A 288,358-nucleotide genomic window follows, 5' to 3' on the forward strand; every position below is an offset into this window, starting at 1 on the left:
TCATCTGCGCGTTAACTCCAGCCCCTTACATTTGAGTAGAAAGAATGGTTCGATATATTGTTGAAAAAGTCCTTTCTTTCTGAACTTGACAGTGAACAATTTTTAAAAATCTTATTATTCGTTTACGTAATTTTCGGTTTTAACCTTTTCAATTCATCTGTAGCATAACTACAAAGATTACTAATTCCGAGTAATTTTAAAAACTAGATAAAATGTCTCGAATAGTTGAATATAGCAAATTCTGAAATTGAGTCCTCCAAACTTCCATATCATGGTGTTATTAGATCGCTTAGTTCACATGACAAGCGTTCAACGCGCGTTGAACGCGCGATGGATAGTTGGATACTGTTCATATGGTGCGTGCTTACCAAGAGCTGAACGCGCGTTGCCGCGACCGCTCGTATTCAGTTTGAATTCTACATTTGTCAAAGATGGAAGCAGAAACAGTTTTAACGGTGATTTTATACCGACGGTAGTAACTACGAGACAGGAGACGGTGATATTGGGTCAACCCAATTTATTCAAAAAGACTGAATGAAAATATAAATAGAAAGTGTTCCATCTCAGACGAGCCACCCGGTATATTTCTCATCCCATAGTGATTGGAGAAATTTCCCGAAACACTTCGAATGATTTTGTTTGAACTAGCAACCCCCTAAGAGGGGGTCTTTCAACCCCTCAAAATTAACAATGTATCATCGCACCCTTATAACTACGCCACTGGATAATGTTGGCAGGCGACGCTAAAGTTATTAAAATCCGGACCACCCTGGATATGCCATGAAAAGCAGCTACTAAAAAAACGTTGCTCCCGAATCTGGTACCCCTACCATGTCTCGACTCCACCGAGACAAAACCAGACAGAAGATGCTTTGGTGAATCTGGAGACCTCAATAACTTCACAGTGAAATCTGCAAGATGAAGTTTTCTCCTACCATCCATATTGAGCCAACCCGTTGAAATTAATGCACCGCTTATGTGATCGAATTTTCGTAATCCATATATCAAACGGCAACAGTTGTTTTGAACCCTCTGGATGCAATTCTTTTCCAATCTCCGCAAACAAGGTCCAAGAATCTTATTATTCCCAAAAAAGAGAGCCTCCTGATTACGGACCTCCACCGAAGATCTTGGCAAATTGCTAGCTACAATGAACGAACAAAGTATTCAATTGATCGATCTCTCGAATATGCCAACACTAGCGAGCAGAAAAAACGGGTCACTTGATTCTTTATTGCTTAAAATTTTTACGAGAATTTTGGAATTTCTGGAATGGTAGGGAAAAGAGAATTGCCCAAAGAAAAATGAAACTTTTATTCAACTTGTATAAAAATAATGAGCTTCTTTGAAAAAATTTAAAAAATTATCGTATATGTGAAAATTTCAGTATCAGTATGACGTGTGATCTCCCCTAACTCTGATTACAGCTTCTAAACTTCTTCGCCCGCTCGTGATGAGCCTTCGAATATTGTCTTGTTGACAATGGAACCATAGTTCTGACTCTCAGTTGGTCCCATAAATGTTCGATGGGATTCAAGTCAGGACTTCGTGCTGGCTAGTTGAACCTTGACATTCCAACCTCATTCAAGTACGGTGTCACTACTGTTAAAAATCCATTTATATAAAAACCAACTATGTGCGGCCCCCTAAAGACACATATTCTCAGACCATAGCAGATACTCCACCGAATTGAACTCGGTCCTCTATACAGGCATTCTCCTGGACGTCTAAAACGCGAATGTTGAATCTAGATTCAAAGAAGAGAGAAAAGTACCTGTGTCCACTGAGCAAGTTCATGTGATCTCATGCAAATTGAAGCAATTCAATGCTCTATTAGAAGTTCTGTACCTGTTGCAGGTCTGTATGGTCTGAGAGACGTGGTCTCTGGTCTCACAGTCCATTCACTTATGTTTACCTGACTTACGTCCATCAATCGATATCGAACTTCAACAGCAGTAAGATGCCGATTTCGAAGACTTGTGGAAACCATCAATCTGTCATCTCTTAACGATGTGCACCCTCTTCTTCCAGATCCAGGTCTTCTGGTTAGCCTGCCATGTCAATATTCTTTGGACTGTAAATAGGCTAATATTGATTCTTCTAGCAACAGATCTCTGGCTCAACCCATTTTGAATAAGTGTCACTATTCTCGCACAATCTTCAATTGGCAAACTCAATCTATAAAATTGTTCATTTCAGAGAGTGGAAAGCAAACTGATCAATCACCAATGTTGAACACAACTGATAAATTATGAATTCATCGCGAAGAATTATTCGAAGATGGTTTCTTTCATCAAGTTTTTTAGCCAATATGTCTACATTTTGCGTATATTTAGTTGATTCTCTAATGAAAGATAGATAAAGAACAAGATATTATCGAATAAATTTGAGTCTATCGAAAAAAACAGTGAAAAATCTTAGTGATCCTTCTTCTTCGCTCGCCAGTGTATTTAATTCACCATTGTAATCCACAAAACGTGTAAATAAACTATTTCAAAATCTCCCCAGATATGATATCCCCACCACCATCGCCATCTCCGCCAAAATCGCCGAAGAAACAGCCCAAGAGGAGGGAATCCATGTTCGAGTACAAGTCAGAGGCGGCCCGCAAAGTGGAGCAGATAGCCCGGATAAGGGACCAGCGGCGTCAGAAGCAGGCCGACGAGAGGGCGCTGCGCGAGCAGATCATCCAGTGCGAGCAGAACCACCCGTACTGGGAGTTCGAGCAGATGATACACGAGTTCAAGAGCGGCAAGGAGTTCCACCCCCTCAGGGAGACGGACCCCGTGGTGGAGAACCAGATCACGGTGTGCGTGAGGAAGAGGCCCCTGAACGACAAGGAGCGCCACAAGAAGGAGATAGACGTGATGAGCGTGCCGACCAAGAACCAGCTCATCGTACACGAGCCCAAGCACAAGGTGGACCTGACCAAGTACCTGGACAATCAGATGTTTCGCTTCGATTACGTGTTCGATGAGGCCTGCACCAACGACATCGTCTACAAGTTCACCGCGAAGCCGCTGGTGAAGACCATCTTCGAGGGAGGGATGGCCACTTGCTTCGCCTACGGTCAGACTGGTTCTGGCAAGACCCACACCATGGGAGGAGAATTTCGAGGTATGGATAGATTTTGGGTAGGCATGTGTACCTTTTCTACTACAAGATCAACCTTTCTTCTTCCTTATGTGCCGTCTCCTTTAAGAAGGTTGGCTATCATCATGGCGATTTTTACCCTTGAAGTTGCGGATCTGAACAACTCAACAGAGCTACTGTTGTACCACTGCCTTAGGTTGTTCAACCAGGAGATGCGTCTTCTTCCTATACTTCTTTTACCCTGTATTTTCCTCTGTATAATAGTTTGCAACAGCGTATACCTCTCCCCTCTCATCACGTGGACCAGATACTGCAATTTTCTGATCTTGACTGTGTCGATCAACCTTTAGAGATTATAAATGCTGGCGTAAAATGCACAGAGTGGGCAAATTTCGATGTTTTAGCACGACAACTTTTGAACCAGAGGAGATGGACAAAATCTGATCCCCCTTCTCGGTCTCTTTTCTGAGAAACAAACAAGGGTAGTATTCATTTTTGGCCACCTTCTTTTGTTTTCGAGTTAAAAGCGATAATTGGAAAAATGGCGATATCGAAAAACATTTATATCTCCGCTAATACTGATGATAGAGCACTGAAATTAAAATATCATACAGGCACTTTTTTACGTAGAAAGTGGCGTGCTCGTCTTTTCAAAAGGGTTTTAAATTACGAAGTTATTTCTTTTTAATGGGAACACTAGATTTCTGTGTCATTTTTTTAAAGCTTAATTTTTCCTGCTTTCAAAAATATATAACATCGTATGGTTTGTATCAATATAAATAATGGAAAATGGTCAAATACCTCTTTTCATCTAAGAGTCTCAACATTTCTATGGTTTCAACTGTTGATGAACACAGAAAAATTAAGCTTCCTATAACGAGAGTTGTGTCCTTCCATCAATCTAATTATTTATATGCTTTTTACTAATTTCTACAAAATTCGAATCTAGGTATAGACAGCGGTCCCATTTTCGAAGATTTTTTTTCATCCATTATATTATCTTAAAGTATTTTTTTGTTCATAATTTAAGTCATATATTTTCGTTTTGCTGATCTTATTTTAGGCTTCGTACGCAAATTCTAGGGAAGGCTAGCAATATTTTAAATGCTTTCAGATTCCTCGGCATCGCTTGAAACCGAGTTGTGATATTTCGATTTATTTCTTCTGGTGCTCCAATATTTTTTCGTTGGAGGTGCCCCTGCAAATCTTGCGTCCGTGGCATGTGCCACCTTTGCCACGCACTAGATACGGCCCTGCTTTAGCTTTGAGGATACAAATCCACACAAATATCACTCTTGTCAACAGTCCGGTATGGTCTAGTGGCTAGGATACCTGGCTCTCACCCAGGAGGCTCGGGTTCGATTCCCGGTACCGGAATTTTTTTTTTCATTTTCACATATACCGGATGAAATTTTCAAGTAGAATTTCGAAAAGGAAACATGTTTTGAATAAAACGTTGGTTTTGAAGGAGAGGTTCACTTATACCAAAACCATTCCCATTTAATTCCCCCTCGAGGTTCAACTTCGTAATTTCAAATGAGAACCTCAATTTTTTATTGCAGATTCATTTTCTACGGCATAACTTGAATAATTTGGTACAAACAAATTTTCAAGAATCATCACAGATGGCTCTGTATTCGAGTTCGAATTTCCGTTCGAACAGCCTTAACGTAGTTGGACAACTTACTATTAAATTTCATGTGAATGAACGTAAGGTTCTTTATATAGACGGAAAATTCAAACTCGATTACAGAGCCATTCGTGAGAAATTGTTTGTACAAAAAAAAATTTTTTTTCTTGTAGAATTCGAATCTACAATGAAACACAGGGGTTTCCATTTGAAAATCCAAAGTTCACCCCACACAAGGAGGAATTAAATGGAAGAAGTTCTGGCATGAATGGACTTCTCTCCCATAACCATTTACCTCTTATTCGAAATATTTTTCCGTAAATGTTTCCTTTTCGAGATTTTTAACTGATTCAACCTGAGAAAAATCCGGTATTTATAGTATTTCTCATTTTGTTTGTTCATTTCAAAATATAATATTATACCATATAAAATGATCATTTTCTGTTCATTGCAGGCAAGCAACAAAATTTCAAAAATGGCATTTACGGTCTAGTGGCTATCGATGTTTTCAGCTACATAAACCATCCGAAATACTCCAGAGAGGACTACATGGTTTCTGCCAGCTTCTTCGAAATCTACGGAAAACTGGTATTCGACCTGTTGGCGAAGAAGAAACGTCTGCGGGTACTGGAAGATGGCAAGCAACAGGTGCAGGTTGTGGGTCTAACAGAGAGGGTAGTCTCCAATGTAGACGATGTGATCGAACAAATCCAAAAGGGCAGCTTGGAGAGAACCTCTGGGATGACTTCGGCAAACGCGAACTCCTCTAGGTCACATGCTGTATTCCAGATAATAATAAGGAAGAACGGCGCCAGAAATATCACTGGTAAATTTTCCCTGATAGATTTGGCAGGTAATGAAAGGGGTGCAGATACCTTCAATTCGGACAGACAGACGAGACTGGAAGGTGCCGACATCAACAAGTCCTTGCTGGCTTTAAAAGAATGCATAAGAGCTCTTGGCAAAAAAGGTTCTCACTGTCCATTCCGAGGAAGCAAGCTGACCCAAGTCTTAAGGGATTCGTTCATAGGGGAAAAGTCTAGAACGTGCATGATAGCTTTGATTTCACCAGGCGTCGCTTCGGTAGAACATTCCCTAAACACCCTCAGATACGCTGACAGAGTGAAAGAACTGGTTGCAAGCGAAGAATATGTAGACGATAGTTACTACGCTCAAGGAGAAGATTTGGAAGATATGGAGGAAGAAAATGAAGAAGAGGAAGAGGAGGAGGAAGAAAGCTCCAAGGGTCTAATGGATGAAATAAGTGCATTGGAAAATAACGTGTTAGAAAACAATCGTCTAGTTATCGAAAGCTGTGCTCACTTTCACCAAATGGCCTGTCAGCTTTACAATGACAGACAGGATAATAGACAGACAACGCAAACGTACGCTGGAAACTGGATGAGGTTACTGAAGGAAATGATTGATATTCAAAGAGCCGCGTTTTTAGAGGCACAGAAATTTTGTGAAGTTCTGGAAGAAAATTGTATTTCTTAAAACCTGAATCTTCACTTCACAGATCAAATATTCAATAAATTAAAGGGTATTCTTTCATGATTTGAAATGTTGCCTGTATCTGCTCTATTTATACTATTGTGATATCACAGAGAATACCCGAAGAAGTTATTTTATTCCTACAGAAATCGTCCTTCAGTCCTTCAAAACAAATTGGGTAACTATTCAAAGTTGGGTGATAAATTTTTCTATAAATTTATGGGTGATCTCTTGCTCTAATTGTGGTTATTTAATTAAATACTTATATAATGAATTTTTTCTTAACCTGTGTCTGCGCATTTTTTAAGTCATTCTATAAGTCCCATTGAAATCCTTACTTCTAACTCGTTACCTACTTAGCGTCAGGAATTGTTCTATTTATATTTTTCTTCTGAATTTAGATTGTTAATGTTATACTGAATACGAAAATATAAATTATCCAGAAATTAGAAGACACTGCCTTATAGCAACACTAGAGCATATTGAGTACTAGAATATATCGCTGAAAAGACTTGGATAGGTAAAAATGGACCAAGTGAAATTTATTGATATTAAACAATTATCGCACATAAAAGATTTATAACTTTAATTTGATGAGAACTGAATTATACTTGACAACCATTATAATTGAAAAAATTAGAACGAGTCTCAGATAGTCGAAGCATTAAGGTACTAACAACAATAAAATAAAAGTATTGAAGCTTCAGCTTGAATTGTGGGAAATATGTGAAATTTGGTACACATATTCGCCGATAAACTCAAAAAAAAATCAATCAATAACAAATGTTCGTGTTTTCATTACGAACTTATTAGAAATACTGGTCAAAGTTAAAATTTTTTTTCTATTTCAAGTTAACAATCCAATATCATCCATAAGAGTTTATTATCTAATGTTCTTTGATTAATCTGTTTTGTATTAACGTCCTAACAGAAAATTTGAAAATAATGACTGATATTTCCAATTTTCGTTGAAATGAATGTTTTCTGAGATAACCGTTCCTGTGAGCTTCTAGGAATTCCAAATGCCAAAGATGGACGAGATAAAAAACATTGAACAAATAAAATTCCTTTCCAAAGTACTTGCTCCTATATAATTGTTAGTAAATAATAAAAAGGTTTCTTATTTTAATTCAAACTTAAAATAAGGTCAATAAAAAAGTAGCATTTAAAATAACATTTTTATTTCTATAATTGATGAACAGTACACCTGCTTATAACTTTTCATATATGTTTAGGTACCTCTGAGGTCAATTAGGTGTTTTAGTGGAACGATGAGTACCAGAAAATCAGTAGATAATATTGACTTTCCCAGAAATTCTATTTTAGAGAACAATAAATTCTGTCCACTCTATTCATGTAGAAATAATTCGAAGAATAATAAATTATATATTAAAAAGACCTTTATAAAATCAAATGAAATAATGTCAGGACCAGCAAACACATACCCAACATCAATATAGAAAATGATAAAGTACAAAAAGCGATTTTATAAATTTACAAAAATTAATACATTTCAATTTGTCTTCAAACGAAAGATATCTCATTACTTGAAAAAGCCTTAATTAAAAATATCGCATTATTTTAATATACAGGTGCTCACCTATATCTTATAAGGAAGCACAATTAAAAAGATTTATCAGTTAAATCTATATATACATATCCCAGAGGATAATAATAATAAAAATTACTTTCATTTATCTATTATGCATTGCCAAAAAACTGAATCAAATCGACCCAAAATTTTCACTGGATACTGATACTAAACTATTTCATTCACTACATCATAATGATATCAAATTAGCCAATTTCAGGAACAAATAAATATATTGATAAAAATCAGGTGAAAATTTCAGATAACATACCTGTGAACGACTATTAAAAAGCATAATAAAATAAAGGCAAAATTGTAAATTACCGAAAATTTTAAAACTATTGAGCAAAAAACTTCAACAAGAGAATAAAATAAATAACGAACATCAGTTCTCAATTTGAAACTGATAAATATTTTGAAAAGAATATTTGAGATATTTAGGTTTTGGGTGGATAAGCGAATTGTAGATTTGAAAATACTTTGGACAATATAACTAATAAATATTGCACTATACAATTGGATAACGATCAAACTCATCAATATAATTAATAAATGTGTAATTTGTACTCAATTTGGATCATTCAAAATAAAGGAGCAGTAACAATATTTTACTGTTGAAATAAATATTGCAATGATTAGATGACAACTGTGCATATATATAAATTAATGACTGAATATATTAAATGAAATAGTGTAGTACGTTAGTTGTTAAGAAACTATTGCGGCAGTAAATATTAGAGTCCAATTAAATTTATTACTGTTTGTAACATTCACATCAATCTCGTCGAATAAAAGTCCTTCCCCTGAAACAAAAATTATAATGATGTGTAATCATCGTCATAAAATCAAAGCCTCGTTCAAGGAACACTCAGTAATAGTTGGGATATTTTTATCATGTGATGACATGAGTCAAGAAGGAATTTTTTACCATAACCATTCTTTGGCTATCTCGCCTTTTGTGAAGTGATCATAGTAGATTAAAACAATATGTAGTATGTAAATGACAGGAAATTTTCTAAGACAAGTTAAAAGATAATCTTAATAGATTCGTTCCTTATTTGATGCAAATTCATTATAGTTAAAATAATAAAACAAAGAAAATAGTGGAACATTGATGAATAGTGGAAATTACTTTGTTTTATAAATCTATAAGATAATGAGTAATTGTCTTATATGGCATGTAGACCATTAATTTCAAGCCAAATTGATACGACAGTTGTTTTGCTATACCATTTTTTGAAACATAATTAGTACTGAAACTATTGTTCTCTTCTATTTCTCCTATTGAATATCAACTTTAAAGAACCAAAAGTAACAGAGATTCTTACTGATTGCTTATTTCAGCTTTAAGAAATTTTCCTACAACAGCTATGAAAAGTAGCGTATTCTTCATAGCTTACTCAATTTCAAAACTATGTATTGCTCATACTGTGGGAAATATTATTTCTCATAGCACTTTGCCCACACCTCGCTTGATAGACCAATGAAATTGGGCTTTTGAGTTGTTTCTATGGAAACGCAATAAATTAACACATACTGTCAATGAAGGCCATTTTGATTTGAATCAAGTCCATTACTTGAATTATTGAAATTTGTGCAGTTGGACTTTCCCACTTGTTGCACAATATACTATTATGTACCAAAATTATTTCAAAAGCTTCACATAACCAAAAATCAACAGTTTCCGAGATATTTGAGTTCTTGTGTTTTCCAAAAAATTTCTCACCCTACTTCATTTTTCGTCAATTTTTTCTATGTCTAAAAAAGTTTTCGTTAGAATGCAGGCACTAGTTTTGTTTCAGCAGATTTTGATTTCAAAGGGGAAAGAAGCAAAGATAGGAAAGTAATGGATAACTTTTTTTTATTGCAATTGAACTGAAAATTTCAGTATTAAATGTATTCATAAATCATGTTCAAAATGACCTCCACCATTCCTTATACAAGCACATGCCCTCTTTCTTATTTCTTCAGTTCTTAATTTCCGCCTAAAATTTACTCTCAATATACTCTCAGCTTCGTCTTTTCAAACGGTGTTAGATCCGAATTGACAAAAAATGAAGTAAGGTGAGAAATTTTTTTCAAATTACAAGAACTTAAATATCTTGTAAACTGTAGATTATTGTTTATAATTTGGAAACACCCTGTATATGCACCTAAATCATGGGAGGTCTTTATGCATTCCAATTTCGGATTTAGGTGATCTTTTTGTTCAAATTGTTGAATTACAAAACTTTTTTAATCTTTCTGCAAATAACTGAAAGAATTTTGAAACAAATCAGTCCATATTTCAAAAGATATCTTGCGAGTCGAGAATTATCAGATCAGATAAACTTGATTAATTTTTTCCCTATATCCATCAAAGTTTCACACAAAATTTCAGTGAAATCTGTATGGGATATAATATCTCAATTTGACCAGATGACTATTTTTTCAATGATGACAAAACAATATTTGATATGGGAATAATTCCGGAACTATCAAACGGATATATCAGTTATAAGTTGTACTACAGTGCTCCCTATATTTGGATAGTGTAATGATATCATCCTTTCCTGAGCAACAACTATAATTTAAGTTTGCTGTTACTTCCAAAACTTCATTGTAATCAGTGGGTATCATGAATAAAGAATTTTGCACTTCTTTCTCTGGAAATTTTGTATCCTTATTGAGCTGGATTTTCACCGCCAATTTTATGCCCACACTTATATTTGGATAGTGTAATGATATCATATTTTGCGATATCATCCTTTCCTAGGCAACAATTATTTCTTAAGTTTGCTGTTACTTCCAAAACTTCATTGTAATCAGTGGGTATCATGAATAAAGAATTTTGCACTTCTTCCTCTGGGAATTTTGTATCCTTATTGAGCTGGATTTTCTCCGCCACTTTTATGCCCACACTTGGGCTTGTTGCTTGTTGAATTCTTGCGATATTTCGCCATTGTTTTATACTATTTTTCTTATGTCTCCATCGCTACCCTTATTTTCTTTTTAGTGTACCGTCTTTTCAGATTTCTCCTAATATTATTTGCTTGGTTCTTCAGTAAATGACTGGTTATTTTATTAGGTAATTTTTTCCATCCTACATAAATTTGATCTCTTTTTTTAAATGTGAATATTATGGAGTCATCCAGTCATTCCCTTTTTCTTATTTTAATAATATATTGCTTCTTGTTCAAGAGTTTTGTTTCATTGATGACATGAATTAAAAGAGCAAAACTACTTATAGAATTATGTTGAAGTTTTTCCTGAATAGATTCCATCCACATGTTCTCATTTTATTTTTTTAAAGTATCTGAGTTATGCTGTTCTTTGTTTTAGTATATTCATCAACTTTTTTACTCAATACTTCAGGAACAAACTTTATGGTCACTTAAAAAATGTTCGAATAGATCAACTGTACATCCGACGCCATTATTCAATAAAACATGATCTATTACAGTGGTAGTGGTTCTACTAACACTAGTATCATTATTCCTTGAAAAAATATTTTTTATGTCGAATCTGTTGCTTATGACCAATGTCTTTGTTAATCTTTAACATTTGTATCGCTGCTAAGTCAATATACATATCCCCAAGTATAATAAATTTTTTTTTGTAACTCCATCATTTTGTTCAGTTTTGTCATAAAATCTGATATTTGGCAATTCGGAGGTCTATAAATACTGTTCAGTTTAAGGTTTTCTTAGACAAGATACATAGACAGAATATTGTGTTCATTTGAAGCAACAGAGGACAAATAATCATGAGTATAATATATAGAATCTTTTATGTACAAACTTGTTCCTCCACCTCTTGTTTTATTGCATTTATGAACTGCATTGAATTCCTCAATGTTATAAAACAATGTTCCACTATCTTAAATCCATGTTTCCATCAACGCTAGAATGTGTACCTCCCCAAAATTCTTATTAACAATTAGATCTTGGATGTCATCCAGTTTTTTCTGTCTCTAGCACATTTTATTATAGAGGGTTATTCTGTGCATGGTACTTGGCTGGACAGAATTGATTTTGACCACAAAATCTTTTGTCATTTAAGTCTGACTACTCTAACGATCTTTTGAGAACATTCTCAGCTCAAAATTAGAAAATTTTGTTCAATCTCTGAGATCAAACATGATAATATAAAGAAACTTAATTACCAATTGTAAAAATAAAAATAAAAGAAGTGGACTTACGTTATAGTTTTCTTATCTGTTGACTTATTTTCTGGCCTGGCTCGGTTCAATACCTTGAGGAACTCTGATGTCTTGGCCCTCATCCTGCTATGGATATAGGCCTTCGAACACTTGATGTGATAGTGGAGGTAGTGGCGGAACATGTGTATCAAGTTAATGGTATTATCACGCGTATTGCGAGCAGTATGTCTCGGAAAGAGAACAAATGTAACATAACCAACATTATTATCTACTACTGCATTAGTGTTCTGTAGTTCTCTAGGTGGCTCTCTGTGGCTAAACAATACAGGAGGTGCTGTGTGTGAGGCCCTTAAACCTTCTTTGAGTTCTTGCATGAAAACTTTGCCAATCACAACATCATTCTCATCTCGAAACCTTGTTGAGAAAACCACAGTTACACGATCAGCTTTGGCTTCAACATATCTGGGAAAAAAATGTTTTGATCAATTATCAAAGAATGATACAAATATACAAAATTTACGATTAAAAATGATTAATAATGAGGCCAGTGGCGACGCCAGGGGGTCCCGGGCCCCCCCTTAAATTTGACATACTAAGGCTAAATAATTAGCTTCTGCTAATCTTTAAGCCTTAGTATGTCAAATTTCATTTCTCTTTACTTTGGCCCCCCCAAACAAAATCCGGCCACCCTTGTTTTTGAAAGCTGGCGTCACCACTGAATGAGGCTCAACCATAAGATTTGTTTCATACTTACAGAGTCTCATCATCTCTATAGTTAATAACAGCTCTTTTATGCCCCTCTTCTCCTTTTTCTTGAAAATCAAAATATTTCTCAAAGACAGATGCAAAACAATTCCTTTTTAATAGACCAATTTTTTTTACTACTTCTGGCCAATTTGCTGGTATATCTTCTAAATTTATAAGAATGGAAACGTTAAAGTTATCTTCAGGTGTTGTCAAAAAGGAACCATACTCTTTTTTTAGTAATTCATCGGCGCCGTGTTCTTGTAATTCTTTATAAAATTTGAGGGCAATGCTTACCTGAAAATAGTCATAATTGGGTTTAGTATTGTAAAAGTTATAACATTTATGTCAACTTACCCTTATTTTCGACTTATCACCATTTAGATTTGATATATGATATAGTACTCCATCAAAATCAGCTACAGTAACATCTATAGATTCATTCTTTAGTCTGAAATGTAATTATTCCAAGTTTTCAAATACAATTATACATTGGTGGTCATTTCATTGATATGAACATAATGGTGACTCATAACCAACAAAAATGCATATCTACAGTTTGTAATCAAATAATACTTAAGAAAATGTTTACTTCGATTAAATGGTAAAAAATAAAATCGAATGAGTTGATTTAATTGGTGAATTATAAACTTAAAGTAACTCAGTTTTTCGTATTTAGTACTTACCCCGCCTGAGCATTTTTGATTTTAACTGAAAGAGTTTCTTCAACTAATCTATTGTTTATCTCTAACAAAATCATGATTTTGCACCTAGAATAAGTAATTCTTATAAGAATTTTATACAAATATAGAATACATGGGAGGTGTTCAGGCTATTGAGAGCAGATAGCTGTCGAACCAAAAAGCCGATAACTTCGGAAATTATCTTATCACTTCCGTAACATAGAATATACTGTGAAATATAATTTAATTGGCATAGGAAATTGATTTATAATTCAAAATTCAATTATAACTCTTTTATAAATTTTACATAGTTACATACAAAACGAAATGAAAGTAAATAATTCGAAAAACATGATAAATTTTCCGGAAATTTCATAAAAATATTCTGTGACAACGGTCTAAAAATAGATCGACTATAACATTAGTTCAAATAATTTTTGAATTGTTTATTTTATCATAGATTACTAAAATAGTCTTTGATTTTATATCTGTTCGATAATTGGTAAATTTTGATGGGAAAGGGATACAATTTTTTTAGTTTCTACAACATCCAAAATCTAAGTTGTGAAAACTGAAAATATTGGAAAGATTTTTAATTATTTAAATGATACTTGTTAAAAAGGAATATTTCAAATTCTTCAGTTTAATCTTTTATCGCAAAATATCTCAATATATAGAAAAAGTAATACAATATCTATATGATATTTATTTTATAATAAACGGATTCGGAAACGGGCTTATTCTTTCCGAATAGAATAACAAAAACAAAACTCGAAAGTTAATTAAAATTAAACCGAAGATGAACCTCCTCAGCCCTCCAACAGGTATTAAACTTATTATAATGTTCAATAATTATAAAAGTTTTAATGCAACGAAATTTAATATCCAGCAATGAGATTCCAACTTGGGGTCATCAGAAATCATGATAAAAATTTAAAGATATCAGATATCAAAACATAAACTGAAAATTTCAGAGGGGAGATTGTAAAATTTTTTTCGCAAACAATTACAAAGGTTTATTAGAGGAAATATACCATAACCACGACAAAGGATAACACAACAAAGAAAAGTTATAATTCAAGTTTTCTTTATGGTTTCATGGGTATCTCACAAGCTGATCTATTAATGAATCATTTCGAGTAAAAAAAATATTTTTATAAAAATAATATCATTTAATTTAAAGATATAAGCTAATAGTAGTCCAATAATTATTTACAAATGTACAAATCTAAATATTTTCATTTTTCACAAATGCTTCTGGGGGTATTTTTCCCTGGTTACGTACTTCGTTGAATACTGCAGTTGCTTTGTCAAAATTCCACTCTGTTTCTTGTAAACATCTACAAAAGAACAAAAACAATTAAAATTTTTAACAGCAATACTTCTACAGTATACATATTTCAGCCAAGGTACACACACATATTGCATATGAAGTACCAATTAAATTAGAGTTGAAAACAATTCAGGAATGAACACACTACAATAACAAAACCAAAAATAAATTTTATGTATCAATTTATAAAAATTTGATTGTATAATCCTTATGTAATTAACATAAATATAAAAAAAAAACTAAATTAAACTAAACAAACCATTCTATCACATGCTTCTTAAAGATTGAATTAGAATCATAAAGGATGTTAAAAAATCAGGGTTGAAAGGTCTTAATATAACCCTTTGAACCTACTGTCAAAGCTCTCAATGTCAAAATCGATGTGTCAGAATGGTTGTGTACAAGATAACTGTCGAATGCATTAGTATTTACTAGAAATTTTCAATTAAGTTCTAAACAAGGTCCATTGGATGGTTCTGAAGTTATAACCATCTTCTCAAAAAACAAAATGAATTAAAAAATCAGTTGCAAAATATAAAAACAAATGTTCATACAGATTCTTGTGATTTTCGTATCATTGGATGATAAACTTTTGGTGGAATTTCAATATCTCAATATACATTTATCGAATATGTGTGTAGTACCCATATATATGCATAAAGTTATACCTTTATTATGTATAGTGGATCAAAAATGTACATGCAAAATTCTATGAAAGAATTACTTGAACAAATTACAAATTCGAATAAGTGTTCAAAACATTCTCACTTCACATTAAGGCTTTCACAGTTTCAATTATTGCAATAAATCACTTACTTAGTAGACCATGCCAAGTTCATGCCAGAATGTAACATTAGAGCTTGCAACATCTGCTGCTTGGTACTGTCATCAATGGAATTAGTCAGAGGCACCAAAGGAGACGTAACTACTACTGGAGGTGCACCTAGTGTAGGAGATGCAACTACCGATGGTGGGATATTTGCAACAGGAGCAGGTACAACAGCAGGAACTGAAGGCGCTGATAAAAATGCCTGCGGAAACAAATTATCTTATTATGAAATTATATAGTAATGATTGTTGATCTGGCATTAAATTTTGATTATTCTGAAATAATTTAGGGTATGGTTCGTAGTATTGGTCCCCTCAAAAACCGGTGACTATTTCCTCAAACCTCGGTGGGTTATCTGTCACCAGAGCAACCCTACTTTCATTCTGGTTAGATTCGGTAACCACGCCCACTCCGGTTTGGCAGTTGTCATTTTAATTTTCAGATTATTGTTTATGAATATTTTCCATGACATCTAACACTCAAAAACTTTATTATTTTAATTATGAAACAAATACCCTTCAGAGCCATAAAAAACTCCAAGTTATTTACAAATTAAAAGAGATCAAGCTCCAAGTTATTTACAAATTAAAAGAGATCAAGCATTTATAACCTCCAACATTCTGTGAATGAAATATTTTGTTGGCCATTGACAAGTGTCTGTAAAGACAGAGCAGGTTACCTGAAACATTGAGAACCACTAGTAACCGCTCTGAAATTCTCGGCGATATACGGACCACAACCTTACTGATGCTTGAAACAGCCTTATTTCTTGATCAAATTCAGAAATAATAAAATAAACTTCAACTTACCTTAATTTGTTCTTCGGTGGCATTGCTCACATGAAGCAATTCATTACTAATACAAAATCCTGTACCTACTGGAACAATCACAAATGTTCTAGAAAACCATCTCACAGGTGCATTTTTGTGAGTTCCTTTTAACTCTTTGAAAGGTCCTGCTACTTTGAAGCTCATCATCAAAGGCTGAAAATCATGAATTATTAGGAAAAACAAATTATTGAAGAATTTACATTTGGTGTACATGTTTGTTTCATCGAATTATGCACCATAATTTTTATTTAGCCAATGAAAATTCACATATAACAATAACTTACATTGCATACTGTTAAATCCACATGGAAATTCATCAAATCATGGGAAGTGGACGGCATTTCTTTCAAAAAAGACACTATAGACACATTTCCTTGTTTGAGAAGTTTGAATCTTCTTTCTGGATCTGTCAATTTTATGAGGTTTCTATTGTCAGTGTTATACCAATTCAGCCAATTAACTGTTTTATCCTTAGTACCATAAGGATATGCCATCGTCATTGAGAAAGTTGCTTGTTCATGGTATGCCTGTATCAGCATTTGTCTGTTTTCACTGTCGAATATTGTGAAATACTGTGCGAGAAATTGTCGTATAATAGATTCAGCATTAGAGTCACAAAGGAAAGTCTGTAGAGGAGTAGGTAGAGCTACCTCATCAGCTAGGTCAAAACCTATTGGGGGTGGTAGGTCCAAACCATCCTAAAAAAAATTGTTAGCAAAATTCTGATATGTGAATATAAATTCACATAATAATTAACTCACCAGTTTCATAACTTTTGGAAACCTGGATCTGACTTCACTGGAGAAAAAATTGACCCCAAGCGGGGTCATTTGTTTGATTATTTATTTATTATAAACAAGAGGATTTTCCGAAGAAAAAAGATCAGTATAGACATATATGAACTTGTATGGAAAATTCTTTTGAGCGTCAACTTAATCACTATTTTCTAGGATGTTCCAAATTAATAAATGAAAACTAGAGAAAAATCATTTGTTCGTAATGGTCCAAGTGAAAAAAACATCTAGAAAGTTAGCATCAATCGATATATCAAATTTTTTCGAATAAATAGTTTGAAAAATTCATGATATATTCACAAAAACATCAATATTTTGATAGGCAATTAGAAATTTATTTTTGTCGAAAATTTTGGATATTAATTCTTAATAGAAAAGATCATATGTTGCCCTTGAAAATACTTTTTATTGAATTTACAATATTTCATTTTCCTTCAAAAGAATTTTTTTTAATATTGGGTGATATGAACTCATAACTACCAATTCGACATTTGGTAAATTAATTCCCACATATAAATATTGTGGTTTGAAGCTTAAGGAAGAATCCATGAAAGTAAATACCGCAGTATTGACAGCAATCTATTGCTCTAATTGGATGTCAGAGCCTTATATCATGCTTGATCGATAGTAAAAAACTTGCATTACTTATCGACATACCTGATGTAGTGAGGTAGTACTCTTTTTTAAATGGATAACCTTCACAACTAACCACAACAATCTTTAATATTTTAAGATCAAGAAAGAGGAATGGTAGTTCTGATTTCAAAATACAACCATGTTTTGTATGTCTAATGAAGAAAAATAAAATTTGAATTTTGAAAAATATGTGTTATCATTATATTGCAACATTGATAATTTTCTGTTCTTTAATTATGAGAAATATAGTTTCTTTTTTGAGTATCTAGTTCCATTAATATATCAGAAATGTACTCATTTGTATGTGAAGACTTTTCTTATAGTTTTACTTTTGTTTGAAACGAAGACTAATCAAGTTTTAATATGTTGACAAGCATTTCATTCAGTGGAAGCACCAATGTACCATTACAATTTTTTTTCAACATTACCTTGATGAGTTTGTGAATTTTATATTTCAAGTATTATAAAATAACATTTTCAATTCTAGAAGAAACTTGATATACTGATTTTCTGAAGAAAACATCATGTAGAATTATCATCCAGTTTATAATTTTTAAAATTCTTCTGAATTCTTTAAAAACTACAACAAACCATTTTTCTGAAGTTTTCTGCAGTGATATGTATAGCTGTCAACGTTTTCCATCCAAGTTCAGATGAATTCAAGCTATTAGTGTATATATAATATAAATTTACCTCTTAGAGGCAAACACATAAAGTCAGAGACCTTGCAAGCATTTATAATGCAACTGGATTGCAAAGACTCACCTCTTTTGGAGGATATACTGATGAAAAACTTCTCAAATCAAAGAATTCATTAATTATACAATATAGGAATAACATAAAATAATCAGAAAATGGTACCTTATATAAATAGATTTATCTTTGAATTTATCACATAACGGGTTACCATCTAAGAAGAGTTCAATTAAAGGTAGTCCTTTCAAGGAATCCAACATTCCAATATCCCTTATCTGAAAAAGATTTTGTCCAAAGTAGCATTTACTTCACATAATAATACTCTTTATATATAAATCTAGGCAATAAGAAACAGAACTCACTAACCTTATTTTGTCCTAAATATAAAATTTTAACTTTATCTAATTTAGCTACAAACTTTTGCAAGAATGTTAATATTTGAATTTTATTATCATTCAAGTTGAGTGCCTCCAGGTCCGGTATATTTTCTGCTATTATGTCAATAACAGCCAAAAGTATTATCGGTTTATAAAGAGCACAAAAATAATCTTGTAACATAGGGTCACTATGGAATTTTGTTAAATCGAGAGCTTTATTTGCTGCGTTATATCTATTAGCCATAGCTAGCTTCATTTTTTCCTTTAATTCTGTGGTGATATTCACATTTGGTGAGCCATAATGCACTTTAATTATCATCTTAAATCCATCAGGCATCGGAATAGTACGGTCTAAGCTATAAAGCTGTTCTGCTATTTTATAATCATCTACATAGAAAGTAGATATATTTCCATTATTTTTCCACTAAAACAAATAAGAAGATAACACAACATACTATGAATTAGAAAAATAACTCACAGAAATAGGCCAAAATGGAAGAGGACTCAGTTTTTCCGATAGTGTTTGTTGAACAAGCTGTTTATCATATTTGTTACCAAATGGAAGCTGAAAATTCAATAAGTAACGGAATAACTTATTCTATTCAATTAAAATTCCTTTGTACTCACAGTTACTCGATACCAACTAGTAGGACCTTCCCACAATTTTCTCTTAGAATGTTTAGGTGCAGGTGATCCAGATCTATTTCCTTTTTTAATATATCTATTATTCGATTTGCTTGGCCCACTAGCGCCCATATCAATGTCAATATCTTCATCATACAAGTGTGCTCTTATTGAAGAGCTCCAATCTTTCACGTTTCCTTTGTTATTTTTCTTATATTTTGATGTTTTGAAGCTAACGCGTCTCTCTCCTCCAGTGGAACGGTAATCATGTTCTGCTAATGGACACAGGATACAATTGCTAGTAAAAACATATAAACATGAAGTTATCATAAAAACTTACCACTATATTGGTTTTTCCACGAAGGTTTGGGTTGAAACTTTTTTGACATATTATCAAAGTTCTTTTAAAAAATTGCTAAACAATAAATCACTATATTCGAGATTTCTATACGCATTTATTAAATTTGCGTAAAATGAATTGGAATTGATTGGAATAACGAAAAAGATCACGCGAAGAACCACGCTTTCCAAAACAATACCAGGTATCTATATGACAGACATGTGACAATTCGACAGACAGCACAGCACAGATACCACAGACTAACCAGCACAGAATACTAATAATAAGAAATGCAATCTCCCTACTAATCTGTGGAAACAAAATAGCCGCCATCTTGATTAGGTCCGCACTAGCGACACCAACGGGCAAAGTGAGAAATAGGCTTTCTTCAGGGCGGGAAAATTTGAAATTACCGCAGGAAAGTTTGAAATGTAAGCGGCCTTTAATTCTACTAGTAAAAAAAACAAAAATTGATTTCACTCTATATTATTTGACTTCTATCTAATATTTCAATGGACACACTACATGGAACAAACAGAAATACAGTACATAATTTATAATATTGTTGGTTGATAATGACTGTACGATTGAATGAAATTAGCAGGTAAAGGTCAAAAATTAATCATGGAAATCCCATTTATTAGTTGCCGACCAGTTTCGTTATACCTTTAGGGCTCTGAAAGAAGGAATACAATATTAAATATAAACTTAAGTCTATGAAAGTGTAATAGTATATAACATTACTAGCAAGGTAAGAGGGTTTTTACTGGCGAATGGAGGATATAATTGACGAGCCGCAGGCGAGTCAGTTACCTCCTTGAGCCTGTAAAACCCGTTACCTCGCGTGTATTGTTTTATATTTTATTTGTTTCTCATTTGTAAAAAGGTTAGATAAATTCCAAAAAAATCTAAATAATTTGTCTCAAGTGTCGTAAGCTATCATAGACATAAGTCTATGTAAGCTATGGAAGCGTTGCCATGAACATGTCTGTTTATTTTTCTTTACATTTGTTTTGGCGAAAACGAGAATGAATGTACCAAAAGAAATTATTGAGGCAGCCAGTAGTGTAGCTTCAAGTTTATTACCTGCAAAATCAGCTTCAAGGTACGAGCGAGAATACGACGACTTCAAAAAGTGGCAAAACAAAAATAGTGTGATTGGGGTAACTGAAGATGTTTTGTTGGTCTACTTGAATCAACTATCAGCTAGATTCAGCCCTAATACTTTATGGGGGAAATGGTCTATGCTGAAAAGCTGCTTGGAAATGAAAGAAAATGCACCTGTTCGCAGGTTTGTTTTCCTTTGAAAATTTATTGAAAAATATGACGTTTAGTTGTCATTTGCAGATTTCAAAAGGTAATAGCGTTTCTGAAACGAAAAAATGAGCGTTATACGCCAAAAAAGGCCAAGGTATTAAGTAAAGAAGAGGCTGAACAATTTCTTTTACATGCTCCTGATGACCAGTGGTTGCTGGCGAAAATTGTAACAATATTTGGGATTTTTGGATGTTGTCGATGTGACATACCGACATGGAAAGTGCATTTCCCTTAATGCTGGCCAGCACACTATTGGTGGTATCCCAAAGCAAATAGCGAAATATTTAGGTTTGAAAGACCCAGAGTTATACACCGGCCACTCTTTCCGCAGAACTGGAGCCACTATGGTTGCGGATTCGGGTGGAGATATTTTAGCACTAAAGCGTGCAGGAGGGTGGAAGAGCACCGAAATTGCGATGAGTTATGTAGATGATTCGGTCAACAAAAAAATCGAAATGTCTAGCAAATTATTTGGTAGTACGGAGGGTACAAATGTTCTGCAGTCCTCGAGTTCAGCAGTTTCTGAGTCAACAGATGGTTCATCATCATCAGTATCAACTCTTTCATCATCAAAAATCTGTGTTACTGGAAATAACAATTGTACCATGATTTTCAACATATATGACGATAAAACAAAATTTTCTAATGTAAATAATACAACCAACTTGTAAAAATTTTGCAAGTCAACTGTCAGTTTTACAAGTTAGTGACTTGATAAAATAAACTTTCTTGATTAATATTGTGTTTTTGGAAACTGACGTTTACAAATGAGAAACAAATAAAAAAATTATCTATTTTGATGTTCTCTGGTTTCAAAGCAATTGCAACCCCTTCGTATTTTGAAAAATGACGAGCTTTTTGTGAGAGGTCTGCGATATATGGGATTTTAAAGTATGTTGGCTTCACGTCGGCAACTAATAAATGGGTTTTCCATGATTAATTATTGACCTTTACCGGTCAAATTCATTCAATCATTTATAATTCTGTTGAAAATTGATGATATAGTAATCAAACAGCCATTTTAGGATGTACATAACCAATGGAGTCGTCCATCGAAGATTTGAGGCACTCATTTCAATCCTTAGACTAGACCAAAAGTTGTGCAGACCTGTAAACAGATATTAGAATGTCAACGAATTCATTCAACAATTTTATGATCAATAATAAGTTTTTTTTTTTTTATAGGTGAAAAATCTTGCATCAACTGCACAAAACAAACACAATAAAGCTTTGTACAGCTGCCTGAGAGGATCCTTCCTCACAGGAGACACTGCAAGGGTCCGCACTCAAACAGTAGTGTCAGATTCTTACTGACTAAAAAACACCATCGGTAAAAAAACAAATCTCTAATAAATATATCACAAATAATAATTTTGGAATTGAAATTGAATTGAAATGTTGAGTTTTTTTAAATACCAAATTATGTTTGGTTTTTCAAACTAAAAACAAATAACATAATATAAGATCAAAAGATTTAAAAAAATTTTTTATTGAACAAATTGATTTTTTTTTAATACTCACAAAGATAAATAATAAAAATGTTGGTTTTTCAAACAAAAAATAAATTAACATAATATCTAATATCAGTCTTAACGGATAAAATTTTTTTTTCAACGAATGTTGAATATTTTTCAATACTACTATCCGAAAATGTTTGGTTATAACTGCAACTGTCGAATGTCAATTTGGATTTTGGAACATTATCCTTCTTGTCATGAGCGACAGAGATAACCATACATCTTCTATCTCTTTCATTCTCTGTTAGGTAGGCGCATAAAATATTTGTTTCCAATTTAGTACTACGAGTTTCACCCCCCTGCTAACCAGACTCTGCCGTTTTTAGGCACGGCGTTTCGTTGACCTTGAATTTCACAATGAACTACTGTAGTAAAAAATGACAAAGATAACCGAACTTACCACTCTTTCTAAAAGGTTCAAAACGCATGTGATTTGTCAGATTAACCCATTCAAATTTTTGAATTCACCCGACTGCTTATATTCAACTCCTATTCTCTTTGAATATTGAATACCAAGCTAAATTTATCACACCTCAAGAATTAAAAATTACACCACACTTCTAACAATACACTAAAATAACTTAGTGTGAAAGTATGTATCAAAAATGAAATTCCTTGGAATACTAGCATGATTCTAAAAAAAAAACGTCTATTGGTTACTTCTTAGAATCTCATTAATGTTCTAAGGGTTGCTTGGTATCTCTGAGATTCAAAAAATCTTTTTCGTCTTACTGACGAATGACTCCTCTGTTTACGGCAGACTATGATTGCAAGGAGAGCTCGAGCAGCGATCCTACATTGAGAGAAATATTTGAATGTAGAATTATTTGCGATTAATATTTTAAATCAAGCAAGAACAAAATAAAATTTATTTTCTTAGAACCGTCATTTTCAATAACATAACCTAAGCGAACGCAAAATCCACGTTCAAATTGAACTATCGCTGCGATTAGTCGAAAGAATCAATCTAGCTCTCTGATTGGTCACCCCGAACTCATTCATAAATACGAGTAGAGCGAATTCGAGGTCAACGAAACGGCGGTGACGATTTCCTTTGTAAATGCATAGAGTGAAACATCTGTAGTAATCTGTGCAGATACCATAGATGGGACCATAGAGAAAGGAAGGATTTGTATCAGCGTGACCCATAGACTTATAATAGGATCAAAATAGCAAATATAAACAAACAAATTTATATTTATATATATATTTATATTTATATAAAAATAAAAACTAAAATCTTTCGGATAAAAATAACATTAAATAAAGAAATGAAATACTACAGTTGAACATAAAAAAAATTGAAAAATCATTATCAATCTGCAGTCAAATCATCGTCTTTAACATCCATACATACATTTTCACTATCCATCGAATCGAGCATATTTTTTGTAGGTTGAAAACGACAACAATCACCTATCTCTTTAAGTCCTTCTTTAGCATGTTATAATAATGCTATATTTTTATTTAGAAATTTGTTTCTATTTTTTGTTTTGATGCGGTTAATAGCCGAAAATATTCTCTTGCATTTGGCATTCGAAATCTGAAATATGCAGCCACCCAAATTTTTCGATGAAATTCCAGTTAGAAATATTTTTTTCCTACAACTGCTATGAAAAGTAGCGTATTCTGCATAGTTTACTCAATTGCAAAACTATGTATTGCGCATACTGTGGGAATAGTTATTTATAATACAAGTGCAGAAGGCATTGATATTCTTCCACGAGTTCAAAATTCAAAAACGAGCCATGAAGTGGCGAGTTTTGGAATGAACGAGTGGTAGAATGAGCCTTCTGTACTAGTATTATACATTATTTTCTCTAATTCATTGCATTTTCATTGAAATTAATGAAATATTTCCATAAATATAATTAAGTGATTTTTGCATTGAAAAATGTTGGTTGGCAGAACTGATTTCTTTAAGGCAAATTGATGAATTGACAGATAAAGCCGTGGCGGAAAGTTCGGAGTACCAACATAGAATAATAAAATATAACCATGAAAACTGTGCGTTTCTGATATATTCTCGCACGATTTTGTTCTACAAGATGTGGAAGAATGAACGGAATAACCACAGAATTAGAGAAATATTATTCCCCACGGCACTTTGCCCACACCTCCCTTGGTAGACCAATGAAATTGGGTTTTTGAGTCGTTTCTATGGAAACGCAATAAATTAGCACATACTGTCAACGAAGGTCATTTTGATTTGAATCAAGTCCATTACTTGAATTATTGAAATTTGTGTAGTTATAGGAAAAGTATAGTGTGCAACATGTGGAGAAAGTCCTTTTCTCGCTCGTGTGTTTGCGGCACTCGCCTTTCAGGCTCGTGCCACAAACTTCCACACTCGCGAGAAAAGTTGGACTTTCCCCACTTGTTGCACAATATACTATTTCCACTGAATAGAATACCAAATGTGAGATAATGGTTTATTTTCAATGGAAGTTTACACACCATCTGTTTTCAATGAGGCACCCTTCGGATATTCCATCATTCTTCGTATTTATTCTCAGCCGACAGAAGTTTTATGATTTTATTATGTTTAAGTAGGTACGTTCTTCTAGAAACACGTAGAACGTAGAACCCATAGACTAACTGAACGGAGAATAGATGAGACACTAGTAGAACAAGCTTCAACGCCATCTGTTTTTGTAGAACATTACTAATTCGTGAAAAAAGCTCAATTGAAAAAGGAATCTGTATCGTAAAGCTGCCTCAAAAAGAATTCTGTAGTGCACCTTTTGAATAGGTAGGTACACCCATATACAAGAGGCAAAAAGTTTTTTGAAATTCAAATTCCAAAAGGAAATCAGAAATGGATTTGTGCAAGTTATCGATGAGTGAGGAAATTTATTTTCATGAAAATAATACCTGCAACGAACTTTCATCTGATTTTCTTTTGGAATCGAGAAATGAGGATCAATAATCAAATTCTGGATAGAATAAAAATTTATTAACTGAAATATCACCAATTAAAAATACAGATTTATTTCATAAATATCTAATCAATAAACTAATAATTGCATTGAAAACATTCTCAAAAACTAAAAATAATGAATTCAATAATACAAAATATGAGTATTTATACCTACTATAAAGCTCCTTCAGTTAATTACCTGGCAAATCAATTGAGGGCAAAGAACCTTTTTTCAGCTTTCCATTGCTTTCCAAACAATCACTATGAAAATGGCACTGGCATATTCTAACATGCTTAATTTGATATTTCTCCAATTCCAAAAGTTTCCTATTGCCGATGCGCTCAAGCCACACTTTTCGAATTTTCTCATCGGTAGTGATGGCATATCTACGAAAATAAAATAAATATATTCTTTTTATAGGTACTGCAAATCTTGTGTTGACGTTAAAAAGTTTTCAATTGGGTTTTGAATTCATATTTTATAATTACCTTCTTGCATCTCGATTTTCACATCCAATAACACAGCACGTCTTCACTCTTGCAGGCATATCGAAATTTATTATATTTCAAAAAGAACGTGTCAAACAACTCCTTGTCAGTTGACATTTCAAAGGTTTTTTGATAATAATGATTATACATCATACTTACTATTTTCATACATCTCCCCACACAAGCTGCATATAAACCTGGAGACTTTCCTCCCAATAGACCGTAACGTGTATGGGAGCCACTATTCACGAGTGATCTCCATGAATCAAATTGAAAATAATTTTTTCGTGTATTAGTGTCCTCCTCCGACAGATGGCGCGGAATATACGAGTGGCTCATCTATTTTTTTAGTTTGTCTATGGTAGAACCTCAATGAGAATGAACAATGAATTGATTCATAGAAACAGTCTAGACATCCGAATTTCCATATTCTCAATCGTCTCGGTTATATTTTTTAAAACTACCAAAATCTACTAAAATCTAGCAACGGCTTTCTTCCTACTAAAACTTCCATGAAAATGCGAAAAATCTACTAAAAAAGTAGATTTCTACTAAATCTGGTCACACTGATTTGTATATGGATGGGACCTTAGAAGATGTTCTAAGGATGGGACACTCCGCCTCCCCCTGGCGTCTGGTTCTCGAACAAACTCGACAAACGCGGGAATTTTGAAATGAGTGGTTTTCCTATACCTGTTTTGAATTTGAATTCAAATGGTCTTTGGTTATCGCAGCACCAAACTCCATTAAAATTTTTTTTATAAATAACTGGGACCATAAGTGATGATATTAAATTTTGTGGAAATAAAAGTCGTTACTTATAAAAAAAATATATTGAATTAGCAGTAATTAAAAACGAATAAATTAACAAAAGATAAACAATATATGTAGAAAAAAATCAAAAACAATAAATGCATAAATCAGTTTCAACAATAATATATAACAAATAAACAATATACATATGTATAAATGAATTAACAATAAATAAGTATCACCAACAAATAATTAACACAAACAAATAAAATAATATGAATCATTAAATAATTTTTTTCCTCTTTGTATCAAAGATGCTTTTCGCCTTAGAGTGATAATGTCTGTTCCAATACTTATCACTTCGTATTCCATCTTGTTAAACTTTTATTGCACTTGTTGAATTTTAAACGTAGGTACGACGTCGAGCGCAAGACAAGACAAAATAATTGAATGATAATGATGACACAATAATGACGTCACAACTGTCAGAGTACAAACTTACCCTACGAACAAAGATTTGCCTACGAATTAGGAGAGTATGCCGAGCTTCCTCTGAATATGTTTATGAACGCTCACTCAGGCCCAGTTTCACCAAACAGCACTTGATCCCAGATTGATTAAACTCCGCTTGTTACTAAAGCAGGCTTAACCCTTCAAAGGCTACCGTGACCATATGGTCACACCTACAGCGCTGCACAAAATCAGCTGACATATGTACGTATATCTTAGTATACGTGAGGAAGCGATGATATTTATTCAGTTGACTTAGGAACTTTGTAGTGTGAACGTGTCGCATTGTTATTCCACTGATTTCTCATTCGTAATAGAGGTGAACTGCCGTGTTTGTTAGGTATTCGCAATAAAATGGATCCCAAATTTGTGTAAGTATCAAATTTCTATTTCAAACTGAATATCTTTTAATTATATTTGTTTCAATAGTTGGTGAAATGTGTGAGGAATTTCAAGAATATATTAGATTTGAATATCTCTTCTCTGTTCAAAATCAACTTTGATGCAAACTTGACTGTGACCGCATGGTGACACTAGCCGAATCTGGCAGAAATTGATATTTTTTGTTTCAGGCGAGGTTTCTCTCTCAAAGAAGCCTTAGATATAGTATATAACGACGAAGAAGATAGCAATGGTGTGTGTGACATTTACATATCACCGCCGGAACCAAATGTACTGACAGATGAAGATTCGGGTGATGAAGAAGGCGGGGAAATGGATAATTTATCACGTGGCCAATTATCAACTGCAGCAGAAATCCGACTTTCTGACAATTCGCGCATAACTGGCTTCGAAGATGTTTCAAATGAAGAAGGCAGTGAAGGAGACAATAGTTTATTAGAAAGTGAAGTTAGTCAGATTGAAAAATGTGGTCCAAGCACTAGTTCAAACAAGAGCACCAAAAAGACGAATTCAACGAAGAAGCCGCAGAAGAAAGTGAAAGAAACACTCAAAAGAACTTGGATCGAGGGCGATCTTCTAAAAACGACAGCAGTATTTCCACAGCCAGACTATACCAATTTTATAGGAAAATCCCCAACAGATTTATTTGAATTGTTTTTCGACGACGACATTGTTCGTATGTTAGTAGAAGAATCAAATAAATATGCGCTCTTCCTAAACCATCCAGATCCGAAAATAGAATCTGATGAAATGAAGTGTTTCATCGGTATACTTATTTTGACCGGGTATAACTCTCTTCCCGGAAAATGTTTTTACTGGGATTCAGAATCGGACATGGGAAATCAATTAGTAAAGGAAGCAATGCGTAGGGACAGATTTCGACAGATAATGCGTTTTTTACATTGTGCCGATAATACCAAACCCAATTACAAAGACAAAATGTGGAAACTTAGGCCGCTCATTGAAAAACTTCAAAAAAATTATTTGAAATATTTTAAGCCGACAGAAAATATGAGTTACGACGAATGTATGGTGAAATACTATGGCAGACACAGCTGCAAACAGTTTATTCGCGGAAAACCGATAAGATTTGGCTATAAAGTATGGAGTTTGAATGCCGAAAACGGCTACCTAATCAACTTCGATATATATCAGGGAAGTAATCCGAAGTCGGTTACTGAATATGACAATAAATTTGGAAAAGCTACTTCTCCATTACTAATAATGCTAGACTCCTTGCCAGATAGAAATCTTCGTTATCAAATTTATACAGACAATTTGTTTACGAGTTTCAATCTTTTGACGGAGCTAAAGCAAAGAGGCTATGGAGTTACAGGAACCGTTAGAGAAAATAGGGTTCCAAAGGACTGCCCAATAACTTCTAAATTAGACATGAAGAAAAAAAAAAGAGGTTCTATCGAGTCTAAAATTTCAAAAGATGAAGGTGTGATACTAGTGCGTTGGACTGACAATGCCCCTGTTACCATGGCTTCAACTTCTTATGGAATTGAACCCACTTCTTTGGTGAAAAGATATTCACAGTCCGAGAAGAAAATTATTCAAATTCCCCAGCCACGTCTTATAAATGCCTATAATAAATATATGGGTGGGACAGATCGGATGGACGAAGATATTGCGCGCCATAGAATAGGTATCAGAAGTAAGAAATGGTATTGGCCGTTACTTACTTGGCTTATAGATACCGCATTACACAATGCATGGATACAGTATAAAAGTGCAGGTAATTCAATTACTAATCTGAATTTCAGAAGAGAAATTGTAAAGGTATACCTAAATAGGTTTAAAACTGCCCCAAAAAGATATGGAAGACCAACAACGAGTAGAAATAGTGTCTCCATGAATAGGATTTCGGATGATATCAGGTATGACCATAAGGACCACTTAGTTGTTCCAGTTCCAAATAACAAGAGGAGAAGATGTGCCGGAGAAGGATGCTCCTCTGTTGGTCGAACACAGTGCAATAAATGTGATTTGGGACTATGTGTGGAATGTTTTTATATATTTCACATTGAATAATTTGTTCGACATTTCTGTATTCATATTGGGCTAGTGTGACCATATGGTTACGCCATTTTTTTGAGAAAAATAAAGGAAAAAAATGCATAATTCTTATTCTACCCAACACTGATAAATGGAATTCACTCAATAGAATCGCTAAATTTGCTCTCTTGAAAAAATAATAATTCCGCCTTTGAAGGGTTAACAGTGTTTTCTGTTTCACCATGCATCAACCCGTCCGAAGACGATCGCGATTAACCAAATCGCGATTAAATAGTCAGACTATTTGGCAACGTTGTGAACAAAGAGTTATAATAGTGTTCTGTATCGTATTAGCAGTGATGACCACCATTGGCGCTAGGTGTCAGGTGTCATTCATTCATAACTCAAAACATTTCAAAACATTTGTCATCTTGTAAACAAAAAACAAAGTTAATTTCTGCCGAAAATGTCGAGTGATGTGCTTCGAAATATCGGAAACTTGCAGAAGTTAAAAAGAAATTATCCCATTTCACAAAACCACACATTCTGGAAAAAAAACTATATAAGTAATTTTATTAACTTATTTATTTTTATTAACAAGTTTAACTGCTTCTTAAATAATATTTCAATCAAACATATCAATAAATTATTCTTTGCAATAAATTTCATAAAACACAAAAACAAAGTTTACGTGTATTTTAAATGGGAAATATTGAGCCTATACATATAGTCATATTTTGATAAAATTGACCCAAAAATTAGAAATTTCCGGAAAAATAATTACATAGACAAGAGTTCCATACTGAGAAATAATTATTAATCTCAACTTGAAAGGTTATAATCCTCCAAAAATGGCCGATTAGTGCTAAATCGCGATTGGTCCATTAAATGGCGCTTTGGAGTGTGGTGAAACGCTACATTACATTAATCGTGATCTAAGGCCTCACTTAAGAGCTAAGTCAAGATTAAAGCATTTGGTGAAACTGGGCCTCAGAGTACAAACTTACCCTACGAATTAGTAGAGTATGCCGAGCTTCCTCTGTGTATGTTTATGAACATGGTTATAACCACCGATGTTTCGTAATATGTCACCAATTTTCCGATGTTTCCTGCTCCGCATTTCTAATTACCGCATTCCTTATACGATCCCTTCTTGTTTTTAGTACTATATGTACTCATTTCGGTCGTGCGTAATAATTGTTTTGTCCTGCTTGCGTCAGCTTGTGTTTCCTCTGCGTATGTTTTATCATCGCTTTGTAGATCTTATCTTTGCTTTTTGTCCTAAGGTATTTATTTTTACACGACACGTCTCTTAGACATCCAGATATGTGTGCCCCCTTTATAACCTGTTGTCTGACTCCTTTGCAGTTATTTCCATCTCTTGTTATTACCACTCCCAAATATGTTAAGTTCATTCCTAGCTCTATTATTTTGTCTTCTACTGCCAGTTTGCACCTTATGGAATTTTTCGATACTACCAAATATTGTGTTTTTTCGAGTAATATCGACATATTAAATATTAAACAGTAAGTGTAGCTGGTGTTATTCGATTGCAGTATAGCGATCACGTCTTTTAGTCTAACTCGATCGAATGTCTTCTTTAAGACCATAAAGCACAAAATGCCGGGGAATTTGAACAATTGGCTTTCTCGACTATCTGACGTAAAACAAATATTGTGTCTGTTGGCGACGGGTTTCTACGAAGTCTTAAACTGTTCTTCATTCATTGTCATTATGATTGTAGTTTTCCCAGAATTATCTTGAATTATTAATTTCTGGGTTGAGCTGATGAGTGAGCAGTGAGGTGATTCCTCTATAGTTTTCAGGATTGCTCTTTTTTCCTTTCTTGAATAAGAGAATAGTGATTTACTAACTAACAAAGGAACTGCAACACCCAGAAGAAGCTCTTTAAATTTCAATTTTTTTTGGTAAAACATAGATAGTATAGCAAGGAGTGAATGATCGAATTTGAAGGAAAAAATCGAGGAGGTTTTTTCATGTATACAATTTTTGTTACTTAAATATTTCAGTCGTTTTTTGCAAGTTTTTTGAATTTTTTGATGATGCCCAAAATCGAAGTAGATTAGGCACCGGACGTCGAAGGGGCACAAATGAAGTTCAAGATCGTCGTCTAAGACTTATAGCAATTAGTGACCGATTTGCGACCACTTGATCTTTGGCAAATGATGGTTAGGAGAACAAGGCCATCCTGTAACTGTACACCTTTACATTGGTTTCCAGTACTTCCGCCTCATATTCGTAGACAGGTCTCGTCAAGAAATCTTGGGAAAAATTTCATTTCTACCCGAACTTATTTCCTATTAAATCTTACCTCCCAGATGCTAGAACTGCCAGATCAACGTCACACAAACCTTTATGGATCAATACCTTCCTTTAATCTAATGAAAGTGACAAGGAAATTTAGCGTTCGGAATGGAGTTCTTGTAATGTCTTCACAAAAGTCTTATTGTTGATCCTTCAGAGTAAGTTCTAAGTTTCAATCTTCCTAGGAAAATTTAGTGTATTTTAAATCGACTTAGGACTGGTCATGGTCGTTGTAATAGTATGCTCTTCAAATGGCACTATGTCACCATGGTGTAGAAGAAACCATTGACCACTTGATGGATACTTGTCCAATTTACAAATTTCATGATGGTTTCCAAGCTATCCATTCAGTTTCATTTTTACAATGGATCGCTAACTTCAAATAAATATAATGGAAACTAATATTTAGTACTCCTTTCTGGTTCTTTTTTTTCTGTTTTAGGATTTAATTATAACGTCGTCAAGCGTTGGTGAAGAGAAAGGATGGAGAAGATTTTGTTCTGGATGAAGAGGAAGCCCTTCGATATAAATATGTCAGCATATTCTGCAAACGTACCTATACACAAACCTATCACTACACCTATATGGGGAGACAGAGTTTTTGCTGAGGTTTGATCTGTGCTCTTGTATCATACGTTGAAATGTATGATGCCCCGTTTACATTTACTCTGCTAAAATACTGAGATTACATCTACACATGCTTTGTTGTTTGAAGTTGTAATTTTTTGTATTGCTCTATCTCAAAAGAATATATACGTTTCATAAGTATTTATATTGATAAATAAGTAATTGATGTGTAGGTCCCAGAGGAAGTTTTTTTCGATTACCTCCCGGCCTGCTCCCAAGAAAAAGATCTACACCCTTGCCCGAGATTCGTTCACGGGCTACAAACGCACCTTGGAAAAAATTATGCGTTCGACTCTCATAGTGAATATGTATAACCTACTTTTATATGAGAGCAAATTTTTCAATCGGGGAAAAACAATTTTTTTATCCAAAGATTGAACTAAATACTTCCCCTATCTATCTTAGCTATGTTGTCTTCCTTATAAATCCAATACATTCAATTAAAATTTGATTTATTCAAGTCACTTTTTAAGACCAAACATGGAATATTTACATACATATTTTAGTGATCATCTGAAAGGCATAAAAGGCAAAAACCTATGAGGTGCTGTGAGCTCCAGTCTTGAAACAGCATTGACAATCAAAGCGCTCCTATTTCCACATGCTTTTGGAGCAACTCTCCTCCAGCATGCTTTTCCCTTGGGAACACAAGAGTAGGGGACTCGGTAATAACAAGGATTGTATTGACATTTTTCGGGCATAAAACTGCGACATACTTTACATATATTTTCAGATGGGCGCATTATTGTTTTAAATTGAGAATATTAGGAATTCTCTTGTAGAGGTAGGTACCTTATACGCAAATTGGAAAAATTCACTGGAAATTTCGACTGACGTTTTCTTCGACTTTGAAAAGTCGTTTTGACATAAGCTGATCGAGTGGTAGGCGACACGATCTCTTTAGACATTTCCTGATAGATAAAAACTTGGTATTAATATTTTTTAGCGACATAGAGTAATAAACATCGAAAGAGGTAGTATAATTTTTACATGTCCCTAACATGGTTAGATTACGTTGTCGGATTGTGATATATATTCAAATTCACAATTTTACTATATCGTAATGAATGTATATTATATTGAAGTAAATATATTTATTTCAGTGATTCCCGATTAAATATGCAAATTTGAATATTTGGAAACCGATATATTTTCTAATTATCGAATTTATGTAGGCTTGGTTAATCGATCGTCTAGAGGTATGATTCGATTACCTTGCCTTTCGTCTTTTTCTCCGTGACTTTGTTGGATTTGTAATAATTAAACTCTTTTGAATTATTTACATCTATTTACAAAGCCACAATTATACAGTACAAACTAAGTATTGAGAAGATCCTAATTAAGTCTTAATTAACAAGTTTCTCACTACGGTACTGAATTTCGTCTTTAACTCGTTTGTTGATTACTCGAAACGACTTCGTTTATCACGTCTTCGTCGTACTTCAAGTTTTCGGTCGTATCGTCTCTAACTCGTCTTAATTTAGTCCGCGAACCGTCTTTTCGTCTTACGTCTTAAGTTGACCGACCGAACTTGACTCGTCTTCGGCTTAAGTTGAACTTTACCCGTCTTCGGCTTAATTTGACTCGCTCTCCGCCGATTGGAACTACCCTGTCTCGAATATCGACCTCCCTTCTTTCGGCTTGACCACACCCTTAGGGGAAAGTACCATCCCCTAGTCCAATAAGAGCTTTGCCGTACCGCCCACAAAGATCTTCGCGGATTCCTGGAAATCGAATATTCCCGAAGGACTAGAACCTGATGTGACACATCTGGTACGACCGTATTGTCTTCGAACTTTCTCAACCCCCCAATAAATCTCTTCAAGATTTACCACTCCATGACATATCTTCGACACCTCGAAGAATTACACATCCTTTTTACATTATATGTACAATAATAATTCGTTCCCTGTAAATTCATTGAAACTGTCATGCCCTCGACGCTAGAAGAAACTAATAGGTCTCCAAGCATCCGGTTGACCATCGCAATTATTTACAGGGAACAATAACTGGATCCTACATTTATAGTAAGCAGAATATTTATTATATTTTGTATCTACCTGCTGAAATCCAAGGTTTGGCAACTTTTGCTCTCCTAGTGTCATCGGTTGTTTGAGGTCTTTTTGCACGCTTGAAGTTTGTTTTCTGAATTTCTGATATATTTAGGTTTTATTTCAATATATTTTGAGTGAATATGAAACGTTGATTCATTATGGAACATAAGTAGAGCATTCTTTGTGGAGAAACTAGAGAATTGAGTGGAATATCGTATCACTGATATGTTTTCATTTTCAATGTCAAATTTGATAGTGCATGTTGGGGAAAAATGTGCTTACCGAACATGACATAATATGCTCCTTCTATCTATGTTAATTACTATGAGTTTAGCGATCGTTATTTGAAAAGTGTGCTCTGTCATTTCAACAAGATGTCTCTAATTTTCTAATTTCGGGACGAGGATGGTCTTGAATGATAAGGTTCGACTCACTGACAACGAATTCGGGTTCAAAGTCAATACCGTCCGTCCGACCATCGGTAACTCTCGAACAGAAAGACTTAGCAACAAAATGTTCGTATCTCACATACCTTGCCCAAGTTGATTTTAATGAAAAATATCCTCGAAATTTTAATTGTACTGAGCTGAAGGACCTAAGGTCGATGGTTCTTGGCTTTGAAGCATCAATAAAGAAATTTTCTCTCCCTCTCTCTTCGAAATTTTGTGTTTTACTGATAACTTCAAAACTACGAGTTCGTTCGAAATGACATATTGTATTTGGATGTGAAATAGCAATTTCAAGCCTCTTGTCCGAAAAAAATTCAAGAAAAATATTGAAAAAAAAAACTAATCATTATTTCTGTAACCATTAGAACCGATTTAATATTGAATTTCGATTAATTTAATTCCGAATTCAACAATATCTCGAATTGTTCGGAAGGTATTTGTTGTAATTCGAAAACACCCATGTGGGCATACTTGGAAACGAACAAGCAGACTCTCCTGTCATAGATTAGATATCCAGCTCCACACCGAACTGAGGAACGAAATCAAAATGGAATAGTCCGGGAGCCAGGTGCAAATTTGGTTGATTATTTCATCTCGAGAGATACTTGGTGAGATGCATCAGATAATAGTAATAAAAAGCCTCGTGAACATCAGCTACGACTCGGTTGGGGGGGAGAGCGGCGGCAGCCCCCCAAACACGAAGAAAAAAAATACATTCATTTCTTCCCAAATGAAAATTTGTCAAATTGTAGCTAACCCAATATCTAGACGAAAAAATACAATCAGCTGGCTATAGCATGGTGGATTATACGTCAGCTGGTGCCTCAAACATGAAAAAAAAATTATATTTTCAATGACAGCTCTGACAGCGACTCTGAATGAATCCCCTCCAGCAGAGTCGCAGCTGACGTTCACGAGGCTTTTTATTACTGCTACCTGATGCATTCTATTAATTACCGTTTGAGAGGAACTTGGTCATGTATCTCTGTTACTGGCTCCCGGACTAGAAGCACTTCATGCCTGTCTGACTCAATGGCAAGCAACTGATCAAAAACTGCAGGCTATCCAACCAATGGTGCATAACCCCAAAAGGTTAAATATGAAGAGACAGGACAAAATAGTGGCGAGAAGACTCAGAATTGGACACACGAAGTTAACTCATGTATTTTTTATGTCTTCAGGAGATCCTCATACTTGTGAACACTGCCCTGATGTAGCGGTGGTAAGTATTACATTACACCACTATTTTTTGATGATTCCACCTGACCAAAAAAAAAAGGGTTCTCATTTTCCTTCAAAGAAAATTCAGATAAATAAGGCAAAGCAGGGCTGCGAAATTTTATTTTGGGGGGCGCCAAAATGTTTGGCGGCGGCCCTGGAAAGAGATAATAAACTCTTGAACCATAAAAGGTTCTTATTTATTATTGCCGTGTCGATTAGTCGATTATAATAATAGTTATTCCTTTTACTAGGCAGCAAATAAGTGGATTGACTGTCGCAACTGATTTCAGGCGCCTCTTTTCGATGGGCGGCAATTTAGCCCAGTTTGTGGCCGCCCTTTCATATTTCTGATAAAAAATATATTCTTGATTCTTAAAAACAACATGAGTTTGGTCCACTTTGTTGCGTTTATCAGCATTCCCTGCAATAAAAATGTCCAAACCCGTCTTTACTAAGCCTCCTGTTTAATAAATAACACATGGCAACCCAACAAATAAAAGCAGCATTGCCTATTACCCTAATTGAATGAGGGATGGAATTTATTTCACAAAGACGAAAAACAACACTTCAGATTACGTGCAAGTTGTTTACACATTCAACATATGGAAAATTCCTACGATTCTGAATTCGAAACAAGTAACTGATAAATGCTAAATGTTTTCAGCGGAACATATGTTTTAATCCCATTTAGTTTTCGAAGCCTTTGCATGCCTTATCGCCCTTTGAATGTGATTCTTTCATCGATCGTATGTGATCGATTGTGATGTGAAAATCAGATATATTACTTACGCATAGTTCATTGGCGTCGAAGAAATCCAGGAATTTATTGTAGGTAAAAATGTCCGAAAAAAAAGAAACCCAGTTGAAACGACTTCAGAAATAAACGATTAGAAAAATCACCAGATAAATCAAAAATGGCGAATTATCATCGAGGCAGGTGATGTTTTTTGTTGGGGGGGGGGGTTTATTGATACTTTTTCAGCAGTGGCGCCAAAAAATTCTTTGCTTCAGGCGCCAAAATTGCTCGCGCCCGGCCCTGAGGATATTGTATTCCCAAATTATTACAATTCCCATAATCTTTTAATTTTTCCTGTAGTGATAAATTAAAATAAAAATTGATAGAAATCGCAATTGTTGGATTGATTGGTTGGTTGCTATGGAAATGCATATATGCTTGATAATTATTGTTTGACAACTTATGAATATCTGACAGTTTTCTGGAAAAATATAGGATATATTTATATTATGGACAGTAATAGTGACTTAGAAGTACTTACTCTTCCAGAAATAAGGAAGGTGGCAAAAATATTGAATGTCGAATGTTTCATTCGCATTTAGAATAATCACTTTGCTGCCTAGGCTGGAAAAGTAATACTTTGGCTTGATATTACTTGAGCTTGATATGCACGCGTCGCACGGAATATATTTCTGCAATCTCGTGCGCGCTTAGACTAAATAAGAGCGTCGAGAGACCGAAGCATTCGCCAGTGTGACTTTATTAGTAGTTTTCTCACATTTCTATGAAATCTATTGGTAGATTTTGATAGTTTCAGAAATACCTCTTCAAACTTGTCCAAAATGGCCAAGGATTTTTTATCAACGCCAGCAACTTCAGCTCCTGTTGAAAGACAATTTTTCAGAGCTGCTCTTACAGTTACAAAACCCGCAATAGGTTAGGCGACAAATCTATAAGATGCCTCATGTGTCTTAGATCCTGAATGGAAAATTATTAACTCAAACAAAGCCTGGAGGTTTCTCCATATTAGGAAACTTTATTTTTTATTTTTTTTTATTCTGTTATGATTTATAGTGATTTAATTCATGTTTCTATTTCGAAAAAGTTGATATTTTCGGTTTTTTTTTCACAAGTTTAATGAATAAAAGTGTTATTTGCAAAGTTCCTTCTCATTCCATCATTTTTTTATTGATGTGACACTACAAAATAAAACTGCTAAAAATCAAGTAGCTTGATATGATTCAAGTACTTGATAAATAAAGATTTTACTTGAGATTAAAAACTATTACTTGACTTGAGCTTGACTTGAAATCAAGTCAAGCTCAAGCCAAGTAGCTTGAAAATCAAGTCAAGCTGTGAATCCCTAAATCGGAGAAAAAATTGAAATTTATATTTGGGAAGTCTTGGGGGAGGTAATCAACCCCTCTGTAGCCCCCCATTTCTACTCCCTTGTAGTATAAGTTTTTAATGAAATTAAATTCCTATTGGAATTTAAACTCAGTAACTCAATCTGGTTGGAATTCTCCCTCGAGAAATGAGGATGTGGCGAAGATGTTTATAAGAATTTCACCGAAATCAAACGGGAGCTTGAAAAAATTCCAAAATCAAACGGAAACCTCCCCAAAACGAACAACCCCTGCTTGCTTATTGAAAGGCAGCGCATGATCCCGTTGTGTTTCGACCTGGATCGAAGCAGATGCTCTGTTCTGCTTTATCAAAGTTTCAATACCCTAGGGAAACTTCGAGGAACACAAACGTTTACGATAAGCTTAAATCGTTTAATGTATTTCGTTCCCATTTACACAGAGTCTTGCTATTATGTCCATTAAATCAAGTAAAGTATCGGTTTGAATAATTCGAATTGATGAAAAAGAATTTGTAGTTATGTTCAAAACATAGGTAACTATTTTTATTCTATTTTTTTTAAATATGTCTAGGTGCTTTGCGTTCTTAGTTTTCTTAAATTTTCCACTTTGCTTATTCTCGTTGAAACATGTCAAAAAAAAATTTGCTAGTATCATAAAACATAATATTATACTCAGGGCCGGATCGAATAATTTTGGCGCCTGAAACAAAGAATTTTTCGCCGCCCTTGCTAAAAAAACATCAAACAAACTGAAACATTTGTCATTTAAAAGTAGTTTAAACATTGGTTTCCAAATAATTCGAAAGCGAAAGTAGTGTTGTTTTTCGTTTTTGAGAAAAACATATTGATGTTATCCCTCTTTCAATGAGGGTAATAGGAAATTCGGTTCATATTGGTTGAACTGTCTTGTCATATGTTATTTATAATTAGTAAGGGCAGGGAAGTGAGCCCTCTATTTTACAGACCGAGATACTGGCAGTTTACGTATGCGCTCAGGAGTGTCTTAAAATGAACCTCGAGGGGCGCATGTCTACATCACCACGGACAGCCAGACCACGCTGAGATCCCTGGAACCTTACTGCCAGGGATCTCTGTTGACCTGGGAGTGCCGTAACACCATAAGGCAACTGGCCAGAGACAAGAAAGTGACTCTACCAAGGCACTGTGGTGTTGAAGGAAACGAAAAAGCCGATGAAGTTGCAAAAACTGCATCAAGGTTGATACCTGCTGGACCTGAGCCTTTCTGTGGGCCAGGAAAAGACCAATATAATATAATGGCCATACCAAGCGGATGAACAGGCACAATTTTGTAGTGAAGAGGATCGTCGATGCAGCTCGAAAGAAAGGATGGGAGGTTGTCGAGGAGCCTCACATCAGAGACACCAGAGGCTGGCTCAACAAGCCCGATATGGTCTGCACCAAAGGCGCGGAGGTGATAGTTGCAGACGTGGGGGTGTCATGGGAGGCCCCTAGGTCGCTCTCTGAAACATATGATCTGAAGAGAGCGACATATGATCAGCCAGAGCTGTTGGAGGTGGTGGCGGCAAGGAATCCTGGCAGAAGCATCCGAGTTCTACCTTTCATCATCGGAGCAAGGGGTTCTGGTGCCGAGAAAGCAGTGCCCTTCTACAAGCCCTCTCAATAGACACCACGCCAATTAGAAGGGACCTCGAGATGACAACTCTACGAGGAGGATGGTCCATCCACAAAGATGTCAGTCGCAGAGCGTGGGATTAGCATTTTATCTTTTGCTACCTCTGGCAAGATCCACAGAGCGTAATTGATCTTTTGTGCGTGTTGCGTGTTTGTTCGTGTTCGGGATTATGGCCTTTTCCACTTTAAGTGTGTGAGAGTGAACGGTTGAGCGTCATCAGAGACAATTTTTGATTTTCTCTTATACCATTGTTCACTGCCTACATTCCTTTGTTACCTTGTGATATATACTTATATGTACCATTGAATTGTGTCCTATATACACTTGCACTACTTGTAATTCACACTGTCTACTTGAATAAAGATCTTTAACAGTGGTCCAGCAATAGGAGTTGAATAACAGGATAACCCATTGGACAAACACTCCTGGACTTACTCAGGCCAAGAAATTCGTGATGATTTTACCTACCTACGCCAGAAAGCTCTTGAAGTTGACACGAGCCGAGTTTTGGGTGATAGTGGGACTGCTGACGGGGCACTGTCGGTACAAACACCATTTGTACCGTCTGGTAAAGTCAGCAGATGAGATTTGCAGGCTCTGTGGATCAGAAGCAGATATAGCTGAACACATGGTATGCAAGTGTCCAGAGCTGGCTGGCTTAAGAACCATTCATATGGGGAAGCCGGTCCTGGATACCCGAGAGGTAACGGCCAAGGCTCCTAAGGAGGTTGTCAGTTGACGCCATTGACGACCTCCTTGGGTTTCCATGAATAAGTAGGGTAGAGTACAAAAGATCTTCATGGTCGCAGATCCCGGAAGGCTTACCGAGCCACAACGACTACTGTTCAAATAATATAGTAAAGGCAACAACTTCATGTTGTTTTCAAGAATTGAGAATGAAATATAAAAAAGTGACCAGCAAAGTGCTGTCCCTCAAAAAGAGGCGTCTGAAACAGTAGCTTTACTGTTCCACCCTTATCGCCGGCCTTGATTATACAAGCGAGAAAACAACCGAACTTTTCTGGATTATTTATTGTAAATAAACCGCTTCTCCTATATAATATTCAATAATGACAAATAATAAGAATCAAAAACTCTAGAATATTGAAAGACGGAAAGTCGTTATAAAGATTTTAATGGATTGAAGGAAGTTCAAAATTGAACGATGTATTAATTGCAACTCCCCTAGATCTGAACAGCGATAAGGCAATTGTCATTATTTATGGAGCTTCACAAAGCCCTATGTTGAGATCATTGATCCACATAATTCATATTGTATACAATGAGAGAGGTATGATTTATGACGATATTATGGGAAGAGAATGAATGTATTGATTGATTTATTGCTTTATTGCTAAGGATTCCACAACTGTTGCAAAATGGTGAAGGGGCAAACAATTATTTTTGTAATTTCTCTTCTTCAATTTTCTTTAAACGATATTAAACTACAATATGAAATGCAAAAGACAGAACCTTTGTAGCATGTTTGTAGTAATTGTCACGTACAGGCTCACGCCTCTGTTATTATATGTTTATACCCTGTAGCTTACAGAATAAACCATTTTATTATTATTATTATTATTAATTAAATAACATTTAACTATGATCAATAATCAGAATCAAAACCTTAGAATATCAAATGACGGAATGTCATTATGAAATAATAGGATTGAGAGAAGTTGAAAAATATACGATGTATTGCAACATTGGCACTGCCCGGATTGTGTTTTGAGGAGGGGGCTGAACATCGAACGAATAGGACACAGCGGGTTGAGGAGGGTGTGGTATTGGCTGTAGGTTGTCCTGCAGCGGAACAAGAAACTTTTTCAATTTAATCTCAATGTACGATTTTTTTTTGAGAAGTTAGTGAAATTTCTCCATTGAAGTAAATTTTTGGCTTAAATTTTCGAAGAGTTGAATGACGTGCGGGATACTATGAGGCGTGTATTTGAAGTAAGGTCTCCAAGGCCATTGTATCGCCACTAGATGAAATCCGGCAACACTCTTGTATACGTAAGGCCCCCCTTCAGCAATCGACACCTGTTGGAACTCATTAGGACGCTTAGTCTTGACGTAGTAGCCATTTGCAATGGAAGTGCCGGTTGTCGCTCCTGCCAGGTGCGAGTTACGTTCAGTCATTAAGTTTTTGCACTAAAAAAAACTTTATCTATAGAAATTTATCGTCAATTGGAAGAAGTGTATGGTGAGAAATGTATGGACGTGAAAAACGTTCGAAAATGGTGTAGAGAATTTTCTGCTGGCCGACTAAACGTTCACGATGAGAAGCGCAGCGGCAGGCCGTCACACTCGGACGAAACAGTGCGGAAAGTTGAGGCGATTGTGCTGAAAGATCGCAGGTTGACTCTCAATGAGTTGGCCGAAAAACTCCAAGATGTGTGCAGTAGAGACTCTATTCATTCAATTTTGGTGAATAACCAGCAATACCGATGAAGAAGTTCATGAAGCGGTCATTTCGTTCTTGCGCGAGGCGTGGTTCGAGGTTCGAGGAGGGGATACAAAAGTTTGTCGTACGAATGAGGAAGCTCATCGAAGTGAATGGCGATTACGTAGAAAAATAGCTTAGATTTCAAGCTTTACAGCAATGTACAAAACTTAGTAAATAAATGTTATTTAATGTGAAAAAAATGAATGGAGACCTTACTTTGAATACACGACTCGTGAAATCAACTGATCTCCATTGAAATATTTCTGCTCTTCCCGAATATTCCCCTCAAATTCCAATATTCCACAGCACAAGGTGTTGAATCTCAGTTTGTGGAAAGTCCCAAATTTTTCTAATACAGACCTGAATTTTGATCCGTTCAAAGATGAATCGATGGATCTAATGAAGTGAATCATATGTTCCAAATATCAATTGAATGTATTGGGTGGTTCAAAAGTTATAAGGAATTGAAAATAATGGTGAATTCATAATCCATCCTGTATCTCGGCTAGAACTACTCCAGGTTAACGTATATACATTCACCAATGAAACACCCTGTATATGATGAAAGATGTATGATTCATGTAGATATCATACGAAGGTAATTAATGTATCTATTGATTTATTGCTCTATTGTTAAGTATTCCACTACTGTTGCAAAATGGTGAAGGGGCATACATTAATATTGAACTACAATTTAAAATTCCAATGAAATTATATTTGATATAGGTTCTTAATAAAATATTTAATTGTGAAACATTGTGATGCCATCATTTTTGATATATACATTTGTCCAGATATATAACTATTTCATCAAGGAAGAAAATATTATGTCAAGCAAAAAAAAATATGAAGTTATACAAAACTATAAGTTCAAGAAAACAGTAAATGAATCCAATAAATAAATCGAGGTGGTCTTAATATTCTATGATGAAATCCTTACTAAATGAGAAAGATGTATCAAATAATGGTGAATATGTAAAATTACGATTCGATTTGAAGCAGCAGAAGGCTTTACGAAAAGAAAGGAATAATAAAATTAAAAAAATATATATATTGAGGCAATGTTCGTAGCCACTGAACTATAAATCTGATATCGGAATTCAACAGAAATGAGTAGGTAAGTAATCAAGAGAAATTTTGTTTGCAAACTTTGCTAATGTGCATAAAACTGTAACCCATAACTTAACAAATCAGTGTAGATATCAAACTTGTGCGGTGGAATATAATTTGGGTGTAATATTATACTACCATTAAAAACCAACGTTAAAATTATCGATAGAGGTCACATTATTGGATTACGGTGGTTTGTCATTCAGAGAAATGGTTAATTGTTTTAAGAGGAAACACCACCACATGACTGCTGACCAGTTCAAAACAATAGGATTTTCCTCTTACAACCACCGATTTTTAAAGGGTCTTCACATAATTTATTTAAAAAAGAGTCTACATTATAAAATGATAATATTTTTAATTTTTGAATAAAAAAAATATTGGTAACTTTTTAGTTCTTCGCGAAAGAATTAATGATATATTCGATGTAGAAAGCACTGATATATTGTTAAAATATCCTTGAAAAAAACATACAAAAATCATTACAAAAGAGGTAAAACCATAATTTAGTGTGAAAAAATAAATAATCGACCTTCATATAGTACTGCCCTCTACTTATATGCTTTGTGAAGAGAAAGAAGATGAAGTGAATGTACAGTTTCGTACACCGCACAAAGTTTGGTTATCACAGGAGCGCCAGAGGTGGTAATCCCTCTTAACTGTGTCCAATCCAAGTTCGGTGTTATCAAGGACCACGTTGTTACTAATTCACTTACAAGAATAAAGTTTCAATAGTATTCAAATCATATTAAATTTCCCACATACATAACAGAGGTCAATAACGTTAAATATGAGGAAGTCGACGGCCAAGACAGATGAATGATATCGATTCTTGCTCTTTCGCTGATAATTCGACATCTACATCATCGCTTGGAGTGGTGTACCTTGTGAGTTGTGACTGGTTTGGGAGGTGGAATGGCATATGGTGGTCTTCACCGACGAATCTCGATTTAGCTAAGGATTGCATGATGGTTAGAATTAGATGTGGAGAAACATGCTTTTTTGTATTGAGCTGGATGTGTAGGCGTTATGGTATGGAGTGATATTGATTGTTCATGGAAACAGGTCTCAGTTTGTATTCATTCGAGGCAATATGAATGCCCATCGATATGTTAATGAAGTGGTGGTCCCTTACATAATGCTTAAATTCTTTCAGAAGCTGGAAGATTCTATTTTCTAATGGGATAATGCCTATCCCCAACTTTGACAGTTTGAAGGTCCATGCAAGTATAGCGTGCAACATGTGGAGAAAGTCCTTTTACTCAAGCGCGTGTTTGCGAAAAAGGACTTACTCCCCATGTTGCATACTATACTATTCCTACAACTGCATGAATTTAAATATTACAAGTAATGTACCTGATTCAATTTAAAATGGCCTTCGTTTACCTCCAGGGTCTGTGCTTTTCTTGCGTTTGCATAGAAACGACTTTTCAAAAGACCAATTTCATAGGTTTGTTGAGCGAAGTGTGAGCAATAATATTTCTCACAGTATGAGCAATATATCATTTTCAAATTCTGTAAACAATGAAGAATACTTTACTTTTCGTAGCAATTTAAAAAATTTTTTTTTTCTTCTTTTAGGGATTCACGGCTTGACTCGAGATTCGAGCTACTTGGTTTGATATTCAAGCTACTTGGTTTGAGCTTGAAATTAACTCAAAATCAAGTCAAGTGTAGGTTCTTGACTACTAGGGTAGTTTTTTAATGTTAAGCCAAGTACTCAATATTAAGTACCTGACTTAAATTCGAAAAACTGCTACTTGATTTGGACTTGAGTTGATTTCAAGACAAACTCAAGCTAGAATATTAAGCAAAGCCTTGAATTCCTATCTACAACTGCTAAGGGAAGCATCACCCTTGTCCAGAAAAAGTTTTGGCCGTACCGCCCACAAATTATTTCGTGGTTCTAAGAAATTTAGGTGGTTTTCACCTTTGAATATTCTTAATCGTCTTGCTTGTGGTACACACTGATACATGGGATACCTACGCGTCATGTTCGTTTTCGATTGTTCTCAACCCTTAGTAAATCTCGTGAGATTTACAACAGAAATTGGTTCCACTGTAAATAAATTGAAAACGACCATACCTTCGACATTTTTGAGAACTAATAAATCTCCAAGCATACTGCCTAGTGGAGACCATACAGGAAACAATAATTGGGATCATAAATATAAATACACATTTCATGTTGAATTTTTGTCACGTCATGTCTAGCCGTGAGCGTACGGAATAGTATTTTTAGTACGTCCACGGTGGATCGAAAACTGATGTAACTAAAATCGAACTTACCGGTATCAGGGAAAGTATTAAGTATTTCCATTGCCCTTGTCCACTAAAAAGTTTTGACCTTACCGCCCACAAAATATTTCGTGGTTGGAAGAAACTTAGGTGGTGTTCACCATGGAATATTCTCAATTGTCTTGCACGTGGTGCACACTGATACATATGTGGTACCTACTCCTCATGTTCGCAAGTATTCTCAACCCTTATGCCCGCCACTCACGAGGCAGTTTTTCGAGCGTTTAGAAGCAGGCGTCCAAATGACTTGCGTCCAAATAGCAGCTAGTCTATACTGACTGCCATCCTATGCGTCCATCGAAACCTGCCACTCAAGAGGTTGTTTTATTGAGTATCCGGGTCGGATATCAGATGGTCACAGACAGCTGGCTATTTATCAGGTACCGTCGGTACTTCGTAGCGTACCAAATTCTTGTGCAAAATGAAAGAATTTTTGATAGGTTTCATCGGAATATTTAGGCAGAAAACCTGTCGATGGAAAATAAAAAGTTCAGCAAACGCAAAAAGGAATATCAAAAATAGATCCTATGTGGAACTAGTAGAATATTCCAAAGGAAAATTACAGAATGAAAGAGTAGATGTAAATTTCTATTTGGCCGATATCGTTTTCCATCGTTATTGGCAAATCTTCCTCTACATTGAAATAAACATTTATTAATTTCTCTTAAAATATACTCGTTTTCTTTAATTACAGAATGACAATCGAATTGCCAATTCGATTGTCCTTGCCTGTAATTTTCTGTTTACGCATCGAATGAAGAATCCGAAAGTCGTATCAAAAAATAAGTAGGAAACTATAAATGTTATTAGCTAATTTGAAATGGAATTAGCTAAAATATCAGTTATACTGAAGGGGTTTTCCAAAAAGAGCTGTCATGTTGATATTAAAGAAAACGAGTATATTTTAAGAGAAATTAATGAATGTTTATTTCAATGTAGAGGAAGATTTGTCAATTACGATGGAAAACGATATCGGCCTAATAGAAATTTACATCTACTCTTTCATTCTGTAATTTTCCTTTGGGATATTCTACTAGTTCCTCATATTTTTGATATTTCTGTTTGCGTATGCTGAACGTTTTATTTTCCATCGACAGGTTTTCTGCCTAAATATTTCGATGAAACCTATCAAAAACTCTTTCATTTTGCCCAAGAATTTGCTACGCTACGAAGTTCCGACGGTACCTGATAAATTGCCAGCTGTCTGTGACCATCTGAAATCCGACCCGGATACTCAATAAAACAACCTCTTGAGTGGCAGGTTTCGATGGACGCATAGGATGGCAGTCAGTATAGACTAGCAGCTATTTGGACGCAAGCCATTTGGACGCCTGCTTCCAAACGCTTGAAGAAACGCCTCGTGAGTGGCGGGCATTAGTAAATCTCGTGAGATTTACAACAGACATTGGTTCCATTGTAAATAAATTGAAAACGACCATGTTTTCGACATTTTTGAGAACTAATGAATCTCCAAGCATACTGCCTACTGGTGACAGAAAAGAGTATTTGGGGTCTTATTTACACTTTTCATGTTGAACTTTTCTTTTTCATATCTATGTAGGCTTGGTTAATCGATCGTCTAAAGGTATGATTCGATTACCTGGCCTTTCGTCTTTTTCTCCGTGTCTTTGTTGGATTTGCAATAATTGAACTCTATTCAATTATTTACATCTATTTACAAAACCACACTTATACAGTACAAACTCAGTATTGAGAAGATCCTAATTACATCTTAATTACAAGTTTCTCACTACGGTACCGAATTTCGTCTTTAACTCGAGTGTTGATTACTCGAAACGTCTTCGATTATCACGTCTTCGTCGTACTTTAAGTTTTCGGTCGTCTCGTCTTTAACTTGTTCGCGACTCGTCTTAATCTAGTCCGCGAACCGTGTTTTCGTCTTACGTCTTAAGTTGACCGACCGAACTTGACTCGTATTAGACTTGCCTTGAACTCTACTCGTCTTCGACTTAATTTGAACTGTCCTCTCTGCCGATTGGAACTTACCCTGTCTCGAATATCGACCTCCCTTTTTTCGTCTTGACCACACCCTTAGGGAAAGTACCATCCCCTAGTCCAATAAGAATTTCGCCGTACCGACCTCAAAGATCTTCGCGGATTCCTGGAAATCGAATATACTCGAAGGACTAGTACCTGATACACAGATGTAACACATCTGGTACAACCGTCTTGTTCTCGTACTTTCCCAACCCCAGTAATTCTCTTAAGTTTTACAACCGACATGACACATCTTCGACACCGAAGAATTACACATCCTTTTTACATTATATGTACAATAACAATTCCTTCCCTGTAAATTCATTGAAACCGTCATGCCTTCGACACTTGAAAAACTAATAGGTCTCCAAGCATCCCGTTGACCATCTCAATTATTTACAGGGAACAATAACTGGATCCTACATATCTGGCCGTTAGATTACGAAATAATACTTTTTGTACGCTCACAGTCGAACGAAAAAGTGAAGTGTCTGAAATTGTACATCAACATTACGACCTTACATCAATAAATCCGTAATTTTTCACCGTTCGAGGGAAACCGTAATACTCTCAGATGTAACGTGCACAAAGCGCAAGCCGCCCCTTCATTACCGCCACCCCTGTAGTTTCGTCGGAGCCGAAAGAGGGCGAACCCGAAGCGTTTTCCCGGCTCTTTGGTCACGGTGTTTACAGCCCTAATCGTCTCTCTCGACGGTATCGGTGTAGAGGTGTACGGAGCAGACAGAGTGTTTCGTAGTCGCCTGAGTAAACATGATCTCGTGTACTTGTTTTTCCTCGACGGAAAAAAGGATTTCGTAGTTGGAAGCTGATGTTACAAGAGGCCTTCGAAGGGAGGAAGGTAAGGGAAAGTTACCCTTTTCATTATTTGCTCGAAAAAGAAGTCGGTTTGTTTACTTTTTGTGGTGGTAGGGTTAGGAAATTTTGAGCTATGGTTTTTGAGGAGCTGGTGATATGAAAGTTGCTTTTGCTGTGAGATGCTTTCTCATTCGTAAGGAAGAATTACTTTTTGTACAAATTCGGTGTGAAACACTTGAGAGTTAAATATGAACTTTTGGTGTGTGGAATTCATCTAAATAAAACATGTAGAATATTATATTAAATAAAGAATTTATTGGTAAACTAATGTGTTATCCACTCGAAATGTGTAGAATCAAAAAAACCCTTTAAATTTTTTCTCTGACTATTATTTCCATTTTTACGTCAAAATATTTCTGAAGGAAAACATGTGGAAAGCAATAACGTGAAGTCAGAGGCTTAATGTGCAAATTGCGCCCTTCGAGACCTCATAAACGAACGCTCAAAAACTACTGAATTCTGTGTCAGTCCTTTTTTTTCGATATACAGCTAGAAAATTCTATAATTCTGACTACGCAATCAACACAAGATTTTGAGTGAAGCTTGAAATTATTATTTCAATGTTTTCAGTCGTAAGGAACAATTACTATTTGTGCAAATTCGGTATGAAACCCTTGTAAAAATCAGGTAGGTATGTACTAATATCGGTATTCGAGATACCCAGCTATAAACTCTTATAAACTTTCGATATCCTAAAAGTTTTTTCAAAAACAACATATGGTAAGGTGTCCTCGACTATTAAAATCTAAGGTCAAAAGTAACAAAAATAGGTTTATTGGACATTTTTTGCAAATATCTCGTTCTTTATAGGTTTTTATCTATTTTTCATTATCAATAATGTTGAAGGTAAAAGATTTTCTATAGGTTGAATCGTTTTCGAGAGAGCGCCATATAAGTATGTTAATTTTAAGTAAATACGTAAATATTGATAATTTACATTTCTTATAATAAGTATCACTTTAAAGTTAATAATTTTTTCATTAACGCATGGAATGTTATTTTTCAATAAAAACATGACTGTTGTCTAGTTGGATGTATTTTGTTTGATATTGATTTTTTTTATATTGAAGAAATACGTTGAAATAATTTTTTTTTTTTTAATTTGTCCCCCCAAAAAATGGGAGACTTTTCAACTTCTTCGTACCTAGAAGAAAAATGTGTCCAGATTATTATTACAATATTTTGTTGAAAAATGAATTTTGTTCATAACAAAACAACATTTTTTCAGTTCGGTATAGAGTAAACAGAAGTTCTTAAATTATTAAAATGAGTCAGACTTATCTTCAATACCGCGAATTCAGGGATAATTTCATAATATTTCTCTTTCGAAATATCACGAAAATCATACAAAATTTGTGCCATTCAAACAAAAACAGATCTTCACTCAATTTTTTCGCTCTCTTCAAATTTCTATTCGATTTTCTTCTATCCTATATTTCGAGTGATATTTTTCACCTGACACGAAAAATGAAATTTTTGAATATGGATCTGAAAGTTTTTTAATTTTTTTTTTATAGCAGATGGATAATTTCAGTGAAAAATTTGCCATAATAATGAAGATATGGGAGTTCATAGTTTGAACATAGGCTTAGAGGATAGTTTGAAGTCCTCTATCTCCTCTGAACCTTTGTCTCTTACGTCACAAGCAATTTCTAGAATTCAATTCCGATTAAATTGGCAGTTATGAAATTATCACAAAACAAAATCTAAAAGAGCTATATTAACGGAATCGCTAGTCAGATTTGGACCATTAACCAACCTAACCGATTCATTCATCAGTTTTCGCCCGGTTGGCAAGGTTAGGATTTAATTTAAAGGATTTCCTTGGCACTGAGACTTAACAGTCTATTGTGCCCCCCTAAGAGCAATTTTCGCCATTACGTGATCTACAGCTCGTCTTCCAGTTCCAGAGTTCTAATGAACTCCAGTATCTGGGATGCCTTATAGTAGGCTAGTTCCTCACTTCTACAGGTTTCTTGTCCAAAGCAGAGGCATTTCGTCACCAGGTAGGGATTCACAGCTTAGCTTGATATTCTGCCATTGAGCTACTTGGCTCAGACTCAAGTAGTTTGAGCTTAACTTGAAATCAACTGAAATTCAAGTCTTTTCAGAAGTAGTTTTCCAATGTTAAGTCAAGTACTTAATGAATAAATACTTGACTTGATACTGAATAATTAATACTTGACTTGAAATTGAGTTGATTTCGAGTCAAGCTCAAGCTACTTGAGCTTGAGTCAAGTAGCTTGAATCCCTTTCACCAGGTGATCCGGAGTTTCTTCGTCCTCTCCACATAATCTCCACTCGTCACTTCCTGCTAGCACGAAGTGATTGGGTCTAGACCCATTCTCATGAAGTGCTTCCTGAGCGACAATGCCTTATGAGGAATTTAAGGTGTTGTATACTCTAGCTAAGATCCAAATACTTCTTGGATTTCGCAGTGTCGAAGAATCTGTTTGGAATGATTCCACCCAGGAAGATTCATTCCTACATTTGCCCATATCATAGAAAGGTTCCGGGCCAATAAAAGGATTGTGTGATCCTGTTCTAGCAAATGTGTTGGCCTCTTCATTTCTTTAAATTCCTGGGTGAAGAGAAACCCAGACTGAAAAGACCTTGTTATTCCTGTCCATTTCGTTGAGTTTTATTCGGCAAACTAATACTATCTTAAAATCGATGATATGTGAGCATAGTGCTTCGATTGCAGCCTGACTATCAGAATGTATCGCCATAGCATATTTCTTATAGTTTCTTACTGGATTAATTTCCACTTAGCTTCCTATTGCAAGGATCTCTGCATGAAAAGGCTGGTGCCTGTCCAGAATATTCCAGACGAAGACTGCGTCATGATTTTAAAACCGTCTGTATCTATACCATTTAATGGTATTCTTTTTGGGAACTGGGATAGTGGACTCCCTTTCCCAGTCTTATTTTCTATTTAATATCGTAGAGAAGGTTTTCTCGATGCAAATTTTCTTTATTATCTCGTCACTGGGAAGGTTCTCTGATGGTATGTAATCGGTCAGGGAGGACCAGGCTCTTTGATTCCGAATTCCCTCATTGCCAGTACCTTTCCTGGATAGTCTTTGAATGGTCTCATGGGCAACCTTATCTATCACAAGATGAAGATGTGTGAGATCTGCAATGATCTCCAATTCCCTAGTTGGCACGTTATCATAGCTCCATTAAACAAAGACTGACCTTTGTATTGTATCGAGGGCTTTCATTGCTCTGTTCTGACTTGCTCTGGCATGCCAGACTATTGTCCCATAAGTTATTATCGGTCTTACATTCATGACATATATCCAACGCAGTATTTTGGGTTACATCCCCATGTCTTACCAGCCAGATTTCTACGCGGCATCAAAGCCTTTGTTGTATTGTTAGCTGTAACCTCAATGTGCTTCTTCCACAGAAACTTACTATCTAGGGTTATTGACTTCAGATTTCCGTTCTTGATGTTTCCATTCATAGAGAGAGTCGGCAAGACGGACCTATTCAAAATTCGAAAATTACAGACATCGTGATGAAATGTCTGCGCTCTGTTCAGGGAATGTTCGCTCGAAAACAATGATGAGCATTGGCGTGCAAAAATAATACTACGATAATTCAATTTCGTTATAAATTCGATGGAGTTCCATATTGAAATCGAACAAATGAATAATATTATTATTCATAGTTGTATTTTCAGTGCATACCTATTGATTGAATGGACAACACCAACAATAATTTGAAACGTGTTATGAATTGATTATTTTAGTAAATGTTATTACCGTACCTCATGAAATGATTTATTGATGTGGAATTGGTGATTCAGTCGATTGATTTGTATTTCGGGATGCTGTTATTGAAATTGTGGAATAAATTCAGAATATTCGATTATTTGCTTATAGGGATTCACGACTTGGTTTGGTTTTCAAGGTACTTGGCTTGAGCTTGGCTTGATTTCAAGTCAAGTAGTAGTTTTTCAATCTCGGGTCAAGTCAAGTATTTATTTATTGAATACTGGAATCATATAGGGCTACTTGATTTTTAGCAGTTTTATTGTGTAGTCTCACATCAATAAAAAAATGATGAAAGGAAAAGGAAAGTTGCAAAAAACACTTTCATTTATGAAACTTATTGTTATAGGAACCAAAAAAATCAACTGTTTTCAAAAAGAAAAATAAATCACTATAAATTATAACAAAATAAAAAATAATGAAAAATGAAGTTTCTTAGTATTGGGAAACCTCCAGGCTTTGTTTGATTCCATAATTTTTCATTCAGGATTTAAGACTCATGAGGCATCTTATAGATTTGTCGCCTAACCTATTAGGGGTTTCTGAGAATGTAGGAGCAGCTCTGGATAATTGTCTTTCAACAGGAGCTGAAGATACTGGCGTTGATAAAAAATCTTGGGCCATTTTGGCCAAGTTTGGAAAGATATTTTTAAACTACTAAAATCTATTAATAGTTTTCTCACATTTTTTATGAAATCTGACGAATGCTTCAGTCTCTCGGCGCTTGAGGAATCCACTTATTGAGTCTAAGCGCGCACGAGGTTGCAGAAATATATGCCGTGCAACGCGTGCATATCAAGCACAAGTAATATCAAGTAGCTTGATATCAAGTCAAGCAATAACTATCTAAAATCAAGGCAAGTCAAGCTAACGTATGTCATTTTTCACGAGCTTGATTTTCAAGTCAATTAGTTGGTTAAAATGTCAAGCTACTTGGCTTTTTGAATCCCCATATGAATAAACATACAAACAAAATGGAGTAGGTATCAACCTTATACCATGAAATTCATTACAAAACAAATTTTTGTGGTGTTGAACACTTCAGTTATGTTTTTCCAATGCCTTTTACATATACTGGCGAATATCTGTAATTTTCGAATTGAGAGACCTAAATGGGTTTGATTCTGATGAAGAATTCGAGGTCAAAATCGATTCGATTCGTTAATTTGGCCAGCTTTTCTTTCTTTGAAGGGATTTGAAAAAAAAAGCGATTGATGATATTAAGTTGAAACTATCATGTGATTCTACGTTTTTATATGGCGTATCACAAGATCATCAGGAGGTTTTGAAGAAAAATACCGTGCATGAGGTTGTAAAAGAATTCAATAACAATAACACAAAAGAATATTCTTTGCACCTTATCTCTCACTTTGCAACAGATAAAAACTGTAATCAAAAAAACAGTTTTAATCTTTTCTTCGAAATATATTCAAAACTTTGGAAGAATCTTATAGGCTTCGAACGTGAAAATGTTTCTCGATGTTTGCACGATCCCTTGAGCTACAGCTTTGACATGGATGAATCGATTCATCATGATAGGGAGTGAACAGTGAACATTTTCCTTTGTTTGTTCTATCGGAAAGTTTGCAAGAATTGTTTTTTATGAATATCGATTAAAAACATAGAATAATTGGACTTTGACAGATGAGAAAAGACACTTATGCCTTTTTTGTAATGATTTATAATAATATTTGTCTTTTCCATGAAATCTTTCAACTAGTTATCAATTCACTGAATTTAATACTGCAAGAATTATCGAGGGACAACTTTAAATTAAGAAAAAACCGCAATTCTCAACTGAGGGCAGTAGTCTGTGACGGAAAACACAGAAAGAAACTAAAATTTGATGTTGGATTTTACATTTCATAAATTCTAACTAATTTTTCGTTGGGATTGTTGAGAAAACCATAGACCACTACAATTATTATCAATTACGAATAATTCATTACAATTCTTGAAATGTCAAATTCAGTTAGCGAAACATCGATTTTTAGTTTCTTTTTGTGTTTTCAAGTCACAGACTACTCCACACAGAAATTGCGGTTTTTCCTGATTTGAAGTTCTTCCCCAATAACTTTTGAAGTTTTCATTTTAGGTATAGGGTTTGCTCAATTAACCCCCACTATTTTTGTACGTAGAATCGACTGAAATAATAAAAAATATAGGATCTAATTTGAAAATCTCGAGTTTTAATGAATTTGAGTTGTCCAAGTTCATGATCTTCTTATAAACACCCTGTACATTTTCGGTCCAAACCGCAAATAGTTTTATAATACTATACCAGAACCAAATAAGTAAAATATTTTCTCGAAAAAAGCTTTTTCTGCCGAAATATTAAAAAAAAAGTGAGTCCTCATCGCCACCATTTGTTTTATAAGAATCCCATTAACTCACGAAAAGTTGAGTTTTTACCCAAGGTATAGCATATTGCTGAAATTGTCGTCAAAAAAGATAATGATGCAATAATATACTTGTTGAGCCATTTGAAATAAGGAAGAAGTAGTCTGTTGCCGGTATAACCGGAAGTTGTAGAAATTTGTAAATGTTTTAGACAGAAAAATCATTGTCTCAAACCCCAATATGCAAATTTTCCATCCAAAATTATTAATAGTTTTTCTTAAAAGTGTATTAGGACATCCCGGTGAATCACCCTGTATAACAAAATGTTAATGCATGGATTGAGTGCAGCAGAAAAAAAATGACCTCAAATGCCAAAGAAAAAAATTTTCCTTCACCGAGACAATGCTCTTTTTCACAAATCAATGAAAATCATGGTTAAATTGAACGAATTGCGTTTAAAATTACAGACCTCAAAAGAATGGGGAAAGGAATTTGATTCTTATCAAAAAGCGATCAACGAGGCTAAAGGCTATTTCGAAATCAAATACGAATCAACATGAAAGGTATTGAAGAGTTAGAGGAGTTTTGAAGTACATATATGCATTACTCTTGAAGGTGACTTGGTTGACGAATAAAGTCAAATGTTTAAGAAAAATTGTGTTTTTCTTTTCCTCCTAGAGAAAATGATGAACAAATTGTACAACTTGTTAACTATGTAACTGTCTATTTAAGCACTGTACTACTTAAAACTGTGCGATTTACTTTACCGTAAACAGAAAGCACGATCAACAACCATATCATATCATTAAAAATTATGACCTAAATGTTCAACTGAAATAAATGTGATGAAGTTTTTTTGCAATAAATTAATTTCTAGTTTCCACCAAAACAAATTTGCCTTTCAAGTTCTATAATACAGAAGATTTTTAAACAAAAATCTATTCACCAGATACCATCTGCAGGGTGCATTTATTTCAAACAAGCCTGACGAATTAGATTACTTCTGTTCACTTATAGTTATTCTGAAGATCAATATTATTTCCATTAGTGAATATTGTTTGTGACTGAATTCATTACTAATGGAATATTCGAGTTGAAAACTTGTTCGTAACTACTAGGTAAAACATTAATTAGCTTTCAAATATTATATTTCCTGCTTTTATCGTATTTCACGAGTTAAATAATTATTATGCTTTATTGATTCGTTACTGCATAAGATTCGGTAGAATTGCTCGCTGAGTCTAATGCCAATTTCAACGTTTTCAATCATGAGCAGTGATTCTGGTCCAAATAATTTGAAAATTAGAAAATAATAATCTATAGAAATAGATGTTTTTTTGTAATAAAAAAGTACCTTCTGAAGAGAAAATACTTTACCTTTAGATCATGATGTACGAAACGCGGTGTAGCAATGATCTATGCGCATTCGAAGCACTCACATGCTCCCGAATGAAGAGGTCGGGAACATCACGAACAGACGGATTGACACGTTCCATGTTCTCTTCCGTCTTTAATAATCTTGAGTGCCTGGGTTTTGGTTTATCTGGTATTGGACCAGTCAACTCAAACTTTTTCACCTATAACTGAATGAGAGTAATACTTGGCACACCATCTAAGTTAAAATTTCGAAATTGGATAAATTTCCTAGCGATATAGTCAGATTGTATTTTTCTGTTTTAAAACTGGTTCTCTAAATATTGGTAACTTGCTTACCAATCCTCTAATTCGTACTTGGAAATTTTACAAGAATTGGCAGGATCATTGGAAATGGCCCAGCAAGCCATTTCAAAACGCCTGAAACTCATGTGAATGATTCAGAGACAAGGAAATTGGGTGCCGTACGAGTTGAAGCCGAGAGATGTTGAACGGCGTTTGTTTGCTTGTGAACAGCTGCTTGCAAGGAAAAGACGAAAAGATTTCTGCATCGAATTGTGACTGGAGACGAAAGATGGGTTCATTGCGATAATCCCGAGTGCAGAAAATCATGGGGATATCAGGTCATGCTTCCACGTCGACGTCCAAACCGAATATTTATGGTTTCAAATTCATGCTCAGTTTAAGGTGGAACCAGCTCAGCGTAGTGTATTATGAAATGTTGAAACCGACTGAAACAATCATAGGCAATCGTTATCAAACGCAATTAATTCGTTTGAGCCGAGCATTGAAACACAAACGGCCGCAATACAACGAGAGACATGAAAAAGTGATTTTACAGCATGATAATGCTTGACCCCATGTTGCGAAAGTGTTCAAGACATACTATAAAGTCGGAAACGTTGAAATGGAAAGTCCTACCCCACCTGACGTATTCTCCAGACGTTGCTTCCTTGGACTATCACTTGGTTCGATCAATGGAACAAGGCCTGGCTGACCAGCACTTGGATCGATTCATGGATTGCGTCAAAAGATGACCAGTTTTTTCAATGCGGGATTCGTACGCTGTCCGAAAATGGGAGAAAGTAGTGCCCAGCGATGGACAATATTTTATGTGATGAATGTATAACCAGTTTTTAACAATGAAGCTTAGAATTTCGAAAAAAAACGGTGGAAGCAAAGTTGTACGCCTTATCTTATCAAACTATAAAAATCATCGAAAGTTTCAGTTTCACACGACAAATCAACCAAATGTATATAATCTGTGAACTTCAGCTAATTGAAATACCAAAGACCACCAAGGATTTAACACCGTTAGATTATTTCCTCTGGTCATTTTTAAAGAACAACATTTATCATAGATAGAGTGGATAAATTATTATTATTATTATTATCGATTTGAAAATGTTGAAAAAATCGAACGATGTGAATCCGGAGACTTTGGTGGCCTTCGAATTTTTCAATTATCTAAAGTTCACAGATCAATATATGTAGACAGGCACTTGGTTGATTTTCCGTGTGAAACATAAATTCCTGATCATTTTTATAGTTTGATAAGAAATTTATTATTTTTATATATAATATCATGTTATAAATTCTTGGAAAGTGAAAAAGGGGCTATTTTATTTGTCAAAGAAAATACCATTCATTTTTTTTAACTCAGAGGAACTCTAAGATCTCCTCACTATACAACGTTTTTGGGACACCCGATAACCGTGTTAGAAATTTATTTCACCCAATAAAACAACTTAATGACATACTGTGCAAGTAAACGAAAAAATCTTGTGGGTAACAAGGAAAAAAGGGTAATTATTCTCCTTGATTAATGCTAATTTGGAAACCACCGCTGCTGGAGAGGAGAACCATTCATTCGAGTAGAGGTGGAAGAGGCAGAAAATACATTGTTTTTCATTACGTTATGTTATTTCAGGATAAAACACAGGTTGTGTGAAATATACGCATCAACAAGAATTCACTTCAGGTCCTAGGATCATTTTGCGGGTGCCTGGTAAATTTATGTCGCAAAAACATGCAGAGAAGAGGCAGGGAAATTATGTACCCGTTTACTCACCTAGAGGATGGAATTTTCCTCGTAAATTAATATTTATCATGATCTCCTCCAATAAGATTTGTTCAATTAGGTACAGATTTTATCTAATGCTATGTTAATTACTAGAGGTTTTTACACTTCAATGTCAGTATATAATATGTCCTAATGTTAATGAAGAGGGATTGAGATCACTCATTTCCTCTTTTTTTCGATCGCAGAATAATTCAGATTGAGACAATGAATACATAATATGATGTTGGAATTCGTTAAATGAATTTTAAAATATTTATGAAAATTATTCAAATGAGACATAATAATAATGGAATACAATAAAGGGTGTTTTTTTAGAGCTATAGAACTTTAAATTGCAATAAAACACGGCTGGCTCGGATGTAGTCCAATCTGGACGTCCAATTTTCGATGACTTTTTCCAACATTTGTGGCAATAACACGGCGAATGTTGTCTTCCAAATGGTCAAGGGTTTGTGGCTTGTCCGCATAGACCAATGACTTTACATAGCCCAACAGAAAGTAGTCTAGCGGTGTTAAATCACAAGATCTTGGAGGCCAATTCACAGGTCCAAAACGTGAAATTAGGCGGTCACCAAACGTGTCTTTCAATAAATCGATTGTGGCACGAGCTGTGTGACATGTTGCGCCGTCTTGTTGGAACCATAGCTCCTGGACAACATGGTTGCTCAATTCAGGAATGAAAAAGTTAGTTATCATGGCTCTACACCGATCACCATTGACTGTAACGTTCTGGCCATCATCGTTTTTGAAGAAGTACGGACCAATGATACCACCAGCCCATAAAGCGCACCAAACAGTCAGTTTTTCTGGATGTAACGGTGTTTCGACATACACTTGAGGATTAGCTTCACTCCAAATGCGGCAGTTTTGTTTGTTGACGTAGCCATTCAACCAGAAGAGCGCTTCATCGCTGAACAAAATTCGCTTATGGAAATCGGGAACAACGCCAATCTCATTTTTGGCCCATTCGACGAATCTACGCCTTACTTGATGATCGTTTGGCTTCAATTCTTGCACGAGTTGGATTTTGTATGCACGCAAACCAAGATCCTTCCGCAAAATCTTCCATAAAGTGGATGGACACAGATCCAATTCCTGTGCTCGATGGCGGATAGACTCATTCGGGTCTTCCTCAATGCTACGCTCTACAGCAGCAATAGCTTCTTCTGTACGCACCGTACGGCGTCTCTGGGGATGCGAGTTATCAATAAGAGTAAACGTGGTGCGAAAACGTTCCATGGTTAATCGAATTAACTGCTCTGATGGACAATTTTGTCGACGATAAAATGGACGTAGTGCGCGATACGTATTCCGCACTATTTGCAAGCGTTGTTCAGGCGTGTGTCTATTCATGATGAATTGCCAAACCAAACTGAGAATAAATCACTTGACAGCTGTTAAATCGGTCGTCATCTTGAACAGTAATGCCAACTTAAAGTTATATACCTCGAAAAAAAACACCCTTTAGAATATTGCAGACATATATCAATCAGCAAAGTATTACTTTTCCTGCCAAGGCAGCAGAGTAACTACTTTCCTGCCTAGGCAGCAAAGTGATTATTCTCAATGAGAATAAAACATTCGACATTTTCTGACAATCTATATTTTTTGCCACCTTCCTCATTCCTGGAGGAGTTAGTACTTCTAAGTCGCTTTCACTGTCCATAATTTAAATATATCCGATATTTTTTCAAAGAAACTGTCAGATATTTCATAAGTTGTCAAACTATATTTATCATGGACTTGTACATCTCCATAGCAATTAACTATTCCAACAATTGCGATTGCTATCAAATTTCATTTTAATTTATCACTATAGGAAAAATAAAAAGATTGTTAGAATTGTAATAATTTGCAAATACAACATTCTACATATATCATTATAAACAATCGAAACTCGGTAGCAAAGAAGATTGACTGCCTTGGCTGAATTCCTATCGTCGCTACTTTCGGCTATGAACTATCAGCCGCGGCAGTCAATCCACTACTTTGCTTCTTAGTAAAACAAATAACTATTCTGCTCACCCTTACAGCCTTCAGAATGATGTGGTATAGTATATCCAAAGTCACCTGGAGGAAGCTGAAAATTTCGATTATACAAGGGTTGTCCAAGTTTTCAGAAATTCCTTTGAGGACAGTGAATTTATTGTCTAACAATACTTTCAAATAAACCCCGGTATTTAGCGGATCGCGGTATCCACTTCAAAGGGACATCTATGGCCAAGCGTTTTTATGGACTAGTTCAAGTGACTTTGGATATACTATAACAGGTTTTACTATGTTAGACTAAACCATGGCTATGGTATTGAGATCGCTTGGTGCATTGAAAAAGAACTTAATTGTTTTTAAATAATTTGTTGATAATGTGTTTGTCCACCGCAATTATCTATACACTTCCCAACACGTCTCGGCATTGATGCAATAAGATGGTTTATTTCTTCTTGAGAGATACTTCCCCAAGCTAATGTCCCAAACATGCTCTATGGGCGAAAGATCGGGGGATCTGGGCGACCATGGCAAAAGATTCAGATGGGTCTCTTCGAAAAAGTTTGAACTAACTCTGGCAACAAGAGGTCGGGCATTATCTTGCTGAAATATTGTATTCTCGAGCCGGTTAAGTAAGGGAGAATATATGGCTCCTCTATTATAGGTAACGCAGCGCTGTCATGTTACCTCGAATAAAGACTAAAGGTTACCTGCTGGCATGTGCAATAGCACCCCATACCATAACGCCTACAGTCCGGTGAACATGACGCGCTCAACATCAAACTGAGGTTCACGTCTTTCTCCCCGATGACGTCTAACCCTTTTTTGGCCATCATGTGCACCCAAGGAGAATCGAGATTCATCAGAAAAGACGTCCTAATGCCATTCCACAATCAATTGTTGAGGTTCTCTGCACCGCTGAAATCGTTGCCGGAGATGATCAAGCGTCAGAGGTAATACAAGATGGGGTCAATAATGTTCAGGACGCTGCAGTCCAAAAGAACTTATCCGGCGGTAAACCGTTCGGACAGTTATAGGATGGCCTTGTTCTCCTAACCACTCATCAGCCAAATATCGAATTGACGCAAATCGGTCTCTAATGGCCATGAGTCTTAGACGTCAATCTTAATCCTCTTCTTTGATTTTGGGCATTATCAAACCACGCTTGAAAACATCTCATAACAGTCGTTGGATTTCTGTTCGTATGGTTAACGATTTCTCGAAATGACAACTCCTCTTTCCGTGGACCAATTATTTGTCCTCTTTCAAATTCACTCAGTTGGCGATAAATTCCACGTACACGTGCTCTAGGTATTTTAACAACAACTAAACATCGACTTTGGATCTCCTCGAACAGCCGGTTTGTTGTAAACTTTAAAAAACTTTCAGAAAACGACTACAATATTCAAGTAACAAAAATTGTTTACATGAAAAAACCTTCATCATGTTTTTCTCCAAATTCAATCATTATACTATCTATGCTTCAACAAAAAAAAAATTAATTTGAACTTCTTCTGGGTTCCTTCTGGGTCCTTGCTGTTTCTTTGTCAGTTAGTATACAAATTCTCTTGTTATATTTTGGAATATTTCTCATTAATTGTTGATGACTAGTGTTCATGTTTATGAACTGGTTGAAAGATTCAATAAAAAATTGGCCAAATTCCTATATAATTTTTTAATCAGTTTCTCAAAAATATAGTACTTCACTAACTTTGATGTTTATAAGAAATCAATAAATAAATAATTATAAAGAAATTAGGTTTATACCGAAGAAATTGTTTTCGAAATTAAAATTATCACATCGGCATTGAAACAAATTTGCGAGGGGACTGTAAGATATCCCTCATGAATGTATAAAATATCTAAATCAGGCCGAAACAGCGGCTGATAATTACAAAGGGATGGAAAACTTCATTCGAATTGTCGCTCACATAAACTCATTAAATTAAAGGGTGGTCCCCTTACACACCGCAGGACATTAATTATACTTGATTAGTCCAATTATAGACCGAGAGGTTCACAAATTCTACATGTTCGGAGATAATTCTCCATTTATTTCCCGACCACCTAATTTTCCAGCTGCTCCCATTTAATCAGATGGTATTGTATTGGTCCCAGTTCATCAGTGATGACAAATAGGTATTAACGGAATCGTTTTACAGTTCCAGTCATCAATGCATACTCAATTGATTCATTTATTGTTTCCTTCTTGCATATAAGGATTTGGAAAAACCATTAAATTTTTAAATTATTGGAATATACTGATTGACAAACAAACTCCAACACCCAGAGGAAGCTGTTTAAATTTTAAATTTGTTTTTGGTAAAACATAGATAGTATATCAAGGAGTAAATGATTGAATTTTGAGAAAAAAATTGTGAAGTTTTTTATTTTAACAAGTTTTGTTAGTCAAATATTGTAGTCGTTTTTGCAAGTTTTTAAATTTTACAACAAATCGGCTGTTCGAGGAGATCTAAAGTCGGTTCGGATTTTGTAGAAATTAGTGAAAAGCATAGAAATAATCAAATTGGCGAAAGGACACTACTCTTGTTATAGAAAGCTCAGTTTTTCTGTGCTCATCAACAGTTGAAACCATAGAAATATTGGGACTCTTAGGTAAAAAAAGGTTTATGACCATTTTCTATTATTTATTTCCATACAAACCATATCATGTTATATATTTTTGAAATCAGGAAAAATTAAGCTTTCAGAAAATTGCACAGTAATCTAGTGTTCCCATTAAAAAAAAAACATAACTTTGGGTCATCGCTTCGTAATTAAAAACCCTTTCGAAAATACGAGCACGACACTGTATTCTACCTAAAAAAGTGCCTGTATAATGTTTTAATTTCAGAGCTCTATCATGAATATTAGCGGAGATATAAATGTTTTTCGATATCGCCATTTTTACAATTTTCGCTTATAACTCGAAAACAAAAGAAGGTGGCCAAAAATGAATACTACCCTTGTTAGTTTCTCAGAAATAGAGACCGAGAATGGAGTATCAGATTTTGTCTATCTCCTCTGGTTTAAAAGTTGTAGTGCTAAAACATCGAAATTTGCCCACCCTGTACATGTCCATGATGAATATAGTTTGACAACTCATGAAGTATCTGACTGTTTCGGATATATTTATAACGGGTGTTTTTTTTCGAGGTGTATAACTTTAAGTAGGCATTACTGTTCAAGATGGCGACCGATTTAACAGCTGTCAAGTGATTTATTCTAAGTTTGTTTTGGCAATTCATTATGAATAGACTCACGCCTGAACAATGCTTGCAAATAGTTCAATTTCATTTCGAAAATAATGGTTTTGTGCGGAATACGTATCGCGCACTACGTCCATTTTATTTTGTTTAGCGATGAAGCGCACTTCTGGTTGAATGGCTACGTCAACAAACAAAACTGCCGCATTTGGAGTGAAGCTAATCTTCAAGTGTATGTCGAAACACCGTTACATCCAGAAAAACTGACTGTTTGGTGCGCTTTATGGGCTGGTGGAATCATTGGTCCGTGCTTCTTCAAAAACGATGATGGCCAGAACGTTACAGTCAATGGTGATCGGTATAGAGCCATGATTACTAACTTTTTCATTCCTGAATTGAACAACCATGATGTCCAGGAGCTGTGGTTCCAACAAGACGGCGCAACATGTCACACAGCTCGTGCCACAATCGATTTATTGAAAGATACGTTTGGTGACCGCCTAATTTCACGTTTTGGCCCTGTAAATTGGCCTCCAAGATCTTGTGATTATCATTTACTCCATGTTATACTAACTATTTTTACCAAAAAAAATAATTTAAACAGTTCCTTCTAGGTATTGCAGTTTTTTTGTCAGTTAGTATAATTACCATTTGTTTATACAGGGTGATTCACCGCGATGGCCTATTAGATGTTTGTTGTAAACTTATTGAAATAATGAAAATGGAACTATTGAAATGAATTTTTTTTGAAATTGAATTGAAATAGTTATTTTGTCTGAAATAATCATATATTTTTTAAGTAGAAAAGACGTTTTTATTATTCTATTGAGCGAATTCGTTATATTGGAGTTTCTGTTGAACTCAGTTTGTTCTGTCAAACAGAAAGAAAATCTAAACCATCGGAAACCACTGTGGATAATTGAGAAAGTAAGAGTAGCTATTTTTGAATTGAAAAATTCTCATTGGCTATTCCAACAATTAAAATCTGATAGGCTTTGAGAACTAATTTTCATAAAAATCTCGTAGATTGTTCTAGTAACAACGTTAAAACAATAAGGAATCTTGTTTGGAAGTAGCCTGCTAGCAAGAGCTGCCATAGCAAGGTTTGTCTGTACAACAGATTCACTATCAGTTTTTTTTTTTAAGTTGTAGTTGTATCATGGTGTTCAACTACTACCTGGTGGCAATAAAATTCGAATTTTATGGTTCTCTTTGAAGAGCAACCCCCAGAAATTCTTTCTATATGGAAGTTCCCGATCGAAGCAATAAATGATGCTGGGTTATAAATAATAAACGGAAATCTATTGGGGACATAATGTTCGATTCATTCACCAAATTTCTTTGAATTGTTGGTAATTTGGAGGGGCTGGCCCAAAGCAACCCCTCCTCCTAGCTATTATATTGCTTCTGTTTTTTAAGGACACGATCAACATCAATACAATCAAAATTACAGCTAAAAGAAAATAAGAAAATGCAATTATTTTGTTTTAGCTGTAATTTTGATTTTATTCAACGCACATTTTTTTAATATGTATGAATAAACATAAAAAAACAGGAAGAATAATTTGTAGATCAAAAAGTGTCGCTTATTATGTATATGGGATGTCCCAAATTTCAATCGATTACCTTCAAAACTAACGGAGATAAGGGGGATTACCATGATCCTGTTACACCCGGTATGGACGACAGCTCAAAAAAATTACACCACTATTTTTGTCATCTGATAATTCTATTCTTTTCCTTAATTACAAAATTCGACAAATGTCTGCGTCTATTCTAGATAAGCCATTCTTAAATTAAGTTCTCGAGGAAATATCCTGTTCAAAACTTCCTAATGTTGAAGTTTGTATTGCTAACATTCCAACTTTCTCAGGATGATGGAATGAGAATCTACCCCTGTACGTATGCTATACACGAAGTTTTAACGAAATGATTTATTCATGAAATAGCGATCATTTTTCAAACTCTCTGTGCATTTGAAATATTTACACCTTTCAAATGTTTATACACTGACAGATGAAAGTTTTATATTAGCGTTGAAAGTTGCCGAGGTCCATCCTCATTCTGTGCTTTGGAGTCGGGACGTGATAAAATAAAATGGATGATGTTAGCTTTTAGAATTTGTGTATTCAGTTGAACGACCGCCAAGGGTAACGTAAGAGTCAGGCTGCTTTTAACTTCCCTCTAAGACATTATCATAATTTTATTGTTTTTCTATGCATTTTTTAAGATACAGTTGCCTATGACGTGTTGAAATTTATGGTTGGTAATTCAAAAAAGGTTTTTCTCAAGGAACTAGGATATAATATACTTATTCCGATATCCCATCTTTAATAGTTTACTGCCAACAAATTCTACAAGGAAATCGAATGAGAACCGATATATTGGTTCACCATAAGTTAGTTGTGAAGACTTTTCATACTCTTCTACCAAAAAACTATGGCATCATTAGTATTATTCTATTCAATTCATATAATCATATTTGCAATTGACAATTTGTTTATAGATACACCAAAAAAACTACAATGTTTCAGTTCTTTTTTCGTTTTGACTATTATATTCTTACTTTTACAATACGGTGAATGGCAATGTAATCTGTACTCAAACTTGATTGACTCGATCATCACCAGATTTTTCATTTCTGATCTGTTTCGCCTTCATCATTTCATGTTTTCTCTCAAATAACTTTGAATCATCTACCATGATGAAGTCTTTTGGGTTTCTTAGGAAGAATTCTCTTGCTGAAGGAAAAAGAAGAATGGGATCTCTGAAAAATATTCCGTTGGTGCTTTATTAACTTCTGTCATTCTTGATATTTTGACTCAATTGTGTACTCGCAGTTCTCAGACCCCTTGATAATCCTCTCACAAAAGTCATTGACTTTCTCATTCTTTCCAATTCTTAAGGAGTACTTCACTCTTTTTGTATTCAAATTGCTTTTATGTGACAGAAGTTTGGAGGTTATTAATTGTTAATCTCTTGTGATTTTTCTTTCAGGAGGAAATAATTACCTCTAGTATTTAATTTTTGTGATTAATTCTTTTCTCTTCTATCCAAGAATAAGCATAATATAGAATAAGCAATAATATGAAAATTAAAATGACGAATAACAAGACGAGTGGGAGTGGTTACCGAACTCGACCAGACTTAAAGTGCGGTTACTCTGGTGACAGATAACTCACCGAAGTTTGAGGAAATAGTTACCGGTTTTTGAGGAATTTGATCTATACGAACCTCCTATTCACTAACCAAAGTAACCAAGGTGATATACGGATCATACCCTTAATATATCTTCCACTCAAATGCTGTGCCAAAGCTCTGCTCACTATCTCAATACACCGACTGACCATCATTTGTAGAGATGCAAGAAAAAAATCTTGATCTTAACTCCCATAATACCTTAAATAGTGAAATTTGAAAAAAAAAACTAATTAGAATTCCTCTGTACTGTAGCTCCCTCAATATGAATCGGCACATATGTCTTTCAAATTGATTGCTGTGAATGAGGACCGATTTAATTTATAAAACCAGGAACAAATGTTTTAGATAAACGTATTGAAACTTACTCAAAGATCTTCTGCTACTTCGAAAGGATTACTAGTGCGATGTCTAAAATGTTTTAGTCATCTTAAATACTAGTATCCCTAAGCTTTCTAAGTTCTAAATAGTTATTGTTCCAATTCCACTTTTATTGCAAAATGTAATAAGTAAATTATAGTATTTCTTATCAAGCAAGACTTATATCTCTATTCGATTTCTATCACAGATTCCGATAATCGTAATCGACTTGAGTTACAGAATACCAATTCGAAACGATTTCGATTCAATAAGTACATTTCTATTCGATCCATATTCCATATCATTTCTATTTAATCTATATCATTTTTATTTGATATTTATGAAATATTTAAGTTATGAAATTTTATTTATTTATTTACATCTTTATTCTTGACCTCTAATAAAGTACAAGTACTGGTGACAAGGCCTGTTCATCAATATACAAAGAGAAAACATAATATACTATCAAATATTCAAAACAACAATATCCTTAAACTCAACAAAATCAACTGTTAAGGTACAATTTAAGCTTAATATTAAAGTATTTTATACTTCTTATATCTTTTATTTCTGCTAGTGTTTGGTTGAATGCCTCTATTGCTCGGTAACTTGGGGCACGGGCGTAGCCAGGTTTCAGTTTCGGGGGGGGTTTTACATATTATAAAAAAAATCTTATGTTTTCTTTTTAAATATATCAACTTTAAAAAAGCCAACCCATTCAGTCTATTTTCACTAGTTTTATTTTTCAAGTATGTTTTGAGAAAAAAGGCATTTTCAAAATCACTTTTTGAAATTTAGTTTATTTCTTTACATCGATTCCTATAAATATATTTAAGAAAAAAATAACGTCGTAGTATTTATACAAATACTCATACTCAAATTCAAATTTCTGAGTAGAAAGTTTATATGCAAAAAACGGGTGAAAATGATAGTAATCACCTTTTCTGAATTTTTTTCAATGTTTTATCATGAAATTTTGGTGGCAAACTTCAGATTCGAATTCTGTACCCCAGAAACAGAGATAATAAATCGAAGAAATTAAAACTACCCCATCAACTGAGTTTTAGCAGAGATAGATATAATACGCCAATTTTAAACTATCGTTTGAGCCAGATTTTTCGGACAAAAAACTTTATGGAAGAAAACGTCAGAAGATAAATTTTTTTGTATTTTTTTTTAATGTTCCGTCACAGAATTTTGGTGCTAAACCTCAGATTCGGATTCAGAACCCAAAAAAATAAAGGGTGTTTTTTTAAGGGCTATAGAACTTCAAATTGCAATAAAACAACGATGGATTATTCGATTGATATGAATTTTATTTATCCGCAAGATAATCTTGTGGCATTACATTTTAAATATGATTTCTGGCATATGATCGAAAAGGCTGGCTCGGATGTAGTCCAATCTGGGCGTCCAATTTTCGATGACTTTTCCAACATTTGTGGCCGTATTTCGGCAATAACACGGCGAATGTTGTCTTCCAAATGGTCAAGGGTTTGTGGCTTATCCGCATAGACCAATGACTTTACATAGCCCCACAGAAAGTAGTCTAGCGGTCTTAAATCACAAGATCTTGGAGGCCAATTCACAGGTCCAAAACGTGAAATTAGGCGGTCACCAAACGTGTCTTTCAATAAATCGATTGTGGCACGAGCTGTGTGACATGTTGCGCCATCTTGTTGGAACCACAGCTCCTGGACATCATGGTTGTTCAATTCAGGAATTAAAAAGTTAGTAATCATGGCTCTATACCGATCACCATTGACTGTAACGTTCTGGCCATCATCGTTTTTGAAGAAGTACGGACCAATTATTCCACCAGCACATAAAGCGCACCAAACAGTCAGCTTTTCTGGATGTAACGGTGTTTCGACATACACTTGAGGATTAGCTTCACTCCAAATGCGGCAGTTTTGTTTGTTGACGTAGCCATTCAACCAGAAGTGCTCTTCATCGCTAATGGACGTAGTGCGCGATACGTATTCCGCACAGAACCATTATTTTCGAAATGAAATTGCACTATTTTCAAGCGTTGTTCAGGCGTGAGTCTATTCATGATGAATTGCCAAACCGAACTGAGAATAAATCACTTGACAGCTGTTAAATCGGTCGCCATCTTGAACAGTAATGCCAACTTAAAGTTATATACCTCGAAAAAAAACACCCCTTACATACGATCGAAAAAATCAAACTAACCCATAACTTTCCTTTGAGGGGCACATGTGGGCACAAATTGACTGGATTACGTAGAGGTAATTTAATTCAAATTTCACATTACAAATTAATTGAACTGAGAGTGATAATTTCATTCACCTTTTACAAATTCCATTAAAAAATATTTTCGAGATTTTGAAAAAAAAAAGTTTTTTTGACATCTTTAACATTTCGGGGGGGGTTTGAACCCCCAAAACCCCCCCCCTGGCTACGCCCGTGACTTGGGGAGTCTTGGGCTTTCCTTGTAAACCTGAGTTCATTTCTGATGGTACCTCTATCTCGGGTGTTATTAGAATATACATCCTGTACTAGTGTAAATCTATAATATAATTGTTCTTCATGCCATGTTTAACTTGTTCCAATTTCTTTAGGTTATGAATGTCCAAAAGTTTAGTGTCCTTATATAATATTGATGTAGGCGTTAACATGCTATAGTTAAATAATATTTTTATAGTTCTATTTTGAAACACTTGTTGCCTTGTTGATAGTTCATTTGATGAATTTCCTCAACAATTAATGAGGTACCTCAGTCTGGAGGAGATCAAGCTGTGGTATATCATTTTTTGTGTTGTGTACTGAACACAAATGAGCATCTTCTCAGTGAACCCACCACAGGAGTCACCTTACGTATCGAGTGTTCTATGAGTTTTTCCCAATTCAATCTTTCATCCATATATAACCCTAGATATTTATGCTGTTTTACACGATCAAGTGAAATATCATCAAACTTGACTTGTATTTCATGAAATGGCTTAGAGATAAGATATATAGTCTTGTCTACATTTATGCTCAGTCTGTTACAACGTAGCCAGTCAGAATAATAAAGCAGATCAGCATTGATAGTCAATTCCAGTTCCTCCAAAGATCTTCCTGAGTACACCAGGACAGTATAATCCGCAAAAGAGAAATATCTCGATCTAGAACCCATCAGATGTACATAGAGCAAATACAGCAGTGGGTCCAAAACTGAACCCTGAGGGACACCCATGTTGACTGTGCGCCTTTTAAATCTTTGTTTATTGATACTAGTGTAAAGAATTCGATTTTTAAGGTAAGTCTCAAGAAGCCTATAAGTTGTACCTTGAAATCTCATCCTGTACAACTTCCTCAAAAGTATATATACATTTACAATGTCAAACGCCTTTTGGAAGTCTATAAAAACCAGTACAAGATAACTACCCTCGTTTATTTCATCAGAGATGAATTCTAGCAGATCAATTGCAGCACTTGATGTACTACTTTCTTCCTGGAACCCCTACTTATACTTGTCAAATCCAAATGTAGCATTTACATATTTTCTAATTCTTTTCTTTATGGTTTTTTCAATGATTTTTAAGAAAATACTGAGTACTGATTTAGGTCTATAATTTGTTATTATTTGTCTTGAACTATTTTTGTGCTGAGAGCTGAATATCATAATACAAAAGGAAACAATGAGCTATAGACTAATAATATAGAGAAAAAATAAACTGTAAAATTTGAATGTTTTCGAACTAGTCACATTGTTACTAACCAGAGATTTTTTGTACAGGATGCCAAAGATCTGGGGGATCCTCGTACTCTCCTTGGAACTAGCAGTGATCAACGTCGCCCCATGTCGAATCAACGAATACGAGTGCTCGAACAAGCAATGCATAACAACAAATAAGTTCTGCAACGGCATCCCAGACTGTGCCGATCGCAGCGATGAGTTTCCGAATTGCTCTCGTAAGTATTCATTTATTCAGTATACGGGGAGACCCGATTTATGCATATAAACGGGTCCCGTGTAGCGAGTGTTTGTGTATCGGCGAAATTGAATTTTATCTACCATTCTCCGTTTCCTGTCCGAGACCGCTAATCTCGATATGGCGAAATTGAAAATAACGGCTTCTCGTATCGTGATCGATCTCTTTTGTGACGAAAAGCGAACACGAATTTGATGGATTCGGTGAAACAAAGTTTCGGAGGGGTTCCATTTGCTTGCGGGGGTGAGAATGGTATACGCGAAACGAATATTTTAATGCACAATGGATCGCTGTAGGTGATGCTTGGTTGGGCGAAAGGACCTTGCAATTTTGGGTAAACTGCTTTGAGTTTGATTGAGGTATGTCCTCAGGGTGGAGGGAGCATTCGTTATTTTCATTAAGAGAATTTGTCCTCAACGTGAACTACACTGATCAACAATTGCTAGGGATCACTTATGAACTTCTCTCCATTTGTATTTTTTTCAAGTTATCTCGTGAATATCTGTACATTATATGTTCTCTAAGGAAAAAGTAAGATGTTTTGAGTTGATTATATCAAAGTATTCCTCACTTCATCGGCTCTTGTTCACAAAATCGATTATTATCTGTAGGCTGTTACAGGTGGAGTGAAAAGCAATGTGGTATTTGTTATTAAATCTGTTTTTTTTTCTCGTTCAAACACATAAGGTGACAATAATTGAAGAAATGAGAACAATATCAGCTTATCAGTCATGCCGAGAAGGCGTTTGGCTCCTGTGCAACTGGACCAAATCATACGGTGGATACAGAAAGGTTTGTCCCAGCAAGAAGTGTCCCGGCGGTTGAATGTTTCGCAAAGTGTCGTGAGTCGGACTTGGAATAGGTTCATCCAAAACGACTCAGTAGCTTATGCTCATGGGGGAGGTCGGCAGCGCAGTACAACAGCTGCCCAAGATCGTCTTTTGATCCTCAATGCTAGGAGAAATCCCACTTACCCGGCGTCGCGGCTCAATAGATCACTGAGAGTTGCAACAGGAGTTCTAATTTCGAACCAGACTGTAAGACGACGACTACATGTTCGTGGTTTGAGAGCACGTAGGAGGGTACAACATCCCCGTTTGAATAGGGAACACCGGGTTCATCGACGGCAATGGGATGAGGAGCACCGCAATTGGACACTTGAAGATTGGAGCAGATGTTTATTTACGGATGAGTCTAGATTTCGTTTGGTCAACTCCGATGGACGTATTCTTGCTTGGAGGGAAAGAGGTCGAAGGTATGCAGAATAGTTTATGGTACCCACAACAGCTTTTGGCGGAGGTTCTATATGTGTATGGGGAGGCATTTGTTTGAACCAACGCATAGAGTTGGTTGTTCTGCAGAACACCACCATGACCAGCCAGAGATATCACGATATGATTATTTAACCCATAATATGATGGGATTTCTGTCTCTGTCAGAACTTAAAACACAATTTGATTTTTCGCAGTGCATCAGTTGAAGAATATCTTCTTTCGGCCATAACTTCAGAACGCCTGAAATTATCGCTTTGCGACCTTCAGGTGTTTTCATGCAAAATTGATGGAAGAATCTGTTTCTGTTAAGAAAATCCTATCATTACATTTGAAATTTCGCAGTAAAATGAACAAAACAATGAACTTCTGACTTAGCACCCCCTATAAAAAGCAGCAAAAACAAATTTATTATGACTATATTTTGTCCTCAATCAACTAGATATTATCTTTCAGACGAGATCTAATTTGCTCAAAAATGTTGAGCCAAACTGAAGTTACAGGCGTTTCAATCAGTTAGATTTCTCCCTTTCACCTACCCTTATTTGATGTCGTAAATTCGAAAGTGACAATTCAAAAAGATAGAGCATTTTCCAAGAATAAAGTGATGATATTTTTTCTTCAACTTCATATGAAATATTTTCGAGTAAAATTCATTTTTCTACTCGACGGTAGCTATTACGCCCCCTAGCGGTAGAGGTATGAACTTCAAAACAATTTCCAGTGTGTTCTCTTGTACACTTCAGTGGTAAAAATTTTTACCGCATGTCTCTACGATGAGTGGATCCTGAGATATAGCCGCTTACCTCGCTTATTTGCCCATCCTGTATATATCGAAGCTATACCTAACCTAAATTCATAATTACGTGAAAAAATTAAATTCCCGGTAGACAGAAATAGCTTTAGCTATTCCGCTTTAGGAAAGTTTCTCAGTGTCTGTTTTGTAATTTCGTCCGCTTCGGGAGATTTCCCATTCTATAGTTTTCCTAGTATTTCCTTGATTCCTCTTCAGTAACCTCCTTTATGCAAATGAAATCAGTGCCAACGCATTTAATGTGCGCGATTCAAATTGACCGAATACTTCCCACCATTCCCAATCGTAATAGTGCGCGAGTTATGAAATTTTCGTTCGAACAATTCCTTCCAAAACTCCATTTGCGGTGAAATACTCCTGATTCTTCTTACTCAGTTAAATGGGACCGTTCTCCCAGTTATTCCCGCAGCAGTCCTGCGAATTGCGACCAAACTCTTCCGCTCGCTGGAATAAATGCCTAATATTCCCAAAATTCATGAATATTATCGCCACTGGTTTTGGAACTTTTGCCGTTTCGAAGTTTAGAATAGGAGCAGTTCATACATAAATTACGGCAAATAAAATCTTGATAAATTTCGTTCGTCTGCCACGGCACTGAGCACGTTCCATCGAAATCTGCTAGCAATTAATACTTTGAGAACTTGTTCCAATTTATTACTTCACTGTATTATCGAGTTTCTTATGGGTTTCGTCCGTCCGATAGAGTTGGACTTTTATCATTTTCAAGTATGGCGAAGAACGAAATTTAATTTCGAGTTGTTGAAATTGAGTAGGGTCAGAGACAAAGTTTTCCTACAGGTTTGCTTGTGTTTCGTTACAAGTTGAAATTGGAAAGCTGTTGATGCCGGTGGAAAGATGTGGAATCTTTCTGGAGAACACAGACTGCTATTTGGAGGGTTGAATTGAAATAATTAAGTTTCGAACTGCCAGTTTTACATGAACAATTATAACTTTGTGAAACCTTCACAATAATATTATAGAGGCAGCTCAAATCTAAAGAGACTCCTGATATAGATGACTTCTCAACGAGGATATTGAAAGAAGTAAAGAAGCAAATATCCCTCCCTCTCGCAGTTGTTATTAATAAATGTATGGAGCAGGAAAATTTTCCAAAATAAAATGAAGGAAATATCAACCTGCCTCAAAATTACCATATCAATATTGCCGTCTCTATTTGAAGTATTTGAAGTCATAACAAAGATTGGTTGGGTTCTTCGATAAAACAAAATGCTCCCGAAACATCAACATGATTCCATGAAGGGAAGATCAGTCATATCGACAATGTGGGAAGTTATCCAAAAGACTACTGCACGAAAACAAAATGCTCTCGAAACATCAACATGATTACATGAAGGGAAGATCAGTCATATCGACAATGTGGGAAGTTATCCAAAAGACTACTGCACGAAAACAAAATGCTCTCGAAACATCAACATGATTACATGAAGGGAAGATCAGTCATATCGACAATGTGGGAAGTTATCCAGAAGACTACTACACGAAATAGTTGAAAATGATCAGCCTCGACTTGACAAAGGCTTTTGTCACCGTCGATCATGACATTTTACTCGAGAAGCTGGAATATTATGGTGTTAGAGGGATATCCTTCGATCTCATTTCATCGTATCTGACAGAAAGAAACAGGTTGCGTGGAGGGATCGGAGGTCGGCTGTCGGAGACATTGGTAAGGGAGTGCCGTAGGGTTCTGTCCTGGGGCCGATACTATTCCTCATTCTCATCAATAACGTTCTGGATAGTATGGAATGTTATGGGATCACCTTGTACGCTGATGATACCTCTGTGTTGGTTGAAAGTTCGGACCCGGAAGAGATTCGTGAGAGAGTGAAAATTGTGCTGGAGCAGATTAATGAATAGTTTTGGGAAAATCAGTTTAAATTGAATCATTCAAAAACTTAACAAGTTTTGCTTTCACATTCAACTCAACAAGTATCCTCTATAAAGTTACTCGGACTACATCTATAGAGTAAGTTGGGTTGGAGAACCATATAGATGTCTTAACCAGAAAGTTGTCAGTGGCAATACAACCCACTGGGTTGGAAAAGATTGGCATCAGAGAGAAAACATGAACATTGAGAAAAAAAGGTCATTGGTTGAAAAAGAAAGAATCAAATTTCCTCCGTTACATATGATGTTGGGCTCAATGAAACAATTTGTAAATGCTTTTAATAAGAATAATTATGTTTTGCATATAAAGGGTGTTTTTTTAGAGCTATAGAACTTTAAATTGCAATGAAACAACGATGGATTATTCGATTGACATGAATTTTATTTATCCGCAAGATAATCTTGTGGCATTACATTTTGAATATGATTTCTGGCATATGATCGCCACGGCTGGCTCGGATGTAGTCCAATCTGGACGTCCGATTTTCGATGACTTTTTCCAACAGTTGTGGCCGTATATCGGCAATAACACGGCGAAGGTTGTCTTCCAAATGGTCAAGGGTTTGTGGCTTATACGCATAGACCAATGACTTTACATAGCCCTACAGACAGTAGTCTAGCGGTGTTAAATCACAAGATCTTGAAGGCCAATTCACAGGTCCAAAACGTGAAATTAGGCGGTCACCAAACGTGTCTTTCAATAAATCGATTGTGGCACGAGCTGTGTGAGATCTTGCGCCGTCTTGTTGGAACCACAGCTCCTGGACATCAGGGTTGTTCAATTTAGGAATGAAAAAGTTAGTAACCATGGCTCTATACGGATCACCATTGACTGTAACGTTCTGGCCATCATCGTTTTTGAAGAAGTACGGACCAATGATTCCACCAGCCCATAAAGTGCACCAAACATCAGTCAGTTTTTCTGGATGTAACGGTGTTTCGACATACACTTGAGGATTAGCTTCACTTCAAATGTGGCAGTTTTGTTTGTTGATGTAGCCGTTCAACCAGAAGTGCGCTTCATCGCTAAACAAAATAAAATGGACGTTGTGCGCGATACGTATTCCGCACAGAACCATTATTTTCGAAATGAAATTGCACTATTTGCAAGCGTTGTTCAGGCGCGAGTCTATTCATGATGAATTGCCAAACCAAATTGAGAATAAATCACTTGACAGCTGTTAAATCGGTCGCCATCTTGAACAGTAATCCAAACTTAAAGTTACTTAAAGTACCTCGAAAAAAAAACACCTGTTATAAGGATAAAAATGCATCAGTTGACCACAGAAAAACTCAAAGCAGGGATATTTGACGGCCAACAAATAAGAGAATTAATTAAGGATCCTGCCTTCATAAATTCAATGAATCAAGTTGAACGAGAAGCTTGTACATCATTTGTTGCATTTGTAGGAAATTTTCTAGGCAAAAATAAAGCTCAAAACTATGTTGAAATGGTTAAAAAGATGCTTAATAGTTTCAAATCCTTAGGGTGCAATATGAGTATAAAAATACACTATTTACAGCCATATAGACTGTTTACCAAAAAATTTAGGAGACATGTGTGAGGAACAAGGTGGAAGATTTCACCAAAATACTGAAGTTATAGAGGACCGCTACCAAGGAAGATGGGGAGTCCCAAATTCGATGCTCATTGAAGGCATCCCGAGAACTTTAAGACTTAGAGAATCAATCTAAAAGGATCCCCAATTTATTTTTCCGCAATAATAAGATATCAGAAAGCAGCTCATATATCTCATGATTCGTTTTCGAAGTACAAGGCGTTTTTGAAAATTTTTGTTTTAAATATTACGCTTTGTATTTCGCTATACAGGGTGGCCATTTGAAAACGAAACAGACGAGAGTACAGACGAAATAAAGTTTTTCGATAGAAATGCTCGGACAGGTCGATTTCTGTTTCGAGGGGGACAACTTAAGATGTAGGTTACGGACGCATAGCGCTTCAACCCTTGCTACTACAACCCTCACCCCCAAATTTTGAATAGGGAAGATGGGGTGAGTGATACCTCATTTGAAAGGTATTTTTATATTGATTTCAGCACAGTAATTGTTTTTTCATTTTATGCATTAGTTCTCGAAATATTCTTAACTAAGTATTTGAAAATGAAGTGGTGTTTTCATGGCACTTGTAGTGTTTTGTGAATCGACGTTTTGAGCTTCAAAACAACCATGACTGTGGCTTCCTTCCTAACTAACTAACGCATGAATATTTCGAGAACTAATGCATAAAATGAAAAAACAATTACTGTGCTGAAATCAGTATAGAAATACCTTTAAATTGAGGTATCACTCACCCCATCTTCCCTATTCAAAAATTGGGGGTGGGGGTTGTAGCAGCAAGGGTTGAAGCGCTATGCGTCCGTAACCTACATCTTAAGTTGTCCCCCTCGAAACAGAAATCGACCTGTCCGAGCATTTCTATCGAAAAACTTTATTTCGTCTATAATCTCGTCTGTTTCGTTTTCAAATGGCCACCCTGTATATTGATTTCTGTTCAAGATATTCGCAAAATTACACGAGACAAAAAACAAAATGTTGAAAAGAAATGGATCTTGATGAAATTGGTAATTTTATAATTTTGATCAAGAAATATTCCACAGGATTTTTCAACATTAGGGTTTAACAACGAACTTCTGCTTAGCCATGTATGACTAATAAGCCAGTATTTAATGAGAGAGTGAATATGCAAGTTGGAATTAATAATTTTATCTATACGGTTCACTGAAAAAAAATTAGAAAATTGAGCTAAAAATAAGAAACATATGAGACTTCAAATTATTCTGAATATCAATTTGTTACATTTTTTGTACCTGAGTAATGATAAAAAACTTCATTCCAAGAACATTTCTGTCTTATATTCCTATTATTCAAAATTCTCAAACTAAAGAAGAAAAAACCCAACACTATTGATAAACTCAACTAGCGAACGAGTTTCTACAAAATTGCGTATACTTTTTAAACCAAGTATTAAGAACGTTCTTTTCAACGTATTGCTACACAGTATACACCCTTTCCATTTCAGCGATTTTCATTCCGTCCAAAATGAAATCCTAACAACCGATGCATACTCGTAAACCGCGAGGAAGCTAACTCTAAATTAAACGCCAAAGAAGAAAGCCCCCAACACTAAATATTGCAAATTTGTCTACAGTGAACCCTAACACACCCCCAAATCGCTTGCTTTAGAATTCCTACGATTCATCATCGACTGCAAGCCCTCCTACAGAGGTTACTTCCGGAATACCAACGAAATATTACAAATTGCCGAATGTATCGGGGCCTGGAAATACCAAACAGTGAAATATATAGGTCGTTTAGTCATTTCTAGCCACAGCGCCGTGTAATTTGGCGAATCCATTATAACGTTTGATCCTTTAATATCACGTATTATGTGAGAGAAGTCTGATGCAATACGGGTTGATTTTAGAGGCGGTAGAATGTTCTGTGGCGATTATTCAAAACAAGGGATGTGATTTGGGCATTGACAATGGTTGTGCGTTATCAAATGAGACAAAAATAACCTACTATTCATCATTTCACTGAATGGGATTTGTAACAGTCTGATTATTGTGAATTATCGTCTATAAATATTGACGTCCATGGTTCGCTTTACATTTACCGATGTGGAAACTTTTAGGCATCGATTTTACAACAATAGAGTAGGGGCAGTAATCTATGATGGATTAGCTGGTGAGTGGATGGAGCAGCCCATTTCCCGTCAAAATGAGTATTTTGGAAATGAACGAAAAACTTTATTTGTTACGTTACACAACTTAACTTTACGTAACGTAACGTGATTTAACTTATCGTGACCTAATGTTTCGTAGCGTAACTTAACGTGACGTAACTTAGCGTAACGTAAAGTAACTAAACATAACGTAACTTAACGTAACTCAACATAACGTAAATTTACTCAACGTAACGTAACGTAAGTTAACGTTACTTAACTCAACGTATTATAACTAAGCGTAACGTAACTTAACGTAAAGTAACTTAACATATGTGTATGTGTATGAACTAGCGCAAAATTCAGAAATCTGGACTATGACTCAAATAAAGGATGTTTTTGATGGTGAAATCGCCAGATTCGAATTACAAAAATAAAATAAATCGAAAATTTAAAGTGATAGATAGTATTATTCATTGATAATTGCATGGTAGCAAATTGAAATTTTTGTTGTTGTTGTTTGGATTGTTTTTCGGTGTGAGACGTACCTACTTTTGAAACAATCCAAACAACAAAAAATACATTTCTCAGTTTTCAACCTTGCTTCCATTGATGGTTAATATTCCAAATTGATGTTGAATTAAACGACGGGATTTCTTCATCTAGTAAATTGTCCCAAAATGTTTTCGAATTTATCGCAATTATCAACGTATTTTCCTAGCTTTCCTTCACTTTGAATTTTCAGTTTAGTTTTTATTTGGTTTTCATAGTTTCAATCTGATGATTGATCAGCCAGTTACCGCACAAAACAAAAATTAACTTGAAACTAATGAACCACACGGCACACACTAAAATATAGCTTTCCTTACATTGATACTGATCAACCTATTATTTTGATGTGCTTTCCATCACTACCCTAATTATGCCCATTAACTTTAACTCTTCTCTCAACTGAAGCTGTTGAGCTTTTTTCTTAATTTCCCCAGATCTGACTCTTTCTTAGTTCATATGACTTAAAGTAAACCCTTTTTTTCTTCTTTATTTAGTTGTCGAGTTTTTCTTGTCTCACGCCTCGAATATTTCCCATATCATCACAACTCATTAAATTCCACAATTTAACTTTTTAACATCCAAGTTGCCTGCTCATTGCCTATGACTATAAGTATCAACATTCCCAAAACTGATTTTCCCATCTTTTTGTCCAGAATCCCATAAATATAAAACGAATAAATCCCATCCTTACTTGTAAAGTCCATCACAATCAGATGTTTTGTAACATCAGTTACAACTCTTTTGTTTGCCAAAAACATGAAGGTTTTTCATTTCTTCTTGAACTGTTTTATTATACTCGACGTGAACTAAAATTACCGAAATAAGAAAATGTTGAAAAATAGATATTCAAAGAAGACGTACATGTCCCATTTTATTATAAGCTCTCATTTTGATAGATCTTTCCATAATTTCAAACTACATAGATTCAATTAAGACGATGAAATAGGGGAAAAAGTTGCGTATAAAAGCAATTAAACTTGCGAGATTGAATTTGCTCAGGCATTGAAGAGATTCTTTATGAGATTAAATCAAAATATCGATCACAGACTATGAGGAAACGACGAACACCTGCTGCTGTGATTTGATGAATTATAACGATGGAAATTTCATTGGAACGCTTATAACTATTCATCCGTTTTTTGAGTTCTTTATGAGGTTAACAAAAAAACGTGGTTTATGATAATCCGCAAACTGTATCGTCTAGATAAATAGCAAGGATCTATAATGTTCAAAAAAATATATCATTGATGTTTTAACTTGGTCATCACAAGTGAATTGAGTTTTCTTTACGCCTTTTTAACAGAGGACGAGTTCACCGAATTTACACTATCGTTCTCTCCTTTCTCTACAGATATATTTTTTTGAGAAGAATATATCTGTAGAGAAAGGAGAGAACGATAGTATAACAAATATAATAGGTAGGTGGATATTATATCTCGAGCTATCAGACCTTTGACTTTTTGGTCAAAGGCTACGTTCACCACTTGTTCCAACTGTGCAAACCAAGAACCAATGCGTTGTAGCGTTTATCCGAAGTGACATGTGTCTTCAGGTGCTTTTCCCATTTTCATCATCATAAAGATGATATTGAAATAGCAGTATTCCGCGAATGCACTCGTCAGTTTTCCCAATTCCTGTTTACTATTAATTTCCTTAATTGTTTCTCAGTTCAAAACAAAATTAGAGATATTCCTTCTAACAAATATATGATTTTTATGGGTTTTTCATATTCCATAATTTTCTCAAACGATAATTTGGAAGAAAGTGAATATTTTCGATATGCGAATAAAAAAAATTGGTAAATTTGATGATATTTACTTTGTTCAAAGCACTGATATATTTTAAAAATATTTTTGAAAAAAAACTCACCAAAAATCATTACAAAAGGGGTAAAATCATAATTTCGTGAAAGTTGTCGTACAGTGCTTCCCTCTACTTATTTTCTTCAAAAAAAGAAATAAGTTAATGTGAATTTTCAACTCCGTAAACCGTAGGATTATTATTATTCACTGAATCGGGGTCATTACGGCTCTGTTAGCCTGCCGAGAACTGCAACCAAATTGATCCTTTGTTCTTGTTTTTGGTTGAATCGATCAACTATAATTCTATTAAATTGGGACAATGAAACACCGGATTTCTTAACTAATTTATTGAATTTGGCTGTACAAGTTATGTGTTTACAAGGTAACAGCTACGAGCGTACTCAATATGGTACCCCGATTTCCTGGGGATGTTAAGTATCGCTTTGGATTTTGCATACCAAAGCGCAATCCAAGTCCCTGATTGGTCCACGTCTTCATTCCTTGCCCTACGATGTGACTTCAGGATGACCATATGTACCGCCAATGTGGCGCCAAGGATGCTCTTGTTCTATTTTTAGCCCTCGCTGTACCTGCTGGGGTTGATTTTTCGACCTAAATGCGTCTTTCTGAATATTCAACTGCCCGTAAAGTTTGCGTGAAATTCACTTGACGCAACAGTTTTTAACCCTACTCGTTCTTACAAGTCCAGGGAGGCATTCGATGCTGTTAACGAAACCGATGACATCCTCAGGTGCCTTGGCTATTACTTCATGAGTATCCAGAACTTACTTTCCCATATGAAAGGTTCTTAGGTCAGTCAGCTCAGGATATTTGCACACTATGTGTTCGGCTGTTTCCACAGAGTTTGCAGATCTCATCCGCTGACTTACCCATGTATGCGGTACAAAAAGGATATGCACCGATAGTGTCCTGTCAGGAGTCCCACCATTACCCGAAGCTCAGCTCGTGTTAGTTTCAGGATCTTTCTGGTATAGGTTGGTGATAGCACCACAAATCTCTTTGGCTGAGCAAGACCCGAACCATTCCTCCAGAGGGTTTTCCTATTGTCCCTCTCCCATTCTAGAACCGCTGTCTTGTATTGGTATTTTCCAAGCCCTCAGAAGGGCTCAGGACCAACAGGTGTCAACTTTGATGCCTTTTCTGCAAGTTCATCGTCTTTTTCATTTCCTTCAATACCACAATGCCTCAGTACCCATAATAGAGTTACTTTATTACCTCTGTCCAGTTGCTTTATGATATTACTGCACTCCCATGTCAGTAGAGACCCCTGGCTATATAATTCCAGGGACCTCAGCGTGGCCTGGCTGTCTGTAGTGATGTTAATACGCACCCCTTTGGGGTTTCTTTTGAGAACCACTTGGGTGCAATTGTGGACATCAGCTAGTGTCTCGGTTTGCAGGGTCTAGGGCTCACTTTCTAGAGATCTAGCGATTCTCGTTTAAGGCCCATATACCCTAATACCTGTGCATTTTACTGATTTTGATCCATCGGTATGCCATATTGAGAACTTTTTGTCCAAACGATTGAGTTTTTTGCACTGAGACGGTTTCAAAGGGTGCTTCGAAACCGAAGATAATTGGCATCACACCTTAGGGGTTTTGCCAGGAGTTTTGAGTCTACTTGATTCGGTATCGCCATGTTTCCAATCCCGTTTCTCGGACGGAGATTCCCATTACAGGATATTCTCATTGCTTCCAGCAGGCTACATTTCCTCACATGTAGGTGTAAGATAGGTAGATCGAGTATGACCTCAAGCGCTGCTATGGGAGTTGTGTCACTAAGTACCTACTTAATTCAATCAATTCAATGTCCTAACAGACTACTTACTATGTCAGAAGTGGAAAAATAGTATATTGCGCAACAAGTGGGAAAAGTCCAACTTTTCTCGCGAGTGTGGAAGTTTGTGGCACGAGCCTGAAAGGCGAGTGCTTTTCCTACTTTTCCTACAACTGCACAAATTTCAATAATTCAAGTAATGGACTTGATTAAAATCAAAATGGCCTTCGTTGACAGTATGTGCTAATTTATTGCGTTTCCATAGAAACGACTCAAAAGCCCAATTTCATTGGTCTATCAAGCGAAGTGTGGGCAAAGTACCATGAGAAATAATATTTCCCACAGTATAAGCAATACATAGTTTTGAAATTGGGTAAGCAATGAAGAATACGCTACTTTTCATAGCAGTTGCAAGAAAATTTCTTAAAACTGAAATAAGCAATCAGCAAGAATCCCAGACTGTTACCGTTGGTTCTTTAAAGTTGATATTCAATAGAAAAAATAGAAGAGAACAATAGTTTCAGTAGGTACTAATTATGTTTCAAAAAATGGTATAGCAAAACAACTGTCATATCAATTTGGCTCGAAATTAATGGTCTACATGCCATTAAAGACAGTTTCTTATTATCTTATAGCTTTATAAAACAAAGTAATTTCCACTATTCATCAAGGTTCCACTTTTCATCAATGTTCCACTATTCTCTTCGTTTTATTATTTTATCTATAATGAATTTGCATCAAATAAGGAACTATTAAGATTATCTATCTTATAACTTGTCTTAGAAAATTTCCTGTCATTTACATACTACATCAATATGTAGTATGTAAATGACAGGAAATTTTAATCTACTACGATCACTTCGCAAAAGGCGAGATAGCTCAAGAATTATAATGGTAAAAAATTCCTTCTTTACTTATTTCACCACATGATAAAAGTATTCCAACTATTACTGAGTGTTCCTTGAACGAGGCTTTGATTTTATGACGATGATTACTCATCATTATAATTTTTGTTTCAGGGGAAGGACTTTTATTTGACGATATCGATGTGAATGTTCCAAACAGTAATAAATTTAATTGGACTCTAATATTTACTGCCGCAATAGTTTCTTAACAACTAACGTACTATCTATTTCATTTAATACCTATATTCAGTCATTAATTTATATATATATGCACAGTTGTCATCTAATCATTGCAATATTTATTAAGATTTTCAACAGTAAAATATTGTTACTGCTCCTTTATTTTGAATGATCCAAATTGAATACAAATTACAGATTTATTAATTATATTGATGAGTTTGACCGTTATTCAATTTTGTTTATTTTGCTCTTCCAAGCGAGGTGTGAGCAAAGTGCCGTGAGAAATAATATTTCCCACAGTATAAGCAATACATAGTTTTGAAATTGAGTAAGCTATGAAGAATACGCTACTTCTCATAGCAGTTGTAGGAAAACTCCTTTTATGATTTCCTTGGGTGCTCCGTGCTTCACCCTGTATAACATAGTTATCTTAATAGATATCGTTTCAGTCCAAGATATTTATTTCGAATTCGACTATCTCCCTTCCCTTCCGATCTCGCTCATTATTGTTTCGTGCCCCCATTCGATAACCGAATTGAAATACGTAGCAGAACCCTTTTCTCTCCACCCCTCTCCTCTCCCAATAATTCAAGAATGATCCCAATTATTTGTGCATCAGCGTTCGAAGCCTCGGAATTCCTAATGGGGGCTCTGGCTGTTGCTTCATATATTTCACTACCTTGCAATTTACTGAAGCCATTATTTCTCGTTTCAGCCTGTAACACAACATACTACGGGGAGATCGGCTATACATATGAATTGGAAATTAAAAGGCCCTCAGAGAAGCAAATGCCCTTTTTATGTTTCTTGAATTTCACGGCAGCTGGTGGAACGTTTGGCGATTTAATTCAGGTGAGTCTACAGGGTAATTATGGTATTTACTTTACGGGATGGTTTGAAAGGTATACGATCCGTTTTTGTTGCGTTTGACTCACGACAAAAATAACTTTGTTGGGGATATTGAGAAAACACAGAGCCGTTTCACTACTTGCTGGTGAAGTCCCGAATAAGCTATTCATTCTCTGCACAGTTATTCATTTAACTCCACAGTATCTTAGAATTTGTTCAATGTAATTCTTGAATAAACCCTCTCATTATTATTTTTTTCTACATTCATGCAGAAAGCAAATCTTTATTGAACTATATTCAGTGGAAAAAGAAGTTCTTTATTGCACTAGTGCAATAAAGTTTTTATTGCACTCATCTGTCATTCTACCTCAACGTGCTGTCATCATGACAAACAAATATTTCAGCCTGAAGGAAATAACGATGTACAGTTACCAAGTACTAGTACGTTTACAGCAGTAACAAATCAAGAAGTGGATTTAAAAAGTACTTCACTACGAAATATTCATATTGAAAATTGCACCAATTGTTCATTCACTTTCAACATTGAGGGTAAAAATAAAGTTTGAGTTAAATTGGTCGTAACGTATTAGTTCCTCTTTCAATGCAAATCGATATTAATAATAAAGTATTCAAGTTGCGCTTTTCATTTTCCTACACCTAGTGCCGCACATCAATAAATCATTTTTTGTTTTTTGCATGAACTTAGAAAAAATGTTGTATGCAACTCGTGCAAAAATTGTTTATTGCACTCGACGTGAAAATTGTTTATTGCAGTCGACGTGAAATTGTCCGACGAGGCCGTTAGGCCGAGTTGGACATTCACTTTTTGCACTTGTTGCATAAATAACTATTTTGTGTTTTCAAGTCACAGACTACTCCACACAGAAATTGCGGTTTTTCCTGATTTGAAGTTCTTCCCCAATAACTCTTGAAGTTTTCATTTTAGGTATAGGGTTTGCTCAAGTAACCCCCACTATTTTTGTACGTAGAATCGACTGAAATAATAAAAAATATAGGATCTAATTTGAAAATCTCGAGTTTTAATGAATTTGAGTTGTTCATGATCTTCTTATAAACACCCTGTACATTTTCGGTCCAAACCGCAAACAGTCTTATAATACTATACCAGAATCAAATAAGTAAAATATATTTTCGAAAAAAGCTTTTTCTGCCGAAATATTAAAGAAAAAATGTGAGTCCTCATCGCCACCATTTGTTTTATAAGAATCCCATCAACTCACGAACAGTTGAGTTTTTACCCAAGGTATAGCATATTGCTGAAATTGTCGTCAAAAAAGATAATGATGCAATAATATACTGGGTGAGCCATTTGAAATAAGTTAGAAGTAGTCTGTTGCCGGTATAACCGGAAGTTGTAGAAATCTGAAAATATTTTAGGGAGAAAAATCATACCCCAATATGCAAATTTTCAGTTCAAAATTATTTCACGTCGAGTGCAATAAACATTCACTTTTTGCACTTGTTGCATAAATAACAATTATTCGAAAGAATACTCAGTTATAATATCACAAGAGCATATACAATATTCGATTATACACCGATTTACGAGACGTAGTTCGCGAAACATCACGAGAGTGCACTTCGAGTGTTGTTTCGCGAACTACGTCGAGTGAAGTGTCTATGATCGATTTGGTATCCGTTACTCGACTCCATTCAATTGATTCGATGATAATTTCAGGACATTAAATTGTTGAATGAGTTTGAAGAAAAGATGATTGTGCTCGAGGATAAGACTAAAGAACCCCGCACGTTTAGTATGGGAAATGGCTTTCCGTGAATTTGGCTGAATTTTTGATATGTTGTAGTTCTTGATGAACTGATCAGAAAAGTCCTCAGCCACAAAGATAAAAATTTTTTCGAGATATGGAGCTTTGAAAATATATATGGAGCTTTGGAAATGGATTTTTTGCAATTTTTGGGGTTTTTGGTCATCAATCGGGGAGCTCTCATTTCTGGTTTTGATGGAATTTGGATGTTCGGCGGCCAGAACCCGACTGAGAAATGATCTTCCTTGGTTATATTAGGCACCGCCATCGATAATTTTTTATACACTGCTCCACATTGGCAATGAAATGAGATACAAAATCCAAGATCTTCCATACATCTTTTCATGCCACAAGATGACGCCAGAATAATTCACATGACCGAGAAACGACATATTGTGAGATTTTTTTAAGAGAGGCCATAATAACTGAATCCTCATATATCTGATGTCCAATCACATCAAATATGTTAGCCGAAATGTTCATAACCAGGCATCGCGAGCTGTAATGGGTGAAAATGGGAAAATCATAATCATATATCCTCAGGGATAACAATTGTGATCACTATTGATGTCATTTACATATGATATCTGATTTGTTTCTCACAAATCTCGATAATCTGACAATGGGGTGCCGAGACATTTTCCTCAGAATGTCTCGAAATTGATGATAGCATCTCACACACAAACGAATCCGTGAAAATATCTGCAGTTTTGATGCAATATAGTACTATACGGGTAGAATATAGAAGTCCAAGTGTTGGAAGCTAACTATGAATGGAACTTCCGATATTAACCCTCTATATCTCGAAAACTGTCCATTTTTGAGCTTTGCGGCTAAAGACTTTTCTGATCAGTTCATCAAAAACTACAACATATCAAAAATTCAGCCAAATTCACGGAAAGCCATTTCCCATACTAAACGTGCGGGGTCTTTTATATTTGGAATATTCATTTTATTTCAACTAGAAATACTAATGATAAATATCAATACTGATATTTAATGTTCAGAAAATATATTCAATGGTATCGCTGAAAAAATATCAACAATTCAATTTGATTTATTCACAGATAATTTACATTTTCAAATATAATACACAACTCAGATGCGTTAAATTTTCCATTATACTTTTCACTATGAGAACACCTATGGGTGCAATTTTATCAGAAATATACAAAAGGTCAAGAGGAAAAAAAGATGGTATTGTTGACATGGTGTTACAAAACAACATACAAAACAAAAACAATGACATAAGCTACAGCTGTGGACAATGAACCGAACAATCAACCCCCTCACAATAATTAATGAATTCGAAAACCATTCACATGAATAACAACAACCACGTGTAAAGGATAACTAGGGAATTATTCAAAAAACAAAGAAAAGAATAACGGACATCCCTCAAGGAAAAGTACTAACCGTAGACACGTGTTTTGGGTTTTAGGCCCTCATCAGTAGTTAGATAACAACAAACAAAGAACAACTTGATAAGAAATTGTCCATATTCCATACTCTATTGAATATCTATAGATGACTGAACATATTGATTTTTCTCCTCGTTCCTTTATTTTTTGCAAATTCTCTATTTGAAAATTAAATGTAATAAAAACTTTTCATTATCGTGAGTAATTTCACAAGATACATTTTATCAAATGCAGGGCAGTCATGAGAAAATTCTATATCCTTGAAAAGTTCCAAATACCTTCTCCCAATTCCTACTTGAGTACTGAACGAGTCAAATTTTTGAGAAATAATTTTTCCATTTCAAAAATGAATTGGAGAAATGTTTCCTGTAGAGCTTGCAACGGATTATATGTATTCAGATGATTATCATAGGCCTTGAAATATGTCAATAACCTACTGGTTTTTAATTCAGTGAATCCCCCCAATTTCGAACATTTGACAGAGTTATGAACTTTTAAAACTTTTCTTAATAAGTATTCACACATATAGGTGAACGCATTTTGTGATAAAAAATCCTCATTCCTATAATCTGTGTCAGGTAATAACTGAGTTTTTCGCTGTTTTGCTGTCCGAATCATTAGAGCTATTTGAAGTTTTGCTATGAAAATAATTCTGACAAAAAAGTTTTTTGAATGTTCGTTCAAATTGAATTCTTGCTGACGAATGCTTCCAAAAAAATTTTCTAAACAATATTGATTGACTCGTCTGGTGAAAAGACATTTGGAACCAGATGAATGTGCGACTTGCCACAACTGTTTGATACCATTTTTTGTTCTGAGCCAACATTTTAGGCATTTTATTATTGATGTAACATCTTTACCCTGAGTATTAAATACCTTTATAGACCCTTTGCTAGTTTCAAAAATTCATAAAAAAAGAATGTGAGATGTGAAAACTTTGAGTGATACCGCGTATTGAAGCTGAATATTGATTATTTTGGAACGTTATTAATTATTGTGAAACTTAAAAAAACAAAAAATTGTGTGAACAGGAGATTTGTAGTCATTGATGAATATTTTAATTTCGATAAGATACATCGCAGTTGGAAATGAGATAACTCAAAATAACTCAGAATTCTTATAATATAGACTGAATCCAGTTCCTTAGAATTATGATTTTTGGAAAAAAGTTACGTGTACAATAATTTTGAATTAAAGTTTTCATTAATTTATTGTACATTCAACGGATGATAAAATAAGTTCTCTTTTGAAATGTTGTTGTATATGAGGATTATTTCTTATACTGTTTTTAAGGCATCTATTCATTATGACTAGTCCTACTGCATATTTTGAAGTTTGAATAAATACTTGAGAATAACTTTCAACACATTTTATTTCGAGAAAATTCAACATTCAACATACACAATGTAATTAAAAATTGTATACATACACAAATAAAAATGATAATAATAATCGCTTTTTTGTTTCTTATGATATTCGCTTTTTTTCTTTTAATCTATTATCCTTTTTTTCCATCGTCCTTCCCTAATACAAACCGAAAATGGTTTGTACTAATTTAGTCCATCACCTGAAATAATAGCACATTTGAACTTTAAAAGTTACTCGAAAATTTATTATATGTATGTATATTTATTTTGATTTGTTTTTTCTTTCACATATCATTTGTCATATTCAGTTGATAACCAGTTATTCAATGTACACGATTTAAAGTCAAATTTTGACTGAAGAACTGCGGCAAAGTTATGATATTGAGGACGTACCAATCTTTGTTTGAAAATAACAATTTTTTTGTTTCATTTTTTTTCTATAGAAGTAAAAAACTTAAGCCATTGAATTGTACTTCTTTTCATCTTATCCTTATTCAAAATGAGAAATTATCAAACAAGAACCTAATCAATAGATTTTAGGAACATAAAGTTTAGGGTCTCATAGAAACAGAAGTATTAAAATTGTCATATATATTTGAAAATTGATGATTTTTTGCTCAATGAATCTTTTTCAGCCACTTTCTCTGAAGAAATGGACATAATTTTTTTTATACGTATATGTTTCACACTAATTTATACGGAATTTTTTAATCGAACTCACGAAAACAAAAATCTGTCAAAATAAATGTAGATATATACACAATGTATATTAGATTTTATTCGTTATATTTTGATTTACCTTATGTGTCTTCCTTTTTTTCGGGTGTCGTCATTTTCGGTTCCTTCACAGCGTCCAAAGTGCCATAATTTTTCACGGATTTTTGAAATGGATCAGTTTCGTCTTGAAGATGTTCTTTACTTTTTTTTATTTTGGAATCTTTACTGTTTTTTCCAAATATGCTTTTGTGAATCACTGTGGATGATTTCCCAGGAATATTTTCATCATATCCCAGTTTTGATTCAAGCGTATCATGATTAAATAATGGTAAGACTTTTGGTGAACAGTTTACTTTTTCAGAGTCCATTTTATCGAAGATCGATAGTCGGAATATTATTATAAATATCCTCTTCGTATTAGGTATCCGGATTCGTGCGGGATGTATTCGAGTTCGTCTTCGTCTTCTCTGACTTCGCAGTCCTTGCTTAGGGGTTCGCGGCAAAAGCAACACAATAAAGAAATTTCCAATAATAACAATAATGTAAAACTAATCATTTTGATAATGTTGACGAGCACATCTAGTTTGTTTTCTTCACCAAACTAAAAATGCATGGAACTAAATGCAATTATCTGAAATGGACCATATGTTTAGAATGTTTAGATGCTGACAGCGGTCGATTATCTCAATATAAAATCCTTGAAATGACATGGAGGATGGAAGAGCTCTTCTGTTGCTGAAAGTTATGTAGAACTGCAGCACAGAAAAAACTGGATATTGCTAAAATTTTGGCTAGCTATATTCCTGCATAGAGTAGTCAAATTTTGAACGTTCCCATTATAATATCATATATAATATAATAAACGTAACCACTTAATACCTGGATTATCATTCAATGCAGGGATGTATTATGCACTCTAATGGAACAATCAAAGTTTTCAATAATTGTACTTTCAAAAATATGGACTGAGAGTTCATTCAATCTTCAAATTATTATAGAATGAATAGAATATATCATATCAAAACAAATCTCATTTATTTTCATAAAATCACATATTAGCACAATTGCAGTAATTCTTCTTTAGTAATCAAAAATATAGGTGCATTAATATTGTTGATGAGAATTATAATTCTCTCAATCATTTATTCTGAACACTAATGATATATCTGCTAAAATTGTTAGGTCAGTTATATTACAATATATTTCATCAATGCTCTTCGATAACTTATCCGTAAAGAAAACATTGTAAACAATATTCTTCATCAAAAATATTTCTAGTTATTTCAATCCTTTCGGATATCCAATGCAGTTATTAAATATATAAATACTTATGTGTGGATTGTACATAATAGTATTTTCGAATCTTTTCACCCTGGAGAGTTCAACAATTCTGCAAAATAAATGTAAATAGTAGCCATACGAGATGTAATAATTTAGCTTGAATCTATCTTCCATTTTATGAAACAACTTCTTCTATACTATTAGATATTCTCGTACGATTTTGTTCAGAATTTGATTGTATGAATTACAAGACGTTTTGAAAAAAAATAGCATATTTCATTCGGAGTTGAAGTGACTTTTCATGTCTCGCTTAAATTCCCCGCCGAACGGAGTGAGGCGGGGAAACATAGGCTCGCCATGAAAAGTGACAATTCTCCTCCTTATGAAATAATATACTATTATCATTTGATGTAGTAATAGCATCTATAACATCAATAAAAAGTGATTTATTAAAACTTAATAGTTGTTAATTTTATTTTGTGGAAAATCATCTCAACACAATGAAATAATTATTATAAATTATATTATAAACCGGACAAACATACAGGGGGATTCACCGCGATGACCTATTAGACGTTTATAGAAAACTTATATCATGATTAGTGCAAATTTTCAACACAAACTCATGTTTATGCTGACAATTTGAATGTTGGGGTTTGAGATAAACTATTTTCAGATCTCTACAATTTCCAGGAAACAGACTACTACTTCAGATCAATTAATCAAACAAGAAACTTCCTTATTTCAAATGACACACACAGTATATGATCGTTTTTTTTATGACAATTTCAGCAATAGGTATGCCATACCTTCGTGAAAACTCGACAGTACATGAGTCAATGGGATTCTTAAAAAAAAATGGTGTCGACGTGGACTCTGCCGAAATATTCAAAAAACTGAATATTTCGGTAGAGTTTTTGCCCGATGGTATGGCATATTGCTGAAATTGCAAAACAGCCATATAATGATGCAATAAGTGCCTATCTATGATAATGCGTTAACTTGAGACAATTGAAATATTTGGTGGTCATCAAGGTTTTCGGCTTTACCACCGTTAGATTTTTTCCTTTGAACATTTAAGAAACAACATTTGTCAATTTGAAAATGTCATATTGAGAAAATCTAACGGTGTTAAATACGGAGACCTTGGGGGCCACCGAATATTTCAATTATCTGTAGATTTATCTAGCCAATATTTTATCACTACAACTAAATGAACTCAAATTTATTTTGTCACGAATTTGAAGAATCTGAGAAAAATTATGACCCATGTAATATATCTGACAAATACTCTTTATTGTCAAGTTGGCTTAAACTGGACAATATCTATACCTATCTAGTATTTACGTCTTGCTCTATTGAATGGAGTCTTTATTTAATTGCTGGTATGTCTTATCAAGAAAATCAAGACTCAAACATAATTGACGAAGTGACATATCAGTTCGAAACAATCCAAAAAATTATAAAAGAATATATAATGTTATAAATTGCGTTTCTAATAAGAATAAATCATCTAAATTTAACAATAAACTCATATTTACACTAAATATCCTGATTATATCTTCTGAAAAATATTTTCGGGAATAATAATTTCAAAATCAGTATTATATTAAATTATTTTACTTCTAACTATCATTCAAGCGAAATCATTCTCAGAATATTTGATAGTTCAATCAATTAAATTCATAAGTCTTATAATATTGTCAGAATGTAAATTGAATTGTACTTATTTATGGCCAATAGATGTATTATTATTATTATATAACGTATGATAAAATAATACTTTCAACACATTTATTTCGGTAGACTTGAACATTCAACCTACACAATGTAAATAAAAATAATATACAGATATACAAAAATAATAATGATTGCTTTTTTGTTTCTCATGATATTCCTTTGCTTTTTTTCTTTTTTTCTGTCTTTTTCCACCGTCCTTCCATAATACATACCGAAAATAGTTTGTATCTACTGATTCATTCCATCACCTGAAATAACAGCACTTTGAAACTTTCTTTAAAGGTTACATTTATTATTAATAAAAAAAAATAATTAAATATGAAACGTATAATGAAGTGTCTTTATTTTCTTTTAATAATATTGAAATTATGTTTCACCAAGTGAAAAGCGGAAAATCAATTTATAGTAAATTTATTATACAGGTTGATTCACCGCGATGGCCTATCAGACGTTTATGAAAAACTAATCATAATTTTATGCTGAAAATTCGCATATTGTGGTTTGAGACAATGAATTTTTCCCTTAATATATTTTTAGATCTCTACAATTTCCAGTTATACTAGAAACATTCTACTTCTTCCTTATTTCGAATAGCACACCCGGTATATTATTGCATCATTAGATTATTTCATGACAATTTCAGCAATATGCCATACTTGGGTAAAAGCTGAACGATTTATGAGTTAATGAGATTCTTATGGAAAAAATGCTGGCGACGACGAATCACTTTTCTTGAATATTTCTGCAGGACAGGTCAGGTTTTTTTCGAAAAAAAAAATTTTTCATTTTAGATTCTGCAAATACCTAGTTTTATGTACTGTATGTGGTTTGGGCCAAAAACGTACAGGGTGTTTATCAGAAGTTCATGAACTTGGACAATTTTTATTATTTCAGTCAATTCAACGTATAAAAAGAGGGGGTTACTCAAACAAACCTTACACCTAGAATGTTTACTTTAAGAGTTATCGAGGAAGAATTTTAAATGAGGAAAAACCACAATGTCTAACTGTTTGGTGTTGTCTGTGACTTCTCAAAAATAAATTAAGCTTATGCGTTGAGTACTGTCGATTCCGTCAAAGTTTTCTCCTAGCCTAACATTTCCGAGAGTTATCGACCGATCGTGCACTATCGACCTACCCTATATATAGATTATTATTTCACATAACATATGCCAAATTTAGCCGAATTAATAATCAGTTATTTAAATGCACTTGAATCAACATTACATTTTGACTGTAGAACTAGGGAGAAGTTATAATATTGAGGACATATCAATATTTTATTAATGATAAATTTTATAGCTCAGGTGAATCTGTATCACTATAGAAGTAAGAGACTTGAGCCATTGAATTATCTTTTTTTCAATTCCTCATTTAAAATAAGTCAATATGAACAATAAGCTAATCAATGAACTTTTTAATAACGATATACTATAATGTACAACATAAACTTCAAGGTCTCATAGAAACAGAAGTAATAAAATTTGAAACTTGACAGTACTGATATATTGATACTTATAATGTTTCTGCTAAGAAAGCATTTTTTTTCAGTCACATTGTCTGAAGAAATACAAATAAATTTTTTACACATATTCACACCAGTTTATACGAAATTTTTCATTTGGAACTCACGAAAACAAAAACCTGTCGAAATTAGTGTAGATACATACATCATGTATATTTGATTCAACATTCATTCATTCATTCACATTCAAAGTACTTTACTTTGGGCAGTGTAACACTGTGGACCAAAATATCAGTTGGGCTCAGCAGTAATGCCATATACCCATAATCAAGTAATATAAGATAAAATAATTCAATCGATAATAGTAAAGTGGAATTATTTCTGGGGTCACGGAGTCTAGGATTAACCTATATCATCCCACAGTGGCAAACAAAGTTAAAATCAACCATCTTCAATATTTATGACGATTTGCTATGTTAATATTTATTTGATGATTTGTGCAATATTTTAGTTCGTTTTTCTAAAGTTTTTGTCCCATATATCATTCAAATTAACATATTTTAATCTGTAACAGTATATATTTTTACATATATAATATTTTATTTGATGTATTTCAAATATTCAATTAATATTTTATAACAAGCCATGAAATTCTTGATGGCATAATCTTTTTGTGCATTTTTTGTGTAGAAAAAATTATGATTATTATTATTATTATTTTCAATACATCAAATTTAGAATTTAATTTCACAAACAACATTAATATTTTCAACAGTTACATAAAATTTTTGAGATCCAAAATGGGATGCAAGGAAATGTAGTCATATCGCTGTAACAACCATTTTGGTACTGTTGATTCAACATTATATTTTAATTTACCTTATGTGTCTTCCTTTTTTTCGGGAGTCGTCATTTTTGAGTCCTTTTCAGCGTCGAAAGTGCCATAACTCCTCATGCATTTTTGAAATGGTTCAGTTTCGTTTTGAACATGTTCTCTACTTTTTTTTGTTTTGGAATTTTTACTATTTTTTCCATATATGCTTTTGTGAATCACTGTGGATGATTTCTCAGGAATATTTTCATCACATCTTGGTTTTGATTCGAGCGTTTCATTATTATATAATGGTAAGACTTTTGGTGAACAGTTTATTTTTTCAGTTTCCATTTGATCGATTTCCAATAGTCGGAATATATATATAGTATCAAAAAAAAAGATCACGATCAAACAAATCATCAATAAGATCTAATTCGTCGTACTCTATACAGCATTCACAAAACAGAATATATAACACAAAAACTCCCGTGCCTAACAATACAGTAATCATTTTGATTAAGTTGACGTGAACATCGAGTATGTTTTCTTCAACAAATTGAAGATGTGTGAAAATAAATGCATTTATGAAAAACCAAATTCGCGCATCTGAAAGAGACCATATGTTCAAATGACAGCGCTCGAATAATATTAATTTCAATATCTAGTTTCAATAATCAGGATGAACGTAGGTCTTGTAGAGTATATTTGCATGAAAAAAACAATCTATAATTAAAGGTCTTCCTTTGAAGTATAGAAAAAAATCGTTTTCCATTTCATATGGTATTGGCATTTATAACATCAGGAGAATTGCGATTTGACACAACCAATATCCAGCCGCAAATTCGGCTTTCATATTTTTTGAAAGATTAATTTCAGAAATATGAACAGTATCTACTATCCATAGTGATTCACATAGTGTGCTGAAAATTCACAGGTTGGGGTTTGAGACAATGGATCTTTCTTCCTGAAATATTTTCAGATCTCTTCCGATTACACCGGAAGCAAAATACTATGATACTTCCTTATTTCAAATGGCACACCCCGTAAATTATTGCATCATTATTCAGCTATTTTGATGGCAATTTCAGCAATATGCAATAATTGAGTGAAAACTCAAAGGTTCCTGGGTAATGGGGTTCTTAAGAAAAAAATGGTTGCGACGAGGACTCACATTTTTTTGAATACTTCTGCAGAATTTTTTTTTTCAGAAAAAACTTTTTCGTTTTCGATTCTGCAAATACGTAATATTATAAGACTGTTTGCATTTGGATCAAAAATATACAGGGTGTTTATAAGAAAATAAGAAAGTTGAACTTGGACAATTCAAATTCATCAAAACTCAAGATTTTCAAAGTAGAACCTATATTTTTTATTGTTTCATCTGATTCTACGTACATGAATAGTGGGGGTCACTCAAATAAACCCTACCTATACCTAAAATGAATACTTTAAGATTTATCGAGGAAGAACTTCAAATGAGGAAAAACCGCAATTCCTGTGTGTAGTAGTCTGTGCCTTTTCGTTGGAATTGTTGAGGAATCCATAAACCAATACAATTTTCAATTAACAATAATTCATAATTCTTGAAAATGTCAAATTTAGTTATCGTAACATCGAATTTTAGTTTCTTTCTGAGTTTTCCGAAGTTGCACACTACTTCACATAGAAATTGCGGTTTTTCCTCATTCCTCGATAACTCTTAAAGTACTAAGTATTAAGTAGCTCCCACTCTTTTTATACGTAGAATCGACTGAAATAATAGAAAATATAGGTTCTAATTTCAATAACCTTGAGTTGTGATGAATTTGAGTTGTCCTAGTTCAACCTTCTCATCTTTTTATAAACACCATGTACATTTTTCGTCCAAATCGCAAACAGGTTTAGAACACTACGTATTTGCAGAATCGAAAATGATAAAGGTTTTTTCGAAAAAAACTTTTTTTTCATAAGAATTCCATTAACTCATGAACCTTCGAGTTTTTACCCAAGGTATGGCATATTGTTGAAATTGTCATCAAAAAAGCTATCTAATGATGCAATAATATACTGGGTGTGCTATATGGAATGAGAAAGTGGTAGTCTGTTTCCGGTATAACCGGAAGTTGTGGAGATCAGAAAATATTTTAGGGAGAAAGATCATTGTCTCAAACAAACATCCAATTTTTCTGAACAAAATTGTAATCAGTTTTCCATAAACTCCTTATAGGCCATCGCGGTGAACACCCTTCATAATACCAATTCCAAGCTTCGCGCAGAAACATAGAAAATTGAAGCAGAATATCGACAAAAAAAAATGGGGGCAACTGTGATGTTACTAGTAGTCTGTGGTTATATGAGTAGTGAGGATAACTGTTGTCAATTTAGATGAAATAAAGTATTTGTATTTCTTGCACACTTATATTATCATAACACTTTCGAACGCTTGTTCATTCGTGCGCCAATTGCCCCTATATACAGTTCGCTGGTTCCCAAAGATCGCTCAAAAGCTAGCTCTGACTTCACGTCAGTGCCTATCTCATTCTTTTAAACTTTCAGAGTTCTACTTATCGCTTTTGTCAAGAGTTTCTCAAAATATTTTCTATCGAGCGATTCTAAAGCTTTATTAACATCAATATTAAATCAGAAAAGCTAGCCCATACCTTTGTCTAACTCAAGAAATAATTTTCAATTAAACCAAGAGAAGATGAGCATCTCATTCTAGTTTTGTTGAAATACTCCAACATGAACCATTTAATCAAAACATTCTTCATCCTGAAGGACTCATCTGTTCAGGTACGCTTGCCGGGATTTCCCTATCCTAAATTTTCCTTCAGTTCATCTTATTAATTTCTTCGATCTGAAAATTTGCTCAGACGAGAGAGATTCATTCAGCTTGTTCCAATTAATTTCGAATTTTTTCTCCTAATGAACTTTGTTTCGTCCAACAAAAACTTCAGTAGGCTATGGAAAAGACATCGTGTACTTTCGTAGAGTAGAATACCCAGTGGGCTGTATAAAAAATTTAAGGTTAAATACGCCAACTCCTTCCGAACTTTATTTATATAAAAAAAATGGGAACAAACGGAACTGAACTCTGATAACATCGAGATAACATTATTTACCCCAAGTTTTTACAGTTTTATCGGGTAGCTGGTAAGTCTGAAAGTCTTCCCCTTGACGATTTGTCTCATCTGTCCTAAACATGGTTCGTTCGGCTTATTCCATTGTCTCTATCTGTATTGATTTCTTCTGTCGATAACAAGTTTGTTTCATTTCACCCAACAACAAAACAAAGGCATCACGACGGTGCGTCTGAAAATCATTTTCTTATTTGTATTGAAAATATAGGGTAGGACTAGTAAAACTGACATGGAAATATAAAAAATTCACAATTCACATTTTCAAATGAAATTATAGTAAATTGTGCTCACTTGTGTGTCACTTCTACTGTGAGACTGAATGTTTGATAGTTTTAGTCGAGTAACTAAAAAAATTGGCTTCTTCTGAATAAAACATGCTTTTTTGATATCAAAGAACAGAATCTTAAAAAACATACAGGGCAGCTGATAAATTTAAAATTTCTAATACTACATTTTGTAGTGCCTATTTTCGTGAAAAATAAATTTGACTATTTCATGATTTTGTTGAATGAACCAATCAGAAGCTCTAGTCAAGTTTAAATTATTGATAATCGGAACTTAACTTTTGACTCCGATTGGCCCGTCAAGTTCGGTGTTTTCGCAGAGTTTTGTGCGAGATAGTTTTTCGGTTTTGAAATAATCATAATCATAATAATGTTTATTGACTAAATCCTAATAAACTTTCACTCGTGATTGAATTTATCTAATAGGTCTCTAATTCTACTGAGTTAGTTTCAATCCTATTCTTGACATATAAATCAATTTTATTATTCAATTTTAGGATAACTATATAATAGAGTACACGCGCTATTCTATTTTCTACTTCTTTATGAATCTGTGACTATGAATTTGGTTTATTATAAAAAAGGTTATGTGCTGAAGATTTAACGACAGTTGAACTAAATAATAAAAGTGGAAATATCATTATTAACAAACGCACCGTCCTATAATACTGCTTTTTTATCACGCTCAATGTGGAACTTTTATATTTCCGATGTGAGTAGAAACTGTCGGAGCAATTCGTTGTGAAAGTAGATTTTAGACTAAAGACAATCGATTATCAGCGCGAGACAAAGCAGTTGTCTTTACAAAGATCAGCACGCGTAGGGATTCATCAAGCCAAGTAGCTTGACATTTTAACCAACTACTTGACTGGAAAATCAAGGTCGTGAAAAATTACATACCTACTTGAGCTTGACTTGACTTGAATTTAGATATTTATTGCTTGACTTGATATCAAGCTACTTGATATTCACGCGTCGCACGGCATATATTTCTGCAATTTATTTATTTATTATTAATTATATTATTTATAATTAATCGATTCCTCGAGCGCCAAGAGACTGAACCATTGTGACCAGTATGACTTTATTATTAGTTTTTTCATATTTCTATGGAATCAATTGGTAGATTTAAGAAATATCTCTCCAAACTTGGCCAATATGGCCAAGGAGTTTTTATCAACGCCAGCATCTTCAGCTCCTATTGAAAGACAATTTTCCAGAGCTGCTCTTACAGTTACAAAAACCCGCAATAGGTTAGACGACAAATGGACAAATCTATAAGATGCCTCATGTGTCTTAGATTCTGGATGGAAAATTATGAACTCAAACAAAGCCTGGAGGTGTCTCAATATTAGGAAACTTTATTTTTCAATTTTTTTTAATTTTGTTATGATTTATAGTGATTCAATTGATGTTTCTATTTCGAAAAAGTTGAAATTTTTATTTATTTATTTATTTATTTAAATTAACGTGTCTCGACAGCTATGGTCATTGACACAAGATCACATTGAAAGTAGTCAATATTACATCAAAAAAGATTTAAATAATAGAGTACAGTTCATTATCTTTGAGAAATCGTATGGTTGCTTCGATCTGGGTGGGTGAACTTAGTACATCATGCAGGTGCTCTTTGATACCATATCGTCGGCGTGCATCTCCATAGTATGGGCATAAAGTTATTAGGTGTTTCACAGTCAGACGTTCGTCGGGGCAGTGTTCACAGTTAGGAGCATCTCCTGAAGACATAAGAAAGCCGTGGGTTAGCTTTGTGTGTCCCATTCTAAGTCTTCTCGCCACTATTTTATCCTGTCTCTTCATATCTAACTTTATGGGGTCGTGCACCATTGGTTGGATAGCGTGCAGTTTTTGATCGGTTGCATCCCATTGCACCTGCCAGGCATGAAGAGCTTCCAGCTTGATTTTATTTCTCAGAACAGTGTGGAGCTGCATATCTATTACAGGGGAGTCAGAGGTTCGCGCTAAATTGGCTGCTGTGTCTGCTTGATCATTTCCAAGTATGCCCACATGGGATGGAGTCCACACAATAGTGATTGAGGCGTTTCTGTCTTCTATAATATTATGACACTTTTCTTGGATTTTTTGCACCAGTGGGTTCTTGAAATTTTTGGTTCTTTTAAAGAATAATTTTAATAAATAAAAGTGTTTTTTGCAAGGTTCCTTCTCATTCCATCATTTTTAATTGATGTGACACTACACAATAAAACTGCTAAAAATCAAGTAGCTTGATATGATTCAAGTACTTGATAAATAAAGACTTGACTTGGGATTAAAAACTACTACTTGTCTTGAGCTTAACTTAAAATCAAGTCAAGCTCAAGCACGCGCGCGAAGCTGCGGGCGAAAGCTATAGCAACCCAATAAACAAGCAATTTTGATGACCCGATAAATCGGACTATTTGTCCTGATTGAGGAGGTATCGGAATTTTCCACGAAGAAACCGAGACATTATCTGAAATCGGCTTAGGGTGGATCCAAGTTCGGGCATCAGATTGGGAAACGAATTCTCCAAGACAAATTACAAGTTATTTCCCGCAACTGGGCAGTTTCCAGGAATTATAGGCTTGATCCGTTCTCGCGGAAACCAATTCGGGATCGAAATACTGGAATTTATAATAATTTTCTGGAAAACGCCCGAATATTTCATCTCATCGAATCGGTTTAAAATGGAGATTTGCGAGTAGAAATTCTCGGAAAACAGATATTGAACTGACGGAAGCACCTGTTTTCACTTCGTCTTTGTCCCTACCTATTTCGTTCGATATTGTTTCCATTTCTGCAACGAAGAGTTTGGGATAACCTCGTTTCGAAAAGAAAATTTGGCCTTGTTCAAAAAGTCAAGGTCGATCAATATTTAAAGAGATCCAAGATTCCGAGATTGAATAAAATATGATATTGTAATCCATAAAGAGTGTTTCGTGATCTGTTTCAGATATATTGCTGCAACGCGTATGTATAAGCAATAAAAATTATAAATGTTTGATAGTGCTTTTCTGATATGTTATATTGGACGAAAAAAAGAATCAATAATTCACTTATTGATTCTACGAAAATTTTATTCGAATATTACCATTCAATTATATTTCCTCAATTCTAGAAGATCAGTTGATTCACATGGGAACACCTGTTTTGGTTTCGAGGTTTTATGAGCTGATTCTATATCAATTTTATATCCTGAATTCAAATTCTTACCTAGGAGCTCAAATTTTGAAGATAAACAATTTTAGACAAATATAAGTCACATCATTTTGACTCAAATCCGTAATTGTAGTAAACAAAAGTAGATACGAAATTTTTATTTTAGTTATACAAAATACAATATTGTGTCGTTCTTACAACCAAAAAACCATTGAAGAAATTAAATAGTCATTCAACACTTGAATTCTTGAATGTTTTTCGAACTACAGCAGTAATCTGCCATCATGTGCATTTCCATTCTTCCTTGATAATGGTGCTCCATAACTTTAATATCTTGGTGAAATCTTTCACCTTGTTCCTCACTCATGTCTACAAAATTTTCTGGAAAACGATCTAAGTGGCTGTGTAAATATTGCACCTTAAGGATCTGAAACTAGAAAGCATCTTGTTTTTTCTACAGATGCAACCAATGATCTCCAAGCTTCTGGTTCAACTTGATTCATTGAATTTATGGAGACAGGATCCAACTAGTTATCTTATTTGTGGGCCGTCAAATATCCCTGCTTTGAGTTTTTCTGGGCTCGACTAATGCATTTTTACCTCTATATATGCAAAACATGACCCATTCTTATCAAGAGCCTTTACAAATTGCTTCATTAAGTCCAACTTCATAAGAAACGGAGGAAATATAATTTTTTCTCTCACATGGGTATATCTCCATGATTTTCTGCGCTTTGGATTATCGTAATGAACCCATTTTCCGTCACCAGTCACAATGCGATGCGGAAATCCCTTCCGTCTTTGCCTTGCAAGCAGCTGTTCACAAGCAAACAAACGCTGTTCAACATCTCTCGGCTTCAACTCGTACGGTACCCAATTGCCTTGTTTCTGAATCATTCCCATGACTTTTAGGTGTTTTGAAATGGCTTGTTGTGTCACTAATGATCCTGCCAAATCTGCATCTTTGAAAATCTTCTCTCTTCCACCGCTATGTTGTTCTTAGACATCAAAACCATACTTCTTGAAGCATTGAAACCACTGTCGGCACGTTCTTTCACTAATAGCGGCCTCACCATAGATATTTGGGAGAATTCGTCGAATCTCACCCGTAGATATCTTCATATTTAAGCAGAAAATTAAAACCTCTCGCAATTTACGAGAATTTGGTTCCTAAACTGCCATGTTAAATAGAGAATAAATTTATGATGCAGAAACAAATCGACTAATATTTCGATGGCGTTTACAAATACCTAATCTTATTGTATGACATCTAAGATCTATTTATTTTGGCTACCTATTACCGCTATAGCCATCTATTGGAAAACGGCGGAAGCAAAATACACCTAATATAACATTATCAATGTGACAAAATTTGTAATCCCAGTCGAAATTTTTAATTTAAAATCTGAATGAAAATTTTAAAAACTTATGTCTCCCGAATCATGTGTTAAGGCTGGTTTGTTCCCGAAAAAATTTAGTGGACTGTATGTTTTGGGTATAAGAAAATACCTTTAATTGTTGAAACAAACACTGCATACACTGAATTTATATTATAATAACAAATATATAAATACACAATGAAATAGTTGAAGCGAATATATGAACAGAAATACCTTAAATATAGTTACACATGGTAATGCTTTAACAAATGGAGAACATTAATTGTAAGTATAGTGCATTAAGTGCAAGTGGGCCGATTTTCTTCATGCAACCCGGTTTTAAAAAGTCTTGATCATCCCCTTCCAGTCTCACTCAGGGGGTAGGGGTTCGTCCTTTTATGGCAGATTTCGCTTACGTTCGGAAAAGCTTGAACTGACTGCTAGGATTTTGCGATAAAAAATATCATAAATCATTATCGTAGCAATATTTATTCTTGATATCATGATTTTGTGTTGTTAAAATCCTGATAAATAGATAGTTTTAAATTTGTTCCTTTGATTTTTTTTGTTTGAAAAAATCATAGAGAGTTGCGTAGAAAACCATTCTGTGTCTCCAATAGGCGCATGAATGACGAGCTCTCAAAAGTTCCTAACGCAAAATCTGTGCTAACGAATTTTGCGTGCTAGTAAGTAATCCAATAGTCTCTTGGTGGAATATCAGGTCTATTATCATTTTTTCGGGATATGAATCCCGCTGAAGCTTGTAATTGGGATGCGTGTCAATTATCCATTGTGAAAATACTCCCTGTTGTTTGCTTGTCGTCTGTCACATAGGAGGTGACATTTTCTGGTGAAAACGTTATTTTTTCATCAGAACGCTATTTTCAACATCCTTCAAAACAGACAGATCCTCATCGAGCGAAAATCCTCTGTGGCGATATGACATATTCTGATGTACACCAAAATTTGACCCCAAAAGGGACTCCGATATCAAAGGATATCATTTGACTGTTCAGTATATAGGGGTTTCACTATCAATGGGGCAAACAGTACATATTCTCATGTTGAAAATATAGTAACTGCAACACCCAGAAGGTGCTGTTAAAATTCAAATTTTTTTATGGAAAACAAAGATATTAAAGCAAACAGTAAATAATTGAAATTTGGAGAAAAAGTAGAAGGGTTTAAATTTTTTTTTAATAAATTTGTTGATAATGTGTTTGTCCACCGCAATTATCTATACACTCTTCAACAAGTCTCGGCATTGATGCAATAAGATGGTCTATTTCTTCTTGAGGGATACTATACCATCATGTCTCATGTCTCAGAGCCGCCAAAGTCTGTGGAGGCTGAGGTAAATTTGCAAGCCTTATACCCATGATGTCCCAAACATAGCGAAAGATCGGGAGATCTGGGCAGCCATGGCAAAAGATTCACAAGGGTCGCTTCGAAAAAGTTTGAACTAACACTGGCAACATGAGGTCGGGCATTATCTTGTTGAAATATTGCATTCTCGATCCGGTTGAGGTGAGCGAGAATATATGGCTCTACTATTTCTTCAAGGCAACGCAGCGCTGTCAAGTTACCTAGAATAAAGACTAAAGGTGACCTACTTCCATGTGCAATAGCACCCCATACCATAACGCCTACTGTCCAGTGTACATGACGCTCAACATCAAACTAAGGTTCACGTCTTTCTCCCCGACGTCGTCTAACCCTTCTTCGGCCATCATGTGCACCCAAGGAGAGTTGAGTTTCATCAGAAAAGACGACCTGATGCCATTCCACATTCCAATGTTTACGTTTACTGCACCATTGCAATCGTTGCCGGCGATGCTCAACCGTCAGAGGTAACACAAGATGGGGTAGATAATACTGCAGTCCAAAATACCTTATCCGGCGGTAAACCGTTCGGACAGTTACAGGTTGACCTTTTTTTCTAACCACTTATCAGCCAAAGATCGAGTTGTGGCAAATCGGTTTCTAATGACCATAAATCTTAGACGTCGATCTTGAACTCCATTTGTGCCCCTTCGACATCTGTTGCCTACTCTTCTTCAATTTTGGGCATTATCAAACCACGTTTGACAACATCTCATAACAGTAGTCGGATTTCTACTCGTACGGTTAGCAATTTCTCGAAATGACAATCCCGCCTTCCGTAGACCAATAAGATCGACGTCTAAAATTTATGGTCATTAGAGACCGATTTGCCTCAACTCGATCTTTGGCTGATGAGTGGTTAGAAAAAAAGACCATCCTGTAACTTTCCGAACGGTTTACCGCCGGATAAGGTCTTTTGGACTGCAGCATTATCTACCCCTTGTGTTACCTCTGACGGTAGAGCATCGCCGGCAACGATATCAATAGTGCAGAGAACGTAACATTGGAATGTGGAATGGCATCAGGTTGTCTTTTTGATGAATCTCGATTATCCTTGGGTGCACATAATGGTCGAAGAAGGGTAAGACGACGTCGGGGAGAAAGTCGTGAATCACAGTTTAATGTTGAGCGTCATGTACACCAGACAGTAGGCGTTATGGTATGGGGTGCTATTGCACATGCAAGCACCTATAGTCTTTATTCGAGGTTACATGACAGCGCTGTGTTACTCCCTTACCTTAACCGGCTCGAGAATACAACATTTCAGCAAGATAACGCCCGACCTCAAGTTGCCAGAGTTAGTTTAATCTTTTTCGAAGCGACCCATGTGAATATTTTGCTTTGGCGGTCCAGATCCCCCGATCTTTCGGCCATAGAGCATGTTTGGCACATGATGGGTAGAGGACTTGGAAATTTCCCCACGGGCTCTGGCGGCTCTGAGACATGGAGTGGGATTTTATCCCTCAAGAAGAAATAGCCCATCTTATTAATGCCTAGACGTGTTGGGGAGTGTATAGATAATCGCGGGGGACAAACACATTATTAAAAAAAATTGTAAAACCTTCGTTTTTTCTTCTCCAAATTCCAATTATATTCTCTTTGCTGTACTATCTATGTTTTACCAAAAAAATTAAAAATTCAAACAACTCTTTCTGGGTGTTGCAGTTTCTTTGCCAGTTATTATATATACATTTGGGCAACTGTTCAACTGGAAAAAGCCCTCCGATAAAAAGTGAAATATTCAAACTTATCCTGCCACATCTCAAGACCAGCCGGAATCTCATTCATTATCCCAAACATCCCATACTTCCTTCTACACCAATAAATATACAAACTACCACAACTCCAACTTGTAAACCTCCAAACACAACTTGCCTCCAAAACCGACCAAAGCGACTCCATCCAATTACACTCCAAGACACGGTGTAAAAAAAGTTCAACGATAATATTCGCCGATAGAGTTTCCGATATCACTCCCTAACGACCGTGACCCCTGCCCTAGACACCCTCTCCCATCCGAATAATCCAACCGATAGCGGTCTGCAACATAAACACCGGGACTTGGAGTTTGGGGACCCTGCAAACATTGTTGGCCTGACCGATCTCATTATTTACAGATAACGTTCGAGTCCTTTGCCGTGGGAACTTTCGAATCCTTCACAACCGACGGATGCCCGGACGGATTCATCTCGATCGCCGAGGGTCACCGCTCGAACTCTGGAGGGAAGTGGTGTGGAGGCGCTTGGGGATACAGCGTCTACTACAGCGAAACGCCTAGCGTTAACATGACGCTCGTGCTGAACAAGTTTTCACAACAGGTAGGTCCTTGCTGATGGATGTAGAGAGATAGATAGTGTTTATTCACTTGAACAAATACGATATCGGTGTATATTATAACGACATTATAGGATTCGAGCATGTAAATTGAAAATCGAAAATTATCTATGAAATGACAACTAAAATAACTGATCTAATGAGAGAAAAATAGGTACACAAGTTTTATACATCCTGAAAATTTTACAAACATACCATGGTCGTAGCTAACGCCGTATCATTAAAACAGTGCTCCCTAGACTACATGCGCCCCAAAACTTCCTGAAACTGTTATCCAAAATCTTTTAGAGATTGATAACATTTTTGGTCCAACAATTTCATTCAAAAATCACATTACACAGATTGATAATTCAGATCAGTTATAAAAGAAAATACGAATATCAGAAAAAAACATTTTCTCCGGTTGAACTAGAGCCCAAGTTGCCGACAACACTTCACTTTGCAAGTCGACAAATATCGCCCGAAAACGAAGTATGGGTAAGAATATCAATACTTGTTTTCTTAGGGCGATATTCGTCCACCAGAGGGTGCCTATTTATTTGTAACGATTGCGGGATTCCCCCGTGTAAGGAACGACAATGTAGGTACACGTGTTTTATTTTAATCTGCTGAAAAGAATCATTACGCTTAAATGTTGTAATAAAATTGCTTTTGTAATTATCAGTTAAACAGTTTGATTTGTGACAAAAATTGGAGGGAAGTGTGTGTGTTCTTGGGGGTACAGCGTCTACTACAGCGAAACGCCCAGCGTTAACATGATGCTCGTGCTGAACAAGTTTTTACAACAGGTAGGTCCTTGCTGATGGATGTGGATAGATAGATAGTGTTTATTCACTTGAACAAATACGATATCAGTGTATATTATTCCGACATTATAGAATTCGAGCATGTAAATTGAAAATCGAAAATCATCTATGAAATGACAACTAAAATAACTGATCTAATGAGAAAAAAATAGGTACACGAGTTTTATACATCCTGAAAATTTTACAAACATACCATGGTCGTAGCTAACGCCGTATCATTAAAACAGTGCCCCCTAACTACATGCGCCCCAAAACTTCCTGAAACTGTTCCAAAATCTTTTAGAGATTGATAACATTTTTGAGAATAACTTCTGGTCCAACAATTTCATTCAAAAATCACATTACACAGATTGATAACTCAGATCAGTTATAAAGAAAAATACGAATATCAGAAAAAAACATTTTCTCCGGTTGAACTAGAGCCCAAGTTGCCGACGACACTTCACTTTGCAAGTCGACAATAATCGCTCTAAAAAAACGAAGTATCGGTAAGAATATCAATACTTGTTTTTTTAGGGCGATATTCGTCCACCAGAGGGTGCCTAATCTGTAACGATTGCGGGATTCCCCCGTGTAAGGAACGACAACGTAGGTACACGTGTTTTATTTTAATCTGCTCAAAAGAATCATTACGTTTATATGTTGTAATAAAATTGCTTTTGTGATTAACAGTTAATAAGTTTGATTTGTGAGAAAAATTGGAGGGAAGTGTGTGTGCTTGGGGGTACAGCGTCTACTATAGAGAAACGCCCAGCTTTAACATGACGCTCGTGCTGAACAAGTTTTTACAACAGGTAGGTCCTTGCTGATGGATGTGGATAGATGGATAGTGTTTATTCACTCGAACAAATACAATATCAGTGTACATTATAGGATTCGAGCATGTAAATTGAAAATCATCCATGAAATGTCAACTAAAATAACTGATCGGTTGAGAAAAATACTCAAGTTTCATACATCCCGAAATTCTTACAAACATACTATGGGTGTAGCCTCAGAGTAATAAATATAGATAAAGGAAGCATGTGTCATTTTCAGTAAGTAAATTTTGTCCCCAACATGAACTATCAAATTTGACATGAACCGCGCGAAAATGAAAACATATCAGTGATGAGATATTTCACTCAATTCGCGAGTTTCTCCACAAAGAACGCACTTCTTATGGCATATAGTAAATCAATGTTTCATATCAACTCAAAATATATTGGGATGAAGACATAAATATATCAGAAATTCAGAAAACAAACTTCAAGTGCGCCAAACGACGTGAAACAACGGATGGCACTAGGAGAGCAATATTTACCAAATCTTGAATTTCAGCAGGTAGATACAGAAAATAATAAATATTCTGCTTATCATAAATTCGACAATTAGGAAAAATATCGGATTCCAAATATTCAAATTTGCATATTTAAGTGAGAATCACTCAAATAAATATATTTCATTCAATATAATATACATTCATACGGATATAGTAAAATTGTGAATTTGAAAAGATATCACAATTCAACAACGTAATCTAAACATGTTGGGGACATGTAAAAATTTCGTATACTCTCGCTATCTATGTTTATTAGTTACTCTATGGGTGTACCTAACGCCGTATCAATAATACGGTGCCCCCCCAGGCTACATGCGCCCCTAAACTTCCTAAGAATGTTATCCGAAATCTTTTAGGGATTGATAACATTTTTGAAAATAACTTCTGGTCCAACCATACCATTCAAAAATCACATTGCACAGAATTGATCATTCAGATCAGTTATAAAAAAATTACGAATATCAGAGAAAAAAACATTTTCTCCGGTTGAACTGGATCCCAAGTTGCAAACGACACTTTACTTGTCAAGTGGACAAATATCGCCCTAAGAAAACAAGTATCGATAAGAATATCGATACTTGTTTTCTTAGGGCGAAATTCGTCCACCAGATGGTGTCTTATTGGTAAAGATTGCAAGATTCCCCGGTGTGAGGAACGACAACGTAGGTGTACGTCTTATTTCAATATGTATAATAGATTCATTTTCGTTTGAATGTTGTAATAAAATTGCCTTTGTAATTATTAGTTGATAAGTTTAATTTGTGAAAAAATTGATGAAAGAAAAAGAAATAACTCCAGTTGAGCAATGAAAAAAAAAATGAAACAGAAAAAGAAGAAAGTTATATAGAAATTGCACAAAATTTCTTCAGCAATGATTTAAATAAGGATGGTAAGTACTGAGAAATCTATATATACTCATAACGAAAAAATAATTCTCGTTAAAAATTTAATTTATAATAGCTAGCTCGTATGGAGAGGCCTGCAAAAAGTTATCGTATTTCGTGCGGTATTGTGATATTCAATGAGTAAATTTTGTTTTTACATGAATATTCAATGAAATAAAATTTCAATCAATACACCAAAATGAGTTTGAATTATGTGTTATTAATTACGTAGCGGTGATGGATTGAATGGTTGATATGTAATAAAAAATTACGAATATCAGAGAAAAAACATTTTCTCCGGTTGAACTGGATCCCAAGTTGCAAACGACACTTTACTTGTCAAGTGGACAAATATCGCCCTAAGAAAACAAGTATCGATAAGAATATCGATACTTGTTTTCTTAGGGCGATATTCGTCCACCAGAGGGTGTCTTCTTATTGGTAACGATTGCAAGATTCCCCGGTGTGAGGAACGACAACGTAGGCGTACGTCTTATTTCAATCTGTATAATAGATTAATTCACGTTTGAATGTTGTTATAAAATTGCTTTTGGGATTATTGATTGATAAGTTTAATTTGTGAAAAAATTGGTGAAAGAAAAAAAATAACTCCAGTTGAGCAATGAAAAGAAAAATGAAACAAAAAAGGAGAAAGTTATATAGAAATTGCACAAAATTTCTTCAGCAATGATATTCTGTGGGTGATTTAAATAAGGATGGTAAGTACTGAGAGATCTATATCTACTCATAACGAAAAAATGATTCTCATTAAAAATTCAATTTATAATAGCTAGCTCATATGTAGAGGCCTGCAAAAAGTTAACGTACTTCGTGCGGTATTGTAGTATTCAATGAGTAAATTTTGTATTTTCATGAATATTCAATGAAATGAAATTTCAATCAATACGCCAAAATGAATATAAATGATGTGTTATTAATTACGTAGCGGTGATGGATTGAATGATTGATAGTTATTGATTAACATAATACAACATTATTCAATTCATATTTTAGTCCTCAGGTTCTGAATAATTCCGAAAACATCACTGTAATAGGTTATCGTGTTCAATTATATTTTTAGATTTTTCTGGACCATGTTGGAAATAATTGGAAATACAAAAAAGCCATAACGATGATCCAGAGAAGAAGAGGAAGTTTTGTCGAAATAAAGACGAGAAAAGTGTATCTCTGATTTGAATAGTTTGTATCTTTCAGCTACTAGTAGCATAAGGTGACAGTTATAATTTTTGATTTCATATATTATTATTTCAATTGAATTCTATCATTTTTTTATGAAAAATTTCATTCTTTCTTTGAGCCCTCAACACATTTTGATATTGGGGTTTTCTCAGACAAGCTATGCAACTTAAGTATATATACCGGGTTTTTCACCATAATTTGACCCCCCCTTTAACTTCGTTACTAAAAAAGGTACAAAAAAATGTTTTCTACAAAATTTTCACGAAATCGACTAGTGTTTTTCAAAATGATTTCACAAAACGAAATATATACAGAGTGGGCCACATTTTGATAGCAACTTCATTTTTTCAAATAGAACACCCTGTATATTTTTCTATATTTGAATAGCTTTTTTTCCCCTGATTTCAAATACATATTATTATTATTATTATTTGAACTGGGGTCGTTTTGCTTCGGTGAGCCTTCCGGGAACTGCGACCATGCAGATCTTTTGTTCACTACCCTACTCATTCATAGAAACCCAGGGAGGTCGTCAACGTCGTTAATAAAATTGACAACCTCCCTAGGGGCCTTGGCCATTACCTCTCTGGTATCCAGGACCGGCTTGCCCATGTGAATGGTTCTTAGGCCAGCCAGCTCTGGACACTTGCATATCAAGTGTTCAGAAGTTTCTACTTCCGATCCACAGAGCCTGCAAATCTCGTCTGCTGACTTACCCATACGGTACAAATGATGTTTGTACCGACAGTGCCCCGTCAGCAGTCCCACCATCACCCGAAGCTCCGCTCGTGACAGCTTCAGGAGTTTTCTGGTGTAAGTAGGTGAAATCTTCACGAATTTCTTTGCCTGAGCAAGTCTAGGAGTGTTAGTCCAGTGGATTGTCCTACTGTTCAACTCCCATAGCTGGACCGCAGCTTTGTATTGGTCTTTTCCTATCCCACAGAAAGGCTCAGGTCCAGCAGGTCTTAGCCTAGATGCACTTTTTGCAAGCTCGTCCGCTCTCTCATTTCCTTCAACACCACAGTGCCCTGGTACCCATAGTAGAGTCACCTTGTTTCCTCTGGCCAGTTGCTTTATGGTGTTACGGCACTCCCAAGTCAGCAGAGACCCCTGACAACACGATTCCAGGGATCTCAGCGTGGCTTGGCTGTCCGTGGTGATGTAGATATGCGCCCCTTTGAGGTTCATTTTGAGACACTCCTGGGCGCATACAAAAACAGCCATTATCTCGGCTTGTAGAATCGAGGGCTCACTTCCCAGGGCTTTAGAGATCCTCAGTCTAGGTCCATATATCCCAATGCCGGTGCCCTTCTCTGTTTTTGATCCATCTGTAAACCATATGGATGACTTTTTGTCTAGACGATTTATGAAACTTATTGCACTATGACGGTCATTTATAACCGTTTCAAAGGGCGTTTCAAAATCGTAGGTGGTTGGCATAATATCTGATGGTTTTGCGAGGAGGTTTGAATCTAGTTGATTCAGTATCCTCATATGTCCAACCCAGTTCCCAGGAAGGAGCTTTCCATTATGGGAAATCCTTATTGCTTCGAGCAGGCTACATTTCCTTACATGTAGGTGTAAGGGAGGCAAGTCTAGTATGACCTCCAGCGCTGCCGTAGGAGCTGTGCGCATAGCTCCTGTGACACCAATGCACGCCAGCCTTTGCATTTTCTGCAACCTGATGCGTGTGGTGACCTCCTCGGTTTTTGTCCACCATGCTAGAGATGCATAGGTGACAATAGGGCGTACCACCGCTGTGTATAACCACAGTACCATTTTCGGTTTCACTCCCCATGTCTTTCCAAAGAGTCTTTTGCATGCCCACATAGCCGCCGTGGCTCTGGAAAGAGTCTTATCTATATGTTTCCCCCAGTTCAGTTTACTGTCCAGGGTAACACCTAGATATTTACACTCACTAGAGAAGTGCAGAGTCTGACCATTTAAGACCAGAGCTCTGAGGTCGAGATTCCTTCTTCTAGTGAACGGGATTATTGATGTTTTCGAGGGGTTGACAGTAAGCCCCTCTTCCCCGCACCAATTTTCAATAGTTTTGAGAGCAAGTTGCATTCGGCTACTTATTGGGCCCACATGCTTGCCTCTAACCGTCACCACTATGTCGTCGGCGTAAGCCTGCACGTTAAATCCGCCTGTTGTAAGCCTCTCCAAGAGGCCATCCATGACCAAGCTCCACAGCAGGGGTGATAGAACCCCTCCCTGAGGGCATCCCCTGCACGTCAGCACAGTCACTTCGGTTTCTCCCAGATAGGCTGTAACGGTTCGTCCTTTCAACATAGCTGATATCCACTTAACAGTGGAGGGTTCTATCCCTTTCCTTTTGGCTGCATTGCATATGGAGGTATGTAGGGTATTGTCAAAGGCCCCTCCGATATCACCGAACATTGCAAGCAGAATCTCCTTTGCGTTGAGGGTGCCTTCCACCTCTCTAAGAAGATGATGAAGGGCGTCTACAGTAGATCTACCCGCCCTATAAGCAAACTGTTTGCTGTGGAGTTTTACACTGCCTCGTATGTTCAATTATTTTCTCCATGGTCTTCAATAGAAAGGAGGTGAGGCATATGGGTCGATAGGATTTAGGCTCTGGGGAGCCTTTTCGACCCTCTTTGGGAATGAATACTACCCTCGCCTCCCTCCATGATTTCGGGATATAGCCCCTTGTAAAGCTGGCCTTGAAGAGCTCAGTTATCGGGGCTATAAGTACTTCAACACCTTTCTGAAGCATGGCTGGAAAAATACCATCCATGCCTGCTGATTTGAAGGGCTGAAAGCTCTTTATCGCCCATTCAATTCTTTCTGGTGTGAATAGTCTACCAGCTTTCTGAGAATCCCACCTGGTGGGGTTGTATACTTCCCCAGCGGGGGCCCCATCTTCACTGGTAATCTGCCTGGAGCCAGGAAAGTGAGTCTCTAGTAGAGCTCTTAGGCTCTCTTGAGGATCATTCGTAAATTCCCCACATGGCTTCTTTATTTGGCCAATTGGGTTTGAGTGATCCTTAGATAGTACCTTTTGAAGTCTAGCTGCTGGGGCCGTTTTATCTATTCCCTCACAGAAGCTTCTCCAGGACTGCCTTTTGGCTTTCCTGACCTCTTTGTTGTAGTTGGTCAGGGCTAGTCTGTAGGCATTCCAGCTGCCTTCTCGCTTAGCCTTATTGAAGGCTTTTCTAGCAATTTTCTTGAGGTTTTCAAGATGATTGTTCCACCAGGGGACGTCTCTGGAGATCGTTTTCTTCCTGAGTGGACAACTGTTTTCAAATGCCCTCTTCAGACATGATGTGAAGTGAGCAGAGGCGTTCTCCAGATCCTCATTGGAGCTGATGTTGTATTTCAGGCCCTTTAGATCAGAACTCATGTGGGCTATGTAAAGTTCCCAGTCTGTCTTCCTGGGTATCCTGCACTCAACATCAGCTGAAGCAGTTGCTCAACGTTGAATTCTATTGCCATATGGTCTGACATGGATGGCTCTTCTGAGACCCTCCAGTTCTTGACCATCCCCGCAATAAAAGGTGTCGCCAGTGTAAGGTCAATTACTTCCCTTCTGATCGCATTCATGAAGGTTGGACTATTACCCACATTTACTATCTCTATGTTAGTAGAAAGTCAAGTAAATCCTCACCTCTATGATTTATATCTGTGCTGCCCCATACTTTGTGGTGTGCGTTCGCATCGCAGCCCAGAATAAGTTGTTTCTTCTCTATGCGGCACCATTCGATGAGGCGTTGTACTTCCTCCGGTGGTGGGCTGATGGCGTCTCCTGGAAAATATCCTGAGGCGATAACAAGCTGCCTCTTGATGTTCTCAGTTCGCACCTCAACCAATGCCGCAGCAAGATCCCTTGTCAGGAACTCTGTAAGTGGAAGACAGGTTAGTCCCCTTCTGAGTATTATTAGGGCTCTTGGACTTACTGCCTTATCGCAGTATATCGTCTGATATACTTTGTTTGGTAGGCCTCTTACTTGGCCTCCATTGATCCAGGGCTCTTGTATCAGCCCTATGTCAACATGCCTTCTAGATGTTCTCCAGCATAAGGCACTAGAGGCTGCCTTCGAGTTCTGGAGGTTTATCTGAAGGCATGTCAGACATCTACTCCTTATGAGGTAGGTTGTCCGCTAGGCTTTTCGGAAGGGACCGCCGGTTTTTCTCCGTCGGACCCCCCCTTATCACGCCCTTGCGGATCAGCCCTCCCCCCAGAGCTGGTGGTCAGTTTTATGGCCTCTTCATTTCCTGGAGGCTTCACCACCTTCTTCTTTACCTCCCCTTTGGGCCTTTTCGACGCCGGACCAGAGGTTGGGGCCTGAGAAGCTCCTCTCCTCTCGGCCATTGTCTTTGGTCCCTTAAGGCGGAGATTTGTTTGGCCGAAAAAGTAATTTATCTGCCAATTCTTTGCTCTAAGTCTCTCGACCGATGTTCTATCAGCCGAGATGACAATCTCGAGCATGGGTCCTGATGGTCCCCTTCGAAGGACTCTCCAGCTGGAGGTTTTGAGCCCTGCGTTCTGATTCTCTACCGCCTTGAGAATTTTCTCATTGGAGAGATCATGGCTGTCGGGGAGATATCCGACCAGGATCTCCGGGTGAGGCAGTTCTGCCTCTTTGGCTATCCTTAGATAAGCTCCCTCCCAGGGTTTGAGTTTTGGCTGTATGCTCTTCAGCCACTCCACAGTGGCTTTGTCAGAGCATGTCAGCCCAAGCCAGCCTGGCCTCATATGCAGTTGGTGGAACGTAGGCGTTATGGCGTCCTCGTTCCCCAATGCAATAATCTCTTCCATTAGCGATTTTTTGATGGCCATTAGTTTGTCCATTTTCAAAATCACCTCTGGAAATTTTTTGTGCATTATCCCCACCTTCAGACCAGCGGTAGCCTGGCTGTAGGTGGGCCCACCTGATGCGGGACCCTTGGGAGTTCCTGAGGGCTGAGCCCCGGAAGCTCCCGAGGATTGAACTTTGGAGGCACCCGAGGCCTGAGCCCCGGCACCTCCTGAGGACCGTGCGACTTTTGAAGCCTCGCATTTGGCACTCTTTGGCTGCTTGCTTCTAGGCGTGCTGTCCTCCGACCTATTTCTCTTGGTCCCTCGACCTGTTTTCTGCTTTGGACCAATTGGTTTGGAGGCTTCTTTCCTGGCATCGTCAGGAGCCATCCCTTTCTTTAGAAGGAACTTCATCCTTCTTCTGGCGGCCCCGGAGAGTCTATGTCTCCTGACCGTCAGCTTTTCGAGGCCAGCTACGACCTCTTCATCGCTGCTCTTCAGCAGCATTTCCTCCGCCATGGGGTCAGGACTTGCGCCCTGTTCCTCAGGCTGAGCGAGGCTTTGCACTTCCTCGATTAGCACATTAGGGCTAGTGCTAGACCCTTCTTTAGTTTTTTCTATCTGGTCCATATGAAGTCCCACGTGCAGCTAGGGAATTTCAGTCACCAGAGGCAGAGCCCCGCATGCCCCTGGAAGGCCAATTAAACCAGAGGTCGCCTGGTATCTGGAGTTCGCATATTCAGGACTAGATCCTCCCACTAGCCACGCAGACTTCGGCATACGCTGTTCCACCTTGTCTTGGGGAAAGTTTTTATTGTGTCTTTCATACACTCGGTTCAGGCGGTTAAGCCAAATCCCCCGGCATGTGTCCTCTGCTCGCGAGACATGACCACAGACATCAGATTCCACATGTCGGTATATCAGGCATGAAGTGCTGATCCCTTGCATACCTGGCATCGTAAACCCCGTGCAATACCCCAAGCCACGACACTACAGCAGGGTATGGGGAGTCGCACCGCATTGGTCAGTGTCGGTCTATCACTGTCCAACTCTCGCCCCGAGGAGGCTGCGGTGAACCATGCCAGCACAGACCTTGGCATGGCTGGGGTCGACTAATCCCCCGAGAGTTTCAAATACATAACATATGTTTGGCCTATCTCTACCACAGAGTTTCAAATTTTAAGAACCACCTGGCATGCAAGCTGACAGTTTTCAAGTGGTAGGCTGCGATAACTCAAAATGATCTTTTTTGAGTTATCTCGTTGGCAATTTGACTATATGTCATATCGTTGCCAACGAGATAACTCAAAAAAAACCATTTTGAGTTATCGCAGCCTACCACTTGAAAAGTGATTACTGACCACGCCAGGTGGTTCTTAAAGTTTGAAACTCTGTGGTACCCAGAATAAAAGATATAGATCAAATATATGTTATATATTTGAACTCAGAGGAAAAGGAGCTAGTCAAATATAGAAAAATATACAGGGTGTTCCATTTGAAAAAATGAAGTTGCTATCAATATGTGGCCCACTCTGTATATATTTCGTTTTGTGAAATCATTTTAAAAAACATTAGTCGATTTCGTGAAACTTTTGTGGAAAGCATTTTTTTGTGCCTCTTTTATTAACAAAGTTAAGGGGGGGGGGGGTCAAATTATGGTGAAAAACCCGGTACATCATCTAAATACCCCGATATATCATAATAAGCTGTTTTGAATAAGAAAATGTTTGATTTCTGTTTCAGTTTGTTAGTTCCTTCAATAATTCTGTTCTCTCCCGGTCTCTTATCATACAGGGTGGCCCAACGAAAATTTAACACGTGGATTTAACGACTTTTTTGATTTACCTTAGTCTATCGTGATTTTTTAAGAACGTTACAAGTGTGTCAAAGCGATTGAATATTTGTAGTAGAATTAAAATGGTGTATTCCGTAGAAGAAAGTATGGAAATGATAGCATTATTTACGAAATAACGCGAACTATAGCAGCTTTATTTAACGAACCTTATCCTGGAAAAAATGCATCCACTGCTTACGTTGTGCTGCTGGTTGTCAAAATTGACGCTACTGGTTCAATCGGAAACAAAAAGAGGGTGCATGAAAGAGACAAAGCGAGGGACGTGGCTGTCTTAGGTCATGTAGCAATGGATCTCACCAAGTCGAATTCTTTAGAATAAAAATGTGTTTTTACTGGATAGGCCTGAGACTTATTTAGTGAAGTGTTAAATCTAAAAGGTAAATTGATATGATGTTTAGTTTCAGTTGTCATCATCTATTCAGAATCAGTCTTGCAAATCTTCTCATTCTTCAAATATTGAGATTAAAACGAAAAGAACATGAAGTCATTTTCCATCGACCCTTTCGAGCAAAATATCGGTATAATAAAAATGTTATTTCTCGGAAAACATGGGAGTATTCCAAGCGATTCAAGTCATAAAAAGAAAGCAAATATATTATTACAGAATAAGAAATAATTTCAACCACATTGGTACGATATCCCAAATTGTGCCGCCATGAAATCTCCCCATTTGTGGGATTAAACTGATTGCAACAGTTTTTTTCATGAATATCGTACTATTTATCATCATTATGCATCGAAACGCTGATGGTGGAATTACTGTAATGGTCTCTGGGGGTTGTAAATGGCGCACGAGGAAAAGTAATCACGAAAATATTACATTATTTTTATAACATAGCCGTATTCAGATCATCGATGGAATAATTGTTTTCCGCGATTACATGAAATATTGATGTTCAGATTTCCTCCTTCATGCAAATATAACATAAGAGCTTTTAAGTTTTTGATACATTGTATCACTCAATTAACCTGCAAAACGATGTGTTATGGAAATATAGAATTCATGATGATATTCGATTCCACTTTTTCAACATTTTCTTGAACAATATTTTTGAGGAAACGGAAATCCATTGGAAAATAATCGATGCCTATTTGGAATGATGGATTTTGCTACGTCCAATATATGCTATTTTAAATACAGGGTGAGTAAAGGGTGCTCGATCAGTCGATAACTTTTGGGCTAGGAAAATCATTCAAATTCTGATGAAATCGACAATATAATAATAATAGTTATTTATGCAACAAGTGCAAAAAGTGCACCTCAATAAATCATTTTTTGCTTTTTGCATGAACGTAGAAAAAATGTTCTATGCAAAACTGATCAACATTTTTTCTACGTTCATGCAAAAAGCAAAAAATGATTTATTGAGGTGCGGCACTAGGTGTAGGAAAATGAAAAGCGCAACTTGAATACTTTATTATTAATATCGGATCAGTTTTGATTAAGGAGTTATTATCGGGAAGGCATTGTTTGTTTATCTCTGGCTGCTAACATTAATACAAAATAATATAAAATATGTAACTGTTTAAAACGTATTGCCAATCTCTCAGCATATCTGATATGTGGTGGGTTTGAACGTTTATGTTTGTCATGATGACAGCATGTTGAAGTAGAATGACAGATGAGTGCAATAAAAACTTTATTGCACTAGTGCAATAAAGAACTCCTTTTTTCACTAAATATAGTTCAATAAAGTTTTGCTTTTTGCATGAATGTCGAAAAAAATAATAATGAAGGCTTTTATTCTGCAAACAAAATACATATTATCTCGCAGTTCTAATTTCGAAATGCCTCACTCGTCATCATTTATCTGTTTTACTCTTTGACGTAGGCCACTTTTTTCGACCAATTTCATGGTTATAATAGTTTAAACTGAGGATAATATCTTGAAAATCGTTCGAGATAATTGTACGATTTATTTTTTATTGGATTCCCGAAAAGTCTTCTGCAAATTTACGGATCACTCTACAGGTAGTCCGAAAGACATTTCAATTCTTTCAAAATGACCTCTAAAAAATGTCAATAAGTCAATTTTTCCAAATGGCATGCCCTGAATTTTTTTTTGCTGTCGGATAGTCTAGTGAGTAGTCTTCATTTTTAGTCTAGACATATTGTGCCTAAAACTAATGTGCATCCAAATGAATAATTGTAAATATTTTAATGAATTCTTTGACTCGCTCAAAATTAATCATTTCCAAAATGCTTCGCATTCCATGTTTTTCTTTTTGTATTAAGGCTAGCAGTATACTTTTCACGCTGACAATTTCAAAGGTATAAGATAACTCAATCCTACTTTCAATTGAAGAATTGATATTATTAGGAGATATCAAGTAGAGATATAATACTACGTATTTGCAGAATCTTTTTTAAATGAAGCTTTTTCTGCCGAAATATTTAAAAAAAATGCGAGTCCTCATCGCCATCTTTTTTATAAGAATCCCACTAACCAATGAACCGTTGAGTTTTTAGCCAAGGTATGGCATATTGCCGAAATTTTCTTATGATGCAATAATATTCTAGGTGAGCCATTTAAAATAAGAAACTAGTAGTCTGTTTCCGGTATAACCGGAAGTTGTAGAGATCTGAAAATATTTCAGGAAGAAAGATCATTGTCTCGAACCCCAATATGCAAATTTTCAGCTTAAAATTAGGATTAGTTTTCCATAAACGTCTAATAGGACATCCCGGTGAATCACCCTGTATAGTTGTGAAGAGAATTGGTTTTCAAAAAATGATCTGGTTATAAACACAAGTAAAACTAATGTCATTGTATTCAGAGCAAGCAATTTAAAAGAAAAACCTGCAGAAGTAAGTTTTAACAACCAAGTCTATAACACAGTTGAGAATGCTGTATTCTTAGGAATAATTCACGAATTTCTGGAGTGGAATACACTTATTAAGGATCTGTTAAGAAAACGTAATAGAATGATCTTTGCAATCAGAGTGGTGCATAATATACCTATAGATGAAATTATAAAAAAAGTTTTATATTATGCTAACTATGAATCTTTATTAAGATATATAATAATATTTTGGGGTGTGAGTACATCTCTACAATCAGTATTCATAAGTCAGAAAAGAATACTTAGAATATTTTTAATATGGGGGTACCGCTATTCCTGCAGAGGCAAGATAGTCTATGGTCTATCTATAACTCCATGAGTGCCTACTCTACCTACATAAAAACAAAATAGAATTTCTTAGTAATAACACCAATCTCACATACAATACTAGAACGGCCAATATAAATTATCCACACCATAAGTTATCTCTAACAGGAGATGCATTAAAATCTTCAAACAGTTCGCCAAATGATCTTAAAATTATACAAAATTACAGATTTTTCAAATAAAAAATCAAGACATTTTTAATAAATCATTATTTATTATTTATTATTCATTTAAATTTAGGGGATCATTTTATGTGGTTGTGAATTACTTAATGACACTATTTCATTTCATTTTTTCTTAGTGTAAAATTTAATTTGAAATAAAGAATATATTTATCTATCTAATTGATTGATTTCCAATGATGCAGTTAAAAACTCCTATTTTTAAATATTCTGTTCATCCAATGGCTTTGACAGAAAGAAACACAATGTTTCATTCATAAAAAAGCCTAGTCCTCTTCAAACTATATACTATTTTCTTATCTGAAAGTCTAAAACCCATCACTACCAAATACAAATCAGATTGAGACTATAAGCGACCAGCTCTAATCAAATCAATAATCAGCCATATTCTCTCAATTTAAGGCAATCAGATTAAATTCTTCGAACGCGATTCACTCTCCCCCTAAGAACCCAATAGTTTATCATTCAAAACCAAACATAAATATCCAAATCTTCCCCTCCTAAAAACCAACCCGAAAACAGAAACACCTTCCTCATAATAATTTTCAATTTCCACCGAAAAAAAAACACCCTCTAAACCAAGGCGGGCGTCGAAAAACGCCCATTAATCAAATTACCGCCCAGGCAGATACGTCAGTTATAATGGAGATCAATCACTTCGGTCCGATTTCTTGTCAAGAGTTGAAGCGCAATAGCTCGCAAGGGGACTTATTAATTCCAGCTGGAAATGTGCAAGGAACTGAAAACCAATCGTATCCATCTCACGTGAGGGGCTGCCAACAGAGGCTGAAAATGAAGTCAAACCCTGGCGGATGGCAAAAGTGGCCCAATTTTACGGTCGAGCCTGCAGGACCAAATTTTTGAGGGGAATTTGAGGGTGAACGGAGAGGAAGACGCGCACAAAGGGCTATGTTAACAAGTGGAGTTGGGTCCCTTCTTAATCGCTCGTAAGAATTAAATTTCTCTGTTGAATAATGAATTATAAGTGTGGAAAACACACTGGGGGAGAGGCGTATCTTTTCATCTGGTGTGAAGGTATGTCGAGGAGTTTCGAGGATTATAATTGTTGGCAATGTTAATCCAATGGAGATACATTACAGGGAAACAATTTTTATTCTTTGTATTTGAAATTGATTATGAGCATGGTTGGGCAGTATTACTATTATTTGTAATTAAAATACAAATAGATATTTTGTATTTGTATTTCGAATTTCATTTGAAAAAGTATTTTGTATTTAGTTGGTATTTCAAATACTAAAAGAAGATCTTAAAATTATGGAAAATTATTTTATTGAGTGGCGCTTATGTCCTAATCCGAATAAAACAGAAGTATCCTGTTTTCGTAAGTTTTTGCACAAGTGCATCAAAATTACCTATAATTTTGCATGACAGCGTGTTGTCATAAAAACTGCATGAGTTGACCGAATGCAGAATTAAAGAAAACACGCTGGAATGCGAAATTATCCGGTCATTTTGATGCACGAGTGTAATTCGAGGGAATATTTCCCGAATAAACTGTTACATTACTTGTCAAACTGATGTAGAATGGAATTGCCATAGATTCGAACTGTGTAAGATGCATAGAAACAATGCATCTATGAACAGTGCAATTATCGCAGGGCTATTTACGCTTCCTACAATGCAATTATCGCAAGTAATTTCAGAAAAATCTGCAAACTACACAAAACAGTCTAATCAAAATAATTCTCAAAAAAGATAGGCTTTATTCAACGGAAGCACTGTATAGGGAGGCCAACCTGCTTAACATCAAAAAATTATTTACTTACCAATCTCTACTACATATGTTCTCCAGGGCACAACCAAGTTCAGAATTAAATAGGAAGTACAATACAAGATTGGTTGAAAGTGAATCACTTGAGATTCCACTGTTTGGAAAGAAACATGCGCAGCGTTTTGTATTTCATCTTGGGCCAAAATATTACAATATGCTTCCTCTCCATCTGAGACAAACAAAAAATAAAAATAACTTTATGCAGAAATAAAGAATCTCATAATGAAAAATCAGATAAGCTGTGATGTTTAAATGAATGATCTATGATATATTTCAAAATTGTATTTTTCTTTCCGGGGGGTGGAGTGGAGATTACATAATACAGGCACTTCAGTGCTTAGATGTGTTTCCCATCCACGGAGAGAACATTTGTTCTTTTATTTGATTGATATGTATGTATTTTGCATTGTATCTTATTTATGTTGGAATGAATTTGATTTGATTTGATTTGAATTGCACAAGTGCATCAAAATTACCGATAATTTTGCATGACACCGTGTTGTCATAAAAACTACATTAGTTCATTTTCATTTTTGGAGAAAGAGCCCGACACCAAAGGTGGAGGGCTCTTTCTCCAAAAATGAAAATGCCCTAATGCAGTTTTTCAAAGAAAACACGCTGGAATGCGAAATTATTCGGTCATTTTGATGCACGAGTGTAATTCGGGGAACTGTTAACTTGTTAAAGTGACCTAGATTCCATAGATAAGTCCATCAAAATTACCGATAATTTTGCATGACAGCGTGTTGTCATAAAAACTGCATGAGTTCATTTTCATTTTTGGAGAAATTTCTGCAAAAATGAAAATGACCGAATGCGGTTTTTCAAAGAAAACACGCTGGAATGCGAAATTATCCGGTCATTTTGATGCACGAGTGTAATTCGGGGGAATATTTCCCGAATAAACTGTTACATCACTTGTCAAACTGATGTAGAATGGAATTGCCATAGATTCGAACTGTGTAAGATGCATAGAAACTATGCATCTATGAACAGAACAATTATCGCAGTGCAGTTTCGCTTCCTACAATGCAATTATCGCTGTAATTTTCGATAATTGTTCTCCATATACATAGAATTTTTGACAGGAGGGAAATATTCGCTGTAATTTTGGATAATTTCATTCAATTTATATATAATTTTTGACAGGAGGGAAATATTCGCTGTAATTTTCGATAATTGTTCTCCATTTACATAGAATTTTTGACAGGAGGGAAATATTCATTTAAATAATCAACAAAAAAATAGGAAATTGAATGTAACTTTCAATAATTCCGTCTTGAATCATAATTATGCTCCCAAATATCTTGGAGTTAAGCTTGATTCTTCTTTGAATTTCAAGGTTCACTTGAAAAATTCACGTTTGAAATTGAAGTCGAGGAATAATATCCTTCAAAAATTAGTACTATCTTTATGTGGTGCTGATGCCAGCACTCTTCGTACGGCAGCTCCTGAATACTGTTTCTGCTCCTGAGTACTGTTGTTCTGTTTGGTTCAATAGAGCCCATGTTCATAAAATTGATGCACAGCTTGACGTTTCTATGAGAATTATTAGTGGAACTATTAGATCTACACCTTTTCATTGGTTACAGGTGCTATCACATATAATTCCGCCTCATATTCGTAGTGAGGTTGCAGAGAAATCTTGGGAATTTAATTTCTACCCGAACTTATTTCCAATTGTATCTTACCTCCCAGATTCTAGAACTGCTAGATTGAATCACGCAAACCTCTATGGATTAATACCTTCCTTCGATCTAATGAAAGCAACAAGGAAATTTGACGTTCGGAATGGAGTTCTTGTAATGTCTTCAACAAAAGTCTTATCGTTGATCCTTCAGAAAAGGTTCTAGGTTTCAATCCTCCTAGGGAAATTCGGTGTATTTTAAATCGACTTAGAACTGGTCATGGTCGTTGTAATAGTACGCTCTTCAAATGGCATTCTATTGATAGCCCACTATGTGAGTGTGGTGTAGAAGAAACCATTGACCACTTGGTGAATAATTATCCAATTTATACATTTCATGGTGGTTTCCAAGCTATCCATTCAGTTTCAGATTCTTTTTTAGAATGGGTCGCTTCAACTTCAAATCAATAAAATCGAAACTAATAGTTAGAACTCCTTTCTGGTTCTTTTTTTTTGTTTTGAGTATTTAATTATAAAGTCGTCAACCGTTGGTGACGAGAGACGATAGAGAAATTTTTTTTTAGGTGAAGAGGAAGCCCTCCAATATAAATATGTCAGCTCATTCTGTAAACGTATACACAAACCAGTCACTACACTGATACAGGGAGACAGAGTTTTCTGCTGAGGTTTTCATCTGTTCTCTTGTATCATACATTGAAATGTATGATGCGCCGTTTACATTTCCTCTGCTACTATCTATAGCAGATGAAACTAGTGAAAGACGATTATATTTGCCTAGCCACCTTAGATTTACCAGCCATACGATAAGTCTTAAAAACTTTATTTGTACCTATTTAATATTTCAAATACTTGACGATGGAGTATTTTGTATTTCGATTCTTAGAACATTTACCTCGGATCTTTTTTAGGAAGAGGTATTGTTACCAGTAAATAAAGCAGACGATGAATTTAGTGAAAGGGAATTATGTTTGCCTAGGCGCCTCAGATTTTCCAGCCACACGTTATGTATTGAAAACGTAATTTGGAAACAAATAAACTCCTCAAGTTATAAGGGGAGAGAACTTTAGCGGAAATGAGAAATTTAAAAAAAAACACAAATTAAACAGAAAAGCTTATGTATCCACTTATGCGATCATTAGTTTTCTGTTTTATACAATAGTCGAAAATAATTGAAACAAAATATATACGGAAGATACAACAGAGATGAAGAATGAAAGCTCAAAATATAGTTTATTCAGGGAATCTCTATAAATAGAGTGAATGAAATGGCTTGGCGTTATGAAATAGACAAATTCATATCTGTACCATGTAGTGACAGTTCTGAAGATATTTTAGAATAGTGCAAGAGGCACGAAAATGTTTTTCCAAACTTGGCCAAAATGCCCAAAGAATTTTTATCAATGCCAGGCCGCCAGCATCTTCAGCTATAGTTAAAAGACAAATCACCAGAGCTGCTTTGAAAGTTACAAAAACCCGCAATAGATTCGGCGACAAATCCATAAGATGCGTCATGTGTTTTAGATCCTGGATGGAAAATTATGTTATCAAACAGTGGTTGGAGGTTTCTCAATAATAACACGTATTTTTTTCAATTTTTCATTTTGTAATGATTTATAGTGATTCAATTCGTGTTCCGATTTTGAAATAGTTGCTATTTTTGGTTCTTATATACAATGAGTCTAATAAAAAAGTGCTTTTTTTAAGGTTTCATCTCATTTCATCATTCTTTATTGATATGACACTACATAATGAAACTGCTTAAAATCAAGTAACTTGATAGGATTCGAGTACTTGATTAATAAATATTTGACTTGAATTGATATTGAATAACTACTACTTGACTTCAACTTGATTTGATTTCAAATCAAGTCGAGTAACTTGAAAATCATGTCAAGCCTTGAATCTGTAATTAGCAGAAGATGAAACTAGTAAGAGAGAATTATACACTGCGCAAAAGAATTAACGCACATTATGGAAATCTCAAATTTATTCTACAACTGAAGATGTTTTCAATGATAATTATGTTTATCAGAATTATGCATGCATATGTTATCCACTTTCAACGTTTTTCTTCAATACAGATGTTTTTTCCCAGCAGGAATAAAAAAAGATGAGATTATCAGATATTGAATGTATTGGCTCCATTCTGAAATTAGTTGTTCTCGATCAATTCTAGTGGTCAATAGATTTTCTTTCGTTTGAATTTCTACACTCGATCGCTATGCAACGCGAAACGCGCAATTTGACCCAAGAGGAATGTGCCCAAGCGGTAGTTTTGCGAGAAGAAGGGTAGACATACACAAGAATTGCAGAAAGGTTTGGAGTTTTCCATATAAGTGTTTCCAGAATGTTGCAGCGATTCAGGGAGACAGGTATGAATGTCCGAAGACCAGGACAGGGTAGACCACGGGTAACAACTGCCATTCAAGAACGTTACTTGAGAGTTTCTTCGTTGAGACAACGGTTTGCAACCGCTCGCCTCCTTCAAAATCAGCTTGAGCAAACTAATGGGGTGCAAATTAGCACTCAGACAATAAGAAATCGCCTCAGAGAATATGATTTAAGGCCTCGTGTTGCAGCAAGAGGCCCAGCTCTTACCCCAGCCCATCGAAGGGCGCGTTTGGATTTTGCGAGAGAGCATATACATTGGGAAGAGGCTGATTGGGAAAGAGTGCAGTGAACATATCTCTCATGTGGACATCTGTATACAAGGAAACGTTGATCACAATGGTAGAGGCAGAATCTAGACTCATATGTGAAGAGAACTCTTTCCAATGCATATGCTCTCTCGCAAAATCCAAACATGCCCTTCGATGGGCTTGGGTAACAGCTGAGCCTCTTGCCGCGACACGAGGCCTTAAATCATATTCTCTGAGGCCATTTCTTATTGTCTGAGTGCTAATTTGCACCCCAAGAGTTTGCTCAAGCTGATTTTGAAGGAGGCGAGCGGTTGCAAACCGTTGGCTCACCGAAGAAACTCTCAAGTAACGTTCTTGAATGGCAGTTATTACCCGTGGTCTACCCTGTCCTGGTCTTCGGACATTCATACCTGTCTCCCTGAATCGCTGCAACATTCTGGACACACTTGTATGGAAAACTCTAAACCTGTCTGCAATTCTTGTGTATGTCTACCCTTCTTCTCGCAAAACTACCGCTTGGGCACATTCCTCTTGGGTCAAATTGCGCGTTTCGCGTTGCATAACGATCGAGTGTAGAAATTCAAACGAAGGAAAATCTATTGACCACTAGAATTGATCGAGAACAACTAATTTCAGAATGGAGCCAATACATTCAAAATCTGATAATCTCATCTTTTTTTATTCCTGCTGGGAAAAAACATCTGTATTGAAGAAAAACGTTGAAAGTGGATAACATATGCATGCATAATTCTGATAAAAATAATAATCATTGAGAACACCTTCAGTTGTAGAATAAATTTGAGATTTCCATAATGTGCTTTAATTCTTTTGCGTAGTGTATTTGCCCAGGCACCTCAGTTTGCCAGCCACTAGAGCCATGAATAATTTCATCTAAGATTCTCGTATTAGCAGGATTTACTATGCAGTAATTGCTAACGGTACTTTGTGATGGAATATTTCTAGAAGGCCCAAATTGGCTGGAGTCATTAAAGGCTGTTTTGGACTTCAGTTAAAATATCCCAGTCCCACAAAATGAAACTGTCATTATGATTCCATATTGCAGCTTACGAGAAGTGAATCTGAAATAAATGTCTATCTATTGGATAAGTTGGGTAAGAAAACACTTCCACGGCTAAAAAATTAGAATATTTGGAGAAATTAATTGAAGTATTGAAACTTATTGCACGGCTTCAGATTATATTCAGACCAACAATTGTTACTTCGGCAAACTTCGGCCTACTTTAATATCCGTAAGAACTAAATTAGAGCGGTTGCAGAATTCCAATTTGAGATATTTCTCAGTTATTGTAGCACGACTGGAACAGTATTCAGAAAGAAGGTTTGATAAGTTTTTTAAACTGTAACTTGAAGTGAATGGAGCCTTGTTGGTGTCATATGTTATCACCCTAGATCTAAAATGCGTTGGTTGCTAGAAAGCATCATAATAGATGAATTCAAAACCTATGTTATATGGCTATTCATGCCATAGAATTAATTAACAAAAATGTATCAATGCCTGGGAAGGCAAAAGAAGCAATAGTAATGAAGAAGTCAAGGACCTTATTATAATAATAATAATAAAGTTTATTCGAGAACTTCAACAAATAAACATAGTTTATCACAGAGGTAATATACCTATATACTGACAGAGTATATTAACCTGTACGTGATACTAAATTAATTTTACATTCTAAAACTGTTCTGCAAAGAAAGGAAACAAAATTTATAAAATCAAAAAAAGTACAAGTGAAGAATTGGATGCTTCGAACCCAGATACTACCATCCACCACCATATGAAAGGACTCGAAATACAGGAAGTCTCATTCGGTATTCCATGCCAATGCCAATTGTTGTCTCTTATCGGGTAAGTGTGCGTCTTATTTGGTTTAATATCGTCATCATAGGGTATAATTGTCATGTTTCGGGTAAGTTAATTTTTTGTTTATCAATGCTAATGATACATCTGGTTTCACCATTAAGCCACATTTTTAAACGTTTCTTGAATAGTCTAATTCTTTTTTCTTCCTTTAGGTGTTCAGGGATTATGTTGAAAATTTTTGGGGCCAAGTAGGCCCCATTGTTTTTGTTAACAGGAACATTGATCAACTATAGAATGCCAAATGAAGTTGAAGTTAGTCAGTTTCCAAAAAGATAGAATATAAAAGCTCACCACTGTCCTAAATGAAAAATGTGTTCCCACAATATAACACGAGTTCATGCTCATCAAGACCTGTAGATAGATTGTTTTCTTTAGCAGGTTTATTCATTCCCCATTAAGATGCTCTTTGAAATAATTGTGTGAAAGGAAATTGTTTCTTTTACCGATTAATTTGACCCAGCTGAATTAGTTGTATTCTATCCACATAAGACCTGACTTTAATCTGTATTTTCAATAAAAATAGTTACAATTCTGTTTTTTATATTTCATATACACTACTTGAAAATATGTTTTATTTTATATTTCAAATACCTGCGAGATAGTATTTTCTAATTTATATTTCAATTGAAGCCAAGCCAGTATTTGGCCCAGTCCTAGTTATAACCATGGCGGACGAGAGTGACGACGTGTCAGAAGCGGGCTCTCAAAAGCATATAAATAGTGATGTTTTTGAGGGAATTAAAGTCGAGAAAAACTATGCATGCTGTTCTAAAAAATGTAGTGTAGTGATATGCACCTTTTGCGATGAAATTATGCATAAATCTTGTGCAAAGAAGATGGAAAACGTCAAATTTATCGACGGATTTCATGTGAACTGTTGCGAGTCCTATGAAAATATGGGACAAAAAGATAAAGATGTGTCAGAGAATAAAATGGACTTCATGGAAAAGAAAATGTTTGAAATGAAAATCAACTTTCTCATTCAGTTATTGGAATCCTCAAACGAAAAGAATGAAATTCTTAAATTGAATAACACATTGCTTCTACAACGAATAAATGATATGGAATGTAAACAAGAACGTGTACAAGAAAATGTGAATAAACAATATATTCCCACACTTGTTGAGCATTCATCTGACAGACCCATAAATATGAATGATAATAATACGGAAACGGTAACTAACGATCCTAAAATCCCGATATTGATATATAATACTCCTGATAAATTGGTACCTGATGAGCTCAATAAAAATAGATTAAAACCACCAAACGTAAAATCACACAAAATTAATTTAGTGGTAAACAACAAACAAGAGGAGACCGGAAATACTATGAAATCTATAAAGGTCGATGTACAGAAAAATGATACGGATTGGACAACTGTTGTGAAGAAAAAACGAATGGGACAAAAATCTGGACTAATATGTACAGGAACTAAACAGGTGACTGCCCAGTCAAAGATCAAAGGGGCCTTACGAAGAAAATGGCTTTATGTTGGAAGAATCTCTGGTAATGAAATAATTGAAAAAGATATAATGGATTTTCTACAAAATTCCACAGGCAGCAATGAATTCGAAGTGAAGAAGCTTCCCACTAAAGGAAGTAATTCAGCATTCAGTATAGGAGTACCCACTGAGATGTTATATATGAAATTATCTATGCCAGAATCATGGCCGAATGGTGTTGTATTGAGAGAATTCAACTTCAGAAATTTTTTTCGGAAAGACACTATGCAAGTCAACATCATAAAATAATGAACACTAAAAAAAATTTCCGTCTTCTCAATCAAAACGTTCAATCCATTGGTACGTCTTTCCTGAAATTACAACATATATTATCAAATCAAGCAATAAACATCTTATGCATAACGGAACATTGGAAATCAGAAGAGGAATTGATGCTATATACTCCACCTGGTTACGTTCTGGTTTCTTCATACTGTAGAGAAAAAGGAAAACATGGTGGATGCGCTATTTTCTTGGAGAAAGGTATGCAGTATTCCCACAGAAAAGATTTTAAGAACCTAAGTGTTATTGGTTGTTTTGAATGCTGTGTCAGTCAAATAATGATTGATTCGGAAAAATATTTGATAATATGTATATACCGCCCAAATTCATACCCTTTAAGTAATGTTGACATTTTTTTTGAAAGGTTTATTTCAGTGCTTGACGGATGTCAGGTGGAAAATGTAAAAGTCATTATTTCCGGTGATTTTAATATAGATTTACTATCCGTATCCAATGATTCAAGGCTTTTTTTTTCAATTTTGGAAACATATAATTTGAAAGTATCTTTATTGCAACCAACGAGAATAACACCAAACTCAGCAACTTGCCTAGATAACGTTATTTCAAATATTGATGGAATCACAACTTTAGTTGAAGGTCATTTATCTGACCACTCTGGACAAATTTTCACATTTTTTCATCAAATTAATGAAGTTAAACCAAAAGAAACTAAAACAAATAGAATATATAATGAGCACAACCATCAGGTTTTTGAGTCGCTTCTATCGGACATAAATTGGTCGAAACTCTATGATATTCCTGTTAATAATATCAATGAAATGTGGAACTTTTTCGGGAACAGGTTTGATGAAACTTTTCAGAGATCATTTCCAGTGCAAACTATTGAAATTAAGAAAAATAAAAAACCGGTACTTACAGCAGAAACTCGATCCATAAAAGAACGTTTGGACTTACTGTTTATATTATCTAGATATAAGCCGGAACTCTTACTTGATTATAGAAATATAAAACGCCAATACGACGCTTCTTTAGTTGAAGACAGAAAAAGATCAAATTCATCTATCATATACAAAGCGGAAAACAAATCTAAAGCAGCATGGAATGTTGTCAGGGAAGCAACAAATACATATAAAAAAACGGAAAATGTATTCCCTACGGTTAATGACAAGGATGATCGTGAACTGTTTCTTTTAGCAAACAGATTTAATGACTTCTTTATTAATATATCAAACCCAAATCATGGATTTAACGCCTGCCCTACCACTGACTGTAATAAACAATCTACAGTATTGAACTCATTTTGTTTGTTCGAAGTCCCAGAGAGTGAGATTTTTTCTGTTGTCAAAATGATGAATAATAAACGCTCTTTTGGATATGATGGTGTTCCGATGACATTGATCAAGCGCCATTTCATACATATAGTGAAGCCAGTTTGTTTTCTGATCAATTCTGCTTTCCGATCCGGCATATTTCCTGACGCTCTGAAGAAATCAATTGTCATGCCTTCCTACAAAAAGAATGACAAAAATGATCTATCTAATTACAGACCAATTAGTCTTATCACCTCATTCGCTAAAATTTTTGAGAAAATTCTGTCAAATAGGATTCTGAAATTCTTCAGGAAGTTCAATGTTCTCACTACTAAACAACATGGTTTCACTGAAAACAAAAGCACAGACACAGTCATTTTTGAATTTCTCCAATGTATAACACTTTCTCTGGAAAGAGGGGAGATTCCTGCAGGACTATTTGTAGACTTCTCTAAAGCATTCGATTGTGTCGATCATAAAACATTATTATTGAAACTTGAAAGATCTGGTATAAGAGGAATGCCACTTAAACTATTCGAAAGTTACCTCATCAATCGAAAACAGGTAGTTGTATTGCGAAATGGGAAAAGATGTAATATGTCTCAAGAAGGGACAATAGTGAGGGGCGTTCCGCAGGGGACCATATTGGGTCCCATTTTATTCATAGTTTATATAAATGATTTACCTAATATTTTTCAACCACAAGAAGAAAGTCAGCCACTACAGCTCAAACTGACAGCCGAAGAAGTTGTCGATACTTATCTTTATGCTGACGATACCAACATTATAGTATCTTCCAAAGTTATTGAAAGAGTGATGACCAATTTAACAACATCTATGTCTATGATCGAGAACTGGTGTGATGACTGCGGCTTGCGGCTAAACTTGAACAAAACAAGTGTTGTAATATTTTTGAGTAGTCGTTCTAACTTGAAAGTTCCGGACAATATAACTTTTGATAATGGAACAGTTCAGATAGGCTCCCAAACTAAACTACTCGGAGTATATATCGATAAGCATTTGAACTGGTCAGTACATTGTGAAACGCTTACAACCAGATTAAATTCAATTATATATATGATAAGAGCTTTAAGAAACCAAGTGGATCTCAACACATTGAAGATGATATATTTCGCTATTTTTCAATCGATTGTGTCATATGGAATAATTTTTTGGGGGGGCAGTTCTTCTGCGGAGCATGTTTTCCTCACTCAGAAACTGGCTATAAGAACAATTTTTCACATGAAATTTAGGGAATCTTGCCGTGGAGTATTCAAAGAAAATAATATTCTTACTTTGCCTGGTCTATATATTTATAGAATCTTATTATTTTTTCACAAGAACAAATTATATTTCGAGAGTTGTAAGAATGTAAATTCAACTCGGAGAATATACGAGTATTTTTTTCCACCTCACAAACTGTCAAGTACTGAACATAGTACTTTTTACATGTGCCTTAGACTATTCAACTATCTACCGAGAATACTAAGAAATATATTCGACTTCAAAATTTTCAAAAAGACACTTTTTTCAATGATTATGGATTGTGAACCCTACTCTATAACAGAGTTCAAGGAATACTGCATATTGAAGTATATTTAGAATTTTTTTGTTTTCTCTTTTTTTTGAATTAGGAATTATGGACCTGTTTTCTCTTTGTTATTTATAACAATTTTGGAAATAAATGGATGTTATTATTATTATTATTATAATGAAGTTCGACATTATTTCAACATCAAGTCGGTTTCTTAGGATGTAATTTCGAAGTGTAAGAGTAAGAAAGATATGCATAAAGAATTAAGAATGCCGAAAGTCAAACGGAGAGCGTTTTCCCCTCCTTCCTTGTATAAATAGAGAGAGTCCAATTAGGAAGAAGAGAAGAGTCATCTCCTACTTCTGCAAATCTTCATCTCCGGTGTTAGCATCATATTCGTAGTTTCATTTCCACTCAACCTTTCATGATATTTTAATGCAGAGTAATGGATTTACTTGAACAAAGAATGAACATCATTAAATGGTATTTGAAAGCTGACAGCGTGGGTCAAGAGGTTGTCGATTTATTTTTGCTTATTCTGATCAAGTTCCATACGTACAAACAGTATTAAATATTTTTCATCGTTTAGAAAAATTCGGTTTTATTAACGTTTGCAATAAATGTTATCATGATGATAAAGACTCCTGTACATAACTATGAAGAAAAAGTCGAGAGGAATTCAAATGTTTCTGTCTTTGTTGAGGCAAAAGAGCCTATGTCCAGCACTCAAATTTCTCAAAAAATGACATTCCGGACCGTACAGTTAGGCATATTTTGAAAAAACATGGGTATGAATCTTATGAATTGAAAACTAACCAAGAAATTTTTCCGGAAAATTTTACTAGGAGTTTTATGAGATCAGAAGAAAAACATCTACACAATAACAAATATCGAAAAAAATGTATTTGAGCGATGCATCCTCATTTTCTCTCCTTGAGTACTACAATCTTTCAGTAGCCAGATACCTCGAAAAAATAAACAAGTGACCGTATCAATGAGAACGTTATATCCTAAAAAAGCCGATCATCGCGAAATAAAAATATGACAATATATTTGTCTTGTTTCTTGCAAAATACTACTCAGAATTCAGATAATCTACAGCGAATCATTTGTAACATGCTTACGTGTACTCCTCATCTCTCAAAGCGATGTTGGATATTGGAGATGGTTCAAATGACAGCATCTAATATCTTTATTTAACTAAAAGAATTTCATCAATTTTCTTGGCATTGGATATCTACAATATCAAGACGCCAATAATATACGAAAATGTTTTTTGTCCTTTATGCATCATTACAGCCTTCACCTCATTATAATGGAAGGGAACTAAGAAATTTCTCACTATGGTTTTCAATAAAATAATAACAATAATGCCAGAATTGAAATCTTCATGAAATTCCTCGCAAAAAATGTAGCATTCGCTCTTCTCTCAGTGTAACATTTTTAAAATTGAATTAGGTCCATCCTACAGAACTAAATTTTTGAGGAGACTTTGAGGATGAACAAGGTGGACGTTAAAGACGGACAAAGTGGAATTTTAACAAGTTCAGACCCTTCTCAATCTCTCGTGAGAATTACAGTCCGCTGTTGAATTATGAATTATAAGTGTGGTCAACACACTGGGTCAAACAATATGGGAGACGTATCTTTTAGTATGTTGTTAAGGCATGTCAAGGAGTTTCAAGGATTATAATTGTTGGGAATGTAGATCAAATCAAGATTCATTACGGCGAAACAATTTGTATCCTGTATTTGAAGTTGTTACAGTGAAGTTACGCATAGTTCTATACATGTAGGCTTGGTTAATCGATCGTCTAGAGGTATGATTCGATTACCTGGCCTTTCGTCTTCTTCTTCGTGACTTTGTCGGATTTGTAATGATTAAACTCATTTCAATTATATACATCTATTTACAGAACCACACTTATACAGTACAAACTCAGTATTGAGAAGATCCTAATTACGTCTTAATTACAAGTTTCTCACTACGGTACTGAATTTCGTCTTTAACTCGTTTGTTGATTACTCAAAACGTCTTCGTTTATCACGTCTTCGTCGTACTTCAAGTTTTCGGTCGTCTCGTCTTTGATTTGTTCGCGACTCGTCTTAATCTAGTCCGCGAACCGTCTTCACGTCGTACGTCTTAAGTTGACCGACCGAACTTGTTCTGTCTCCCGTCTTAGACTTAACTTCAACTTTACCCGTCTTCGGCTCAATTTGAACTTTACCCCGGGTAAAGTTCAAATTGAGCCGAAGACGGGTAAATTACCCGTCTTCGGCTTAATTTGAACTGTGCTCTCTGCCGATTGGAACTACCTTCTCTCGAATATCGAGCCCACAAAGATCTTCGCGGATTCCTGGAAATCGAATATTCTCGGAGGAATAGAATCTGGTACAAACGTCTTGTTCTCGAACTTTCCCAACCCCAGTAAATCTCTTAAGTTTTACAACCGACATGACACATCTTCGACACTCCGAAGAATTACACATCCTTTTTACATTATATGTACAATAACAATTCGTTCCCTGTAAATCAATTGAAACTGTCATGCCCCCGACACTAAAAGAAACTAATAGGTCTCCAAGCATCCGGTTGACCATCGCAATTATTTACAGGGAACAATAACTGGATCCTACATACAGTGTGTCAATTTGATAAGGTACCACTCTTAATATTTCGGACCCATGCAAAATCAGAGAAAATACAAAAAGAGGTGAACTTTGGTTCGTAGGAGAACATTTTATACAATTGGTTCCAATCAATTTGTATCAAACCTTTGAGTTTGATGACGGCAACCCCTAAAATGATATAAATTGGAAGAGGGGTTGAGTGACACCTTCTTTTGTGAATTTATACACTGTATATCTCATCGTCATGGAGCTTTAGGAGTGTGTTGAATACACTCTCAAAATACTTTGAGGTTCAATAAAAAGTCAAAATCAAAACTTGTTGATAATTCACTTGAAAATATATCGGGCGCATTCGCCATTTTGCCACTAAAAGCTATTTCTATTGGGTTAGTTCCAACGCTCAGGACCAATTATTATTAATTATTAGGATTATAATGAAGAGTGAAAGAGAACACATAAAACGAAATGCTAACAAGTGCAGTTTAGTCCTTTCTTAATTCCTTTTAATTTAGTCCTTCTTCTTCAAGTCTTCTGTTGATTTATGAATTACTAGTACGGAAATTTTATTTTTAAAGATATTGTATATACGGAACCTCTTATCGTATTTTGTCAACTAATGAATCCAACTGAACTGAGCCTTAAAAAGTTTCTAGGTCCATCAGAAGTGAACATGTCAATAGCCGGCAGAATCAATATTTAGGATGGATCCGTTATCAATCAAACGTTATTGTTTCAGGCCATTCCCGACTCAAAAACTGAAAATTACAGACATTGTTACTTATGATGAAATGGTAGATAATCTGTTCACAGACTACTTATTCTCAGGAGATATTTGCATGATATTTGGTATAAAAATCATTTGTTATACCTCATTGATATCGTAAGTTTCAGATTATGAGCCATGAATATAATTGATGAATTCAATAATTCATATTTACAGAAATTTGTGATTGTACTGGATTTTTCAAACTCAATTTGTTATCATTTTTCTGTGGAAAAACGGTTATACTATCAACAACCTAATTCTTCATCACTCATTCACAAAATATTGAGGTTGAATCCTTCTTTTCTTTATTTCTTAAGTCGGTTTTTATTGAATCTATGTAGACTTTCCCTCTGTCCATTACTACACCATTCATCTCATCATCATAGATTCTGGAGACGAGAACTGCCAGAATTGAAAACTTCTTAAAAATATACTTGAAGAAATGTGCATTCACTATATTCACCATTTTTTAATTAATAGCTTTGATTATTGAATAAGGTCCTTGTTACGTCGTGAAAATTTGTTGTTTGTTGGCGCCACCTGCGGCCGCGGTATTACCCGGTCGGTAAAAACCCGGTCGGTAATCCCGGTCGGTAAACAAACATCGTCATAATTAATAATAATAATTTTTCTGAAGTGTAAAACGGTGCTTATCGATTCTATAATTTATCAAACTAAGTTATTTGATTGCTTAAAATTCATCTAATCATCTATCATCTTTATACATTTTCATTTTCTTCTGTTAAAAACTGATTGAGCAATTTCGAGTGAATTGTGTGTTACTCAAATTGAGTGATAACCACGAAGCCGGTGCAGAAGAGGTTAATCATCCCTTTTACCTATCCACCTGACCATCTTCTGCTACCAGATTAGGGGGTGAATTCACAGATATCATCTCTCTTAACTCACGAGGTAAGTGCACACGAATTCTTTCAACAAATTGCTTAATTCTTACTAGTTATCGTCATCTGAAATTGGTTGCAATAATTTGCGACCATTTATTGGTGCCGAAGCCCGGGAATTGTTCAAGTTATTTCCATAATTTCAGTCTAATTTCAATTTCCGTTCATCTGATTATTCATTTAAATTCGTCGTTTAATTTTCTTTCCAATAAATCAAGTGGAAAATTAATTGAACGGCTTATCACGCGTCATCTGTTTATTATCTCCTTTAGCAAGATAAGCATCGTCTGTTCACTTTTCGAACAATAATTTCGCGATTTAATTCATTTCTTTATACCGGGGTCGTTCGAAAGTTAAAATGCCGTCGATGGATAAGTTGAAGGCCTCTATCTCTGAGGCGGTTGTCAAGCGCGAAAATGCATTCGCAGCGGCTTCCTCTCTACTAAAATTAATCAAAGGTTTGACCACCGAAGCAGATGTTGCCAACATGTGCTTGGCCGAGTTGTTTAAGGTGGAGAAGACCTTCAAAGAGGCTGACGAGTTGATCGTAAAGCTCAACTCTCAGTTAGAAGAAGAACGGGACGAGGCACCCTCGAAGTTTTCTGCCTTTTTTGAGATTTGCCTGCATGTCCGTGCTGCCCATAGCAATCTGACTGCATCTCCTTTGGCTGCGAAGCCTTCTTCTGTTGATCTCCCCATTCCTCGTGTCGAATTGCCCTCTTTTCATGGAAACATCGAGGAATGGCCTGGCTTCATCGCGCTATTTGATGCCCTAGTGCATCAAAATAGCTCCCTGGCGCCAGTCCAGAAGTTCCATCTTCTAGCATCTTCTCTTGCTGGTGAGGCGGCTTCTGTCATCTCCGGCTTCGAGATGAATTCTTTGAATTACGCTCTCGCCTATCAAGCCCTGTCCTCCCGTTATCAAAATCCTCGTCGGCTTGCTGACCTGTATGTGAGCCAGATACTGGATTCACGGCCTGCGTCTGTTTCTTCCTTGTCCCAGCTGAAACAGTTCGCCACCACGCATCAAAACGCGATCAATGCCATCAAGGCGCTGCCCATACCAGATTTGGCGGACTACCTTCTGTTCTCTCTGGCTTTGCGCAACCTCGACGTACCATCTCGTCAGTTGTTCGAGGGGCAGTTATCCTCGGATGACTTTCCCAATCTCTCGCAGCTGCTCGAATTCACCAATCGACAGCTGCGAGTGTTAGAAAGCACTTCCATCACTTCATCCCGTTCGTCTGTGCCGAAGAGGTCGTCAAGACCACCATCACCGGTAGCCTCAGCTTCTGTTTCTCCATCGGCTGTGCCTTCATCCTCTGGCCAGTCCTATCGCCGTCCGGCATACACTGGTTCGCGCTCATCTTCATCGCACACGTGTGTTTTCTGCTCTGCAAATCACTCCATTCGCCAGTGTCGTGAATTCAAGGCCATGACTATTCATAAGCGAAGAGCTTTCGTGACTGAGCAACGATTGTGCAGAAATTGCATGTCGTCGTTCCACTCCACTGCTGACTGCGGGTCAAGTCAGTGCTGCCACACGTGCGGAGCACGTCACCATACAATCCTTCACATGGCCTCTACTGCCACTACGTCGTCTTCCGTTTCCCACACGAGGGAGCAGTCGACAGACCAACTCCCCTCTCCACCTTCTGTTTTCCGCACGGAGGAGCCATTGACAGACCTATCCCCCTCTCCACCTATTTCTTCAGAGCAGTCAGCTCGTACTCCTATCTCTCGAGCTGGAGTAAGAGGTCGATTAATGAATCTCGGCATGTCGCGCACGTTTTCTAGGGGGGCAGGTTCAGCATCGTCTGGCCATGGTTCGGAATGACTACGAGTGTGGTCAGTTTGCGGCCGACTCACCCCGTCGGTCCAACATCCGTCCACGACGTCTCGTCTGTTCTCTCCTTGTCATCTACTTTCATCTGCGCGTTCTGCCTTGCGTCAGACAAGTAATCCGGACTACCTTATGCCTACCGCTTGGATCCGTCTAGACAACCGGCGGAATGTCGTTTTTGGCCGTGCTCTTCTTGATTCAGGTTGCCAACACACCCTCATCACCCGAGATTGGGCCACCAAGCTTCGTCTGCGCATTCACCCCGAAGCTATTCAACTTCGCACCTTGAGTAACGCGGATCAGTTTCGCATCCAAGGGTACGCATACGTCACACTCTGTCACCAAGGGGATCCCCCAAATCTAATCATTAAAGCCTACGTTCTTGACGGCCACCTAGATCCTCTTCCTGTCCAAGCATTCAATGGCCGATGGTCTGAGTTTCGGCAATTCAACCTAGCTGATCCACTCTTCTATCTTCCTCGCATCATAGGGATGTTGATTGGTTCGGATGTGCTCCCTCATCTAATTCTTCCTGGCACGTTGCGCCCATCGTCTGAACTTCCAGGGGCATTATCTACCACCTTAGGTTGGGTGCTCTATGGGCCCTATGCTCGTTATCGCAAGAGAACAAAACATGTTTCCTTCTCACCTGACATTGTCAATGGTTTCACTCGACATCCTCAAAGTACCCATCAGGCCTCCCAACAGCACACCTCTTCATCATCTTCTACAGGTTTATCACCTGATGTTCCTTCTTCGTCACTTACGCAGCCTGATTCTCCTTTATCAGTGATCACCTGCCATTCCTCTTCTGTCAAACCTAAGTCTTCTGATGCATCTCCCCAACTCTTATCATCTGACGTGATAAAATCTCATGCCGTTACCGATCTTCAAACCATGAACATGAGCCCCTCGCATCATTCAGACCAGGAGCTTGTCCACCTCGTTCGTCGCTTTTGGGAACTCGACAAGGTACCTGAAGTGCTACCTTTAACTCCTGCAGAGAAAGAATGTGAAATGCTGTATCGCGCTGATGTAACTCGTGACTCCAATGGAAGATACACCGTTGGTTTACCCTTGTCATCTTCTCGGCTGGGTACCTCCGTCAACGTGGCGACTAGGCAGTTTATTCGGTTGGAACATCGTCTAGACAATAACCCTGCTCTTCGTGTCGCCTATCATGAGTTCATGCATGATTATCTCGAAAGTGGACACATGGAATTGGTTCCTGAATCTTCTGATTGTCCGCGATATGAACCCTATTACATCCCTCATCATCCTGTACATCGCCCTGACGACCCTCCTACTAAAATTCGAGTGGTTTTCAACGCCTCTTGCGCATCTGCTAATGGCAAATCCCTCAACGATCTTCTTCTTACTGGCCCGAAACTGCAAGCGGATATTTTCACTCTTCTGCTTCGCTTTCGTCTACATCGATATGTCTTCACTGCCGATATCAGACAGATGTATCGACAGATCTTGATAAGCCCTGAGCAAAGGGATTATCAACGCATAGTCTGGCGTTTCACCAAACAGGAACCTCTCCAATATTATCGCCTTAACACCGTCACTTATGGAGTTTCTTCAGCTCCCTATTTGGCACTTAGGACCCTCCGACAGCTAGCTTCGGACGACGGACCCAAGTTTCCTGCTGCTAGGCAGGTTTTGCTAGATGAAATATATGTCGATGACATCTTAACAGGTTGTTCGTCCGAGGCTGAAGCTCTTGAGTTACGTCGACAAGTTCAGAATCTGCTCATGGCGGGCGGTTTTGAGCTACGCAAATGGGCTTCTAATCATCTTCCTCTTCTCGATGGTATTCCTTCTGATCATCGTAGAGAATCCTCCTCCATTGACCCCCTTCTTCTCGACCGTGAACCGAGTCTCAAGATTTTGGGACTTGGATGGAATCCAGCATCTGATCACTTCTTCTACTCTGTTCGTTTGACCTCAACAGCAATCACCAAGCGGTCTGTGTTGAGTCAGATGGCCAGAATCTTCGATCCCTTGGGATGGTTAGCTCCTGTTACCTTCTATGCCAAGATTTTCTTCCGTCAGCTCTGCTTACTCCATCTGGAATGGGACCAACCTCTTTCCAGTGAGGTTCAGCCCCCATGGTTGCAGTTTCAATCCCAGCTCCCCACTTTGACAGAGCTTCACATACCACGATTCATCTCAGCCATTTCTTCTTCTGCTCATCGGTTGATCGGCTTCTGTGATGCCTCTGAATCTGGCTACGCTGCAGTAGTTTATCTCCGCACTTTCGCATCTTCCGGACATTACCATGTGTCTCTCCTGGCGGCCAAGTCCAAAATTGCCCCTTGCAAGGCTACAACCCTGCCGCGCTTGGAACTGTGCGGTGCCCATCTTCTCGCCAAGCTCATGCATCACCTGTCCGCTCGTGTTTTGCAGCATCTCACTACTGAATGCATCGCCTTCTGCGATTCTTCTGTAGCCTTGTCGTGGATTCGTGGTGAGAGTCACAGGTGGAAGACATTTGTTGGCAATCGAGTCGCTGAGATCCAGGATCTGATTCCCTCAAATCACTGGAGGCATGTGGTGTCTGAAGACAACCCAGCTGATTGTGCCTCTCGAGGATTGATGCCTGCAGACATTCATCATCACCCATTGTGGTGGCGTGGTCCTCACTGGTTGTCTCTCGATTCCTCTCTATGGCCCCTGTCCTCTGTTGATTCATCTCAAATTGATCAAGTGGACGAAGAAGCCAAGCCGCTCTCCGCTTTAGTGTTGACGGTTGTCTCCGGTGAACCCACCATGATTGACCATTTTTCTTCGTATCTTCGACTCAAGCGCGTCATTGCCTTTTGTCGACGTTTCATACTGAATGCTCGTGGTTCAGCTTTACCTCGCACAGGTTTTCTCACCTCTGTTGAGCTTCAGGAAGCAGAGATCTGCTTAATACGTCTGGTTCAATCTGTTCATTTTGCCGAGGAGCTGGCTGAGCTGCAGAAACCATCTTCTCGTCATCGACTCATCATGAAACTTCACCTTTTTTGCGATGAGCATGGACTTGTTCGAGTTGGAGGTCGCCTTTCAGCCTCTTTATTACCATATCGACACAAACATCCTGTTCTTCTACCGAAGGACAATCATCTCACTCATCTGATAATCGATGATGCCCATTATCGTCTTCTGCACGCCGGTGCTTTAGCTACTCATTCGTACATTCGTCGACGGTACTGGATATTGGACGGACGTAATGTAGTACGCAATCGTCTGCGCAAGTGCAACCGATGCTTTTCTTGCAAGCCCCGTCCTCTAATACAGCCAATGGGCAATCTTCCACCAGAGCGGCTATCATCTGCTATGGCTTTTCTAACTACTGGTGTCGACTACGCCGGCCCATTTTATGTGACGAGTGCACGACTACGCGGAGCCGTTAGCACGAAGGCATATCTGGTTGTCTTCATCTGCTTCTCTACTAAAGCAGTTCATCTAGAATTGGCATCTGAGTTGTCAACCCCAGCGTTCATCGCTGCTTATCGGCGCTTTGTTGCACGCCGAGGTCATCCTTCCGTCATCTTTTCGGATAACGGGACCAACTTTGTTGGTGCTCATAACTACCTTCGTGACCTTGGTCGCTTACTGTCTGCTCCACAACATCAGCAGAGTCTTTGTGATGCCGCCTCGTCGTCCGGAACTGACTGGCGATTCATACCCCCTTCCAGTCCTCACTTTGGCGGCCTGTGGGAGGCCGCTGTAAAATCTGCTAAACATCATCTTACTCGCGTTATTGGCGAGCAGAAACTCACTTACGAGGAGTTTCTCACCGTCTGCACTCAGGTTGAAGCCATCCTCAACTCTCGTCCTCTGTATCTTCCATCATCTGATCCTTCTGATTTTGAGGCCCTTACACCAGGGCATTTCTTGGTTTTCCGGTCCCTAACAGCTCCTCCTGACAACGATGTCAGTTCTGTGTCTGTGAACCGGTTATCTCGTTGGCAACTAGTCCAGCGATTTCAGCAGGACTTCTGGAAGCGTTGGCGTCAGGAATACTTGCATACCTTGCAGCAACGTCACAAGTGGTTGCAACCATCTACCCCCATTCTTCCAGGTACTGTAGTCGTCATTCGAGATGATAATCTTCCTCCTCTGAAATGGAGTATCGGTCGTATATCATCTGTTTTTCCTGGAACTGACTCCACCACTCGTGTAGCTGATGTTACTACTTCCTCTGGGATAATTCGACGACCAGTCGTCAAGCTGTGTCCTCTTCCAAGTCAATAGATGGCCCTTTTTCGTCTGTTCACTCCTTGCAATTGATCTTACTGAAGGGACTCTTCAGGGCGGGCGGCATGTTACGTCGTGAAAATTTGTTGTTTGTTGGCGCCACCTGCGGCCGCGGTATTACCCGGTCGGTAAAAACCCGGTCGGTAATCCCGGTCGGTAAACAAACATCGTCATAATTAATAATAATAATTTTTCTGAAGTGTAAAACGGTGCTTATCGATTCTATAATTTATCAAACTAAGTTATTTGATTGCTTAAAATTCATCTAATCATCTATCATCTTTATACATTTTCATTTTCTTCTGTTAAAAACTGATTGAGCAATTTCGAGTGAATTGTGTGTTACTCAAATTGAGTGATAACCACGAAGCCGGTGCAGAAGAGGTTAATCATCCCTTTTACCTATCCACCTGACCATCTTCTGCTACCAGATTAGGGGGTGAATTCACAGATATCATCTCTCTTAACTCACGAGGTAAGTGCACACGAATTCTTTCAACAAATTGCTTAATTCTTACTAGTTATCGTCATCTGAAATTGGTTGCAATAATTTGCGACCATTTAGTCCTACTGTATAGAGCAGTGAGTAGATATATGACACTAAATGAAGATAGACAAAACTTTCTGAGATATTCTCGCACTATTTTGTTCTACAAATTATGGCAAAATGAACGGATTTGCCACAGGATTAGAGAAAAATATTTCATGGCTAAAAATCAAAACCTCTCGAAACTTAAAAATGTGGATCAACGCATTCGCATTATATTGTCAACGTAAGCTTGTCAAATTGGAATGTTTCCAACCCCAAGGACTCATTTTTTGAGGACACTTTAAGGGTGAACCTCGGAGTGAACGAAGTGGAATACGCACAAAGCAAAATGTAAAAAAATAGAGTTTAGACCTTTCTTAATCGCTCGTGACAATTAAAGTCCGCTGTTGAATTATGCATTTTAAGTGGGGAAAACACTCTGGGTGAATAATATGTAGGCATAGTCTTTCATCTATTATGAAAGGAGAGGATGTAGAGGATTATCCAATATTTTATTTTTTGAAAATGATAACCTCATTGTGTTTATTTTCGTTGGAATAATTGTTGTTGTCTTTATTTGAAATTGGTTAGAGTCAAGTTTCATCTCATTTGAAATAATCATAATCTTGGTTTTTTTCATCAATAAACCTTTCACCTCATCTTCATGACACTATAGAAAGTTGTTGAGAACATTTAAAAAAATTTTTTTTAGCGGATTAATATGCCAAAATATTCATTAGAAATCTATACCCGGCGAATTCGTCATTTTGTCGCTTTAGATTTTAAATTGAATCAGATCCAGCCCACAGAAGTATATCTTCGAGGTATTTTTATGATTGCATGTGATGAAATACGCACAAAGGGAAATGATAACAATAGGAGTTTTATTACTTCTTAATCCCTTGAGAGAATCAAATTCCACTGTTGTGGAATGTGTTATGAATTGTAAATGTGCAAAACACTCTGGGTGGAATAATATGGACGCGAATCCTTTTACATGTTGCCGAGTGAGTTGATGTTGAGAAATATCAAGATATTTAATTGTTGAAATTGTTATTCCAATCAAGCCTCATTGCGGTGAAATGAATGTCGTTCTTTGTATTCAAAATTGTTCACAGTCTAGTTCAACATTTGATTGAAATTTTTCGAAGGGAATAGCCAGTTATATAATATCACAAGAACATAGACAATATTCGATTTTACACCGAGACACGTTACGTAATTCGCGGAACATCACGAGAGCGCAGCTAGAGTGCATAGAGAGCATTGAAAATATTCGATTATACACCGAGGCACGATACGTAATTCGCGGAACATCACTAGAGTGCATAGAGAGCATTGAAAATATTCGATTATACACCGAGGCACGATACGTAATTCGCGGAACATCACTAGAGTGCATAGAGAGCATTGAAAATATTCGATTATACACCGAGGCACGATACGTAATTCGCGGAACATCACTAGAGTGCATAGAGAGCATTGAAAATATTCGATTATACACCGAGGCACGATACGTAATTCGCGGAACATCACTAGAGTGCATAGAGAGCATTGAAAATATTCGATTATACACCGAGGCACGATACGTAATTCGCGGAACATCACTAGAGTGCATAGAGAGCATTGAAAATATTCGATTATACACCGAGGCACAAGACTCTCGAAACATCACGAGAGCGCAGCTCGAGTGGTGTTTCGCGAAATCGTCGAGTGAAGAGGTGTATAATCAGTTATATCACAAGAGCATAGACAATATTCGATTATTATCGAATAGAATAGAATAGAATAGAATAGCCTTTATTGGTGATATTGCATAACAATATAGTTGCTTTCACAAGTCATAAAAAATTAATAGGTGAGATGAAAACATTCAAAATATATATGAAGAGCACAAGAGCAGCCAAAAGTCATCAAATAAATAAATGATATGAATACAGTCAATAAACAATATATCCACACAAAAATACACTATAAAATACTATACATATACAATAGTATAATAAATATTAATAATAGATAAAAAATTATAAATAATAGACAAAATTTGCATTTCATAAGAGCCGGACAACCTTAAAATTCACATTTAAAAAACTCTTCCACCGAATAGAACACATTCTTCACTAATTCCTCCTTCATTTTATTCTTAAAATGTTTAAATGTTAAGTTCTTGAAAGAGGAGGGTAAAACATTATACATTGATGTTGCGCAGAAGGCGGGAGAGTTCTGGGATCTACTTAGTCTTAGAAAATCCTTTCTAATGTGATCTTTGTTCCTAGTATTGTAATTATGTACATCAGATTGTAGATGAAAGGAGTTTTTATTTTTGTGTACATATATTAAATTTTCTAGAATGAAAATACTAGGGAACGTTAGAAGTTTGAGATCTTTAAACGTTTGCTTGCAGCAATCTCTGTAGCCCAGACCCCCCAAAACTATAACTGCTCGCCTCTTCAATCTGAACACTGTCTCCCTCTGAGCACAGTTGCCCCATATTAATACTCCATATTTCAGCCTTGATTCTATCATTGCGAAATATACAGATCGGAGTACACATCGGGACAGTGAGAATGAGAGACATCTAAGAGCAAATATATTCCTACTCAATGTAGACGACAGGTCATCAACGTGAGCACCCCAGATGAGGGAAGCATCAAGTCGCAGCCCTAGGAATTTCACCGAGTGAACTGAGTTGAGATCCATCGATTCACTCGACGTAGTTCGCGTAACATCAAGAGAGCACAGCTCGAGTGGTGTTTCGAGAACTACGTCGAGTGAAGAGGTTAGTATAATCTAAATATATTGTCTATGCTCGAGTTGTTATTCGTTACTATGGAAATGATCACAATATGGCAGGAGGCGAAACATCAACACGATTATACCACGTCGTCAAGGGTATATTCACTTATCAATATGCCGCAAATATAGGAAAGTTACGGATTCTATTGGTTCATCAAAATATGAGTTATATAATCATTTATAATATCACAAAAGCATAGACAATATTCAATTATACACCGATTCACGGAACGTAATTCGCGAAACATCACGAGAGCGCAGCTCGAGTCGAATTTTTTCGAGTGAAGAGGTTCATATAATCGAAATATATTGTCTTTGTTCGAGTGGTATTTATTGTGATTATATAACGAATAATTTCAATAACTATAACCAAAGCACTGCATTTTGATAATTCACTGAGCTTGACTTTATTTTTTGGCGAACGTCCAAGAATGTTACTATGGAAATGCGAGAGGCGAAACACTAAAACGATTATATCACGTCATCAAGTAGTATATTCACTTAACAATACGCCGTTACTATGAGAAATTTACGGATTCTATTAGTTCATCAGAACATGAGTTGTATAATCATCAGAAATCTACACCCGGCGCATTCACCATTTTGTCATTTTAGATTCAAATTGAGTTAGATTCTGCCCGAAGAAGTGTATGTTAGAGGTATTTTTAGGATTGCATGTGGTGAAATATGCACAAAGAGAAATGGTAAGAAAAGGAGTTTTATCACTTCTTAAGTCCTTGAGAGAATCAAATTCCGCTGTTGTATTATGAATTGTAAATGTGGAAAACCCTCTGGGTGGAATAATATGGAGGCGAATCCTTTTATCTGTTGCAGAGTGAGTCGATGTCGAGGAATATCAATAATTTCAATTGTTGACATTGATATTCTAATTGAGCTTCATTGCGGTGTAATGAATGTTGTTCTTTGTATTCAAAATTGTTCACAGTCTAGATGTTTGAATGAATTTTGTCTTGATTTGATTTTGAGTTCAACATTTTTAACGTGATTTTATCAGTTTCACATAAGTTGTCTAAAAATAGTGGTGTGTCCTCTGATTTTGGTAATTCTTTATACAGAATTGAGAGGCAATGCTCACCTGAAGAGTTTTATAATTGGTTTCAGTAATGTAATATGCGATTCTGTTTACAAACTTGAGAAGAAATATTGAATGAATTAAAAAGACAGAGAAATCTGAGTGTTATAAGTTCCCCTTACTTTCTTTAGAGATTTTTTTCGGGAAATAGTACTTCATATACCCCTCTCGCTTGCCAAATTATCAAATATTCGAGTATTCGGCAAACACTCGGGATATAACTACTGAATATCGAGAACTAAATCAATACTATGAATGATCACAATCGAGACTTTGACGAGACTCTCTTGTGGAACGAGACGAGACTTTTCGTTGTTCTCAGAGGAATTACGAATTTGGAAGATCTATCGAGCCAATTAACAAGACCTCGTTGCGTCTAGTCGCATCTAGTCGAATTCTAAAGACTTCCGAACAAGGAGAATTAATCATATATCGTCAGCTGTTTGGAATGCTCCATACACGACTCAGAATATCAACAGCAACAAGAAATGGAAAATAATGCAACGTTTTATTCGATTCACAATCGAGACTCTCGCGAGACTCTCTTGTGAAACTCGAGACGAGACGAGACTTTTCGTTGTTCTCAGAGGAATAACGAATTTTGAAGAACTGAAGACCTATCGGGCCAATTAACAAGGTCTCGTTGCGAGAAAGCATCTAGTCGAATTCTAAAGACTCCCGAACAAGGAGAATTAATGATATGGCGTCAGCTGTTTGGAATGCTCCATACACGACTCACAGAATATCAACAGCAACAAGAAATGGAAAATAATGCAATGTTTTGTTCGATTCACGTCTGCATACAAATCATGTTTGAAGCGGATAAGGGGTGGTGAAATGTCGCTTCAATGTAACGCGAGTTATCTGCGTATAACATAAATTTTGGACGAAATTTTGCCGGGTGAAAAGGCCTCATTGTGGAACTGAATGTGGTTGTTGCGGTTTTCAACGCACGTGATGATTTGACGAACATTGTGCAGAGAATATTCATTTGCGCAATATGTTTTGGGAACTTGGAATTTGTGTCGTCAGTATTCAGGACTGTTATTATCCCCTCCGTAGTTTTTCATTTATATGATATGGGATATTCAGGGTGGGTTTTTAGAATTTGTCATTTGTATATCTGCGGAGTTTTTTGAGTTATGAAAAATTAGTTAATGGATTCAGTTGACGGAAATTCCCAAAGCATTTACCTAAATTAAGAGGGAACACCACCTCGTCCTTGCTCAGTTCAAAACAAACTAAGAGATATTTCTTCCCACAAATGACCGATTTTTTTTGAGGTTTTCACATATTTTCCTTAAACGATTACATGGAAGAAAGTAAATATTTTTAATTTGCGAATGAAAAAAATTTGGTAGTTTTTCGTTTTTCGCAAAAAAAATTGAGAATAAATACTTTCATTGTACAAAGCACTGATTTATTTTTATAAATATTCGTGACAAAGAACCTACCAAAAATCTTTACAAAAAAGTTAAAATAATAATTTCGTGAAAATCGTCATACAGTTCCTATACCCTCTATTTATTTGCTTCGAAAAAAGAAAGAAATAAAGTGAATGTACAACTTCGTACACCGTATGAAGTAGTATCTGTGAAGTTAGCATCGACTTTTTCGAAAATGAAGAAATTTTTTTGCATTCGTTAGGACTTATTTGTAACACAAAAATTTTCATTTGTACCTCAAGGATACTGGTAGGAAAATACCGCATTCCGCTGGGATGCCAACTTCAAGCTTCCTTTCGATTTTTCTAAAAAAAAAATTCAGTTTGAAAGAACATCGTTAGCAACTGTTTGTCAGACAAAAATTTTTGTTTGTCACCTAACCTATAATGAAGAAATATCAAAATATAATGGAAATGCGAAGTAAGTACCCACTTTCTCAAAAATTTCATATTTTTCTCTTCCTTCCGATAGTACTTCTTTAAAAACTATTTGTAACATAAAATGTTGAAAGTACACCATTAGAAGTATAACACCTTTGGTGTTTATATATACTCCTCTCAAATGATATTTCTGTTTGAACAACGTAAACCATAGGGTAATCGTTGCAAATCATTTAAATATGAAAAATTCATTCTGTAATTCGGAGATTGAACTGAAGGTCGAAGTAAATACTAAAGATAGTAAATATAAATAATGTTATCCTATTCATATTGTTCCTATTGAATTATATATTCATTATTCATCTGCTTTTGAGCAATAAATAATATCTATTGACAAAACGTATGTTATAATAACTCACATGGTATAACTCACTATCACACGCGTCAGAAAAATGCATTTGCCATACCATCAGCCAGAATAGGGAGGAGCCAACAGGGCCCAAACCACACCTGTATCAAACTGTATAATGAACTTCCAGAATCTTTCAAGAAATTGAGTCCTACCGTTTTTTACAGGATAGTGAAAAAGACACTTTTGGAGTAAACCATTTATAGGTTGAGTGATTTTAAATTATATTGAATTTTGAACTGTGAGTTTGTTTGATTATGTGCTTTTTCTTGTGTATATTCTTATACATTTAAATGTTTTATATTTTTTTTATATATTCGACTACCTTAGCTAATCCTTTCTTTCTATATTTGACAAACCATGTAAATTTTCGATGGTGAGTATTTGTACATGTATCTTGAAGTATAATATTTCGTCGTGTGCAAATAATTATTATTATCAAATATTATTATTATGAATAAATTGAAAAACATGGCTCTATGCTTCTATTCGTTTGGCCGAAAGGGAACATTCCATTATTGTTATAGAGGGTAGCAATGCCTGTTCGATTATTTTGACGTTAACTTTTGGGGTTTGTCAATAAAGTTCTTTCTCTATTCTTGTATTGTAGTATTTTTTGTTATATTCGTAGATATAGTATACTATTCAACTTGCGGTAATGATCATAACTCACTTGATGAATTACAGCTCTCGCCTGCGGCTTGAACCGCAAACTTCATCTGCGTGAGTTATGACCTACATTAGCCCTCGTTGAATAATACACTATTATGATAGTTGTAAAATACAAATATTGAAATTTTGCAATGTTCTCACCGCAAAAATATTCAGATATCTAAATAGACGCAACTCTATTCCACCAATATATAAATAACAGTAGCATTAGTATGACCAAAACGAACACCATAAGTCCCCGAAGTAATCCGAAATCCTTAATGGTTTCCAGGAAAGCTCGGGATACAGTTTTGAGTTCAAGCTGTCCTATAAATTCCTGAGACTGAGCGATGCCAGAATACGTTATGGAAACGCGACAAGGAAATCGTACAGGGGTAAGCTGGCCGTGGGCACGTACTGCGACAGGCTACTGGAGGGATGCTCCAAGAGGTCCTGCAGGATACAGTCGCCGAATTATCCCGGAATTTACCCGAGGAATGTCAGTTGCCATTACAGAGTCAGGGAGCGGAACGTACCGGCTGGAAAGCACGCTCTGATTTCGGTCAGACAGGCGAATTTCCACTATAAGGAGAACGTCCCTAAGTTCGATAATAGCGACAAAGCGTTCAGGTGAGTTTTGGACCTTATTTCTTTTATGGGGGTATTGTTCTGCGATATAATATTCTTCTGTAGTGATAAGCAGTGGCATAGCGACCGGGGATGTTAGGAAAAGGAGATCTGTACGAACATCAATAATAATAGACTAGAAAAATATTTTTTCAGAAAAATCATTGTTAAAAATTTTGCTTCGAATATTTATTTTATTTATTAACTTCTTTATTCTTGACCTCTAATACAGTACAAGTACTGGTGACAAGGCCTATTTAACAATATACAAAAAAATAATACTATATAATATTCAAAACAACAACAAAGTTAAAAGAAACAAAATAAATCTTTCAGGTACAACTTAAGCTTAATATTAAAGTTTTTTTTAGTTCTTATATACTTTATTTCTGGTTTCTGGTGGTATTTGGTTAAATGCTTCTATTGCTCGGTAAATTGGGGAGTCCTGGGCTTTCCTTGTAAACCTGAGTTCACTTCTGATGGTACCTCTATCTCGGGTGTTATGACTATGCACATCCTGTACTAGTGTAAATCTATAATTTGACTTTATATAATTGTTCGTCATGCCATGAATCAGTTTAACTTGCTTCAATCTCTTTAGGTTATGAATGTCCAAAAGTTTAGTGTCCTTATATAATATTGATGTAGCTGTTAACATGCCATAGTTCAATAATATCTTTATAGTTCTATTTTGGAACACTTGTAGCCTTGTTAATAATGTATTTGATGCATTTCCCCAACAATTAATGAGGTACCTCAGTCTGGAGGAGATCAAGCTGTGGTAGATCATTTTTTTGTGTTGTGTACTGAACATAAATGAGCATCTTCTCAGTGAACCCACCACAGGAGTTAACCTACGTATCATGTGTTCTATGTGTTTTTCCCAATTCAATCTTTCATCAATATACAACCCTAGATATTTGTGCTGTTTCACACGATCAAGTGAAATATCATCAAACTTGACTTGTATTTCATGGAATGGCTTGTTCTTCTACCTTATACACATATATACAGTCTTGTATACATTTATGCTCAGTCTGTTATAACGCAGCCAGTCAGAATAATAAAGCAGATCAGCATTGATAATCGATTCCAGTTCCTCCAAAGATCTTCCTGAGTACACCAGGACAGTATCATCCGCAAAAGAGAAATATCTTGATCTCGAACCCATCAGATGTACATAGAGCAAATACAGCAGTGGGCCCAATACTGAACCCTGAGGGAATACGAGAATCATAAATCGGTTAGTCTCTTTGAATTACAGAGATTACGTTTATTGCCTCTCAGGATATTCACTAGTAGTAGATAGGTGCTAAATATTGTTACGTTTTTCGGTTAATTAAATCGGTACTTTTTTACTAACACTAATTTATTTCACATACGCAACCATAACAACTATTTACAGATGATTTATTTCAACTACTTCATCAGTTTATTTCCACTACTACATTAATTTATTGCCACAACTTATAACTACTTGAGTGTACGGCACTGAATGCCGTTTACGTCAACACTGCCCTCCTCTGCGGCTTCCATTGGTTATATACCTCTGGCATCTCTCTCTAGAAGGGACTTGAATTTGATCTTTCTATCGAGCTCTCGATGAGTCCGATACCTTCTAGAAAGAGTCAGTGGCCTAGAGCTTGCGAGTTCATTACAGTATTATAGAAAGGGCCTCAAAAGAGAATTTATATATTTCAGAGTGTTTCCATTCTGTTCTACTCAGAGCATAAATAGTTGATATTTTTGTGAGAATCACAGAACCCCATGATGAGTATACAAGAGATCAGGCAGCAGCCCAATGGAAAATTGCCATCGGTTAATTCTTCTGAATTTTCGTATTTTGTAGAATATGATCTTTGAACAAGAAAGTGTATGGGTCCATCTATGACTGGTTTTCAATATACTGGGTGTCGAAGTTGGAAAATGGCATTTCTTTGAAGAAACATTTCTCGTAGGAAAACATCTTCAAAGGAACACTTTTGCACGACGAATATTGCTAACTCAAAAGTCAATAATTGTAGACTGGTTTTCAATAAAAATTATTGTTAGATACAGGCTGAGTTCAACATTATTCAAAATGAACTTCGTTTAGTTCAGAACGTTTCTGACACATTCCTGCACAACACATTTTTATTCTATTTATCAGATCATCTCGAGTTTGAACGCTTATTTGACGAACTTTTACTTCTAATGTGTTCCCTGCATAAAATCCGAAGTAGTAAGATCAGAGCTCCTTGGTGGCCATTTTACTGGACCGTAGCTTTCAATCCATTGTTCTCTGAAATATTCATTTAATTGGTCCTTTACATTCCGGCTATTATGAGCCACCAAGGAGCCCTAATCTTACTCCTTTGGATGTTATGTCTTGAATACATTGAAGGAACAAGTTTATCGAATACGCTTAAAAACTCGAGATGATCTGATGAATAGAATCAAATTGTGTTGTACAGAAATGGGCCAGAAACTACGCAGAGTTGTAGATTCAGTGTGAAATGTATTGAACAAGGCGGTAGACATTCTGAACATTTGCTATGAGGTAATTTTTTGGTTATTTATAGCGAGTTTTTTCAGTTTTTTATCCTCTCTCTTAACTTCTTTCTTAAAATATATATTGATAAAATTAGTCGTTTCGTTTGACTCGACAGATAAATTAACAGTTCTAGTGAGATTAAACTCCGATATTCGATTAGAGAAAACAACTGATTCAATCAATAAGAGCTTCAAAATGGAGGAAAATCAGTTTTGAATAATTTCTCATTTTTCGTAAGCAATTTTTCAACACAAAAAAATTCTTGTGTTATAGCCAATCTCATGCTTTTTTGAAAAATGTTATCAAATTTGATGAAACTACAAGGATAACTGAAATGTGTTTTATAACAAAATTGAGATATTTCGTAAAAACACAAGATGTTGAATTGAAGAATTACCGTCAATATTTCGACAATGTATTATATGACATTTTTTGTTGAAAATCAGATGTAGAATCTCGCCTTGAAGTTTTGGACTTTTTGAAAGTATATTTTCGAACAAAATTTAGCTCTTCTAGTCTTCAAAAAACTCTCTACATCAGTCGGATTTCGAAATTCGATACTTATATTTCAACATTTCGCAATTTTTGAGTTCTTATCATGTGTGGTTTCTGCCATATTTCGTTGAATAGTTGGCAGGTAGCTATTAATTCATCACCAACACTCATTCATTAAATTCCAAGTGTGAAACACATGACTTAGGATGAAAGTGCGAGTCAAGAACATCTCTGCTCTAATTATAATGTAATAGGGATGGCTGGAAGTTGGATAATTAGAAGCTGATTTCAGATCTTCCACTGCAATAACTAATGTTAATGTCGTTGTCGGAGCGTCAAGGGATTTTGCTATAAATTCATTTGCTGATTGAAAATGATAAGTTATTGTGCTCATTAGTCTTACATAATTTTAGCGAATTTTAATTTCAATGTGAGTAATCTTTGATCTGCCACATGTGTGTATCAACCACAGTCCACAGACATATAATAACTTGAACTAGCCGTCACGTGACTTCTCACAACACTTTGCGGACTATTAAAGAGGGAAAGAGATGTCAGAGATGTTATGAAGAATGGAAAAATTATTAGCAGAAGAGAAGATCCGAATTGGCTATTAGAATAACACGTTTTCAATTATAATTGAGTATAATATTGAGTTATACGGATCAAACGAGTATTTAATCAGCTTGTAAATGAACCACATTCAGCAAATATATGGGAGAGATTTTCATGATATCTGAAATTCCTTTCAGAAAAAAGCAAGTTTCATTGAGTCCTATCTGAAAAAAAATATATATTTTTATTACAGAGTTTTCAGAAAGCTCAATAGATGTACCCATTATACAGAGTGGTCACTTTTTTAATGGGATTGTATTGGTAACTTTAAAACCATAAGAGTTAGAAGGTCGGTCAAATGGAGAAAAAAGTTGCATGCATAAAAGCATTATCGACCAGTTTAAACAAATCGAGATTATCAGGCCCGGTTATTGAGATATCATAAGAAAAGTAAATGTTGTCATTTTGATTTTTCTTTTTTTCCCAATTTATTTCAAATATTATCAAAAAATGTTATAGGAATTTTTTATTCGACAGTAAATTATCCTCAATTTGACGTAATCAGATTTCGTATACAACGTTCCGTACTTTCTGGGCCACCCTCAACATCATTTTTTTCAATACGGACCTGCATATTTTATGACACTTTTCGAAATAACTTCTAACGCTGAAATCAAGGAAATATCATACAATGTCATTCAAAGTTGATTTTCAGGTGATTTTGACTGTTATCCAAATTTACTGGTGTGTATGTAAGAAAAAACAAGTCAATCTACGATATCAATGTTCTGAACCAAATTCAATTGAACCCAGAAAAAAAAATCGAGAACTGTGGCCAGTGAAAGGAATTTATCAAAAACTACTGTTAACAGAATAGTCAAGATACGTGAATACAATGATTTTTAAATTTGAATACCAAGCAAAAATTATATCGTAATGATCTCAAAATAAAGTTCGATTCAGTAATTTGTTTCAGTGGATCAAATGACAAAGCCAACAATAGTGATTTCTCGCAAGTAGATTGAGACTGTATTGGAAGGTACTCAAGGAGACGAAACAAGCGAATGTATAGGAAGTATGGGTTCCAGAACCCATTTGCATTTTACCAAATGGTGGACATTTCGAACACTTACTTCATTAATTTTCATTTACTTTCGAATAATCATTTGATTTTTCTTTCATTAAATGATACTTTCGTTGAATTATTATGAATTGAAATATGTAAATAATTATTACTGGTTTCTTGCTTTGATTCTGATATGTTCCATTCAGTTCAAGATGGTAAGTTGATTTTCTTATCGAAATGTATTGCATATTGTTAATTAAACTGAAGGTACCTAAATGTAACAGATCATACCCAAAGAAAATTGGATAAGGGTCAAAATCACCTGAAAATCAACTTTGAATGACATTGTAAGATATTTCGTTGATTTCAGCGTTAGAATTTATTTCGAAAAGTGTCATAAAATATGCAGGTCCGTATTGAAAAAAATGAGGTTGAGGGTGGCCCAGAAAGTACGGAACGTTGGATACGAAATCTGATTACGTCAAATTGAGGATAATTTACTGTCGAATAAAAAATTCCTGTAACATTTTTTGATAATATTCGAAATAAATTGGGAAAAAAAGAAAAATCAAAATGACAAAATTTACTTTTCTTATGATATCTCAATAACCGGCCCTGATAATCTCGATTTGTTTGAACTGCTTGACAATGCTTCTATGAATGCAACTTTTTCTCCATTTGACCGACCTTCTAACTCTTACGGTCTAAAAGTTACCAATACAATCCCATTAAAAAAGTGGCCACCCTGTATATAACTGAATTTATATCATTTGAAATGGCTTGTTGCGTCACTTCCAATGATCCTGCCAATTATTGTTGCGTTTGAAACGAGTTTTGATCGAGAAATGCCTTCAATTCTGCATTTTCGAAAACCTTCTCTTTTCCACCGCCATGCTGACCTTCGACGTCAAAATTTCCGTTCTTGAAGCGTTGAATCCACTCTCGACACCTTCTTTCATTAATAGCGGCTTCACCATAGGTATTTGAGAGCATTCGATGAGCCTCAGCCGCAGATTTCTTCATATTTAAGCAGAAAATTAAAACCCCCCCGGCAATTAACGAAAATTTGGCACGTAAGCTGACATGTTTAATTGAGACTAACTTTATGATGCAGACAAAAGTCGACTTATATATCGATGGCGTTATGTTTCTTTCGACTACCACTTATCGCCACAGCCATCTATTGCAACGGCGGAAGCAAAGTTTTACACCTATATCTTACGATGATAACCTCTTCCTTGGCATTTTTGATGATTTTTCTTGACGCACCATTCTGAAAATAAAATTAATCTTTATTTTTAGGATATGGGATCAATGCAATATGATGCAGGACTACATAGAAATTCTGGATGGTTGGGGACAGGGTGCCACAACTCTAGCTCATTTATGCAGTGGTGAAACAGTGCCGCAGATAATGAGCAGTGGTCCAGAATTGATGATAAAGTTCCATACCTCACCATTCGGGAATCCATTTCATCCACTACCACTATCCTATCTACCAGGATTTGAACTTGAAGTTGAAGTAAGTAAAAACTCTTCCTGAAGATACATTGGTAGAGTACATTCAAAGTCACTTGGAGGAATCCAGAATATTTCGATTATACAAGGGTTGTCCAAGTTTTCAGAAATTCCTTTGGGGCCAGTGAAATTTTTGCCTAACAATACTTTCAAATGAATCCCGGTATTTAGCGGATCGCGGTATCCACTTCAAAGAGACATCTGGCCAACCTTCTTTATGGACTAGTTCAAGTTACTTTGGATATACTATAACTGAAGATGGAAAATCTGCCTAAATATTTTTGCGAGTGTGATATCATTGTTCTTGTTTTGCACAATTCCCCAAAAAGTATTGAGGATTGTGATCTCTATTATTCTTAATATTCATTCATAATTATGATTCAACACTTATGTCAATATAATAATAGAGTTCATTTCTGCACTAGAGTAGTCATCCAATAAAATCATAGAAGACAATTCGACATTGGAAACATTCGACTAACAGAGAATTCCATATCACATCTGTAGACTTACAAAAGCTTATGATACTTTACCAACGGAAAAACTTCAGGAAGTATTAAAGGGTTCAAACATCAATCACAGCTATACAAAGTCTTTACACAGGAACTAAATCGAAAATGACAAAAGAAAAATATGTCACTGATGAATTCCTAGTTACTAAAGGTTTGAGGCATGGATGTTGTTTGTCGCCAACATTTTTCAAAATTTTCGTGTCTGCCGCCTTAAAACAATGGAAAAGGAAAGGTCATGACATAGGAATCGAACTGAATGACACAACCCTCTGTACATGGTGGGCAAATTTCGATGTTTTAGCACTACAACTTTTAAACCAGAGGAGATAGACAAAATCTGATACCCCATTCTCGGTCTCTTTTTCTGAGAAACTAACAAGGGTAGTATTCATTTTTGGCCACCTTTTGTTTTCGAGTTATAAGCGAAAATTGGAAAAATGGCGATATCGAAAAACATTTATATCTCCGCTAATACTGATGATAAAGCTCTGAAATTAAAACATTATACAGGCACTTTTTTACGTAGAATCCAGTGGCGTGTTTGCCTTTTCAAAAGTTCTTTAATTACGAAGCTACGACCCAAAGTTATGTTTTTCCAAATGGGAACACTAGATTTCTGTGACACTTTTTGAAAGCTTATTTTTTCTTGATTTCAAAAATATATAACATCGTATGGTTTGTTTTAAAATAAATAACAGAAAATGGTCAAAAACCTTTTTTAACCTAATAGTCTCAATATGTCTATGGTTTCAACTGTTGATGAGCACAGAAAAATTGAGCTTTATATAACAAGAGCAGCGTCCTTCCGTCAATCTGATTATTTCTATGCTTTTCACTAATTTCTACAAAATTCGAATCTGCTCTTGTTATAGAAAGCTCAATTTTTCAGTGCTCATCAACAGTTGAAACCATAGAAATATTGAGACCCTTAGGTAAAAAAAAAAATTTTTTGACATTTTTCTGTTATTTATTTCGATACAAACCATACGATGTTATATATTTTTGAAATCAGGCAAAAATAAGCTTTCAAAAAAGTCTCAGAAATCTAGTGTTCTCATTTGAAAAAACATAACTTTGGGTCGTTACTTCGTAATTAAAGACCCTTTTGAAGAGACAAGCACGTCACTGGATTTTTCGTGAAAAAGTGCCTGTATAATGTTTTAATTTCAGAGCTCTATCATCAGTATTAGCGGAGATATAAATGTTTTTCGATATCGCCATTTTTCCAATTTTCGCTTATAACTCGAAAACATAAGAAGGTGGCCAAAAATGAATACTACCCTTGTTAGTTTCTCAGAAAAAGAGACCGAGAATGGGGTCTCAGATTTTGTCTATCTCGTCTGGTTTAAAAGTTGTAGTGCTAAAACATCGAAAATTGCCCAGCCTGTACAGTGCTCCATCTGAGAGCTCCTCTCCCGGTAGCTACGACACTGCTTATCATCACAGAAGAATATAATATCGCAGAACAATACCCCATAAAAGAAATAAGGTCCAAAACTCACCTGAACGCTTTGTCGCTATTATCGAACTTAGGGACAGTTTGCCGATGACCAGGGGGTTATATCTAATGATAAGGATTATAAGGAATACATGATGCGTAAGCTCATTGAGGAATATGAAGTCTGGAGTTTGTGGCTCAACATAAAAAAAACCAAATATCTTTGTATCGGTGGAGAACCTGTTGATCTAACGCTGCATACTGGTAGAGTAAAAGCACGCTGCCTGGAATACCTATAACTATCTAGAAGTAATTTTCAACTCTACTGAAACGTACAGCAAGGAAATAGAAGGAAAATAACATCGGCGAGAAAGGCAATCTCAGCGAGTGTCTCAGCGACATACTCTGGAGCAAGAATATCACTAAGAAGAGAAAGTTTAATATACCTACATGAGACGTTGGACAATCCAGTCTATTATATGGGTCTGAGAATTGGAGATTAACCGAAAAATATAAAAGAAGATTGGAAGCGGTTGAGATGGACGCAATAAGGAGATCGCTACATATTTCAACAAGGGATAGGAGTATAAATGATACCATTAAGAATATTTTTTACTTATATGAGTTAGGTGCACGACTGAATGAAAAACTCAACTGGTAAGCTACTTTGCACATATAAGTCCAATTGAAAAGTCCCCGGTCTGATGCACAGATCGCGGTGCTAATATTAAATCCATATGATTTTTAGTTAGTAACAACCTTCAAACGATACGTGTCAAAATTTGACAGCAGTCCGACCATTAGTTTGTGAGATATTGCGTTGTGAGTGTAGCTAATTTTGTTATTTGAAAAAAGATGGAAGAGAAGAATTTCGTGTGCTGATAAAATATTGCTTTTTGAAGGGATAAAATACAGTTGAAGCAAACTCTTGGCTTGATGAATAGTTTCCGGGGTCTGCACCAGGAGAATCAACGATTATTGATTGGTATGCTAAGTTTAAACGTGGTGTAATGAGCACCGAAGACGGCGAACGCAGTGGACGCCCAAAAGAGGCGAAAAAATAAAAGTTCAAAAAATAATTTTGAATGACCTTAAAGTGAAGTTGATCGAGATAGCAGACATTTTGAAAATATCATCTGAACGTGTACATCATATCATTCACGAATATTTGTACATGAGAAAACTGTATGCAAAATGGGTGCCGCGCGAGCTCACAATCGATCAAAAGCAACAACGTGTTAATGATTCTGAGCAGAGTTTGAAGCTGTTTAAGTGCAAAAAACATGAATTTTTGCGTTGATATGTGACAATGGATGAAACATGGCTCCATCATTTCACTCCGGAGTCCAATCGACAGTCAGCTGAGTGGACTACACACGATGGCCCAATTTGAAGGAAAAAATGGTGCTTTTTCATCAAGACAATGCGCCGTGTCACAAATCAATGAAAACAATGGCAACATTTCATGAATTGGGCTTCGAATTGCTTCTGCATCCACCGTTTTCGCCAGATCTGGCCTCCAGCGACTTTTTTCTGTTGTCAGACCTCAAAAGAATGTTCGCTGAAAATAAATTTAGCGCAATGAAGAAGTAATCGCCTATTTAGAAGCGAGAGACGAATCGTACTACGAAAATGATATCGAAAAGTTGGAATATCGCTATAATCGCTGTATCGCTCTCGAAGTCAACTATGATGAATAACAAAATCGAATTCTGCCAAAAAAATGTGTTTTATTATGGTAGACCGAGGACTTCTCACTTGACCTATTATTATACAATGTTTAATTTCTATTATTTCTCCATTATATCGCTATTTCTATTGGAATTTTAAAGTAAAAGAATTTAATAACGGTATTCTTGAATGGAAGAATATCGAGCAAGTCGCTCTGCTCTGAATAGGGATTCAATCGACTACAAAATTGATATGGGTAACTTCCTTTTTGATCATTTATTGTTACCATCAACCTTTGAAGGTCTTGCACGGTAGTATCTTGAATATTTTCCAACAGCCATCCTGATCTAACGCCTGGCTCTGAAGCCAGCCGTAATTACATGAAATTCAGTTGAATAAGCCATCAATATCATTCTTTCTATGACTTTTGAAAATACACTTCATAGAAATTGGATAATAGTCCGCACATCCATCGCATCATCAGGACTAGTTTTCATTTTTTTTTAAGAATTAATTCTACAAATTTAAGTAAAATGAAACAAAAATGTGGAAGAATCATTGAAATATTTCTAGAAATGAAAAAGTTATTGGACTTTGAAGTTGCGCTTGGAAGAATAATTTCATAGTAAGTGTAAGTGTCGTGACGTCACACACTAGACGGCTGGTATTCGCAGAGTGCTTACGAATTCATTGGTGTATAATCACTTGTGGTGTTCGTGTCGTGTTTTGTTCGTTACACGATGGCTGAAATAACTTACTATATACATATAAATTACTTTTTTCTCTTTTTCCTTTTTACTCCTCAGATAAATATGTTTTACCATTGATAGACTTCAACAACCAGAACTCAACTACAAACTGTTTATGAAACGTTTTTTAAATAAATCATCGTTATAAGTTGAACCATGATGAAGCAAACTCAAAAGTAGATACTTACTTGAAAAGTTTAACTCCTTTTATTTCTGCACTGACATAAGATGGATTTGAAGAAAAAAACTCCATCACTGCGAATATATCCTATTTTAGGCAAATTGTCACTTTGTCCTTTCACGAAGCCTTCTTCCATTATGGTGACATAAAAACAAAACTCGAGTTAAAACTACACTGTACAACTACAAACGGCGCGAGAGCCTTGGCGCGGCTAAGTATTTAAACGTAATTTATGGTGTAGCGATCACAGGCAAGAGCCGTGACGTCACAGACCAAAGACGTTCCGCGCTAAAATACGTAAATTTAAATAATCTATTTCTCAGTCATTTATTGATGGATTTTCAAAATTTTTTCACTGATTTATCAGTTTTGCTCTATATTTTAATTCTATCGTGTCAAATATAGTATTATCAACATCACTAAACTAGTCCATTGTATTATTTATTTCATTACTTTTAGCACGAAAGCGTATGAAACAATTAGGATCTGCAGCAATTTGATTATTTTCCTCTCTGTGGACCATGAATATCGAAGATGCTCAATTATATATTAATCGTCCCTTTTTGGACCCTATCAACACATTTTAACCCTAATTAGTCTCCAGACGAAATTTCGCAAAGGTAGACCGGTTCGCCGCAGTGGGAACGTCCAGGCTATTCATAGAAAAGAGAAGAGACAGAGAAAACCCCTGCCAGAAAGGGAGATTCATTAATAAAACGTAGGGGTTTTGCGAGGATCAACGTCAAACCTCGAACTAGACGCCAGATAAATGTCCTCCATGGCGCCCTTGATATGACATAATCGTTCATCCCTTACTTTTAATTCAGTTTGGGCTTACGGTGGCACAAGTTTTCGGACGTTCGAATCCACTTTGACTCTGACAGCCATAATGCCCCTAGTGGAATTGCCTAGATCAGCGGTTCTCAAATCTGCTGATGGAAAGTGGTTCGTATTAAGAATTATCTGTAACGTTCTTACTGTTATTCGATTGATATTCTGAGATTGTGTAAAACGAGCTAGTTTGAAAAAGAGGTTTTCTGCGAAATTGAAAAATTAGAGGAAAATTATGATTCGATCTGTTCGTGAATACACTGCTCAACAATTGATAGGGATCACTTACTTGTTCTAAATTTATTTCTGAAATATTCGCTTCAAGATTATAAATTTAGTCAGATATCAGAGTATTTTCAGTTGATAATATGGTTCACTTGAGAAAAGAATGAAAAAATGGAAAGTTGGAGAGAAAAAAAGACTTTATTAGGAACACTCGAAATTCTGTGTTTGAATAACATAAAAATTTTATGATGAAACCACAAGAAGGCTGAAGTTTCGGTTAAGCTAGTACCTAGTTGGTCCCCACGAGCTCGTCTCAAGCATTCTACCCTACGAGGCATACTTTCGATCAAACGATTTATAAAATTTTGGGGCAAATTCGTCCAAATATCCCGTAAAGCGTTAGAAAGGTCCTCCAGGTTATTGATCGGTTGTTCTAAGGTTGACAATTGTCTAGACATCTCAGACCAGACATGTTCGATGCAATTCATGTCTGGAGAGCGAGCTGGCCAGTCCATCCTATCAATAGCATGAGTTTCTAGCGCTTCATTAACCAGACGACTACGGTGTGGACGGGCATTATCTTCAATTAAAATGAAATTCTCGCCCACGGCAGCCGCAAACGGAACAATTATGGGTTCAATAATCATATCGTGATATCTCTGGCTGGTCATGATGGTGTTCTGCAGAACAACCAACTCTGTGCGTTGGTTCAAACAAAAGCCTCCCCATACACATATAGAACCTCCGCCAAAAGCTGTTGTGGGTACCATAAACTGTTCTGCATACCTTCGACCTCTTTCCCTTCAAGCAAGAATACGTCCATCGGAGTTGACCAAACGAAATCTAGACTCATCCGTAAATAAACATCGGCTCCAATCTTCAAGTGTCCAATTGCGGTGCTCCTCAGCCCATTGCCGTCGATGAACCCGGTGTTCCCTACTCAAACGGGGATGTTGTACCCTCCTACGTGCTCTCAAACCACGAACATGTAGTCGTCGTCTTACAGTCTGGTTCGAAATTAGAACTCCTGTTGCAACTCTCAGTGATCTATTGAGCCGCGACGCCGGGTAAGTGGGATTTCTCCTAGCACTGAGGATCAAAAGACGATCTTGGGCAGCTGTTGTACTGCGCTGCCGACCTCCCCCATGAACATAAGCTACTGAGTCGTTTTGGATGAACCTATTCCAAGCCTGACTCACGACACTTTGCGAAACATTCAACCGACGGGACACTTCTCGCTGGGACAAACCTTCCTGTATCCACCGTATGATTTGGTCCAGTTGCACAGGAGCCAAACGTCTTCTCGGCATGACTGATAAGCTGATATTGTTCTCATTTCTTCAATTATTGTTATTATTATGTGTTTGAACGAGAGAAAAAACAGATTCAATAACAAATACCACATTGCTTTTCACTCCACCTGTAACAGCCTACAGATAATAATCGATTTTGTGAACAAGAGCCGATGAAGTGAGGAAGACTTTGATATAATCAACTCAAAACATCTTACTTTTTCCTTAGAGAACATATAATGTACAGATATTCACGAGATAACTTGAAAAAAATACAAATGAAGAGAAGTTCATGAGTGATCCCTAGCAATTGTTGATCAGTGTACATGAATTTGGAATTTGCAAGAGAAATCTTGAAGAATCTTTATTCTTCGCGTTTGAAGAAAACGACCTTCCTACCTTAACTAACCTGCCGTATTTTGATGTTCCTGGCATCTATATTTGCCTATTTTCCTTTTGACGATTTTTGTTTTCAACTTTATTTATCTTTTTTTTCATATTTGAAATTGAGTAGTACTAAACTTCTATTCTGTCGTAGTTGATCTCTGCGTCTTTCAATGATAGGTTGGTAACACATCTTCAACAGGTTTGTAGTCAACTAGTCTTTTAAGTTCGTCATTTGGATGTTGATTTTTCGAAAATTTCTAGACCATTGTCTTCAAGAAATCTGTGAGTTTCAAATTCCAAGTCTGTGGGTTTGTTGGTTTCTCAGAAACCACGGCATCTTCATTGCTGCTCTCAAGAGTTTATTTTCTGTTACTTATATATTCTTGATTTGGGTTTTAGCTGCATAGCCTCATGCTGCCAATCCATATGTTATTCGAGGTTTTGAAATTGATTTGATCCTACTCATTTTCTTATTCCTGTTCATTTGGGCCTTTCTTCCTATATGTGGTATGCTCATTGTTGAGTTTGTTTTATCTACTGGGTAATACATATGTTTATTCCATGTAATTCTATTAGCTAGCGTTACACCTAAATACTTGACTTCATTTTCCCGTTTCATATCTTATCTATCTATCTTTACTGTGTTGGGTGATCATCACCTGTTTGTATTCCTGTTTATATAAAAAAATAAATCTTTAGATTTGGATTGATCTTTTGTCTCCTTTTCTGTAGTACCATAGCCTGGTCTTTTTGCCGTTTATTTAAATATTCAATTCAATGAACCATTCGTCTATATCAGCCATACTCAACGTGCGGCCCTTTGCCCCTTTTTATGCGACCCGAGCAACGGCATAGTCCAGTATTACAATTTTCACAATAGTATCACAAATAAAGTTTCGAAATTACGCAAAAATAACGGTGTCAATATTTACTCATTCACCTTTGTTTTCTCCCTTATTGCGTACACACAGAACACTATATCCATAATATAAACAATGGATTCTTTATGTACATACTATACCTAAATTACCTAATCTTCTTAGCGAGAATGCCTTGTCTCACGTTTTTTGCTCTTGAAGTTTTCGTTTCTATGGATTCTTGGGTGCGTTTTTTAGCTGATTATACAGTCAAATTGTCATATTATTGTGTAATTTTTTTTCGGGCCAGTACCATGATTTTTAAAACCTCTTATTAGCATTATTGCGTGAATTATGCTAATAAAAGGATTTAGAAATCATGGTACCTACCAAAATAAAAAATTGCGATATCAAAAATTACTCCAATTTTCTTAAAATCGTCAATAGTATCCCCTGTTTTCGTTGTTGGAAGCGTTTCCCTAACACCCTGTATATTTTAATTTTCGCACTTCCCTATACTAATATTACAAATCTGAAAAACGTAATCTGCCTGTCTGTTACGCTTTGACGCATAAACCACTGAATCGATTTTGATAAAATTTGGTTCACAGACAGGAACTAGTAGAGCTTAGGAAAGGAGTAAGGCTACTTTGTAACCAATTTAAAAAAAAAGTTTTGATAATGCACGATAAACGAAAACCGCGCGGGCTAAAGCTAGTTTTACAACTAGGTAAATTACTGCGCAGTGACGGCTCGTGCCCTCGAGATGTGGGTCGGCCACACATTTGAATAAACATAGAGAAAACCTCTCATGAATACATATAAATAAATGTATAAAATATAAAAAAATCTTATAAAGACCACAAAAAATATTGTGGAAATGACCGCATGTATTCTGGTCAAAATGTATGACCTTGCGTACCCTTTATTCATTTTTATAGATCAAATCAATTCGACGATCTTTCTTTGTCGCGAAGTCATCAATTATTTTCTCGAAAAAAATGTTTCCTCTGGCTAGTTCTTTAACTAAACCTCTTTCCATTGATATCAGTGCCAGGTTATTTAAACGGTCTTGAGACATCGTGTTCCTACTGAAAGATTTTATTCTTTTGAGCGCTGAAAAACTTCTTTCTACTGACGCGGATGTTGGTGGCAGGGACAAAATCATACAAAATAACTTATATAATTCAGGAACATCGGACACAATATTATTTGAGAAAATGAATTCCGTAATACCATTCAGCGTATTTGAATTGCCGAAGATAGCATTGTCCGAGTACAAAATTTGTAATTCACGTTTGAGTTCATCCTTATCGAAAAAGTTTTTGTAATTATCGATCAAAGATTTGAAAGGTATTTCCGGAAAATTACGAACGTATATATCAAATTTATTAAAATTCACTAGTTCCAAAAAATGAAGTGATGAAATGTCTTTAAACCTTATTTCAATTTAAGTTATAATTACATCCAGAATTCCACAAAAAAGCCGTTTCATTGAGGAAATATCCGTGAGCTGAATTTCGGAATCTATTTTACGTTTTCGACGTCTAGTACTCGGTGGCATTACTTCTGGGAGTTTTCTACTTCTGAATATAAGCGAATGAAATACTCATCTTCTGTGCGAAATTTTTTCAGAGTCGATAATAAAGAAGTGATTCTGGCGTTGCAATAAGTTATATCTGATAACTTATGCTGGATTATAAAAAAAAACGAGATCAATGTATGTAAAAATCAAATTAAAAGAGTGGAGAATGAATAAAAATTCGAAATCATTCAACATTTTCTTCAGACCGGTAGCTTCACGTATTGTAATATCATCCCATTCATCCAAATTGTCGCTGATATGATCAAAAACTTCAATTAATTCTTCGCTCTTATCGAATATTGTTTTTACAGCGCGAGATTTGAAACTCCAACGAGTTTCCGAGCTAGAGGGTAATCTTTTTTTGCAAATTTCGTATAGAATATTAGTGCTTTTACTTGATTTAGTGAAAAACGACAAAAATCCTAAAAGAGTCGAAAAAAAACACGCGACACTCATTGATTTTCTTGGTCGAATCTTGTAACACTAAATTCAATTTATGTGCATAACAGTGCGTGAATAGTGCTTGAGGAGCAATTGTTTTTATTCGCGCTTGTAACCCATTGATTTCCCCCGCCATCACAGCTGCCCCGTCTTATGTTTGACCTACTAATTTAGTCGCTAAATTGAAATCTTTAAAATTATCCAACAAGGTATTGAAAATATCATTCGCAGTTCGGCCTTTACTAACATCGAAAAAACCCCAAAATCGTTCGGAAATTTTACCGTCTCGAACGAAGCGGAAAATTACTGACATCTGACAAAAACATTTAACATCCGTTGTCTCGTCTATTTCCCAAGAAAAACACGCAGAATTATTTATTTCCTTGCGAATTTTCTCCCTCGAAATCTGCGAAGGAGAACTGCTAAGCCATGTGCATGCAATTATCCCCCCTACTGAGGTACGGCTGGCCGATCTTACCGCGAGGCGCGAATTACAGAACTTTTGAAATCAGGATGTTTTCAAAGTTAGGAATATATTTATTATATTTTCATGATCAGAAAATCAATACCTAACTACTATCGAACGACATAAATAAGTTCTTTTCTGATTAAGGCGTAATATCCCATAATTAACCATTCATTTGAATATATTAATTATATTTTCATGATCTGAAAATCAATAGCTACTATCGAACGGCATAAATAAGTTCTTTTCTGATTAAGACATAATGTCTCATAATTAACCATTCATTTAATTATCAAATATTTTAAATAAACTGTGAAAAGTTGCTGCTTGACGCTCTGCAATAGGATAACCGTCCGGCCGACCCTGTGTATTGGGAAGCGACCTAACATCGAGTTGTTGTGCCGTTCTACTGAGTGGTCGTATTCTGGGCGTATGTCGTAGTATCTTTTCCTTTACGTAGCGCTCTCGGTAGCGCTGGTTCCGCTATCGGCTCTTGGCCGACCTAACGTGATGAGATGCTTTCAGTGACATTCCAGGTGTTGCAATTGTATAATTGTAACATTTGTGTTACATTTCAGACCTAATGTTACGGTGTTACGTACAATTCTGGAATAACCTGTTTGGGGTGATGTTACGAAAAGTAACCATTTACGATTGTGGTTTGTTACAATTTATGAAAGGGAATAACAACGCTGGATGCTTTGGAAATCGAATATTAGGTGGGTCCGAAAGAAAATATTGGCCGGTATAAGTTATATTTTCCTGTTCTGAGTGGAAATATTCATTACCGAGGGAATTTGGATATCGAAATCGATAACTCCGATTGAGTTTGAATATCTAGAATTATTTTCTATTTCCCGATAATTTTTGGGTCGGCCCGGCCGACCCTGCCGACCCTGACGAGCCGTCCCTGTTACTGCGGCCCGCAAGAATGAACAGTAGCAATTATGCGGCCCGAGGTGAAAAAGAGTTGAGTATGACTGTTCTATATCTTCTAGTTGTTACCATTTTACAGGTTTTGCTAGTATAGCTTGCCATCCTCATTTTATAAGGTAGTATTGCCAAACTTGATCGAAGGCTCTCTCAACATTTGAAACCACTAAATCTTTTGGCTTGATTATTCTGAAATCCTTCAGTAGCATATTCGATTAGTCTCAGTAGTTGAAGTTCTGTGGGATGATCTCTTCTGAAACCGAATTGCTGTATACTTATTTGCCTGTACTTTTGTGGGAATGTAATATTTTCAGCCATCTGGTTTAGCTCAAGCCTCAACTGCAAGTCGATGGAACTTGTCTACAAATTCCAGTAGATGAATTTGGTGAGTTTTTTGTTTTGTTATTTTCAACGATGAACCTTTGGAATGGCTTACGGAAAACAAAATTAAGTTTGACTCACTGATGATAAATCTGTCCTCGAATTCTGGACGTCCGACCAGCCGTATACAGATGAATTTCCAAAGGAAGGAATCGAAAAGGGCCCCCCCCAACCGCGCGTGCAACGCGTGCACCGCACGCGGGCGCCACTTTAAAAGGGCGCCAAAACCTCTTATAGACCGCATGAAGAACCGATGGACCAAAGGTTTTCGAAAAAGATTCTTTCGAATTTTTTTAACAATTTTTTTTTCTAAACTTCTTTCTTGTAATTTATAAAAGTTTCCGAACGTGGCAATCGGTATGAAATAGCCACATATTGGTTTACAAAAACGCATAATCGATGCTAATCCTAGGGAATTTTTGCGCCATGTGCTGCACACAGCTTAAATTTAACTGAAAATTATGCTGCTAAGGTTTCAAATGAAACAGTGGACTCTTTTGATATTGTACAAGAACTTTATATCTATATTTCTCTTCATCCACAAAAAGATTGGAATGTTATAAAAAAGCAAAATGATGCAAAGTGTAGCGATTGACATTAAAGTTTGCCAAAACTATGAGAAATTATAGGGATGATAATGTTCTCGAGGAAAAACTTGCGAAAGCTGGAAAACTAGCGAACCAAAATTGTTCGATTATGAACAGACGGATGAAGCACCTCAAGATCCAAAAATTGCTTTTAAAATAAATTCCTTTTTGAAATAATTGATCAAACACTAAGTTCCTTAAATAGTAGATTTGATATGATATCTGATAACGATAACGTTTTTTGTTTTATTTGTGATATTCTTAAATTAAATGATAAATATCTATTAAAATGCTGTCATGCTCTTCAACAAGAGCTAACTGATCAGGAAAAAAAAGAGGCTGACGTAAAACAAAATGATTTATTCAACGAGATAAAAGCCCTAAGATTGTTTTCATTATCTGAAGCGAAAATCCTCTTGAAATTCTACAATATATTTTTGAAAATAATCTCACTTCTTCTCTACCGAATCTTAGTATAGCCTCAAGAATCCTTCTCACATTACCTGTGTCTGTTGCTTCTGGTGAGAGATCATTCACTAAATTAAAAATGATTGAAAACTATTTGAAGTCTACCATGTCATAAGAAAGATTTTCTGGATTGGCAATCTTAGATATAGAGCAAGAGATACTCGATAAAATTGATTGATTGATTATATAAAAAAATTTGCAACAGCCAAATCTAGAAAAACATCCATTCAATTTCTGGATTGATCCTAATTAAATGTTTATGCCTTTATGAATAATTTATAGAAGAATACAGCTTAAGTTTTGAAACACATTTAAAATGTATTATGTTACAACTAACACCATAAAGTTCTTAAGGCAATGAAGGTTGCTGATAGATTTTCAACCATTCTACACTAAATTCTTAACAAAACAAAAAAAAAATTCCGATTATCCAGCAGATGTCCCTTGCGGGGGCCCTGGAATCGAAACATTATAATTTTCTGGGTAGATTCAGATCTCATAAGTCAGATTAAAAGATGAATAGTTGTCTAAGAATTTTTAGGACCTTAGTTAGCAAGACATTTGTTGTTATTCATTAGTACTATCTAGATTCTAGACTATCATATATGTATACTCTGAGAGTATATTTCATTGCCAAATGTTTTTCCATTCATCTCTCGCGGTTTCCACTTCTCCTTTTATTCGGATGTTCCCAATTTTTTGATGGGAGAATGGCTCTTCAGTTTGAGTACCGCTGAAAAACACGAACTGGTTTTTAGTTGATTGAAATTCATTTCACGGTAACAATGAATTCTTGAATATTTTCGCTGAACTTTTTTGTTTATGATTGATGATTTGTCAGAATAAACATTGCGAATAACTTGAATCAACTTTCGTTATTCTCATTGGGGTGTATTTATAATTTTTCATCTCGCTCCTTGGTTCTAGAAACACGTATTTTTCTGTTGAAAGATAAGCGTAATTTATGCACTTTTATGTATCCTTCTACCTTCTGTTCGAATCATTATTATTTTTTCGATGAGAGGCATAAACATTGATCAAGTATCTTATGGATATTGCGTAGGCTTTGTTACTGTGTCCCATCTTCACTTCAGGTACAGCATTCTTTAACCAATTGTGAATGTTTGAGCGATGTCTCTTCACAATGCTTATAATTTTTGTATTTTCAGCCAAGAAAGGTCTCAAACGATAAGATTCGATTCAATGATGACGAATTCGAAGTTTAAAAAAAATGATAAAAATAAAAACCCTACTGATTCGATCGGAATGATAATTTGCATTTTGATGTTGAATGACAATTCAAAGTCTTGTGCAAAATTTCAGGATGATCGCATAAAAAGAACCATAGGATATAAAAATTTAATGAATTATTGTAACCACAAAACCGACGAAGTTGAGAAATGTGTTATTTTGAAATAACAATTTAAAACTTCGTCTGAAATTTCAAGCTGTTCACATAATCAGAACCGCACAAAATTTTATATGAATATTGGAAAAGAAATATCCAATATTCCCTTGACTACAAAGCCAATTGGGTTGGGATTTTGCACATAAAATAACCTTGGCAAGATTCTAAAAAACTTTTTCATACATAGAAATAAATATCACAACTTCAAACCACTTGCAAAATTTTGCGTCATCATAATTCAGACTAAAATATTTTATTTATTTTGTGTTTGATTCATTGTTTTCAAGTTCAAATATTTTCGATTTATTTGCTGTTTTTGATCTATCCTTTATCCAATTTGTTGATTAGAAGTTTTCTGAAATTCAGGGAAGGCATTCGTAAAGGGTTAAAAAACTGTGGTTCTCGAAATAATTTTTCCGACAAGTTCAAGATTTATTGAATTATGAAATTTCCCTCATAAGAGAATGTTTATTGATCACACTGTATGACGCTGCCAAGCAGAAGATTAATAATTTTTTTAATGAATTGAATTTTTGTGGTTACGAAAAAAATCCTATTGTTTACGTACAGGGTGATCCAATATTCATGAGAAGAGAAAAAGTCTTAAATTTTCCTGGTCCGGATCTAATTTATTCGATTTCAGAAATTGTGAAGAAAGACGATAATAAAGGGTGACAAAACTTCAAAATTTGAAATTATTCGGTTGATTAGTTAAAGAGTTATTGAACTGAGAAATTTCACTCATGAAATGAACATCACCCTGTATATCCCAAACCAAGGCCCTCAGGTGATTGAAACCTCTTGATACGAGTACTCCATGATGACCTTCATTCATGGTATCCGTTTGTCGCATTCCCTGGACACCCTGTATCCAATTAAGATTTTTTCGGAAAGATACTGTATCCAAACCGCCCAGCAAAGGCTGACATGGAAGTCTTTGGAAGAGGCCATGTCCAGGAGTGGATATCTAGAGGCTAAAGAAGAAGAAGAAGATTTTTTTTATTAGAATATAAGATAAGATGACACAGATCAACCGGTGAGATTCACCATATGCTTTGTTGATGATGATTCTTGTTTCTTTTAGAAAATTGTTCTGAAATTTTTAAAAATGGCATTCGTTGACACATTTCTTTTTGTGTTTGAAGTCCCCTACAGGGCCAGAGTTGTACGAGCCAGTATCTATGTTGAATAAATATGCCATTATCGAGAAAAGTCAAAGGCTCAAACATTTCAGGCAGGTTTCCAATCCAAAAAGAAACAATAAAGAGTTAAATTTACACGATGGCTTCTTGATTAGGTGCCAACTAATGATGAATTTAATTTATGTTTCAAATTTCCATAAAATTATATATCTCATAGGCAATATCCAGAATCCAATAGAATTTTCTTTAATTTCCAGGTCTTCTTCGTAAACAAGGAGTCCCCCACATACATAGAACACGGCAAAAGATGCGAATTCCTGGTCACCAGCTTCAGGAACACCACAGGCTACTTAGAAAACCCCCTCCATTCCCTCCCACCGAACACCACCTGCAACTACCATTTCCGTGGTCAGCCAAAGGAAGTCATCTGGATCTCTTTCATCAAATACCACGTAACCAACGAAAGACCCGACTTCAACTCTGGAGATTGCGACGTCCAACTCCAAATTTGGGATGGAGACATGAAGAACGAAAACATCGTCCCTCTGATAGGCCAGTTCTGCAAGGACGACAAGCCCAAGCTGTGCGACCATTCACTTCTGAAAAATTCATCGAGGGAAACGAGACCCTGCGGTCTGGCTGAAAGCTATATATCTTCCAGTTCTGATTTAACTATTTCTCAGTCCATAAGGTACGGTAGTGTTTTATATCCCGTCAGCTTCGTTTTACGATATGAGTTTATCGATCTGGGCCAGGAAGGGGTTCAAGCCAGCAGGAACCCCTGCGACCGTCTGCTACGAGGACAAAACGGCAAGATATCATCCCCCAGGATAACTTTTCTTTACGGCAGAGGCGGTCAGAACGATTTGAGTTGCACGTATCATTTCGATCTGATGGATCACCAAAAGTTGAAATTGACCTTCTCGAAGATGGGCTTCGGGAATAAAGAATGCCGCACAGTTTACAACCCTGACATTGATAGATGGACGTGCGATGTAAGGTCGTACAACAACGGTGTTGCCAACATAAAAATATCGGAGTATCCATGGCAGGGTGTTGAGATAGTTAGAGGCTGCTTCTGCCAGAATGTTTCTGATCCAATAATCATCACCACGAAGACTGCGAAAAAAATCAAGGTTACCTTCACTGTGACCAATATGATGATACACGAGGATTACAAGAGCTACTTCTTCGAAGGAAATTTCGAGTTGGTATCAACGCTCAATGACAAAACCTGCGTAGATGTCTGGAAAACAAGGAAGCTAAGGGGATCAAGTGGTGAGATAACAGTCAGAAATACTGATTACTATCTAAGGATGAGCGAGGAAAACAGAACTGCTGCATTATGCAGCCCACAGCCCTGGCTAATCGAACCAGAAGATCCCCTGAACAACTTTATTTACCTCAAAATAAGAGGGGTGGAGAAGGTAGACCCAAGACTGTGTCCGAGTCAGAATAGAATCTTAGTCTACTCTGGAGGGAATAGCGAAGATATACATATCATTTGTCCATTTTATCAGGACGCCTCAGAAGTTGTTGAATTGTTCTCTGAAGGATGGAGTCTGTTTAGTTTTAGAAAAAATCACAACACACACTCTAGGAGTTTCGTTGTGGAGTTTTTACAGAGAGAGAGGGGGAATTTTGTGATAACGTGGATGGAGGTTTCTAAGAATCCAGCTTTGAGCATTCCCAGCTCTTTGCTTATGATAACTCCACCAGAATGTCCTCATAGGTGAGTCAATTTTCCTTTGGTGAAACGTTAACATTTCTCAAATAATTTTCATGTTTCATAAGATAACAGAATTTTTCGAAATCATGTAATGAAATACTTCAAACCCATGAAATAGGTAAAATACGAAATAATACAAACGTCGTTCAAGTTTTATATTTATATTTTCAAAATGAAATCAGACTCTGAAATTTTAACTAGACCACAACCAAAAAAATAATATAATCTGTTATAATATCACAAGAGCATAGACAATATTCGATTATACATCGATTCACGAGACGTAATTCACAAAACGTTACGAGAGCGCAGCTCGAGTGGTGTTTCGCGAAATACTAATAATCGGAATATATTTTGTCTATGCTCGAGTGGTATTCGTTACGATTATACAGGCCGTCCCGTAAAGACCACGTCAAATCGAGGGAGAATTTAGATCAAAGGATAACCCACTTGCTATGACAAAATTCCCATTATAAAAAAAAGTCTTACGGTTTTCGAGATATTTTTTTTTCGAAAATAATGAATTTTTGCCTCTTTCAATAGTTCTGTCCTTACGGTTGGTACAATTTCAAACTTTTTTTGGTTAATTTTTTCAGTAAAATATTGCTGAAGAATAATTTTAACGTTTACATCAAAAACATGCTCCGAACATTTTAAGAGAAATATTTTTATTGAAAATTTTGGTAGTGGATTATTTTGTTCATGAAGTTTAGCCCATCGTAGTGGAACCAAAATGTACTGAGCTACTGCTGCATAGTACACCAATAAATTGTCTATTTTATAGTGATTTCAAAGTGGTATCACACAAGTCATTTGTTATATGGCTGCTTTTATCCAAATGGGTACGTTTCTGACAAAATCAAGTTTGTCAATTCTGTTTAGAAATCTTCGATGTTGCATTACTTAGTGAACAATGGCAATTGTTTACGTGCGAAAATATTACTCGCATAATTATTCACCTCAACGAAATTCAATTTTGCGAAAACATCATGCAGATCCAGATTTTTTTAATAGGATCATTTGGAGCGACGAGTCTTCCTGTACCAAGGATGGTACATGAATCTCCACAATTTGCATAGCTGGAATATCATAAATCCACACAAGGAGAGAGAAGATAGATCACAATATCGATTCAAGATCAATTTAGGGACTGGAATATTTAATGGTGAAATTTTGGTTCCACTACGATGCGCTAAACTTCATGAACAAAATAATCCACTACCAAAATTTCCAATAAAAATATTTCCTATAGCCCCCCTTTAAAATGTTCGGAGGATGTTTTTAATGTAAACGTTAAAATTATTCTTCAGCAATATTTTACTGGAAAAATTAACCAAAAAGGTGTAAAATTGTACCAACCGTAAGGACAAAATTATTGAAAGGGGCAAAAATTCATTATTTTCGAAAAAAAAAAATATCTCGAAAACGGTAACTTTTATAATGGGAATTTTGTCATAGCATGTGGGTTATCCTTTGATCTACATTCTCCCTCGGTTTGACGTGGTGTTTACGGAACACCGTGTATAACGAATAATTTCAATAACTATAACCAACGCACTGATTTTGATAATTCATTCAAACTTAAGATAATATGTATATTGTATTTGCAGCTGTCCTGAACTTGGAGCTTGCATAAGTTCTGATCTTTGGTGTGATGGCCTCAGACATTGCCCTTCTGGAAACGACGAACAAGAATCTAACTGTTCGATGAGAGGCGGCTTCAAAATCTCAGTGTTCAACTCCATAGCCCTCACAGCCATAGCTGTAGTGATTTTTGTAACTATATCAGTAATGACCTTTTATATATTCAAAAATTGGAGAAGAGAAGAGAAGAATGTAATCGTAACTGTCACTGAACATACCTTCCTAGAGTTCAAAAGTGGTTTATGTTGATATCTATCAATTTATAGGTAAAACTCTATAGAATAGAAACTTATCTATCTTATTTTTGTTAATGAACAGTTGTGATGTTTTTAGTACAAGGTTCAATAACTATCGACTGACAATATTGTATCTGTTGTATGCTATCATTAGGAAAATGAAGTTTTTATGGTCAATAAATATTCTTGAGATTTGTTATTGGATCCTCATTTGTTCTCCTTGTGAAAATTTCAAACTCAATATAAACTGAAAACAATTCATCATCACTCTTGTAGATGCACTGCTCAAGTAACTTTTACTGATGAACTTAAACAAATTCATTTCGATATTGAGGTTTAAATCTAAGTAAGTTATGTAACACAATATGAAATACTTCTTCGACTGAGTACGAAGTTCTGGTTAAAGATTTGAAAAACGTCAAAATGAAGGAAATAAAAAATACTCCAACTGAGATTTCTTGGAACTGTATTAACAATAACAATAACAATAGTTTATTGATCCCTTATGACATAATTTACAAAATGTATGGGACAGGTCCAAAAGAAAAAACTAAAAGTAACAATTTCAATTATAAATAAAATTAATTAATTACAAGTATAAAAATATCTTAACACTTTTCAACATTTAAACAACTGGTGCTATCATTGGCTCTCCTTTCAACGCTTTCAGGATATTTTTTGCAGCCAGTTCTGCCATACTATTTCTTGTATTAATAGTAGCACTTCCCATGTGGGGTGTCACAACTGAAAAATGAAATAGAACATCAAGTACTTATTCGATCCGATCTTTCGTGACTATCTTTGTGATAAAACTTATTTTAATTTCAATACTAACCGCAGTTTTTGAGTTTTAGCAATTCATGATCAGGTGGCAGAGGTTCTGGTGTCATGACATCAATTCCAGCAGCATATATCTGATTTTTCTTCAAAGCTTCCACTAGATCCGGTTGGTTTACTATACCTCCTCTGCTCACGTTGATGAAAATTGCCGTCTTCTTCATTTTGGAAAATGCTTCAGCATTGAACATCCCCTCGGTTGATTTTGTTAATGGAACACTGGCAATTACGAAATCACTTTCTTGCAGGAGGGTGTCCATTGGCACGAAATGAGCACTTAGACATTTCCCTAGAATTCAATACATAATCTTAAGATAGTACTACCTGCCGGAAGTAAATATTACAAACAATTTTCCACGAGAAAGATATTATAAAAAATATTTTACTTCCAGTTAAATTTGAAATTTTTGTGATTTTTGACTTTATATCATTGAAACGACCATACCGCAACTCTTAAAAATAATAAATATAAAATTATCTATACAATTAGAGAGACCGTTAAGTGATTTCCAATATAAAATTTTGAGTGAATCCAATGGGTAAAAATTTTTCAAAATACAAATTAGGGAATTTCTACTTTTGTTGAACAAATTAAGCTGGAAAACATGCCACTGTGACCTTAAACTTGCACAGACTCTTAACTTTCCAATGGTATAACCATGATTTTAGATGAAGATTCCAAAATTGCTTTATTCCTATAAAATTTTACCGCACGCCACTTTTCGCAAAACTTCAAGTTCTATTAGATTTAACAATCTGATAATTCGTTTTTTATAGGTAAAAAACTCACCCTCTGGCTTTTCTTTATGTCCAGTATAGAGAAATTTTTCAACATTGAAGCATTTGAGCCGTAGGAGAATGGTTTGTCCTATATTTCCAAGTCCTACAATTCCAACTGTTGATCCACTGAGATCCCTTCCAAGCAACCATTGCGGTCCATTTTTTTCCGACCAAGTCGATCTGAAAAGAACATGGATAATTATCATCTTGTAGGTGTAAATATAACTGCACATAAGTTGAACAGTTGGTCAAATATATTAACGCCATTTTGATGGTGAAAAAAAACATAAATGGCACCATGGATTTTTCTGAGCATATTCGGAGAAAACAAAAAACAAAAATGCTGGTGGTCAAAAGGTTTAAAAAAAAATTAACAAACTGTCTACACTAACTTTTCTATCGATTCTCTGCCTTCTAGATATCTCCTTGAAGTCATCAAAGCTAGGAGAACCGTCATGTCAGCTACTGCATTATTTAACACTCCAGGGGTATTTCCAAACTTGATGCCTCTTTTTCGTATTTCTTCTACATCTATGTTATCGTATCCAGCAGACATTGTGCCAATGACCTTGAGTTGCGGTCCTGAAAATAGTTCCGAGTTGAAACGAGGCATTAAAATGATCTGAATTAGTTTAGTAGGTAGGTATATTGTTTCAAATCCTAGTCGTAAATTCAGATAGTTTGAAAGAAATTGATTTTGAAGTAAATTCATTACAAACAAAGAAACAGTGCAGTTAGTTTTTGCTGTCTAAAGGAGAATTTGAAATTTTCTGATAGATCACTAGTGACACCATTTCTTTGAATGAAACCTTCTGTCAAGTTTAGATTTAGATTTAATTAAGGAGGTTAAGTTTCACTGCGACCTAATAGTCTATTGTGCCCCCCATCCAGATCGCGATCCAGTTCCAGAGTTATTATGAACTCCAATATCTGGGATGGCTTCAAGGGGGCTAATTCCTCACTTCTATAAGTTTCGTGTCCAAGGCAGATTTTGCGTTGGCTAGCTAAGGCCAGGCATTCCGTCACCAGGTGATCCGGAGTTTCTTCCTCCTCCCCACAGAATCTGCACTCGCCATTTTCTGTAAGACCCATTCTTATGAGGTGTTTCCTAAGGCGGCAATGCCCTGTGAGGAATCCAGTGAAGAGGTGTAGCATATTCTTACTGAGATCCGGATACTCCTTGGATCTTGTAGAGTCAAAGTTTCGAAGAAACTTTTTGGAGTGATCCAGACCAGGAAGATTCCGCTAGAGTTTTTCTCTTTCGGTTACCTCTTTTTCCTGAAACTCTTTCTTGTAGGTGCATTTGTCTACACCACAGAAAGGTTCCGGGCCGATGAAAGGAGTTTGTGCTCCTTTTCTGGCAAGTGTGTTGGCCAACACACTTCTGCCAAGTTTGTGATGATTGTAATTTCATTCATTTATTTATTTATTTATTTATTCAAATACAACTATCATTCAACAATTATGTTGTCATTATAGTTGACTTATAACTAAGTTTTTGAAATTATTAAATGTACACTTTAATTAATTCATATGACAATAAAGAGTTCTGATGATAATATTCATACTAAAATCTGAACTTATATTCCTCAGGTGATTTTAGAAGGCTTTCCAATAGAATAATCCATCGTGGTTAAACAGTTAGATGACCAATGAAAAATTAATTATTATCGTCGGTAATTTCTGAAATTTTTAGTAACCTACCTGCCTTATCAAGCATTTCTTTATCAAGCTTGTGATGAGAGGACCAGAATAATGCGTCAACACCTCTGATATTCTGAAGAATTGGTTCTCTCTCAGCTTCGCAAACTCTGACATCGCATCTGAAATTGTTGGTAGTAAATGATTTCATCGTAATGAAGAGAACAATATAAATCGAGATTTATCGGAAGAAGACGTTAACAAAACGAATTATTCATGATTTTAATATTGGAAATTCTTTCTAGGAATAACTGAGGGGGTTCATCAAAACACTCAAAAACTACGGAAATTAGTATTTTGAATTAACAACTTCGTCATATTTTGCAGCAAATTGGTTGGCAAATTGTTTTGATGAAAGATATTTAATGAAGCTGAACAAATGTGTTTTATAAAATTAAGTGAAAGATGAAAATTGTAAAACCAGTTAAATCGTGTAACACACCATGTTTACTAACTACTCTTGTTACACACTGTTAAAAATGGATTCAGATATAGAAATTCGAATTGTCAATGATATTATTGAGGAGAGTTAAAATTTTATTCGAAGGCTTAATCTACACCTCAAAAAGTGATAAGTTTATTAGTAAAATATACATTGTATGTTTGCTCTAAAATTCCTCAAGCATCAAAATGAATCTGATAAAGCTTTCATCTTACGTGCATGAAAGATTTTTCTGTTGATGAATTTAATGATTTTGTGTGTAGACAAATTCAAGATTCGTACAATATTCCAAGCTGATCTCATAATCAGAACAATAGAAAATTCAAGAAGAATATTGGAAAAGTCATATCCGATATTTCCATTACAATAGATCCGATCAATTTGAGATTTTGAGCATATTTAGAATAATAATTTCAAGCTTCATTCAAAAATTCGTTATGATAGTTTCGCCAGAAACAATTTTTTTATTAATTTGTCCCTGCAATATAACGATTTTTATTGTTATAAACGGAAAACATGCGCCCGACAAAGTAAAATCAAGAGATGAAATTTGTTCGAAAATTAATGAGAATCTCTAAGTTATATTTTCAAATTCAGGGAAATCAGCAATACATACGCCAAAATAAGAAAATTGTTTGTACATCAGAAATTGTATCTTGATACTTGATGCAGTAAAAACCTATGCCAAATTTCATAGAAATATCTGCAATAGAATCATTGTGATTATAAAAAAAATGATTTTTTTCTAGAAACTTATCAAAAGTCATCACGTTTACGACATACGTTCATATGAAGTTCTTTTCATGAAAATGGTCCAAGATTGGCCTCCTTAAATATTAGCATATCATTAAGGAACATCCTGTATATTGATTATGAATTATTGACTAGAGTAGACAAAAACTTACTCAGCTTTCAGTAAATCGTGCGCTATCTGTGGAACTGAACTGTTTGCAACCAGCACCTTGAATTTCGACATTTTTTCTGTAATTGTGGAGTAGCACCTGGAAAAAAGTTCTGTTATGAAGTGTAAGCACTCGTATTTATGGGCAACGTGTTTACAGAATGTACATAAAACAAATCACAGATAATCTCTCTCGAGATACCGATAATAAAATCCTAGGTATAATCTTTAGATAGGACAAATACCCATTATCATGAGTTTTATCGTTTTTTGCTTCATTTCATAAATCTAGACAGATATTTTTTGGTTTCGCAGGATAACCTGGAAGATTAATTTATTTTATTGATAACTAAGGCTGGACAACTGCCTACTGCTGGACAACTACGTCTATTTTAGAAAGATATTTATTTTTAACCCTTTAAAAATTGATTTGGATATGTGTCTGAAAGTAGACCACGATAATGTTTGATTTGCATCTATGAAATTCTCATAGCTTCTATTATTTGAAAACTGTCTGTTGGGGTTTATATGGGTTGTTTATCTATTAATTTTCATTGTTTTATTGGATTACGTTCATGATATAGCTTTTTTTTCTTTATATATTGTTATTGATATTATATTGATTATTGTTTTTGTATTTCTTGTAATTGGGTACTATAACTTGTTGGAAATAAAGACTTATTATTATTGTTATGAAAAACACTCTGGAGAGTAGGGATAGAAAATATAAAAATAAAAAACAGTGTATGACAGATTTTTATAATTTCACATCATGTTTTGTTTATTGTATAATTGTATCATCAAAGAAAATGTGATATTAATAAAATATATATAAACAAAACTTAAACATAACCACAAAAATAACTTGAAGGTGTGTATCTCTGTAACTAGTCCTGAAAAAAGCTCTGATAAAACAGCCCAGAGATTTACATGAAAATGGGGGCCAGAATAGACACACAGAATAGTTTCATCTACAGAGACTCTAATTGACGCGTACTGTACCTACTTTCAAAAGGATATAAAAATACCCCTACCAAATTTGATCAAAATCAGAGCAGAATAACGCGAAATATTGAAATCTGAAAGAACTGAAATTGTTGCGGAACTACTTACTATTAGACAGAAATATCCATAGCAATTTTCATAAATATCGATTTATTCGATATTTATGAGATTGTATTGTATTGTATTGTATTCTATTGTATTGTCGAAATTCAATGAAAACTTCAGATTATACGTCCTAGTGACTTTTGTATTGTATCTTGGTAGTTGGTGTGACTGTTACGAAAATTGACAGATTACGGAATTCGTATTTTGAAATTATTTTTACTTACGCATTGAATTCGTGAATTATATCTGACGAAATCGATTTAACGACAGAATTATGATGTGCGTTACGCCATCGATTTATTTTCGTTTGAAGTCGCCTCATGAATTTCCATAATGACATGTCAATGTCATCCTATATGACATATTATGAAAATTTTAGGAATCGATAGTACTCGATACGTTCTTCAAAATTAGTTATCGCAACACCACTCAACCCTATCCAAAATCAAGGGGTTGTGCTCACCCTCGTTAGGGGGTTGAAGTAACGGGGATTAAAAAAGCCGAAAAGTTAGGTATTCCCCCTCGAATCAGAAATTGACGGATACCAGCGATTTTCCACATTTTCATTCTAAATTCGGAAAATCGAGGTGATAAGTTTTCGTTGGAATTTATATGACGAGAATTGATTTTTAATATAATGGAAATCAAGACTGAAACTATAATTACCAAATTCATTGAAAATTATTCAAATTAAACGAGTTTATCCAATCATTGCGATTCGTTTCCGAGAAAAATGAGACGTTCCATACTTAAAACTCACTCATGTATATTATTGGAATCATCGTCTTCAGAAGTTGTTTCAGTACAGTGACTTAAAAACCACAGTGGCGACACGCGTGGTCTCGTTTTTGATTGGCTGAGCCTAAATATGGCGGCTTTTTGTTTACTTTCTCTTACATTGATTTCTTTTCTTGGGTCTCAATTGAGACATGATGAAATACTAGGTAAACAGAGAAAGTGCATTTAAGATATTTAGTATGAAAAGTTTATTTTTCAATATTAGTCACTCGGTATATTTGTAGTTATGTTGAATCCTAAAGGAAGGTAGTTCTGGTCAAATATTAATAATAATAATAATAATAATAAGGTCTTTATTTCACAAGAAATCTCAAGGGGAAGTTCACCCGAAGGTGCTCTACCACTTAACCCTTGTTATATACAAAATGCACATTTGAACATATCTTAATCTAAAATTAACAACAGAGAGAAAATTTTAGATAGTCAACAGAAGCAAAATATATAAATATTAGCATTCCAAGAGACAAACAACCTACACAGATGACAGAGAAACTACACTGAAGCGGGATCGAGAAGATAAGTTTTGATCTTTTTCTTGAACATATTTTGATTCAATAGTTTCAAATGATCAGGAACACCATTGTACAGTTTACATATATTATAACTGAAACTTCTTTTAAAAGTAGATGTTCTGTGACGGGGGCACGACAAAATATTTCTTCGACGTATGTTGATGTTATTATTATTATTATTATTATAAACAGATACTGAGATGAGGCCATATGGCCTATAAATCTCATATAAAAAAGAAAAATAAACACCTTAGGAGATAAATGTAAGAAACAAAACAAAAAACATTCTAAGCAAAAATAGAGTCTAGTCTGTTTTTGAACGAATTCACACTCTCAGCACCCACGACACTCTCCGGTAAAGAGTTCCACCTACCGAATACCCGATTCGGCAGGAAAGACTCTCTCGCACGTGTACGAAACACCTCGTGGTATAACTTATATATTATACCAATGGCCCCGGAGATGATTTTCGTTCATCATAAAGATGTCAGCGAGATCACCACCAATAAAATTGTTTAAGATGCGATAAGTCACAATCAAGTCACCCCGGACACGACGGTCACTAAAACTACTCAACCGGAACATCTGCAGTCTCTCCTCGTAAGATGGTCGAACTCGTCCAAAAGGAATCCTGGTTGCAGAGCGCTGTATTCTCTCCAAACGTTGTTGATCACAAATCAGGTGAGGAGACCACGTGGGGCCGGCGTGTTCGAGAATCGGTCGGATGTAGGTTACATAAAGCTGCCTGCAAGTGACAATCGAACATCTGGGAAACACCCGCCGAATCAGGTACAACATCTTACTGGCTCTAGAGACTAAATTACCCACATGGGCAGACCAGGAGAGATCCTCTGTAATGATGACACCAAGGTCATTATGCTGCCTGCATGAATCCAGAACACGGCCATCAAAAAAGTATTGATGCCTCGGGTTGTATCTACCAAGATGAAGGACCTTGCATTTTTCCACGTTCAGAGGGAGGAGCCATTGGTGACACCACCCATCCAATCGCACCAGGTCACCTCGAAGGACATCAGGAAAGCGTGCATCATAAAATAATTTGATATCGTCTGCGTATTGGGAACAGAAAGCCGAAAGTAAGTGTGGGAGATCTGAAACGTAAATCAGAAAAATAAGTGGACCCAAAACAGAGCCCTGCGGGACTCCACTAATAACTGCCCTGACATCCGAAAAAGAATCACCAACTCTAACCGAAAAATACCTGCCAGTGATGAACGAACGGAGCCAAGCCAAAAAACAGCCTCTAATGCCAAAATGCTCGAGTTTGTAGAGAAGGCGATTAAAAGGAACACGGTCGAAGGCTCGGGAGAAGTCCAGATAGATAACATCCATTGGCATCCCACAGTCCAGAGACTTGGTCCAGCTCTAAAGGCATTGCAGAAGGCATGTGACGACCGAACGCCCAGGCAGGAAACCATGCTGGCACTCAGGAATTATGTTGTTTTCAGTCAAAAAATTGAGCAATCTATTACAAACAACTCTCTCAGCAATCTTGGATATGACAGGAAGGAGACTAATTGGACGGTAATTGCTCGGGCATAGTTTGTCCCCCTTCTTGAAGACAGGAGTTATCCTTGATATCTTCCAAGCAGATGCTAATTGACATGAGCTGAGGGATAATCTTATTAGGACAGTTATCGGCAGTGAGAGAGATGTGGAGCATCTTTTCAGCAATCCAGCTGGGATATTATCCATACCAGGGGCGGCAGATGGATCCAACTCAGACAAAAGCTTCAGTATTTCTTCCTCACTGACGTCTGTTCTCTATACCAATCTATTAAAGAGATATGGTGGGCTTCTCTTTAGAATGATATTGTGAAATGCACATAAAGAAAAAAAATCAAAGGAAATCCTCATCGGAAGCCAACCCAATTCTCCCAACTTATGAGACTCATGATCATACTTCTTAATTCGATAAATGAACCTAATACAGGAATTCTGAACACGTTGGATCCGGTCCAAAGTTTCTTTGTCTAGACAAAAACTATGGACAGGTGAACAATAAGTGAACTGCGACAGGACCAAAGATTCGCACGAACCCTCTTAGTATGCACTGGAAGGCACGACCTATGTGGGTACAGCAATCTTAACGCACCATACGCCCTCCGAACCACACTCACCACGTGCTCACGAAACCTGAGAGAATCGTCTATTATCAAACCCAGGTCTCTTGCGTTATCAACGAATTGAATGCCATCATTATTTATTATGCATGAATTACTCTCTCGACCGTTAGATCACAGATGGACCAGTGAAAAAGCTTATCAAATTTTTCAAATGAAAATTTGCAGCATTTTCTTCATTTAAAATTGAACATCCTGTAAGATGCGCAAACAAAGGCTACAAATTTTGTTACTCACACCATATTCATGATGAAATCCACTCATATCTCTCTCTTTTCGAAAAATAATAAAACTTAAATATTTCTGAATGAGAATTTCACTTGAGAATGAAAAAATATATCTTTATAACTTTATAGAAAAAAATTCTATCTCTTCATCAAGTAAATATCTGAAGCACCATGCCAAACTTGCATGACCGTATATGATTTCTCAAGAAGAAATAAAGTTTATATTAACTCATCTTCTTATGAAAATTATTTACTGAAATTTTCTGGCTTTATGATCTAGTTACTTCAAGTGACTTTTACTGATTACACAGGCCAACACACATTTTGGTGCCTGCAATTTTTCAACTGTTCCTGAGTAATTTTTGGATGCAGAATGTAAAAAAGTTCTCAGATTTTGTCTATCAGATCTAGTTTTTGAGATTTTTCAAAAAATTGTGTATATAATTCACGTTATAACTGTTATAATATATAATATTACTATTGACAGTTAAAAAAAACAAAGACACATGGATTTAAGTATTTATTGCAAAAACTTCATTTACATAATTTCATTAGTCACTAATCACATAAAAATTTTCTTTTATACGATTTTCTAGAATGGAGTTTACTAGGGCAGTCTCGCTGAAGGCTCCAGCAGTAGTCCGCCATCATGTGGCTATCCCATCGTCCTTGATAACGATCTTCCATAGTTTTAATATCCTGGTGGAATCTTTTCCCCTGTTCTTCACTACAATCACCTAAGTTTTCTGGAAAACGATCTAGGTGGCTGTGGAGGTAGTGAACTTTTATACTCATGTTACAGCCGAGAATATTAAAATTTGAAAGCATAGTTTCCACTAATTCTACGTAATTCTCTGCTTTATGATTGCCAAGAAAATTTTGTACTACTTGAACAAATGAACTCCAAGCGTTAGATTCAGTCTCGTTCATTGATGTGGTGAATTGTGGATCTTTAACAAGTTGCCTTATTTGAGGACCACCAAATATACCAGCTTTTAGTTTTTCCGTGCTAATGCCAGGAAATTCACGTGACAAATACCCAAAACAATTTCCATCTCGATTTAAGGCCTTCACAAATTGCTTCATTAGGCCTAGCTTGATATGCAAGGGCGGAAGTAAGATTTTTTCTCTTGAAACCAAAGGTTCGTTGATCACGTTTTGTATTCCTTGAATCATGACATCTCTTGAAGGCCAATTTTTGTTAACCCAGTGCTCATTTTTAGCTCTGCTGTCCCAAAGGCACAAAAAACAAGGATATTTTGTATAACCACTCTGCTGTCCAAGGAGGAAGTTAACCATTTTTAAATCAACACAAAATGACCACTGATGTTCTTCGTATTTAATTTTTCTCAAAACTAATCCTATTGTTTCATATTCTTCCTTCATGGTAGTAGAATGACCAATAGGAATTGAGCCATATTTGTAACTGTTATGTAAAAGAACATATTTTAAACTTACGTTTTGAACTATCAATAAAAAAATTTTTTTTTTGAACTATCAATAAAAAAAATATATCATTTAACCTGTAACGTGTATCTCAAAAACTAGTGCTGATAGAAAAAATCTGGTGGCATTTTTGGAATCAGCACATTAAAACCATCTAAAATCAGATGTTAGATTTCTGGCACCAAATTTTTTTTTTTCATTTTGTTGGCCTGTGAATTATCTATTTCAATGGCAACCCGATTTTCAAAATTTCATAAAAATGAGTAAGTTATGCAACACAAAATGAAAAACTTTTTACAATTATGTTCTGCATAAAATTGAACTCTGAACCCTGACTTAATAAAATGTGATGGTTTAAATAAATAAATAGAATTCCAATTGAGATTTCTTGGAAAATGTATTAATTACAAATATAAAAATATCAAGGATGAAGAACCTTAGGTCGATGGCAATTTGTTTGTTCTGCGAGTAGAAACTACAATAGTCGTTGGATCAAGAGAAAATGAATCTATCGTTGTTCATCCTTAAAGAAAAAACTTCATTATATGTGGACATAACTCACCTCAAATCAATAGAATTTTTTAGTGTTGGTTGGCTAGTCAGAATTTGTGTATTTTCTGCTAATTTATTTGGAACATCATCTAAGACAATGAAGCCTTGATCTTCATTATGATCATTACCATCTGCTCCAATTTTTTCTCTTCCTGCAAATCATAATTAAAAATGTATATGACTACTTGTACTAATGAATATGTGGTTAATCTTTACTTTAACGCCCCCTCCCCAATTTTGATAATTTTTCGTATAGTGATTCGTTATGATGTTTTCATGCTATATTTCCAATAAGAGCACTGGCAAATAAATAGTTCCCGAGATAATCGATGAAGAAAATTGCTATTTCTAACACTTACTCAATACGGGCCTGATAATTTCTTTTTATGTTTCTAGGAATATCTATGTTCATACTTTTCTCCATCAAATTTAGCACATAATACACATTCTAATTTGATAAATTCCTACGGTTTCAACACATTTCCACAAGAGAATCACCTTCAAATTACCAAAAAATCATCTCTCTTAAGATATTTTTTTCTCGGACAGTTTCGGCGACTTTATCTTATCAATCGTGGTGAAAGACTTCGATGTTATTTCAGGAAATTCACGAGTCTCGGTACATATCCTTCGTTGTTTTAGGGAATTCCTCAATCCGTTGTCCTGGCTTGACGGATTGAGTATTGGCGCTTATGCAAACAAGTGCCTTCGGTTGAAAGGATCCTGCATATGTCAATGGTGTCTTTCTTGGGGAATATATATATCTTCATTGGATATCCTTGAAATGTGATAGCAGATATGAAACCATGACTGTATGTCTTCCAACGTAATTTCAAAAAATTGGGATTTCAATTTCGGCTTTCATTTTGACATTATAGCTTTTATTGGTTATGGGTTGATGTTATTATACAGGGTGTACAAGTTTGAGGTAACAATTTGATATTTCTGGAATATTAAACAAAATGAAATCTGAAAATTGGGATACTAGCTCTAGGTTAGTCTTCTTTTACATAATTTGCGAAATTATACAGTATATGAGTAAAGTTAATACCGGGTGTAGGTACAACTCAGTAACAATTAGACATTCTCGAAAATTAGGATTAAAGTTTTTGCTTATTCGGCTATTGCATAATTCTATGAGGTATTGAAATCCCGGGTAGGACATGATGATCGTTATTTCTGATTGCTTTTTTGAATTTTATACTGGGTGTACAATTAAGTGGCAATTAGCCATTTCTGAATTATGAAATCTGAAAATAGAGATTATAGCTTTTGCTTATTTTCCCAATGCATAATTCATTAACTTATCAGACATATGTTGATTGGCATGTTTAAGCTTCTTCTATGTGTTTCAACAAGAACTTTATATTCAGGATGTTTCATGTAAATATACAGTTTTTGATAATGACGTCATCAATTTGCAGAATCACAGGTGTGCAGTTATACAGGGTGTCCCATAAGTGGCACGTCACAGTGACACCGGAGGTAGGTCAGCTAAAGAGGGACCTAACCAGCCTAACATGACTCCAGTAAAAGTTGCATGGTTTTCGAGTTATTACCAAATTACGTTTTTTAGTGAATTTTCACCTTTTTTAACATTGTCAGGGTCAGAATTCTGCTGGAAAGCTCTCGAAGCTTATTTTTTTTGTTGTAATGGAATCTTGAATAGTTATTTAAGATGACATGAGTATGATTCTGTCAAAAAGTTATGTGGATTTCCGTAAATTAATGGATAAATCTTGATTTCAATTGCTAGTAAAACGAGAACTTCGACTTGGGATACCTGCTGTGAAAAAAAAATCCTTGAAACAAAACGAGCAAGTAACATCAAAAAATTGGGCATTTTAGACAGATTTAGAAATGGTACAATACACGAATCTTATGCCCATAAAACTAGGTATTTTCATCATTTTACCGATGCCCTATGTAACTAATTTAAATTTTTAACGGCCAAATAATAGGACCGGTCGAGTTGCCAGCTATTTTAAACGGGGCAAACTACCTGGAAATGCTTCAAAATGACCTGCCAGGATTATTGGAAGACGCGCCGTTGGCACTCAGGCAGAGGATGTGGTTACGAGCAAGTAACATCAAAAAATTGGGCATTTTAGACAGATTTAGAAATGGTACAATACACGAATCTTATGCCCATAAAACTAGGTATTTTCATCATTTTACCGATGCCCTACTTAACTAAGTTGAAACTAGGAACCCCGCTATCAGGTAATTTTGCCGCTTGCTATGACATTACATTTGATACCGGGCTTTGTTATTATTTGTTAAAGTCACAATAGGGAAAAAGATGGATTAGGGGAAGCGAAAAAGAAATATTATTGAAAAAAAAGGTAAATTAATTAAAAACAGACTTAACTTTCGATTATTTATTTAATTCTTAAATCTAACTTACAGTAAATGTTCAAACTGTTTCCCTCGAACTCTAATGCATAAATGACACCGTTTTATAAAATTACGATTCAATTTTCTTAAACTAATTTCCGATATGGTCCGGGCTGCGTCGAATACGCGTTCACGCAATTCTTCCTCGCTTCTTATTGGTTTTGCATACACTTTGTCCTTTAAACATCCCCAATAAAAAAAATCCAGTGGATTCAAATCCGGGGATCGCGGTGGCCACAGTATGGGTCCTAATCGCCCAATCCACCTGTCGGGGAATGTGTTGCTGAGGTGCTCGCGAACCCGCCGAGCGTATTGTGCCGGGCAGCCATCTTGCTGGAACCACATCCTCTGCCTGAGTGCCAACGGCGCGTCTTCCAATAATCCTGGCAGGTCATTTTGAAGCATTTCCAGGTAGTTTGCCCCGTTTAAAATAGCTGGCAACTCGACCGGTCCTATTATTTGGCCGTTAAAAATTTAAATTAGTTACATAGGGCATCGGTAAAATGATGAAAATACCTAGTTTTATGGGCATAAGATTCGTGTATTGTACCATTTCTAAATCTGTCTAAAATGCCCAATTTTTTTATGTTACTTGCTCGTTTTGTTTCAAGGATGTTTTTTTCACAGCAGGTGTCCCAAGTCGAAGTTCTCGTTTTACTAGCAATTGAAATCAAGATTTATCCATTAATTTACGGAAATCCACATAACTTTTTGACAGAATCATACTCATGTCATCTTAAATAACTATTTAAGATTCCATTACAACAAAAAAAATAAGCTTCGAGAGCTTTCCAGCAGAATTCTGACCCTGACAATGTTAAAAAAGGTGAAAATTCACTAAAAAACGTAATTTGGTAATAACTCGAAAACCATGCAACTTTTACTGGAGTCATGTTAGGCTGGTTAGGTCCCTCTTTAGCTGACCTACCTCCGGTGTCACTGTGACGTCCCACTTATGGGACACCCAGCACCCCTGTTCACTCCCTATCCCGTTCAACAATCAGCAAAAATACATGTTTGCCATCATCGAAAACAAATCAATAATCATTGTAAAATGCACATTTTAAATGAAAAATAACAAAAAAGTGAAAAACACGAGGGGGCGTTAAAGTGAAAACTGAAAAATACAATAATGTAACGAACCAGGAAGGAATAAAGTTGGGATAGCAGTTTTCCAAAGACCTCTGAGGCTACCTAATTTGACTTCATTCCTAAAATGCCTATCACAAACCAAATAGGATTTGCGTATTTGTTCATGTGTTTTACTTTTAAAAAATGGATTATTCACTTTTTTGAGCCACACTTGGAAAATTTCTGGCTCCTTATCTGGTTTCGGAAAACGATGACGTTTACTATATTTATCATGACAATTGGGAACACAACATTTACTGGTTTTTAAAATTGTAGTATTCGACATAATATTCAGAAATAATTAAATTTAAACCAAAAATACCAACATTCAATACACTATCACAGGCACAGACTAAGACTAACATAGAATGAGGTTATGTTATGGACGTAATTTCAGCGATGAGAGTGGCTTCGTGCGGTCGTTTATTGAACTAAAAATTGAAAGCAGAAAATCTGTTTTGATATCAAGAAAATCTGAGTAGAGTTTTTCGTTTTTACTGTTTGGAGAGATTGTCATAGTTCTGTTATGGGTTACATTTAGTCTTTTTTGGTGCTGGGGAGTTAGTGGCGACACTTGGGGGGGTCCCCCCTAAAACTTGACATACTAAGGCTAAAAGATTAAGCAGAACTATAATTTCGCTTTACTTTGGCCGTCCCCTTCGTGTCCTCCCCTGTTTTTGAAAGCTGGCGTCGCTACTGTGGGGAGTATTTTGATTGATTAACCATTACACTATTTCAAATTTGTATAATATTATAAGTCATATACACATATATAGATGAACTATAATTTCGATCAACTTTGGCCCCCCAAAAATTATCCGGCCACCTCTTGTCCATCTTTTTTTTTTTAATCTGGCGTCGCCACTGGTCTTCGAAAAAGTCACTTCAACAGTCTAAATCTCAAAAATGGAGTCTTACTGGATATAGAAAGTCAGATATTCTTCAGCAATATTTTACTGGAAAAATTAACCAAAAAGGTGTAAAATTGTACCAACCGTAAGGACAAAATTATTGAAAGGGGCAAAAATTCATTATTTTCGAAAAAAAAATATCTCGAAAACGGTAACTTTTATAATGGGAATTTTGTCATAACTGGTGGATTATCCTTTGATCTACATCTACATTCTCCCTCGGTTTGACGTGGTCTTTACGGAACACCCTGTATAACGAATAATTTCAATAACTATAACCAACGCACTGATTTTGATAATTCATTCAAACTTAAGATATGTATATTGTATTTGCAGCTGTCCTGAACTTGAAGCTTGCATAAGTTCTGATCTTTGGTGTGATGGCCTCAGACATTGCCCTTCTGGAAACGACGAACAAGAATCTAACTGTTCGATGAGAGGCGGCTTCAAAATCTCAGTATTCAACTCCATAGCCCTCACAGCCATAGCTGTAGTGATTTTTGTAACTATATCAGTAATGACCTTTTATATATTCAAAAATTGGAGAAGAGAAGAGAAGAATGTAATTGTAACTGTCACTGAACATACCATCCTAGAGTTCAAAAGTAGTTTATGTTGATATCTATCAATTTATAGGTAAAACTCTATAGAATAGAAACTTATCTATCTTATTTTTTTTAATGAATAGTTGTGATGTTTTTAGTACAAGGTTCAATAACTATCGACTGACAATATTGTATCTGTTGTATCCTATCATTAGGAAAATGAAGTTTTTATGGTCAATAAATATTGTTGAGATTTGTTATTGGATCCTCATTTGTTCTCCTTGTGAAAATTTCAAACTCAAAATAAACTGAAAACAATTCATCATTACTCTTGTAGATGCACTGCTCAAGTAACTTCTACTGATGAACTTAATCAAATCCATTTCGATGTCGAGGTTTAAATCTAAGTAAGTTATGTAACACAATATGAAATACTTCTTTGACTGAGTACAAAGTACTGGTTGAAGATCTGTAAAACATCAAAATGAAGGAAATAATAAATACTCCAACTGAGATTTCTTGGAACTGTATTAATAACAAGTATAAAAATATCTTAACACTGTTTAACATTTAAACAACTGGTGCTATCATTGGCTCTCCTTTCAACGCTTTCAGGATATTTTTTGCAGCCAGTTCTGCCATACTGTTTCTTGTATTAATAGTAGCACTTCCCATGTGGGGTGTCACAACTGAAAAATGAAATAGAGCATCAAGTACTTGTTCGATCCGATCTTTCTTGACTATCTTTGTGATAAAACTTATTTAAATTTCAATACTAACCGCAGTTTTTGAGTTTTAGCAATTCATGATCAGGTGGCAGAGGTTCTGGTGTCATGACATCAATTCCAGCAGCATATATCTGATTTTTCTTCAAAGCTCCCACTAGATCCGGTTGGTTTACTATACCTCCTCTGCTCACGTTGATGAAAATTGCCGTCTTCTTCATTTTGGAAAATGCTTCAGCATTGAACATCCCCTCTGTTGATTTAGTTAAAGGAACACTGGCAATTACGAAATCACTTTCTTGAAGAAGGGTGTCCATTGGCACGAAATGAGCACTTAGACATTTCCCTAGAATTCAATACATAATCTTAAGATAGTACTACCTGCCCGAAGTAAATATTACAAACAATTTTCCACAAGAAAGATAGTATAAAAATATTTTTTTTCCAGTTAAATTTGAATTTGAAATTTTTGTGATTTTTGACTTTATATCATTGAAACGACCATACCGCAACTCTTAAAAATAGTAAATATAAAATTATCTATACTATTAGAAAGACCGTTAAGTGATTTCCAATATAAAATTTTGAGTGAATCCAATGGGTAAAAATTTTTCAAAATACAAATTAGGGAATTTCTACTTTTGTTGAACAAATTAAGCTGGAAAACATGCCGCTGTTACCTTAAACTTGCACAGACTCTTAACTTTCCAATGGTATAACCATGATTTTAGATGAAGATTCCAAAATTGCTTTATTCCTATAAAATTTTACTGCACGCCACTTTTCGCAAATCTTCAAGTTCTATTAGATTTAACAATCTGATAATTCGTTTTTTATAGGTAAAAAACTCACCCTCTGGCTTTTCTTTATGTCCAGTATAGAGAAATTTTTCAACTTTGAAGCATTTGAGCCTTGAGAGAATGGTTTGTCCTATATTTCCAAGTCCTACAATTCCAACTGTTGATCCACTGAGATCCCTTCCAAGTAACCATTGAGGACCATTTTTTTCCGACCAAGTCGATCTGAAAAGAACACGGATAATTATCATCTTGTAGGTGAAAATATAACAGCACATGAGTTGAACAGTTGTTTGAATTTATTATTAACGCCTTTTGAAGGTGAAAAAAACATATATGGCAGCATGGATTTTTCTGAGCATTTCCACTTTTGAAAAATGCGATCTTTTCACAGAAAGCAAAACACAAAAATGCTGGTGGTCAAAAGGTTTAAGATAAAAAAATTAACAAACTGTCTACACTAACTTTTCTATCGATTCTCTGCCTTCTAGATATCTCCTTGAAGTCATCAAAGCTAGGAGAACCGTCATGTCTGCTACTGCATCATTTAACACTCCAGGGGTATTCCCAAACTTGATACCTCTTTTTCTTATTTCTTCTACATCTATGTTATCGTATCCAGCAGACATAGTGCCAATGACTTTGAGTTGCGGTCCTGAAAAAAGTTCGAGTTGAATCAAGGCATTAAACTGAACAGAATCAGTTTAGTAGGTAGGTATATTGTTTCAAATACTAGCGGTAAATTCGGATAGTTTGAAAAAATTAATATGAAAGTTAAATTAATTACAAAAGAAGAAACAGTGCAGTAAGTTTTTGTCGCCGAACAGAGAATTTGATCACTAGTGACAGGGTTTCATTGAGTGAAACCTTCTGCCAAGTTTGTAATGATTGTACATAAATTCATTGTTATACGACAATAAAGAGTTCTGATGATAATATTCATATTAAAATCTGGACTCATATTCCTTGGGTGATTTTGGAAGGTTTTCTAATAGAATAATTTATCGTGGTTAACTGTTAGATGACCGATGGAACATTTATTATTATCGTTGGTAATTTTTGAAATTTTCAGTACCCTACCTGCCTTATCAAGCATTTCCTTATCAAGCTTGTGATGAGAGGACCAGAATAATGCGTCAACACCTCTAATATTCTGAAGAATTGGTTCTCTTTCAGCTTCGCAAACTCTGACATCGCATCTGAAATTGATGGTGGTAAATGATTTAACCAAAATGAAGAGAACAATATAAATCGAGATTTATCGGAAGAAGACGTTAGCAAAATCAATTATTCATGATTTTAATATTGGAAATTCTTTCTAGGAATAACTGAGGGGGTTCATCAAGTCACATCAAATGCTCAAAAACTACGGAAATTAATATTTTGAATTCACAACTTAAAAACTTCATATTTTGCAGCAAATTGGTTGACAAATTGTTTTGATGAAAGATATTTAATGAAGCTGAACAAATGTGTTTTCTAAAATGAAGTGAAAGATGAAAATTTTAAAACCAGTTATATCGTGTAACACACCATGTTTACTAACTACTCTTGTTACACACTGTTAAAAATGGATTCAGGTATAGAAATTCAAATTGCCAATGATATTATTGAGGAGAGTTAAAATTTTATTCGAATTATTCTACACCTCAAAAAGTTATAAGTGAAGTTTATAAGTAAAATATACATTGCATGTTTTCTCAAAAATTCCTCAAGCATCAAAATAAATTTGATAAAGCTTTCATCTTACGAGTATGAAAGATTTTTTTAAATGATTTTGTGGGTAGATATAGAATAACAAATTCAAGCTTTGTACAATATTCCAAAAACAGATCACAAAATCAGAGCCCTAGAAAATTCGAAAAAAATTTTGTAAAAGACATATCTGATATTTACGTTACAATCAATCCGATAAATTTGAGATTTTGCGGGTATTTAAAATAATAATTTCAAGCTTCATTCAAAAATTCGTGATGATAGTCTCGTCAGAATCAATTTTTTAGGAATTTGTCCCTGAATAAAACGATTTTTATTGTTTCAAGCGAAAACCATGCGTCTGACAAAGTAAAATCAAGAGATAAAGTTTGTTCAGAAATTAATGAGAATTTCAAAATTAAATTTTTAAATTCGGTAAAAGCAGCAATGCAAAACCAATACAGACACCACTGGTTAAAATTAGAAAATTGTTTGTACATCAGAAAATGTGTCTTGATACTTGATGCAGTGAAAACGTATAAAGAAATTTCATAGAAATATCTGCGATAGAATCATTGAGTTAAAAAAAAATGATTTTTTTTCTAGAAACTTATCTCAAAAGTAATCACGTTTACGACATACGTTCATATGAAGTTCTTTTCATGAAAATGGTCCAAGATTGGCCTCCTTAAATATTAGCATATCATTAAGGAACACCTGTATATTGATTATGAATTATTGACTAGAGTAGACAAAAACTTACTCAGCTTTCAGTAAATCGTGCGCTATCTGTGGAACTGAACTGTTTGCAACCAGCACCTTGAATTTCGACATTTTTTCTGTAATTGTGGAGTAGCACCTGGAAAAAAGTACTGTTATGAAGTGTAAGCACTCGTATTTATGGGCAACGTGTTTACAGAATGTACATAAAACAAATCACAGATAATCTCTCTCGAGATACCGATAATAAAATCCTAGGTATAATCTTTAGATAGCACAAATACCCATTATCATGAGTTTTATCGTTTTTTGCTTTATTTCATAAATCAAGACAGATATTTTTTGGTTTCGCGGGATAGCCTGGAAGATTAATTTATTTTTTTTTATAACTAAGGCTGGACAACTGTCTACTGCTGGACAACTACGTCTATTTTAGAGAGATATTTATTTTTAACCCTTTAAAAGTTGATTTGGATATGTGTCTGAAAGTAGACCATGATAATGTTTGATTTGCATCTATAAAATTCTCATAGCTTCTATTATCTGAAAACTGTCTGTTGGGGTGTACATGGGTTGTTTATCTATTAATTTTCATTGTTTTATTGGATTACGTTCATGATATTGCTTTTTTTTCCTTTATATATTATATTGATTATTGTTTTTGTATTTCCTGTAATTGAGTACTATAACTTGTTGGAAATAAAGACTTATTATTATTATTATGAAAAACACTCTGGAGAGTAGGGATAGAAAATATAAAAATAAAAAACATATCAGTGTATGACAGATTTTTATAATTTCACATCATGTTTTGTTTATTGTATAATTGTATCATCAAAGAAAATGTGATATTAATAAAATATAGATGAACAAAACTTAGACATAACCACAAAAATAACTTGAAGGTGTGTATCGCTGTAACTAGTCCTGAAAAAAGCTCTGATAAAACAGCCCAGAGATTTACATGAAAATGGGAGCCAGAATAGACACACAGAATAGTTCCATCTACAGAGACTCTAATTGACGCGTACTGTACCTACATTCAAAAGGATATAAAAATACCCCTACCAAATTTGATCAAAATCAGAGCAGAATAACGCGAAATATTGAAATCTGAAAGAACTGAAATTGTTGCGGAACTACTTACTATTAGACAGAAATATCCATAGCAATTTTCATCAATAACGAAGAAATACAACGCGCGATATGGAAATCCTGGAAATTTCAGATCACAATTTTCTTTAAAATCAGATTCAAATTCTGAAACGACCAGGCAGCTGTCTAATGGATAAATTGCCACCGATTAATTTTGTAGAATATGACCTCCTCAACAAGAAAGTTCAACTCAATCCTATGACTAGTTTTCGAGATTAAGTGTGTGGAAGTAGGAAAATTGCATTTCTTCAAAGTAACATTTCTCGTAGGTATAAATCTTGAATAAAACATTTTTGCGCGACAAATATTGCTTAACCATAATAGTTTATTCTAAAATAAGCTGCAGAATGGGCTCCTATTCCAAGACGAATGCGAAAACTAGCTCCTTCGTCGATCGTTTTCGAACGCATGAGTGTTGTAATTGACTGCTGCAACGAGTATTAGAGGATATTTTCTCTATTTCAGTCAAGATTATATTGTCGAAATTCGTCGTTCGTTTTCGAACGCATGAGTGTTGGAATTGTCTTCTGCAACGAGTATCAGACGATATTGTCTCTATTTCAGTCAAGATTATATTATATTGTCCAAATTCAATGAAACATTCAGATTATACGTCCTACTGGCTCTTGTATTGTATCTTATTAGTTGATGTGACTGTTACAAAAATTGACAGATTACGGATTTCGAATTTTGAAATTATTTTTACTTACGCATTAAATTCGTGAATTATATCTGACGAAATCGATTTAACGACAGAATTAAGAGAAATTGCGAATAATTTTGCATATCATTTCACTAAATCCAAATTATATTACATTGACAATTGACGTGTGTTGAATTGGGATTGGAAGTCTGGGTAGACAACCGCAAAACGAAAAATATAACTGAAAACAATGCTGTAATGAGTTCATTACAGCACTGTTTTTAGAACTGTAATGAACTCATTACGATACTGAAATATAGAATGAATATTGTGCAACAAGTGGGGAAAGTCCAACTTTTCTCGCGAGTGTGGAAGTTTGTGGCACGAGCCTGAAAGTCGAGTGCCGCAAACACACGAGCGAGAAAAGGACATTTCCTACAACTGCTATGAAAAGTAGCGTATTCTGCATAGCTTACTCAATTGCAAAACTATGTATTGCTCATACTGTGGGAAATATTATTTCTCACGGCACTTTGCCCACACCCCGCTTGGTAGACCAATGAAATTGAAAATATTTTCATTTGAAGTCGCCCATCATGAATTTCCATAATGACATGTCATCCTATATGACGACTTCAGAGATTGTTTCAGTACAGTGACTTAAAAACCACAGTGGCGACACGCGTGGTCTCGTTTTTGCAAGGGCGTAGAAATGGGGGGACTGAGGGTAATTACCACCTCCCCCCTCCCAAGATTTCCAAAATATGAAATTTGAGAAAACTAGCAAGGAAGAACGAAAATTTTTTCCATAAAATGAACCAATAATCATTTTACTTTCCTTTGAAATCGACACGTCAGTAAAATATCGGACTGGTTAAGCATCACAAAAAAGGAGGACTACAAGAAACACCCTATATCTCGAAAACAAAGTGTTTGCAGAATCATGTAAATGGGACATTTTATTCTTAAAATTACCCAAGGAATCTCTCATTTTTCTTCGTTACTCCAATTCAGTAACACCTAGTATACGATAAGAACAATCAAGTTGGTAATAAAAAAATTATTTCGAGTAATTTGTTTTAAACTTTGTTATCAACCTTCTTTTACCCATATTACAGATATGAGTAAACGTTGTAGTCAAAAAATTGTTTTCGATTACCCCCCCAAGAAAAAAAGTACTACGCCCTTGCGTTTTTGATTGGATGAGCCTAAATATGGAGGCTTTTTGTTTACATTCTCTGTTCACCTGATTTCTTTTCTTGGGTCCTAATTGAGATATGATGAAATACTAGGTAGACAGAGAAAGTGCAAGAATGACCACAAAAGTGCATTTATGATATTTAGCATGAAAAGTTGGTTTTTCTATATTAGTCACTCGGTATATTTGCTATACAAAGTTATGTTGAATCCTATTGGAATTTATTTCTGGTCAAACATTATACATGAATTACTCTCTCAACCGTTAGATCTGAAATTAATCAGTGAAAACAGCTCGTCAAATTTCTCAAATGAAAATTTGCAGCATTTTTTTCATTTAAAATTGAACATCCTGTATATTATTCAATCGTAAGATGCGCAAACGAAGGCTACAAATTTTATTACTTATACCATATTTATGGTGAAATCCACTAATGTCACTCTTTTTTAAAAAAATAGTAAAACTTAAATATTTCTGAATTTTTGTATGATAATTCCACTCGAGAAAAATATTTTTATAACTTTATAAGAGATTTCTATCTCTTCCTGAAGTAAAGATCTGGAGAACCCAGCCAAAATTGCATGACCATAAATGACTTCTCAAGAAGAAATAAAGTTTATTTTATCTCATCAAATATTATTATCAAATATTATTATCAAATTATTTACTGAAATTTTTTGGCTTTATGATCTAGTTACATCAGGTGACTTTCACTGATTATCTACTTCAATGTCAACCCGATTTTCAAATTTCATAAAATTGTCATGGAAGAATCTGAGTAAGTTATGCAACACAAAATGAAATATTTTTTGCAATTGAATTCTGAACCCTGATTCAATAAAAATTGGTGGTTTGAATAAATAAAAAGAATTCCAATTGAGATTTCTTGAACAATGTATTAATTACAAATATAAAAATATCGTAACATTTGAATAACCGGTGCTACATATCATTGGCAGAAATCTAACGTAGAGTACAGAGTATACAAATAATGAAGATGATTGAAAATAGGGATTGATTGAATTCACATGAGAAAGCAAATCTCGTTTTAAAAGCCATTTTTTAACCAGCAAATATTTTCTTTGTTTCCAATTATGATGCAATAATAAATCATTACGGTGAAGCATCTATTGTTGGTCTACCTTAAAGAAAAAACTTCATTATATTTGGACATAACTCACCTTTTGAAATTAATAGAATTTTTTTGTGTTGATTGGAGAGTCAGAATTTGTGTATTTTCTGCTAATTTATTTGGAACATCATCTAAGACAATGAAGCCTTGATCTTCATTATGATCATTACCATCTGCTCCAACTTTTGCACTTCCTGCAAATCATAATTAAAAATGTATATGACTACTTTTACTAATTAATATGTTTACCTGAAAAAACAATAATGTAACGAACCAGGAATAAATAAAGTTGGGATAGCAGTTTTCCAAAGACCTCTGAGGCTACCTAATTTGACTTCATTCCTAAAATGCCGATCACAAACCAAATAGGATTTGCGTATTTGTTAATGTGTTTTACTTTTAAAAAATGGATTATTCACTTTTTTGAGCCACACTTGTAAAATTTCTGGCTCCTTATCGGGTTTCGGAAAACGATGACGTTTACTATATTTATCATGACAATTGGGAACACACAATTAATTGGTTTTTAAAATTGTAGTATTCGACTTAATATTCAGAAATAATCAAATTTAAACCAAAAATACCAACATTCAGTACACTATCACAGGCACAGATTACGGAATAAATTAGTTTCAACAATAGGAAAATTACTTTCAACAAAAAATGAATAACATAAATAAATTAATTTGAATAAATAAATAAATATATGAATAAATAAATAAATAAGTATATGAATGAATAAATAAATAAATATATAATTAAATAAATAAATAAATCATTTCTTTTTTCTCTTTGTATCAAAGATTCTTTAAACCAGAACATACTACAGCTCCATTGGACAGTACACATGGAACACAAATTTAAGGGGTTTAAATATGAATAAAATTACCTGGAATACTGGTTGTAGTTATGTCATTACATTTAAGACAATGATGGTTTCCTGGATAGTGATACTTTCCTTCCTACGACTTTTACTAAAATGAATCTAATGTCTAATCCTAAGCATCATTTAAATCAGAATGAACTACAAGTTACAGCTCCATTTTGACATTGGGCAGTACACATGAAAAAAAATTTAAGGGATTTAAATATGAATAAACGAATTCCTTACACCAGTATCAATAAACAAAGAAGTAAAAGGCGCACAGTTAACATGGGTGTCCCTCAGGGTTCAGTATTGGGCCCACTGCTGTATTTGCTCTATGTACATCTGATGGGTTCGAGATCAAGATATTTCTCTTTTGTGGATGATACTGTCCTGGTGTACTCAGAAAGATCTTTGGAGGAACTGGAATCGACTATCAATGCTGATCTGCTTTATTATTCTGACTGGCTGCGTTATAACAGACTGCGCATAAATGTAGACAAGACATGTGTATAGGGCAGAAGAACAAGCCATTCCATGAAATACAAGTCAAGTTTGATGATATTTCTCTTGATCGTGTGAAACAGCACAAATATCTAGGGTTGTATATTGATGACAGATTGAATTGGGAAAAACACATAGAACACATGATATGTAGGTTAACTCACTGAGAAGATGCTCATTTATGTTCAGTACACAACACAAAAAAATGATCTACCTCAGCTTGATCTCCTCCAGACTGAGGTACCTCATTAATTGTTGGGGAAATGCATCAAATACATTATTAACAAGGTTACAAGTACAAAATAGAACTATTAAAATATTATTGAACTATGGCATGTTAACACCTACATCAATATTATGTAAGGACATTAAACTTTTGGACATTCATAACCTAAAGAAATTGGAACAAGTTAAACTGATTCATGAATGACGAACAATTATATAAAGTCAAATTATAGATTAACACTAGTACAGGATGTGCATAGTCATAACACCCGAGATAGAGGTACCATCAGAAGTGAACTCAGGTTTACAAGGAAAGCCCAGGACTCCCCAATTTACCGAGCAATAGAAGCATTCAACCAAATACCACCAGAAATAAAGTATATAAGAACTAAAAAAAACTTTAATATTAAGCTTAAGTTGTACCTGAAAGATTTATTTTGTTTAGTTTAACTTTGTTGTTGTTTTGAATATTATATAGTATTATTTTTGTGTATATTGTTAAATAGGCCTTGTCACCAGTACTTGTACTGTATTAGAGGTCAAGAATAAAGAAGTAAATAAATAAATAAATAGATAAAATAAAATAAAATTGAAAAATTCGATAAAATTACCCGGAATACCGATTGTAGGTATGGCATTACAAGTAAGACCACGATGGCTTCCTGGAAAATGATATTTTTTATCAAAATGTGAATGGCACACAAAATAACCTTCATAAATTCGATGCCTAGTCAATTGTTGCCAATTTCTTGGTTGGATAATTTGGAGCCAGTTATCGAATAAATCCAAATCTCTCATAGGGAAACGATGTCTTGTACTTGTCTCATCGGTACATCCTTGTACACAACATTTCTTTATTTTAGGCATTCTGATAAAATAATATATGCATTATTTATTTAATTAAAACTTGTTAGATTGAAGCACTTACCTCGAAATTTGGAAGTATATTTTTTTCTTCAAAGGAATTTCTACGGCGTACGAGAATTGTAATTACTTGAACAACTTCAATGACAAACGTCTCGTTTCAGCTTCTAGGTTAAAACCAAACGTAAACAAATGAATAGCAGCGGTTCCAAGCGTCCGGGAGTCGGGACGCGTATTGGCATTGTTTACTATGTTGCAACGCATACATGGTGTTGCAACGCGGTAAAGAATGACTCAACCAATGCTCTCTCTACCCAGACATATCTTACCACAGGAAATCCTTCTTACCACGACTCAGCACAGGAAGGTGTTCAGACATAGTAACTATTGTATTATGGATACGCGCCCATTCTCGAGGCATTGTTTACCTCGTTGCAGTCCCAACCACGTTCAAATTTACTGCCTTTCGCAATTTTGCAATCGGCGTTCATAAAAATAACAATAATATACAGTCCATTCAGGAATTATTGACATCACGCGTGGCTGTGAAAATAATATATATGTACAATCGTCAAAAATCGTTTATTAAATTACACTAAAATGAAAAAGAATAATACATAGTGAATAATACTGATACACAAAAAAATAACAATAGTATAAATACAGATGAGTGAGTATCACTGAAAAGAGTTTATAAATCCACAGTAATAAAAAAACTACATTAAATGCAAAATACACTATGGTATAATCCTAGAGTGCCTTCCATGTGATTTTGCATTTGGTCTATTAAGATCAATATTTTTCTTTAAGATCTTTGCCTTTTACGATTGTTTGGCATTTCTCTGTTGGATGGCCTACCAGCTTGAATACGTTTTGCGCCGCATGATAAACCAAGTCTAATTTTTCTTCGGCTCACTGATGTTGGCTGAACAGAAATGTTCTTTTTTAGTGAGATATTTTTTGAAACGTGAATAAAATTAAATAAGTCAGAGGGTGTTATAATTTTATTTAAAGTTTTATTAAATTTCTTCATAGCATTAACCATATCAACCGTTTTATATTTGTATGCTATTTTACTAATGCGTTCAAAATTTTCTGATAGTTCTATTACAGCTGCGGAATGTTCTTCGCCTAAATTTGTTTCATTGGCATTCTCGACAGTGTTTATTGTTCCTATAAAAAATTAGCCTGTTGGGTAAAAACATTGCTTTGTTGCTCTGTACTAGTTGGCAAGTCAATTTCTATACCCACATCAAATGACATGTCCTCATAGAATTCTGAGGATGTGTTTTCTCCTAGAGCTAATTTTACTAATCCTTTTCTGTCATCAGTGTTTATTTGCATACAGGTCCGAAAAGTGATTTCAAACTTATTTTGTATGTCATAAAGGTGCTTACAATACCTTCCACCCTGTCCGAAAACACAGTCGCAAAATGCATTATCTACATATGCTGTATAAAACATATGATCATCGGTCTCCGAAGAAACTGAAAAAGTATTTTCGTCGATTCTTTGAACAGAGACATTAGCAGAAAGGCACAGTGGCTATGGTACAAGTTGGTGCGGCCGTGTAAGCAGAGCTCAATGTTGAGTTGGAACGCGGTAAAGAATGCCCCGACAATGGACTCGTATCCATGATACAATAGTTACTACGTCTGAACACCTTCCTGTGCTGAGTCGTGGTAAGATATGTCTGGATAGAGAGAGCATTGGTTGAGTCATTCTTTACCGCGTTGCAACACCATGTATGCGTTGCAGCATAGTAAACAATGCCAATACGCGTCCGGGACAAGGACTAAAACTCAATTTCGGGTGGGGGAAGGCGAGTGATCTATCGTGACTAACTAAAGAATGAGGTTATGTTATGGACGTAATTTCAGCGATGAGAGTGGCTTCATGCGGTCGTTTATTGAACTAAAAATTGAAAGCAGAAAATCTGTTTTGATATCAAGAGAATCTGAGTGGAGTTTTTCGTTTTTACTGTTTCTACTGTTTGGAGAGATTGTCATAGTTCTGTTATGGGTTACATCTAGTATTTTTTGGTGCTAGGGAGTCAGTGGCGTCGCTAGGAGGGGGGCCCGGGCCACCCCTAAAACTTGACATACTAAGGCTAAAAGATTAGCAGAACTATAATTTCGCTTTACTTTGACCACCGCCTAACCCCCAAAAAAAAAACCGTCCCCCTCTTGGCCACCCCTGTTTTTGAAGGCTGGCGTCACCACTGTGGGGAGTATTTTGAGTGATTAACCATTACACTATTTCAAATTTGTATTATATTATAAGTCATATACACATATACAGATGAACTATAATTTCGATCAACTTTGGCCCCCCAAAAATTATCCGGCCACCTCTTTTTTTGAAATCTGGCGTCGCCACTGGTCTTCCGAAAAGTCACTTCAACAGCCTGTATCTCGAAAACGGAGTCTGGATATAGAAAGTTAGATGAAGTTTTCGTTCTATTTTTTGACGTAGAATATATATTACTGAAACACTGAACTGAAAACACAATTACATACAAACAACAAAATTGATGTAGATACTAAACATTTTCGAATTTTTGAAAATTTAATTCTGGCAATATTTTGAATCGGGTCACACATATCCTGAACACCAGTATTTATGTATGTATTTTATATCAGTGCCCATTGCCCTTCAAGCATGCTTTGATATACATGGTTACAACAAAAAAAAATAGCGCACTTAACAAATAAATACACGCAGATTTAAAATGCCACTCACAATGAAGTGGCTTGAAATTTATTTGTTCTTATACATTTTTCCAAGACACATGACATACATTATGAAATTAGTTCTTATAGAAGAATAATTAATGAATTTAGTGATATTTGGAAATTAATCTGATCTGAATAATTATGATAAACTGCTTATGCTAACGGTACTATGTATTATTATGCAATGCCTCTAGTACCTACCAATTTTTATACATTGGTCTAGTTCGTACTATTAGTAGAACGAATACGAGTAGTTACTTTTTAGTGGAACTGTCACTTTCGGATATATAATTTATAATAACTTCAAAGTTTATAACACTTTGAAAAAGATGGTTGAAATTATATACCTATTATATTATATATTATCTATTTATTCAGTGGAACTCACCAATTTTTATTCTGAATTCTGCAAACGAATGAAGAGACTAATTCTAGGTTACAACAATGTTTTAAAACTAGGACATTCATTGGACTATTAGTCGTACACTCATACATTTGGAAACTGCAGTAGATACGAAAGCTTCAAAATAGATTCAAAAGATGGCAGCATTCATAACTTCTAAATCGAGAAGCTTCATATCAAGATATCAAGTATTTTTCAGAGAAATGAGAATTTATTAACGTTCGAATATGTGTCACTTGTAAAATTCAAAATTGTGGACAACTCTATTCCTTTTCAATTGCATATCTAAGTGTTGAATCAGTGAATCTGAAGAAAGGAATTATAATTTTCTGCGGCACAATATGCTGGATATGAGATATCTACCGCTCTAATCTTGGGATTATTTTCTTTCCATAAACTCTTTCAAGTCAGAAGGACCAAGATCTGTTTTAGGTAGGCAATATCTAAACCCCTACTTTTGCAATTATTTTATATTCTTAAGTTCTTTCATTTAAATCTATTATAGCCCTATACGTGGCATTTGGCCCTTCGAGCCGGATAATTGAACACCCCCCCTTTCTTTCAAAAAAATTCCTTTAGCTGTGTGTTATTTCATTCTCCCATATTGATGTTCATAAAATAAATTGTTTTTGATAAACATAGACACTTTCTAATTCAGAAACAGGTTCTATTTCATTTCGTCCAATAAGTGTCATATTTTTGTTTCGAAATATATACATTATATGTATATTAATTTATTACTTTATTTATTTTTCCTCTCATAATTCACAAGGTGAATATTTATAGGTATACCGTGTCTGCAATATACATTTCAAATGGCGGAATATAGGCGATTTGGATTGTAATCCCCAATCTTCCATTTAAGTATTCAATAATCTTAGGATATTAGATATCGCGAAGAGAGAGAAAAGAGGAATAGACTGCAACATGGAAGTGAGACGCATGATGCGATCATCTGACTGGAGGCCCAACATATAGTTTTGATTGATTTAATAGAACCAATCAACTAATGAATACTATTAGTTCACAATAATAATTATTGTGAAGGATTAGACACAAAGTACACAAATTACCCAATATGTCCATAAAACTAAATGGTGGGTGTGGATGTAAAATAAGAATATCAAACTTATTACATCATGAGAACCATGGATAATTCAAGAAGAATATTGGAAAAGAAATACTTATTAATATTGAGTCAGAAGCTTTTAAGCACCTGCTCATTCATGCGCCATTTGTGGAAACCACTTACAGGATGGTCCAGATTTCAGTGCAATAACGTTGGCGCAGGCGCCAACGTTAATAGACGTTTTTTTAATAACGTTTTTTTAATAACGTTAATAGATGTTCATTTGAACTTTTTTTCATGAAAATAGTTGTTCTATCAGGATAGAACAACTATTTTCATGAAAAAAAGTTCAAATGAACATCTATCCTAACAAACTTCGTTTCTGAGATACAGAGTTTAAATGTTTGAAAAATAATTAGTTTTTTTCTTATAACTCTAGTATTATTACATTCATTGTTTTAATTTTTAAGACTTGAAGTCTATAGATGATGTAATGTTTCGAATTAAGTATGATGCGATGAACCTTTTCCTATTGAAAATCTACACCACTTTTTTTTTTAGACAAAATCATTTCATTTCTGAAATCAACAGAGCTTCACTAAAAAAAGGTTGACGCGTAGTGTATTACAATGCTTTCAGATGATATTTAATTGAAAATTTCAGAAAGCACATCTATTAGACATTTAAACACGAAAAAATATTCACAAAAATTGTTATTGTTTGAGTGTCTAACAAATGTTCTTTTTGGAATGTTCAATTAAATACCATCTGAAAGGCATATCAATATTAAATTTGATGTTTTCTAAACGACGAATATATAAAACAATATCTTCTGCTGATTCCTTTTACTATCACACAACTGGTGTTAACATTGGTTCGCCTTTCAAGGCTTTCAGAATATTGTTAGCTGCTAGTTCCGCCATTTTCTCTGTCGTCTTCCAAGTACTGGTGCCCAAGTGAGGTGCCAAAACTGGAAAAACAAAAATTGACTCACATTCAAAACAAAGCTAAAGGTGCAGAATCGTCTAGTTTTGTTAATGCCTATTTAGAAAATGACTAGAAGTGAGGTTAAAGTGGGTGCTTTGTTGCTAGATTAGGGTTGAAATATATGAATTTTGGTAAAATATGTTATTACACTTAGATATTTCGTTGTAAGATATTTAGATAGAACATTGAACATATTGTATTATTGTTCCTGTTATCTATTTGTTAGTTTTAAATAATATTCGTTGTTCATGAAGGATTATTAATTACTGCTCTTATTTTGAGATCGTTTAATTTGGCAAATGAGCTTAGTTAACTATATCTCTCGGGGTAACTTGTCGATTATGCACAAAAACAAAATACCTAATATGTGAAACGATATTCAACAATTCCCTTGTTTGAAAATCATCAGTTCTTACCACAATTTTGTAATTTTAGGAGGTCATCATTAGGATCTAAAGGTTCTGGTGTCATAACATCTAAACCAGCAGCCAAAATCGAATTTTCTCGAAGAGCTTTAACCAGGTCGGGTTGATTCACAGAGCCACCTCTACCAACATTCACAAAAACGGCAGTTTTCTTCATTTTGGAAAAACGGTCATAGTCGAAGATATTTCTTGTGTGTTCAGTTAAAGGAAGACAGGAAAATATGAAGTCACTTTCTTGAGTCAATTGATCCAAAGATACGAACTGTGCCTTCAGTTTTTCACCTGTAAAAGATGTGAAATATTAGGTCACTAAGACTATTGTGGTGCAGTAAGTAAGACATTATTTAGATGTATATACATATACTCTAATTTGGACTAGGTTCAATAGGCAATGGCCAACTGGGTCGCCCGACCACACACTATCGGAATTTTTCTTTGTTATAGAACTTGAAATCTAAGGTTAAAGCTACATCAACTGACATTTTCAAATGTCAGTGTTATTCAAATGTTTTTTGTTAAAAAATGTACGGCAATTCATGTATATACAATGGTACGAACACGAAAGGAGTAACAAGATGATTCACTGCCAAGAAGTAAGTACATCACCTATAAATAGGTATTTTCATTTAATCTCAAATGAGATGTCGTTCGTCATCATACTTTCATTCGAAATTATTGGCCATAATTTCCCTGTGACGTCATTCATGACGTCAGATTTCATCATTTAAAGTTCAACCAATCGAAGGAATAGTGAGGGGAAGTAATTATTATTAGATATCTAAATAATCTGAGTATCTATGCCATACCAGTGCAAGAAACATTTATTCCAAAGCAGGCTTTCTTCAAGGGCTCCTTAGAGATTTTGCTAAAAAAATATAGACGTAACAATGACAATCGTCATTGTTTAGTTGAATTAGAATATTGTATAATTGATTCTTTCATCTGGAATTAATTTTTGATAATAATATTTATTTTCATATTCCAAATATTCTATATAATGAATAAAATTCTAAAATTGCAATGTTTTCCATTTAATTTAGGTGTTAGATACCTTCTGGTTTTGGTTTACGTCCAGTGTAAAGAAATTGTTTCACATCAAATCCTCCCAGTTTTCGAACTATATTCTGACCAATACTCCCCAGTCCCACAATACCTACAACTGACCCAGATATTTCCATACCCATAAGCCATCTAGCATCGAATTTGTAAGACCATTCAGAACTGGAACAAAGATTTCGATTGAAATTATCAGCTGTGTCTTAAGAAGGAAAAGTACCTCATTACCAGTGATCAAGGATCAAACTTTACCATTAGGTAAGCTAAAAAAATCGTTACAAAACTATACGATGTCATCAGCGAACCGACGAAATTATGCTGATTAGGAAGAATTAATGTTAAGGGAAGGCACCAACAAATAACTGGTATCAGGCCATCTGAGGTAGGCACCAAGTCTCGCATGTTTTTCAAGCAGAAATATCAAAACATACGTGGAAACGAACCTAGAGAAAAACTACCAGAAAGCAACCCATTCTGATAGATAAGCTGCTATTAAAGCACTAAGTTCCCATATCATTTACCCAAAGTTGGAATGGGAATGCCGAAGGAAAATTAATGAAGAATAACAATTTCTTTTTTCTCTAGGTTCCTAATTGCTGGAGAAATGAAGATGCCACTTGCCACTTGGCAGAAAATACGCGTCTTCTACTGGCCCGGAACCTTTCTGTGGTATAGGAAAATGCATTTTTAACAGTGTTTCAAGAGAAAGGATAAACGAAAGGTATATCCTCTGGAAAAATCAGGGATTTCAATTCTGCAAGAACCAAAAAGTATTGAGATGTCAGAAAGAACATGCATGTCCGTTTCAGAAAGCACCTAATGAGAAAAGAATTAACTGAAACTGACAAGTGCACAATATTGGAGGAGTAGGAAGCAACTCCTTGTCTCAATGTCATAGAATAACTCGCCAAGCCAGCCAAGGCAAAAAAGCTTTGGACGAGAAATTTTTAGGAGTAGGGATGTTATTTCCATGCAGCCATCCCACAGCTAGAATTCATTATAACCCTAGAATTAGAAGGCTAGCTGCAGATGATGCGAACAGAACTGATGGATCACAATAAAGCTTAATTAACTTCTTAACAGTAAGCCACAATTAATTCTCAACAGTAATGCCACAATTTTAAAGGGTCTTTCTACATCAATAAATAAAACTTATTGTTTCAAAATTTCAAAAATTTTAACTTTATTTTCTTCTCAGACCGAAAACAGTCAAACGTATATATTACCATTGCAGAATGGATCTGCTTCATTAGACCTCTATTTGTTCAAAGTTCATAACTGAAATGATCGCTGAAACATGTAGACCGTATTACTTCTCAAAAAAAGTTTGACTGAGAAACAAACCTTATTGAACTCGCGTTTTTCTGTTTTGTCATGACAAGGGAACTTACTCTTTCCAAGAAAAGTTTACTTGAAATTATAAAATTGTTTGAGCAATAGTCCTGGCAAAATTTATTTTCACTGAAGTAACTTATTTCTGAACAAATTCTTATCTTATTTTACTGAAGTGAATGTTGTCTCTATACTTAAACATTTTGGCGTTTTCTTGTCTGGTTCATGCACCTTGCAGACTTCCCTAAACTGTAATTTCTTCTTCTTTCCCGCTACTGCCGAGGAAGTTTCATCCACCATTTGCTGTCTGAAGAATAGTAGTAGCGCAGGTCCTGATATGATATCTGCCAGGGCCCTGAAATTCATTTCTCCTTTAATATCTGAACCCCTGGCTGCTCTGCTGAATGAATCAGTGTCCTCTGGTCACTTCCCAACTATCCTCAAATTGGCGAGGATTATACCAGTCCATAAAAGGGGTGACGCACAAGATATAACAAACTATCGACCTATCTCCATCCTTAGCCAATTGTCAAAAATCTTAGAGAAAGTCATATATAATCGCATGTACAATTATTTGACAAAGTATTCCATACTATCGAGTCAACAACATGGCTTCAGGCATGGCAGGTCGACACAATCGGCCGGTTGTGAATTTTTCGAGTATGTTTACAGCTGCCTGGATGGCGGTGACTACGTGGCAGGTATTTTTTTTGATCTGTCGAAGGCATTCGACACGCTGCAACTTGACTTCATTTTGAATAAGATGTATCAGATGGGATTCAGGGGCGTGTTTCTTGATTGGGTCAAGAGTTTTCTATCTGATCGAAAAGTTTATGTGAGATTGAATGACGGTTCATCTGACGAATACACCAACAACATGGGTGTCGCTCAGGGATCTGTACTGGGCCCGCTTCTGTTCTTATTATTTATTAATGATCTGCCTGCATACGTTGTAGCCCATACTCTCATAATGTTCGCTGATGATACTTCTATCGCTATTGGAGCGGAAAGTTTGCAGGAATTGAAGTCGCTGTGCGAAACGATAGTACAGTATTTCATTGATTGGTGCCACAGAAACGCACTTATTCTCAATATGACGAAGTCGGTAATAGTTAGGTTTCGGAATCAAGATAACCCGAGTGTCGAACCCTTCATTATAAAACACAAACAGGAAGAATTGAGGGCGACCGACGACGTGAAATTTCTGGGCTTATATGTGGACGGAAACCTTAGGTGGCATCTCCACATTGATCATGTTTGTGGGAGGCTGAACAGTGCTTACTATGCCTTATTGCGTCTCAGGAGTTGTCTTCCTGTCGAGGAGCTACTCACTATTTATTACAGCATGGTTTACAGTCATCTAAATTACAACGTGGTTCTTTGGGGCTCCTCGACAGTGTCAAGTCGAGTTTTCATTTCTCAGAAGCGTATCGTACGACTTATTTTCGGACTTCGGCCATGCGATTCATGTCGTCCGATTTTCGGTCAATTTGGTATGCTTCCCTTCCCATGTATTTACATTCTTAATTGCCTCAATTATATCCACCTTAACATCAGTAAATACAAGAGATGCTCTGACTTTCATGGGTATGAAACACGCCATACTGATACCATAGCCTTCCCCAAACATCGTACAGCTAAATATGAGTCCTCACCGAGCTTTATGGGCATTAAATTGTACAACCGTTTGCCTAGTAGGTTGAAATCAATGAATGGAAGGTCTTTCAAGCGAGAAGTAAAGTTGCTATTGATTAAAGGATGCTACTATAGTGTTGGAGAGTTCCTTAGGGACTCCATTCTTTGAATCTGTTTTTTTTTTGTTTTTTTTTTCTCTCTATGAAATTGTATACTATTTTTATATGACTTGTCCTATACATTTGTTTAATGTCAGGAAGGATCAATAAAGTTTATTATTATTATTATTATTATCAAATATGAGAAGCATGTCTGCAATGCCTTATACCAAGCTTTCTCTGTGGAAAAAATCTCGTTTTTGATCTTTAATCTGAAACTTATGGACATACCTTTCAATGGCCGATCTTGCTTCATTGAGCCTTCTAGAAGCTGCCAAGGCTAACATGATTGCTTGTTCGGCCACAGCACTCCCTACAACTCCTGGAGTGTTTCCAAATTTAATACCTCTCCTCTTCAACTCTTCCACATCGATGTTATCGTAACCAGCAGACATTGTTGCCACTGCTTTTAGGTTAGGTCCTTCGAAAAGAAAAAAAAGAGCATGACTTTTCATGAAATCATATAGGGTGACAAGAGTGGTGTTCTTTTATTCATCACAGATCCACCCTGATTGAAACACGATGAGCTCTCAGATGGATCATCAGGTGTAGAACAAAAGAACGAGCTGCCTCGGTGATTAAAAGAACGAGTGACAGTACGATTTGATGCAACCGTGGTTGAAGCGCTGAATACTTTGCTGAATAAAAAAACACCACTTTGCTTCGTTTCCTGGATTTCAAAGTTATTGGAATAAATTCAAGAAAAGCACTAACTTGTTGTCAGGATCGTTTAAGCGTTCGCCATTTATGCGCCAACAGTGCATTTGGAGACCACGGAACTGTATGATTGAGAAATATGAGATGTGATTATTGTTGGTTAATTTATCAAGTTCTTTTTGAAGAATTCTCCTGAATTTTAGCACGCATATGAGGGTGATCATTTAACATAAAGGTACAGACTAAATTTCAACAAAGTTGTATTAATATTGAGTAATTTCTGCTTGAATTCTTTTTGGTTCTGGTGGTGGGATCAATGAAATTTTGCATTAAGCTTGAAATTGGTAGTCCTCATCTACAAACAAAATTTCCACTTGGACGGATGTGTTGTCACTGAAATAGGATTAGATTTTTTGAAATTCCACTTTTGTAAGGTTTTGGCGATGTTATCAACACGAAATTTTGCACACAACTTGTAATTTCATATTTTAGGTTTTTTCGATATTTTGCTTGAATTTTCTATGGTGCTGATGAAAATTTGGCATGAAGCTTCAAACTGTCGTTATATATTAACATGTTAAGTAAAGAAATTAGGACATATGCTTATATTCTTAATTCTTATTTTAACCTGAAAAACCTATATATAATGTGTGATAGTTTGACATTTTCACCTGCTTTTTCGAGAAGATTTTTGTCAATCCGTATATCGTAGGAAGCAAACAACAAGGCATCTACACCAGCAATATTTTCCAATACAGCACTTTTTTCCTCTCCACATATTATAACGTCACAACTGCAATAAAAACCGATAGTATGTTCTATTCGTGAAAAAAAATATCACACTTACACTGGTTTCAAAATATCAACAGCTACTGTTGGTAGTGTATCGTTGACAATAAGAACTTTGAATTTAGTCATGATGGCAGGAGACATATAGAATTTTTCACACAGTTGAGAAGTTGAAATATCGAAATACTTGTTGATAGAATTATTGTTGAACGATCTTTCACGAGACAAAAATCTCAGTTTGCTGAAAATATTTCTCGAAACATTCATTTCTTCCGCATATCTAAAAGGTCATTGCACGTTCGTATGTGTATAAGACAATTTGAAATAAAGTATATCCATAAAATTCACGTAAAACCCCGATCAAAATAATTAAAAAATATTTTGAAAGAATAATGTAAACATTGGTCACTTCACTCTGGATTAGGACACAGCTGATTCAGTTCCCCCATATTTGATGTTTCAGTGACAGTGACAGAACTGAATGGAGAAGAATAAAATATCATAAAAAGAGATTTCTTCTTCACTAGTGGGATAGTTTTGAATTGATCCTCATAGATGGCGCCCCCTGTATAATTGTCTGAAGGGTTTTGTAATCGATAACTTTATTTTGTCGCTATAGATCTATCTCAATAACATCCTCATTGTGGTCTAAACAAAAGATAATTTATTGGAATATTCATTATACTCAGAAAAATTTGAAGTGAAAAAGTTTGAATACATATTTTAATATGCAGAAAACATACTTTTGCGGAGGCTACATTAGCTGTTTCATAAGAGATGTCGCAAGGGTAATAATTTTACTCAGAGGAAAGAAAATATGTATCTTTTCTTTCCTCTGAGATTTGTTACCAAATAATAGAGAATAATGAGCTGAATCCTCGAATTTTGCATTGAAGTATACACGGGAATGTATAAAAAATTACTGGAATGAAATTGAGTTCTGTTTCACACTCGGGAATACTTTAAAAAACAAATTCTTTTATTAATGAAGGGATGAATAATCCAAGAAAAAATATTGAAAAACATTTGTCTCGGAAACTTAGTGAAATACAACGAAGATATGATATGAGTCTAGTTTTACTTACCTCAACTTCTGTAGAATAGTCGATCTACTATAAACTCATATTAGTCATATTAAAATATCGGGAAAATATATTGCTATGATCTACTGAATTTTTTGTCAAGTTTCAATAGATTGAATTGAAATATTTTCGTCGAATTCGGAAAAAAATTCTTGAATCTAATTTCACAGCTTAGGTACTAAGTACTTATAATACAGGGTATTTCCAAATCAGACGTGAACCTTGAAGGAGATGTTAGTATCACTGTTTTCAGTCGATTGAGCTTTATTTATTAATAATCGAAAATAAACAGTTTCTGAGGTATTTGAGTTCTTGTGTTTTTTTTAAAAATTTCTCACCCTTCTCCATTTCTCGTCAATTTTTGTTTGAAGTTGAAGTTTTGGATTATTTTCATCACAAAAAGATATGATATGTATGGAAAAAGAAAAACTATGCTGTATTAGATGTTGTATAAGAATCAGTATGATTTGAATGTTGATATTTAAAAAAATAGCAAATTTCTATTATTAAATTTGCTGCAACTTTCGAAATCCACAATTTATATATGACAAAATCATTTTGAAAAATAGCGAAATTCCTTATTTTATTCCTAAAAACGTTTCCGTTAGAATGCAAGCAGTATTTTGCTTCAGGGGATTTTAATTGGAAAGCGGAAAGAAGCAAAGAAAGGAAAGTAATGAATCAAAAATTTCAGTATAGTAGAATGTATTCATTCCTCATACAAGCCTGTGATGTCTTTCTCATTTCTTCAGTTGTTACTGTCCGCCTGAAATTTACGTTCAATCTTCTCGCTGCTTCATATATTCTAACGGTATTAGATCCAGACTTCTTGCTGGCCACGAAAATAATCCAGAATCATAATCAAATTTGGTCAACATGAAGTAAGGTGAGAAATTTTTCGCAAAATCACAAGAACTCAAATATCTCGTAAACTGTTGATTTTTTTTTATCATTTTTAACATTTTCAATGATGGCAAAGAATTATGTTTTGTAGAAAAATTTTAAAAATATGATACCTTTTGTCTAATAAGTCGTAAAAACGTGATTTCTGTGACGTGGCTGAATGTTTTGAGTTTAATAGTCCTTAAATGCTTTGACTCAAATTCTAAAGAGCCAACTAGACATTATAAAAAGTGAATAATAGCAAAACAAAAGGATGTTAAGCAAGATACATGAATTTATTAATTAGAAACAACTCAATTTCCATAATCGTAATCTTGATGAAATATTTTTTAAGTTGATAATGACAGTACACTCTTTTTCTCTCCTCTCATTTTCAAATGTGTCACCATCATCACTCTATTAACTGTGATTAAGATATGCAACGTATGGAATCTAGAAGCCAAACTTCTGTCTTCTTTATCTATTTACGAGACAAGTTGCCAATAACAAAAGAAGCTGTTAAGTGGGAGTTCTTCATTAGACGATTGATGCCAAATCCTTATAGCATTACGTATTCGCATTTCACCGCAGTCAATCCTTGCCTAATAGCCAATTGCCATAAATTCAGCAAAATATCTCGATTCCACAGGGTCAAGTTGTCACTTATCCTCAAACATCAACATAAAAAATAGAATTGATGAAGTTAGTTTACAAATAAACGTCGTTGAGGAATGTTTATCTACACACAAGGTTGCTCTTCCAAACCATCGGAGGCCACAACAAGAACACAATTAGAATGAAAATGACAGGTGACCGATTAAATCAAGAGATTCGAGACAGTATTTATTGGGCTGTTTATGTATTTTTGGGTTTCTACGTGGATTTATAAACGTTTTTTCTTTTTTCGGAACAGGGGTATTCGATTTAAAATAGTTCTGAACCGTTTTGACATTTTTGCTCCGCTAAATTAACAATTACAGTGGGTGATCAAATTATTACAGCCACAGTGAAAAATAAGCAATTCTGGTTATTGTAAAATAGTTATTTATAATACAAGTGCAGAAGGCATTCATATTGTTCCACGAGTTCAAAATTCAAAAACGAGTCACGAAGCAGCGAGTTTTTGAAAGAACGAGTGGTAGAATGAGCCTTCTGTACGAGTATTATACATTATTTTCTCTAATTCATTGCATTTTCATTGAAATTAATGAAATATTTCCATAAATATAATTAAGTGATTTTTGCATTGAAAAATGTTGGTTGGCAGAACTGATTTCTTTAAGGCAAATTGATGAATTGACAGATAAAGCCGTGGCGGAAAGTTTGGAGTGCCAACATAGAATACTAAAATATAACCATGAAAACTGTGCGTTTCTGATATATTCTCGCACGATTTTGTTCTACAAGATGTGGAAGAATGAACGGAATAACCACAGAATTAGAGAATAGTTATTTATAAAACAAGTGCAGAAGGCATTGATATTCTTCCACGAGTTCAAAATTCAAAAACGAGCCACGAAGCAGCGAGTTTTGGAATGAACGAGTGGTAGAATGAGCCTTCTGTACGAGTATTATACATAATTTTCTCTAATTCATTGCATTTTAATTGAAATTAATGAAATATTTCCATAAATATCATTTAGTGATTTTTGCATTGAAAAATGTTGGTTGGCTGAACTGATTTCTTTAAGGCAAATTGATGAATTGACAGATAAAGCCGTGGCGGAAAGTTCGGAATACCAACATATAATAATGAAATATAACCATGAAAACTGTGCGTTTCTGATATATTCTCGCACGATTTTGTTCTACAAGATGTGGAAGAATGAACGGAATAACCACAGAATTAGAGAAAATTTATACCAGTTCCATATAAATATTTATCAGTTTTTTATTGAAAAACAGAGAAAAATAAGAACACTTCAATAAAAATTGAGTATTAACCTGATAACAACCTAAATTTTTCCTCAGACCTAATACTTTGTACTACCACATTTTGCATTTATGACTGCTTGACATGCTTTCTATCCATTTTTTCCAATATTCTCTTATTTTTTCTAACTTTTATTCAACGCTCTATCAATTGACGCTTACTAGTAATTATTTCGGTTGCAATTTCTTTCTTCATCAACTTCCAAAGGTTCTCGATCGGGTTGAGATCTGGAGAATTGCCAGGCCAGTCTAGAATCTTTACTCGGCTGTCAGAAAGAAATTCGGTCGCTTTTCTAGCCTTGTGGCATGGCGTTGAGTCCTGTCCTATTGTTCCTTCAACGATGTAAAGGCATCTGATCTTCTCCTCAAAAATTGAAATCTGTTCATGAAAATTTGTGAGGTTGAAAAGCAGACCTGGAATATTTAGTAACCCCATTAGTTACGAAATATGATTGAATATTTTATAAAATAATTTAATTATTCTACAGACTTAAACCTTGAAACAGGAAGATGTTTTTGTAATAAACCTACTCTTGAAAAACCTCAAGATAAAAGTGCCGACTTTTGAAGGAACCAACCTTCTTGGATTTTAATGGTATTGATCCCTTTTCACTTGGTTTCCGCATAGTTTCTAATGGCACTCACGTCGTCTTTCTATCAGTGTCTTTTTGAGGTTAAATCAAAAGTTGATCAACTTTTGGCAAATGAAAATTTTAAAATGATGCCATTGATTAATCAATTATTTGTATAGCGCCACTTAAGGAAGAAAAGAGAAGAGCCGAGTCGCCAGAATTATCTTAAACAAAATCTAACCAGTGAACACACACCAATATTTTAGACATCTCAGTTAAGACACAATAAAGAAAGAACTGTCACGGAATATGACAAGAGACGCCATACTGCTCAAGCTACTTATTGTCGTCAAAGACAAACTCCTTCAGTTGAGACAAAAAAACTATTTAATCATAGTGCAGTCAACCTTCTAATAGGAAATTTCTTTCTTATAACACTATGATTACTTCCGTATACCTTCATTGATCTGTCATGACATATTAAATGTAGATATTATGTGTTATTATTCGCTTCCGAGTCTACCGAAGATCACTTTTGAGAAGAAACAAATTTTTGGCCTCCAATTTCAAAATTATCATTCGCGAAATATATTTCAGACCTTAAATAAAACCTTGGTTCGTCCCTTTTTGACTGTTTGTCCTTGTTACTATAGGGATTCATCAAGCCAAATAATAATAAAGTTTATTCAAATAGCTTGACATTTTAACCAACTACATACTTGAAAATCAAGCTCGTGAAAAATTACATACTTGAGCTTGACTTGACTTAATTTTAGATATTTATTGCTTGACTTGATATCTTAGACTAAATAAGGGGATTCCTCGAGCGTGTGACTTCATTAGAAGTTTTCTCACATTTCTATGAAATCTATTGGAATATTTTCGTAGTTTCAGAAATATCTTTCCAAACTTGGCCAAAATGGCCAAACAAGGATTTTTTATCAACACCAGCATCTTCAGCTCATGTTGAAAAAAATTTTCCGGAGCTGTTCTTACAGTTACAAAAACCCGCAATAGGTTAGGCGACAAATCTATAAGATGTCTCATATGTCTTAGATCCTGGATGGAAAATCAAACAAAGCCTAGTGGTTTCGCAATATTGAAAAATTTCATTTCTTTATGATTTTTCTTATTTTGTTATAATTTATCGTGATTTAATTTATGTCTATATTTAAAAAAAGTTGATATTTTTGTTTCTTTTATACAATAAGTTTAAAAATAAGAGCGTTTTCTGTGAGGTTTCTTCTCATTTCATGGTTTTATTATTGTAATGACATTACACAATAAGACTGCTAAAAATCAAGTAACTTGATATGATTCAAGTACTTGATAAATAAATACTTGACTTGACTTGAGATTGAAAAACTACTACTTGATTTGAGCTTGACTTGAAATCAAGTCAAGTTCATGCCAAGCAGCTTGAAAATCAAGCCAAGCCGTGAATCCCTACTTTTTACAGCCTTAACTTCTCCAATTCTTATCCGATTTGAATGGAATTTAGTACCTATATGGATAATCAGTTTGGGCATTAAATGGTTCCATACGAAATTGATCATTTCAGATAATACTAAATATTAACAGATGTACGGTGTCCTTTCTCGTACGTGAAGTACCCGGGATCTCATATTGAAGCGTATTTCTCATACGTGAAACGGAATTTCTCGAGAAATAATATTGTTACAAAATCGGAACTATCTCACTGCGAATTGCTGACAATTAAGCATCAAAGAACGAGGAAGTTTTCACAATCATCACCAGAGTTTATTATTATTGTACTATTGCTTGCATTACTGTTACGCTATGTCCTTATTGGGAACTCATCGAATGAACGTTCGACGTGCGGTGATTGGGCGCATGTATGATCGTCAATCAAAACTAGCTAACATCGACAGATGTGAATGTAGAATTGGTTGCCTTCGTGATTGTATCGTGTCAATCTTCTGAACTTCGAAAGATACTTGACTCAAACAGAAATATATCAGATATATACAAGGTTTGTCCAAGTGCCCAGTTTTTTTGTTGGTGATTGTAAATTTATCTTGATTCAATTATTTTCAATTCTCCTCGTTATATTTCACAACAGATGCAACAAACCCTAGAGCTTTAAAATGTGAGTTATTACTCTGAGCAGCGTTCCACGACATTAGAGTCCTTGCTGTACGAAGCACACTTATAGAAGCGACGAAACATCAAAGCATGCAAGAATAAAAGCACGCAGATCCAAAGATCAAACAAATAGAGAATAACACTAAAAGCAGAAGCTACAATCTCTCACGACCAAGGACAATTCGATTTGAAACATGACAAAAGTTCTGAAATCCGAATATAAGCCCCCTCACCAATCCACAGATCAACAGGACAGGCAGAATTATTGATGGAGACCTGGACCACATGGAATAAGTGAATATGATCACACAGAAAACACCCGATCCAAAGGACATCATTGAACGGAAAAAGTTTGAAAAATTATCACCAGACTCAAAAGAATAAGCTCTGCCAGAAACTACCAGACAATGCCGTTGAATCTCTAACAGTTATATACAACAAATCTTGAAATTGAGAATAAGATGGAAAAGGAGCAGCGTGATTTTATGCCGAAACTAAGGAACGGATCAGAAATTCCTCCAAAATCACCGTCCAATTAGCCTGCATTCATCATTGGGAACGTTACCAAAAGAATCATACTCTCCTGCTTGGCGGCCATCATCTGGATGAAAAACATTCTCTAAGATGAACAGTTTTTGTTTGCCTCATGCACTCAACCACAGATCATATTTTCAAAAACGTGGAATATACATCAACTGGTTTCGAATAGAAGCCGGTACTTGACTTTTCGGCAACGTATGACATGAGGGGCTTGCTTTCAAACTTCATGCGAAAGAGCCCTTTGGATTCATCAACTCATCCACTCATTTCAGCAGAATCGCTGGTTCAGATCAAAAATCTCCAAAATAATTTCTGATCTTAGAGAACTTGAAGTCATAGTACCCAAAGCACTAGAGGAGACTGCTGTCTCCTCTCCTATATTAAGCATACACAGCCGATATCCAAAGTCGATCTTTCTCTAACCATATTCCCTGATGACTCTGATACCATGGCCCGGTCAAAATACCTTCAAGATGATGAAGGCCGACTGGAGAAATGGAGCAGCAAATCTCTAATCATACTTGGAGTTTGGTCAAACCGTCGGACGTGATATCCCTCTGGAAATCCCAAGTAAAATACTTGGGAGTCATCTTGGATAAGAAGCTAACATTCAACTGGCACCTGGACTGCACCGTCCGAAAGGAAAAAATGTTGCTAACCAAATTGATAACTCTCCCGACTGCGATTAATCTTGTACCAGATACTAGCGTCTACAACTTGTACTCAAAATCATTCATTAGTGTAATGTACTACGCAAGACTCCCCAAAAGGCTCGTTCAGTTAAGGTATCCTTTCTGAAAACTCACGAAAGTTAACAGGCAATCCCTATTCCTGACATTAACTTCATGAAGGAGATTAGTCTATGACCCATATATTCCAGATAGTAGGTAAGGTTTAGTGAGTAGGACGTGTTCTTCAAACATAGAGTCACACAATGTTCAACTATTCATTACTCATAAGGAAGCTCGTCCATGAGGATTTTCCTTTCTCAAAAAAAGAAACAAAAAGTAATCAATGTCTTATTGTGCGTTCCAAGAACGAAACAGGTCTATGGCAACTCAACTTCAATGACAGCACGTTTCCCTGTGTGATATTTTTATTTATTTATCATCGGTCGCTCCCTGTTAGAGCATTATTTATTTTGATTATATTGGTTGTTCTACTTTACATATAATTTCCGAAGGTTCATCACTAGGAATCATAAACCAAAATATAGAAATTCAGCAAAACACTAAGGCCCAGTTTCACCAAACAGCACTTGATCCCAGATTTATTAAACTCCGCTTGTTACTAAAGCAGGCTTAACAGTATTTTCTGTTTCACCATGCATCAACCCGTCCGAAGATGATCGCGATTAACCAAATCGCGATTAAATAGTCAAACCATTTGGCAACGTTGTGAACAAGAAGTTATATAGTATTCTGTATCGTATTAGCAGTGATGACCACCATTGGCGCTAGGTGTCAGGTGCCATTCATTCATAACTCATAACATTTCAAAACATTTGTCATCTTGTAAACAAAAAACAAAGTTAATTTTTGCCGAAAATGTCGAGTGATGTGCTTCGAAATGTCGGAAACTTGCAGAAGTTAAAAAGAAATTATCCCATTTCACAAAACCACACATTCTCGAAAAAAAACTATATAAGTAATTTTATTAACTTATTTATTTTTATTGACAAGTTTAACTGCTTCTTGAATAATATTTCAATCAAACATATCAATAAATTATTCTTTGCAATAATATTCATAAAACACAAAAACAAAGTTTACGTGTATTTTAAATGGGAAATATTGAGCCTATACATATAGTCATATTTTGATAAAATTGACCCAAAATTAGAAATTTCCGGAAAAATAATTACATAGACAAGAGTTCCATACTGATAAATAATTATTAATCTCAACTTGAAAGGTTATAATCCTCCGAAAATGGCCGATTAGTGCTAAATCGCGATTGGTCGATTAAATGGCGCTTTGGAGTGTGGTGAAACGCTACATTAAATTAATCGTGATCTAAGGCCTCACTTAAGAGCCAAGTCAAGATTAAAGCATTTGGTGAAACTGGGCCTAAATATCTTCTCTATCTAAATAATGAAACCCTGATACCTCAAAACATTTTCTTATCGAAAATTACATATCTCGCCACAACTATCGGTGACCGAGCCAAAGCAAACATCTTTCGGTATCCATTAAAAAATTTCAAAAAAATTATCTGTTTTCCGCGTGCTTCCTCAATGCTGGCTACTTTAACCACAGCCTGACGTCAATCTTGGATAAATGGATTGAGATTATAGAGTTAAGTAAAACAAATAAGTTGTAAACGTGCATCGCAATGTGTACATAAATAAGATGGCAAAATATTTACTAGACAAGATGCATGCGAATCGTTTGCGGTTGTTTGAAGTAAACGCGGTATCTCAAACAGACGGACGGAAATATACCGTGCGTTTCTAAAGTGAGAAATTAATTCAGAGTAGGAAGAGCATATTAGAAAAATCTTCGCCTTTTTTTCACTATATATTTTTTGAATTTTGGAACTTTGAGAAGCAGTGGTAATAATATGATGTTGTCAAATGACAACACAGTTTTTGACATTGTCAGTTGTTCAGAAAAACACTAACTTGGCGTCAGGAAATGAGTGCTCGTTCATTCATGCTCCTATATAGGCCATATAACTGTTATATATTATACAATGATAAATATTATCTGTCCGGGCAACTGGATTGAACATATGGGGATTGATACGGTCATTGATGACCGCCTCAGTGCAATGAACTTCGTAAATCGCTCAGACAAAAACTCCTTCATATGGTATACCGATAGATCAAAATCAGAGGAAGGCAAAGATTTTGAGATATATCGGCGTAAAACGAGGATTTCTAGATCCCTGGGAAGTGAGCCCTTTATCTTGCAAACTGAGACACTAGCTGTCTATACTTGCCCACAAGAGTGGCTCAAAAGAAACCTCGAAGGGGCTCGTATTCACATCACTACGGACAACCAAGCTATGCTAAGATCCCTGGAATCATATAGTCAAAGGTCTCTACTGACATGGGAGTTCCGTAATACCATAAAGCAACTGGCCAGAAGGAATAACGTAACTCTACTATGGGTACCGGGACATTGTGGTATCGAAGGAAACGAAAAAGCCAATGAACTTGCAAAAAGGGCATCAAGGTTAACACCTGTTGGTCCTGAGCCCTTCTGTGGGCTTGGAAAAGACCAATTTAAGGCCCCTAGGTCGCTTTCTGAAACATATCATCTGAAGAGAGCGACATATGATCAGCCAGAGCTGTTGGAGGTGGTGGCCGCAAGAAATCCTGGCAGGAGCATCCGAGTTCTACCCTTCATCATCGGAGTAAGGGGGTTCTGGTGCCGAGAAAGCAGTTTCGTTCTGCAAGCCCTCTCAATAGACACCACGCAAATTAGAAGGGACCTCGTGATGACAACTCTACGAGGAGGATGGTCCATCCACAAAGATGTCAGTCGCAGAGCGTGGGATTAGCATTTTATTTTTTGCTACCTCTGGCAAGATCCACAGAGTGTAATCGATCTTTTGTGCGTGTTGGATGTGTTCGTGTTCGGGATTATGGCCTTTTCCGCTCTAAGTGTGTGAGAGTGAACGGTTGAGCGTTATCAGAGACAATTTTTGATTTTCACTTATACCATTGTTCACTGCCTACATTCCATTTGTTACCTTGTGATATATACTTATATGTACCATTGAATTGTGTCCTATATACACTTGCACTATTTGTAATTCACACTGTTTACTTGAATAAAGATCTAAAGTGGGACAATAGAACAACCCTCTAGAGAAACACTCCGAGTCTTGCTCAGACAAAGAAATTTGTAGTGCATTCATCGACTTATACCAGGCTTCTGAAGCTACCACAAGCTGAGCTTCGGGTAATGGTAGGACTGCTGACAGGATACTGTCGGTGCAAATACCTTTTGTACCGCATGGGTAAGTCAGCAGATGAGATCTGCAGGCTCTGTGGAAAGGAAATAGAAACCGTCGAACACATAGGGTGCAAATGTTCAGGGTTGACTGGCCTAAGAACCAATCATATGAGAAAGTCAGTTCTGGGTACTTACTCACGAAGTAATAAGCCAAGTAATAAGCCAAGGCTCCTATGGGTGTCGTCGGTTGAGTTAACAGTATCGACGGCCTCTCTAGGTTTGTATGAATAGGTATGGTTAAGAACAAAAAATCAAATTGGTCGAAGGCAACAGAGCCTCAACGATCCTGATTCAGTGAATAATAATAATTAGATCATAATTAATTTAAAGGTATCATGAAGTTGGCATGTTCTGGTACATATCTCTAATTAGGTTTTTCTTTCCCTCTGGAGCGTGTTTCTCTTCCAGTATAGACAATACGTCTCACACGATCGAAGACCTTGGTCAAGTCAACGAAGCCAAGATAAGCAGGTTTGTTATATTCGATAGACTTCTCGCATACCTGACGCACAACAAAGATGGCGTGGATTATCGACCTATTGGTTCTGAAACTCATTTTTACTCACTTCTTCTAGTTTTCTCAGAATGAGTTCAGTTGTTAGTATCAGAACCGAGCTCAACATCGTAATCCCTCTATAATTCTCAGGGTCGTTCACCCTTTATGAATATTATGATTGGGATGCTAGTTCAAAGCTCCAAATAGAATTCGGATTTCGATTCGTTAACCGTCTAGACTTTCGCTCAGAAACTATCAATGCAAACGATGTTTGGTTAATTTTAAAAAAGATCTCAATTTTAATGTCACTGTAAAATAAGTTTGCGACACATAAACATGTCAACATGTTTCATGCTCTCATGAATATGAAATTCGAAATAGAACTGTCTGCCGTATTGTATTGAATCAAACATTTCAAGCCTGATATAATCTCCTTCAACCGGTACATTGTTAACTGAAGTATTGAATCGAGGTGTTGGAAGTGGTCCATTGTTTTTTGGGATGGTTGATACATTAGTCAATGGATTGGTGGTTTTCATATTGTTGAGTCGAAAAACTACGAGTTAATAATTGGGCTGAAACTGATCTATGCTGAAATAGTTATTTTCCTAACAAGTGTGGAAAATGATACTTTTCCGCAAGTCACTGCAGTGCGGTCAAGCTTTTCACGAGTTATGATTTCGGAAAATACTACTTTCCAAACGTCATACGCGTGGAAAGTAATACTTTCCAGTAAGAAAGTAGTGGGAAAACATTTATTCAAGTAACATAAGTTAGGTATAGTTTTTCAAAAGTAACAGCAACCCCCTAACGGGGGTGAGTACAACCCCTTGATTTAGTATAGGGATGAGAGGTGTTGCGATAAGGGATTCATCAAGCCAAGTAGCTTGACATTTTAACCAACTACTTGACTTGAAAATCACGCTCGTAAATTACATACTTGAGCTTGACTTGACTTGATTTTACATATTATTTAGTGCTTGACTTGATATCAAGCTACTCGATATTACTTGAGCTTGATATGCACGCGGCGCACGGCATATATTTCTGCAATCTCGTGCGCGCTTAGTCTAAATCTGAGCGTCAAGAGACTGAAGCATTCGCTAGTGTGACTTTATTAGTAGTTTTCTCACATTTCTATGAAATCTATTAGTAGATTTTGGTAGTATCAGAATAATCTTTCCAAACTTGGCCAAAATGACCAAGGATTTTTTATCAGCGCCAGCATCTTCAGCTCCTGTTGAAAGACAATTTTCCAGAGCTGCTCTTACAATTACAAAAACCCGCAATAGTTTAGGCGAAAAATCTATAAGATGCCTCATGTGTCTTAGATCGTGGATGGAAAATTATGAAATCAAACAAAGCCTGGAGGTTTCTCAATATTGAGAAACTTTATTTTTTTATTTTGTTTTGATTTATAGTGATTTAATTTATGTTTCTATTTCAAAAAAGTTGATATTTTCGGTTCTTTTGATCGATAAGTTTAATGAATAAAAGTTTTCTGCAAGGTTTCCTTTCATTTCATCAGTTTTTTATTGATGTGACACTACACAATAAAACTGCTGAAAATTAAGTAGCTTGATATGATTCAAGTACCTGATAAATAAATACTTGACTTGAGATTGAAAAATTACAACTTAACTTTAAATCAAGTCAAGCTCAAGCCAAGCCATGAATCCCTAGATGCGATACCTCATTTTGAAGATCTTATCGATCACTATCTGATCCTGAAATTTCACTTCAAAATTTCCATCAATAACGAAATTACTGGTGAAATAGAAGGAGCGTACAACTACTAAATACCTTTGAAATATGTAGGATACGAATAATATTCTCGAGATTAATTCCACATTGCCTCTTTCACTATTTTCGCTGTTATTTTATTATCGAGAGACATTTTGAAGTAAGATAATAGGTATTCGATACGATCTCAAAATTAATTATCCCGGTGATTGTTCAATTTATTTTTTTTTTTTTTATTTTTTATTCAAATGAATATTAATTTTCCTTTTTCTTTTCACTTGGTTCTATGAATGTAAGGCTCCTTCTCCCATAATTATTTTACCCATCCGTGGCCTTCCCGATCTGTGTGAGTCTTCCTTACGGGCCCAAGGAAGTGAAGCTTGTTGTTTTTGTTTTCCTTTGAACCTATATTTTAAGACATTAAAAACAATGCCGAATAGTTGCTCCAAATGTACTAAACCGATTCCAGCCGGTTCTTCTCCCATCAGCTGTTATAAGTGCAGGGGAAATTTTCACCCCGTTTGTGTCAACGTCGCGAAGAAAGATCAGGAGTATTTGAGCGAGACCAATGCCAAATGGGTGTGTCCCTCTTGCACCACCTCCGGCCGTTTGCTTCGTAGCGGTTCCACTTCCACTGATGCACGATCAACATCCCCATCTTCTCCCTCAGTTTCCGCTACAAACGATCCTATTACGATCGTTCATTTCAATGCTCTCATGGAGCAGATGCGAGCTATGAACGCTGGTCTGGAGAGAGTCGGAAAACGAGTAGATGATCTTTTCACTAAGCTGGATATCTGTACGGCGACATTGAACGAACATTCTAGTACTTTGGCGGCTCACGAATCCTCTATTCAGGCATGTAAGTCGGACATATCGTGTCTCCAGGACGCTCACACGTCCCTCTCTAACAACATAACATCAATTGCTGAAAAGATAGAAAATGTGGAGTCAACAATTTCTCTTATCCGAAAAGATGTTCCGGCTGACGATTTGCCTGAGATCTTGGATAGGGTGAAGAAGTCTTTCAATCTTATCATCACCAATCTGCCCGAAAGAGAGGATAATAATGATCTGCCTGTCGTTGGTGAAATTGTTGACCTTATTTCTGCCAACTCAAGTCGATATCTAACAAATACCACGAGAATTCAGTCAAAGGACAAAAGAAAACCTCGCTGGACCAAACTTACTTTTTCCAACCCTGAAATAGCTTCAACTATACTGAGAAACAAAACTTCCCTACAAGGCAACCAGAAATACCACAACATAAGAATACAGGATGATAAAACTAGAGCACAGATTTCTACGCTGAATGCTGCCCGCGAGGAGCTCAAGAGAAGACAGGATTTGGGGGATACTGATATTACTATCAAATATATCAAGGGAACTCCAACTGTTGTATCACTATCACCTGGAAGGAAGAATGAAGATTCAAAAAACTAACACCTCTCAATAGCTGGCCCATTTTATATACTAATATACAATCACTTTCTTCAAAATTTCCAGAACTACTCTCTTATGTCCAACTACATAAGCCAGTCTTGATGTTTGTTTCTGAAACTTGGCTGCAACCTTCCATACCAAATTCAATATTTGACATCCCTGGCTATGGGCTCTTTCGCGACGATAACTTGGACTGTCTTGGTTATCGGGGTGTTTGCATCTATGTGAGTTCACACATATCCTCTTCCTTTGGAGTTGATGTAATTCATCATAATTGGACGGGTATAGACAACCTTTTCCTAAAAATAACTAAACCTTGCTTTTCCTTGCTGGTAGGTTGTATTTACCAACCTCGCCCCAGCTCTGCTGATTGGAGCTGTGCTCAGTTCATGCGGCAGTCATCTTTAGATTACAATAACATGTTGATTACAGGAGACTTCAACTGCCCTGATATTACCTGGCCCATAGTTCAGTTGCCTTCAGTGAATTCCCCGTCCTTTCCTTATGCAGAAATAGTTTCTAACTCAGCACTTCAGCAGTTGGTGGAGAACCCCACCAGATATCGCCTCGGACAAAATCCATCCACATTAGATTTATTTTTCACATCAGACCCAGACACTGTATCAGAGATCAAATATTTAGCACCATTCGGAAAATCTGACCATTTAACTTTGGCCACTGAAATCCAGTTACAGGCTCCCACTTCCCAAAATAATCAATTCAAAACCATAAGGAAAGTGAACTATGACGGCATTGCTGAGGAACTGTCATCGAAGAACTGGAGCTTGATCCTTGCAGACGATCAGATGAATGCTATGTGGTCTACCTTTCTCTCAATTGTTGAGACTGCTATTGCATCCAATACGTATACAAAACAGGTTAAATTTAATCCTTTGAGACCCTGGATTGATGATCGTATTTTGGCACTAGTGAGAAGAAAGAAATCTCTCTGGCAGAGATTCTTGAGAACCAGAGCTGATTCGGACTACATAAATCATCGTAACCTTTCCAACTTCGTCAGTAAGGAAATCAAGTCATCCAAGGCAGCATTTGAGAATAATTTGGTCTCGTCCAGGAACCCTAAACGGATGTTTAAATACGTAAGATCCTTCCTCAATTCTAAGGTTGGGGCACCGATTGTTAGAAGGCTTGATGGTAACATGTGTGGGAGTCCTGTGGAGTCGGCGGATGTACTCGCTGATGTCTTCTCTTCAGCTTTCACCTCAGAGCCACCTGGACCTATCCCGACTTGTCAGACAGAACGGTCTATTCCTGGGATGTCACATGTTTGGATTGATGAAGAAACCGTTGAGAAATACCTCTTGGAACTAAAAGTTGATACCTCTCCCGGACGTGATGGTATTACCTCACGTTTACTTAAATATTGTGCTAAGGCTATGGCGGTGCCTTTATCCACCATATTCTCCAAGTCATTCCGAGACTCTTGTCTTCCATGTGACTGGCTGTCTGCCACGGTTATGCCAATTTTCAAGAAGGGTGATAAGCTCTCACCACTGAACTATCGTCCAATAAGTCTAGTCTCATCAGTCGCCAAAGTTCTAGAACGCATAATCTGTGACCAACTTATCAAATTTGCTATGGAGCACTCTATCATACCGCGGGAGCAACACGGCTTTATTCCCGGCCGCTCCACTCTTACTAATCTTCTAACAGGTCTGTCTGCTTGGACTGAGTCGTACGACCGCGGCATTCCGGTGGACGTTTTGTATCTTGACTTTTCTAAAGCCTTTGACCGGGTTCCACACAGGCGTCTCATTTCGAAGTTGGATCATCTCGGCGTTCGTGGAAATCTCCTGAGCTGGATTTCAGCTTTTTTGTCCAACAGAACATTTCGTGTGAAAGTGGGTGATGCTTTATCTTCATCCAACAGAACAGTTGGGTCAGGCGTGCCGCAGGGATCGGTTCTTGGGCCCATTCTCTTTCTCCTGTACACATCCGATCTGCCATGTATTTTAAAATCCCCTTGCCTCCTCTTCGCGGATGACACGAAGTTGTACAACAACCCTCTTTCATCCTATAGCACTCTTCAGGAGGATTTAGACCGGTTGGTTCAGTGGTGTTCTGATTGGTTGTTGCCTTTGAATGTTGATAAGTGCTCAGTTCTACACATTGGCAAAACAAACCCATCTCTTCACTACCGTCTTGATGGTAAAACCCTTCCTTCTGTTTCGCATCAGTGTGACCTTGGCGTGACTGTCACGACCGACCTTTCGTGGTCCAAACATATTGCGCATATTACTAGCAAGGCAAAGCAGACTGCTTTCATTCTTTCAAAATCCTTTAACGGCTGTAACAATGCTACGCTCAGCAAACTGATAAAATATTATGTGCGACCTATTCTGGAATATGCAGGACCAGCGTGGTGGCCTTCATCTCGAGCAGACGCAGCTCTTCTGGAGTCGGTTCAACGGTGGGTAACTCGATTTCCTTATGGACCCATTAGACCCTCTTATGAGGAAAGACTGCAACTCTTCAGTTTGCCAAACTTTGAAGACAGGAGAACAAGAGGCGATATCATTTTCACCTTCAAAGCCCTTCGCAATCATTTTGGCGACGATATCCGTCGCTTGTTTTCCAGAAACTACAATCACCTCAGGGGTCATTCACTTAAGCTTAGGAGAGAACAGTTCCGCACGCCTCAGAGACAGCAGTTCCTCACAAATGGGGTGTTCCACTTATGGAACAGTCTACCGAGTGATCTTGTAGATGCAACCTCCACCAACGCCTTCAAGAATGGATATGACCGATGGATTACCCAACCTCGAGAATAATACGTCCTAATTTTTTTTGTCATTGTAAACCATAATTTTTTGTTTTGAGTTATATTTAGTTTCCGAATGTTATTTTTTTTAAGTTTGAGTTTATAGGTATTTGTACCTCTACTCTTATTGTATCAATAATAATAATAATAATAACACCTCTCATCTCTATTCAAAATCAAGGGGTTGTTGTGCTCATCTCCGTTTGGGAGTGGAACTTACGGAAATGAAAAAAGCGGAAAAGTTGTTATCCCTCGATTCAGAAATTGACGGATCCGAGTGATTTTCTACATTTTCAGGTCGAAAAATTAAAGTGTTAAGTTTTCGTCAGACTACCCTGTATATCGAGCGAAGGATAACACGCAAGAGTTAAAAAATGACAAAATAAGAATTTGAACAAGCGTCCTAAAACTCATTTCATGATCCACTTCTCCAAGGATTCGTTATGACAACAAAAACTTAAAAACCACGTTGTGAAGGTTTTCTGCGTTTTCAATAAACATTCCACTAGATAGTGAAAATCATCTTTCATTGAAATTGGGTGTGGCGTACCTCAGAGTTCCATATTGGGGGCATTACTATTCCTGGTATTTGTGAACGATCTTTCTGATGCTGCTGATGATCCATCTAAGCTGATAATGTTTGCTGATGATAATACACTACTGTGTTCGGGAGGATCAGTGCAGAATGCATTGTTGAGTGCCTGTAACAACATGACACGATTTTCTGAATGGTTTGTTGATAACAAATTGTTTATGAATACGGAAAAGACATTGTTTATGAGGTACTCTTTGAAAAATACCACCAGAAATAAAAGCCTCTCACTAAGAGTTGGAAATAGTTCAATAGAACAAGTTCATTCAGTTAGATTTTTGCGAGTAATCATTGATTCAAATTTGAATTGGCAAGATCATGTTACCAGACTCTGTTCCATTTTATCATCTGTATGCTTTGCTCTGTATAGACTCAGGGATATCACCAATAGGGAAATATGTCTCTCGTATTATTTCAGCCACTTTTTATCTAGGATAAAATATGGAATCATGCTTTGGGGTTGTTCCTCATCTACTGAGAGAGTTTTCAAACTCCAAAAGAGGGCAGTAAGATCAATTTGTGGGGTATCTCATAGAACCTCTTGCAGACTACTCTTTGAAAAACTGAGGATATTACCCTTGGTCTGTGTATATATTTTTGAAATTGTAAAACACGTTGAAAAGAACATCAATACATTCCTGTCTCTGAATTTTAATCATGAATATTTTACACGACAATTGCACGATTTGGTAATTCCAAACCATAACTTATCAAGATTCGAAAAATCACCAAGATATATGGGAATCAAAATTTATAATGCACTCCCCTTAGAATTGAAAATATACGTGAGTTCAATAGGTTAGTTGAAAATTTTTTATTGTCTAAGTGTTTCTACTCTCTTCAGGAATACTTCTCAGATGCTACTTGATTGTATATAATCATTTTGGACATATCCTATACCTTTTTCATATTTTTTTTGTATTCATACATGTAAATATGGTTTTGAAGGATAAATAAATATTATATATGTATAATAATATTATTATTATTATCATAGACCTTCTAGTAATATTCCCAATATTTTTCAGTTACCACTGACCTCTTTCATCATCGCCAAACGAGAAATTCAACATTTCACATGGTCACGTGTTTGCTCTAGGAAAATGAGCAGGATGCATATTCACGCTCCTAACGAGATCTACGTATCTCGTCTGGACACAGCTGCCAACACAACGAAACACAAGGGGAAAGCGCATAATTTATCGCTAAAATAAATAAAATATGTACATTATCGCGCCTCTCCGCATAATCCACGCAATTTGTAAGTCAAGATTAATACTGGCCATTAGGCGCGCATTCGTAGTGCACAAAAATGAGGGCATAGAGGCAGATGCTAGAGGGGCACAGAGCGAATTGCTGAAAGCAGATGGATTACACCTGTCCGTGGATCATCCACCTGTGCGTGAAACTCCACTTGCCAGGTTTGCGTACGGCAAATACAGCCTACGTTGACTACACCCGGTAATATCAATGAGTTATTATCTGCCCTAGATTGCAGGGGTGGAATTAACAGAAATTTGGCGATGACAGAAACATTTCTCGAATGCGTTCTCGGAATGTTGTGGTGTTTTTGATTGAGGCACGTTTCAACTCGTTTATCGTGTTAACTTTTCTCCAATGGACTAGTTTAGTGATGTTGATAATACTATATTTATTACGATAGAATTAAAATATAGAGCAAAACTGATTAATCATTGAAAAAAATTTGAAAATCCATCAATAAATGACTGAGAAATAGATTATTTAAATTTATGTATTTTAGCGCGGAACGTCTTTGGTCTGTGACGTCACGGCACTTAGCCGCGCCAAGGCTCTCGCGCCGTTTGTAGTTGTACAGTGTAGTTTTAACTCGAGTTTTGTTTTTATGTCACCATAATGGAAGAAGGCTTCGTGAAAGGACAAAGTGACAATTTGCCTAAAATAGATATATTCGAAGTGATGGAGTTTTTTTCTTCACATCCATCTTATGTCAGTGCTGAAATAAAAGGAGTTAAACTCTTCAAGTAAGTATCTACTTTTGAGTTTGCTTCATCATGGTTCAACTTATAACGATGATTTATTCAAAAAACGTTTCATAAACAGTTTGTAGTTGAGTACTGGTTGTTGAAGTCTATCAATGGCAAAACATATTCATGTGAGGAGTAAAAAGTAAAAAGAGAAAAAGGTAATTTATATGTATGTATATAGTAAGTTATTTCAGCCATCGTGTAACGAACAAAACACGACACGAACGGCACAAGTGATTGTACACTAATGAATTCGTAAGCACTCTGCGAATACCAGTCGTCTAGTGTGTGACGTCACGCCACTTACACGTACTATGAAATTATTCTTCCAAGCGCAACTTCAAAGTCCCATAACTTTTTCATTTCTAGAGATATTTCAATGATTCTTCCACATTTTTGTTTCATTTTACTTAAATTTTTAGAATTAATCCTTAACAAAAAACTGAAAACTAGTCCATTAGAGATAAAGACGCCATTTTGATAGCCGAAAAAACACATTGATTATGTCTGACAGATCGATAGTTTACATATAGAAGTTAGTAAAAATGTACGGGAAGTGGCGATGGGACACAGTAACAAAACTTAGCAAGTGCAAGTTGAATACATTTTCCGAAAAAACGGTAAGTATTTTAAAATAATTGAACAATCAGTTGCGTAAGTGGGGTTAGTCAACAAGAACCTTTCTAAACCTACTGAGGTAAATGGGCATTATTTTAATTCGAGTGCATAATTACACTTAGATAATTTTTCTAACAAAAGTTCAACTGTTTCAATAAAAAACTATTCATTTCACATAGGAGTTCGAATTCAAGGTCATTATTCAAAATGTATCAATTGACAGATTGAATTCAATGAATATAGAATCATCAAGAGCAAACCAAGAGTTTTCTGATACTTGAAGGTATATGAGAGAAAAAGGAGCTAATCAAAGCTTAATTTTTACAATTGTTTCGTTGAAATCTGACCTGTATAGATACATATAGGCTAGATACTTTTGATTTCCTCGAAATGACAATTTTGGCTGAAATAAGAAGAAAAGAACGTAATTTTGATTGCTATTATACAGGGTGGTCCAGATTCCAGTGCAATCACTTTGGCATCGGATAGAAAAACTCTTTCATGAAAAATTCTATAAACACATATCCTAACAAGCTTCGTTTTCGAGATTCAGGGTGTTCAAATTTGAATAAAATCAGGTCTTTATTTATAACTCTAGTATTAACACATTCATTGTTTCAATTTTCAGGTATTGAATTCTTGATAATGTAATGTTTCGAATTAGGTAAGTGTCTCCTGCCAAAATTATCCAGTGGCGTGGATGTAAAGGTTTGATGATCCTTTTCTCAATGAAAATTTACATCACTGTCTTTTTTTCGGAGAAATGGCTTCATTTCTGAAATCAACAGAGCTTCATTAAAAAAAAGGTCTTTTGAATTATTTTCATAGAATGTACCATTTTCGAGATGATCGAGTGCAAAGCAAATACTATCACAACAATTAATTTTTGAAATTTTCCCATTAGTGATAAATGAAAGTACAAAAACTGACGTAGTACATTATATCGCTTTCAGATGCCATTTAATTGAACATTTCTGGAAGACACTAAAACAAAAAAAATAATTTGTGAATATGTTTTTATTGATAAGTGTCTGATAAATTTTCTTTCTGAAATGTTCAACTAAATGACATCTGAAAGCGTTATCAAACAATACGCTAATTTTTGTACTTTCATTCATAACTATTAGGAAAATTTGAAATATCAAATTTTTGTAGATTTCTATTTGCTTTGTACTCGATTATCTCGATTTTTCTCATAGAAGAGTTGTTCTATCAGACGCCAAAGTTATTGTACTAAAATCTGGACCAGCCTGTAGATATCAAACTTAATAACCCGATTTTCATATACTCCTTAAAGTATTATATCCATTCAAGTATCAAGTGGCTATACATATATGTATTATGTATACTCGAACATTCGATTTCTCTAGATATCCTTCACTGATGTTTATACTACAAAATCTCCCAACAATGTTCAAACAAGTCTAGTCAATTCAATTAAATGTAGAATATATCTGAATCATTTTCTCTCAAATTTTGTTCACACATCGACAGCAGATATCTATCTAAACTAAAACAACTTTTCCTACTTTTTTTTAAGATTTTATGTACTAAAATAATAAAATTACAGCTATTCAAAAAAAAATTTCATTGAAATACAATATAAAGAATTTCGTGAAGGAAACGTTACAATTCAAAATAGTTATAAAGACAACACTGTGAAATAAATATTTTATATCTTGAAAGAAAGAAAGAAAGAAAGAAAGAAAGAAAAGTTTATTCAGAAGCAGGTAACAACAATTACAAACTCTTATAAATTTCAAAACAACAATTACAAACTCTTATGACATATTTTATGTCATTTGTGTTCAGTATGTGAAGTAAAAATGTACATATGAGGCACATAATGAAAATAATTACAATCGAAAATTTTCAAAATAATATAACCATCTTTCTTCGACTAATTAATAAAATATAGTTCTTTAACGAAATATGTTCCCAAATAGTGCAATGAAGTGAAAAAAGTAAATTTTCAACAATATGAAGATAACTCGTGAAAATACTTCATAATCATTCTTCATTAAACTAAAACTTCCAAATTCTTAGGAACAAAGTTGATACTGAATATGAAAGAGATGAGATGTTAAATTATTCAGAATTCAATCAGTATTTCGCCCAAATACTTCATAAATTTTATTCCAGCATTGCAAATTAGCTCTGAATAATTTTTCCCATTTCAATTCGTCTTACATTCTTTTATTTACTAACCTCAAGAATTTCCATTTCGGCTAATTACGGACCTGACGTCGCAGAAGTAATATTATCATTATGTTATTATCTCGGCTGCTGAATCTACAATCTGCCGCTTCCTCGACTTTGTCACCTGGCATGCCTCGTAAAATATTTGAATTGGAAAAGGATGCGCTCTTCAGAGGAACTTGTGACAGTTTACATTCTTCTTTTATAAACTGTGTGTACATTAAGTACCGAATGAATGATTTAGGAGACTTTTCTTCATGCTGAGATTGTTCATCTTTTGAAGTTTCAGTGGAAATGGTGACGTAATAACTGTTATTGATATGACGTTATCGACTTCTTTTTCGAATGAAGAACTCTATACATGACTTGGAAATTTATATTTTACAAAACCAAAATCAACGAATAACATTTCTTGAAGACATGACGCCATATTATGATAATAAAATTGAAAACATAAAGGTATGTTTCGCTGCGATACTAGTGAATAAAATTTTATTTTTCTGAAATGCATATTTTAACGGAGCAAATTCAGACTACAAAATATGCTGATCCAGTATTCTGATCCATCGAAATGCAAGGAACTTTGCTGGGCATTCTAGTTTTTTATCTGATATAAAAAATAATTACTCAGTAATAAATTTTAACACTTTGAATTTTAGGCAAATCCACGTCTGAAACTCAGATCAAGATGCACATACATTTATAGAATTTATTATTAGATACATATAGAATTCTTATTATATCTATCTATTTTTGTATGTTTATAGTTGTATTTCACTTTTTAGAGTTATTAAACATAGGATGAATTTTACCTGAAACTTTTTCCTCTTTTTCGCTACATGTTCTAAATTTATTTATTATGTTACCTGAATCAACGACATTGCGGTTTGCTTCTTTAGTAATATTACTAACACTTACCTCTCTAAATACATATGTTATCTGCTATATCCACTTTGTTCCTCAAAGATTCCTCATACATCCTTCGGTAACCGTTGAGGATTTCCATCCCCATGCTTCCTGAAAGCAATTGAATCTGCCCCAACATTGACCAAAATTGTTGCAGATCACCGACGAAAACAATATCCTGTGTATTCATGCGTAGATTAGGTAAATAGATAGATTAGATTTGAGGGACTGTCATTACACTGCGACGTCATGGTCTATTGTGTCCCCATCAGAGCTAATCTCTCCATAACGTGATCTACAGCTCGCCTTCCAGTTCAAGAGTTCTAATGAACTCCAGAATCTGGGATGGTTTCAAGGAGGCTAATTCCTCACTTCTACAAGTTTCGTATCCAAAGTAGATTTTGCGTTGGGTAGTGATGCCGATGCATTCCGTCTCTAGGTGATCCGGAGTTTCTTCCTCCTCCCCACAGAATCTGCACTCATTCTCATGAGGTGTTTCCTTAGGCGACAATGCCATGTGAGAAATCCAGTGAAGAGGTGTAGTATATTTTTGCTAAGATTGAGATACTTCTTGCATCTCGCAGTGTCAAAGTTTCGAAAAAACTTTTTGGAGTGTTCCAAACCAGGAGGATTTCGCCAGAGTGTTTTTCTTTCGGTTCTTTCCTTCTCCTGTAACTCTTTCTTGTAGGTACATTTGTCTAGAAAACATTTGCCACAGAAAGGTTCCGAGCTGATGAAAGAAGTTTGTGCCCTTTTTTTGGCGTGTGTGTTGGCCTCTTCATTCCCTTTAATTGCCGAGTGGCCGGAATCTCGGATTAAAAAGACCTTGTTTTTCTAGTATATTTCATTGAATTAACATCGGCACTCCAATACCACCTTAGAATCGATGATATGTGAGCTCAGTGCTTTGACTGCCGCCTGACTATCAGAATGTATCGATATATCACATTTCTAATAGTTTCTTGCTAGGTTAATTTCTACACATTTTTTTATTGCACGTATCTCTGCCTGAAAAACACTTAAACAGAGGCCTAATGATATTGAGCATTTGGTACCAGTCCCGAATACTCCAGCACCAGTCCCCGTCGTGGTTTTGGAACCACATCTGTGTACCATTTGATGGTATTCTTTTTGAGAACTGAGATTGTGGACTCCTTTTTCCAATCTTCTTTTCTACTAAGTGTCTTAATGAAGGTTTTTTCGATGCTAATTTTCTTGATTATCCCGTCACTGGGAAGGTTCGCTGATGGTATGTAATTAGTCAAGGAGGACCAGCCTCTCTTATCCCTAATTCCCTCATTGCCGGTGCCATCCCTAGATAGTCTTGGAGTGGCCTCATAGGCCAGTCTCTCTATCACTTGATAAAGAGGTGTATGATCTGTAATAATCTCCAATGCCCTAGTTGCCTTAGTTATGGGCACGTTCTCATAGCTCAAGTGATACAAATACAGGCTTACCTTCGCTTGGACAAAAACTCCACCATATGGTATACCGATGGATCAAAATCAGAAAGAGGCACAGGTTTTGGTATATATGGGCCTAAAACGAAAATTTGTAGATCCCTGGGAAGTTATCTTGCAAAACGAGACCCTAGCTGTCTATACTTGCGCCCAAGAATCTCTCAAAAGGGGCTCCTAGTTACATTACTACGGACAGCCAGGCCACGCTGAGATCCCTGGATTCACTCCTGGTCTTTCTTAGGCAAAGAAATTTGTGGTGCTTTTACCGACCTATACCAGAAAGCTTTCAAAGCTACCACGAGCTGAGCTTCGGGTAATAGTGGGACTGCTGACAGGACACTGTCGGTGCAAATACCTTTTATACCGCATGAATGAGTCAGCAGATGAGATCTGCAGGCTCTGTGGAAAGGAAGTAGAAACAGCCGAAAACATAGTGTGCTAATGTCCGTAACTGACTCGCCTAAGAACAACTCACATGGGAAAGTCAATTCTGGATACTCACGATGTAATAGTCAGGGCTCCTAAGGATGTTGTCGGTTTCGTTGACTGTATTAACGGCCTCCCTGGATTTGTATGAATAGGTAGGGTTAAGATCAAAAGATCAAATTGGTTGCAGTTCCCGGAAGGCGAACAGAGCAGCAACGTCCCCAATTCTGTGAATAATAATAATACTTTTCATACAACCACCAGACTAACCAAGAAAAACTGTGGAGAGAGAAGTCCCTGCATGGAAGAAATTTCAGCGAGGTGAACAAGGATCATGTCGACATTGAAGCGTCGAACTATTGGCTCAAATCAGCTGTGATGTATCCAGAAACGCAAGGTTTGCTATTAGCCATCCAACATCAACTGATTTCAACGAGAAATTACTGCAAGCATATCATAAAGCGTATCTAACGATAGAGACAATCCAACATATCAGGGAGGATGTCAAATGTTTGCAGGAAATGAGTATAAAGAGAGACACGATGCAGTAGGAAAGATACTACACCAAGAATTGGCAACCATATTGGAACTAATTCATTCTGAAATACTACAAGAACCAACCGGAGACCATTCTGGAAAACGAATGCTACAAAATGTACTCAGATCGTACAACTTTGACTGATAGAACAGTCCCTCATAACAGATCAGATATATTTCTAGTCGTTAAACATCAAAATACAGTAATACTCATCGACGTAGCAAAACCAAAAAACAACAACATACGTCAAAAAGAGGTCAAAAAATATTCAAAATATAGGGACCTCGAATTTCAAATAATGCGGCAGTGGGGAATGATATCAACGAGAACTATTTCAATTATGATCTCAACAATAAAATAGTATTAAGAACTCAAAAATCTCAAGATAAATATCAAGCAATTAGGACATAGTGAGTATATTTGTGTTATAATGCAAAAAGTTATTCTTTTAGGTACTGCAAGGACGGTGATAAAATTCCTAGGAGGCGACGGATAGGTCCAAGGATCGGCGAGATCGCGTGTAAGAGGGCCAGAAGTTCGACGAGAACCAGGGGGACCACAAGGACCGGATACCACCGAGCTCTACCCTTCTGATATTTTAAATATCTGGGATTGAGTGAATGTTCCTCTTAGCGGGGAGTGAGAAGCCGACGGCGAGAAGGTTTTTCTATAGGCCAATGTCGGGGATACACCCCTACAAAAATCATTATAAAGAGGCAAAACTCTAATTTTGTGAAGATGTATACAAAGGGAGTGTCCTTTGTTTGGTGATCTAAAGATCACCCACGGTCTTGTTGTTCTCGAGTCTCCGGGTCTCAGATTGGCCGATTTTTGTTCGGTCCGAGATAATTTTGGGTCTTTGTCTTCTTTTGCCGCTGTTTCCATCCGTCGCCCTAATTCCTGACACACGGCTTAATCTGGGGTTTTCCCTGGGACGGCAATGATGATGATAGTGAATAAATGTAGTGACGAGCTCTGCTCATGAACTACAATTGCACTGCTGAGATGTATACAAAGACTCATAAATTACAACCTTTCGATGAAAGTTGAAACTATTGTAATATTCCTAACTTCTACTGATCATTCAATCGTTCTGGTAACATCGAACATTAGTTTCGTTCTCTTTTCTCCTCTTGGCAAATATTGACAGATCTCGTGGTGGTAATCCTTATTTACACCATATTTTTGGTGGTAAAAACTAAGAAAATATAAAAACTTATTTTAATTTTGCATTTCGACAAACCAACGAACAGTCCCGTTTCGTTTCACCCTCTCCTCTTGCAATCCCCGCCCTCCCTACGGCACCGTCGATGCGAAACAATCGGCCGATAAACAAAGCCTCGCACAGACTATCCGTTCTATCGATTAAACTCCAGCTTGGATCGCAACCGCCTCGCCAAAACTCTTTCTCCTCAGTCCTTGCCCCCCCGGGGGACCGTAAATGAATTGATGTGGCACGTTCGTATCGTACCCGGATCCGTGGGAGAATGTCCGTCTGTCCGCCGATGAGGACAACCGGTAGGCCGGCCCGACTGACCATATAGAGCTCTCGGCCTTCTGGCGCCAGATGTTGATCTGCAGCGGAACATCGGACGGTGAGACTGAGATGGTCCACGACCGATGATGGGTCGGATGCTGGGGAGGTGAGGCGGCGGGGACGGCGTTTTACGATCTGTAGGGAACGGTCGGTTTTGACGCGCTGTTGTGGACGTCGTTGTCTCGGCCGCAAGAGGGGTTTTGGATTATTGGGTGTCGATGGGTTTTTTCTGGGGTTTGTTTCGAGACGCTGGATTTTCCTGAATTGGAGGTATAGACGGAAATGACAGATTCTTCGGAGTATTTTAAGATAAAAAAGATTGATTAATATGGGCTTGCAAAAGTTTTGTTTGCAAGGTGCAGGGTGTTAAAGTTTTTGTCCACGACTACTCTATAATCCATACATTTCGAATTATTTTTCAGAAACATATCGATAGTCATTTTTCACCAGTGAATAATGACTAGTGAATAATGATTCATTATTCACTACTGAGAATATTGAATCTGTCAAGGACTCGAATCGAACCCGTGACTTTCGCAATGAAAGACTGGACTGATAATCCCCAAGTTGCTGTAGGGAGTAAAAATTTCCATTTAAGGTTTTCTTCCATGATTTCCCATTCAGTTCATTTTTATGAGAGTAATAGCGTATTCGACTGGCTGCACCAGTTCGAATTAATTCGAGCTGATTATGTCATTAAGCACTACAAAAATTCGAATTAATTCGCACTGATGCAGCCAGTCGAATACGCTATGAAAATATGGAATGGAATAGATGTCAAGTGAGATTTTTGACGTTTATCGTGAGCTTGCAATTTCAGTGAGAACACAGAAAATGTTATGTTAACGTTTTTGATTACTATTTTTATTGTTGAAAATGCAGATTAATTTGAATTTTCTGAGGAAGTCGTGGACAAAGTATAGTATTCTATTTGCACATAATTACCATTATTCACTTGGGTGACACGAGCCGCCATGTGCTCATCGAATAATATACTATTTTCATAGCACTTTCCTTTCACAAGATATTCAACTGAAATTTGGCATGGATATTCCAATTTAAATATTTCATCATGTGATATGCTAATTTTGAATGCAAATCTACAGGCTAAAATTTTTTCCGGAACAATGCTTCTTTTATCCAGACCATTTTTTTATGAACTACAAGTAGTTTAGGAAAATGTAAAAAAAACTTCGGTCCAATACTACACTTTTTTGTTTCTTGTACATGGCGTACAACTTTGCTTCCGCCGTTTTTTGACGAAATTCGAGGCTTTATTGTAAAAACTGGTTATACATGTATGATTCAAAGTATTGTCCATCGCTGGCCACTACTTCCTCCCCTCTTTCAGGCAGCGTACAAATCTCCCATTGAAAAATCTGGTTATCTTTTGAAGCGATCCATGAATCGATCCATTTTTTACTTTTTAATGAGACCGAAAGTGCTGGTCAGCCAGGCCGTGTGCCATTGATCGAAACAAGTGATAGTTCGAGGCAGCAACGTCTGGAGATTACGGCCGGTGGGCTAGGATTTCTCATTTCAACGTTTCCAAGTATGTCTTGACTACTTTCGCAATATGGGGTCGAGCATTATCATGCTGTGAAATCAATTTATCATGTCACTCGTTGTGTTGCGGCCGTTTGTCTTTCAATGCTCGGCTCAAACGCATTATTTGCGTTCGATAACGATCGCCTGTGATTGTTTCAGTCGGTTTTATCAACTCACCTTACACTACGTCCAGTTGGTCCCACCAAATACTGAGCATGATCTTGGAAACGTGAATATTCGGTTTGGCCGTCGATGTGGAAGCATGGCCGAGATATCCCCATGATTTTCTGCGTTTGGGATTATCATAATGAACCTATTTTTATTCTCCAGTCACAATGCGATTCATAAATCCCTTCCGTCCTTGCAAGCAGCTGTTCACAAGCAAACAAACGCCGATCATATATCTCGGCTTCAACTTGTACGGCACCCAATTTCCTTGTTCCTGAATCATTCCCATGACTTTCAGGCTTTTTGAAATGGCTTGTTGCGTCACCCCCAATGATCCTGCCAATTCTTGTTGCGTTTGACTCGAGTCTTGATCAAGTAATACCTCCAATTCTGCATCTTCGAAAGCCTTCTCTCTTCTTCTGGTATGCTGGACTTCAAAATACCATTCTTGAAGCGTTAAAACCATTCTCGGCACGTTCTTTCACTGATTGGGGCCTCACTATAGGTATTTGAGAGCATTCGATAAGCTTCAGCAGCATATTTCTTCATATTAAAGCAGAAAATAAAAACCTCCCGCAAATGACGAGACTTTGGCTCGTAAGCTGACATGTTTAATCGAGACTAACTTTATGATGCAGACACAAATAATATTTCGATGTTTACAAATACCTAAGCTTATTGTTTATATTCCTTATTGTAAATATCTACGATATATTTATCTCGACTATAAATTACCGCTAAAGTCATCTATTGCAAAACGGCGGAAGCAAGGTTGTACCGGGTTTTCACCATAATTTGACCCCCCTTTAACTTTGTTACTTCAAGAGGTACAAAAAATTTTTTCTAAATTCTCAAAAAATAGATCCGATAGATAATATCAGAGGGCTATTTCGAATTCTCCGCTCAAAAATCAACCAGTAACATATCTGTTCAATTGCAAGTATATGTTTTATCCGTAAAATCAAATTTCAACATCAACTTTTTGAGAAGTCTTATCTACGTCCGTTTTAACAACAAATAGAAAATATAATTTTCAAAAGTAAATACTAACTGTTCAGTCATTCTATCACAAAACAAAACGAATAAGGGACCAACGATTCCAAACAAAGGCCTCAATCCATTAACAATTAGCTAAGCATGTCAACCTCCAAAAAAATCATGAACGAAATATGTGCGTTCCATTTTTTATCACCGTGACAACATCGAGGGCCATATATAAGCTCAAAGGAAATGTTTGCGGATATCTATCACTGGGAAAGTATAAATCATGAATGACAACCAGCAGTTCTTATTCAATACCGGATGCGAAACACTGGAATTCCATTCTAATCTATCCTTTTACTCAGCAATTGTCTGTTCTGCAAATCAACGGATGGCGCCAGAAGGTTTTGATGTGATTTGAGTGAACACAGTAGGCGCTTCCTTCTTGACTAGCAACCAAAGAAAATAATTTACTTTGGTTATATGTTTGGAATGAAGTATTATCGAAATTCTGTGTTTTGAAGTTTTATCAGATCAGAAAACCTTCATCTTGTGATTTTTATTCTCTCGAAATCTTTTATCCCCTTACTAAACGACATATCGATTTTTTTCCAAAAGATGAAACAAATATAATTGCAAGTACACGGACTTAATTCATTTTGACCCCGTATCAGTGAGTTTAATGCAAAAAAGTAAGAACATTCTCGGCTGAAAATTCGAAAATTATCTACATTTGGACAAAACAAGCGCGTGAATACGCAAAGAGAAATTTTAGAATTGAAAGGATTCACATTCATAGATAAAAAAGATCGATTTGAAATAGCCTTCAGGTATAAATTACTAAGTCGTTCTTGAGTTTGTCGGATTTATCGTTTGTATTTTATAGTTTGCAGTGTGTTTCGAAACTAACTTAACATTTGTTGCCAATATTAGTTGTAGGTTAGATAGGTTATTCCAAAGAAGTGATGGGCCCATCAAACTTCGGTAATGAAATATAAGAGATTTAATAAGTGTTGCTTTCATATTCCTCAGGCAAGAACTTTCAAACTAATTGATATATGTCAATTAACAGAGTTTTACATGGTTTTTTCCTGAATCGTTTTCACAATTATCTTTCTTCGTTTCTTGGTAGTATGAAGTGATGTTTTCCTACATCTGCTATGAAAAATAGCGTATTCTTCATAAATTACTGAATTTGAAAGCTATGTATTGCTCATACAGTGAGAAATATTATTCCTCACGGCACTTTGCCCACATCTCGCTTGATAGACCAATGAAATTGCGTCTTGAACTCGCCTTTCAGGCTCGGGCCACAAACTTCCACACTCGCGAGAAAAGGTCTTTCTCCACATGTTGCACACTATACTTTTCCTTCAACTGTGGAGAAAGTCCTTTTCTCGCTTGTGTCTTTGCGGCACTCGCCTTTCAGGCTCGTGTCACAAACTTCCACACTCGCGAGAAAAGGACTTTCTCCACATGTTGCACACTATACTTTTCCTTCAACTGCACAAATTTCAATAATTCAAGTAATGAACTTGATTCAAATCAAAATGGCCTTCGTTGACAGTACAGTGTTGTTGCACAATATACTATTCTTCAATAAGATTGAAAAGAAGGATAGATATAATGTTGAGATTCTTATCGCGATCGCCAAAATAAAACTTGCTAAATTTTCACAATGCTACTTTATACAGGGTATAACATAAGTGGTTGGCCATAGCCTAGGGGTGAATGTAGGTCATCCAGGCCTTTCAGAAAAATAGTGTTGTGTATCCTAATTAATTATTGTACTAAGTAGTGGGTTTTTGATTATTGTTCACCTGACGTTTCGTCCAATATTGGGGCTTCTTCAGGGACTAAAATTTACAAACATTTGGGTTAATTATTAGGGAAACAACTTTGCCCCCTCCGTTTTGCAATAGATGTCTATAGCGGTAAGTGGTGGTTGAAATAAATAGATCGAAGATGCCATACAATGAGCTTAGGTATTTGTAAACATATCGCCATCGAAATATTAGTCGATTTGTGTCTGAATTATAAAGTTATTCCCGATTAAACATGTCAGCTTAAGTGCCAAATTTTCGTCATTTGCGGAGGTTTTAATTTTCTGCTTTAATATAAAGAAATCTGCGGCTGAAGCTCATCGAACGCTCTAAAATACCTATGGTGAGGCCGCTATTAGTGAAACAACGTGCCGAGAGTGGTTTCAAAGCTTCAAGAACGGTGATTTTGACGTCGACGACCAGTATGGCGGTGGTAGAGAGAACCTTTTCGAAGATGCAGTCATAACTTGATCAAGACTCGTGTCAAACGCAAGTCATGGGAATGATTCAGAAACAAGGAAGTTGGGTGCCGTACGAGTTGAAGCCGAGAAATGTTGAACGTCGTTTGTTAGCTTGTGAACAGCGGCAAAGACGGAAGGGATTTCTGCATCGCATTGTGACTGAAGACCAAAAATGGGTTCATTACTATAATCCCAATCAAAGGCGATCGTTCTCGAAAGCAATTAATGCGTTTGAGTCGATAAATTAAAGACAAACGGCCGCAATACAACGAGAGACATGATAAAGTCATTTCACAGCATGACAATGCTCGAACCGTCAAGACATATTTGGAAACGTTGAAATGGGAAGTCCTACTCCGACCGCCGTATTTTCCAGACGTTTCTTCTTCGGACTATCACTTGTTTCGATAAATGGCACACGGCCTGGCTGGTCAGCATTTTCGATTTTATGAAGAAGTAAAAATTGGATCGATTCGTGGATCGCTTCAAAAGATGATCAGTTTTTTCAACGCGGGATTCGTACGCTGCTCGAAAGATAGGAGAAAGTAGTGGCTAGCAATGGACAATACTTTGTATCATAAATGTATAACCAGTTTTTTACAATAAAGCCTCGAATTTCAGAAAAAAACGGCAGAAGGAAAATTGTACGCCTATGTAGTTAGTTATAGTTATATAGTTTGTTAGAGTTATTATTATATTTGGAAGCGATAACGCTTTCGAATTAAGACATATAACTTTTAACATGGAGTTTAGTAGAGTAGTTCTGCTAAAGGCTTCAACAATAATCGGCAATCATGTGGATATCCTATCGTCTCTGATATCGATCTTCCATAGTTTGAATGTCCTGAAATATTTCACCCAATAAAAGCACCCAAGTTTTATGGAAAACGATCTAGGTGGCTGTGGAGGTATTGAACTTTTATGCTCGCGTTAAGACCGAGAATTTTAAAAGTTTCCACTAATTCTCTGCTTTATGATTCCCTAGAAAGTTTTGAATTACTCAAAGAAATTAACATCAATAGTTATTTGTTTTACTAGGCAGCAAAGTAGTAGATTGACTGCCGCGACTGATAGTTCATAGCCGAGCGTATCGAGGCAAGGAAATCAGCAAGGCAGTCAAACTATTTTACTGTCTAGTCACATCACAAAAATCCTGTTTATTCAACTATGTGTTGTTGATCTTGATTCAAAATAACATTGAAGTATAAAGATTTTTGGCTTCAGAATTAGGCCTCAACCTCAGCGACTACTCCTTCATTATAGTCAAATTTATTTGTTGTTGTCGATGGAGCAGAGTCTTTACACCTATCAAGCAATTGCTTCGCTTGCACACATCGAAAAAAGTTAATTCATCAATACACGGAGAGTGTTTATCCAATTTTCAAACAACAATCAATGTAGCTTCACTTTACCTTGGATATCTCAATCCAGACTCATATATTCCGAATGTTTTTATATCCTTCATTGAAATTTACAATTTACTCTTCACAAGTATTGAGTAAATGTGGTTAATTTAAAATGACATGTAGAAGTTATCAAACTTATTGACACTTCTTATTCATAAAACTTCAATTGAATTCAGTTGGCCAAGTTTTCTGTAATCTCCTTATGTTGGACGGGTTTTCTGCTAGAAGGTTTAAGCAGTTGTTTTCATGTCCTTCCAGATTTCGTTGATATCTTCTTCTTAGTTTTTTGATTTTATCATTAATAAAGAGGATTTTCAAATCATTATACATGGTCAAATTGAGAACGTACCATGGTGCAACTGTTCATGTTCGAAATATTTTGGAATGCAGTGTTTGTATTATTTAGATATTTGAGGCCTCAGCACATCCTCAGAATTGAATACCGTGTGTCCATGTTTTATAAATCAGTACCTTGTTTTGGATGGATAGCTTGTATTTTCTGTCTATTTGCCACTACATTTATCGGAATTTGATAGATATTTGGGTCTTTTTAGCTTTAATGTGTTTTTCCAGGCTTCTGTTTCAATTTTATTCTCATTTATTTTAACTGGTGGACATAATATGTTTCGTTTGTTGGTGAATGTAACTTGGACTGATTTTGTTTCATTGATGGTTAGGTGCCTTTTGCTATACCATTTCTCCAGTTCATTCAAATGTTCTTGGAGCTTTTCGGAAGCTGTAGCCGCATTTTCATGGGTTGTGAGTGTTACTATGTTATCAGCATGCTATTGTAGTGTTCTGGTTCTCTGGAATATCGGATGTATAAGAGATAAAGCAGTATACTTCTCTGTGGTACCCCTGCTTTTATGTTGGTTCAAATAGAGCATCATACTGTTTCACAGCAAAATATCGATTGGTGAGATATGATTTTAGAATTAGGTAGTATAAGGAAGAAGATTTTCCAATCTGAAGATCAAGCCATTATACCAAAATTTGTCGAACGCTTGGAATGAATCCAGTCTTTATGGTGATTACCACACAATCTATTCGATGGCTTCCGAATGGTTTTCCCAGAATCCAAGTTGATGTTTGGGTATTATTGAGTGAAGGTCTATATCTTTCTTCGATCTCTTGAGTAGAAGTTTTTGAATAATTTTCCTAAAATTAGTAAAAGGTTTATGGGTCTATAAGATCTCTCGTATTCAGGTTTGTTTGGCTTGCATCATTATTATCTAAGCATATTTCCAGATGGTCGGAAAAGAGGATATGCTCATCTTAGAGTTAAACATAATGTTGAGTAATAATACAGCCTTTTGTGACAGTTTTTGCAGAATTGGTGCAGTTATCAAATCGAAAGTGTTCTTTTTTTAGCTTTCTAATTTTCTGAAGAACTTTCTTGGGTCTGAAAGTTTTTATGAGGAGAGGCATCTGGCATGCAATATCGAGAAGAGATTCAACCTCTGTATCGTTATGGCCTGGATGCGGATCATCTAGTCTCATTACTTGTGTCAAGTGTAAAGCGAAGATTTTTTATTTTTCCTCATCGGAGTTAGTCTATTCCCCAGTTGCCTTTCGGTTTGGAGGTTTTCGTTTTATAAGTCTCTCATATTTCTTCGTGTCTTTCCAGATGTGGTGCTCACTGTTGTTGTCTACAGAGTGGCCACTTTTTTAATGGGATTGTTTTGGTAACTTTTAAACCATAAGAGTTAGAAGGTCGGTCAAATGGAGAAAAAGTTGCATGCATAGAAGCATTATCAAGCAGTTCAAACAAATCGAGATTATCATGGCAGGTTATTGAGATATCATAAGAAAAGTAAATTTTGTCCTTTTGATTTTTCTTTTTTTCCCACTTTATTTCAAATATTATCAAAAAATGTTAGAGGAATTTTTTATTCGACAGTAAATTATCCTCAATTTGACGTAATCAGATTTCGTATCCAACGTTTCGTACTCTCTGGGCCACCCTCAACCTCATTTTTTTTAATACGGACCTGCATATTTTATGACATTTTTCGAAATAACTTTTAACGCTGAATTCAACGATATATCATACAATGTCATTCAAAGCAGATTTTCAGGTGATTTTGACCCTTATCCAATTTTCTTTGGGCCGGATCTGTATTACCTTTATGGTAACATGCAATATGCAATAAATTTCGATAAGAAAATCAACTTACCCATCTTGAACTGAATGGAACATATTAGAATCAAAGCAAGAAACCAGTAGTAATCATTCACATATTTCAATTCATAATAATTAAACGAAAGTATCATTTAATGAAAGAAAAATCAAATGATTATTCGAAAGTAAATAAAAATTAATGAAGTTATGAAGTGTTCGAAATGTCCATCATTTTGTAAAATGCACTTTATGGTTCTGGAACCCATACTTCTTATACATTTGCTTGTTTGGTCTCCTTGACTACCTTCCAAAACATTCTCAATCTTCTCGCGAGGTATCACTATTGTTGTATTTGTCATTTGTTCCGTTGAAACAAATTACAGAATCGAACTTTATTTTGAGATCATTACGATATAATTTTTGCAAGGCTTGGTATTCAAATTTAAAATCATTGTATTCGCGTCTCTTGACTATTTTATTAACAGCAGTTTTTGAAAAATTCCATTCACTGGCCACAGTTCTCGATTTTTTTTCTGGGTTCGATTGAATTTGGGTCAGAACATTGATATCGTTAATAGACTTGTTTTTTCTTACATACACACCAGTAAATTTGAATGAGGGTCAAACTCACCTGGAAATTAACTTTGAATGACATTGTATGATATATCGTTGAATTCAGCGTTAAAAGTTATTTCGAAAAGTGTCATGAAATATGCAGGTCCATATTGAAAAAATGAGGTTGAGGGTGGCCCAGAGAGTACGAAACGTTGAATACGAAATCTGATTACATCAAATTGAGGATAATTTACTGTCGAATGAAAAATTCCTGTAACATTTTTTTGATAATATTTGAGATAAAGTGGGAAAAAAAGAAAAATCAAAATGACAGAATTTACTTTTTTTATGATATCTCAATAACCGTCCCTGATAAACTCGATTTGTTTGAACTGCTTGACAATGCTTCTATGCATGCAACTTTTTCTCCATTTGACCGAACTTCTAACTCTTATGGTTTCAAAGTTACCAATACAATCCCATTAAAAAAGTGGCCACTTCGTATATTTCGAATGTGATGTTGTGATTGCGAGTTGGAAGATCTTTAAGAATCTTTTGAAGTTTTCTGCCTAAGCAGTTGAACTGTTTTATTCGAAATTTGACACGCAAAACAACAGTTGTGTCAATACACGAAACTTGTTTTTGTCCTATTTTCAAACAAAAACAACAAAAAATGCAGCTTTCCTTAACCTTGAATATCTCGATCCAGACTTAACTCTATGGACTGAAATTTTGACACGCATCTCTTGAAGCTTGTTAATAAAGAAAAGAAAAATTGTATGGCATAGGCGGTGCTTTCTGTGCGCTAGGTCGGGACTCATTGAATAACGCATTATAATGGTACAATAGTACTAAATGATAAGATTTTACTGCTCTCACTACCGTTTCAACAATTACGAAATTCCTGATTGCTTTCAATCAATGTGAGAACAGTAAACATTTATGCGATATTTTTTTTCCTTTATCAACCCAATAAACTGAAATCGAGTCCAACGTAACTCCAGAACCCAAAACAACATCTCCATAAAAAATTAAATTGAAATTTCGTCACCAGGTACGGCACCATCCTCATAGCCCATAGGTGCGATATTGATATTACCAAACACACATCCATCAAAACCGAACGACGTTGCCCTGAGTTACGATATAATTGCGAGTCGAATTGAACCAATTTGCTAAATTATTTGAATAGGTACCTCATTTTATCGATGAACTTTATGAACACACAAAATTTCAGAGAAATCTGACGGATAAATGTTAACATATCGAAATTTTATGAATGTTGCTATATTCTCCCAATGGACTAGTTTAGTAATGTTGATAATACTATATTTGACACGATAGAATTAAAATATAGAGCAAAACTGATAAATCAGTGAAAACATTTTGAAAATCCATCAATAAATGACTGAGAAATAGATTATTTAAATTTACGTATTTTAGCGCGGAACGTCTTTGGTCTGTGACGTCACGGCTCTTGCCTGTGATCGCTACACCATAAATTACGTTTAAATACTCAGCCGCGCCAAGGCTCTCGCGCCGTTTGTAGTTGTACAGTGTAGTTTTAACTCGAGTTTTGTTTTTATGTCACCATAATGGAAGAAGGCTTCGTGAAAGGACAAAGTGACAATTTGCCTAAAATAGATATATTCGCAGTGATGGAGTTTTTTTCTTCAAATCCATCTTATGTCAGTGCAGAAATAAAAGGAGTTAAACTTTTCAACCTTTGAGTTTGCTTCATCATGGTTCAACATATAACGATGATTTATTTAAAAAACGTTTCATTAACAGTTTGTAGTTGAGTACTGGTTGTTGAAGTCTATCAATGGCAAAACATATTTATGTGAGGAGTAAAAAGTAAAAAGAGAAAAAAGTAATTCATATGTATGTATATAGTAAAATCGAATTTGTCCACGAACTCGTCATCTTTGAGTCCGATCTTGAAACATTATTGGTTGTTTCTTTCCCGGCTTAGGGATTACCACCACGTGATTTTTCGTGTATCAGTCAAATTTTGTTACCGATCTATGTTCCCTCTGGCCTCCTGCGATGACCCAACTTTGTACGGTGTACGAAGTTGTCATCTTCTTTCTTTTTTCGAAGCAAATAAATAGAGGGTAGCGCTGTATGACGATTTTCACGAAATTATAATTTTATCTCTTTTGTTCTGATTTTTGGTAGGTTTTTTTAAGGAACATTTTAAAAATATACCAGTGCTTTGTGGGCAAATGAGCGAGGTAAGCGGCTATATCTCAGAATCCACTCATCGTATAGACTTGGGGTAAAAATTTTCACCACTAAAGCGTACAAAAAAACACACTGGAAATTGTTTTGAAGTTCATACATTTACCGCTAGGGGGCGTAATAGCTATCGTCGAGTAGAAAAATGAATTTTACTCGAAAATGTTTCATATAAAGTTGAAGAATTAATATCATCAGTGCAATCCTTGGAAAATTCTCTATCTTTTTGAATTGTCACTTTCGATTTTACGAGTTCAAATAAGGGTAGGGGAAAGGGAGAAATCTGACTGATTGAAATGCCTATAACTTCAGTTTGGCTCAACATTTTTGGGCAGAAGTTCTCGTCTGAGAGATGATATCTTGTTGATTGAGGACAAAGTATACTCATGATAAATTTATTTTTGCTGCTTTCGATAGGGAGCGTTGAGTGGGAAGTTCATTGTTTTTTCATTTTAGTCCGAAATTTCAAATGTAATGATAAGATTTTCTCAACAGAAACAGAAGTTTCATCAAATTAGCATGAAAGAGACTTAAGGTCGCAAAGCGATTGTTTCAGGCGTTCTCAAGTTATGGCCGAAAGAAGATATCTTTCAACTGATGCACTGAAAAACCAAATTGTGTCTTAAGGTTCTGACAGAAACAGAAATCCCATCAAAGTTGTATGACAAAAACCAGAAGGTCGCAAAGCTATAGTTTCAGGCCTTCTGGAGTTATGGCCGAAGAAAGATATTATTCAACTGATGCACTGAAAAACCAAATTGTGTCTTCTTTCGGCCATAACTCCAGAACGCCTGAAGCTATCGCTTTGCGACCTTCTGTTTTTTCATACAAATTTGATGGTATTTCTGTTTCTGTCAGAACCTTAAGACACAATTTGGTTTTTCAGTGCATCAGTTGAAAGATATCTTCTTTCGGCCATAACTTGAGAACGCCTGAAACAATCGCTTTGCGACCTCCAGGTTTTTTCATGCAAATTTGATGGAACTTCTGTTTCTGTTAAGAAAATCCTATCATTACATTTGAAATTACGTAGTGAAATCAACAGAACAATGAACTTCTGACTTAGCGCCCTTTATCGAAAGCAGCAAAAACAAATTTATCATGAGTATATTTTGTCCTCAATCAACAAGATATTATCTCTCGATTGGATTTTATTGGTTCATTAAAACATATATAGAGTTATACAGTGTGTTTCCAAATCAGGCGTGAACCATGAAGTACTGTTAGTATAACTCATTTGATGTCATTTTAGCCATATTTATTGATATCCGAAAATCAATAGTTTTCGTCAATTTTTCCTACGTTGACCAAGTTTGATTAAAATTTCGGATTATTTTCATCAGAAAAGGATATGATATGTATGAAAAAAGCAAAACTAAACTGTATTAGATATTGAAAAAGAATTAGTATGATTTAAAACTTGGTATATAAAGAAAAGAATAGGTGATGTCTAAATTTATTTGCCTGCTACTTTCGAATTCCACAATTTGACTAGCACATTATTGCTGACTTTTTTCCCCGTCTTAATTTCCACCAGGACCCATGATTTTTGTTAAAAATTAGATTCCCTTATGATATCATTCGAGACATATCTTCGTTCAACTGATCAATAGAAAATCAAGAGAAATTGGGTATCATCGCAATAAAAATAGGTGGAAATGAATCTAACTACTTTAGACAATAATAATAATAATAAGTTTATTCATCCATTAAGACACCATACAAGGTATATAGGATAAGTCAACATGAAAAAAAAAATTTACATAGAAGCTTCAATCTAAGACAAAATATCAATACAATATTCCCCAACTGAATAATAACATTTTTTCAACAAAATTTCCTTTACTTCAAGTTTGAATTTACGTAAGTCCAGTGATTTCACAGAAGATGATAAATGATTGAATAACTTAATGCTCTGATAAAGTGGAGAGTATTCAAATTTGTGAGTTCGGGGCTTAGGCACTAAAAGAATCTGTGAATTCCTGGTCTTGTATTCATGGTTGCTGGATAGTCTTGTCCAGTTTTTTTTTATTTTCCTTTGCATACACAAGACATTTCAAAATATAAATGCAAGGTAAGGGCAATAACCTATTTGCATTAAATACTGGCCGACAACTTGTTCGAGAACTCAAATTAAATATTTTTCTTATTATTCTTTTCTGTGCGATAAAGATTCTTGAGATATCCACACAGCTGCCCCACAAAATAATATTGTATGATAAATGGCGATAAACCAGGCTATAATAAATGTTTAATAGTGAACCAACAGGAAGTACATTTTTAACTCTTAGTATTGCAAAAAAAGTGGTGTTGAGTTTTTTGCAGAGATAATCAACATGGGTAGTCCAACTTAGATTTCGGTCTATATAGACACCCAGGAATTTGGTACATTCACTTGGAACAATGGTGTCCTCCATATAACGAATTCTCAAATTTCCCCTCTCGAAATTTTTCAGGCCGAAGTAAACACACACATATCCGGAAATTGAATCAAAAATAGTAATGGACCGAGAATGGAGCCTTGCGGAACTCCTGGGGTTATTGGTCAAAAATTTGGAAATGGATATCTCTCAAAAAAACCCCCAGCTGCTTCAAAAAAAAAATTAATTAAAATTTCGTCACCCGCTACACCGCACCACCCGTATAGGTGATAGGTGCGATATTACCAAACACACGCATCCGTCAAAACCGAACGCCGCCTCGAGTTACGATCTAATTGCAATTCGCATTGAACCAATTTAACCCCCGCCGGATAACGATCGCGTGAAAACTGGGCCAATTAGAAAGAGAGAACTACAGAACGTTCCTTAATTGTCCATTTTGGTGGCGATACGTAATTATCCGTTTTAACAAGCCCCGATAATACGAAACCCGTCCCGTTGCGCTGCAGATACCATCACCTGTATTTCAGGCTGAGAGAGAGAAAGAGAGGTGCCGGCAGAGTGGCACCTGTTAGGTGTGGGAGCGGGGAATCAGAGGGTCAGACCGAGACACCTGTTGACTCTCCGGTGGATCACGATTCGTTCGGTTAAGGCGGCCACACAGGCGGGGATGTCTTTCTTGGATTTGTAAATGGATTCGCTTATTTTTTTTTATTAAGAGTGATCTAAGACTGATCGTTTCAACGATCAGTTCAAAAATTAGTACGCTTTATTTTACGATAGGGACCATCGATTTATATGTCCTGTGTTAGGGCGGCAGTACATTGGTACCTGCCCTGTAGATTGGTTTCGATCATAGAGACTCATGCGCGTGATTGATTCTGACAATTATAGCCTCAGCATGATGTGCTTAGGATTCTATGGTCTCAGTATTACATGGGCTTAGTATTAAATGATGAATTGCTAACATACATAATAATATACAAAAAGTCAAAGGCTGAAAATGTGTTCTCACTAAAATTAAAAAAAAAGACGTTAAAACGTACTTATTTTGAATTCTTGCATGTGGTAAAGAAAGGCGGTAAATCAGAGGAACGTTTGAGAATCCTTTACTCATCCTGAAAAATGGTAGGATATCAAAAACGCTGGGGAGAGAGTAGTAGTCGAACTTTGGCAGATTACAACAATACCACGTGGTATGAATCCTCTTAAGCATGGCACTAGCACACTTTGGGGAAGGGAGGGAGCTTTATGACGTTCAGCCCCCTAAAAATTACCAATAATTCATACTCAGTTTTAAATTAAAAAACCATTATGTCTCTAATAGATTTTCGTTCATTATTTATATCCCAGCATCAATTATTGCTTCGATCTGCAACTTCATTAAAGGAATACTTTCTTGGGGGTTGCTTCTCAAAAATAACCATAAAATTCGATTTTTATTTTCACGATCAATTAGGTAGTAGTTCAGTAATTGAACACCATGATACAAAAATAGTATATTGTGCAACAAGTGGGGAAAGTCCAACTTTTCTCACGAGTCAGAAAAGGATTTTCTCCACAACTGCACACTATACTTTTCCTACTACTGCACAAATTTAAATAATTCAAGTAATGTACCTTATTCAATTCAAAATGGCCTTCGTTGACAGTATCTGTTCATTTAATGCGTTTTCATAGAAACGACTTTTCAAAAACCCAATTTCATTGATTTACCAAGCGAGGTGTGGGCAAAGTGGCGTGAGGAATATTTCTCACAGTATGAGCAATGCATTGTTTTGAATACTCTTTGACAAACCCAAACTGGTGATCTGGAATTATTTTCTTTTCTTCTGCGAAATCTGTTAGTCTTCTGTTGATTTCTCTACCACTTTACTAATTGCCGATAATAGGCTTATGGGTCGATAGTTCGTTGGGTCTTTTTTGTGTATTCCTTTTTTCCAAATTAAAATTGTATCCGCCGTTCTCCATTTGTTTGGGTAATATCCTGTTTTTAGTATGAATCTGGCTATTTTCATGATTTCATCTCGAGCTTCTTCTGATAAGTTTTTAATTGCTTGATTGTGTATTTCGTCTATTCTGGCTGCTTTTCTATTTTTCAACGTTCTGATATTTTCTTCAATTTTTTCTTTGATCACTTCTTATGGATCTTCTTCCATTTCATTGTGATAATTTTCTGTTATTTTTCCATGTATTTCAACTGATTGGTTGAAATGGTCGTCGTTGATTTTTGGATTCGGCTTGAATTGATGTTCCAGAAATTCTGCAAACATTTCTGCCTTTTCTTCATTTGTAATAGCTACTTGATTTTCCTTCTTCAGTGCTGGTAATTTGGTTTTCGTTTTTCTTCCAGTTAGTGCTGTCGTCATTTTCCATAGTGATTAGTCTTCCGTATCTAGATCTTCTAGCTTATTGTCCAAGTCTTCGTTGAACACTTGTCTGACTCTGTTTTTCACTTCGTTGGTCAATTAATTCAGTATAGTTTTGTCAACGGGGTTCAAAGTGCGTCTATACTGTTTCTTCGCCTTTTTCTTCTCCAATAATATTCTCACATCTAAACGTAGAGGGCACTTCTTTGGTAGTCTTTTGATCTTAGTGGACTATGCTTTAGCTTCGATTATTCATTTTTCTATTTCCTCGATTTCTTCGTCTAACTGTTTTCTCTTTTCTATCATCACACTTTTTATTTGGAAGGTTTCTTTGAATTTTCCCCCATTGATACCGAAAGTATTGCACCAGACTACCAGATAAACCTTTAGTGCGTGGCCCCCTTTACATCGATTCTCCTACCTGAACGTCATCTTCACATTCTGAAAGGGAGCCAGACCGAATAATGTAAGAATCTCAAGCGATGAGTAAATAAAACCATACTGCCTAATTGTGGAGGCATCGAAAATGATACTTCGTCAAACACCAACGACTTTTTTTGTTATTTGAGTAAACATTATAGTGGGCGTGTTGAATACCAAGTGAAAGATAGATAGTGAATTATTCCGTTTTTCGTTCGACTGTTACCAGTATTTCCAGAACTGCCACAAGACAGATGGATATTTTTTCTTGTCAAGGGCGAGGTCGTTGTTTAATTTCAGACAGCTAAGGCTACAGCTTTTACGATTATGGAATTGTTACCTTCATTTGATTGAGGAAATGACATATGAATATTAATTTATCTTTTTCCCAACATGGGGGCATGAGTAAAGGAGGTGCCTTTGAACGGCAGTTAAACGATTATTTTATTTCGTTAGATGGTCAAGGTCTTCACGAGTTTTTGATCCGTTAATCTTACAAATAATACTTTTAATTTTCGGATTTGAATTTTAACTCTTCTCGAGATTTTTCGTGATGGAAATGCTATTATTTTATACACGTAGCATTGCAATTCAATCGACTTTGTTATCACTTATCACACAAATATAATTCTTTTTTTGTTTTTCGATAATCTTCTTGAATTTTCCATAGAAAATTCATGCTGTTGACCCTCTAGAAAAATATTGCAGAGTTTTCGATCAATGAAAATTGAAAAACTTTAAATAAAATAGAAAAAGTTGGGACTATTTTCGGTGAAATAAGAACCCTGTATTTCTGAAAAAATTTCGGGGAGAGGGGGGTCCAGACCCTATCGGACCCCCCATGGCTACGGCATTGGTTGAAAGTCTCATATTCGAAATTATTATTGACAAGTGCTAGAATATGAGTTTCAGAGAAATTTTCCCGATCTGACTCTCCAGTTATCTGGAGGAAAGAACAATGTACAGGCTGTCTCAAATTCGATATTCACTGAAAGTATCGATTCGTTCTTGAGTTACAGGATGTTTCTAAAAAAATGACTGTTTCAAATATTTCTGTATATCTTGGTTTCTGTTCGAGATATTTAAAAATTCTGAAAAATTTTTCACGTAGTTTTATGAATTATATGATACTCATAACAGATTTCAGAAATCAATTACAGTTCTAGAGAGTAGAGATATAGAACAAAGTTGATGTTTCTTGCATAGGACACCCTATATTTTTCAAAGCAGTTTCTTAGCCGCAGATTTATCGAAAGAATCCCGTTATCGGTTTTTCAAAAATGTCTGAATTAATTGAAAGATACTGAAACAATATTTGAAATAATGATTTTTCAGAAAAGAACTCGAGAACGAATCGAGATATCTATTATCTGCTTTCTGTAATCTTATAATTTCCAAAGAAGAGCTCAGGGGTCCTTGAAGATTTTTCCCTAAGCATCGAAATTGGGACACCCTCATGTCAAGATCAATGACTATTTTTCCATGAACATAATATGCATCTTGGAGTTTCTCAAGGATCTGTTCTGGGACCTTTCCTATTTCTTATGTTCATTGATGAGAGATTAATGAGTTCATTAATGAGAAAAATCGCTACTGAGTCAAATTTTATTAATGCTCTTCTTCTACAGAAGGAAGGAAAAATGTTTCTCATTTTATTCCATCTCAATGCCTACTAATACATATACAAATAATTTTGTCACTGACTCTGTTGAGTAAGTACATTGTTTTTCATATTTGTTTTGATCTGAGAAATGTTGTGATTTTAGAAGTAGACAGAATAAGGACTATCAATCCCTGATATTGCATATTGTATGACAAAAACCACAAATCTTATACTTACATTTTATGATGAAGATAATATAAATTCTTGGTTTTATTCCTTATCCTTTCAAGTTTTATGAGAATTGCTATCATTGAAACGAGTTTATTTGATACTTAATACTTGCATATTGTTTCAGTTGTCTTCAAGCTTAACCCCTTTCTACATTAATCATATGATGACCTAAACAACAGGATATGGAATCATCTCTGTTTATTAGCTCATCGGGGTTCTTTATTTTACACCACTTGTCGTAACGTATACAAAGGCCCTTGGTTCCGGAAGGCCAGACCATATGCGAATACAAAAATAACCCTATACCGCACTTTGAAACTTTTGACGGAAGACAGTGCCAGATGTTATCAACTGCCGTCTTGGATATTAGATTTGGGCAGGAAACGGAAGCCGAAAACTTACATCAACTGGCGAAAAAAAACGTTATATTGCTGTCGATAAACGGGTTAGTCAAGGGGGCGTCCTGATATTTTTGGATAACGATTGTCTTATGGATATTTCATCTTCATTGCTAGGAATGTTGTTTAATTTTTACACTCAAGCTAAGAAAACTCTAGACTATAATAGAATATGACCCACTATTTGAATGAAAAAGATGAATTATTGCATAGTAATAAATTGCAGAATGCAGATTTATCCTTTTTACACAATGATAAATAAATACATTCATTTTGTCTCGAGTGAAAGTTTTAGATCTGCGACTGTCTATTAGAAAACTGATGTGTTTGTTTTGATTTTTGAACCTTTCACACTGTTCGATCTCGAATTGAATTATGTTTTTCTATTTCATATATTTATATTATATGTATATATATTTTGTGTACTTTTTTTCGGTTTTTTAGAATTGTAGCGTTTCAAAAAAAGCATGTAATTTAGATTATTCATAATTATCAACATCTACATGTAGTAAGTATAGCTTTCAGCGTAGAGTAATTTGACCAGAATGCAGTATTATGATTTCAACATACAGTAATATGGTTTTCAATGGGGTTTATACCACGTGGTATTCCCGAGATCTACCAAAATTTAACTACTCATCACTTTTTAGGATGAGTGAAGCGATCTCAAACGTTCCTCTGATTTTCCGTCCTTTCAAGAATTCAAAATACATTTTTACGTCTTTATTTCCATTTGAGAATAACGGTTTTATAACCGTTTTTTCAGCCTGAGATAACTGAGATAAGACTTTCTGTGTAATATTTTTATGTAAAAATTCATAAAAAAATAAATGTTTGTCTGGTAAGTCATATCATGCATATATTTATTCTTCAATAAAAAATTCGAATAATTATTTTTTTTCATTCCGAAAAGATTGATGAATGAGGAATTCATATAAATCGATGGTCTCTAATGTAAAATGAAGCGTATCCCTTTTTTAACTGATCACTGAAACGGTATCGATCCCTCTTAATAATAAAATATAACATAACCAATAATAATATTTTGAATTTCTTTTAATTACAAGAAAATGATCTTTTAGCGTAAAATAAACCGTACCAATTTTTAAACTGATCGCTGAAACGGTATAGATCCCTCTTAATAATAAAATATAACATAATCAAAAATAAAATTTTAAATTTTTTTCAATTACAAGAAAATTATTCTAGTCACAAAAAAAAATAAAAATTTAGAATTATAATAGTATATTCTAAAACAAGTTGCACAATTGGCTCCTATTCCAACACGAATGCGGAATTCGAAAACGAGCGACGAAGGAGCGAGTTTTGGAACGCATGAGTGTTGGAATTGCCTTCTGCATCGAGTATTAGACGATATTTTCTCTATTTCAGTCAAGTTTCGTGAAATATTGTCGAAATTCAATGAAAATTTCAGATTATATATCCTAGTGACTTTTTTATTGTATCTCGGCAGTTGGTGTGACTCTTACGAAAATTGACAGATTACGGAATTTCAATATGAATCGTATGTTTCGAATTTAGACATAATTTACAATTACCCATTAAATTCGTGAATTATGTCTGACGAAATCGATTTAACACTACCAGAGTTAAGAGAATTTGCAAATAATGTAGCAAATTATTTCACTATATCCCCAAATTATATTATATTGACAATTATTGACGTTTGTCGAAATTTGATAGGATTGGAAGTCAGCATAGGCAACCACACGAAAAATATATCTGAAAACGATGCGGTAATGAGTTCATTACAGCACTGTTTTTAGAACTGTAATGGACTCATTACGATACTGAAATAGAGAAATTTTTTTAACAGCAATAACTTCCTAAATTCCTAAAATTCCTACTACAAACACTTGTCTCTTGTGATCAATGTCCTTTTCGCAATGTCCGTTCAGCTTTTGAAGTCGGAACCTTTCAATTTTAATATATTCTTCAGGAGAGTATTATTCGATTGTATTATTTTGGTTTTTTATTTCATTAATTCTCTTAAAAAAAACAGTTTTTCATCTAAACAATTTTCAATCGTCTTTCTCAATTTTCTACTTGTCATCTCTTTTCGACCGTTTTCTCGCTATTGTGGAATTTTAAATTTATTTTCTGCCCTCGAAGATTCTGTGAATTTTCTTTAATAAACTTCCTATTGCACTACTGTCACATCATGAATGTTTATGCCGCTTCTGTCCCCTCAATCAAATTTAAACTTTTCGAAACTTACTTCCTAGTTACCTATGTATATTACAAATATTTCAAAGAATAGCAAAATATAAATCTAATTTTGAATAATCATAATTTATGGCATCATTTTCTTTTTGAAGAATTATATTGAAATTTTGTTTTTACTTTTGCTTTTGAAATTAATCTATTGATTAATTTCAAAAGCAAAAGTAAGAACAAAATTTGTAGTAGTTGTTAAAAATCCTATTGGATTTTTAACTGTTAAAGTTGTTAAAAATCCTATTGGATTTTTAACAACTACATTTTTTATTTCTAATGTGATTCTGTAAAACATCATAAAAGTAGATGCTTTCATTTTAAGATCGAGACGTTGCCTTAACTTCTTGACAAAAATCCATAAAACGTTTTTAAGCGTATTCAATAACTTACAGAAAAACCTTCTCTTTTCATTTTTTGTTATTATTAAATCGAGCTATTTGAATTCATCATGTTAAATTTGCCTTTTCCTATTCTTTTTGTATAATATTAAATGTTTGCCTCTTAAAATTACAAACAGTTTTATGTACAAGTAGTAATACCAGGAAGCTCAACTTCATACCGTGTGTATGTTCTGTCGCACCCACTCGAAAATCCTCTGATCTACAAGACAGCGTCGGCCCATCCCGCTTTGATGCCATTTGGTCAAGCCTATTGTTGTCATCATCATAGCACCCCGTCTCAGCGGCGCCACGAGAACTGTAGTTTATTCAAATTTGTTAACTCAGCATGACTTCTTTGGGGGCTCTACCCAACGATATTGATCTTTCGGAGATGGGCCTGGGTTCTGGGAAAGTATCCGAAGCAGAATAAATATATAATATACACTCGAGTTTTGTCCCAGGAATCCCCAGAATTCGTCCCATATTTCTGGTTATGATATGAATATTTTCGAACAAAAGGTACTTCAGCTTTTGTTCTGGCGGTGTCCCCAATTTAAGGGTATGGTCAAGACTTTGAAATAACTTTCTACGGGGTATTTCAAGTTTTTTTTCACTTGGCCTCGATAAGAACAGTTCAAACGCGGCCTATTTATTCACTTTTGAATCCGAAAATAACCAATAAAATTTGAGGGGATTTTTTATACTGGGTGTTTATAATAAAACATAGAAACAATTTTTATATCAATAGCAAAATGCCGAATGAAGACTTTATTTATCATTAATTTTCTAGACGTTGCTAATTATGCACATTAATTAGTTCAATAATAGTGCGAATCAGAATAGTTATTTATAATACAAGTGCAGAAGGCATTGATATTCTTCCACGAGTTCAAAATTCAACGAGCCACGGAGTGGCGAGTTTTGGAATGAACGAGTGGTAGAATGAGCCTTCTGTACGAGTATTGTACATTTTTTCTCTATTTCATTGCATTTTTAATGAAATTAATGGAATGTTTCCATAAATATCATGTAGTGATTTTTGCATTGAAAAATGTTGGTTGGCAGAACTGATTTCTTTAAGGCAAATTGATGAATTGACAGATAAAGCCGTGGCGGAAAGTTCGGAGTACCAACATATAATAATCAAATATAACCATGAAAACTGTGCGTTTCTGATATATTCTCGCACGATTTTGTTCTACAAGATGTGGAAGAATGAACGGAATAACCACAGAATTAGAGAAAATAATTTCCGTAGCACTGGAAAATTATTCTTCGAGTTCTTGTTAACTAAAAATACCGATTAAAATGTTTAATCTTTCTTTCTATGATAAATACAATAAAAACTTGTCAATATATTAATTAATTAATGGTAATCTTCACAGTTCATTTTTTGTATAGTGGATTATAGGTACAAAATAAAAAAAAATTGCTCAGACCTTATTTTCGAATTTTATACATTATAAAAGCCACTTTTTTGTGAATATAATCCTTCAATATAAATATAAAGCTGATATAAAGAATAATTATCGGTGCAACCAAGGAAAATATGATTTGCCTTCTGCCAAATTTAATTTATGGTGAAAACACATATGAAATACTAAAGTCACTAACTGATGAAATCTTATAATTAATTTTTCAATTCACGTTCACATTCAAGATTGAATGAATTCAATAATCCGACTTGTATTTAGTACTTCGAATTTGATGCCAATGAAGATATAGTTCAAGTAATAAAATTATTCTATATTTTTCGCGAATGGCGAAATACTTTTCATCGATATTTTCCTTTTCGTAACAAGTTGCGAAAGGTTAAACATTTCAAAACTTCAATTAGTTTGAAGTGTCACTTCATATGTCAAAATAACAAAAGAATATTTTTTATTGTAAGCTATGATTTTCAAAAGTTTATTCGTAAATAATCGAACAGGTCATGGTTTAAAATATGGAATCATAAATCCAAAAATAGAACAATTTATACTTGGAGCTTCCAAGAGATATTTGTGAAGTTCATTCTTTGAAAATTGGTTGACTTGATCTTTCTAGCTCAAGAATATAATTAATTGATCACGTCATAATAAAGAATACCGAAAAATTTGAGATATATAATCATAAATTCCAACTATATTTAACGAAGTAGGTATAATACATCACATTTTAAAAGTCTCAGTGTATTCAATTGAATTGAGATTTCAAATATTCGACCTTCAAATTTAACCTGGAAAAAATTATGAATTATTTCAAACAACGAAGAATGAAGATTAACTCCAAGAAGATTCAAGTGAATTATTTCGTTAGAAAGTAATCGAAGAAAGTGAAGTATAGAAATATAATTACATATATGAATTAGAAAATAGAATGGAAAAAAAGTCGAATATATGTATAAGAGTGATTCTATACGAAAACCGAAGATATACAAAAAAAATTTGAAAATCGTACAGATTAAACTTGAAAAACAAAGTCAAACTGAAGAAGATTGTAGTAATTTCATTCATATACAGGAAACTTATAGCACAAAATGGAATACTGGATGAAGACCTCACAAAGTGCACTCAACAAAATAATTAGGCATGCCATAGAAGTTGCATGGTCCGTGAGTAACCAGCGGATATGAGACGACTTGAAAAAAGAAACCATAGAAGATAGAGAATACACAAGAAATTTATTGAAATGGTTGAAATGTCATACAAACAACGAAATAAGCAGGACATTGAAAGTCTCGGTCTTTAAGTTAAAAAGCACCTGTCTGCAAAATAAAAGACAGAGAAAACCCATGCAAGGGACGTTGAGCCTATCCCGGAAACAATTGTACAAGAAAGTGAAAAAATATGAAGGTAAAATATTGAAGGTATAAGGAAGAATTTCAATATCCCTAAGGATCTGAATTTAATTTGTCAATTAACTATATACACTTAAAGTCATTCATTGTTTAAATTTCAATTATGTTGATGAATCCCATCATAATTTAATTATAACAGCTCAAGTGACTTAATTGACGATTGTATCCATTGATAATTTCGAAGTGTAAGCTCACATTTAGGTATTTAAATTCAAGAAGTGAATACCACTGAAAACTCTACCAACATATGATTATTCAGTAGTAGTATCCTATTTCCGGCTTAACCCAACAGGCAACGCCTCTTCTTCACATTAATTAGACGATGTAAAATGATAATTGAGCTAATGAACAATTAAGGGTTCCGTGTTCTTCAAGATTTCATGGTTCAAACTAGGTATGACATAACAAGTTTTTGGGGATCTTGGATCATATAATCGGTCATGCATTATATGAAATTAAAAACGTTGAAAATTTAACATAAAGACCTATCATTTCCCTGATAAAAGATCTGAGATAATTAAAGAAAAGTAAAAGACCATGGAAGATGCAAAAATACCTACGGCGTGAGAAAATTTTCCAAATTCCTAATTCCAACACTACATTGAGAAAGAGGGATGGTATATTTAAAGCTTGAAAAAGCCGAAACTCTAGCTGATACAAGAGAAAGATAATTTAAGTTGAGTACAAAGAATATGATAGAAATAAAGACTTGAAATAAGGAGTAGAAGAAAATAATGAATTAATGTTAGAACCATCGGATTGCAATACCATTTCAAATTCAACAATACCAACAGAGCAAAGGAGTCATCAAGAGATTAAAAACCAGAAAAACTCCAGGTGAAAACAAAATAATGAATTCATATTAGAGAAAAAAAAAGAAATGGCAGCGCTTACCAATATAGATACTACCTGAAAAGATGAAAAACAGCAGAAGTAATTGTGTTCAATAGGCCAGGGAAATCCAAACAAAACTATATGGAAAGACCAATAGGTCTACCGTCAGCCCTTGGAAAAATAATTCAGAGAATGATTGCAAGAAGACTAAGCGATCAATAACAGAAGCACTGAATCTGATACCTGATCAAATCGGATTCAGAATTGGTAATTACACAAAACTGAGGCTTATTGAATATGGTACTGAAGAATTTAAAAAAAAAGCCACAGGTCACGTGCTCAGGAGAGCCTTCAACCGAGTTTGGCATGAAGGACTAGTCTACAAGATGAGGGTAGCAGGCTTTACTACCACAACCTGCTAGATCAAATAAAAAATACCTGCGAGACAGGAATTTCTATATCAAAAGAAATGACGCAGTATCTACCAAAAGACCTTTAGATGCAAAATTTCTGAGCTTTCTGGGGGTGATAATAAATTGGAAAATTAGTATAGTTCGATGAATAAACTAAATAAATATTAAGCGAGCTATATTCTTCCAAAGTTGATAAAATTAAAAAATTTCTCCGCATAACTTCTAAACGGTAAATGTCGCCAGATAGAAATTGCATAAATGTATGTTGTTGAAATACATTTTTAATTACACTTCTTTCGTTGTGTCCGTTTTGGTGAAAAAATGGAAGCATTCGACGGAACGAAGAAATATACATGAAGAAGGTACTCTTATCCAAATACAAAAAATCGAACCATTTTCGAGATATTCGAGTTTTTGCAGTCGCATGATGTCAGCAATTCATTCATCGCAAGATTCATTGATAACCTTAGAAGTGGTTTCAAAAAAATCATTACTCAGCCAGCAGCCTTTTAAAACACCCTACATAGCAATATGAGGAATGTAGAAATGTAATGAAAAAATGTATTTTAACAACATCTATTAATGCACGAATTTTCAATCTAGTGGCATTCACCTTTTAGAAGTTATTCGGAGAATTTTTTTTAATTTCATCAAATTTGGAAGGATATATTTCCCTTAATATGCATTTTGGGCAATGAGTTCATTCATCGAACCCACAGTTTTGACTCTCCCTGTATGTACATATAACAAAAAAAAATTAAGAAATATGTTAGCTCTAAATGCAGGTGATTTAGGAAATCAGTCAGACTTCGACTAACAGACGTCATACAGAAAACTACGAAAGACGCTAGAATAATAGGCGAATGGATGATGGAATGGAAAATTGAAATAAATAGCAAAAAGAGCCAGGCAGAGATAAACACAAATCTGAAAATAGATGGGGAAGATATAAAATATAACCAAATTTCTTATTATCAATACCGGTTATGCAACTATGCAGTTTTTAGATACTAGACGTCATTGGTTCTCAGTGAGATAGCAATTATTTCTCCTTAGGAATAAAAAAATCAAGTTTTTCATTATTTCTCCATGGAAAGAATCCTCTAATACCTGCTGGAGACAAGATATTTCGATAAAAAAACTGATAAAGGCGCCGGACCCTGTTTATTCCGATAAAAAAGCGAATATGTTATCCCAATCAATCTAGACAGAAAACCAGAAGAAGCGACAACAAAAAAAGTCAGTCAGATAAAAATAGAATATATGAATACATTTTCATGGAATTCTTATGGACTTTCGGATTTGAATAAGCCGGACACCTTCCATTCCAAAAAGTTGGATCAGGTGCTACCAACTTGGCATAGAAAAACCTGTGGCCAATTCTTCTCGGAATTTCTTTGTTCAGGTTCGATCGGAACTTTTATGCAGCTTTTTAGCTTTTGTGAGAGACAGCTGTGTGTTGTGTAATTATGGGAAGAACGCACAACTGGTTCTCTGCGAGACACCTTGCCAAGTCAAGATGTGTTATTTTCAAACGGAGACCACACTGTGGATTTCGTTAATTACCACTTCTAACAAAAGCGATCGGTTAACACTTTTTATTGTTTACAAGAATAGCTGCCTGCTCTTAGCGTTCGAAGTCGCACCTCCTCACGCGAGCATTCCCAGCGATTACGATAGAAAAAAGATAATCATATTTTATTAACTTCATTCGTTCAAGAATATAAAAACGTTTCTAATTTTGACTTTTTATTTCTCCAGCTAAGAGTTTGGATTTGTAATATCTATTTACGAGTAGCAATGATGAAAACTATTCATCATTCATTCGAACAGTAAAGGTTTTAATGGTTTTTCGGTAATGAATTTTTTTGAATTTATTGACCAGATTTTGGTTCACGTTTGGCTATGGTTGAATTTTTTTATCTCGGAAATTATTCGCATTGAATATTGTTCACAAAAGCTCAACAATTCGATGCGTGAATTTGAATGATACAATGATGTATAGGTACAATTTGAAAAAACAATTCAAAAAATTTCTTTGAATTTTCACTAAGAATGTACATGAAATTGAGAGATTGTACATAATTTTATACAGAGGTACAAAAGTTTTGAATTCAAATAGCTATGCATTCGAGGAATGCTGCAATAAATTCAATACTGAAACAATAATATATAAATTTGATTAAAATTCAATATTCATTCATCCATTTTTCAGTGCTCGTTCCCCGAACAGAGAGTTGGCAAAGTGGTAAGCAAAAAGATCTACTTTGGTGATAGATCTACGTAGCTTGTAGATGTTCGTTAATGAAAAATAAAAAACAAATTCGAAATTTCATCTTTTAACTATGCTTAAAACTACGAATTGGATCGATTTTGAATTTAACATTCATATGTAAAGTAACAATTTCAATCTCATTTAAATTCATTATTGTTTTAGTCAGCAACATTTTTTTTTATTTCATGAACAAAGATGAATTTGATTAGAAGAAGTTTTATAATTTGTATGTTTTTACTACAAATGAAATTGCATATTGACAAATTGTCAACATGCTAAATTCTTGTCATTTGTGGGAGGTTTTAATTTTCTGCTCTAATATGAAGAAATCTACGGCTGAGGCTCATCGAATGCTCTCAAATGCCTATGGTGAGGAGCTATTAGTAAAAAAACGTGCCGAGAGTGGTTTCAAGGCTTCGAGAACGGTGATTTTGAAGTCGAAGATCAGCATGGCGGTGGATGAGAGAAGGTCTTCGAGGATGTAGAATTGAAGGCATTACTTGATCAAGACTCGTGTCAAACGCAACAAGAATTGGCAGGATCATTGGGAGTGACACAACAAGCCATTTCAAAATGGGAAGTCATGGGAATGATTTAGAAACAAGAAAATTGGATGCCGTACGAGTTAAAGCCGAGAGATGTTGAACGGCGTTTGTTTGCTTGTGAACCGCTGCTTGCATGGCAAAGACGGAAGGAATTTCTGCATCGCATTGTGTCTGGAAACGAAAAATCGGTTCATTACGATAATCAGAAAATCATAGGTATATACTGGCCATGCTTCCACGTCGACGGCCAAACCGAATTTTCTCAGTTTCAAGGTCATACTCAGTATTTGGTGGGGCTAGCTTGGTGTAGTGTATTATGAGTTGTTGAAACCGACTGAAACAATCACAGGCGATAGTTATCAAACGCAATTAATGCGTTTGAGCCAAGCATTGAAAGACAAACGGCCGCAATACAACGAGACATTATGAAGTGATTTTACAGGATTTTAATGCTCGACCCCACGTTACAAAAGTGGTCAAGACATACTTGGAAACGTCCTATCCCACCCGCCGTATTCTCCAGACGTTGCTCCTTCGGACTGTCACGATAAATGGCACACGGCCTCAGTTTTTTCAACGCGGGATTCGTACGCTGCCTGAAAAATATTAGAAAGCGATGGATGATACTTTGAATTATAAATGTATAACCAGTTTTTCACAACAAAGCCACGAATTTCAGAAAAAAACGGCGGAAACAAAGTTGTACGCCGTTGTAAGTGAGAATTTCAAGAAACTGAAACATGGAATAATCTGAAGCATAGTTGAATAGTTTTACGGTATTCCTTCCAGACAAGGCATATAAAACATTACCCCTATACATTGGAAAATCTCCTTCGGTACAAGATAAAAACCCAGATGGACACCGAACCAGCTCTTTCGAGAAACAAACCACAGCCCCTCGAATCAGGCCATCCATTAGCGATTGCTTTGCTCCTCTCCGCCAAGCTCGGCCGATCTCGTCACAGCGCAACACGGACAGATGTTCAACCGCGGTAATCTCATTCCGATATGCAAATGCAATTGCTTTCACTTTCCTTAATAGCTATCCGAGAATACTGTTACGAATCCCGAATTAGGAATGATATCTCAGTCCGCGGAAATTACCATAGATTAAGTTCTTCGGCGGCACGAATCAAATCTGCCACTTAGAATAATCTGATGACATTTCGATTCGATTTATTCGAAAATTATTGATGAGGGGGGGGATGAGGGGTGACGGAGATAATGGGTTTTATTACGTTCTGTGATCGTCGGTAGCCAATATAAATTTATTCCGTTGGTGGATTACCAAACGGTATTGCAACATTGTTTTTTTATCATTTAGAAACTATTGTCTGATCTGTGATGTAAATCGCGTTGTGTGGCGTGTTGTGAAAACAGAAGATATTAGGTTTACTGGTATACATTCAGTGAAACAGGAGTCACCAATAAATAGAAATTTCCCAATGGACTAGTTTTCATTTTTTTGTTAAGGATTAATTCTAAAAATTTAAGTAAAATGAAACAAAAATGTAGAAGAATCATTGAAATATCTCTAGAAATGAAAAAGATATGGGACTTTGAAGTTGCGCTTTGAAGAATAATTTCATAGTACGTGGCGTGACGTCACACACTAGACGACTGGTACTCGCAGAGTGCTTACGAATTCATTGGTGTACAATCACTTGTGCCGTTCGTGTCGTGTTTTGTTCGTTACACGATGGCTGAAATAACTTACTATATACATACATTATAAATTACTTTTTTCTCTTTTTACTTTTTACTCCTCACATAAATATGTTTTGCCATTGATAGACTTCAACAACCAGTACTCAACTACAAACTGTTTATGAAACGTTTTTTAAATAAATCATCGTTATAAGTTGAACCATGATGAAGCAAACTCAAAAGTAGATACTTACTTGAAAAGTTTAACTCCCTTTATTTCAGCACTGACATAAGATGGATTTGAAGAAAAAAACTCCATCACTGCGAATATATCTATTTTAGGCAAATTGTCACTTTGTCCTTTCACGAAGCCTTCTTCCATTATGGTGACATAAAAACAAAACTCGAGTTAAAACTACACTGTACAACTACAAACGGCGCGAGAGCCTTGGCGGGGCTAAGTATTTAAACGTAGGTAATTTATGGTATAGCGATCACAGGCAAGTGCCGTGACGTCACAGACCAAAGACGTTCCGCGCTAAAATACGTAAATTTAAATGATCTATTTCTGATGGATTTTCAAAATTTTTTCACTGATTTATCAGTTTTGCTCTATATTTTAATTCTATCGTGTCAAATATAGTATTATCAACATCACTAAACTAGTCCATTGTAAAGTTTTACTGGCAAGTTGAAAGATTTTCCAATGGGTTGAATCCTATTATTATCATTTGTTCAAATTTGAAAATCACAAAATGGTTCGTCAATTGTTATGTTATTCCAAGATGTTTATTTCATCTTAATATTTATTTTGTAACAATTAACTACTACAAATATAAGGTGTCTCTCAAAAGAAAGTTAATATATGTTTAGCTTACTGAGTGAAAGCAACGATTAAAAAAAAGGTTATTTTGCGACTATATCGCGAAGAACTTTCTCTGATTTTCGGGGTTTTTGTCTCTTAAATGATGCGTCAAGCATTTCTCTTATTCGAAAACGTGTAAAAAAAAGTTTGAGGAGACCTGTTCAACACTAGATAAACCAAAACTGGCGCCCAAGATTATTACGGAACAGAAATTGAAACAGGTTGATAGGTCTGTTTGTGATGATCCCGACCTCTGCAATCGGAAGCGTGCAATGACTTTGCATAAGCATAGATCATCACTAAAATGCATTTTGCACAAAGACTCCAAGGTGCAAATTAGAGGCAAATTCCAGGAGAGGTGACTTCCATTGCTCCCCGCAGTCCTGATGATCTAGAGTTTACGTTACTAAACCAACTTCCCTGGCACAGTTGAAACAAAGTATTCGCCATGATATCGGAGCCATCTCTGAGTATACTTGCAAAGTCGTCATCAGCAATTTAGTGTTAGAAAGAATGAGTGCAAGGGTAAACATTTAGACGACATTATTTCTAAAAAATAAAAGAAAATAATAAATAGTGTATTTTCATAATCAACATTTTTTTCGACAATTGGCTTATTTTTTTATCTCTTTTTACAAACTTTCTTTTGAGACACTTATAAGTTATATATAATAAATTGAAGAATAGATAAATGTGAGTGATTCATCTTTGAATTTGGGGAAAAAAATCCTTATTGTTCCACAATCTTTAATTAATGATTGAGGGACAACAATCCCACAATCTTTAATTGAATATTGTGGGACAATAAGGATTTTTTTATCCAAATTCAAAAACCTTATATAATATCTTAAATCTTAAGTTAAGTCGAACAAAACACTCATTCAGTTACCACAAGTATTTTATCTCACAATTCGTTTTCCAATAAGAAGATTCATTTTGATATTAAAAACAAAAAACTTTTTATTTAAGAGAAATCAATGGATGTTTCTTTCGTTGTAAAGACGAAGGTATGCTATTAACGATAAATAACGATATCACCCAAATGGCCGACGAACTCCATATGTAAGGTGATCTTGAATCGATTGTGGCGCATTGGCATAGACCTATTTTTCACGTGGCCCCAAAAAACAGTAAAGGTGTTAAATCACAATATCTTGGTGGCCAATTTTTATTACCTATTCGAGAAATAACACGGTCAGCAAACTATCCTTAAAAAAATGCGATTGTTCGTTTCTCGTGTGGCATGTGGCGCCGTCTTTTTGAAAGTAAGTACATCTTCCACATCAATATCTATTAATTCCGGCCATGAAGAATTATCATAGTTCAATAGCACAATCCATTCACCGTAGCAGTTGAACCAGCCTCATTTTCTAATCACCATATTTTCATTATTGTGTTTAAAATAGATAATCTAATTTTATTTCGTCGTTGCATGTTACATTATAGATTAATTGCATAATAATTACATCATGATTGGACTTCGGGGGCACATACTGTGAAAGCTAAAAATTAGCTCAACATATAACAGGAGACTGAATAGAATATAAAGAATATAAAGGGTGTTTTTTAAGAGCTAAAGAACTTAAAATTGCAATAAAACAACGATGGATTATTCGATTGACATGAATTTCATTTATTCCCAAGATAATCTTGTGGCATTACATCTTGAATATGATTTCTGGCATATGACCCCCACGGTTGGCTCGGATGTAGTCCAATCTGGACGTCCAATTTTCGATGACTTTTTCCAACATTTGTGGCCGTATATCGGCAATAACACGGCGAATGTTGTCTTCCAAATGGTCAAGGGTTTGTGGCTCATCCACATAGACCAATGACTTTACATAGCCCCACAGAAAGTAGGCTAGCGGTGTGAAATCACAAGATCTTGGAGGCCAATTCACAGGTCCAAAAGGTGAAATTAGGCGGTCACCATACGTGTCTTTCAATAAATCGGTTGTGGCACGAGCTGTGTGATATGTTCGCCGTCTTGTTGGAACCACAGCTCCTGGACATCATGGTTGTTCAATTCAGGAATGAAAAAGTTAGTAATCATGGCTCTATACCGATCACCATTGACTGTAACGTTCTGGCCATCATCGTTTTTGAAGAAGTACGGACCAATGATTCCACCAGCCCATAAAGCGCACCAAACAGTCAGTTTTTCTGGATGTAACGGTGTTTCGACATACACTTGAGGATTAGCTTCACTCCAAATGCGGCAGTTTTGTTTGTTGGCGTAGTCATTCAACCAGAAGTGCGCTTCATCGCTAAACAAAATAAAATAGACGTAGTGCGCGATACGTATTCTGCACAGAACCATTATTTTCGAAATGAAATTGCACTATTTGCAAGCGTTGTTCAGGCGTGATTATATTCATGATGAATTGCCAAACCAAACTGAGAATAAATCACTTGACAGCTGATAAATCGGTTGCCATCTTGAACAGAAATGCCAACTTAAAGTTATATACCTCGAAAAAAAACACCCGTTATATGTAGAAGCAAAAATCTACATTATATCGTAAACACGATCAAGCAGTAATCTACTAGATACTTAGTTGTGAGATAATGATTTGAAAGATCATACGATATTTTTTGAAAAATTAGGAAAACACTGACGTGAAGTCAAGAACTTTTAGGGATTCATGATTCATTAATATGTCAATTGCGGCCTTGGAGACGACAAAAGAGTACGTATACAGGTATTGGCATATATGGCGCATGATTGAAGAGCGTCAAAAGTTCCTGACTTCACATCAGTGCATTCCTATTTTTTTCTATTAAAGACTTTCAATGTTCTCCCGCTCACTTCTGTTTCACCTAAAATGAAAAAAAAAATTTGGTACTGAGCGCCCCCCTCCCCCTTCATGAAGAAATTTTGTACTGTGCCCCCCTTGAATGAAAAGTATAAGAGAAAATTTAAGGATTCAAACTGATAAAAAATCGTTTCTTGAAAACTACAAAAAAACAACATTTTTCGTAGGTAATATTGTATCACAGTTATAATTTTTGGAATATTTCAGTTCCAATATCGATATTGTAATTAATATTTCAGCAAAAAAGCAGTAGCGATTTGGGGTTCTACACAAAAGACCTAGGTCCGAATCTGCCTAGATCCGTGATTTGTCATTTCTCAAACAACTCATTTCAATAATAATTTGAAATATTCTATGAGATAGGAGCATATAAAAAACCATATTGTAGAATTTACAGTGGTTTTTATTAGATTTTGGTATTCCACACATTCATTGTGGTGAATAATAAACCTCATTAATGTAAATAATAAACCAAAAACGTCTGTCAGCATTACGAACCGACTATTTATTCCAACGTGTTGCGAATGCATAGAATAGTAAGGCGAAAGAATTAGCACAAGCAGGAATTTGTGTTGTATAATTCAGCTAATAGATTACGAAGTGATGCATGCTCAGACAAAACCTCGTAACTCACTCAGCACAGAAATAAGTTTTGGCCGTAAGTTACGGTGGGATGTAATAATAGATTTCAATTATTCGTTACTGCATTATGCTCATTGTTCACGAATGACAATGACGATCGGACACTTCCAACTACCCTAATTTAAATCATAGCAAATATCGATACCTATACTGATTCTCAGCAAGACTGACAAGAAGAATAATAAGAATATATTATCATCTAATCTTTATTACCTTTAGTACACAAGTTTAGTGCCTCTTTGAGTGAAAAACTAGAATTTGGGCTCCATTACTCAACTTAGTCCAAAATCTTGATCTCTAGTTGTTGACCTTGGTTTTCCTTTACACTAGTAAGTCTTTATGGTACTTCAGACTACAACAACATCAGAATTTCAACAGCCTATGACCAAGCATAATATCACACATTAACTTCTGTATTTCGCTCTTTGGATCACCAAACACATGTCCCAGATAGGATGTTCTTTTCATTTCATTATCAGTATTCAGTAGTAGTTCCCTATTTCTATTCATCCTTCTAAGAACTTTTTCACTTGATACTTGTTGTGTCAATGAAATTTTGAGCATTCTTCTGAATGTTCACATTTGAAATGCTCCAAGTCTGTTTATGAATTATCAGTTATCTTTCCATCGTTTTGGTGGTCATCCTAAAGGGTGTCTACCTGGTCCTTCACTGTTTAATACCAATGTGTTTTCCTCCAATCTTTCCATATATTCATTTCAGAGTCTTCTCTTTTCTATTTCCTACCTCACTATGTCCCCAATTGTGCATGTTCTTCTTCGTGTCGTTTCTATCTCTGTTTTTGAGGATCTTACCTTCCACTGTCTTGAGTATTCTCATTCTCATCTCAACTATCCTTATCGTACTTTAAGTTTAGTTTTTAGTTGGTATCAGCCCTTATTTCGATGTCATAGGTGAGTATTAGCCTGACACATGTTTCATATATGCCTATGTTATGTAGTCTCTATCCAAAATGGTTGATCTGTAGCTTGAACTCTATCACTACATCAATGCCTTCGTTCCCAAATACTTTTGACATTAGCTGCTCAATAATTTCCTAGTCCCCTATTGGCTTACATTTTATTCGTTCTTTCGAATATGTCATGCATTTGATATTTTCTTTGGAGATTTACATGTTTGAAGTTATGGCAGTCTGGAGAAATGTATGCAGTATCCTCTGTAGTTCTCCTTCTGCGAGTATTGTCACACCATCTTCATAATAGATTGTGATGATCAGTCATTTCATTTTATATCTAATCCCAACAAATTAATTTTTTCGATGATCTCGTTGAAGGTTACTTACCTACGTTCAATTAAAAATGGTTTTCGATGCTTCTGCCATCAAGGTATAATATGATGAAGCTGAAATTTGTTTAACAGATTGTGAAGGTTTACAAGTAGGAGACTTCTCATCTACATCTATCATTTTTCCGGTATTCTGCTCGAATTGTTTTTCTGTGCATACAATCATTTCAATCGAATTGAGAATTATCGACTTTAAAGACTAACAGAATTGGATTTTACCACAGACCGTCATCAGTATGTCGATCCTTGTCGTTTGAGCCATTCACCTCTCTTAACAGATTATTTATTCAAAGGAACACAATGTGATAAAATGAAAAAAACAATTAGTGACACAAAATTCATTAAATGCGGCGTTCCGCAAGGCACTGTTTTTGGGAGCATTGCCCTTTTTTGTTTGTATCAACGCAATGAAAGACAGTAGTGTTGTCTCGTATGCTGAAGGCACTGTGTTGTTGTTTGCGGGTGATTCGTGGTTTCAAGCTCATGCCAGGGCTGAACAGAGTCTCAAAAAGGTTTATTGTTGTCTAAGCAATAGCTTGTTGAGCCTCAATTTCAAGGAAAAACCTTTTTTTATGACTTTTAATGCCACGTCAGTAGATCAGCGGATTGTAAATGAAATCAGAGTCCGTACTAACAGATGTTCGAATAAAACTATATGAAGCTACATTCAGACAAAGTTGACAAAATAAAGGGTTAATTAGGGTTATGTTGGATAATCACCTCAAATATGAGAAACATGTTCTTTTTAAATGAAAAAATTTGAAATATTACCTATAAACTATATCAACTTCGTGTAATTATGAATTATATGTATATTGCTGATAGAGAGTCAACAAGTAAAGTAGCTTGATATTTTTACCAACTACTTGACTTTAAAGTCAAGCTCGTGACAAATTACATAGACGTGACAAATATTTATTGCTTGACATCAAGCTACTTGATATTACTTGAGCATGATACGCAAGAGTCGCACGGCTTAAATTTCTCCAAGCTTCGTGAGCGCTTAGGCAAAATAAGGGTGTTTCCATGAAATTAAAGACCAGCGGGTTAGGATATGTGTTAGAGGAAAATACTTCTCAATCCGAAGATCACGAACTTGCGCAAGAGCCGGCACAGAAAAACCTAAGACTAATGGAAAAAAAAGTCACGGATTTTTTCACAGTTGAACAAGATCTGAGAAATACGAAAAAGACTAATAAGCAAGGGAAATGCAAGCTTTGCACAATGACAAGTACAGTACAAAAAATAAAAATTGTGGAACATCCACAGTAAAGGTATTTTCAATTTAAAATAACTAACATATATGAACAAGCTTTTGGGAAATTACACTTCACATACAAGTCCCTCTCCAAGTACCAGTACCATCTTCAGAGGATAAATACAGTAAAGTTTTTTCGAAAAACCTCATGTGAATCGAACAAATGGAATGGCTTGGCGTTATGAAATAGACAAATTTCTGTCTGAACCACGTGCTGACAGATATTTTAGTACGGTGTAAGAGGCACGAAAACTATTTTCCAAACTTGGGCAAAATGACCAAAGATTTTTTATCAACACCGGTATCTTCGTCTTCTGTTGAAAGACAATTTTCCAGAGCTGCTCTGACTATTACAAAAACCCGAAATAGATTAGGCAAAAAATCCATAAGATGCCCCATGATCATAATTTATTATTCTCTATATAAAGATATAGGAAGACGTCATATGAATATAACAACATAAAAGGTATATAACAAGTACACATTACAAATACAATAATTACATTATAGACTTGATTAAATAGAAATCATGTAAAAATATCACTGTCTAAAAATGCCTGCACACTATAGAAAGCAGTCTTCAACAGCATCTTCTTCATCTCCAGACTGAATCGCTTTTCATCCAACCTCTTGAAAGCATTTGGAACTTTATTATAAAAAACAGGGCCCCAATGGTCAATGAACTTTTGGGATGAGGTAAGTCGATGGTAAGGTATTTCTAGAGCAGATTTATTTCTTGTGTTGAAAGCATGTCTGTTCATATTTCTTGGAAACTGTTCAATATTTTGGTGAACATAGTTTAAACAGGCTAGGATATACATGCTTGATATTGTAAGTATCCTCCCTGATACAAACGAACTCCTACAGCTGTCTCTGGCTTGAAGGCCGCAAAGTGTTCTAATTGCCCTCTTTTGCAGCCTAAAAACTCTAGATGCTTCCGATGTTCCCCCCAAAAAACTATCCCATATGAGGCCAAAGAATGGAAATTAGCGAAATACGCTAACCTAGCTATTTCGTCTGAAGTGCACATTTTTATCCTACGAATCGAAAAAACTGCCGCTGACAACTTTCTGGTTAAGACATCTATATGGGTTTTCCAACCCAACTTGCTTTCCAGATGTAGTCCGAGTAACTTGATAGAGGATACTTGTTGAGTTGCATGTAAAGCGAAACTTGTTGAGTTTTTGAATTGTTAAATTTTAACCTATTAAATGTTAACCTATGTGTCTTAGATGTAATCAAACAGTGCTTGGAGGTTTCTCAATATTGAGAATCTATATTTTTTTTTTGATATTATTCATTTTGTTATGTTTTATAGTGATTTGATTTTTGTTTGCATTTGAAAATAGTTTATATTTTTGGTTATTTGAACAATAAGTTGCATAAATAAAATTGTTTCTTGTAAGGTTTCCATTGATGTGCACTACACAATAAAACTGCTTAAAATGAAGTAGCTTGATAGCATGTACTTGATTCTTCAAGTTCTTGATAAATAAATACTTGACTTAAATTTGGAAAACTACAACTTGACATGAAATTGAGTTGATTTCAAGTCAAGCCAAGTCAAGTTGCTTGAACATACAATCAATCCGTGCTGAAGACATTATATCATGCACTAATAAAGACGAATTTGACATATTGCATTGTGGTATGGCGATGTGCCTATAACAGCACTTTGAAAAAGCAACCAATAACCCAGAACGTATCTTTGAAAATATTGTTCAAGAGACCATTTATAATATACAGGGTGGCCACTTTTTCAATGGGATTGTATTGGTAACTTTTAAACCATAAGAGTTAGAAGGTCGGTCAAATGGAGAAAAAGTTGCATGCATAGAAGCATTATCAAGTAGTTCAAACAAATCGAGATTATCAGGGCCGGTTATTGAGATATCATAAAAAAAGTGAAATTCTGTCATTTTGATTTTTCTTTTCTTCCCACTTTATTTCAAATATTATCAAAAAATGTTACAGGAATTTTTTATTCGACAATAAATCGTTCTCAATTTGACATAATCAGATTTCGTATCCGACGTTTCGTGCTCTCTGGGCCACCCTCAACCTCATTTTTTTCAATACGGACCTGCATATTTTATGACACTTTTCGAAATAACATTCAACGCTGAATTCAACGATATATAACACAATGTTATTCAAAGTTGATTTTCAGGTGATTTTGATCCTTATCCAATTTTCTTTGGGTCGGATCTGTAGTGAATGCAATTTATCAAAAACAGCTGTTAATAAAATAGTCAAGAGACGCGAATACAATGATTTTAAATTTGAATACCAAGCTTTGCAAAACTTATATCGTAATGATATCAAAATAAAGTTCGATTCTGGAACAAATGACAAATCCAACAATAGTGATTTCTCGCGAGAAGATTGAGAATGTATTGGAAGGTATTCAAGAAGACGAAATAAGCAAATGTATAAGAAGTATGGGTTCCAGAACCGTTAAGTGCATTTTACAAAATGGTGGACATTTCGAACACTTACTTCATTCATTTTCATTTACTTTTGAATAATCATTCGATTTTTCTTTCATTAAATGATAATTCGTTTAATTATTATGAATTGAAATATGTAAATAATTATTACTTGTTTCTTGATTTGATTCTGATATGTTCCATTCAGTTCAAGATGAGTAAGTTGATTTTCTCATCGAAATGTATTGCTTGTTGTTAATTAAACTAAAGGTACCGAAATGTATACAGATCCGATCCAAAGAAATTTTGGATAAGGGTCAAAATCACCTGAAAATCAACTTTGAATGACATTGTATGATATATCGTTGAATTCAGCGTTAAAAGTTATTTCGAAAAGTGTCATAAAATATACAGGTCCGTATTGAAAAAAATGAGGTTGAGGGTGGCCCAGAGAGCACGAAACGTTGGATACGAAATCTGATTACGTCAAATTGAAAACAATTTACTGTCGAATAAAAAATTCCTGTAACATTTTTTGATGATATTTGAAATAAAGTGGGAAAAAAAGAAAAATCAAAATAACATAAATTACTTTTCTTATGATATCTCAATAACCGGCCCTGATAATCTCGATTTGTTTGAACTGCTTGATAATGCTTCTATGCATGCAACTTTTTTTCCATTTGACCGACCTTCTAACTCTTATGGTTTAAAAGTTACCAATACAATCCCATTGAGAAAGTGGCCACCCTGTATTCAGATCTCTTGTATAGTGACCTCAATGTGTTAAATATCAGAAATCTATTTACATATTCACTCAGAAAAGCTGAGTGTTTGGCTGATACGGCATACATGATCAACAAGTGAAAAAATGTTGAGTGTTCCGTTCAAACCTACAAACATTACCCAATGATTCATATCATACTTTGGTCCAATTCCTTTTAATGAGTTGCCTGCGGGAAATTTTTCAAGTTGGTAATTATATATATATTCTTTTGAGAAAGAGCAATACAAAATATTAATTTCAAACAATCAAGCATATGTGTCGATGAATCTCAGTATTAGCGGAGGAAATGTAACGGGGCATCATACATTTCAACGTATGATACAAGAGAACAGATAAAAACCTCAGCAAAAACTCTGTCTCCCCGTATCGGTGTAGTAATAACGGGTATAACCAATGTGTCAATTGTGAATGATTTTTTTCTGTTGCCTACTTCTGTAAAAACTATTTTTTTTTCTTCTTCCATTCTTGAATTCGCGAAATAAATACATTTTGATGGAGTGATATACCGCTTTATTCATTTAGACAACATATTAGATATAACGTGCGTATAAAACTTCCGTGATTTGAATCAACAAACCAAAAACTTCCGCTAAGCAACAACCAACATTCAATTTCGAAAGAAACACGACCGACACCTCTCTCCTTAACATTTCCACCAGTTTCCCAACCGGCTCAGTTGACTCATGCCCAGTTGACACACACCCGCCGCCAACCTCAAGCCCGAGTACATGCCAAGGCTGGAGACGGCGCCGCTCGGCCGCCGACGCTGCGGTTTGCAAGCGCCAGACTCGCGAACACCTGGCAAAACGCTCGACCACTCTTGTCACACGCTCTTTTTTTTTCCTCTTGTCCTGCGACCAGAACATCGGGTTCCAAGAAACACCCACTCTCTATCTATGGTCTCATGCTCGGTAACTGCATTGCTATGCACATTGCAGAGGCGTTCGTCGCGGTCGAGTTTCGCTTCATGAGAAGGAGGTCGGTGACGGAAGTAGGCACTTGAATTACTGGCGACTTGATGGAGACAATATGATACTGTGAGGCTGTTGTTGGTTGTTGACTTTTGTTTGGTTTGAGTCGGTGGAGAAGAGATAATTTTTGGGTTCTTGGTTTATGGTGTTTCCGCCGCTACTGATGTTTTTAAATTAACTTAAATTTTCCTTAAAAATTGTAATGTATGGCGTTTTGCTTCCCAGTCTATCAAAGATAGATGATGTCGACTGGCCGACATTGCCGCGAGACATGCGTTGAAACTGAATGCGAAAAAATCATCTGCTCTCGTATTCGGTTCGAACAAGAACAAACAGATTATTAAGGACAGATACAAACCGACAATAAATAATGATGGCATTCAATTCGTTGATAACGCAAGAGACTTGGGTTTGATAATAGACGATTCTCTCAGGTTTCGTGAACACGTGGTGAGTGTGGTTCGGAGGGCGTATGGTGCGTTAAGATTGCTGTACCCACATAGGTCGTGCCTTCCAGTGCATACTAAGAGGGTTCTGTGCGAATCTTTGGTCCTGTCGCAGTTCACTTATTGTTCACCTGTCTATAGTTTTTGTCTAGACAAAGAAACTTTGGACCGGATCCAACGTGTTCAGAATTCCTGTATTAGGTTCATTTATCGAATTAAGAAGTATGATCATGTGTCTCATAAGTTGGGAGAATTGGGTTGGCTTCCGATGAGGATTTCCTTTGAATTTTTTTCTTTATGTGCATTTCACAATATCATTCTAAAGAGAAGCCCACCATATCTCTTTGATAGATTGGTATACAGAACAGACGTACATAACATCAACATACGTCGAAGAAATATTTTGTCGTGCCCCCGTCACAGAACATCTACTTTTAAAAGAAGTTTCAGTTATAATATATGTAAGCTGTACAATGGTGTTCCTGATCATTTGAAACTATTGAATCAAAATATGTTCAAGAAAAAAGTTAAAACTTATCTTCTCGATCCCGCTTCAGTGTAGTTTCTCTGTCATCTCTGTAGGTTGTTTGTATCTTGAAATGCTAATATTTATATATTTTGCTTCTGCTGACTATTTAAAATTTTCTCTTTGTTTTTAATTTTAGATTAAGATATGTTCAAATGTGCATTTTGTATATAACAAGGGTTAAGTGGTAGAGCACCTTCGGGTGAACTTCCCCTTGAGATTTCTTGTGAAATAAAGACCTTATTATTATTATTATAAGTTCTTTTTTACATTCGCAAAAAGCCTTTCAAATCATTTTGAGCAGCATTAACTTTTTTGCCATATTGTCCGTCTGTATGTCGGTCCGTGTGATCGCAAAATGTTATGAAAACATTAGGTGTCATTTTTTTATTGATAAAAAAAAATCAATGCCATTCGCTGCTAGCTGCAGACCAGCTAGAGGTTGTTTGACAAACAATAGCGCTCCATTCCTCTTGTGCTAGGCTGGCCCAGTCTGAGCTTGCAACATGGGTAGACAGTAGACTCAATAAACTTTTATAATTTGTAATAATTTATTGATTAAGCGTCATTATCAATCCTTTATTGATTGAGTAATTATCAACCGAGGAATGAATTTGAAATTTCTAAAAATTCTTGTTTCAATTGTAAATTTCGATTTTAATATGTAGTTCACGAGAATAACAAGAAAAAATCTATAACTACCTGATGTTATTGTTTTCTCTGTAAATCCTTACCAGAGAAACAGTTACGTTTAGTTCGTTTGAAGTTCTTCAATTGCAATTTTTGTGAAGTAGATATACAAGTGGTGAGTTGGTAAATTCAGTGAGTTTTTTTGAATTATAAGGCACTGATGAGGAACAATTTTATTAATGAATATAAAAACTCCGAAAAAACGTGTTTCTTTATGTTAATTTAGTTATTCAATTTGTGTGTTAATCAATTTGTATAGTTTTAGTTATTCTGAATTTTCTTTTGGTTCAATTTCGTCACTGTAAGAATTGGAATGGGAATTTGGTATTTCAAGACAAATATATCATAAAGATATTTTATAAGTTGTAAAAACCTTCGATTCTATGTATAGGGGGGGCGAATTTCGATGTTTTAGTACTATAAATTTTGAACCAGAGTAGATAGATAGATTTGATACCCCATTCTAGTCCTTTTTTTCTGAGGAACTAACAAGAGTAGCATTCATTTTTAGGCCACCTTCTTTCGACTTAAAAGCGAAAACTGGAAAAATGGCGATATCGAAAAAATTCATCTCAACTAATACTGATGATAGAGCTCTAAAATGAAACATTATACAGGGACTTTTTCACGTAGAGTCCAGTGGCACGCTCGTCTTTTAGCAGGATTCTTAATTAGATTTCAATTACCTCATGGACTGCCAGATGGCTATTCAGTCCATGAGGTAATTGATTTAGCAGCGATTCGCATCTGCTAATCGCTGCTAAATCGCAACAGAATCGACCTATTTTTGAAACGAGCGATTGGTGACTGGTGATGAAAAGTGGATCACTTACGACAACATCAAGCGAAAACGGTAGTGGTTGAAACGCAGTGAGCCGGCAAAAATGGTGGCCAAGCTAGGATTGACGTTTTACTGTGTGTTTGGTACGATTGGCAGGGATTTATCTATCCATCTCATAGTCCGTACCTGGTACCAAGTGATAACGATCTGTTATTATCCATGGCAAACAATTTTGCAGGTGATGAATTCGCTTCAACGAAGGCCTGTGAAAATCGACTGTCTCAATTTTTGCCAATTGAAACAAGGACTTCTATGAGAGAGGAATAGAATAGGAATACCTTCAAAGTGGCAACACGTTATAGAACAAATCTGAATCGGAGCATTCTAACAAATTGTAATTAAAGCCTTGTTTTTCATGGAAAAATACTGGATTTCTTTTAACTACACCTTATATTCTTAGACTGATTTATTAAAATTCAGGAGAGTAATTATTTTGAATTATAAGCCTCTTATTTAGCCATTACTTCATTAAAAGTATTCGGTTACCTGACTTTTTCATATTTTTTAGGATAAATCAACTGAAAAATCAACTTGTTGGTCGCTTTTGTTTTCTTCATATCAAATTTCGTTTCTCAGAAACGAAATTAAATACACTTTAACTCATTCTTAAAACTATCTATGGACAAAATGAAATAAAAACCAAAAATAAAGAACAAATATTTTCGATCTTATTATTTCAAAAAACTGTACTAAATTTCAACCAAATCGATTTAAGAACAAATAGGATATTTCATGAATGCTCTTTTTTTTCTTAATTCAATGTTTTGTATCTCAGAAACAAATCAACTCCGGACATAATATTATGTTAATAGGAACTTATTTATTAAAGCGACCTAATGAATCATACTTACTACGTTCAGCCGTCAAATTCAGCCCTCGGACTAGTCACTACAAGTGCTCTTATTCCGAATAAAACATGCTACTAGGGTTGCCCAATAAGTTTTGCGGTTTGATACTAGTCTAATTTTTTTTTGTTATGTTGGTACAATCTTCATAGAAAATTGTGTGAAGTTTAATTTCTATCTGCCGATTCATTCTTTGTTTACAAGATATTTAGTATCGACGTGTCGCAATATTTTTTCACAATGAAAAAATCAAGAATCGTGCAGTGATTGAATTTTCATTTCTGCAAGGTTTAAAGCAAAGAAAACATATGAACGAATGTTCAAAGTGTACAAGGACTCCTGTCCTTCAACAAGTAGAGTAGAAAGATGGATTGCTGAATTTAATGTGGTCGTGCAAGCCTTGAAGACCAAGACGTCAAGAACATCCAAAATCAGCAACAACACCAGAAATTGTAGAAAAAAC

General features: G+C 35.5%; 8 protein-coding genes, 6 long non-coding RNA genes and 1 other non-coding gene across 20 annotated transcripts in view; 5 read left to right on the forward strand and 10 right to left on the reverse strand.

Annotated features, from left to right (window-relative positions):
* LOC123682044 (kinesin-like protein Klp10A) overlaps positions 1–6,491 on the forward strand; it is an 8,673-nt gene extending 2,182 nt beyond the window's left edge. The window contains exons 3-4 of the mRNA XM_045620434.1: positions 2,509–3,117; positions 5,178–6,491. Of these exons, the coding sequence (XP_045476390.1) occupies positions 2,509–3,117; positions 5,178–6,220 (1,652 nt within the window). The 3' untranslated portion in view covers positions 6,221–6,491. The remainder of the gene's footprint in view (positions 1–2,508; positions 3,118–5,177) is intronic.
* Positions 4,399–4,470, forward strand: Trnae-cuc. The gene has a single exon. It is a non-coding gene; the product is annotated as a tRNA-Glu (tRNA).
* An 890-nt stretch (positions 6,492–7,381) lies between the features above and the next one.
* On the reverse strand, positions 7,382–13,571 carry LOC123682045 (probable actin-related protein 2/3 complex subunit 2). Its single transcript, XM_045620435.1, has 5 exons — positions 13,380–13,571; positions 13,051–13,144; positions 12,704–12,990; positions 11,989–12,411; positions 7,382–8,611 (listed from the first exon to the last, which is right to left on the reverse strand). The coding sequence occupies exons 1-5, from the start codon at positions 13,451–13,453 to the stop codon at positions 8,584–8,586; spliced, it is 906 nt and encodes a 301-aa protein (XP_045476391.1). The 5' UTR covers positions 13,454–13,571; the 3' UTR covers positions 7,382–8,583.
* Positions 13,572–14,527: 956 nt separating this feature from the next.
* LOC123682099 (nuclear RNA export factor 1-like) lies at positions 14,528–20,081 on the reverse strand. 3 transcript variants are annotated; one of them, XR_006747776.1, is made up of 10 exons: positions 19,836–20,081; positions 19,499–19,770; positions 19,350–19,436; positions 18,861–19,295; positions 18,660–18,769; positions 17,130–17,166; positions 16,653–17,066; positions 16,348–16,521; positions 14,969–15,740; positions 14,528–14,716 (listed from the first exon to the last, which is right to left on the reverse strand). XR_006747776.1 is itself a non-coding variant. In XM_045620508.1 (10 exons), exons 1-10 carry the CDS (start codon positions 19,882–19,884, stop codon positions 14,605–14,607), a joined length of 1,902 nt encoding a protein of 633 aa, XP_045476464.1. In that variant the 5' UTR covers positions 19,885–20,080; the 3' UTR covers positions 14,528–14,604. The 3 variants fall into 3 exon arrangements, 2 of the variants coding, with proteins under 2 accessions (XP_045476464.1, XP_045476463.1); XM_045620508.1 differs by having other exon boundaries at positions 15,526–15,740; positions 19,499–19,767; positions 19,836–20,080; XM_045620507.1 differs by having other exon boundaries at positions 15,526–15,740; positions 19,836–20,080.
* A 19-nt stretch (positions 20,082–20,100) lies between these two features.
* LOC123682100 lies at positions 20,101–22,458 on the forward strand. The gene is made up of 2 exons (XR_006747777.1): positions 20,101–20,266; positions 22,338–22,458. It is a non-coding gene; the product is annotated as an uncharacterized LOC123682100 (long non-coding RNA).
* A 3,186-nt stretch (positions 22,459–25,644) lies between these two features.
* Positions 25,645–26,198, reverse strand: LOC123682330. Its single transcript, XR_006747812.1, has 2 exons — positions 26,079–26,198; positions 25,645–25,976 (listed from the first exon to the last, which is right to left on the reverse strand). It is a non-coding gene; the product is annotated as an uncharacterized LOC123682330 (long non-coding RNA).
* Positions 26,199–27,481: 1,283 nt separating this feature from the next.
* Positions 27,482–29,967, forward strand: LOC123682757 (piggyBac transposable element-derived protein 3-like). Its single transcript, XM_045621535.1, has 2 exons — positions 27,482–27,712; positions 27,914–29,967. The coding sequence occupies exons 1-2, from the start codon at positions 27,696–27,698 to the stop codon at positions 29,778–29,780; spliced, it is 1,884 nt and encodes a 627-aa protein (XP_045477491.1). The 5' UTR covers positions 27,482–27,695; the 3' UTR covers positions 29,781–29,967.
* An 18,776-nt stretch (positions 29,968–48,743) lies between these two features.
* Positions 48,744–177,764, forward strand: LOC123682957. The gene is made up of 8 exons (XM_045621819.1): positions 48,744–48,887; positions 70,976–71,151; positions 84,798–84,934; positions 106,961–107,161; positions 151,903–152,240; positions 158,189–158,408; positions 174,216–175,690; positions 177,298–177,764. The coding sequence occupies exons 2-8, from the start codon at positions 70,977–70,979 to the stop codon at positions 177,578–177,580; spliced, it is 2,829 nt and encodes a 942-aa protein (XP_045477775.1). The 5' UTR covers positions 48,744–48,887; position 70,976; the 3' UTR covers positions 177,581–177,764.
* LOC123682961 lies at positions 89,494–91,062 on the reverse strand. The gene is made up of 2 exons (XR_006747918.1): positions 90,306–91,062; positions 89,494–89,706 (listed from the first exon to the last, which is right to left on the reverse strand). It is a non-coding gene; the product is annotated as an uncharacterized LOC123682961 (long non-coding RNA).
* Positions 93,285–96,243, reverse strand: LOC123682962. The gene is made up of 2 exons (XR_006747919.1): positions 95,588–96,243; positions 93,285–93,492 (listed from the first exon to the last, which is right to left on the reverse strand). It is a non-coding gene; the product is annotated as an uncharacterized LOC123682962 (long non-coding RNA).
* Positions 98,156–98,786, reverse strand: LOC123682965. The gene is made up of 2 exons (XR_006747922.1): positions 98,624–98,786; positions 98,156–98,510 (listed from the first exon to the last, which is right to left on the reverse strand). It is a non-coding gene; the product is annotated as an uncharacterized LOC123682965 (long non-coding RNA).
* LOC123682963 lies at positions 132,252–133,476 on the reverse strand. 2 transcript variants are annotated; one of them, XR_006747921.1, is made up of 3 exons: positions 133,063–133,476; positions 132,632–132,726; positions 132,252–132,574 (listed from the first exon to the last, which is right to left on the reverse strand). It is a non-coding gene; the product is annotated as an uncharacterized LOC123682963 (long non-coding RNA). The 2 variants fall into 2 exon arrangements; XR_006747920.1 differs by lacking the exon at positions 133,063–133,476 and having other exon boundaries at positions 132,632–132,828.
* A 252-nt stretch (positions 177,765–178,016) lies between the features above and the next one.
* LOC123682958 (glyoxylate reductase/hydroxypyruvate reductase-like) lies at positions 178,017–192,906 on the reverse strand. The gene is made up of 8 exons (XM_045621820.1): positions 192,558–192,906; positions 189,028–189,169; positions 182,233–182,328; positions 180,889–181,007; positions 179,577–179,766; positions 179,195–179,364; positions 178,403–178,693; positions 178,017–178,311 (listed from the first exon to the last, which is right to left on the reverse strand). Exons 1-8 carry the CDS (start codon positions 192,829–192,831, stop codon positions 178,193–178,195), a joined length of 1,401 nt encoding a protein of 466 aa, XP_045477776.1. The 5' UTR covers positions 192,832–192,906; the 3' UTR covers positions 178,017–178,192.
* A 1,605-nt stretch (positions 192,907–194,511) lies between these two features.
* On the reverse strand, positions 194,512–207,777 carry LOC123682959 (glyoxylate reductase/hydroxypyruvate reductase-like). Of its 3 annotated transcripts, none has more exons than XM_045621821.1 (9): positions 204,589–204,764; positions 204,272–204,528; positions 202,116–202,260; positions 197,982–198,077; positions 196,604–196,722; positions 195,989–196,178; positions 195,579–195,748; positions 194,782–195,072; positions 194,512–194,690 (listed from the first exon to the last, which is right to left on the reverse strand). In XM_045621821.1, the coding sequence occupies exons 2-9, from the start codon at positions 204,525–204,527 to the stop codon at positions 194,572–194,574; spliced, it is 1,386 nt and encodes a 461-aa protein (XP_045477777.1). In that variant the 5' UTR covers position 204,528; positions 204,589–204,764; the 3' UTR covers positions 194,512–194,571. The 3 variants fall into 3 exon arrangements, with proteins under 3 accessions (XP_045477777.1, XP_045477778.1, XP_045477779.1); XM_045621822.1 differs by having other exon boundaries at positions 204,371–204,528; positions 204,589–204,761; XM_045621823.1 differs by lacking the exons at positions 202,116–202,260; positions 204,272–204,528; positions 204,589–204,764 and adding an exon at positions 207,648–207,777.
* A 1,784-nt stretch (positions 207,778–209,561) lies between these two features.
* On the reverse strand, positions 209,562–216,225 carry LOC123682966 (glyoxylate reductase/hydroxypyruvate reductase-like). Its single transcript, XM_045621825.1, has 6 exons — positions 215,829–216,225; positions 215,653–215,774; positions 214,556–214,745; positions 211,195–211,364; positions 210,135–210,425; positions 209,562–209,701 (listed from the first exon to the last, which is right to left on the reverse strand). The coding sequence occupies exons 1-6, from the start codon at positions 216,035–216,037 to the stop codon at positions 209,583–209,585; spliced, it is 1,101 nt and encodes a 366-aa protein (XP_045477781.1). The 5' UTR covers positions 216,038–216,225; the 3' UTR covers positions 209,562–209,582.
* Between the last annotated feature and the right edge of the window lie 72,133 nt (positions 216,226–288,358).

Source organism: Harmonia axyridis, chromosome 6 (assembly GCF_914767665.1).
Source record: "Harmonia axyridis chromosome 6, icHarAxyr1.1, whole genome shotgun sequence".
NCBI lineage: Eukaryota > Metazoa > Arthropoda > Insecta > Coleoptera > Coccinellidae > Harmonia > Harmonia axyridis.

Bases quoted from the DNA above. Each gene is read 5' to 3' on its own strand.
- LOC123682045 (XM_045620435.1), bottom strand. From the start codon at position 13,453: ATGATTTTGTTAGAGATAAACAATAGATTAGTTGAAGAAACTCTTTCA. The intron at 12,412-12,703 runs GTAAGTATGAAA...TTTTTTTCCCAG, and splicing joins TATAGAGATGATGAGACTCT to ATATGTTGAAGCCAAAGCTG. The intron at 8,612-11,988 runs GTAAGTCCACTT...TTTTTGTTTCAG, and splicing joins ACAGATAAGAAAACTATAAC to GGGAAGGACTTTTATTCGAC.
- LOC123682099 (XM_045620507.1), bottom strand. From the start codon at position 19,884: ATGTCAAAAAAGTTTCAACCCAAACCTTCGTGGAAAAACCAATATAGT. The intron at 19,771-19,835 runs GTAAGTTTTTAT...TGTGTCCATTAG, and splicing joins GTGGAAAAACCAATATAGTG to CAGAACATGATTACCGTTCC. The intron at 15,741-16,347 runs GTAAGTTGAAGT...TTGTTTCCGCAG, and splicing joins CCACCGAAGAACAAATTAAG to GCATTTTTATCAGCGCCTTC.
- LOC123682957 (XM_045621819.1), top strand. From the start codon at position 70,977: ATGCCAAAGATCTGGGGGATCCTCGTACTCTCCTTGGAACTAGCAGTG. The intron at 71,152-84,797 runs GTAAGTATTCAT...TTCTCGTTTCAG, and splicing joins TGAGTTTCCGAATTGCTCTC to CCTGTAACACAACATACTAC. The intron at 84,935-106,960 runs GTGAGTCTACAG...CATTATTTACAG, and splicing joins CGTTTGGCGATTTAATTCAG to ATAACGTTCGAGTCCTTTGC.
- LOC123682958 (XM_045621820.1), bottom strand. From the start codon at position 192,831: ATGTCGAATACTACAATTTTAAAAACCAGTAAATGTTGTGTTCCCAAT. The intron at 182,329-189,027 runs GTGAGTTATGTC...ACTTTTTTCCAG, and splicing joins AAAAATTCTATTGATTTGAG to GTGCTACTCCACAATTACAG. The intron at 178,694-179,194 runs GTGAGTTTTTTA...ATTGAATTCTAG, and splicing joins ACATAAAGAAAAGCCAGAGG to GGAAATGTCTAAGTGCTCAT.
- LOC123682959 (XM_045621821.1), bottom strand. From the start codon at position 204,527: ATGCCTAAAATAAAGAAATGTTGTGTACAAGGATGTACCGATGAGACA. The intron at 196,179-196,603 runs GTAGGGTACTGA...AACTTTTTTCAG, and splicing joins GGAAATGCTTGATAAGGCAG to GACCGCAACTCAAAGTCATT. The intron at 195,749-195,988 runs GTTAGTGTAGAC...TGTTCTTTTCAG, and splicing joins GGCAGAGAATCGATAGAAAA to ATCGACTTGGTCGGAAAAAA.
- LOC123682966 (XM_045621825.1), bottom strand. From the start codon at position 216,037: ATGAATGTTTCGAGAAATATTTTCAGCAAACTGAGATTTTTGTCTCGT. The intron at 215,775-215,828 runs GTAAGTGTGATA...TTTTTATTGCAG, and splicing joins GTTGATATTTTGAAACCAGT to TTGTGACGTTATAATATGTG. The intron at 210,426-211,194 runs GTATCTAACACC...CATCTTTTACAG, and splicing joins ACGTAAACCAAAACCAGAAG to GTGAAAAACTGAAGGCACAG.